The sequence below is a fragment of the Ptychodera flava genome, chromosome 17, assembly GCF_041260155.1.
Source record: "Ptychodera flava strain L36383 chromosome 17, AS_Pfla_20210202, whole genome shotgun sequence".
NCBI classification, from domain to species: Eukaryota; Metazoa; Hemichordata; class Enteropneusta; family Ptychoderidae; genus Ptychodera; species Ptychodera flava.
Window position 1 is genome coordinate 35,922,125 of NC_091944.1, and position 288,358 is coordinate 36,210,482.

Below are 288,358 nucleotides of genomic sequence, written 5' to 3' on the forward strand. Positions count from 1 at the left end.
CGAGGCGAAACAAACATTTTATTAACACAAACAATCGGATAAGAATGTAGGAACACATTTTTGAAACGAATCAAACACAAACTTAATGACTCAATCGAATATTTTTGTTCCCAATTAATAATCATAGACAATCTCAATTCTCGGTTTATGGCAATTTTGTCGACTGATAAAAGTCTTTTCATCTTCAACATTCCATTCTAATTTCACCTACGGTATATAATATCCTAACCTCCTGTGACTTTCCTTCTAAACGTTGATTTGCCTTGTGCACCAAAGAGATGCTGTATTTTATGCCAAACGATGAAAAAATATGTGAAGAAATAACCATGTATCAGTCAGTACGGCAGGCGAAACCCGGACGGCCATACCGATTGGGGACAGAGCAGAGTAGATCGAAACGCAAACGGGGTGTTATTATAGGAAAGGCGGTGACTTATTTTAAAGCTGAATAAATGCTGTCTCTGGTTGTGTAAGTCTGTTGATCGAAATATATATTTTGTTCCCAGTTGATTAATCATGGGGGATGGCAGTCTCGATCTCCCCTTTATGGTTCGATATTTACTGACTCGTTCCCTCTCATTGTTGTCAATCAATGAAAGCATTTTCATCTTCCATATTCAATATTACTTTGACCGATGTTACATCCTGACCTATACTGTCATTAGTTTTGACCAACGTACAAAGACATTGCCCATGCGTCCGGCTGATGAGATGTTTTGCAAAACGGTGAAGAAATGGGGCCCGGGAGACATCGATGTCATTATTTCCGGACTGTCTACATGTACCTAATAGGGGATATCAAAGGAGATGAATCAGTTAGTTGAATAAAACATAACTTTTCGGACTTATTTTATGTCAATTTTGTCAATGTCGGACTTTCGATTCAAGAGAAACCAGAATCACCTACAGAGATGTCTGTATTAAACACGGACGCACAATTGGGAATAGTTTGTTATGCTACTGTCGGTCTCAGTCGTGGTGTCTCTCCCATAAATTTCGAAGCTATAGGTCTACACTTGTCGTTTCGATTCACAGGTAGCGGTACACCGATGACCAGATATTGTACCGTTCTTAAACTAGTCTAAGCAATTTTACGACACTGCACTATTTGCCATCGTGTCTCCCCGTGAACGTCCTTGAACCTATGGACGTCACCATTGTTTTACTGCGCCCATTAGAGTGTAAACTCCTGTTCGTTACCAGCAGAATACTTTTTAAAGTTCTTTACATCAGTGTACACTGTGTGTATAAGCCCTAAACCTAGTTTAATTCAATTATGGAAAGGTATTAAAGAATAAAGGGTCGTTACAGTTGCTAAAATTGCGAGAAAAACGGCACTTTTTACTCAAATAGAATAGTGCTATTCACAAGCGCTATTGTTTTAAATCACGTCCATGGTGTGCAGTTGATTTTCATTCTTTCGTGCAATTTCATTCGCTTGAAGCAATTATCCTTTCATTTGACTGCTCTGTGGGACTCTTCTGAATATGTGTTTTGGATAAAAAGAACTCTACAGTGAAAGACATAAACTTCGACGGTGATAGGTATACAATATCGGTTCGATGTGTGAAGATATACAGATTGCAAGTTATTTTAGAAGTTCTCAAAACCAGTAAAAATAATTCTGCGCGCCACTTATTGATGATAATTTCTTCTTGTGAACGTCCTTGAATCCGTGACCGCGACCATTGTTTTCGAAGTGTTCGACGGTGGATGATCGGTAGATTAATGAAGATATATGTTACTGAACTATCGTGTGATTGTTTAATAGCATGGTTAGGTAATAGACGGTGTAGTCTGTAGAGGCGATACAGCGAAATTCCACGGCCCAAGGGAGCGTACATCGCATGGTTTCTTACAACGAACGAGCCGTCGGTTTCCATAGCTACTACGTGAAATCCGGCCTCACCGATGTCCCGGGCCGATGTCCCTGTCCTGATTCGGAGAACAACTTTCAAGCTGCGTGTTGAGGTTCAGATGTCCGATTTTTCATATTCAAAAGGCTTATTGATTTACAGAGAACGCCCGTCTTGTTTTTAGCTTTAACTTAGCACATGATGGCAATTGAAAATTCAAAGCCAAATAGCCAGTGGGAAAAAATAGACGACTCGCTCTCACCAGCGGTCGAGGTCGCAATGAAAAAAAATCGAAGTCTCTGAAATCGGTATCATTGCTCCGCCATGTTTATTGTTGGTTGTACGGCCAGTTTAAAGTCACAGACTTTCTTCACGGTAAAATTCATATAATTGCCATACCGCGAAGTTCCCTGTGCATTTCAATATGTCTATTTGGAAGCAAAAGCGCCACGGACATTCGATCGATGGTGATGAACTTTCTCCAGGTCGTGACATGTCACCAGTTACGAACTTTACCGGTTTTCGATACGAAAGATGCAATATATTATCAGCGTTGTTCACGTTGTGTTTTGAGTTTGATATGGAATATAACAGGAAAACACTAACGATTAGAGTGACGATAGAGACCATGCCCGATACGGAAAAATTGACATCAACTACTTGCAATGAGCAGTGACCTGAAACTTCAGACTGATATATAAATGTCGACAATATAAAACATTGAAATGCCGGAGAGAGAGAGAGAGAGGGAGAGAGAGGTTTACGCTGTCACTTCAGACTGATATATAAATGTCGACAACATTGAAATGTCGGAGAGAGAGAGAGAGAGGAGAGAGGTTTACGCTGTCGCGAACTGATTATACTCTTTCGGATATGACTTCGGTGTAGACGATACACAGACATCGAAAATGTACACCTACTTTCCAGAAATTCGACTAATCTTATAATAAAGAGTGGAACAAATCCAAAAGTGTTGGTTGAAGTAAATCTTCAGATGTTGGTTTCTAAAGTTAGATAATACTTACAGAAATATGGTCGTCATAGTCTTCTTTTAAAAACTATTATCTTCAACACCACATTTCTTATGATCGGTGATGTCATTTTTTATTATTTTTACAAACTTTCAATTCATCAAACACTATAAGACTATCTCATCTGCCTGTCAAGGAGTTACAATATATTTCCAAGGGCTGGCACACGATGTCAACTTACGTGTCGTCCGTCGAGCGGCCGGTGGCGGTGTCACAGATTGTTCCGTCTGAAATCGCGGCCACTTTGATTTTGATGTGACACCAACGTGCGTTTGAGGTTTTTTTGTTACGAAATTTGTCGACCTCACAAAATTCACAGTCCATGCTTTGAAGCAGTCTCAACATGGCAAACATGTCTCGCTTAAATTTCATCCTCGTCGTTCCAAATTAAATTCGACCACTAAATTATTTCGGCAGTTTTAATTTCCTATTAATTCGACGTTTTTCAAATCGTAATGAATTTTTCTGGTCGAATGATAGGCTTTTTGGTTGCAAGCTTATCTCTTCGTCGGACCAGTATACCGCGAGATGTAGTACTGTGTTCGGCAGCCATGGCGAAAGTGAATATTGTATATTGGTTGTTGTTTGTTTTATGTTACAAATAACTGTCGCGTGAGGGCGTTTGAAACGCTTCTGAAGCGGCTCAGTCTGTCCACACAGCGATTTGCGGATAGAGTTAATCCCTACAACGGCTCTGGTCGGGCCGACTAAACCGTCTCAAATCTGAAACGCTTCAGAACCACTTCGTAGTGTCCACACATAATTTTCTGTGTCAGTATTGGCCCAGAACCGTTTCAGAGACGTTTCAATGGCCTGTGTATGAACGGTATGTGATCTGTTCATAAAATCCACATAACGTTTTTGACGATAATTGCTAGCTACATGATTATGTGGCAGTCAATGTAAACCCCCACCCCCCACCTTGGGGTATAGTTTGGTTTTTGGATATTAGTCTTGTGAAATATGCCAAATGCCCCACCCCCTGGGGCAAGGCAATCTGGAAAATCCCCACCTAAACCAAGTAAATCCCACGAATTTGTAAATTCCTACACACAACCACTCTTTGGAATTTTCATGTCGAAACAACCTGCATCAGTATAAAAAGTTCATGTCCAACATGAAATGGTTTAGCATTAAAGGACATGTGAATACCACAAGTTAGCACAAGCAACATGTGAAATAGATGCTGCTGTCTCAATCTGTGGAGATTTCACTCCCTGATTTCAGAATTCAGTTAGCCATCCAGTCAGAGTGTACAGTTTAAGCATACCCACACTATACATACATCTGACTTAGACTCTGCAGTAAATTTTCTTCGCAATTTCTGACTTTGACTGCAGTTATCTGCTTAGAGTGCACTGTTAAGTTAGACTCTGTAATGATGAACTCTGGCAAAGACCATGGCTATTTTAAAGTTATGTAGGTTTTGCCACAGTCCCTCTATCCACCGGTCTGGAAACGCCTATTGTAAAAGGTGTCAATCACCTAGACCGCACAGCCGAACCGCGATACGAGGGCCAGTCACGTGATAATGCGTAGCTTGGGTTTGTCCTGCATGCCACAGTCCCCGATTGTGTGTACGCTTTTCTCGAATTTTCGCTGTTTTTGGCTCTATTAAGTGTTCTCTGCGTCTATCTACGACACGAAGACAGAAATTATCATATCCTGAAACCGGTGTGTGTTTTTCGTGATCCTTATCCCATCGTAAATGATGATAGTGTGCGATAATTTCTGGGGTTGACCGCTGCGAGTGTGTTGACGTACGTAGCACAAGCAACGGCTGGAATCACACCGGAAAATTGTGGTCCCCCTTCTCTTGCAATGCTAGTAGTCAGTGTCTCCAAATATGATCTAAATATGTTTTTGTGTAATATTCTGTGAAATCATGCCTGTTAACTGAACAGAATAGGAAAGACAACTGCAGAAATGCATGTAGATTTTAGTGGTCGCACATTTTCCCATGCAGCGTCAATATGGCGAACTCTCGATACGTACGCTCGCTCAGGACGGCTGGAAACACACCGGAAAATTTGTCGTCCATTTCTCTTGCAATGCTAGTAGTCAGTGCCTCCAAATATGATCTAAATATGTTTTCTGTGTAATATTCTGTTAAATTATGTCTGTTAACTGAGCAGAATAGGAACGACAACTGCAGAAATGCACGTAGATTTTTTCGCATATATATTTTCCCATGTAGCGTCAATATGGCCACAGTCCCTCTATCCACTAGAGGGACTGTGATATGGCGAACTCTCGATACGAACGCTCGCGCTCAGGCACAGTAAATACCTTTTACAAAATGCTATCATGTCAACACAATAACAAGTTTGGTAATGAACTACTCAGCTGTCGATGTTAATATTCAGCTGATTTTGCCTGTCTTCTTGATTTCGGGCAATAGTCCATGACACTTGCGAACAGTGCATGGCCATTTTGTTTTTCGATCGTGATCATAATGCAACCATAATGTGTGGTCCCTTTCAAGCTTTATCTAGAGGGGCAACGTTACCCATTTAATGAAAAAATAAATTGTTTAGTGTTTCTAAAGTGAACAAGTTGTAATGTTTTGTGATATTCTGAAAATAACAACCCACAAACGTCATGTTTTTGAACGATCACATTGCGGCTGTCATAGGATCGTGGGTAGCGACATCGATATAGTGGCCAGTTGAACATTGTCAGTGTCCTTTGTTTAAGGTGTGAATCGTGTGTTGGTTCATATCACGGAGTGTCACAAAGAAACCAGCCACGTTTCCAGACCGGTGGATAGAGGGACTGTGGTTTTGCATAGCCTTTGAACTGTCGACTATTCTAACCTTGCACTCTCATGAAGATTTTTGGCAAAATTGTAGGGACTGAGCGTGCTCGGACACTACAAACTATTTTTTGGGCTGCTTCGCTCAAATTTTTCTTACCTGAGGCATGTGCAGTAGGATTCAAGTATATGCATTTACTACAATTTTTTCTAAAATGATACTTTTTACAGGATCTGAGAATACATTAAATCTACTTTCCGGTATGTGTTTTTGGTAAAGGGTTTACCCAGCAGTTGATGTGTTCGAGGATTAAAATTGTTGCTGAGGACGACTTATCAGGTGTGGCTGGGTTTTTGCGAGCAGGTGATAAGTGATTAACTACTGAAAGAAAACTTGGAAGACGGTGATAAATGATTAAGTACTGAAACAAAACCACAGAGGTGTTAATGGGAAAGACGGCCTGAAATAATACACATTACCTAATATCAATTGAGATTATATAAATTACACTGTAGTGCTAGGATGTGCATCGCCGACAGTTAAGGTGTTAGAAAAACGCAAGATGAACACATGATTTTCATTCAAGCTTCATATTGTGAAGTGAATAACATCTCAAAGGTTTGCCTCCAAAGAAAACCAATTTGACGACCACGATGGCTGCAGCACGTAATCGCTTCCATTTCATGTCTGAAGACGATATTAAGGAAAAAGTGCGTGGAAGAGTGCCGCAAAACACCAGAAGAACCACAAGCTGGAGTGTATGCATGTGAATGTGATCTGAACAAAGTAAAACATCAGCCGGGGATGGACTGTTGGACCGCTCGGTTTTACAATAATTTCTTTTCAAAGATCTTTGAGGAAGTAGGTAGGTAGTTTTTACATGAAAGTAAACTTGTTGAAATGGAGGCAGCTCTCTAGCTATGTGAGAGGTCTGAAATCGGCAGTCTGCGCCCCCAAACCGCGCTAGCGCATTTCAATTTGCGCTATCAATCTGCGCTCCCATTCTGCGCTATTGATCTGCGCCCCTGTTTTGCGCTCTCTATTTCTCCAAACCATATGTGCTGTGAAAACGACCCAACTAGCACAAGAACGTACTACGTCGATCATGATTTTACTATTTCCATCATTTGACTTTTTGATATGACATTGGATCGAGATATGGTGCTGCAGGCCGTTAGGGAGCTGCATTTAGGACCCTGGTAGCGAGTCCTGTATCATCGATGGCTGCCAGACCTACGTGGAGATAGAGTTGACCTTTCAAAATTCTGCCTTCTCGACATACACCTACGTACTTTTTTGCCTTTCCAAACATGTAAACTACATGTATGAGTGTGATAGAAACGACACATGTGCAACCACTTAACTTAACCAAGTATCCGCGGTTTGAAACAGTCCCGACATTTACGTCCCTCGGACTGGCACTGTCACTCTACAAACCCTCGCCCCGTCCGGCTCATTCATTGACTCGGATGTGATACATTGTGAATGAAAATTCAATTTTATGAAATATAATATTGTAGAATCAGTAGACAGTCCCCTGTAAATCAAATAGGTGTGCACATACAGGTTCAGTAAGGTTGTACTTTCACTCGGCCGCTAGTTGACAGGTTCACAATCGATGTGATTGTGAGTGCACTGAACAGCTGGGACGTGTGTGTTGTCATGCTGAACTGTGGCCCACGGTTAGTGGTTTTCAATGTTAAAACTCGTTGAAGTGCAAATATGTGCATAAAACTACCCGTTAAAGGATGACCGGTCGATGAAAATACGAAAACTTTCCATGCAATATGCATTATTCACACCGACACGGCTTCATCAACTGTCCCCGTACTAAAGGAAGATGACACGCGTATTTTATTCAACATATTCGGTCACCTATTCGGTAATGACGTAGCGCACGATCTCCTTCAAATGTTTTACTAGCCAAGCCTTTTTAATGAGCTTACTGTTCTGACTGAGAATTTAAAATAAGTTCGAACTAAATTTAACTTATTCCAACTTAAAGTCGACCGTACATCGGTAGATCCTGCACGTAACGCTTGGCTGACGGATATAGATCGGAGCGCGGAGGGAGGGGGGTGTGGCCCTATATACCGGAAGGAAGGAAGTAAACCAGTTCAAGTGACCTGAAAATGTACTTCCAGATGATTACAAGACGCTTGCGACGCTTGATCTCGACCAACATGCCACGATTTTTGTTGCTCGATAATCCGGTCCTACATTCTCTCCAAAACAAAACGAAAACTGCCAGGACTTTCTTTTGGGGAAAAGTGTTGGGTCATATCGTACCGGGAAATTCCTGAAATATTACTAAAATGGCAAACTATCAGCTAAAATCGGTACTACAAGAACACATATAAATAAAGTTTAAAAAAATAATACGAGTCAATCTCTCCCGTTGTAACAAGGGCGACAGGTTTGCAGCGCGGTGCAAAAGCTATTAATTATAAGAAAATACAACAAACATTTTATGTTGTCAAGAGTTAGATGTGTTTCGATTCATCTTAAGGTAGGAAAACTACAACCGATGTCGGCGCTGACATGAACTTGACAGTCATTTTTCACAAAGAACATGCATAAATTGCCGCGCGAGACAGGAAGTAGACAACGTGAGTCAAGAACAAGTGAATGTCCAACGCGATCGCGCGACGACAGCACAGTACACAGGTCTCGATCGGATAGCCTTTTTTACACAAGTTTCGACATCTTCATCTTGACTGTGAACTCTGGTAACCAGATTGTAACTGTTGAGACAACAGTATACGGTTAATCTACTAGTTAAACATTCGAAAATTGGATTTAAACCAGGTTTAGCAAAGATGTGGTTGCGGTTTTAAATTGCCGTCTCCGGTATAGAAATAAATACATGCACCACGGTGTTTGGGTCAAGTAGGGGTAACTTTATTACTACTAGTCAAAAGTCTATATTCCACAGAGTGCCGTGACCACCCCCAGAAATGCTAGCAAGTGGCGAGATTACAGAGTTGTGGCTGCCGGGGTGGCCACTGGCACTACCACTATGTATTAAATGTTTCTAATAACTATATTGCTGAAAACGTCACGGTTATCTTCCATTCCGACGTCTTGTGCCCCACTTGCCAAAAACTTTGAAAACGGTTGTTCACTCGAATTTAGGCTATCGCCGGGCAGATCGTCCATGTAGCCGACACGAACACAAAGTGTCTGTTTAGCGGCTACCAAAAACTATTAAAAATAGTAAAGAATGAGCTACAAAATCACTATCAGTTTCGCTGGGAACATATTCGATGGCTTGTTACACAACTGTTACCAGATTTCAGGTAACACTGTTTACCACACGATGGATCTGTATTTAATACAGTAACCTATAGAGATAGCTTATTGATATCGTATATAAGACAGGTGCCTCTACGGCGGTAAAACTAATAGTTTATCCCTATGTAAATCTCGGTCTCCCGAGAGTTGAAATGTCCGACTTCTGCATGGTCACCGCGCCGTGCAGTGTAGCGACAATGATATGATTGCAATTTCGTTTGAAGTTCGTTTACATGTATGTTAACGCAAATAAGGTGAAAAATATCAATGTTTGCCAGTATCTTGTTATACGGGACGAGATTGTGCTGCTCTTGTACTGCATGAACTTTGATCGAAGTGCGTTGGCCGTCTTTTGATTTTGAATGTCGAAAATTGCATATGTAACCTCTCCTAAAGCCTTGTGAACTGCGATTTGTTTGCATTTTTTCACGATTTTACTTTCTAACAAAAATAAGTTCACGTAAAATGTACTGATAGATGCGTAGGGAAGTTTTATTACTCTCAAAATTTGTACTGTGTGTACAAGTTTGAACAATTATTATAAATAATGAACGGTTGCTGCTCTCATAAAATTGCCGCTGCATGGACGTGCATCTATGTGTCATAACCTTCCAAGAAACAAACATGATGTAATTTACTGATATGAGTAACACTGGATTCCCTTGTAGTTGATTTCCTTGATGTTCTGGTTGTAAGCTTTACTCTCTCCCTTACGTGGCTAGTTTTTGAAAATGTCGGGAAATCAAAGACGATGTAAAAACTGCTCAATTCACTTGCTCATTCCGACATAAACAACAGTGTACTAGTTTATCAACATATCATGTAGTGAGTAGAATTCAAAGAATATCCATATGTCAGAACATTAAAATGAACACAATATGAGAAGATTCCTTTCACAAAAAGGTCAACTTCAAGTGATACTTTTGAAGATTTGAAACCGAGTACGTATACCCTACTTCACACCTCGTCAGTCTTACGTCATCGACAAGTCACCCACGACAAGTCACCCACGTTTCTGTGAACATGAACAGAAATTCTCAGTATCGACAAAGAAATCGTCAAAAAAGAAGTTGAAAATCGTGATGCTAACGTAAACATAATTTTGTATCCACTTGTGCCATTCCATGTTGCAGGGTTGCGTCGCCAGCCCTGCCACTCACTCTGCTGTGCATTGTTGGACTCGGGGAAATAGTCGCCGTCGACTAGCAGCAACGTCTAACCATGGGGATACTAACATAATTTTAGTCAGAACTTGACTTTGAGCTTTAACTACTTGATCACTTCCCGACCTCCTTATACGAGAAAGAAAATCATCTAATTTTTACTACTTCACATATCTTTTGTGTCGGATCCACTGTCCACAGAATGTATGTATGTCGTGATTGTGCCGGAAATATATTTGATCTTACATTACTCATAACCAGTCGTCCTGACAATCTGACATACGTCAAAGTTCTTAAAAAAATTACGAAAATACTGAAAAGTTTTCTAATATTATGAAAAATAGTGTTGCAAAGTGTTGGCAATGGCATGATGGTGGGAGGCAACCGACAGCTATAAAGTTACAAGTAAATACAAATATATTTCGACACTGATATGTCCTACGATCTGGCTGGCAGCTTTATCAATCTGTGGCAAAGTGCCACGGATTTATATCGCGTTAGTTTCGTAAATGTCGCAGCTACAAAACTAAACTTACAACATTCCATAGATAGCGCAGAATGTGGGCGCAGATCGATAGCGCAGAATGAGAGCGCAGTTTGATAGCGCAAATTGAAATGCGCTAGCGCAGTTTAGGGGCGCAGACTGCCGATTTCAGACCTCTCACATACCTCAGTATATATATATATATATATATATATATATATATATATATATATATATATATATATATATATATATATATATATATATAGGCTATATATATACATATATATATGTAAACATTTGTTTATTTGTTTGTATGTCTGTTATTTAAGCTTATTCAACATTTTATATTGTATGTGTTTTGTTTATCTATTTGTTTATGTTTGTCTGTGTGTTTATTATTTATGTATTTGTATGTTTGTTTGTATGCTTATTTATTTTTGGTTTTGTTTGCTTGTTTATTGTTTGTTTGTTTGTTTGTTTCCTGGCCCCCCGTGTATAGACTAGTGCAGTGCGCTGTTAGCTTTTTGTGTCTTGTTTGCAAGACATGTCCGGCATAGCATAACCGGCTGAGTAGCAGACCTGGTCACTTCGCTCAGAAATTCGCGCGCGCGCGCGAGTTGGTTAGAATTGACGTGTGAACGATCGATCACAGTCGCCTGTGGTCTTTTCCGCTCTGCGTCCATATGTGCTCCCTATAGACGTGTTTGTGTGCATATGCCTCTTCTTCTGATATGTACACACGTCTATGGGGTGTATATATAGAAGCAGAGCGGAATAGGTCACAGGTGACTGTGGATCAATGAGCAGAAGAGACGAGGACTCTCATCGTTTTGCTCGTAATTTGTGTTCAAATAAACAGCGACGCACCGTTTTTACCTCGATCATTATATTGTGTCTGTGAAGCTGGCCAGCGCCACCGGCTCACTGTGGCATCTTCTTGTTTGATCAATACTATTATAAACAAAGTGACACAAACCCGTACCCTCATTGCTGACGGGGTCCCGGTCTATTTGGTTTTATTTCGTTTTGTTTTGTTTTCAAGAAAGTAATACACCGCAAATGATGCGGCTATCTACAGGGATGTTCCATTTGATGGAGGGAGAGGGGTTGTATAAAATATAGCTCTGGATAGCGCGGCTGCATGTTACCCGCTTTTGCCTAGCCTGTGGCTGGAGGTGTAGATCTAGACAATAACTACCATCCTTGCTATATACAGAACGATCAAATACTGAATGCAGAAATTCTCTTTCGCTCTAAAAATGTGGATTTTTTCACAAGATTGCATATCCTCGACATTAAAACAACAAGATGTAAGTCTTCTTTCGCTTGAATATCATACTTTTACAAACGCAGCACAGTTGTTAACATATGATTTTTGTTGCTTAGGCCAGGAAGAAAAAATAAATTTTTCATCGGAATCGCCGCTTCAACTTTGGCATATTTGGAATTTATTTTTGATCGCGGCAAATTCTCACTTCCACATTACAAATATTTTTAGCACTGCCGCTGGTGGCGCCCTACACTACTCGGGTTTTCGCGGGAACGGGATTTGAATGAGACTTTTGACGTGTTCGGACTGAGTGGACGCCAAGAAGTTGAATTGACGTTTGAATTGTCACGTCTGAATTTGGTGAATCACGACGCAAAGTGTGTCGATTTGGCCAGAAATTTCCTCGTCTTGTAAAGGTTAGTACATGTCACATCATGAGTATTAATTTGATCGCCAACATTCGACGTGATGGCCAACAGTTAGTTCCAAAGACGCTATTCAGTGTTTGTCCTGATATTACGTTCGGCGATTTGTTCAACTAGATCGTGACAGCAGATGGACGGTGCATCGGATTGAATGAAAATTGCATCGAAAGTATACAAATTTACGGCAATAACAAAACACATGGTTGCGTCGATGTTAAAGTACGATCTGAATGATGACTATATAACTTCACTCCGATCACAGTACACTGAGTACAGTGTTGTTAGACCATTGTGTAAAATGTGTAGAGACAGTGAAGACATGGGGCCAAAGTAAAATGAAAAAACTCAGATGCTAGGTCCCACCAGGACAATATTAAAGGACAATACTGAATTGTTGGCATGTCGCAACCACCCCATTAAAAACAGAGACAGCAAACCCCACTTTTTCATCAGCACTCAAGCCCTTTCTGTGTATACTCTAAGCATTACAGCTCAGGTGATAAGATAAGACTGAGAATTTAAATGTCCTCATCAACAATGTCTACATTAAGTAAGCGAATCAAGTATGCAAATCTGTTTTAGGCCTCAGAATTCTTCTTTCATATTTTGAAGGAAACTTTAATATTTTAGGGGGAAATTATAGGAATTTATCAGTCTATTCTGGAGAAAATAATAAAATATCCAATCCACATAACAAATATATTTCCAAGTTAAGTAGTAAATACAAAATCCACACAATGGCCAGTTTGATTACATGTTTTAAAGTGGTCTGTTGTATCAGTGTGCCCTGTTACTACCATGATTGTAAAAACTTTAAGAGTCAATTTGAAAATTGCCTCTTTTCTTGACAATTTTCTTGTGTGTCTCAGAGAATATTTATGAGTTATAACTCAAAAATAGGCATTCACAATATTTAGTTTTTGAGACGATTTAATTTGCACCCTTTCAAGCGAGAGGCATTCTCTGAGAAGTAGACACTCTGAGACTTTGATGTACTTACTTCATTTACTTCCACATAAAACACAAAAATATTCCTGCGCATGAATATTTTGCAGTTGTACTCAGTCTCAGCAGCTGCAAAATCAGTGTTGATCCATGGCTGAATGTGTACATGGATTATGTAACCTTTGATTGTATTGTTTGTGTATTGCATTAACTTCCAACCCCAGTAAACCCGATTTAGAAGGCCTAACACGGGTGTAAGTTGTAATGGGGTGGTCGCGTCATGGATTTCAGTGATTTGCTGTACATTTCAGTTTTATTCTGTGAGAATGTTGAAATACTCAGAATATGTTGTGCAAACACTAACTGTAAATGTAATGGCCTATGTTATTGTTGGGAATATAGTATTCAATTCAGTTACCAGTATCAGTGTTTCTTGTCTGAGATATTTCTGGTAAAAAGGGTAACAATTATCTTGCCTTGTCTGCATCTGTGCAAAAATGCTAGAGAACCGCGTTTACCTTCGGCCTAAAAAAAAAAAAAAATTCGTTCGCCGCTCCTGGGACTTAGTCCGAAAAATCCGATGAACAATACATGAAACCATGGCAAAAATAAATTAATGGTCTTGACCATTAATTCATTTTCCCGATGGTTTCATTTAATTTGTCGAAAACCGGGGTCGAATATATGCGTGGTCACCCATTCATCCAGTATCTTACAACATGTTAAACAATATAAGTAGTATCTCGTATCAAACAAAATTAATGAAAAATGGCCGACTTTCGTCCCTTTAAAGGCACCCATCTCAATCCCAGGTTCTTGCATTAGCGAATGTGTCAACAGCCCATAAACAGTTTGTCATTCTTTTGTTTTCCATTGAATATTTCATCAAGTGAATAATATTTATATTAGATAAATCTGATAATTGAGTGGGGGCTTTAACCCTTTTGCTGCCAAGTCGGTGAAAATCCGCTTGAAATTCGGTGTAGCTAGAATCTGAGCAGCCATGGCCGTTATCATGCCAAGGCGGTGGAAATCGGGCTACTTTTTGGTACCCCCTTTCCTGCCTAGTCGACGGAACTACGTGTAGCAAACCCTTGCTCACGCTAGGGGTCGTTCGAGGACAGGTTTTGGGCGAGGAACGGCGTTTGCTCTCGAAATGGGTTCACAGGGAGTCCAACGACAGGGAAAGGTGCAGAAGCTACCCAGCCAGTCCCCTACCCCGTTGGGGGACTGGTTTTTTTGGGGGGGACGAGTAGCGTACTTGGCAGGTTAGCACGGTGACGTATCCTAGCGGAGTTTGGGCTAACTTGGCTCTGAGGCACTACATAGATTGCGGCCGAAATTGACCGTCTCGGCAACGCTAATCTATAAGGCAACGGCCTAAGACCGCCTCAGCTGGCGGTGCAATTTTTGCCAATGGTGCGAGACGAAAATCACGGACTTAGTCCTGATTGACGGGAAGTGCGGACGGATTTGACGGACTCGGCTTGATTAGTCCCTGACATGGAACTGATCCGAACGGACTTGAGCGACATTTGTGAAGGGTAACCACCGCTTTTAACCGACTTGTTACCTTCTCGAAAAGACTACCCACTCAGATGTCGGACGTTGTCGGCTGCACTTGGCTCTAGACGTTCAAGCCGTGCAATGAAACACACCGCCTCAGCCTTGCCATTCACGAACATGGCCTCAAAATTCGAAACCATTGTTCACCAACTTGGCGGCTGCGGTTAGGTGCGTGAACCGTTGTTCACCGACTTGTTACGCCTATGTTGTCCCTGTGAAGTTCGGCTAACGACAGAGTCTAACGGGAGTTGGCAGACCTGTGTTTGGTTTATACCGTAGTATGACCGACTCAGGTAGAGGTACCTGTCGGTATATTCCGAGTTTTACGCACTCGGGCGTCAATGACGGGTCCTCATCACCGCTGATGACGTAGACGTGCTGGCCACGTTATTTGAAGGAGCCATGTTTGCCCAACGGATGAGGCCGAGACAGCTGTTGACAATTTTGGCATCCTTCATCTTTGACCGCCTTAGTTGGGTAAGCCGCTCGGAAGGCAACGGTTATGACCTAAACAAGCCGCTGAAGCACTGTTCGTTGCCGTACAAGAACGAGACGGCCAGTCCATTACTGCTTAATGGGCGATCTGTCGGGTTGGCTTGTCACCGACTTGGATGACAATACGCCCTGCTCAGGCGTACTTAGAAGGGACATGAGGTTAAAGATACGGGTTTCCCACCCGTACTGAACATGGGCTTGGGCCAACGTCCTTGGGTGGCAGGCAGCGTGTTCATTTTTAGCCGGATGCCGGCCAAATTGACCGGCTACTTTCGTATTTTGGCCGGCTACTTTTCAGCACTGTTTTGCTCTCTGGCCCGGAAATTCTGGTTTTGATAACAATAATTAGATTTTTTCGGTGGTCTTGCAAGCCGCAGATAATATTTCAGAAGTGCCGATGTGGCTATATGTAGTCTAGCAATTTACGCGGTGAACTTGTTGCTATCACTGTAGTACTGCGATCAGCGAACGTGTTGTACTGTACACCGTGACTGGGAATCGCTCTCGAGGTCAACCTCGCTCGCCCGATCACAGCCCGAATTATTCCGACGTTCACATCAGATATAGCCGAAAATTAGACTAACGTACAATTACGTTATGCCCGCGAATAGCCGACCATTTCCGAATGAAGCCGACTTTTGTTTCGCTCAAACGCGGAAGAGAAAGTCGACGCTTGAGAGCTTTTGTTTTCTGCGTAAGAGTAGGGCCTAGTCTGATGGGTTTGGTAGGTTTTTGATCAAATCTAAAGCGACCACAAGTTACTGAGTCTCATTTTTCATACTTTCGAAACGCCACGTCAATCTATCCATGGTCGATCACGATGTCAACTCAAGTCGATCGACATCGCGTTTTGTGGAGGGGCCGTGGTTGTGTGCATCGTGGAAGAGAAAGTCAACGCTTGAAAACTTTGATTTTCTGACTTTGTCTGTTGGTTTTGGGAGGTTTAGATCAAATCTAAATAAACAAAAAATTACTCGGTCTCACTTTTCGTACTTCTGAAACGCTACGTCGATCACAGTGTCAAATTTCAGGTCGACCGATATCGCGTTGTGTGTACTGTGTTACAATTGACTACCGGTGCTTTGTACACACACGGTGTAGTGCAGGCTGGCGTTCAGTGTCGTTAGTTTGAGGTTTTATCAAACATGAACACTGAAATTTAGCTCTCTTTTTCAATTATATTCAACATCAGCAAAAAATCAATAATCAGCTCGCGGATTCGTTTTATTGTGGAATTAGTACAGTGAATTAAAATCACTGAAAATTGTGTTCCTATAATTCATTGAATTGAATAAACTCTTTGATTTTACTGTATCTTCAATCAAGTTTAGTTAAATCAGTAAAACACTTTGTACAGCCAGGTCAGGATTCTAGCGGATTGTTATCTGGGTTGTGAAAACCCTAGGCCCCATTCTATGATGTATTTCAAAATGTTTGTTCAAGTCATGAGCTAAACATAATTCTACACAACAGTCTGGTGAAATTTTGCTATTATCCATGTCAACTGAATGGATAATAGCAGTTGAATGCAGTTGACAGGCCCGAGTGATATCAAATTAATTTTTCTGACTTTTTTAAACTTTATCCCTTGAAAACATGTTGTAATTGGCAATGATAATGATTATTCTGTATTCTGAAATGGTCTTTAATACTGTACAAGAATGCATAAAATTACTCCAAAATGTCTTCAAATTTTAAAAGTTTCTTGCACACCCTCCCTGAAACCCTCCCCCTGTGTGTATGTTGGAATAGCCTTTTATACACTGTATAAGAATGCATGAAATTGCTTAGAACTGTCTCCCCCCCACACCCGCCCGCCCAGGGAACCTGTTTGCACACAGAAGCTAACCGCCTACTTTTCTGAATTTTCCGCCTACTTCAAAAATTTTTGAGAACCCTGGGCAGGTGCGCATGCCATGTACCCAGCTGGACGGAATGTCAAGTTGAGATGCTAATGACATTGACTATGTTATGCGAAGTGCTCGAGGGATTTGCATTGCAAACGAGTATTATTAGCATATCAAACGGTACGGACAGGCAATTTACATGACGGGTAGGAATGTCAGCGCCGGTTGGTGGACTGATTGCCGTAGGTCCATTATAATAACAGGTGGCTGCATATATAAACACCCCTGCGTCCAATCATGTCCAGGGCTTTGTTTCCCTGTGGCTTTAAAAGGGTGGGACCTGCTAGTCTGTCGACACTGTTCCAGACATGAGCTTGACGGACCGCAAAAGTTTTCTGAAGGCGAGCAGACGACTGAAGCTCAAAGATGCAGAGTCTGCGGGAGGTAGTGGTAGCGATCATTGTGATGTCCCTAGTAAACATTCTAAGAAGTTGGGCAAGAAACACGCCCGTAAGGCGAAGCTATCTCCGGCTGAAAAACCCAGTGGTAAGCGTAAACGTAAGACTGATCGTTCTGCCGATGAGGATGATGATGGGTCACCGGTTGCCAGTGGTTCTCACCCGGCTGCTCCGGGAGAGACTACTTCACCTGCAGAGACATCTGCTGCTCTTGTGGGAGATACTTCACCTGCAGAGACTACATCTGCTCTGGTGGGAGAGACTACATCTGCAGAGACTACGTCTGCTGCTGCTAGTGAGACAGTTAGTAACGAGACGGCTGATGCCATTGGTTCTCCCCCGGCTGCTCCGGGAGAGACACCACCTGTTGCGTTCACCATGAGCCCTCATCCTGCGTCAGGAGAGGTTCCTGTGCCCAGTGCGAAAGAGCTTGAGTCCTCGTCATCAGCAGAGGCTGCCCAGCCCGCTCCTGCCATAGTTTCGTGTGCTGCGATGTCCCCGCCAAAAAAGATAGTGCGGAGGGTTCGTTATCAGGATAGCCCACCTGATTTTGAGCCAGATATGATCCTTGATGCCGCTACGGGTGAGTTCAGGCCCAGACGCCCAGACGACGGTGATTTCACCGCTGAGTCCGACTCGGAGGTTGACGAGGATGCGGCAGAGGACGATGACTTTTATGACAGGCAGTATGTAGGTGAGGCAAGCTCTGACGACGATGATGACGTTGCTGCTGTGTTGGTGGAGGACGACACCCCTCCTGTCTGGCGTATGCCAGAAACTACCGATGCTAATATATTTGAGGAGACCGAGTTTGATCATGAAAGAGGAGCGACCTTCACCTTGCCCAGCCACTCTCGTGAGATCGATTACTTTTTTAAGTTTATTCCTGCTACACTGATCAGATTGGCAAAAGACGAGACTAATAAATACGCCAAATTCCACCAGCGATATATCGCTAGAAAGATCGATAAAAACTGGCGTAACGCTGACTACCGAGAGGTGCAGGCGTTCATTGGCGTCTTAGTCTGTATGGGTATCGACCGTAAATCATCAGTGGAGGATTATTGGTCTAGCGATCCATTTCTTAGAAACCAGGGTATTTCTACTGTGATTACCCGCAGTCGCTTTCAGCAGCTTATGCGATATTTTCATCTGGCAGACCCAGAGAACGATCCACGTCGTGATCCTGATGAGGCACGCCGCCGACGTCGGTGTCAGGAGGATCCCCTTTATAAAATCAATCCATGGATGGAGCCCATAGTTGACAAGTGCGTAAATAATTATAAGATGGGTAGAGAGATCTCCATCGACGAGGGCATGGTGCGATTTAAGGGCCGTTCTAAATTTAAGCAGAGATTACCGCATAAGCCTGACCGAGACGGTTTTAAGATATGGCAGCTGTGCGACTCCAGCACTGCATACATCGCTAACTTTGCACCGTACCTAGGTGTTAAATTTCGGGATCGGACTGATGGGAGACGGCAGGAGCGAGGTGTGGTGAAAAGAATTACGATGGAGCTGGTCCAGCCATTTTGTGGATATAATCACAGCCTATTTTGTGATAGCCTGTTTAGCACGGTCGTTACCGCTAGAGAGCTGATGGAGACCGGGACCTACATGGTCGGGAGTTTTAACCGCCGTAATCGTCGCACCATGCCCCCTCAATTAATTCCGCCGGGTAAGAGGAAGCGCCTTCCTCTGTCTGTTGGGGATATGAAAGCCACGACCAGAACGGACTCTCGTCTTAACATCACTGCTTATCAGGATAGTAACGCTCAGGTGCTGATCTTGAATACGGTCTATCCACCCTTGGAGTGCGTGCCAGTGGGGGAGGGAGACGAGCAGCGACAAGTGCCTCTGTCGCTGTATAATTATCGCCGTCTCACTGAGTGTATTGTTATGCAAATTAACCAATATGCAGAAAATCAGGGAAAATTAGGTCCGGTTCCCACAGACTTTGAAATTCTCCCACTGTTTTTTTTCATGTGTGATTTTATCTCATGCCGTTCTTGAGCCAGGGTAATCCCTGAAGACCTCGTTATTTTCTCGACACAACCTCATCAGCGGTTGCCCCTCTATACGGGCATGCAAAAATTTTTGAAGTCTAACACGTATATGGTCGGTAATCGTACCCCGAAAATGCGGTATTTTCCCGCCAAATGCCTGGCAGGAAAGCGTGCAGGAGAGCGGATCTTCTGTAGACAAGGAAAAGGGGGCCGGTTTTGACCGACTTGGCAGGATAACGGACATGGGCGCTCGGCAGGAAAAGGGTTAATGATGTACGATCGGAAAAAGTAAATGTAATGTCAATTTTTTCAAATGGGGATTTTTGAATACCTACATATGTGAATAGTCCAAAACTGGGAAAAAAACATGGGGTCACCGCGCTTGTTTTTTTACAAAATGACATTAAAAATTCACGGTTTTTCACAAAATCACTAAAAATCAATGAAACAGGTCATCATTTTCATATTTATATCATGATTGCATTTTTCATGTTTACACTGTAAAAGAATAAAGAAATTATAAACCTAAGCTACTTTGAAGATTTTACTTACATTAAAATTGAGTTAAAAAGTCATCATATTTATTTTTTTAACCAAAATTGCAACAAATATGCCCCAAATGTTAGGAATGGGAGAGGTTAATTTATTAATTATTTATAGTTTCTACTAATGTCAATTTTCTCAAACTTTGCCAAATAATAGCACTTTTTGTGAATTTTCCAAAACCACATTTTGTTTAGTAGGTCACCGAGCTCGATTTTTCACAATTTTGCAAAAACTAACTAGGATTTACAGGTTCTGGCGATAAACCATGCTCTCCCGGGTTCGTCGCATGAGGGCACTCTTCAAATGCCGCTGGCCTGCTGTGGCTACCCGCAGTGGCCCTGTCCAGGCATGGTCATGATTTAAGCCTACCATAAAACTTTAATGAGAGGGAAATGACAGAACAAAGCAAAGACTTTTAGGTTCTTCTACTTTTACAGTCTATATAATAATACAGCATACAAAAAATCACGTAATATTTATTGCCGTAACGCTTATCGGTGGGGATTAGGTTGACTTCGCTGCAGGCTAAGTAAGTTTTCACACACTACGTGGAGCCAGGAGCCGAGGCAGTGAACTTGGCGTTTCTCCAATACACGATGACAATCGTAAAGGCAAGCCCGCAACTGACACGAGTGTCAAGATTTTCGGCTAGTTCACTCAAATCGACTATGCGACTGGCATTCTTCCGTTCTCCGGTAGGTCTACTAGCGACACTATCATTGGAATTATAACCACGAATAGCAAATCAGACGTCACACTTTTGATTTACGCTGTACAGGCTACGGTCATGTTGCATTTTTTTTATCTCTTTGCTGAATTCTCGTACCTTCCAGCATGTTTTGAGGGCACGCTAAACGTTTTCTCGGCACGATTTTCCTTTTCCTGCAGACCACATATTGTACAACGCAAATATGTTCGGAACATCACTATGCGCGCGTGGTTACTATGGATACATTTCTGCGCGGAAATCGGTGCAGTACGCTTATATTTTTCCGATCGTACATCCTTAAGGGACACTGTGATATCGGATTATTAAGGTAAAGTGCGACGAATTCAGACGCGCACGCACTTTAGAACGTTTCTGCGCAGATTTAACTCCAGCCTGCCGCAAATAGGCTATTTTGTAGCATGTATTTAACATCACCTGCCATTGTTGAAATTGCGCTTTTACCTAATTTTTTGACCCAGTCTCTTAGAAATACATGTGACCTATAACCTTGTCATATTTTGACCCCTAGGAAGCTGGTTTTTATTCAATATTAGTGCAAAATTAACATTTCTCTCCCATTTATATGGCGCATATTACCCATTCACCTGATGATATTGTAAAAAATAGCGTGGTGACACCCTTTTATTAAAAGTGTAAACTAAATGGTATTATGTCAGGATTTTATTTGCCAAGTTTGGTCAAAATGACACCATTCAAAGCGACAGGAAGAAAGTTCGAAAATTATGCAGTGATAAAATTTCGATATCGTCATTTTGTAATCGATACTTATGTTAAAATTTCTTTACAAACATCATGAAAACTATACATTCGATAGATATGGATCTTAAGTCTTGGTATTTATTAAAATTAACTCATTTGCTAAGCGTTTTATAATTGCTTTCTTTAGTTTAAATGAATTATATCATTTTTAGCTCACATTTGGTTTTACCAATGTGAGTTTATCGTATAGGCTGAAGTCGATGGCGTCTGTATATATGTGTGTATGTATGTATGTATGTATGTATGTATGTACAGTATGTCCGTTAACATCAAAAACACGCAAACCGCTGCACGTTTCAGCTTGGTATTTGGTGTGTGGATGCATCCTGGGCTATAGATGGGATTTTGTTCAAATGAAGTCTGCATTGCCAAAATTATGCAAATGAGCTTACAAAATGTGAAATGGTTAAGAATTAATAACTCAAGAACCGCTTTTTTTGATTGCTTTGAAAATTTGTGTGCAAGTACCTTAGGTTAACCTTATACAGTTTTATGAATATTGTGAAGATATCCTTAATTTTGTATTTTTGCTGAATTTTTTTGTGATTTTTCTCATTTTCAGTAAAAATTCTTCTTCTCTGAAACCGCCGGCCCAATCGCTCTCAAATTTGGGTTGTCTCTTTGCAAGGGTGTTACTCTTCTAATTTGTTGAAATTATGACAAAATTGGGAAAATTACTATTTTGTGCAATTTTGTCATTTTTGGTCAAAAAATCTTAGACAGTTTCCTTTTTAAAACCCCTGGACAGACAGCTTTCATATTTCGTACACAGACGTACAGAGATGACAATAGTTAGATATGTGGAAATTGTCCTGAAATATAAAAAATTGTATTTTTAAGACAATATTGTGATTTTTGGTCAAGAAAACTTTATCTCAACATTACTTGTTTGATAGCTTTGTAATTTGGTATAAGTCCCGAAAGATGTTATTAGATAAATTTTCTGCTCAAAGTGTTGGGAAACCCCAAAATTTGTATATTTTAGGTACTTTTTCTCAGTTTGTGACCTTAAATGACCTATACTAACCCAGGATATGTTGTGAGACAATTTTGAAGGCTGTGAACATAATTTTGTCATATTTGATACCAATTTGTAGGAAAATTTGATCCAGAAAACAAAGCTGAGGTGATTTTTTTCATTTTGGACCAATTTTTGCAACTTTTCTATGTAAGACATACAAAAACTGATGAGAAATTTGGATCCAGGATAATTCCAGATGTTGTAATCACCACCCACAGTGGAAGGCATTTCACTATCTGTAACTAACTTAAGTGCTGTTTACATTAGAATGATAACACTCATGGCATTAACCCCTTGACTACCAAGGCCAATGTATTCCTATATACCAGGCCCCTTATGTAAATATTGATAAAATCTTGGGTGTGGTCATTGCATGAACACTGCTTGGAGTAAAAATTAAGTAAGTACCAATAAACCATATATTTTCTGAATCAGCATGAAATTTTCCACTTTTTCATACATAAGTTTTGTATTCCAGATCACGTGACTGATCACATGACACATGTGACCAGAGTTGGCAAAGAATATGAATAAGCATCAGGACGTGTTTTGAATCCATAAAATGACGCAAATTTGAATACAGTTGCAATTTTCATGGCATTGTCTTTACATAAATGTAATAATAACTACCCTTTACTTTATTTATAGATGTACATGTACCTATTTCAGATTTTTCTCACAAAAGGCAGAGTAAATGAACCACAAACATTGGCATCTGACATAATTCTGTAATTAAAAATTAACACATTTTATATTTGTAAACACCTGCTTTATGTCTTCCTTGCAGAAACATGCATCTAAAATGGTTATGATTAATCAAAAAATAATTCATAATATTTAAAAATACATTTCAGGGAACAACATATCACATGACCAAACACATAACCAGTCATGTGACCAGTCATATTGATAATATGGCTGCTATAAAATTTCACTGGCTTATAGTAAAAAATTGTATTTCCTCTAGATTCATTCACGAATATTGCTGTTAATAGAACATATTTACATATAACTCATTTGTTTTTAATAAATAAGCATTTCATTTCATTAAAAAAAACAAACCATAAAAATCTTGGCGATCGTCCGAACTTCTGAAAACTGTAAACACTCAGCCCGACGCTTCTGTGATCAGCCTGACCTTTCAGGGTCGAGGTCATGGGTCACGACATTTGCTTCCGGATTTTGGCCATACTCGGACGTACGGGGGCGCAATCACATTCAGGCCAGATTGGAATACATCAATCTTAGTCACGCTGTGTGCCGACGGTGAAATTACGGGATTTTTAGCGACAAAAACGAAGCAAATACGCCTATTTAACTGTGCCGGATATTTCCGGCACTCAAGGTATATGGTAATTCAATATGGCGCCGGATATATACGGCGCCATAGGTAGTCAAGGGGTTAATTAAAAATCTCCAAGGTTGTAAATGTACTTCCTGTCATTTGGTCTTATGTAATACCAAGGGGTGGAACATTTGATATGCAGGAGGGGGTAGGGTTTAGAAGATCAATGATGTAGCATTACTTTTTTACCAGATCCCTTGTGCATTTTTTGCCCACTCCCACCTTTTCTTTTTATCAAGCCTTCTCTGTTTTTTGTTGTTGACATTTGCTTATGTATTTAGGATCTGCTTCTCCCACTGCTATAGAAGTTGATATGCATGTTCCTAAAGATGACCTCCAGTACCTAAGTTGGAGACCTTATTTGCTTTTGTCATTCTTGTTTTCCTGGTTTAAATATTTCTCGAATGGACCAATTCAAACCGAATGTGAGCACATAGTGTCCTTGACGGTATTTTTATTTATTTCTAATGATGCCATTTTAACGTCCGTTTCCATGGAAACGAGCGTGGTGACCCCCATTTTTTATTTCATTTCTGCACTTGTACAACTTCCAAGAATATTTGTGCAAAGTTTCAAGAAAATGACACCACAACCTACTTTTGACGTAATTCGAAGTACTTCACCTTAAACACCTATTGCCTGGTCATGAGGGCTACAGCGCCTGTCTATTACCCCGAGGGACTGCATGTTACCAGAAACACATCGCTATTCCCTGAGGCCGTAGGCCGAGGGGTATAGCAATGTGTTTCTGGGAACACATGGCCATGAGGGGTAATAGACGAGCGCTATAGCCCGAATGAAGACCAGGCTATAGGTGTTTTATAACATACCACATGCTCATGTTGTATATAAATATAAGTTTTTAATATGTTTTAATATTCTGCACCGCAACAATCCATTGTGACAAGTTTACTGGGCAATGTTTCCACAGCGGTTTCAGTTGTACGTGGTAGCACTTTCTTTTAAAAAATATGTTGTCGTCCCTGCTGATAAAGCTGCCAATAACATTGTCTGTAAGAAGTATTATTTTGAATGTCTTATAGACGAACTTGGTGTAACTAAGACCTCCACCAACTCTACTTACAGACAATCAATGTTCAACAAATCTGAAATTTTGGCAAACCATCAGTCATTCATGGATAATTTTAATATTACAACAAAGAATGACCATAATAAATTGCCGAGCTTATACTGGATACCAAAGCTCCACAAAACACCTTACAAAGCTAGGTTTATCGCAGGATCTTCAAAATGTTCAACAACAGAGTTATCGAAGATACTGACTTCTGTTCTTTGTACTGTTAAACGGGGACTTCAAGCATACTGTAATGTTGTCTTTTCTCGGAGTGGTATAAATCAAATGTGGATATTAAAAAATTCGAAGGAACTCTTGGAAAATTTGAAATCAAGATCTGTTTCAAAAATAACATCTATTAAGACTTTCGATTTTTCCACATTGTATACCACAATACCACATGATAAATTGAAAGAACGCTTGAAAAACATTATCAACCAAGCATTTTTCTACAAAAACGGTTCACGCCGTTACAAATATGTGGTATTAGGGTATAATTCTACAAATTTTGTTAAAAATATTACTAACGCTAAAGTGTTTTATACCGAGAAAGACATTATCAGTATGCTTGATTTCCTCATTGACAACATATTTGTTGAATTTGGAGGACACATTTACCAACAGTGTATAGGAATTCCCATGGGCACTAACTGTGCTCCCTTACTTGCCGACTTATTCTGTTCTCAAACGAGGCAGAATTTATCCAGAACCTTATCAAGCAGAAAAAGGTCTCTGTAGCTCGTACTTTCAACCTTACATTTAGATACATAGACGATGTTATTTCATTGAATAACTCTGAATTCAGTAAATATCTCGCTATGATTTATCCTCCAGAATTGGAGATTAAAGAAACTACAGAAACGGCCTCTTCTGCTTCATATCTGGACATTTTACTTGAATTTGACTCTAATGGTCACCTTTCTACTAGGCTATATGACAAGAGAGATGATTTTAACTTTAGTATAATCAATTTTCCACACCTCATCAGTAATATTCCACTCTCACCTGCTTATGGGGTATACATTTCCCAGCTTATTCGATATGCAAGAGCATGCAGTTCATATGGTGATTTTGTAGAGAGACATGGCCATCTCTCTTACAAACTGTTAAATCAAGGTTACACCAGAGCAAGACTTGTCTCTACATTCAAACGCTTTTTTGTCAGGTATCGCAAGCTGGTAGATAAATACAATATCTCTCTTCGACAAATGATCACTGATGGCATCGGTGACATGGGGCCTTAGTTAGTGACCACTACCTATCTGACTTACAGATTGATATATGGCGGGTGCCACATGTGGGGCAGGATGCGCTTACTATTTTCGAAACATCTGACATCACTTCTTGGTCTTTTGGCCAGAGGTCCATATATCTTTCTTTCATGAATTTGACTTTGTTTGTGTACCGTCTATTTACTGTCTGTTCTGTGCTGTTTTGTGTCTATGTTTACAACTATTGTCTTACAAATTTTGACCTAGTGTTATTGGATTATGGATTGGTATGATTGCGATTATTCTAAGCATACAGTATTCTCCACGGCGCCTTTTAAGTGGGCGCGCCCACTTTAATTTCACGGCCGCCCAGATAAAATCTAGGCCGCCCAGTTTAATTTTTGGCCGACCATGCTTTTGAAACCCACCGTCAGCCTTTGTTCTGGGGTGGCGGGTTTGGTTTACAGCAATGTTTTTATGTTGTGCTTTTGTTTGTTTCTGTATTTAATTTCAATAAAGTGTTAATTTAAATCAATAAGGCACATTTTGCTGTTGTTGTATGTGTGAATTTGTCATTTTAGTACCTCGTCAAGATATGTCACGACGATCATAGCGGAAGAAAGACTGCGAGAGATGCTCGACCGACTTGTCAACCCATTCACACAATAAACTGTGTGGATCGCATCAAGATCTAAGTGTTGTCTCGATTGATTTTGCCGAATTTCCCCCCAAGAAAGTACTTACATTCTTTTAGCACCCTCAAATTCATGGTTCTCCCTAGTTCAAAACAGCGTCGCCATCCGGGACGCCATCGTTCAAGCCTTCGATCTCACCGCAACGCTATCATTGTTACCCGCGACGCTATGAGGTTCAGCCGCAAAATGTCCACAATGGCACTGACTGGTCAACTTCCGTACGATCACACGAAAGGAAGACAGATTATTTGTAGCTTCGTTGTTTTACAATGTAACTTGTTATTATGAAGTGTTAACAACAGAACAATTTCACATGTCCCACCCTTGACTCCAACGACCCATCCAAAGAAATCGTAAAGGACAGAAAAAATTTATATACAACCATAGTCAAAAGACAGCAAAAGTCAGCGATGATTCCCGCTCTTAATTGATGAAATATTTTGAAATCAAACTGATTACACATTCCTTAGATACAGAAGTGGCAATTTGGTGAAATTTCTGTTTGACTCACATCTTGAAATAAAAAGTAAACTTGGAAAGAAGACTTCATACCGGTATATGCTGCCGATCAACAGCGTAGCATAGCTTTATATAGGGAACTGTCTGTCACTGCACCGGCATTCGTTGGCTGCACGTAAGAGCAACTCGACTTTCCAAGATCAAACGGTCAGTATCTTGTGAAAACAGCAACATAGCAATGAAAATTGTTATAGTCAGCGGTTAAAACTCTTAACAGATGCAGCGTTAATTACTTTAAACAAATGAAAATGCATGTGAAGAGAATCAAAGTCGAGACCGCGTGCGTGACTGAAAATACTGTAAACAATGGCGGGTATGACATCACAGTGGGACTCTTCTATTTTGGTACCGGGGTGCGCAGGGTCACAGAACCCTGATAAATGTACTGAAAGAACGTAGCATTTTCCTAGCGATGCTGTCACGGGAACTTCGATGTCTCATTGTTGTACATCTTTTAATAGTTTCTTTGATCGGAGCAGTTTTACCAACTGTAACGGTATATTTTACTCTCCTAACCTTTCTTTATTTGAGTTAAACAAGGGTAGGAGTTAAACTGTAGTGCATAGTGTGTTATCAGCAATATTTGGTCAATATATGTAAATATTATGCAAATGATTATGTAAATATTATGCAAATGGTTAGCAAATTAGCCACCCACTTAATTTTTTTATATGTGGAGAACACTGGCATACCAAAGGGACATCCTTAGTTGCACTTTAATCTTTTCCGTCGATGGGCTGTTTGAATGTACAAAAATGTTGGAAAATTTGTTTTAGGGAATGTGTCGTTACCTATCCCGGACGCACATCACGTTCCAGTCACCCGCCATTGTTGCAAAGCTGCATACAACACTACGGTCACGTGACCGGGCACTTTTCCAAATTTGGTCAGAAATATTTCCCTATGGAAAAAGCTTTTCAAAATCTACCCTCTGACGTCACTTTTGTCGATCCGGTGGGGACTAGAGCTTAGACGTATTTATTTTCTCGTTACGTGACGTATTCTAGCGAATCGCGTTAGCAGTCGGTAGTATGTCGGCACTTGTTGTTAATATTTGTAGATCATCCTCCCATGCATTGTGGAAGGTAGGGAAAACTCGCAACATCTTAATCAGAGCACTACCGAGAAACTTGTTCACGTTTTCATCACGTCTCATTTAGATTATTTTAACAGTTTGCTTTTTGGCCTTCCTGCCAGAATTCTGAAGCTCGCTTAGTTACTGGACAAAAAACTCAATCATATCACACCTTTTCTCTATAGACTACTGGCTGCCTGCTTCTAAGTATTTAGGTGAATTGTTCACAGTCTGTCGGCGCACTACACTTCGCTCTCATTAGCTCCCATAGCCATATGTATATATGGCAATTGAAGCTATTTTTATAGGCTAGGGAACTGTCTGTATGTCTGTATGTCTGTCCGTCACCATCAAAAACTCCAAAACCGCTGCACATTTCATCTTGATATTTGGTGTGTACATGGATGATGGACTGTAGATGAGATTTTGTTCAAATGAAGTTGTCATGTAAGTACTTTGGGCTGACCTGAAATGATTGTGCACATCTTGGGTCAGTATCTTGGATTTGCTATTTTTCATGAATGTTTTTGTTATTTTCTCCCATTTTTGGTCACAAAATCTTCTTCTCTGAAACCACAAGTCCGACTGATTTGAAACTTGGTATGGAAGTGCATAGGAGTGACCTTTCCCAAATTTGGGCAAATCGTGGTGAAATTTGCAAAATTTTTAGTTTACACGTCCATAGACTCCCATGTATAGGGCAGATCTCCATAGACTCCCATGTATAAGGCCACGAAAAATAAAAATTTAGTTTCTCATTGTATTCATATTGCAAAAAGGATGCAGTGACATGATTTTTAGTCCCCCCGGATGAAGTCCAGTGGGCTTATAGATTGGGTCATGTCCATTTGTTCGTCCATCCGTGACTCCCTCCATTCATGCAGATATCTTGGATATTTTGACAAAATGTCATGTGACCTTGAGGACCTTTGACCTCAAATATACATATTTGTCCATAACTCAGTAACCATAAGTGCTACCACCCTTCATATATGGTATGATGGGACACCTTATGATGCCACATATTGTACCACATTAATTATGTGCATATCTAATTTTAGCGAGCCAATAGAGCTGGATGTCCGATTTTTGGTATATAGGGATAACTTAGCAATACAATTTTTTTGACAAAATGTCATGTGACCTCGGTGACCTTTGACCTCAAATATACATATTTGTCCATAACTCAGTAACCACAAGTGCTACACCCTTCATGTATGGTATGATTGGACACCTTATGATGCAACATATTGTACCTCATTAATTATGCACATATCTAATTTTGAGTGAGCCAATAGAGCTAGAGGTCTGATTTTTCTTATATAGGGATAACTTAGCAATACAATTTTTTTGACAAAATGTCATGTGACCTCGGTGACCTTTGACCTCAAATATACATATTTGTCCATAACTCAGTAACCACAAGTGCTACACCCTTCATGTATGGTATGATTGGACACCTTATGATGCAACATATTGTACCTCATTAATTATGCACATATCTAATTTTGAGTGAGCCAATAGAGCTAGAGGTCTGATTTTTCTTATATAGGGATAACTTAGCAATACAATTTTTTTTGACAAAATGTCGTGACCTCGTGACCTTTGACCTCAAATATACATATTTGTCTATAACTCAGTAACCATAAGTGCTACCACTCTTCATGTATGGTATGATGGGACATTTTATGATGCCACATATTGTACCTCATTAATTATGTGCATCTCTAATTTTGAGCGAGCCAATAGAGCTAGAGGTCTGATTTTTGGTATATAGGGATAACTTAGCAATACAATTTTTTTGACAAAATGTCACGTGACCTTGGTGACCTTTGACCTCAAATATACATATTTTTCCATAACTAACCACAAGTGCTACCCCCATCATATTTGGTATGATGGGAGACCTTATGACACCACATACTGTACCACATTAATTATGCACACATCTAATTCTGGGCAAGCGAATACAGCTAGAGGTCTGATTTTTTGGCATATAGGGATTAATTAGCAATATAATTTTTTTTCAAAATGTCATGTGACCTCGATGACCTTTGACCTTGATTATACATATATATGCATATCTCAGTAACCACAAGTTCTATACCCTCCAATTTTGATAGGATATTAGACCTTAAGATGTCACATCTTGTACCTTATTTATTATGCGCATATGTATTTCTTGGCTGGCCAATACTGCTGGAGGTCTGATCTTTTTTCCCGATTTAGAACCATAACTTAGACATGCCTCATGTGTTTCAAATTGGGAACAATGATATAGACCTATGTGCCCATAGATCTCAACATATACACTCCAGTGATACTTCTTAATGACCACATTTCCCTGCCCCATCGACTTATACTCCTATTACAAGTGGGGACTATGTCATTGTCAATGACTTATTGAGTTAATGGTTGTATCACAGTATTCAATATTTCTTATTCTGTATTTTTTCCATTTTATATTCTGAATAAATACATTAAACATATTTCACTGTCTCCAGTACATTACATTTAAGTATTTTCACTTCATGCATTTTGTCGCTTTCACACATGTTCAAATATCTGACCAGAGAACAAACACTAGATAGTCCAGGATGGGAGCTACAGTGTCATTTACGCTATTTTTTCAGTTCTGGCTACACCGAATTCCGAGCGGATTTTCACTGACTTGGCAGGAAAAGGGTTGCGTCAATTACAAATGTTTAGGATAATACTTTGTCGTTATTGTAGCTTCATTTCATTGATATTATTACAAATGAACACTAAGAAACACTACAGTGGGGATTCAATGATACAGCTATACTAGACCAGGAACAAAAATCAGTGATACAGGGCTCCCCCTAAGTCACCAAAATGATTAGCCAACTCATTAGCCAAATCAAAATCTTTTAGCCATTTTGAGTAACTTTTAGCCAGTTTGTGATCTCAAGTGTGGCAACAGCTTTCTCGTCATTCAGGAGTCCCTAATTTTACAAATTAAGATGTTTTGTATGATGTTCATGATGGTTTTTACATTAAAGAAACATGTGTTTAGTTTTTGCATTCATAATCTGTGTTTTTATGACATTTCAGGGATAGAAATCGGTTTTTATTTTTGGTGGTAAACTTTAAACACCAGAAATAAAATTTGGTAGCAATTGAATTCTAAAAATCTGGTAGCAATGTTAAGTTTATATTACAAGAGGTACAGATTGAATATTTCTTCCACATTCAGTTAGTATTCACAGTATAATAGCTTGTCATAAGTTACAGGCTTCTCATGTGGCAAATTTATGCAGTCGTCCATAACCTAAATGTTTGAGCCACACAAGTAAAACAATTTTCCATGCAGAAGACAGCATTTATGGTATAGCACAATGGCAGTGTAGACACAATTACTGTGGTATTTAAGGCCCTGGTTTTACTTCATAGTTGTGATCAAGCAGGCTGAAATAGCATCTTGAGTATAAGTACTTTTCTTGAGACAAAAAGTGCTGGGCCAAACAAAACTCTTGTAAAACAAGACACAACGATATATGTTCATTGCATTTAAATTACTCACTGTTTGAGGGCATTCATTGTTTTAATGATTATGATAACATTTTAGCCCAGATATATTTTCATTTGATATTTTGATATCATCAAGAAATGTCTGGTGATGTTCACTTCTAGATCATTAAACTGGTGGAATCTACAAAAATATTAAAATCATTCAGAATCACATAATTTCTTGTATAAGTTATAGCAGTTTGAAAGTAGGCCGAATGGCATTCAGTCAAGCTGAATGCCATTTAAATTGGAAGGCAGCAAAATTACCTTTCACCTATTGGACCACCCTAGGTGGTTTCTTGTGAACCATAATTGTGTAATTAGGGGGTCTTTATGCATGACATCACATGATGAGATGACCTAGACTTGACCTTTCAGATAACCTCAGTTTTTCTCCTTTTCCTTTGTATTATGACTCCGTTTGTGAAAGTTTCCTTTGAAATAATGGTTTTTACTATCAAACTGAGTAGTTGCAGGCCAAATTTTGATACAGCAAAGTAGGTAAAACTTTTGATAGACTCAAGGACGACCCAGGACTCACAGAGGCAAAGCAGGCCTCAGTGTATTCATGGACGTTAGGTTCATGATGTATTTTAGTATTGAACAGCAACAGTGTTTGTTTTACGTACCAGGGAATTTGTAACTTTGTAGAAAGGAGAGTAAACTGTTTCAATACATTGCAACTTTGTAGGAAGGAGGGTAAACTGTTTCAACATCTCACAACATTTTATGTTATTTGGTGTAGTTTTCTGTTGAGGAGGTGTAAGAATTCAATAGCCACTACATTAGCCAAACAGGAATTTTTGTAGCCATTTTTAACTTTCTTTCGCATTGGCGAATTGGCGAATAGGTAGCGGGAGCTCAGTGATAGTGTTCTCCAATTTTATAATCACATAACAAGGCCAAAAAGAATGCTAAAGACATTATTGCGCTCTCTTTGATCCTATCGTAACGAAGAATTTTATCATTTCATGTATGATTAGATGATGCACATAAAAAATGAAAATTACCGTATTCATCAGGGCTCGACATAAGCGCTAGCCCACTAGCCCGAGGCTAGTAAATTTTCAAGAGGACTAGTAAAAATGTCTTCGGAGGTAGTCCTGCGGACTAGTGCAATTTTCAAGTTCCGTAGCTGTCCAGGAAAGTTTATCGCTACAAAACTAATGGGACGCCGGGCCACTCATTCGATAAGAATGAACCAAGCCTCGATCATTTTATATAAAAATAAACTAACTTTAACCCAAACAAATTGGACAGTGAAACAGTGAAGCAAACTTTATTGATCACCAACTTAAAATGAAACAGTTTACCTGCTACGGAGAATCAAATTGTACTCTACATGCCAGTAACATGGCCCCGGGAAACATGGCTCAATGCAACGCTGAGCATCAAACGGAATTGTCTGCACGTCGTGTATTTTGGTTTGCTTGAAGCTCATCACTTCGCCTAAAAACATGAGCAACCCCACAATTTCGTTCAAACACTGTATCCTTGCCTTTCAAAGAAGATTTTTCTCAAGATTTCTTCAGGGGCATTCCCAAACAACACCTCTGTTAGTTCGTAGCCAGCTTGACCCTGCTTTAGATTGCCTCCACATGCTGACCTCCATATATAGTCAAGACCCCCTAGCTTAATTGAAGCTGATCTTAAAAAGAGCCATCTAGCTTGCCAAAACAGTGCTATGGCAAGTTGCTACTGCTTGTACAGGTGAGGGAATTCCTCACAGATAATAACTTGGTGCTAGCAACTTATTGTTTTGCCATTTTAGTGGAAAAGTGTAAATTATTGGGGCAATAATAGTGAAGTGACCCTTAAAACAGTAGTGAATAAACAACGTATGAAATGGGTGTATCAAACTGTTGTATCCAATCACTTCTGGGAGTCATTGGTTATTTTTGTGCTAATCACATTTTGTTACCAGTAACTGGCAAAAACTCATAAAAGACACAAGCACATGAAATGGTAAAATGCAACATTTTTACTATTAAAAACAAAGTTTTTCACAAACCATTATTACAAATGAGAGGTCCTCCCCACAAGCTGGTCAATTTTAAAATGTGATATATGTCAAAAATATGAAGGCACTCCACAGGAACATTTGTGAATGGCTGTATGAATTTCAGTTCTGGAGAAACAAATCTGTCCCCACCATGAACAAACAATGTTCTTTGCAAATTAATGGCGCACTACCTGAGCTATGAAGGATTTTCCAACAAATTCATCCCTACATCTGATTTTATTCTTGATGGCATAGGCTATTTTCATGACCTCTCCTCCTACACAGGACATTTCATTCAGGTTATTTTTGTGGTTTATATATGATTCAAAGTTAAACATTTTGCAGTAAGCAAATGTGCTTGTCTTGCATGAAAGTTAGTTATTGGGTTTAAAAACCTTTGCGACAAAAAATATGAGAATGGTCATACATACACCTCTTTACAACATGAGAGCAACATTTGGCTTTGCTTGAGCAGGACTAGTAGATTTCATTTAGGACTACTAAAAATGAACTGCTACTCCTTCGGGCTAGTGGATGATTTGACCTTACGTCGAGCCCTGTTCATTTAAGCTGTTTCAATTACTGTGGGCAATTTACGCTATGAATCAAAATGCCTGCATGTATAATTCTGGATCACTCAGAGTTCGTCCACGTCTCAGTTCATTGAAATATTCCAGCAGTATAAACTTCCAACATTTTCCCTTCATTTTATCATCAATCGGTTTTGGGTGAGGTGAGTGGTTTATTAAAACACTTGTTTATTATTCACGGTCCCTCAGCTATGTCAATTGAGAACGAATGTCGGCACATGGACACTGACATCACCTTGTGTATGGTTGACTCAGCAGGGGGCATAGGATGAAGTCAAAACTGTCACTCTGACTGGGAAAATGGCATCCACTCTGCAAGTTCGACGTGCGATTCAAGTTTGCGTTCTACTGTTTGGTATCACCCTGGGGCCTTGCACCGCGCGGAGGTACCATGAAATGGTAAGTTATACACTTTATCTTTGTAGAACATGGTGACTTCTATCCATTTGCTGACATAACAGGCAAAACCTGCTTTTCTCAAAGATGTGACCGATGAATGTGATCGTGAGGCTATATAAACTGCCCTATCGCACGCACACAGCCAGCTAGCCAAAGTCTGTTCTACTCGTAGGCCTATCCACACTGTTATCATGTATACTGTGATGTAAACTACAGCTGAAATCGACACACGGCACACACAATGCAACGTAAACTTACGCAAAGCCTACTTTTATCTCTCTATGCGAGGGAAGCATTTGTATCCGCTGCTATTGTTAATCTCATTAAACTCATGAGCACTCGGGCGAAAACCAGCCATGCTAACAAAAAACCATCGCGATGTAGCACTCTGTAATTAATATTATTTCTAACCACCACTAAGTTATGTACAATCTACGATGACCATTTTCTGCTGACAAGATAATTTTCTTTTTTTTTGCATTCGGAAGTTTTACATATTTCACAAGTTTCTGTTGTTCCACTCCTCTCAGAACGTCGACTTTCGAAGTTCGATATTTCATTTTCTAAGTCTTTTTTTCCCTAAAATTCCCATTGAAAACTTTACAACTCTACTGCAGTGGTTATAAGGAATGATCTCTTTCAGTTTGATATCAAACGTTTGGTTAATTTTCTACCTTTTAGCTCTGCTGTCAGGGATGTGGAGCTTATCAAATAGACTGACTGACTCTCTGTTGTCGCCTGTAGTCCATCCATCGAACATCAGTCGCCTTATCCTCTGAAACTGCAAGTCCAGTTGCTTTGAAATTTGATATGCAGTTCACTGTGGGGGTGAAATTACTTAAAGCCTGGGGCGAAATGGACCGGGATCTGGATTAATGCCAAGTTTGGGTGGGCGTTTTGGGGCATGGCTCTGCATAATGAGTCTGTTTGTAACGGTTGCTATCGTTCGCATTATCTGTGTAATCTGTTTGCTCTCAAATCACGCTCTGACTAAAGCTTAGGTACAACCTTAACAATACTCGAAAGAAAACAGAAAGAACGAAAAAATATCAATTTCATAAAAACGGGAGCGTGCTGAATTGATCTACTGAAGTTTTTGCTGAGTTGATTTACTGAAGTTTCGGGGTCATGTCATCGTTTGAGAATGATTCAGCTACTGACCCCCATATCTACATATGGAAATGGCGCCGTACGTAGTGGAAATAATCATCAAGAAAGTAATAAACATAAACATTAAAAATAATCCGAAGCTGGCAATTTATGTTGAAATCACGAATTACCAATTTGAGCATTTACTGAGAAACACGGTCAGGAAAATGGTAGGGAAAAGGTAAACGACGTGACGTCATGACCGATTGCTAAAATAAAAAAATATAAAGTAAGTTCACTACATCACGGAAGGATCGAGATTTTCATGAATCTCGTGTACCACGATGTCTGTAAGTGATCGAGGTCGGCTGCTCTGTTGCTTTGAGGCTGACCCCGGATAACTCATCATGAGTTATGTTTATTTTTGGACCAATGGGATGAACCACGGACTGGGTTCATAGATATCTTCATTATTGAAGAAATTAAAGTCCAAACTTTGTCGTAATCTTACGATGTAGTGCAAACTCAATGAGCCAATCTCGGACACATGTATCAGTGGGCCTAAGCCTTTCAAAGAAGATCGGGGTGATGATGCTCACTTGCTCACCTTGAACTGACATTGACAAATACTGTTTTGATGTCTTTACAAGCTTTGTTTAATTCTCATAACAGAAGTCCAAACGTTACTGGGGCAACTGGTATGTCAAAACCTTACCAACCCTCCGAACACGACATGTCATTGTCATGTGTGAGAACACGTGTACATATACACAAACCATACGGGCCGTTTTCAGGGCTAGCATTTATGTCAAAAGTGACTGTAGCGTACCGGTACTTTCGGCCGTAGATTTGGGGGGCAGTTTAAAAAAGTGTCTCTCTTTGTTTGACTGTAATTAAATTGATCATGGAGGCTACCACCATGCTATAATATTTAGTTTTTTTCGATTTCATTGTAAACTATGGACTCTGCCTGCAGTTCTGTAAAATACAATGTACACACTTTTCGCAAGGATACATCGTACCGGTTCTGACTCATCTCTTGCTAAGTCACGACCAAAAATGGCTCACTTTCGCGATGTCATTGCATCATAAACGCTTGTTAGTAAAATAGTTTATGACAACTACAAAGTTTTCATCCTGTGTGCACGCCAATATACATGTAACTCTAAGTGCACACGTGGTTTGTTTACATCGTAATTGTTCTCGTATGCACAGCAAATTTACACCTCTGCGCGTCACTGAATGATTTACAGCTGTTTCAATCACGGAAAGACTGTTCCCTGGGGCCATTTCCTTTGTTACGAAAGCGATTTTCCTCCTAATCCTCATAATTTTAAAAGGCTTTGTGAAACTTTGCAGATACCTGTATGGCCTATGTGTTTATGAAACAGTCTATGTTTATGGTATGCCAATAATATTTGTTTGAGAATCGCTTCGACTGATTTTCACAGAGCGGTCTACCTTGCTGTTGCCAGTTGTCACTCAAGCCCCATTATGAATTTTCAATGAGTTAGGGGTCTTTTATACCCTTCACCTGGGTTTAAGTTAGTTAAACTCACGGTGAAATTTGCATATTTGTATTTTTAAGGCAATTTTTGTCATATTTGCTCAAAGTCTTTCAAAATCTTCAAAACTACAGGTATTTTGTATGTAGGTCCCTAATGATGAGTTATTTCAGATTATTCAAACTGTGCACATGTATGGCAATTATTGCCAGTAAGGTCATTTTTGGTCAATAATGTTTTTTCACCAAAACTGCTTGTCTGACAGCTTTGATATTTGGTTCACATGTTCATAGCAATGAGCATAAGGTGATATATTCAAATTATGATGATATTTACAATTTTGTGTTTTTGGGCAGTTTTTGCACTTTTGGTCAGAAAATGTATTTCTCAAAAAGGGTTCCCCTGATAACTTTGCTATTTGATATACAGGTTGCTACAGATAAACTAAATGTGATATATTGAAATTATGATGAGTTCTGCAATTTTGTATTTTTGGGGCAATGTTTGCCATTTTTGGTCAAAAATGTGTTTCTCAAAAACTGCTCCTGATAGTTTGGTATTTGGTGTACAACTTTCTGGGGGTCTATTCTATTTATGATGTGCTAAAATAATGGTAATATTGGCTTTTTTAGTACTTTGTGCCCTGTGGGCACAAGGTACTAATAATGTGATGGCGCGGCCCGATATGGCCAACATAGTGGGCCGTATGCTGTGGACGCAGGTATCTCAGAAACGCTTCAGTAACTTTTTCTGAAATTTGGTGTGGTGGTCACTTGGGCATGTATCTCAAACGGTCTCTTTTCGTTTTTTGATTGAATCATTTTAAAGTCACTTTTTTAGCTTTTTTCTGAAAACCACTATTTTCACTTTTTCCTCAAAACCACTGATTTGATTATTGTGATGTTTGGCATGGGTGTTCGTATAGTTGAAATACCATCAGAAATGTTCAAAATTTGGTGATACATGCCTTACATTATTTTTAAACAATATTTTTATCCATTTTTATTTTATATTTACTTGATTTTGCCTCACTTTCGCTAAAGCTACCGTCTGCGCATGCGCACAACTGTAGGACAAAATCTATGTTGAAGAATCGAAACGGACGCCATCTTGTTTCTCGGTATGGGCACATTTTTTACGTTGTGAACGTTTCACTGTGTTTTCAATATGTTCTATAGTTATGAAGTTGACAGTGATGCACTTTTGCAGCTGTCGTGTATTTTTTGATACGAAAGCGCCTTTGATCGACTGAAGAATGATGGCCTCCGTAGGCGATAAACACCGGTACTGGCAGGCATATCAGTTCTACTGAGGAAGTAATCCACTGGCCCTTATAGGTCAGGGGCTCACTTAGGGGAGAACCACTTGATTTCGGGGGGGGGGGTATGGAGGATTTCAAGGAAAAAAAATTGTCACCAGGTGAAATAAAAGAAAAAAATTAAGCCTGTAATGGCTTGAGAAAAAAATAATCTCATAACAGACAGAAATAAAAAAGGAATTGTCACAATGCTGTTGAAATGAGCAAAATTTTGGAAACTTCATTCTCATGTATTCTTTGCTGGCATGCTGCCAAAGGCACGCAAATGTTTTTACCACAAGTAATTCTTATGTGTTTTTTTTCCAGCACTTATGATATAAGCATTCACTACTTTACACCTCGGTGCACTCGATGTTTTCCTTCCCTTTTCTGACCCAAGAAATCATATTTCAGGATTTCTGTTGCAATATCTCAATGGTATAGGCAATATCTAGATGGGACTATTTGACTTCTGTAAATCGTGAAAATTTAAAACACAAGATAGGAGTCAATAAACTAGTGTTAAAACCAATATATTATTCTCTCAATATAAATATGTTAGAAAGATTACAAGTTGACAATGAAAATTGAGGAACAACAAATATAATGAAATACAATGTGTGAGCCTTGTTTCTCTGACCACAAAAGATAACTTCTCCCCTGAGAACTTAAAAGGAATTGACTGTTTTAAAGAAAAGCAGGTATAGTACTGATCACAGTTGATTTGCCAAAAAAGTGTTCTATAATTTAAAGTTGTATATATAATAGACTTTCCATTTTGTTTGTCATTTGTTGGAATATAAAATGATTAAATAAAAACATCCTGTGATATGTGAAACACTGGCTTAAATTTGAAAAATTGCACTGCTACTCCATTTGAAAAAAAAATTGATGCAGGTCTGACTGTAGAAATAAAAAAATGCTGTCTCTCTAACAAAAAAAAAGTTCCCATACCCACTTCCTGCATACCCCCCCAGAAATCAAATGGGTCTGCCCTTAATATGCGCATGCGCACATAACAAGTTAGCGTTGTTTTTCAAGGACTTTGAAAAATCAAACCGACGCCATCATGTTTCTCGGTCAGTTGCGAATTTTGACGTTTTAAAGGTTTTAGCGTATATTTGATTGCTGTCATGTATTTTTTGGCATGAAACGCTCCTTCGATAGACTGAAGAATGATGGCCTCCGTACTCGGTACTCCCCAGTACCGGCGAATCCATTGCTTTTAATAGCGAGGCAATCCCACCGGCGGCCCGTACTAATAGCTGGGTGAGAGCGAGGGAATGCTGTGTCCTTCTACCTCCGGCCTCCATGTCATAACAAACTAGCGTCTTTTTATGTTGATGTACTGTCCTTTGGACACAGCGATAACTTTTAGTTTTCTGTTGCTTATTTTGGGTAATTTCGACAGTTGTGCATGCCATTGATTTTGACATCATTTTTGACTTTGATCGCTAAAGTGTGTGCTTTTAAAGTTTTATGTTGACCGATTTACAGGAAGTACGCACACTTCAGAATCACGGCATAATCCGACATGGTAATTTGGCATGATCATCAGATCATACATGATCCAAGATTGCACTTTAGCAAGGTCACGATAACTAATGTTGTTTGTTTCACTGTCGTTTAATACCTATATTTCCACTAAAAGACCATTAGAATTTCCTCCTGGCTACTTTGAAATCGTGCACTGGCATGCATGTAGTTGTCAACATCACTATGCTTTAATGTACAGTAGACTCTCATACTATGAATATATCGACTGTCACTGCATGTGTGCAAATCACTCCATATCATATCAAAAAATGTAGTATTGCGACGTTTGAGCTGCCAGAAGCCAGAATTTACAGTTTACGAGAAAGTTATCTTACATGTAAAACTCAGTTCTACTGTGAACAAAATGCAAGCTATGTTGTATAACCCTTACGAAAGATCAAAATTTGCCACAAGTTTGCATTCCTTACTTGTTACAAACTTGATACAAATTCTGACATCCAAACAAGCACCAATCTTGCTAGTCAGTTATATACACTTTGATTCAAACATTGGCTAAGTTTGCAGCAAGTATGTGTGGAGAGTGTGATGAACATTGCACCAAGTTTGTACAGAGAATGTAGAGGTCATTTTGTTTTTGTTTGTATTGAGCGTGCACCAAGCTTGGAGATGCGTGGGGGGGGGGGGATTCAATATCTGGGGCATGGTATCTGTTGCCTTAGCAACAGCAGACCTACTGTTGCCCTGGTAACATTTCAGGGGATTTAGATGATTGTAATTCCTGACAGCGTCTTTTTCAAAGTAATGCTCACACAACATGTGGTACATGACATCATCGTGCTGCTACTCCCCATTGTATTGTATACAAATGATTCTTTCTAAACTGGCTTATAAATGTACACTCTTTAGATATGTTTACCTTGTGAGCAGCACATTCTAAAATTCACCTTCAAGTCATGTATCCAGATGCTAGGTTTGAACATCTATGAAAAAGTTGAGAGGATATTACTACATCCAACACGCACTCACCCTATGACACATTCAACTATACTGCACTGTAAAGAGAAAAAACTCCCCAGACAATAAATTGTTAACTATAAAAAACACAATATATTACTGTAGAATACAGTATCTCTACTGTATAAACATACAATCTTTGTACTTTATACATAAAATGAGCTGTAAAATGTATTCTTTTTGGCATATATGTACAGTACACTATAATTCAAAATATTCCCTGACAATGGAATTTACAGTGAAAAATGGTAAATTCTGTCTCTTTAGAAGATCATACAGATCACAATTTTTTTCAATGTGTACCAAATAGAAACTGAATAGTGAAAAATATTATGTTAAAGTCTCATAGATAGTTAACTATGAAAAACTTATCAAAAACATTTTGTAATTTTTGTGACATACTTTTGTTGACGAATAAAATTCACTTTAAACATTTCAAAATACCTTTCCGATGGAATGTACATGGAAATCATGAGAGTTTTAAGTTAATGTTGTATTATTACATGTTCAAATCAAAACGCAAAATCATGGAAAAACAATGTCCATAGCTACAAAAAAATAAAAACTTCCATGGAGTATGTGATGACCTTGACTTAACAGCGATATTTGAACAGACACTTACAGTCCAACTTCAAAAAGCAAACAACTAAACACAATCAAATTCCACATCACTTGGATGATAGCTTAAATCCGCCGAGTCCAAACATATTTCTTCCACCATAAGATACCGACAACTGTGACGAAAGTAACTCTGCCATGTCCGATTTGTCCATGCACAGCATGCATGCAGTGGAGTTTCTATCATAAGTCCCAATGCAATGGCGGACAGTCTCACTTCTTATCATCATGATGTTCTCAAAGAACAGTGGTTGGTTTGAAATAGTCCTCTGTGGCATGGAAAGTGTAAAAGCAGCGAACTCTAGCTTGAAACTTAACTGAAATCCCGCGGAATTGTCCACGGCCATTTGAGTGTATAACGACATCCATGATCTACTGAATGTGTTTAACTTACATGAACTCTCGGTGTCGAATGCAGGCAATGTCCTTCAATTTCAAACAACAATTGTACTCCCAAATCTCTTCTTTGTTCCCTTAATCGTCCAATGATAGAAATAATCTACAATTTCTCCCCAAAACGGCAGGTAAAAACGTTGTAAATTTGACTGCTGAAGCAATGCATGACTTCCTTAGTGGTACTGGAGTTCAAGCTGGTGTTGGCAAATGCTGGTGTTAGCAAATCCAATCAGATGTCTCTTTTCACGACATGTGATCTTGTAAGGTTGAAGTTCGAATACAGAATTATCTGTGTGACCTGTGACCTCGATGCTCTCATTTATCTGAAATGTCAGTTTCTCGAGAAATGGGAGAGTATATTACTTTTTGACCAACTTTTATGCACTTGAAATCATCATTTGAAGACATTTGGTGTCAGCTGGGATCCATGGTCTTTGGACATGTGTAATAATGCAAGTAACGATCATGATTTATAGCCGTGGCAATGACTTTTCCCTGCTCTGAGCATACTGGTATGACGGGTCCTACTAATTACTGCCCGTCACTGCCCGTCACTGCCCGTCAGGAAATTAGCCTTCCAATTACTGTAATCAGTCGATATTTCAATACCAAAGACCACTACTCTTTGTAAAAACGAACGAAATAATATTCCAAGATCCGAAAAATGTTGATTTTTGAACGAGTAGCAACGCTAATCGTGTGATAGTACCTGCATAACCATTGGCCATATACTGCCCGTCGACGTCCGACCACTGCCCGTCACTGCTGTCTGGAAATTTACCTTTCAACGACTGTAATCAGTTGATATCTCATATCAAAAACATTACTTACTATACAACCAAACAAAATTGTCGTCCCAGACCCCAACAACGTTGATTTGCGAACGAGTGGCAACGCTGATCGTAATCGATGTCCGAACACTGCCATATCATCACTGCCCGTCGAGTAGAGAACTTAGCGCTCCAATATTCACGTTAGTTCTGAGACAGGACTCGGGCATTTGGAGTAAAACAGACTCTTATTTTGTAGCTTTCTATTATATAAGCGGTCTTTGGTATTGAAATATCGACTGATTACAGTACATGGAAGGTTAATTTCCTGACGGGCAGTCGACGGGCAGTGACGGGCAGCGACGGGCAGTAATTAGTAGGACCGTACTGGTATGACAGTGTGAATGTGTTTTGGCGGACACATGACAGGTATACTTTCAGTGGTTACGACTAGTAAACGGAACAAAAAAGTCTTTAACTGGAATTCGAGTACCATTTTGGATCCTAATGATTTAAAATATGTCCAAGGAAACTGTTTGAAAAAATGGCAGCTGAACTAAGTATTAGTTGACTTTTGATGTTTTTCATTCATGATGGTTGCAGTTTGATCATGGATTTAGCTATACCTCCATGGTTTGATAAATTTGTACATTCCACGCGTAACCTAATTCATATGTGTTTAACAACCGAGAGTATTTAAAATTTTTAAATTTAAAAAAGGATTAATTTGTCATTTTGTACAATGAACACAGGGTAGTAGTTCGATCATTGTTTCAGTTCTGTGATAAAACAGTGCCACGTGGGACAGCTAAAAAAATCTGAAGTTCGTACCAAACTTGATATGTATTTCACATATATCTACAAGCTTGGTACAAATTTCACAACTACCATGGTGAAAATCCCATAGTGTGTACCAAACTAGTACAAACTTGGTGCATATTTCACATGTTCAATTAAAGTGTGTATCAAATTTGTAACATATATGTACTAATATGTAGCAAGTTTTGATCTTTCGTACGGGTAACTATCGTGAATAGCATAATATTTTGTACCTATCACCGTGTCAGAAAATCAGAAGGAAACAACCAGTCAGACAAACTGTGGTCAGGATGATACTGTCCAATTTTAATATTTGTCTCTCGGCACACACCAGATACTCATGACTGTAAAACACATTTCCATATAATTGTATATTCAGTTTTTATATTTAGTTTGCTTTTCACCATATTGTATGTCCTTCCCTGCACTACATAATTCAAAATTAAATATTGTTTTTGGCTTATACATACTTGAGGGGTAAGCTTATTTAGTCTCATACATTAAAGATGCACTGTTGACCTACAGAGTCCAAACTTTTTATCATTGTATTGTAGATAGGTGTACACTCCAAATACTAAGTACAAGTGTGGTGAGTGTAACAAGCAAATGTTTTTTAGTCATTATGGTTCATATCAATGTCGTTGATACTTAGAATCCACACTCGAACTTATGCTGGAGCGGTAACCAACCAGTTCAAATAACTTTCATTTATGTCAAAACAATTTGACTTTTTGCCAAATTTCACATTTATGGCAATTAATAAACAGTAAGGAGGTACAAAGGACGTCGATGCCCCCGGGCCCCATGTTAATTTTTGGGCAAATTTCACCATTTTTGGTAAAAATGTGTTTCTGAAATTCTGCTCATCTGAGAACATTGATATTTGGCATGCAGATTCCTAAAGATTAACTAAATGTAAAATATTGAAATTATGATGAAATGTGGATTGTTGCATTTTTGGGCACCTTTTGCTATTTTTGGCTATAACATTTTTTTCTCAAATATTGCTCATCTGATAGCTTTGGTATCTGGTGTACAGGTTCCAAGGGGTTATTTTAACATGATATATTGATATTACAATGAAATTTGCAATAATTATTTTTTTTAGGGGGGACGCAGTTTTTGCTATTTTTGGTCAGTGGATTTGATTTTCAAAAATACTTGTTTATAAGCTTTTGTTGACATATTCTTAGGGATGATCTTAACATAATATGTTCAAAGCATGAAGAAATCTTCAATTGTATATTTTTGCAGCTAGTTTTGCCATATTTTGTCAGGCCGCTGAAATGAGCTATCAAAGATTTCCACTTTCTTCATCAACACATGTGTCACAAATAGTTATTCTCTATATTATACAGCAAAGCTGTATCAACTGCTTGGTCCTTTTTTAGCTCTCATTTGGTAGACCAACGAGAGCTAATCGTATAAGGTGAATCATTCATTTGCATGTCATTTACATGGCGTCTGTGTGTATTTATGTATGTATATATGTCTGTTAGTCCGTCCAGATCAAAAACTCCAAAACTACAGCAGCTACCAGCTTAGTATTTGGTGTACTGGTGCACCCAGGGATGGAGATGTGAATTTGTTCAAATGAACATGCCAGTGTCAAAAATATGCAAATGAGGTAAAAAAAGGTAAAATCCTGCACACTGCTAAAACTCAGTAATCATTGGTCAGATTTGGTTGAAACTTGGTATGTAGGTTCCTTTAGGTATTCTAAATTAGATGTGTACAACTGTGGATGTTATTTGTGTGTTTGTATTTTTAAGTAATTTTTTCAGTTTTTAATAAAAAAATATTTTTTTCTGAAACAGCTTGTCTGATTGCTTTGAAAATTGGTATCCATGTTTCTCGGGATGACCTCAGTCAAGTTTGTAAAAATTGTAGTGAATTTTTAGTATTTGTAATTTTGGGGCAATTTTCACAATTTTTGGTCAAATTTTTTTTCTCCAAAAACTGCTTATCTGATGCCTTTGGTATCTGGTGTACAGGTACATAAGGTTGATCAAAATGTGATGTATTCAAATTCTTATGAAATTTTGGATTTTGTATTTTTTGGGCAATTTTTGTCATTTTTGGTCAAAAAATGTATTTCTCAAAAACTAGTCATTTGATATCTTCGATGTTTGGTATACAGGTTCGTAGGGTTTATCTTAATATGATGTATTGAAATCAGCATGAAATCTGCAATTTAGTCTTTTTGGGGCAATGTTTGCTATTTAGTCCCCACGGACAAAGTCCGGGGGGACTTATAGGTTTGGTCATGTCCGTGCGTGTGTCCATGCGTGCGTGCGTGCGTGCGTGCGTGCATGCGTCCGTCCGTCCGTCCCTTCACGCAGATATCTCAGAGATGCAAAGAGCGATTTCATTCAAACTTGGTACAAGGATTACTTCATATGTCATACAGATGCACGTCGATTTGTTTTGTGATACTATCCAATATGGCCGCCAGGCGGCCATTTTATTACGATTTTTTCATGTAAAGAGCCATAACTCAGACATGTTTCAACCGATTTTATTCAAAATTGGTACAAGGACATTGACCAATGTCATAGATATGTACATTGATTTTTTTGGTGATACGATCCAATATAGCTGCAAGGCGGCCATTTTATTAGGATTTTTTCATGTATAGAGCCATAACTCATACATGTTTCAACCGATTTTATTCAAAATTGCTACAAGGACATTGACCAATGTCATAGATATGTACATTGATTTGTTTTGTGATATGATCCAATATGGCCGCCAGGCGGCCATTTTATTACGATTTTTTCATGTATAGAGCCATAACTCATACATGTTTCAACCGATTTTATTCAAAGTTGGTACAAGGACATTGACCAATGTCATAGATATGTACATTGATTTTTTTGGTGATACGATCCAATATGGCCGCCAGGCGGCCATTTTATTACGATTTTTTCATGTATAGAGCCATAACTCAGACATGTTTCAACCGATTTTATTCAAAATTGGTACAAGGACATTGACCAATGTCATAGATATGTACATTGATTTGTTTTGTGATATGATCCAATATGGCCGCCAGGTGGCCATTTTATTACGATTTTTTCATGTATAGAGCCATAACTCAGACATTTTTCAACCGATTTTATTCAAAGTTGGTACAAGGACATTGACCAATGTCATAGATATGTACATCGATTTGTTTTGTGATACGATCCAATATGGCTGCCGTGCGGCCATATTATTACAATTTTTTTCATGTACAGAGCCATAACTCAGACATGTTTCGACCGATTTTATCCAAAGTTGGTACAAGGACATTGACCAATGTCATAGATAGGCACGTTGATGTTTTTGGTGATACGATCCAATATGGCGCCAGGCGGCCATTTTATTACGATTTTTTCATGTAAGGAGCCATAACTCAGGCATATCTCAACCCATTTTATTCAAAGTTGGTACAAGGACATTGACCCATGTCAAACATATGTACATCGATTTGTTTTGTGATACGGTCAAATATGGCTGCCAGGCAGCCATTTTATTACAATGTTTTCATGTACAGAGCCATTATACTCAGACATGTATCAAGCGAATTTATTCAAAGTTGGTACAAGGAGATTGACTAATGTCATACATATGCATGTCAATTTGTTATGTGATACGATCCAATATGGCTGCCGTGCGGCCATTTTTTTACGATTTTTTCATGTACAGAGCCATAATTCTCAGGTATATCTCAACCGATTTTATTCAAAGTTGGTACAAGGACATTAACCTATGTCATACATATGTAGGTCAATTTGCTTCATGATATGATCCAATATGGCTGCATGGCAGCCATTTGTTACAATTTTTTCATGTCCTTAGCCAAAACTTTGGCACATCTCAACTGATTTTATTCACGGATTTTATTGAAACATAGTACAAGGACATTGACCTATGTCATACATATGCACATTGATTTGTCTTGTGATACAATCCAATATGGCCGCAGTGGTGCCATTTTTTTTTGAATTTTTCATGTCTGGAACCATAACTCAGACTTGTATCAAGCGAATTTATTCAAAGTTGGTACAAGGACATTGACTGATTTATACATATGTACGTTGATTTGTTTCACGAGATGGTCCAATATGACCACATGGTAGCAATTTTGTTATGGTTGTTTCATGTCGAGAGCCATAACTCTGGCAAGTCTCAACTGATCTTATTCGAAATTGGTACATGGACTTTGACTTATGTTATACATAAGTGTTGATTTTTTAAATAGTAAGATCAAATATCGCTGCATGGCTGTGATTTTGTTACAATTTTCGAATGTACAGAGCCATAACTCAGACATATTTCCACCAGTATCATTCAAAGTTGGTACAAGGACATTGACCTATTTCATACATATGCTCGTCAATTTGTTTCACGTCATGTAGCAGTAACATATCAATTATTGAAGTTTCGTAAGTAGGCTGGTATGTCAAGAAATACTGCATCAAATTCATGAAATTTTGTACAGATGTTAAGCTCACATTGCTTTAACATTGAAAAAGACATTTATCTGTGTCATTTTCATTAATTTTTAATTGCATTAGTAATGAACTTCCCTAATTAGAGTGATATAGCCACAAATTAATACGTCAAATTTGATGAACCTTGATACAGATGTTGATCTCATAGTGTTGTAGATACTGCATCATGAAATATGGTAACATTGATAATCTGTTAAGTGTTAGGATTGTATGCAAAAGTGTTTTACAACATCCTGTTGATTAATTCCTAGTTGACTCATTTTATGAACTTTAGGATGGTTGCCTACATTGGTTTTATGTTTTCATCACCATGGAACTCATTCTTGGCCATTGAGCACCATCTGTATCGCAGTATTTTTATCACAGACCTAATTAATGAAGATGACTCTATCCTCTCTGAGGACATGTAATCAAAGTACCCATTAACAAGTGGGGACTGTGTCATCAACGATGACTTGTTTGGTCAAAAATTTGTTTCACAAAATCTTTTTTTATAGCTTTGATATTAAGTTGAAATTTTCCTATGTATGATCTTAATTTAATATGTTCAAATTATATCTTCTTCAATTAAATAATTTAATATGTTCAAATTATATCTTCTTCAATTACATATTTTTGCAGCTATATTTGCTATTTTGGTCTGGCTGACCTGAAGTGTGCTGTCAAAGATTTTCTCCTTCATCAACACGTGTAACAAAAAGTTATTTTGTACATAACATAACACAAAGGAGCTCTATCAGCTGCCAGGTCGCTTGTTTTAAATTTTCAGAGAAATGTCTTCAATTTCCTATTTTTATGACGCTTCCTAATTTTTTTTATTGAAACAACTTACAGAAATAGTCCACAGTATTGATTCCATAACTTATTCATGTTGTGTTGATATGAACAAAATTAATATTAAAATATTTGTGAAAAGATTTTCTGATTTTGGGCAATTTTATACCTACAGGAACTAAGAATACATAATGTGGTGATTTTGTGAGCATTTCATATGGTAAACTCTATTTGGTGTAAAAATGTGGCAAAGGGCACAGTTGATAGAGGGAATGTGATCAGGGTTATAAATAAACATTGTTGATATAAAGGGGTGGACCATTTGATTTCCTGATTGGGGATCTGGAAGATTTTCAGGAAAAAAAGATTCCAACCAAATGTCAGTGAAAAACGAATCTGCCAGAAGAGGCTTGACTAAAAGAAAAGGTGGAAGAGAGGAAAAAAATACTGTACAGTGGATCAGGTAGAAAATAATGCTACCTCATCAATCTTCAGGACCCCCCTGGATATCAAATGGTCCACCCCCATGTCTTTGGGCACACATTTTGCAATGCACTGCATCTCAGTTGAAGATTCCAAGTCAGGTCAGGATTTGAAAGGAATAGTCAAGTTCACCACAGTTAAAATTCTTAAGTTGATCTCAGTGCCATCAGCCTTGTGACACATTGGTTTTATAAGCAAAAGTGGATGCACCAGTTGCACTGGAAGAAAACAATGTTTACCTTTCCCTGTAGGGTTTTTGAGTTGATGGTTGTATGTTGAAATATCTCTGTGTATCTGGTGTATGAGCAAAATGTAAACATTGGTTGCATGTTGTTAAGCATTTCAGTCAAGGTTATCTGTTGTTCATGAAAATCAAGAAAAGGTAGCTGCTTGCCCGTATTTGCCAACACATAACTGTCTTGCAGGTTGATTGTCTTAAACATTATCACATACTAAGTAGAAAGAGGACAAGAAACTAATCAAAGTGATGTATAATATTCACCCTGACCCTGCTTTAAGGATGACGGTCAGAACATGGTCGACTATGGTTTGACCATTGTCAAACCATGGTCATTGACCATGTTCGACCATGTTTTGACTATCAAGTTGACCATGATCGACCATGAAATGAACACGTTTGTTAATTGACACCATTGTCAGACCATGGTCAGTGGTGGTCAGCATTATGATAGTCACATCACAGTCAGAATATGGTCAAAAGAAATCGTTGTCGTATCATGGTCAAAACATTGCCGATTAAAGTTCACAACGAACATGGACAGACCATGGTCATTGTGAATAAAGCTGCATTGCAACAGTAATCAGAACATGTCCAGAACATGGTCAATGATTGACAAAACATGGTCAATGATGGTCAGAACATGGTCACCAGAGGAGGCAATGATGGTGGTCAGAACATGGTCAATGATGGCCAGAGCAATGGGTAATGATGGTCAGAACATGGTCAATGATGGCCAGAACATGGTCAATGGTGGCCAGAACATAGGTAACGATTGTCAGAACATGGTCAATGATGGTCAGAACATGGTCACTGATGGTCAGGACACTGGTCAAATTGGTGGCAAGAACATTGTCTATGACGGTCAGAACATGGTCACCGACCAGTGGTCTTGTTTGGATATTGTTGATTGCCAAAACCTGGTCAGTGATTGTCAGAACAGGGTGATGGTCAAAACATGGTCATTGAAGGCGTCTGCATAAATGTCAACATTATACAGCTACAGAAACTGAATGTAAATAATTCATTTCAGTCAATTTAATTATGTGTAACATTGCATTGAGTGCAATTATAGTCAACATTGATAAAACACATATCAAAGATCATATAATGACTCCAACAATTATACAGGGATATAGTGATAATTAAGGCAGCCTGTGGGTTCCCTCATGCAAAGACCAATTTTCGGACTTAGATTTTGGCAATAAAATGTGAATTTCACCTAAGTGTCACCTGAAAGCTGCTTTTTTGGTACACTGATCACTTGACTTCAAAAAAGGTATAGAAAAACAAAGACACTTTGACGTCTACACAATTCCGATTATCTGTGGTGAGTGACGGTTCAAACTTTAGTGTTTAAACTGACAAAGTCTGTAGGTGTATACTTTCACATAGAACTAAGACAAACGCACTTTTTAAAATTTGTCCCTCAACTCTTTTTGACAAAAATACTCAACAAACCTGACACGCTACCTTAAGCAATGACTACTGACAGGAATAAATGTAATAAATTCTAACATGTACATATTGACTTAAAGCCACAGTAGCTGTAACTTTTGATATTTTCACTATTTTTTGTTTCACATTATGACCTTTTAATTAAAATAAAATAATTCTGAATTATAGTCACCTATTTACTGACCAATACAGTACATGTGTGTCGATTACAACAGCTTGCAAGTGTACAGACTTTTAATAGGAAATCTTGTTCTATTTTTGTAAATTTGTTTTTAACAAATTTTTGGAGGTTCATTAAAAGGTAAGTCATGTGACTACTGTGCAAATAATTAATGTGTACTGTAGTTGACCATGTTCTCTTTCATCAGGGCTTTTATACAATATATATGCTTTGTGAAATTTACTACTTCTTTCAATCAAATAGAATAAGGTACAAAGAGTGTCTTTTGTAGAATGGATCATTCAGAACCTTCTCAAAATATATTTTCTGCACCAACAGATATTCAATGATGTTGACAAAATGCAATAAATCTTCGTTTTAATCAAGAGGACGTGAAAAAAGACCAAAAGTTACAGCTTTACAAAATTTATAGACAGAGAATTTTGTGAATACATTTTGATACATATTTAAAAAGTTGAATTTTGAGAAAAGATTGCATAACAGCCAAAAGACACATGCCTGAAAAAAGCCTAAAAGAGATGTTTATACCTTATCTAATTTCTGTCATGTAGACTACTCGACCAACTCTTGATATTAGGGTTGAGAAATCGAAAACTTTGTATTGGCAGAATACTCAGAGAGCTGAAGCATCATGAAACAATGTACCAAAGAACATTATTATTATATGTAGATTAGTGATGCTGACACCAAAGATACAGCACGCTGTAGTGACAGCAAAATTTGTGCATTTGTACCACACTTTCAACATTTTGAAAGTTCAGATATGTACACTGAGTTGTGAAATCAGCTGTGTAAACATGGCTAAAAACATAATTACAGATGGACACCTGAAAAATATTGAGGCAGACTGTAAATCAGCACATATGTATAAATTCTGAAATACTAGCTTCATAAGAAACAGTAGTAAAAAATAAAACAGAAACAAAACGTTAAGTTCAATTTAGGGTACGATTTATTTTATATGCCAATGTTTTTTTCATGCCACATAAATATGTCTTCATAAAACTTTGACTTGAGAAGGTTCATGTGAAATTAACATTACTGTCAAAGGCAGCGATTTAGCTTCTTTTCTCTGGATTTCTCATCCCCTCACAGTACCAGCAACGAATTCTGAAAATACGAATGGTTCAGGAAATAGTGTGAGTCTTTACTGTTTGACTGCAATTTGATGAATGAAATCAATAAACATTATTAGTTGAAAATGAGACAATAGTTACTTGAAAAACTAACTCACAGACACCAACTGCATAAACACTTATAATCATATATTAATAATATTTAAAACGGACAAACGATCTGTAAAACTCTCGCAATTATTTTCCATACACTATTTTTCAGCATTGTTGTGAATTGAAAGTGAATTCCGTACGAATCATTACTCAACGAAACTTAGTAATTTAATGGCAATGTGCAGTTGTACGTTTGTACACAGTCCCTCTGGATAGAGGGACTGTGGTTTGTATAACGAAGGTCTATGGTTATATCAACTTACCTGCATTTGTGAACGGCTCGCAGACGCTATAGACAGTTCCCGGCTGCAGGTCACTCCGTGCTGCACGTAAGCATACCGGTACAAGTTACTGGGAAAATATAGTCGGCATCTTTACCTGCTTTTCGCGTTCACAAATTTTGAACTCTGTCTGTCCTTGGTACTCTATATACATTTCTGCGAAACTATGATGTATTTTGGCTAGTGATTCCATACAAAGATCGCCAAAATTTCTGCCAGATAAGTCCTGATCACGAATACCAAGTCAACGGTACAGAAATCTAACTTCGCGCCGTTCAAGCCTCATGACCTTCACGGAAGTGAGATCAATAAATCATTACGCGATTGATAACGTAGTCCCGTTTTTAAACGTTGGAGTTTGACTCTCTATCGGCCCTAATCCCGTACAATTCAAACTCAAATTAGCAATTTATTTATTATATTACATTATGAAATGGTTATACTAAATGATTCGAAATGGTCAAAAGAGTGTACAGTTCTTTCAGCACGAAGATGTCAATATCAATGCGCGACCTTAACTTGGTAAACCGTGACCTCTGACTAAACATGTCAGCTGCTACCAGCCGGATTCGGCTCACGCTTTGACATTGCGTGTTGGATTTTTATTCGGCTGATCAGCTAAGGATGGAGTGCAATATATATAGCTCTGACGCATGAAACATGGACAAAAATTGTAACCTCAATCCACGTCTTCTGAAGGCGAGATATTGTTGGTGGCATCGATGATCAAGTGACACAGACTGTCTGTATGTACCGTATGCTTTAGCTTCAGGGACTGTGCTTATACTAAACATTGAAAGCATTGACATTTGTGTACGTTTCAACAGTAAAAGGTCCTGTTCTATTGAAATTTTTACGGTACAAATTTGCAGTAACATTATATAAGTCTACGACCCGTCATTGTTGCTCGTTTTGAATAAATGAAAAATTCCATTGTTCATTTGGAAAATTTACTAACTTTTTGTAATCTTGTGAGTGAAGTCATGTGTTTGTCTGTAATCCTGCTGTGATGAATGAGAAATCTATCGACTTTGGCAAAATCATTTTTCTGAATACATAATGATAGTGGTGCTGACAGGTCTCCCTCCCTGCATTGGCATCCGTGCAGCTGTTGTGAGAGTTCCTACAGTCTGTAGTACCACATAAAATGACATGTGCATCAGATCAGTTGCACACATCATGACGGTTTAGGGAAAGATTGTGACCATCAAACATGGTCAAATAATTTACGAGGTGATGATGATATGACTGTGTTTCATAGTCACAATCTTTTCCCTGACCATCTAATGACCATGTTTTGACTGTGACCATATGACCAGTCAGTCATCATCAAATCATTGTCAATGTGATGACCATAATATGACCATGTTTCATTGTCGTTATTTTTTCTTGACCATGTGAAGACCATGTTGTGACAATGAGTAAACGTCAGTTGATGATTGTCAAAACATTGTCAGTTTGGATGACGGTCAGCAGTCATTGTCACTGATGGTCAAAACATCATCGACCATGGTTGACAATGTAATGGCACGTTATGATGGTCACCAGGAAAGCAGGGAGTGCCTGTCTATATAACAATTTTATCATTACATCCAGCTGTTAGGTATATATTTATCACTCTTCATGGGCCAAAGCACACTGAGACACACTGAGAAGCCAATATTTATCACTCTTCATGGGCCAAAGCACACTGAGAAGCCAATTTCATCACAGCCAGTCTGTGTATGTCAGTCTGTCTGTATGTCCATCCAGTCTTCCTGTAGACCAAATTTGTGGAGCTCATAACTGAATAATTTCCATATTAAATGTGGTCAACTTTGGAATGCTTAGATGGTTATCTACAATCCAATGGAATCTTGTAGCCGTTGATGAAAGAATAAGAAATAAAACATGATTTTTTTCATAATCTGCTATTTATATTGATAAGATAGTGATTACTGTATTATTTGGTCCGTATACTAGGAGGAACAATGTATGCAATAGTTTGATTGAGAAGCATAAAATTCATATAAATGTATTTTTGAATTTTTTACCGACTTTTTGTCAAAAGTCTTGTTTTTGAGAGTCACATGTCAGATATCAAATTCAAATTTTAAGTTCTAAGGATCATTTGATTACCATATATCAAAATATTGATGAGATTTTGTAGAGTAAATATGAGCGAATTGGAAGACAGAAGTTTGCAGTGCAGCTGACACACTGTTTTACAAACAAATTAGCATAGAGCTATCAATATGTTGTGTTTAAAAGAAGTTTTGGGGTACCATGTTTTGCACGTTTTATTTTTTCAAAAATGCCAAATATGATATTCTTGAAGTCCCTGGTGTAATTGCAAAACATTGAGAATGCTGCACATTTTACCTGTGTATTTGTGGTAGATACATGTACATGCTCAACTGTAAAATAGTATTTGTTCAAAAAAAGTCAGGGTTACTAAAATTCTACTGGGCAACATAAGTGAAAACTTGGTGAATAAACATTGGTCAGATTATCTTGGCAAGGCAGGTAACATACCACGTTGTACAAAAAGTGTTGCATGAAGTTGCTATGAGCGAATCTAAAAGAAGGTATGGTGTACAGATCTGGTGTACAACCAGTCTTTCATTTTCAAGATGCAGGACAGTATAAGTATATTCATGATAAGTATTATCTGTATAGTCGGTAAACTTTGCTGCTTAATCCAACCAGGTCAGGTTATTAGTTACAAACTCTTACAGCTGTTGATGAAAATATGACAATTTTGTGTGAACAAAATGTTCCAACTTTGATTTGAAAGGTTTTTGTTTTTTTCCATTGTCATATTGTATATTTATGGAATTGCTTGTCTGTTTAAGTCAAGTAATGGCTTCTACACAAATTCCTGGTTTGATGCTTTGAAAGTCGGTTAGAATAGCTTTGTAATAAAGGGAAAGCGGCTGCACACATCGCCTACACTATTTTTTCGTTCTCTGTGTTTGTGTTTGATTTTGTGTGTTTGGCTATTGGTGTAGATATAAGCCATGGCGAGACGTAGCCGTAATCTGGCTGTCGAATGACAGGGTGATCCTTTGACGCTACGTTTTGAAACCAGTGTGTGGTTTCTTCCTCAGTCGCTTTTCTTTGGAGATTGCTCTCCTTAGATTTGTGTTTCACTGTTCGTGGTTTAATTATTGTCAGTGTTTTGTTCGTCTAGCAGGGAGGCTAGAATACTTATGTTTGGGTCAGTTTGTTGTGTCGCACTTTGTTCGGTCGTTTCTCTAAGATTGTGTACTTGTACATTTATGAGTGTGTCGCCAATGTTTGGATTTCTTTTGTAAGCGATGATCGGTTTCATTGTGAATAAATTATTTAGTGTTTGATCTTTTTCTATTTCTTCCCAGTTCTTCAGGAGTGCTTGTTGGATGTCTTTTGTTTTGATGTGTGGACTATATTTGGTAGCAAATATCAATTTATTTGTATTGTTGTTGTGCGTTTGTTTGTGATTTAAATGTGTTCTTCGTGTAGCGTAATTTGTTTCCGCATTGATGTTTGATATTTCTTGTTGTGGATATTCTCGCATTAATAGCTTTTCATTAAATGTTTTGACTTTGTTGTTGAAATCTTCTTCATTGTTACATGTCCTCATGTACCTTAAATGTTTTGCCTTTGATTAGGCCCTTGAAGGTTGATTTTGGATGACATGATTTTCTATGTAGGAACTGGAATGTATCCGTTGGTTTTGTGTGTGTTCTGGTGTCTAGTATGTTTTCCTTGTTGTATCGTTGACCTTTGTAAATGACTAGGTCAAGATATGTTATTTCGTGTGAGGAACTTTCATATGAAAATTTGAAAGTGGGATGCATTTTGTTAATTAATGTAATGAATTCGTGGAGTTCGTGTTCAGTTCCAATAAAGATTAGGAAAATGTCGTCTCTGAATCTACACCATAGTGATATTTTTGTTGTGTGTTGATGTATGATTTTCAGTTCTAATTCGTGAAATGTGATGTCAGCAATATTCGGTGACGATGGGGAACCCATTGCGCACCCGCATGTCTGTTTGTAGAATTCGTTGTTAAATTCGAATGTGTTGTTTTTCAGAATAATGTTTAGCATAGCTAACATGCATTCTGTTGGTGGTTTATGGATATTTGTTTGTTCATTGTTTGTTTGCGTTGTGTTGTTTAATGCTTTGCTGATCGCCTGTATGGCGTCATCGTGTTGTGTGTTTGTGTACATAGAGACTACGTCTAATGTGACTAGGATGGCATTGTTCGGAGCCTGGATTGAGTCCATTTTCCGGATGAAATCTGTAGTGTCTTTTATGTATGTCGGTTGTTTTTCCATGATTTGTTTGAGGAAGTGGTCCAGGAATTCCGATATGTGAAAGGTTGGACTTGAGCAACCGCTTATAATTGGGCGACCTGCGAATTTTGTGTCCGTTGGTGGCGCTTTATGTAATTTTGGTAGAACATACCAGCGTGGTGTTCGCGTATTTGTGTAGAATGGATCTATGTATTTATAAGTGTGGAGGTCGATGTGTTTTTTGTTGTACATTTCTGTCGTTAGTTGGTGTATTTTTTCCACTGTTTGTTTTGTGTCGTCTGTTGCTAGTTTTGTGTAGTAGTTGGAGTCGCCGAGTTGTCGTTCACACTCTCTTATGTAATCTATTGTGTTCATGACTGCTGTCCCTCGCCCCTTATCAAATAGCTTGATAGTGAGATTCGTGTTTTTCAATAGTGTTTTAATTGCTATGCGTTCGGCACGTGTCATGTTGTTTTTTGTGTTGTGAAATGGGTTTGTGTTATCAGTTGCGGGTGGGACCCATGTTGATTTGTGTTTGAATTGATGTTTCTTGGTTTGTCTGTGGCGCATGATGTATTGGAGTCGCATTTTGCGAATGTATTTATTTGCATCTTTCAACAGATTGATTCTTTTTGGGCGTTTTGGTGTTGGAATAAATTTGAGCCCTTTGCTTAGTGCATTTATTTCTGTGTTTGTTAGTTTGTGTGATGACAGATTTTTAATGAATCGCAGATTGTTGTTGGAATTCGTTTGTTGTTTTTGTTTAATTATGGTTCGGCGTTTTGTTGTGTTCCAGATGTACATATGTAAAACAGATGTACATATCTGATGCTTCAGGTTTCTTGCTATATGTTTGTGTTTGGAAATTCTCTCATTTGTGTATGTCACTGCAATGCTTGTTTAACTTGGTGGCAGTTTGGGACATACCATTATCATGTAGGTGTGGCAGCTTCATTAACAGTGGAAGGTGAGAAATGCCCTTTATTAGCTTAGTCTTCGATTGTGCAACTATCGACCGTAGAGAGACTAATAAATATTTTCTACATATGATTAATTTTATGCATTACAATATTATATGAGACGCGTTTAGTTTGGTATGGCTGATTTTATCACTACTGGTAGTTATGATGTACTAGGTTGCATGGTATTGTATAAGTATGTGTGATCAACAGTTGCAAGTTACCAACCATTTCATACTTCAATGGACGGTGTATCAAAATTTGTTCAAATGCACTTGACTATAAATATCACAAGCTAAGGTAAATAGATAAATGTTGAATATCATGTATATACACTCATTCTGGCTTGCCACATGTAACCAAATGTGAGCAAAGTGTCATTGACACTATTTTTGTCCCCATAGACACCGTCCAGGGGGACTTATAGGTTTGGTCATGTCCATGCGTCTGTGCGTGCGTCCATGTGTTCACACAGATATCTCAGAGATGACTGGAGCTATTTCATTCAAAGTTAGTACAAGGATTACTCCTTATGTCATACATATGCATGAACACATCACACCAGTGAGACGTGCATGAACACATCACACCAGTGAGACGTGAGCTTCACTGGTTGCCTATCCATGCTAGAATTAATTTCAAAATTCTTCTTTTTGTGTATAAAATTTTGCGTGATCAAGCACCTGCTTATCTTTCTGATCTTATCACAGTTCACGTTCCTAAGCGGTTTACACGCTCAGCGTTCACACCAATTTTGGAGCCGGTGAACCGGGAACAGAAACATTTTGGTTACCGTTCTTTTTCTAATGCTGCTCCCACGTTATGGAATGCCTTACCAAAAGAAATTAGATTGTCACCATCTGTTGCCTCTTTTAAAACATCTCTGAAAACATATCTCTTCAGAAAGTACTATAATGATTAAGTCATCGTTTTGATGTTCGTATCATGTTGCATTGTAGAGTTTGTATTTTTAACGGAGTATTTTAATGTACTTGTTGTATTTTAGCCAGAGCATTTTTATGGTACTTTTATTATTATTGTATTTTCATCTTGTATTTTATTGTAAAGCGGTTTGATATTTTATTGATGGAAATCGCTTTAGAAAAATAAATTATTATTATTATTATAATTATATGCACATCAATTTGTTTTGTGATACGATCCAATATGGCCGCCACGTGGCCATTGTGGCGACCATTTTGTCACGGTTTTTTCATGTACCGATTTTATTGTAAATTGGTACAAGGACATCAACCTTTGTCTTACATATGCACGTCAATTCGTTTCACGATACGATTAATATGTTAAGTTTTTTAGCTCTGCTGTCAGCGACGTGGTGCTTATCAGATAGGTTGATTTCCGTCGTCTTCCGTCGTCATCCGTCGTCGTCCGTCGTCGTCCGTCGTCCATCAACAATTGCCTTCTCCTCTGAAACCGCAAGTCACAATTGCTTTGAAATTTTATATGCAGCTCACTTGGAGTGACCTCACTTAAGTTTGTTCAAATCATGGTGAAATTTGCATATTTGTATTTTTGGGGTATTTTTTGGTGTTTTTGGTAAAAAAATCTTCTACTCTGAAACCGCTTGTCTGATTGCTTTGAAATTTAATATGCAGTTTACTTAGGGTGACTTCAGTCAGATTTGTTCAAATTGTGGTGAAATTTGCATATTTGCATTTTTAAGGCAATTTTTGTCATTTTTGGTAAAAAAAATCTTTAAAAATCTTCTTCAAAACTACCTGTCAGATAGCTTTGACATTTGGTACATGTGTCCCTAGGGATAATCTATTTCAGATTTGTTCAAATTGTGCAGAAATATGCAAATTAGCATTTTTAAGGCAATTTTTGCGATTTTTGCTACTCATCTGATAGCTTTGAAACTTGGCATACAGGTTCCTACAGATGAACTAAATGATATTCATTGAAATTATGATGTAATCTGCAATTTTGTATTTTTGGGGCAATTTTTGCCACTTTTGGTCAAAAAATGTGAATTTCCAAAACTACTCATCTGATAGCTTTGTAATTTCGTATACAGGTTCCTACAGATCACCTTAATGATATTTATTGACATTATGATGAAATCTGCAATTTTGTAATTTTGGGGCAATTTTTTGCGATTTTTGGTCAAACAATGTGTTTCTCAAAAAGTACTGGTCTGATAGTTTTGAAATTTGGTATACAGGTTTCTACAGATAAGCTAAGCAATATATATTGAATTTCTGATGAAATCTGTAATTTTGTATTTTTGGGGCAATTTTTGCCATTTTAGGTCAAAAAATGTTTTTTTTTTTCAAAACTACTCATCTGATAGCTTTGAAACTTGGTATATAGGTTTCTATAGATGAACTAAATAATATTTATTGAAATTATGATGAAATCTGCAATTTTGAATTTTTGGGTCAATTTTTTCCATTTTTGGTTAAAAAATGTGTTTCTCAAAAAGTACTGGTCTAACAGCTTTGAAATTTGGTATACAGGTTTCTATAGATGAACTAAATTTGATCTTTTGTAATTGTGATGAAATCTGCAATTTTTACCTTCTCGTGTCTATTTATAGACAGAGAAGGTATTAGAGTTGAAAACCAGTATGCTGGTGTCAACTACTTCCGTCTGTCAATACTTCCGTCTGTCAAGATCCGTTGACGTTATGCCATTGTGATGGGTCATATCATAAACTGGTGGGGTGTTCATGGTTCAGGTTGAGGTGTAGGAGAACGATTTTGAGCTGTGACAAAAATCAAAGGGACTTAGCGGCATAGCCACAGTGTTACATGTAAGCCTTTCTCCAAGGTTCTTAGTTGACTACGATCTATTACAGACTACTGAGCTGACGTTAGGGGTACTCACTTTGTGTTTGCTCACCCTGTGTGCGCTAGTGTTTGGTACTGAGTTGCGTGGATATCCCCTCATGGCCTCACGTGATATGGGCTAGTTGCATAATCTGCAGATGATCATATGCCTCTGAGTCTGAAAACGGTCATTGTGTAAGCCTGTCGGCATTTTCCTTGCATTTTTCTCATTTAACTTTGCAAAATATCGGCGAGTACCTCAATATTTCAAGATAACTCTTTCTTCCCAATCGTTTCCTTGAGTTTCAGAGTCATATGAACGAAAATGAGTGAAAGTTTTAGACAGGAAAATCGGACGTCGGCCATGTTCAATGTTTACAGTACAATCAGAAGTTTATGTGGAGGAATAATTAACAAACACTATTCATGATGCCCGCCCTCTAGAGGCAGACCTTCCTATATGAAGTACAACATTTGATGCTTGTGGAAAGCTTGACCACACAAAGGAGCACTTTAACTTTTAGAAAATGACATAATGAATAAGAAGCTATTCTGAAAATGTCAAATACTGAGAAAAAATGCGCAAATATTCAAAATAAACAGGTTAACTGACTGGTCAGCTATAAAAAGCAATGAAAATGTTTATGATCAAAAGTTTTTGAGATGCGCACATTTTAACAAATACAGAAATTATTAACATTATAAATATAAGACCAAACTATTTTTTCAGGGATGGGACAGGCTTGAAATGAGGGTGAGAGACAAAGGCACTCTTATGCTGCATGTGGATGCAGCCACACCATTTCATTTACAGCATACTTATTCACTGTGTTGTGTTCAAGTTCCATATTGTACTGACTGTCATACAAGGATAACATAAGCAAATCAAATCAAATTAGAAAAGGATCAATGCTGTTGTGCAGTTTTTGCTGAACACGGCTGATTTTAATATTTCGCCTACATATTTGGTATCCAGCAAAGGCATATTTTGATGTAAAGTCAAAATTAACACTACATTGCTGACAATATATGTTACCGTTTCTGTATGAACTTTATTTTTTTAAATTATAGAAAGTACTTCGAACAGATTAACAATTATCGTGATGTCAACCCATGATTTGACATCACAAAGACTGTAATTCTGCCAATTTTTTTTATTTTTCAGTCATTTTATAAATTTTGCACTGCACAAGATGATTGAACAAATTGCAATGTTTGAATCTGTAAACTCAAAGAATAAAAATCCTTTGGTCACAGATTAAATTATTTTTTGAAAAGACATTTACTCTTAAACACTTTTAGCATATATTCTTTACACGGTCATGTATTTCAAGGAAAATATGCCTATTAAAAACAGTAATTTCTTCACTTTCAATTTCTTTTGAATACTATGACAATTATCAGCCATGAGGTTTTACAAACACAAGACCAGATAAGCGTTTTCATCATTTCCACAGGACTCTTTGGAATATCCCTTAAAAACAGTTAAAAGTGACTTAAAATGATCACTTGGTATACATTTAATTTACAGATGCCAGGTTGTGTATTTCACATGCACTCAGGTCAGTAGGGAAGTGCATCATTACTATTTTGGACTGTTAATTCTTATTTCTGAATTATTTAACCTTTTTTCCAAACTGAACTATCTTTAGGCAGTTTATACTGTAGCTTAGAATTTTTTTGATTGATGTATTTAATCATCTTTTGGGTTCTTTGGGTCCATATCTCACCTCATGCCCCTACATCATCAACTATTTACCAATAACTCCATGCCAACAACCAATTACCTGACCTGGCCACACATTAGAGAAGGTACAGCGTCATTGACGGTATTTTTATTTTTTGGCGCAATTGTTGCCATTTTTGGTCAGAAAATTTTATTCTCCAAAAAACTACTCATCAGATAGCTTGACATGTTCTTAGGGATGATCCGATGTGATATATTCAAAGTACGATGAAATCTTCTATTGTGTATTTTTGCAGCTATTTTAGCCACTTTTTTCTGGCCTCTGCATTGAGCTATCAAAGATTTCCACCTTCTTCATCAACTTTGGCAAAAATAGTTATTCTCTACATAAACACAGCGGAGCTATATCGGCCGCTAGGTCGCTTGTTTCATGTACCGAACCATATATCAGGCACATCTCAACCGATTTTATTGTAAATTGGTACAAGGATATCAATCTTTGTCATACATATGCACGTCAATTTGTTTTACAATACGATTCAATACGGCCGCGTGGAGGCCATTTTGTTACGATTTTTTAGCTCCCATAGCCATATGTATATATGGCAATGGAAGCTATTCTTATAGGCTAGGGAAATGTCTGTATGTCTGTATGTCTGTATGTCTGTATGTCTGTCCGTCAACATCAAAAACTCCAAAACCCGCTGTACATTTCATCTTGATATTTGGTGTGTACATGGATGATGGGCTGTAGATGAGATTTTGTTCAAATGAAGTTGTCATTGCCAAAAATATGCAAATTAAGTGAAAAAATGTAAAAACAGTCAAATTGAAAAAACTCAATAACCACTGAGCAGATTACATGAAAAATTAGCATGTAAGTACTTTGGGCTGACATGAAATGATTGTGCACATCTTGGGTCGGTATCTTGGTTTTGCTATTTTTCATGAATTTTTTTTGTAATTTTCTCCCATTTTTGGTCAAAAAATCTCGTGCTCTGAAACCACAAGTCCGATTGATTTGAAACTTGGTATGGAAGTGCATAGGAGTGACCTTTCCCAAATTTGGGCAAATCGTGGTGAAATTTGCATATTTTTAGTTTACACGTCCATAGACTCCCATGTATAAGGCAGATCTCCATAGACTCCCATGTATAAGGCCACGAAAAATAAAATTTAGTTTCTCATCGTATTCATATTGCAAAAAGGATGCAGTGACACAATTTTTAGTCCCCCCGGATGAAGTCCAGTGAGCTTATAGATTGGATAGATATAGATCCATCCGTGAGTCCATCCGTTCACGCAGATATCTCGGATATTTTGACAAAATGTCATGTGACCTTGATGACCTTTGATCTCAAATATACATATTTGTCCATAACTCAGTAACCACAAGTGCTACCACCCTTCATATATGGTATGATGGGACAGCTTATGACGCCACATATTGTACCTCATTAATTATGTGCATATCTAATTTTGAGCGAGCCAATAGAGCTAGAGGTCTGATTTTGGTATATAGGGATAACTTAGCAATACAATTTTTTTGACAAAATGTCATGTGACCTCGGTGACCTTTGACCTCAAATATACATATTTGTCCATAACTCAGTAACCACAAGTGCTACAGCCTTCATGTATGGTATGATGGGACAGCTTATGACTATTAGTGCAAGATGCGAGGTATAATGATATTCAAATATGCAGATTACATTAATGAGCATTGTTTCGGTATTTAAATTCTATGCCAATTACCCTTAATCAATGTGGAATATTCATGTACCTCGGATCTTGCATTGTATAGCTTATGACGCCACATATTGTACCTCATTAATTATGCGCATATCTAATTTTGAGCGAGCCAATAGAGCTAGAGGTCTGATTTTTGGTATATAGGGATAACTTAGCAATACAATTTTTTTGACAAAATGTCACGTGACCTCGGTGACCTTTGACCTCAAATATACATATTTGTCCATAACTCAGTAACCACAAGTGCTACAGCCTTCATGTATGGTATGATGGGACACCTTATGACGCCACATATTGTACCTCATTAATTATGCACATATCTAATTTTGAGCGAGCCAATAGAGCTAGAGGTCTGATTTTTGGTATATAGGGATAACTTAGCAAAACAATTTTTTTGACAAAATGTCACGTGACCTCGGTGACCTTTGACCTCAAATATACATATTTGTCCATAACTCAGTAACCACAAGTGCTACAGCCTTCATGTATGGTATGATGGGACACCATATGACGCCACATATTGTACCTCATTAATTATGCGCATATCTCATTTTGAGCGAGCCAATAGAGCTAGAGGTCTGATTTTTGGTATATAGGGATAACTTAGAAAAACAATTTTTTTGACAAAATGTCACGTGACCTCGGTGACCTTTGACCTCAAATATATATATTTTTTCCGTAACTCAGTAACCACAAGTGCTACAGCCTTTATGTTTGGTATGATTGGACACCTTATGACGCCACATACTGTACCTCAATAATTATGCGCATATCTCATTCTGAGCGAACAATAGAGCTGGATGTCTGATTTTGGTATATAGGGATAACTATAGGAGAGAAATTTTTTGACCAATGTCATGTGACCTCGATGACCTTTTACCGAAAATATATGTTTATGTCAATAAATAAGTAACCACAAGTGCTATGTCCTTTGTATTTAGTAGGATGGGAGACCTTATGACAACACACGCTTTACCTCATTAATTATGTACACATCTAATTCTGGGCAAGCGAATAGAGCTAGAGATCTGATTTTTTGGCATATAGGATAAATTAGCAATATAATTTTTTTTCAAAATGTCATGTGACCTTGATGACCTTTGACCTTGATTATACATATATATGCATATTTCAGTAACCACAAGTTCTATACCCTCCAATTTTGATAGGATATTAGACCTTAAAGGCGCCCTTCTCAATCCCAGGTTCTCGCATTAGCAAATGTGTCAACAGCCCATTAACAGTTTGTCATTCTTTTGTTTTCCATTGAATATTTCATCAAGAAACTAATATTTATATTAGATAAATCTGATAATTGAGTGGGCGCTTTAAGATGTCACATCTTGTACCTCATTTATAATGCGCATATGTATTTCTTGGCTAGCCAATACTGCTAGAGGTCTGATCTTTTTTCCCGATTTAGAACCATAACTTAGACATGCCTCATGTGTTTCAAATTGGGAACAACGACATAGACCTATGTGCCCATAGATCTCAACATATACACTCCAGTGATACTTCTTAATGACCACATTTTCCTGCCCCATCAAGACTAATACTCCTATTACAAGTGGGGACTATATCATTGTAAATGACTTGTTGAGTTACTGGTTGTATCACAGTATTCGATATATCTAATTCTGTATTTTTTCCATTTTATATTCTGAATAATTACATTAAGCATATTTCACTGTCTCCAGTACATTTCATTTAAGTATTTTCACTTCATGCACTTTATCCCTTTCACACATGTTCAAATATCTGACCAGAGAACAAACACTAAATAGTCCAGGATGGGAGCTAAGTGTCATTGACGCTATTTTTCATGTCCTGAGCCATAACTTAGGCATGTCTCAACTGATTTTATTGAAAGTTGGTACAAGATCATTAATCTATAACATACATATGTATGTAAATTTGTTTCATGATATGATCAATATGGCTGCGTGGCGGCCATTTTGTTACAATTTTTCATGTCAAGAGCCATAACTCAGGCATGTCCCACCTGATTTTTTAAAAAGTTGGTACAGGGACATTGATCTATGTCATACAGATGCATGTGAATTTGTTTCATGATACAATTCAATAATTGCTGCGTGGCGGTCATTTTGTTTTGTTTTTTTGTGTCCTCAGCCATAACTCAGGCACATCTCAACTGATTTTATTCAAAATGGTACAAGGACAGTGACTTATGTCATACATATGCACTTCAATTTTTTTTACAGTAAAATCAAATACAATGGCTGCATGGTGGCCATTATGTTACAATTTTTTCATGTCCGCAGCCATAATTCAGACATGTATCAACTGATTTTATTCAAAGTTGGTACAAGGACATTGACGTATTGTCATATTATGTAATAGATATACATGCCAATTGGTTTCACAATCCGATGCAATATGGATAGGGCTGCATGGTGGCAATTTAGTTACGGTTTTTCCATATACAGAGCCATAACTCAGACATATTTCCATCAATATCATTCAAAGTTGGTACAAGGACATTGACCTAGGTCATACATATGCCGTATTCGCGGTAACTTTTTTCTCCTCGCATACGGTATACGCATTAGTCTGCTAAAATTACGTAATGGCTGTATTTGAGTGCGTAATTTCACTTCCGCACTCGATTGATGAAAAAACTGACTGCAAAATACAATGTGCCGTTCAATAAACCTACACTACATATTTGGATTGAACGATGTAGGAGTATTTTAATGGAAACAGTTTAACGAACAACTTGAACAACCTGGCTGTGTTTCTAACATGCTGAAACATAACAGCAAAGATATACATTTGACAGTGAAAACGTCGAAACCTTTTGACAGCAGATTTCTGTACATCGGCCAAACCACGGGTAAATGCATTCAGCATTCCATTTTTTTCACATAACTGGCAGTACAGCAGTGTCTTGTTGTTGATTACATCAAAACGTAACTATGGATATTCAGTCTTGCACTGCTCTTGGTAGCCTGCGTGTGGTTGTGGACGGGATTTTTTGGTAACCGGTGCATCATCATCATGGCTCACGGCTTCACTGTGGCGCTGATCCCCTGTTGTTGTATTAGCGATAACAGGACAATACGTCGTGGATTCAGACATGGGTTCAATTTCACTGCACTTCTACGTGTTCTCCATGTTGGGTTGCAAGCCCAGTAGTGTCTTTCGATTGACCCTCTGAATCATATTTTTTCACGGACTCATGGAGCAAAGTTGAAAGAAAATAGAGTTGTTTGCTTCGACGCCATGCTGCATGTGTGCTTTGATCAAATTTGGGAACAGTGAGGTGTGATGAGAGTGTACAGTTGGCATTTAATTTGTTGCAACATTTCTGTCACTCACTGACTTTGTGTAATAGTTTCAGAAACTATTGCTCGCTTGAAAATTAGCAACGTGATTCATAGGCACAGCTGACATGAAAACGTGCCTTTGAACTACTATGTCGATTTTTCAGACCACGCCAAGAGAATCCAAAACTTTCCACTCAAAATGAGTGATTTACAGAAATGTTGCAACAAATTTAATGTCAAACGGGCACTCATCTCGTCTGGTTGTCGCCTAAGCTCAGTCGCGAGGAGTGCTTTTGGAAACATTTTGACTTTTTTCCTTTGCGTATAGAAAACGCATAACAATAAATAAAATGCGTAGACAGTCAATTTCAATTCGAAATACGCAAGTTTTTTTACGTAAACGCGAACTCTGCATATGCACATCAGTTTGTTTCATGACATGTAGTGTTTCCTCTGGCTAAAATTACCTGTTAGCCATTCTGGCTAATTGGGACCAAAATTGATTAGCCAGAACTAGCCATCCAAATTTACATGTATTCGGCATTTGTGATTTTGGATAACTGACAGTTGAATATTTAGTGACAGTCACATTCACAAATAATATACTCAGGTGGATCCTATCAGCTGCTATAGTACTGTAGTAAAAATGGCAAAACAAGTTAAGAACAACTTTTATGGAACAAACTGCTTTACATTCACAACAAACTTTTTTTCCTGGGTGCTAAACACTTAGATCTGCCATGTAACTTCTGTGTCACAAGTATTGCATAATTTACAGGGTATCTTCAAGATGTTCTCATTGAAAGATCCATTTGCCTCTGCCTCATAGTCATTAAGTGCTTTCAGTTCTCCAATCACAGAGTTTAATTTCAGTACCGATTGTTAACTTTGAGAAAGTGTACTGGTAATTACATTTTGTACACCAGCAGCCTCCTGCAGTGTTTTCATTAGAAGCCGGCAGCTGGCGAAATTGTACGTCTGTGACAGCACTTTCGCCGGCTGTAATTTGGGGGAAAATATTATAAAATGGCATAAACTTTGGTTAATACTTCACAAATTATGACCATCGACTGAGTGACAAAAGTACACGACGTTTGGGCTTGGCGCGACAAATGAGCAAAAAAAGGACGAACGTGCACACGCATAGTAGGCCAGGCTCCGTGTACAACTTGGGCTATGTATACATACAACGTCTTTTTATGCGAGGTCAGACTAGGTCAGTGTACTGTTCTAATATCTTATATCATTGGGTGAAAGTACGCCTGTCCTCTGTAAGCGGCAATATCATTGGGTATATTTCCCTGACCTCATGAATATTCTGCTACGAGTCAAAACAATGGCGACCGGCCATAGGAAAACGTGTAGCTGTCAGCGATCACGTTTTGATGTGGTAATGAGCCGAGTGCAGCCGTCCGATGAATGTATCAATATAATTTTTTTAGTATTTTGGTGAGGTGTTCTTCAGAGAGCGAAATCAAAGTCATGCATCGCCAACATGTTGTATTACGTGCGCTAAGTACGCGTACGCGACTATGACGCCAGAGCAAGGGATTTGTTTATAGAACTGTTCTAGAAAGTAGAATTACGTGATCAACCATCTACGTTAAAATGCTAAAATCCTGAAAGTGGTATAAACTTGCGGTTGTGGTTGCAATTCGATATTTTACCCCCGAAAACGGTGATTTGGCAGTTTAAAAAATTTTGAGAAATATTGTACGTCTCAGGGCTGGCTTTTCACGTACGTTTCTTGTGCTTTCAACTCAATGGAAAGTGGAATGGGCACGCTCTACTGTATCTGCCGCCTGCTCTAAATTTAGCACGCGATCCATGCTTTCATGTACATTTGTAGGTAAATGGCCCGATCATGAAACCTTTCAATGCTGGAAAAAGTGTCTCAATTTTATCGACTAAGTTTTGAATCTAGTAATAAATAACGTGTTTTGCCCCGCGTGAACTCTGTTAATTTTCTCGGTAAAAATATCCAATTTTGTAGCATTTGCAGACGGTAGGCAAATTTATAATTTATGTAAATATTATTCACGTAGTTCATTAGCTACATCACAGCCAGCTGGAGACTTCCCCTAATTTTTTTTGGTGGCGATGCAATGATTTTTCTTTTTTGATATTGATACATGTACTAGTGGGTGACTGCTGGGGGAAAAGAAAGCAACACAATATTTTTCAGGACTTGTGTATTTTCTGTGACACAGCATATGCTTATGGAAAAAAGAGACAATATTTTTCTTTCACAAGTTTCAGTGTACTGCACTTAAAAGGTCAGTCATAGAGGTAGGAAGCCCATTATAGTTTTTACTGATACTGCAAACACTTTTCTATTGTCATTTTGTTGCATCTAACTGAAATATGTATTCACAAACATTTTAGAGGCCTTTTGTGAACTGCAGGTGAAAAATAAAAAACAAACTCCAATGCCAACCCTGAGGCTCTACGTCAAGTTGTTTTACTGCTAGAGCAGCTAACTTTTTTGTTTCATTGAATTGGTAAATAAAGGGGTTGTATCTCACACTTTTCATCACTTTGAGTTTCTGCATTGACATCATTGTGCATACTGAGTGTTATTATTATGCAAGTATTCCCTGTATTCTTGATATCAAAAAAAGTCAAAACTGCCTTTGTCCCTTTAAACTGAAAGAGAAAAGGAACTACTTACCTGGGATTTTCTAATGACTCCTGTATAATTTTAGTGTGACATGTTTTAATATGAACAACATATTCCTTTAATTGAAATGTAAATTCGATACTACATTCAGTTTGGCATTAATCACAAAAAAAAGTTTTTTGCCAAATTCATGGAATATCTGCCAGTAGTTGTAGTACTCTTTATTGAATATAACAAAAGTTACTGTTGCTTCCCTGTTGATTCTAGTACACTGTAATATCAACACATAGGATGATAACTTAGGGCACTGACCATCTCTGTAACTGTTTGTGTTCTCATGGAAAATGTCATCAGACAGTGACACAGTGAAGAAAGGACAAACACCCAAATGATATGAGTGAGATGGTACATTGTTTCTACTTAACACAAAAAACCACAAACAGTTTTTGTTTTTAAAATACAGACTTTTTTACACTGACATTCAACAAAACTGGATAAATTGCTGTTCAAAATACTTTGCCAATGTTATGCTGCCGCCGCCGCGACACGACATCCCCACCCCAACCTCGGCTTCCTTCTCCACCTATTATTTACATTTCTCCGCCTGGGCAAATTTCTACTGAAAACCCTGCTCCTGTCTCTATTGGTAGTCCAAACATTTAGTTTCAAAATAAAACTGCTCTATGAATGGGCATTCACTAGCTATTCTCAACAGTGTGTCAACGTTTTCTGTCTTACGTTTATTTCTCAAGGATGTTTTTATCAAATTGAACTGACTCATATCAGCAGCTGCTTGCAGTGCATTTGTGGCAAGTCATGTCCTGATGTTTTCTCAGGTTTCTTGAAATTGTCCTTCTTTGGAATGTCTGATCGCCTACCGGATGTAAATATATTGTCCTGTCTGGCCGCCTGACACTTCTTTATGTGGTACAGAAACAATTATTTTTTCTAATTGCCAAATACTAACACTGGAAATTCAACAAAACATTCCTTGTTTTTTCATAACTTGTCTAACCCCGCAACTCGGCAGACGAGCTGCAGTCACGGTGCAATTTTCCTTTCCGCTGACTTCAAAGTTGTGCTCTGACATGCCAGCGTAGCAGTGCTGCAAGTTGTATGTATAGGTAGCTGCCTCTGCCGTCATGTCCTTCTCGTTTTTGTCACACTGGTTTCATTCTGTTCACCTCTCTAGCGACCATTGGCTGCTGCATGCTGTCTGCTAAGCGTTTGAAAATACCCCGCAATCAAATAGTGTTTTCTGACTGCGTAGAGCCATTGTTTACAAAGCACTTGTAGTCTTAAAAAACACGAGGTCACCGTATGCAGCCATCTCAAGCATGGCAAATTACTCCCTAAGTTACTGATTACAGTACATGTCTGAGACTGCGCACTAAAGCAAGCAAAGAATGGCTACCAAGGGATGTTGAAAAATTTCTCTGCCTGTCTGCTGCATTGTCAATCAGCGAATCGGCCCCCTGAAAAATTCGGTTCGCCAGTTTGGCGAAGAGGGGCTGAAAACAATTCGCCAATCCGACATTTGATTCACCATTTAGCTGTCTGGCGAGCGGCAGCGGAAACACTGATGTAGTACCCTTATGAAAATTTTAGCCTTCCCGACAAGATTTTCGGGAGCTCTCCAGAAAAGGTCCCGCAGTGGTCCAGGAGCTCTCCAGGACCATCTTGCCGGGAGAGCGTGGCATTGCTATTCAAATTAGTTTGCTGGATCCCTCCCGGAAAGATTAATGTCTCTCTGCAGGACAGGTTAGCTGTCGCTCTGCTGGACGGTTATAGCTGCCGCTCTGCCGGGCTGGTTAGGTGTCGCTCTGCCGGGCGGGTTAGCTGTCGCTCTGCCGGGCAGGTTAGCTGCCGCTCTGCTGGGCAGATAGCTGCTGCTCTGCCAGGCAGGCTAGCTACTGCTCTGCCAGGCAGGCTTAGTCTCGCCTAACACCCCCTTGGTCTATGAATAATTACCCACGATACACCAGTTTTAATCTGCAGCATATTGTGAACTCACTAGTACACTAAGCTGCTGCTCTGCCATACAAAAATCAACCTACCTTCTGCAATCTGACTAACATTTACTCCAACAACCTGAAACTTATCACTGCTGCTGAAAATCAGCCATTACCAAGCCATCATCTCACAACCTACACCACTCTGCTGCCCCCCCCCCCCCCCAAAAAAAAAAAAGAATGCAAGGGCTAAAAATTTGGTAGGAATAAAATTTAATGCACCATATTTTAAAGCCAATCAACATGACCGATATAAAAATGTTCAAGTGTCCGTAAAGTCCTTAACTTCATATTGTCACAACGACGGATTATTCTGAAAGACTTGTACTTGTCTGTTACAGCTTTGGTTATTGCTCGACTTGTCATCTGAAGTGTCCTATGTGTAAGCTGGAAAAAATATAAAAAAGTTCAAGTCAGATATAAAGTTTATCAACTTATGACAAAATTATGTATGCAAGTTAGAATCCTCGTTGGAGTTGAAAATTTTGACTCGTTCAACAGCCATCAAACATTGAAGACTGTGAAATTTGCATGTATTCATAAAATAAAGAAATGTTCCCTCAACTTGTGAATGACAAAATGTGATTTATAGCAGTAGTCTAGTATCAATCTGTTCAACTTGCAATTTGCTTCAAACTAGGAAAGTAGTAGAATCATTGGCATAAAACAAAATTTAATTTGCAGATGATTTATCCCCTGCAGTTATTCCGTTAAATTGTAGACTTCACCATGCAAAACTCGCTTGGTTTGAGTATGCTTCATTGCATACCTACATGAACTTTCTAAAGCCAAATTGAAACATAGTTAGAAAAAGGTAGGTCTTTGTACTGAGCTTATATCTAAGTTGCTTATCAAAAGGTTGCAGCATTAATGCAATAGAATATTGTATGCATATTTTGTGATGTAAGAGTTCATGTAGAACTTCAATGAAATATTGTTATGAAATATTGTAAACTAATTACTGATTCCCCTTACAATATGCCAGCAAAATATCTACAGGTTACATATAAACAAATGTCAAAATACGTTAATAAAAATTTTAAAATAAACTTCAATTTTAAGGACACATGTTCAGAATGATCTTATAAGCAGACAGATGTATATTGATGTCATAGAGAATTACGTTTTGGAATACATGTAGCAGGTACCAGACTCGGTCAAGAGTTTGAGAACTTAATTCGTATCCAACAATTCCTACATGTATTGTTCTTTCTTTGTTTTATATCTGTCCTTTTATATCGTACATTGAGGGAAATTTGTATACATGGGCAAAAGTTTTACCTTTGCCAATGCAAGAGAGAAGTATATTATTGTAGATAATAGTATCGGCATGTACTCCATTTTTTGTGTACACTGTACCACGGTCCCTCTATCGTTGTACACTCTACGTTCAACCTCACGAGTTATACCAATTTATTAGAATTCATACAATTGAACAGTATTACTCGAGAATTGCGCCGTACAAAAACAGTAAAAAACTACGTCTTCACGTCGCAGAGAAGGCACATCGAAAATGTACTTACCGAAGTTTAAACGATCGCCTAGATCCACGGGGATGTGATCATTGTTCAAATCGACGAGCCGATCGATCTCCACAAGCTGATCATGACGACGATGACTTTTTTACGCGTCGTAAACATTGCCTATAGGTTTTTACATACATACTTAGCGTGTATGAAGTCGTCACGACGATGTCAAACAGCAAATTTACGCGAAATTTTGTCAAACTTATAGGGAAAAATCAGCGACAATTTACTCAGTAATTCAAAGGTCGTAACTGTCCAAAAATTGCCGCTGAGATTTGACCTTTGATTGTTTTACCAATCTGACCAATCATAACGAAGTCTTCACATGATCTATGATGTCATCATGCGTGATACTATTACTTCCGGTACAAAGTCCTCGCGATCGCTGCAGTGTAACTAGCATGAAGTACAGCGGACTCAAAAGCGTTTAAAAAGTACACTGACGGAAAGTTCATTGAAAAAACCTAGAGCGTTCGATCGACTATCCAAGCAACAGTACATTGAGAGCTCCTGTGGCCATGACTAAGTCGCGACACGATGTCAGAATATAGCAGGAATATAGTGGCGAAACCCTACGTATAGCATTCCCATATGCCGCCGTGCGGCAGAACGCGCCGTGCTACAAGTTACAACTGTGTATCGTAAATCTATAGTGTGCCTTTTCGGTTTTACGGGACCCAAGTTTCAATGAAAATTGTATTCTTTGCGACAGAGTGAGATACGAAAACCAACGCATCAGTTCAACTGTGTAAACTTGTGTTCGCGTGTGTTTCTCTGGAGAGTTGAGGTTACACGTATTACGTGCACGGACATGCATCCATGGGTTGAGAACACAATAACAATAATGAACATGGATTTACAAGATTTATTCCCTTGTCTTAAAAACTTCGAAAGTCGGCGATTTAGTAACTGCACTGATCAAAGTAAAATGATGTTTTTGGAAATAATTGTCGATGAGATAATTTGTAAGGTCAAATATTGTCACAGACGTGATGTAAATCCTATATTTAAAAGCAAGCAATGAAATGTTATTGTTATCAATTATTATTTCCTTCGTGGACTACGGCCGATTTTCAAGAGATTTTCGTGGCTGCCATGAATTTAATTTTGAATTTTCTTACGGATAATTTATCATTGGCTCAAAAAGTAACCTGATGGGCAAAGAAAACATTTTCATAGGAATCTTTTGTGGCTGCCTATAGTGTACTCATGAAACAGCATTGTTAATCATCAGAATACCCTTTTTAGTAGTTTGTAGCTCGATCGCCTCAATCACATCATAGCAGCTTTTACTGTCTATTAATTATCACACTGTGAATGAACTAAATTAGCACTGCAAACCCACGCTCACGTTCATACATCGCTTGGGCTTATGTCTACCATCTGCAAACTTCATTTATTTTTATTTTATTTTTTTATATTTGTGATAGACAATACCGCAGCAAATATTAAGCTTTAATACTGATCGCCTCTGTGCAACTATGAACACATGTAAGTCGATCTGTCCTCTGCTACCTCCATGGTCTGATAGTCAAAATACATTAAGTGCAGAGATGCTGCTCCACTCCTATCATTTTCTGTCGCTTTACGGGACAGATTTGTTGTTAGATATATCTGATCAGCCACAATTATTAGGCCACTAATGTTCCTGCAGAGATGCTGCACCATTCAAGTAATTTGCTGCCGCTCTGCCGGACAGATTTGTAACAAAGTGATCTGCCCAGCTAGCGGGGCAGATTCTGCGGGCCAGAAATCTGCCCTGGAACTCTGCAGCTTTAGTCCCAGAACAGTCCTGTCGCTCTCCTGCAGCTTTCCTGCCGCTCTCCTGCCAGGACCTCATTTTTGTAAGGGGTAGTATCATGTCAATCATTGAATTTTCATAATTAGGCTGATTTGTCAAGAAATACTGCATCAAATTTCAAGAAACTTGGTACAGATGTTAAGGTCACATTGCTTTAAAAGTAAATAAAGACATTTATCAGTGTCATATTAATTAATTTGTTATTGCATATGAATAATGAACTTCCTAATAAGAGTGATATATCAACAAATACCGCATCAAACTTGATGAAACTTGGTACAGATTTTGATCTCATAGTGTTGTAAATACACTTCAATGACAATTGGCAGTATTGTTAAAATTAATTGCTAATTTGCATTTACATGGTGAATTCTGTTTTTAGGATGAATGTCTGGAAGCACTACATCAAAGTTTATGAAATATGGTACCAATATGGTACCAATCTGTAATCTGTTAGTGTTATGATAGGATGCACTCCGCACGTCCGCATTCCATGTGTCATTGTTCAGGCATATATTATGCATATCTCTTTTTATCCTGATGGAAAATGATTATGTTTTGATATCCATCAAAAGAAAGGGCCAATCAAAAACAAATACCATAGTGACTCATGTGCTTTGATATCACAAATTTTGTTCCCCGCCCTCTTAAAGTGAAGACACTAATATTTTCATATAAATAGAATATAAGAAACTTTTCTGAAAGTTTGAAGCCAAATCAAGAGGCATTCAACATGATCAATGATTACGCACCATTGATTGGAAATTCAGCACCGTTAAAAACTGAAAACAGTAAACATTGGTGTTTATATGAAGGAACTTATGGCAATTGCTTCCACACAAATCCTCGGTTTGGTTCTTTTAAGTATCTACAGTGTTTTGCCCAGGAATTGTAAAGGTGGGACACAGTGTCCCATGATTGTTAAAATAGGGGGACACTGAGCTACAATAGGGGGTCAATGTGTGAGCAAAGAATGCAAAGCAAAGTAAAGTCACCAAGGCAGAAAGGTATTGTAAACATGTATAGCTGTTGTTTTCCATCGAAAATTTGATATCATGAATACATCCATTCATTTCAAAATTAAGATTGCTGGACGTCTCCTATAATGGTTTGTGAAAAAGTCATTTTAACTGGTTGTATTTACAGTTTTGAATTGTAAAAAAAGACATCATCATGATAAAATTAATTTTATGCGCATTTTTCTTTTATGGGGAGTCTTGCCAGTTACTGCACTACATGTGTTTAACAGAAATAAAGAAGATGTTTCATTACACTTATGACTCCAGAATTAGAAGTGGTTGAAGATAATAGTTTGATGCACATTGTAACCTGGTTTTTTTTCATTACTGCTATAAAGTTCTCTTCTTTTTTATAATTGCTCCAATGACTGACACTTTTCCCTGAAAATTGCAAAAATACAGTTTGAAAACATAGATATCTGAGAGAACTCCTTGATCCTCATGATAGCAATAGCACATTGCTATAACGCTGTTTTGACAAGCTAGGTGGTTCTTGTTAAGATCAGCTACAATCGAGCTAGGGGGTCTTGACTATATAAGGAAATGGTGACCTCAATCTCTAGCTGGGCTGGCTTGCAGACGATCGGAGAGTTGTATGAGACTCCTTCTGGGGAAATTTAAGGCAAATTACTACTTTGAAAGTCAGGGATATAGTGCTTCAACAAAATTGTGGGGTTGATGATATTTTTAGGTGAAGTCATGAGCTTCCAGTACGTCTCCACCAAATACACATGCAGTCAATTCCGTTTGATGCCATGTGCCTGGGCTAGTAAAATGACTGAAAATTTGATTCTCCGTACTTCACTGGACTAGCATTTATTTACATGTAAACGTTTCATTTCAAGTTGGTGGTCAATAAAATTTGCTTTATGAAAAGTTAGTTGTTCTTTTTACAAGCCTTCCGCTTCCGAAATCATTGTCTGGTTATCGGGATTGTATGTGGCCCGGCAATTGATTTTTGTTGCCAAGGCTGCAGGGCCCAGTGGACGCACATCGCCTTGCTTATACCATGAATCGTAGACTGTAACAGACTAACTAATTTTCCAATAGTGTTTACATTGTGACAAAATAATAGACTAAATTTTAAATGTTTCATTGTCTCAATGGAGAATCAATAACTGTGTGGGCTATCAAGTGTGTAATTTGGTAGCTAAAAGAGTAGTCTGTCTGTGGACGCTGGACTTACAATTCTAGCCCTGATTTTAGTGCATCCCGACCCATGTCCTGTATTTTTTCGGGACATTGTTGCTAATTTTGCGTCAAAAGACGCAAGAATGCACTCTGGGCAAAACACTTAATCTAGAAGGACTGTAAAACAGATATACATATCTGATATGACAGGCTCCTTGGTCTGTAGGTTTGTGTTCGAGGGTTTCCCCATTTTTTCTATGCCGCCGCAATGCTTGTTTATCTTGGTTGCAGTTTGCGACATACCATTATCATGTAGATGTGGCAGCATCATAAACAGTGACAACCAAAAAAGAATGCCCATTTTTACATGTTACTTTAGTCTCAGATCGTGCAACCATAGACTGTAGAGAGACTACATATTGTTTGCATTAATTCCATGAAGTAAAATGACGATGTCTTTACTTTAGTAGGGTAGATAGTACTGATTATGATGTACAAGGCTGCATGGTGTTGTGTAAGTGTGTGTCTCATTTACAACAGGTACCAATCATTTTGTACTTCAATGGATGGCGCATAAAAATTTGTTGAAATGCACTTGACGGAGAATATCACATGCTAAGGTCCATAGACACTATTATATATCATGCATAAGCTCACGCTCACTTGCCACATGTAACCAAATGTGAACAAAGTGTCATCGACACTATTTTTCCAAAAGGGAATAATATCTAAATATCCCTTCAGCAGGGCTGTCAATGCTTTTCAGTATAGAAGGGTACAAGTGAAAGAACAGGAGGGTACAGCCTTGTGCAGAGCGAAGCGGAGCAAGGCGTGTGCACAAGCGCACGAGGGTGGAGGCCAGGATGGGGTTCCCCCTCCTGAAGCTTAAACTTTTCTAATTATTCATCTTCAATAAGCGGCCTATGGTGGCACTCTTAAGGGCAATTTACTGTCAATTTAACATAACTGAGGTATCAAAAGTAACATGAAATTGGATCTTGTGATATAAATTATGAGAGACAAACAGAAAGTATTACCGAGTTTATATATTTATTTATATGCCCGGTTATTATTATTTGCATATAAATTCTGTTGAATTATAACCTGCTTAGTCAAGATCATAATCTGAACCATAATCAGAATCACTGGAGTAGTCATCTAAGCCCAAGGCTTGTATGGCAGTACCAGCTGACAATACCTCAAAATTGGGATTCCCTGGCTGATGAAACAGTCCCTTACCGAAATGACACCCATTTACATTGTGTTTCTTACTTGTAAGAAACATGTGTCATATACATGCTACCTACAGGTTTCAAAACATGTGTCTGACCATATTGATTTTAACTTTTCGTTATGTATTGACAACATGAACAATACATGTTAGAAGCATGTATGGCTTGAAATCCAGGCAGCTACACCCAAAATCTGTGCTGTTCAATGCAACATGTTTGTCACATGAACACAACACCTCTCTGACATGTTGGCAATCAAGAATCTATCCTCTTCCATGAAGGTCCCTCAAGGGCACATGAGCTCCTGGAAAATCTTTCCCGGAGAGCCCAGGATTAGATTTTCTGGATCTCTTCTGGAAAGATTAACAGGTAAGCTGCCACTCGGCCTGGCAATTAGCTGCCTCTCTGCTGGGTAGATTTCCTAATGCTGTGCTTTATAAAATCAACCTACCTTCTGCACTCTGAATTATAGTCACCCCAACAACTTGAAACTTTTTTATCACTGCTGCTGAGAAACTGCCATCACCTTACCACTTCAGAACACTCTTCTGCACAAACAAACATAATGCGAGAGCTAAAAAATTTGGTAGGAATTAAATTTAATCCACCAGACTTTAAAAGCCGATCAACATAATCAACATCAAACTGTTAAGTTGAAAAAATGTTCAAGTGTCCATAAAGTCAAGAACTTCATATTGCCATGACCATGAGCTCTGTTTAAAAGTGTAAGCTGTGATTGTCTGTTATGGTTTCAGTTATTGCTTGACCTGTCATCTTGAGGTTGTCCTATGCATAAGCTGGAAAAAATAAAAAACATCAAGTAAGATATAAAGCTTATTAAGTTTATAACAAAAATATGTAAAATGTTAGAATTGCTAAAAGCTGACAATTTTGACTCTTTTAACAGCTATTAAACATTGAAGAATGAAATTTGCATGTAGTCAGAAAATAAAGAAACTATTATAATACCCTCAATTTGCGAATGATCCAATGTGATTTGTTGTACAAGTATCAATCTGTTCATATTGCAAATACCTTCAAACTAGTATATCCATAGACAGTAGAATCAATGACATAAAACAAAATTTATTTTTTCAGATGATTTATCCCGCGGGAAAAAATGTTAATTTCCCTCTTTATTAAGTCAATGAATCTTTAAAGTTATTCATGTACGGAATAAGACAGAAACGTTGCCATAAAAATTGATCTGTACTTGATCTTAAAGTATATATGCCAGAACATTTTATCCAAGTATGTTATTACCTCATTTAAACTTCATGAGTCAATATTGTATGATTTGCAAATTTTAAGGTTCAAGCGAAGTAAATGTTTATTGGTATAATTCAATTAAAATTATACACAGTCTACTATGTAACGTCCACTCATTTGGTTTGAGTACACTTCATTGCATATGTACATGAACGTTCTCAAGTCAAATTGGAACGCAGCATAGGAAAAAGGTAGGTTTTTGTATTAAAGGCGAGTTCACCAAAGAAGATTTTTAATATTTGTTTTTGGTCACTTATTCAAGAATTGCCATTTTTGCCATTTAGAACTTGATAATTTTTACAAAAATGGATAAAAATAGTGGCAGAAGTTGCATTTTTGGGTTTAATCAACTAAATTTATTTTGAATGATGAGAAAAATAGACCAAGCTTGGCGCTTTCATCAAATGATATGGCAGGGTGCATCTTCTGATTGGTATGGCATTGTCCACTCTCTCACATTCATGCAAGGCTGTGAGTATTTGCATAGTAAATGTGGTAAATGAAATGAAAAGTGACCCAGCAGGGACTTGCACAGAAGCCGCCAACTTAGGAATTGACTTTTTGGTAATGAGGATCAGTCATACAAATGATGCAGCCAGAGAAATGCAATTTTGGGGGTTAAAAGTTGTGACTCACCCCAATATACAAATAATAAACAAAATAATTAAAAATAATCGTATAGTGGGGTGAGTCACAATTTCAAATAAAAAAATTCACAATAGTTATGTAAATACACAAAGCCTGGTGTAAACGTTACTGACAATGCCATACCCATTGGAAGATGGTCCCTGCCATATGACCTGATGAAAGCACCAATCTTGGCAGCTTTCCCATGATGAAGCCCTATAGTGCAACTTCTGCCACAGAGTTTATCTTATTTGTAAAAATCTGCGCAAGTTATAAATGGCTTTTCCGGAATAATTGACCTTCAAGCGAGAACATATGTAAATATCACCCCTGGAAAACTCCCTCTTTAAAGGGATATAGTCGTCGGAACTGCGCTCAAAGGTCGTATGGGACCCATACGACCCATGGCAACATGTATCCAAGGCACAATGGTGATTGATGACAGTTAAAACATGTCTATCATTATCTGTCATCGTATAATTTAAATGTAGCAGCTATGATGATTAGGTGCATCTTGATATCGTGCACGAAATACATTGTTTGTAAACAAGAAACTTGCACAGGCGCAGTTCCGACGACTGTATCCCTTTAAGCCAAGCTCGAGTTGCACAGACTCACTGAGAGTACTATTCATTTAGGAATCCTAAGGTTGAATTTTACTTACCATTTAATGCTTCAAGGTTATAGGTCAGTCTTTGATACCCAGCTCGTAGTTGTTTACTTTTGTGAAACAAAGCTCTGTTTAAGAAAAAAGGTGAAGTACATTATTATAAACACATGATTAGTAATAGTGCCATTTGATGTTTATATTCTGCTCCCCACAGAATCCTTAAAAAGTACTGTGCATTGTTTGAAAACATGTCCTTCACACGTGTAATCACTATTGTTACTGTTGATAAATGAAATCTGTCCAGTTATACATTAGTATACTGAAATAATCTGCTTGATCTAATGAAATATTTCGTCTACAAAAAAAACCCTATCATCTGTGCTCTCGCTGTCGCTCATAATGTTCATAAATTGAGAACAAACATAAAAATTTACGGGAAAAAGTAAATGCATGATTGGCCATTTACAATTTTGTTATTTTTGTAGCCTGATTTATTGTTAAGTTTATGAATTCTCAGGAAATATTCTGTCATATCTTGTCTTTCAAAAACTACTCTGCCCCTATCATCAGCCTTTGATCGACACACATGGTGATAGCACAGCCCCTCTACTGTGGTGATAGCCAGCTTTGGAATTTGACTTTGCCTGCATGAGCAGTGAAGTCATGCCAAGTGAATAATTATCAAATTTCAAAGCAATCGGATTTACGGTTTCAGAGGAGAAGGCAAATGTTGACGGACGACAGATGGACAGATGACAACTGAGAAAGTAGCCTGTTTGATAAGCATTGAATACAGGCAGCAGAGCAAAAAAATAAGAGAAATTGCTAAAAACACAGATAAATAAATATCACCACAATTTTAATAAATCTGACAGAGGTCAACCCAAGGATCTAGAATATAAATTTTCAAAACAAAATGATTTTTTGATCAAAAACGCTAAAAATTGCCCCCAAGTTACAACCATAGAAAAATTAACCACAATTCTTGGCTTGGCTGTCTGACTGAATTCAATTTTGCCAATGCATTTTATAACAACACAGAAATACAAATGATTTAGCAACAGTAGCCCTGTGTACAGGTCTGTGTGTTCTCGGCGTTATACGGCTTCCACCACAGCCTTGCAATGGTCTATGGAGATAACTGGGGCTGATCCGGACCGCAACGAAAACACGGTCTTTTTTTGCCGAAATTCTGCTCTATCGGGGCAAAATCCTTTCCCTGCCTACCTTTACCTCCTAACCGACCCAAGAAAAGATGCGATGAACTTCTCCTAACGTCCAAAGCCATTCGTTTTCTGAAACATAACGTACTCGACAGCTTGTTTACCACTTTGCCCATGGAGGTCGCCATTTTGAATCTCGCTGCAAGAACACAGTTATCTCCATAGACCGTTGCAGGGCTGTGGCTGTGGCCGTATAACGCCAGGAACACACAAACCTGTCCGCAGGGCTAAAGCTACACTTACCCTGAGTAATGTAGATATCATCAAGGGTGGTTTTGTCATCATTCTGCTGCCATTACATGGCAACATTTGAATTCGTGTCAACCACTGGTGGTACAAACTCATGCAGTGACGCCGTCTCGAGAGTCAAATCGCCATTGAATCGCCAGTCTTCCAGGACATGCAGAGGAATCCGCTACAATGGTATTTTACAGACTCAACTCATTTTCTGACGTCTGAATCGTTCTCACAACACACCAAAGTCATGATTTCTTGTGTAAAAATGACAGCGATTACACAGCAACAGAGCTGACACCGGCAGCTGCAAGCTGTCGACGTGGCAGCCTTGAACAGTTCAAATTGACTGTTGATGTCAAATTGACGTTCAAACTGATCAAGCCTCGTTCTGGTTCATAACGGAAGTCAAGCGTCGACCCCGTTTTACTTGCGATCAGAAGATTCGATTCGCTGGGATTTTTTGGCAACTAATTGAAATGTCTGTGCACACAATTTATACGACAATTACGGTTACGATTCTTTGTTTAGAACAAAAACAAGCGTTTTTAAGGTAGCTTTCCGCCTTTGCGACGACCTATTTTCAAACGTGAATTTTGCCATCAAGATGTGTACTTTTACCCAAGTATTATATATCACCTGAAAGCTATATCTATGAATTTTTTTGTTTTATTAAGAAAATTAGTGTGCGATGAATTTTTTTGAAGATCTTAGTGAAAGTGTAAAGAAAATGGGTGGTCTCACGTAAAAAAGTTTAAGTCTGAGCGGAGAGGGGCTATTGTTTAGGTGTTAACGGGCAACTGGTCTTCAGAATACTGGCTACAAAACCGTGTCTCAGATTTTTGAAAAAGGCCTTAGTTTTTTCACATCGTTGAGTCAAAGTTTATCCACCGATTAGTCTTACAATGCCGCCTAATTAAGCAGCAATAACTCGTCTTTAAAAATCTTCATAAAGAAACTGAGACACGGTTTTGGAGACAACCTACTTGACAAACGTCTGTGAAAATCTGGTGAACTTCCGTTCACGCGTTCTCAAGTTAAACTCTTTTGAACGTGCTGCAATGTGACAAAATGCCGAACTGAGAAAAAGGCGATTTAGTAAATTGGTTCTGTTTTTTCCTTTTGAATTGCAATAAACAATATACTCAACCGACAAAACACTAAAACCAGATAGTGAAATCAAAGTGTTCAATTTCAACAGTATATTCACTCATTGAAATCAGTGTCAACGGTCGAAATGAGGCTAAAAAGGGTGAATTTTGGGAACGTTGTACTCTTTTTAGAGCGCAATCTACACAGTAGCTGATGAGTAAATAAACTTGGGGAGTGCCAGGGAAGGGATTATGCATAATCTGTTGACTGATTAGTTGTAAGGTTTAAATAGAGTATTAAATATTCGACCTAACTGTCGGAACTGCTACGGCATCTCGATGCCGTCTATACGAGCGCTTGGACTGATTACCTCCATGACAAGCGTACACTACAGTGTAAGTTTATGGCAGCATTCGATTCGACCTCGGAAACGACTTACGGCTGCGGAATAGAATGAAAGCGAGCCCGATGAGTGATTTAGGGAAAACAGTATTGGCTGACAACAAAAATATCCGCGTTTGTATGTGGATGTACGTTTGCGGTGTCTGTGATCATGGAGATAAAAAAGAACAGCTCCATGCTGTGATTCATTACGGTTAGAGTAACCGAGGATTCAGTGAGCAGCCATTTTAGATCTTCACGCGCCTTGAAAACCGATTAACACCGATCATACTGCGAGCTTTTCTGAGACAATAGTTCGTCCTCACTCTGTACAGCATTTCTGTGGGTGAAGACCGTTTCTGGAGTCATTTATGCGAAAATGAACCAATTGCTTGTCAGCGGCATAAAAGTCAAAGGAGAGAAGTTGAGAAAACATGAACATAAAGAAAAGTACGTCATTTCATCAAGCGCAAGTTGCATGCGATAGACCGCTCATCAAGTGTCATACGTCATACGTCACAGATAGATAACTCTCTGCTGTTGTTCGTATCCAACATGAGTACCATGGCATCGATTCCAGGCGAATATGATATCAGACCCGTCTTCATTACATGTAAATCTCAGGATTAGGATGGTGTTTTGCACTGTATTTAAGTAGTTAGCCCGGTAAGCGTCTCATTCAATGGTTTACCGACCAATGATGACATGTTGATGAAAACTCAGGGCGATTACGTTATTAGGTTGTGACGGTCAAATTCATATTGAAATTTGTCTTCGGTCCTGCAGCATTTTGGCTACTGCCATGATAACTGATAACAATGTTGTCGTGTCCATTCCCATAAAATCATTTGATTCACATTCGTCCGGTGTACGATGAACATTTGTTAGTCGACGTATGTTTTTACCTTGTCAAGGTCGGCTTCTCATTTAGTGGTAGGGTGGTTGCATTGTACAATTTTTGGGTATAGCGCGGTCCGGAAACGAAATGGGACAAAGAAAAATGGAACCGCGATTGAAACGACTTCGACATTATCAGTTCACTGCTATTGTGCCAAAATGTCTGCAAACGAGGCAGCTATTGTTTTGTGGCGTGTGATTTCTGCATCGCTACGTATTTTGCCTTTGGAAAATTTGCTGTCGCTGTCTTGAAGCCCATGCAATTTGTTTCCACCTTGTATTTTCTAATCCCAAGTAGTTCCATTGCCGCTATTTCTGATATTTCATTTTTATTCATAAATTGTTCAACTCACTTAGTATTCTCATCGAACGGACAATGTCGGGTTTCTAGACCTTTCGGCGCAAAGTCGTTTCGGCCGCACAATTTCCGACCCCAAGACGTTTAGGCAACGCGACCAAAGACGTTTCGGCACTACCTGGTTTGGGAACTCGTCCAAAATGTTACAAATCAAAACACTGAGAAGTATAGTGTCAGCATTCACATGCTTTAATGTTTGTGAGAACATGGTGAAAAACCGTGAGAAAAGAGTTTCATATCATTTTCAATAGCAATAGCCGCCGACACTGTCAAAGTTTGAAAAGCGGCGCCTAAACGGCACTGTAAAAGTCATACTGGTCAGAACGCAAAGGTCACGCTTATGAATATGACTGGTCTGTCAGTTACTAATAAGTTTGAAGGGAAAAAATAAATCGTAACGGGGGTGTCGAAATGTCTTGGGGCCAAAAGAAGCCGAAACTTCGGCCGAAAGAGGCCGAATGTTGCTTGAATGTTCAAGATGTGAAGGGTGTCTGTTGCGGTATTCAAGTGTTCTCGCTGTCACTAAGGCCGCTGGTGGAACGTACCATTTATGTATACGGAACGGCCTCTTCAAAGATGTTTGACATTACGGAACTTATCCACCACTCCTGGTGCTTTTACAAAAGCACAAAAATGTCCCAGATAAAACATTTAGTGTGTGGGCCATTTCTGTAATCTGAAATTGTACCGTCAACAATGTCATAAGTCTGACCTTGTCCGATTGTGTCGATAAATTGTGATCTTTTGGGAGCGGCCACCCCTATGAGAAAAACAGTAAGACCCACCTTGCGACGCCTAATATTGCCAGGTACACACTATGGTCTTGACCCATGCAATGAACGGTAGGTGCTAATGGGATTTTCACAGCGTATGTTTTCTAAGTGCATGTGAATACTGTGACGCTGCTTGCTTAGCGTAATCCATTGTCAATCAAGACTTAATGGTAGTCTCAAACGCCAAAATGTACACCTGTGCCTCTCGTACGTTTTTATTTCAAAATTTCACCCAAAAACAGGAACTTTGCGACCAAGATATTCTACACACAAGGAAGATCAATATTAGAGGAATACTTTTCAGGGATAAAAAAAAAATCGTGTTTTTAACTCAAAATACCAAAACAAAGGCGGAAAGCTACCTTAAGGTGTTCATTTAATGACCTCTGACATCACATGACTTACCTTTGACACGGAGTCAGCTGTGTATGTGACCCTTGATAGACTCATTCAATCGCGCAGAGCTGTACTATGAGCATAGAGTAAGTACAAATCTAATGTATTTCGTGCGTCCATCCTTGAAATGTTTCGTGAAAGTTACTCAAGATGCTTTTAAAGACTACTAGAAACTAATTCTTCGTTAAGGGAATATAATTTAAGCAAACTTTAGTTTTACAGCGAGGCATTCTTGTAAACCCGGAAGTAAGCCCCCTCTTTCTACCTCCATGCTATAACGTAGAGTGACCGTGGCTCTATCGACGATAGACTACTGAAACTCAATTTGTTTGTGTCGTAGGGCTGACAATTAACCACATGGTATTTTCGACTCTGACAGTAACTGCTTTCAAGTCACTCGATGTTGAAAACAAAAACCAAATCTACATGAAGATCTTATTGGTCCAGTGCTCGTGAATAATATGTGTCGTAAATTTAAACAATAAATGTTTACAAACAAAGATGACATTTTTTGTTACCACTCAAAATTATCAATGTTATGTGATTTAATTTTGGTCAAACTTTGGTCAAACTATTGTTTTCGCCAAAACTACTTGCCTTATAGCTTTGATATTTGGTATGCGGGTTAATGGGGATAATAAAAATGTGATGAGTCTTTCAAACGATGACGAAATCTACAATTTTGTAATTTGGGGAATTTTTTACAATTTTTTCGTCGAAAAAGGTTTCTCAAAAATTACGAGTCTGATAGCTATGATATTTGGTATGCAGGTTTCTACAGATATGATGTGCTTTATTTTATAAAATGCCCTTCAGAAAAAAAAACTAAGTCAGCAATATGCATATATTAAACATATTTATCTCATGTAAACAGTGCATGACCTGAAATCCGCTCTCAGATTTACCCGTTTCAAACATGAATGCAAAAAAAATAACATGTATGGTATGTGTATACACAGCACCAACAGAAGTGTCCCTGGGCTTAAACACTTCAGTAGCTATTTGTAAACACCTTCTAGGCATATTGATTTCCAACTATCATGAACTGTTTATGAATCTGGCATGCTAGAAGCTAGTTTTCACTTTTTCATTTCTTCAGATGTAGCTTCAGAAACTACACCTACAGAAACTATTTCTTAAGAAATAATATCTGCAGAAAGTAGTTCAACTATTGCTATATGTTCCAGTGATCACTTTGGGCACGATAACGCGATATTTATGCTCAAAAATCAGAAAAATCGCATTCAGAAAAATCAATTGGGCAAAAAAGTCACGCCAATAATGCAAATGGCGCGTACGTGATACATTTACGCGATCTAAATTCACGGTAATGTTTGGCAGGTTTTCAATACAGAACCACTCACTGTGTGGCCGTAGAGAGCGCTATACCAAGAACCTGTTGCAGAGTTACTTGTTTCAAACAGCGTTTGTGATTGGTTGCCAACAGGAAGTTTTGCGTTCATTGACAAATCATTGGAGTTGATACAGCAAGTGTTCATTGCTGATTTACAGCGTGTTGTAGTCGCTCAAAATGGCACTTTCGAAGGAATTTGTGTCCAGTACGAGTGGTAGTGCGAAGAAAAAACAAAAATGCACTATTCTGGACTACTGTACTTCCATTACTCCCGCACTAAAAAGTATGGATTCGATCGCCTCCGATTACAACTGCACTCAGTGTGACAGTTTTCGGACAGGGTAGTGAATTTCGCCCAAAGCCGTTTCATAAATGACGAGCACTACGAAATCTTATTATCATACCTTTCGAAACTTTATTGTGTTTATCCTCAAACTGTTAACACCGAAAGAAGTGGCATTTAGGGGGGGTCAAAGTTGCCAAATTTTTTACCCATGTTGAGTGTGTAGTAAGCAGACTGCTATCGCAGTATTCTAATCGGACGTTGTATTTGGAATATGATTATAGGGGCTAAATACTGATTTTGAAACTTCGAGCCCCGATTTTCAATTTTGATGTGTTTAGAAAACTATATGGAAATATTTCGTGATAATTAGTTACGTTTAATCCATGGACGACGCAACTATATTTCGACGTGTATACAGTGTTCGTGCTACCGCTCGCCAGACGGCAAAATGGCGAATTGATTCTCTCATTGGCGACTCAGACAGTCAAAACATTCGCCAGACTGGCGACTCGAAATTTGTAACGTTTGTTCACTCATTGACGTAAAAAAAAGACCGTACGCTGTTCTGTCGCGTTGCGGTAAATGTTTTCACTTCTTGGGGAAGCTTTCTGCCATAGCACTATTTACCGGTACCCTGAGGGGCTCTTCAGCACATGTAATCTATTTTGGAACTTTTCACTTTGCATTACAATATGTCGACTGCAAATAGGAGCCGTCAAGCAAAAAGTCGTACTCTTCTTGACTGTGGGTTTAATCGACAACCCAAAAGGGCCAAAACAGACGACAAGGGTGTATCAGCTGTTGATGTTAGTAAGCAAAATAGTGAGGGGATCGCTGATGGCGATCAGCGGTCGAGTACAACAACAAGTTCAGTGGACGTCGGCGTGAATGCCTCTACAGTGAGAGTGAAGTCGACGTCGTCTGGCCGGCGGTCACAAGATACGTATGAAAAAAAGAGGAAAGTCAAAGCAGAATGGTTTACCGATTTCCCATGGCTGATTCATGATTCAGAAAAAAATTTGTTTTTCTGTAAAATATGCCAGTCTGCAAAAATGAACAATATCTTTACAACAGGCAGAGACGCAACTGTACCTAAAAGAGACAATTTCGCAAAACACGAGACCACAGAGAATCATTTGACCGCTTCAGCTGCTCCTGCAAGAGCTGCCGAATTTAGAAAAGCGTCCACCGAATCTTTAAACAAAGCAAAAGAGGCAATCACCCATGCCATGTACAATGTTTACTGGCTGGCAAAGAAACATAGCCAACAGAAAAGCCGAAAGTTTGAACAAACTGTGTGGAGAAATGCATGTGAGTAATGTGTCATTGGAATGACATGGAGACCGTACGCGTGTAGTTCAATGCCATTGAGTGACAGGAATACTTCTGCCTAGAATCATGTCAATGTGTTTAGATCGTTTGCTTGCCAATTGCTTACATACAACTATAATATACAGTTGTAGCCTCATTCCGAAGTTAATTACGCACACAATATGCCAAATCAAAGGATAAATTCAATTAAAATCAGTATAATAATAAACCGCAGTCAAATTCAAACTTGATCATGGATTCTTTTCATTTGCTAGGGTGTGGAAGCATGTATCTGGTTTATAGGCAAAGTGTAAACATTGGTTGCATGTTATGTATTTCAGTCTTCGTCAAATATTGTAAATGAAAAATCAAGAACTGTTTACTGTGTACTTGTAACAGATAACATATTTGTCAATACATAAACTGCCTTGCAGATTGATTGTCTTAAAGATTATCACAGGAGTAGAAAAGGAAAAGAAACTAATCAAATTGCTGTAGCATATTCACTCTCAGTGCCTGTATAGGCCTATACTTAACTATTTTATCATTACATTCAGCTGTTCGTTATCTCCATGAGCCAAGGCACACTTGGGGTCAATTTCATCACTTTGTGCCAGTCTGTGTATGTCAGTCTGTCTGTATATGTATGTCCATGTTTCATACAATTGTTGACTTGTTTTGATAACTATATGGGAGCGAACAGTGATGTTGTCACTATTTTTAGTCAGCATACACAATTTGAATTTGCACATTCACTTGGAAATTGTTTTTGTCATTTGCTTGCTCTTGAATGTTATTAATAGATGAAATAAATAATTTATAAAGAGTACACTAGTCGTTCCTTCCTTCCTTCAGTATCACCACAGAGGAATTATATGGTTGTAAAACGCTGAGGCAACTGCTTTCTGTACTATTCCTTGTAGCACATTGAAATGTTGACATGCACCATAAATCCCGGCTAAAATCAACATCATTAATTTACTCTCATTAAATTAATTTCCATTACAAATATGGGTGTTTGACAGTTCTTACATAATGTAATTTCTGTCGGAAAAAAGCCCAGCGGTAAGGCCCAGCCCCTCAATCATTTCAATTCAATCATTAAAATGACACCTAACATCAAGCTCGAAGATGCCCAATGCCTTCATATTTAAAAGATATACTCGTTGTGTGTCCAATTTTTTGATCAAATCCACTTCAATTGCCAGCCGGAACGGTCCCTCCTACACTTGCTCCTAGTGTGAGGGCATATAAATGTCATGGAAGCTAAAACTTTTGGGTGACCCCAAAACGCACACTCGATGACTATTGCCAAGTTTGGATTTGTGTTGCTATAAATAAATTATAATATCATCAACTTGAAAATATGCATGATAGGGCAAGCAGAATTTTCCACGAGCACTGAATGATGCATATTCCATTAGTCTTCTACACTGATCATGCTTATCACAGTGAGCAGCGGTCGCAATGATCCTTATTCCGCCCTAGCCCATGGATGTATTGAATATTGCCAGTGTAGTATACAAAGAGAGCCTAATTTATCTCTGTACCATACTAGCTACACTCCTGTAAATGTGTACGATGCTGTGTGTTCCCGGTGTTGTACGGCCTCCCACCACAGCCTAGCCCTGCCCACGACGCTCTGTGTTCTCGGCGTTGTACGGCCTGTAGTGGGAGGCCATACCACGCCGGACACACGGCTTCGTGTGCACGGCAAAACCCCTAGATTGATTGATAGGCGCCACGGCACCGTTGCCGGTCAACAGCTAATGTCGCCTCGGAAATCACACCACAAAATGCGTAGGAGAATCGCTGGTATGAAATAAGTCACGGAACGTAGGCCATCGATGCTTGGTTATTGACTAAATTGTGCCTGTAAGGGAGGAAAAACTCATTCTCGCGAGCCAGAGCAATAATTTTCGCTCCGCTGACCTCTCTTGACGGGTAGCGCTGAGCTGTTGCCGTAAAGAGGCGCATGGTTTAGGACGATGGGAAAAACTATGTCCCGCGATAAGTGTGTATCTTTGCGATACTATTTAATGAAGTCGTCTTGGGGATTTGTTTGTCATGTCACCACTGACGAATGTGAACAACGCACAAAACTAATACAATGTTGACCGACCAGCAGGAGATAAAAACACCTACAAAATCGCCGAGACTGTCGGAACTGAGTTTGAGGAAAATATACTCATTTCAGAACAAAATATTTTTATGCATTTATTAAATTAACAAGAGTAAAAATAATATCATGATAAAATACATAAACTCCAGCATCTTTAATTAAGATTAAATTTAAATTGAGCATTCAGGCTCTCTTAATCGTCACTCGGTCGAAATAAACGAAGTCATTCCAAAGGTATCTACAAAAAAAGACGGCAAACTATTACTTTTCAATACATTTAGCCAAGTAATAGGTGTTCTCCCTAAGCATCTATGTTTTGTCCCCTACTTGCTATCACTTTAGGGATTCTTGAATAAAGTTTGTTAATTTGTGCTTCACAGTATTGTGGAGTGACTTTTGTAGCCCAAAATTATTTAATGGCTGTAACCAAGTTGTTGAGAGTATCGGGTTTTGCTGTTTCCCGCACATACTTTTTCAAGTCCCCCCACACATCTTCAATGGGATTTAAATCAGGGCTCTGTGGCGGAAATGCCATTACATCAATCGAGTTATTACTGAAAAAGGCTTTCGTAAATCTGCTTGTATGAGCTGGCGCTGAATCTTGCTGAAAACGATGGCCATATGGAAAAATCTCCTCCAGAAAAGGAACGGCTGATTTGGTCAAAATTTGAGTATATATATTTGAATATACATTATCTTTAAATATTACGATATCTGCCGTTCCTCTTCTAGATATAGCGCCCCAGACGTTTATTTTTGGTACATGTTTTGCTTTCATTTTCCTCTTCACACTCAGGTTGATCTTTCTTTCGGTAACTGAACCTTGCGTGCTTTTCAAGTTGTATACAAGATTCATCTGTCCAGATGACATTGTCAAAGTTATCTTTGTTTCGTATTGTTTGCAAGCACCAGACAACTCTTTTGACTTGATTCTCTCTCCTAATCAACTGTCCATACTTCGTTCTGTGCCGTGTCCATCCTAACTTCTGCCTTGCCATCCTGACAGTTCTTTCATTTAAATTTGTGCCGAATTCATTGTCCAGCAAGCGTTTCAGGTCGGACCCTTTTAACTCATCGTTTTGCGCCATTTTATCATTGATGAAATTCTTCATTTCCTGTGTCAATACACTGGGCCGTCCACTTCGGTGTTTCTCGGCAAATCCTTTGTTTTCTTTGAAGCGTTTAATAATAGAACCAACAGTCCCTCTACAAATCTGTACACTTCTCTTTATGTGTCTCGTTATGGCCATCGTTCCCATTGCAGCTCTCCAAAGCCGTATAACTTCCATTTTCGTATGGACACTTGGCTTGACCATGCTTTGATGCTGCGTGGGAAAAGTTAAAAATTAAACTAAAATTGCTGAAATGTGTGTACAAGAACGAGCTGTTGTACGACATGTAGGCTGATGTACTTTCAAATGTTAAAACCTCAAATAAATGTTTTACCACAGCCTTTCAACCACACCGGCTGTGGATGAACTGGTCATTCGTAGGATGTTACCATGGAGGGAGAATTTAACCAACATTGGCAGCGGTTAGCAAACTTACGCCTTTGGTCGACCAAACAAGAAGTATATTTTGGCCTTGAAATAAGATGCGTAAATCCACTCAATTTTCAGTCGGTACAGTCGGATCTGAACCTTACAACGTACGGCTTGGATTGGCCGGACACACGCATCAACGCAAAAATTCGTCCTCGGCTAACTCTTCACTTTAAAAAGGCAAATTATTGTAATTAATTTATCGACAGTAATTAATGCTGAGTTTGTCAACAGGGCACAATGTTGAAGCTAAGTATCACTGATTTCCTCGCCAGTACCTAATACAAGGAATAAACAGCGGTGCTTTTGACTTCGATACTGGCTGTATACTGTCTATATTTACACGGCGCCGCACAAGCAATGTTCACACCTAATTATGCCATCGATCCCCACTACAGACCCAGTTAAGTAAGGTGGAGCTATTCTGTCCCTAAGCAAGCAATGTCATTGAACGGAGCGTTGTGGCCCACAGGGAAACAATATTACTTTGGGGAATGGTGGGGGGGGGTATAAAAAGTGTCGGAGGGTGAAGGAGATACGAAAGTCGCAAATGGGACAAGAAAGCGTCGCTTTGTCATAAAAGAAACGGAAATAGAAACAAACCAAACTGAGAGATTCAAAGACTGAACTTTTCAAAACTGCGCATCGAAATTTGGCAGGTTAGAAAACACCGATTTTGATGCTGAAACAAAGATTAGCAAGATTATCGCCTATTATATCATACCAGTATATTGATGGTGCAAATACAGCGATCTGATTGGTCGAGACGCGAAAAGAACCGTGGTTTATTGGCGATATACCACGGCAGACATGCGCGCTAGCTCTTAGCTTAGAAAAAGTCCTTTTATGACGTTCCACTCCAGAATTTCAATATACTGTTATGATATAATAGCAATAAAGCACACCCAGCGACGGTATACCACTCGATTTTGACCATTTCACTTCATATATGCACTCGCTATCGCTTGTGTATATATGTAGTGAACTGGTCAAAATCTCGTGGTATACCATCGCTGGGTGTGCTTTATTGCTTAAATATATAATACAAGTGCCGGTTTTCGCTGTCAGAAATATATATTGCCGCGGCAGTTAGGGGTATGGTTATCGCACAGATCGCAGGAAACCTGAACACAGCTCTGGTGCACGTAGGAAATAGCTCGTAGAAAGGCATGTCAAACTCTGACTGGATGGTTGTCAAGGAGCTCTATCCTCCTCTCGTCTTAACTTAAATTAGAGGTTTTTGGTGTTTGTAAGCTTGTGTGGCGAAGGCCGAGTCTTGGCAGTGAAAAAGAAAGGGATATGCGAGGGTGGGACATCTGATAAAAACCGTGAATTATCGTGAAAATAACCCATTTAGTAAATAAATTCAGTGACAAAAGAAAATATTTGAATGTAGCTGAAAGATTTGTCCGAGCGGCTAATACAATGTTGTTAAAAGTTTGGTGGTTGATTTCGTACGTTTTTGACTCTGCGCTACCTTTTAGTGCCATTCTTTTCTCTCTGATAACCTTGACGTCAAAGTCTATGCTTATATACTTGGGCTTGACTAGCCTTCGCCTCCGCTTCACTACTACTATTACTAAATCACGACCACACCGTAAAAATTCTCACCCGTACGAAAGCTACCAGGTTGTGACAAGATAATGGTGCAAGTTTGCAACATTATTTGTCTTACAACTATGTTACAAGGAGGTTACTAGAATGGTATTCAAGGTTGGTATTCATCGTTGACATGGGAATGGCTAGAACTGGTGCCAACTTTGTCAGAAGCTTGTAGACTTTACCCTGTCTGAACCTTGGAGACTCCCCATATCGCTTACGGCAATCTTTGTACATAGATTGGATAATGTTACATAACAGCTTTACATATCCTACTCCCCCCCCCCCGCACCCTTTCCATTAATTTGGGGATGATACCAATATTCCAGCAGGCATTCTAAGCAATATATTGAACCATCACAAGTGCATCCTCATCTTCTTTCCTTTACCAAACTGTAGTGATGGTTATACCAGGGTACTTGCACATTAATACTGCACAGGTGTATGCATAACTATGTTTGAAAAGTCTTACCACTTAGGGTCAGTGTCACTCATACATTCCACAACAGTCAAGCACAAGTTCTTAATCATGAAACAGATATTAGACCTAAAGTAGGATGAAAGAACTTATTTATTGCTAAAATGAAAAGGAATAGCAGTGTACGTGAATAACACTACAAAAATGAGAGACAAAGCTTATATTGAGAGTTGAAATAACTTTTGTAAATTGTCCAGCCTTACAATACACTCAAAAATAAAGGATATTCCTGTCCAACTTGTCAATACATTAAAAAACCTGACATACTTTCCTTTTACACATGATAAATATATAATGTATGAATGCAGTACATTATAAAGTGAAGGATAGGTTTATATTGATTACATCATGGAAATGTAAAAATTATTGTTAATAGGAAAGGTTACTTATAATCATACTTGTCTTGTTTTTGAAAAACGAGTTTGGTAACAGCAATTACATTTTGTGAATGTAAAACGCCCAATGTATAAAAATTATGAAGCCTTCTTCATCATAAAAATTACTATCATTTAGGTACCGTATTTGTTGCATGCACTTGTTTTGATGTTCCTGGTAAAATTTGAGATGCCTCTATTTCATAATTATATTAATTTTAGAAATTAAACTCAGAATTCTAACTATCAATGTCATACAGTTCTCAACATTAGGCTGAAGTAATTATATCAGGTTGGTATTTGAATCAGATTCTTTGAAGTTAACATCTTACTATCATATCATTGTCAGCTATAAAAATATTTCTTCATGTAAACTATGCAACTGCAATATCAAAAATTTGGCAGTATGACTTGTAATGTAAATAACCTTTGCAAATAAAAAAATGAATACAAAGCATAAAACAGTGCTTTTCTCGTTAGTTAAAAAAACCTATCATTACAAAGCAACTCATTTAAGTCTAAGTAAGCTAGAAGTTATAATGTCAGCACAAATTGTAGACAAAAACAGTGAATTACACAAAGCACATATTTGTGCCAGTGATGTAGCTTGTCATGATTGAAGTCAAATTGACTGAAATAAAACACACGGTACAGTAGCGTCAAAAGTCCCATAGATCTACAAATTACTGAAATTTTTCCTCAGTGGAATTATGGCTCACCAATTTATCTGTTTTTCTCTTTCTGCATTGTCTTGCTTGAGCACATTAATGGTTGATGACATCGTTGAAATTTGGTACACTGAGTCTGTCAGTTTGATATTTTTTGTGGATGAAAGCTGAAACGACAGAAATTTGGAACGTAAATGATGAGTAATAAAACCTTTGTCCAGTGCAGGAGTACAAGGAACAACCTCTGCTTTTTCATCTTGACTACAGCCAACGTTTGATAAAATTTGAAAAAAGTTGAACTTACTATGCCTATTAATATTCATACATTGCATTAGAACCCCACGAAATTGGTCCCCCGTCTAGATCTACATGTACAATGACACTGATTGATACAAAATTTTGTTTGATCAATAAAGCAGCTGTTATTGACAGCATAAATTAAAAGTTGCATATTAATATACATACCCTTTATCGATCCTGTTATTTCAACTTCTACCAGTATTAAACCATGATATCCAGAATTCTGCCACTGCCTATCCTTAGTGGTGGCTGCAGTTTTTCTTTCAAAGGTGTTTGCGATGTGGTGATTTGCACTGCTTCTTGGGCTCCATGATTTTACTTTGGCCTTTTGCACTCCATTTCTTACCAGTTCACAGGCAGTGTGATTCCTTGATTGGTGTATTACTGGTTTGGTTTTGGTGACCTTCGACCTCTGCCCATGTGTGACATTTATTCATTGCTGTTTGAGGTACCTCATTCAGAGTTTTCCTGTCTCCTGAAAAAAATTGAAATCATGCATGAAACATAAAACCTTGATAATTTAAAAAAATTAGTCTTCAAGTGTCAGAGTCCTAAAATTTTATGCAGTGGAAAGAATTTACAATACAATTGCTAGCAGTCCCCATGGTAATTAAATGAGCACAATTTTTTTAGTCAGGTTTCACAAACAACCACGCATATTTGAACCAACCTTCCCCCTAGGTCTTCATAGTGTTGCAATAGTATACACAGTCTGAAAGATTCTTAATTACTACCAAGATTATTTATTTTCAAAATTCATCATGGCTCAATTGTTTTATTAAAAAATAAAGACAGAGCATTTTTCACAAGTTAACAAAAATGATAAATAGAAATCTTTTTTCTTTGAAGTTTACAATAGTAAGCTGACAGTCATTTCACTTCACAACTGTACACGAGCAGTCAGAACCAAATGCAAGGTTTAGTTTGTAGGTGAATGTTACATAATACCGGGTGGATATGCCTTCTTAGATTTGGAAGGAGATAATATTCCTCAGCTCACAAAGTACAATGGTATAAATTACGTTGAGAAATACACAATTCACTCATGACGTGCAGAAAGTTTTCTGCATAATGAACTTTTGGAAGACACACAGTATGAATTCTCAACCATACTACTTAATGCAACATTCAGAAAATATGAATGAAATGATCATGCTTGAAATGTGGAGAATTGTAAGCTGACTTTCTCAATGATCTGATGTTTGAAGCCCTACAACCACTGTCAATAGGGAAAATGTACATGGGATTTTATTCCAGTTCATTATCGAGTGTAATGTATTTTACACAAGACTGCACTGCTCTTGCACTGCCAACCTGACGTTTTCGGAAATACTGGGCACAGAATATGATTATAGAGACACTCAGATCACTGATGGGGTCAATTGTTGTTTCATTTGATTAAATGTGTAAACAGTTCTCCAAAACCCAGCCGATACTGCAACCTTAAAGCTGTCTCTATAAAGGGAAATTGCAGAAGACAACACTTACCTAATTTCTTTGCTATGGCGCGAAAATAACGCTGTTTAAATTACCACCAAACTTCCATGGGATGCTGTATCAGTATTTTTCCCCGACCTTTATACATTTGTCCTCAGTGACAACGATGAAAGAAACAGTCTGACCATGTTTCTTCAATTCACCAATACACGAGAGCAAACTTGTTCGAAGCCAAATAAATATCAGTCAACGAGAAATAATATCAAATTATAACAATGAAGTAGTATTTAACGCAGCAGAACCTAGAAGCAGATATAGTATATTTCAACGGTAACTTTGTTCAGTTATTTGATTTGCCACCAAAGATAACAGAGCACATCACGTGTTTCATTTGGACCAATCGAAGAAACATTCATATGATTGCTGATGTCATCCAGATTGATCAGGTTGATTGTAGTTGTTTTGTTCAGGTAGTTGATTTGGCACCAGAGATAACAGGCATATCACGTTTCATTTGGGCCAATCAGTAAGAAACATTCACATGATGTATGACATCATCAGACCACTGGACTTATAGTCTTAGATTTGATGTAAACAATAATGGCAGTCTGCAGGTCTCATGTGGTAGAAGTTGCTTTGGTCAGGTGTGGTGTTTTTCTTCCAGTATCTTCAAATTACTGTGACAAGTGTAACATTGATGAATGTAGCTGTAAAATGTAAACTTTGCTGTGGTTGAAACACATTTGTTATTCCCGTCAGTGGTATAGGATAAAAGTGTATGTTTATGTAAACAGGTGCAGATGAGCCCCTGGCTTAGAAGTAAATTTCCAAATACATGTGAAAGAGACTAGGACAGCCAAGTTTTGTAAAACTAATGAATCTGTATTGTAGGTGGCAATGCACCTACCATTAACATTTATAATCTGAATGGAGTTTAAATGCCTTAAAATATGGTTCAGTATTAGAATACCCCTGCATGTTCAAAATATAACAAAAAGATCTCAAAATATTTCTGTAGCATGACAGTCAATTTTATGTTTCTAAAAAAAAAATACATTTTTTGATAAAAATAATTTGCTGCAACTATAGGTTCATGAATATCACTGGATGAAAAGTGAACTGTTACTTCGTAATAAGTAGTTTTGTTTGCTTAAAATGTAATTGTGTTTGTTACAAAAGACAGAATATTTCAAGAAATTAGAAAAAACTACAAACAATTGTTTTCCAACTGAAATATCTCAGTATCAATGTTGTCATGATTAACATTTTGCCAGCTCACTGGTAATCTTATACATTGGACTAATACTACAAGGCTGACACATCCTTATGTAATCTTTATACGCCCTGCCTGAATATCATACAAGCAAGATGGACTTTGTACAAGGATTGCACAAGGTAGCCAGATTCTTGTAGATATCATGTGAGGGTTGTTACAAAGATGGGCAACTTCTAAGTCAGTATCAGGCAGGTTTATCAAGGATGTCACAAAGTCTACACTATGTTGCAGTTTGTTGGGGCAACCTTGTAACTTTCGTACGGGTAGTCAAACAAAAGTGTACATAAGAAAAATCACCTACCTGGCGTACGAATTGAAGATGACTCTATATGTAATTGGTATTCCTCGGTAGGCTGTTACTGGTGATGGCTAGTGAGAATAATTGCTTGCAGCGGCTTGAGTGAGCCCGATAAAATTGTGTCCACAGTATACAGTCCCTCCGTCACGTGATGGTACAAACGAATGCGAATTAGAAGCTTTAAAACTAACCCATCAGGTTGATCAAAGAAGTCCGCCGATACCGTGTTAATTTGCTTTGTTGAACAAACACTGTAGCCGATAGCTGAAACCACAGTCTGTCTGCTTATGGAAATCACAGTCTGTCTGCTTATGGATGGACTTTAACATAGACTTGTTTCAAGTCTGTGATTTGTGACTGTTTGAGTTCGATGAATTTGTGTTTTGCTTTCATGTAACACGCGTGAGTGGTGGGTAAATGCAATGAGTGGGGTGGACTCTATATACAGTTGAGTTTCTCCCGGAATCCGGAAGAAACACAGTACTGCGCAGACTCAAAGGTAATGCGTTCAATTAATACTATAGCAAGGAAAACCTGGTCATGGCTGTCAAGTCCAAATAGGTTTGTATGAAATAGTAGAGACACAAGAGAAACTATTACAAAATATTTTTTTTTAGAAATTCACCGACTTGAACCAAGTCTAGGGGTGGTTGTGCTTTAAACGGCATCAAGCTGCAGCGCACAAGCAGCATATTCTGCACCAGGCTGTATGTGGAGGGACCATGATCTACGATGGATGTCGGCGAACTTATCAATGTTTGCTGTTAAAAATGAAAACGTATAATCAAGGAGCATATAATCATTGCATAATCCGTAAGATCATATGATTATCACGCAGTCAAAGGACCCATGAATTTGAAGAGGCTAATGAAGTTTAAGCAAACACTCAAAGTCCGAAGTAAAGAAATGTTTGTTTTGCATTCCTGCGCGCGTAAGTTTAGAAGGTCTTTCGTTACGAAGAAAACATGTTATTTGAATAGGACTTTACCGCGCAGCCGACCTCCTAATCTTTAAGAAATTTAGTTTTACAAATGTTGTTAAAACGATTACACAATGTCACATTGTGGTGTAAGGCGAAAAGGCGGGGATTTCCACCGCTATACTTGAGTTGGAGCTAACACGTAATACTCTACTGAAATAAACCGAGCATGGACCGAGGAAATATAAAACTCGACAGCGTAACATTTTGTCTTTTTAACCGTTTGCCTTCCAAAGGTGTGAGTTAACGCTGAACCCCCTCCTCGCCCCAACAAAGATTACTTTAGCCTCATCATTTCAACAGAGAATTTAACAAACTTTGGCACTTCCGGGCATGACGGCAACGTGTTCAACTCTACTCATGGACGCTCCTCTCTGCTACTCTCCAGTGAGTGAGCGACAGGCCCGACGTCAGTCGTTATCAGCAGCAGAGTATCGCAACGGTTCTATACGGTTGGCAGTTAGTAAATAGAGAGGTCACATCCGGCATTTTTTTAACATTTTGACTATTCTCAAAGAGTAGCTCCAAGTCTGTGGTCATATAAATATCAAGACAGAATAAATTGAAGGAATGAAATTCTGCAGACTTTCAGGCTAAATGGTAGGTATAGGCTGGTGCTACGATCGTAGAGTGAACGCCCTTGCCCCACACACAACCTGCTCTGACAAGACAAGCCAAGCGACTCGGGAGCCAGTCTGTTATTCTTACGTGTACCGGGTACAGTTCAGCACAGCTCATACTATCATGGTCCCTCATTATGCTATTAACAGTACGGTGACAGTATAACATACGGATAGTTTTCAATCGGATTCGAACCCACAACATACGGCATCAGTCGCCTAGCTGAGATGCCTGAGACAGAACCACTCGGCTAAATCTCCACTCCCCAAAATAAAGAGTGGTTCAATAGCCGGCTAAGTTGTTACATTTTTCTGACTGAGACCTTTCAACACGTTGTAGAGTTCGTGAAGCACTCACGCACGCATGCTCACTATCATACATCGCACATACACACTTTATCGAAGCGAAGAAACGAATTTCATCGCTTTAACTGGGCAAACGATTAGATTTGGATGTGCTGTGGCCTTTTCCTGTCTATTACTGCGGTGATTAGACAAGGCACAATGTGAGGTCGTGCCCGTGGTCTGCGATAACGTAATGGCAATAATCCACTCCTCTCTCATGGCCATTCATTGAATTGCGCATAATATTTTGTGAGCTTACAAAATTCACCCTACATTTTGCCTACTTTATGTAGCCCGTGAAGTGTACATATTTCTCAAAACTATGTATTATCTTTGTACAGAATCAGTAAAGAAAAAAGAAACATGTTTTACACATAGAGTGTACCTATATAGTACACAGAATCCCATGTGATGCTACTCAAAGCTATCCAATATTGGAACGCTTTTGTATACGTAGAGCGTACTTAATTTTAGGGAATCTCCGTGAAAAAAGTATGCATGGAGTGTACTTGTTGTGAAGGGGTAAAAAAGTGTACACAGGGCGTACTTGATTTCGTCGAGCATAAACAAGTACACATAATGTATATGCTAGTCATCCATTATCACATCGACTGGGGGGGGGGGTGATCGATAGGGCTTACTCATTCATGCAGTATTGATAAGTTACCTTAGTCTCTTGATGTTGATTGTCAACAGCAACACTCACCTCATTTTCCTGTCTCTTATTCAAAGCACACACTGAAACAATCATATTGCTTAATTAACAACAGTGATCATACTTTAATAACAGTGTGAAAGATATAAACAACAACAATGCATATTTTGAAAGATGAAGTTACCATTACTGTTGTGTGCGTTCAAATATTTGTGTCCTAAAAATTCTAACTCTTGTATTTTTAGAAAATTTGTGATGAGCAATTTAGGATATTGTAATTAAGTGACAGACTAACTTTTAAACCAATACATTTAAATATTTGCCATTAATTTTAGCACTTATCGGCACTTGTGTAATAAAAAAATCTTCAAATAAGCATTAATATTTCAAACAGCAGAGTTAAAAATATCATTATAAATGACAATTTCACCAAAAAACTTGAATGTACAAAATGGTGTGAAAAAATCAGTATGACACTGTTGAAGCTGGAGCAAGAAATAAAATTCTTGTGTTCAATTCAGCAGTTTGAAACAAAGAGGTAAAATACAGTTTCTCAGAAGTTTGCTTTATTAGCATGAGTACTGTATTTGACAACATTATCAAAGTACTGTCGGAAGTGAAAAGGTTTTACAAAATATCCTAACTTGCATTGTTCAGCATGTTGACAAATAGTAAAATTGCTTAATGTACTGTCCTGAGTGATGTCACACTTCATTATAAGGTAAATGTACATATCTTTTCTGTAAAATAGTGAAATGTGAAAACAGCAGTCCAGTAAAAATGATTGCACAGTTTGAGATGGTTTGTTCTAAGGATAGGTTTCACTGTACTTGCATTGTGAAAAATGTAATGATGAAATGTTCTCTGAGTATGAAGTCTCTGTTGTGTTGAAACAAGTTTGACAGATTCATGGAATGCTTCACTCATTGTTGGTTATATCAGTCAATATCAGTATCCATTTGTACACCAGAATGCTCAGGAAATGCATTGCCATGGATACTGCCATCTCCATCGTCACTTCTGCTTCCATCAGTATCTGTTGATCAATAGTTAGATAACAATAGTCAGCATGGACTTCATGTGAGCAAAAATACAAAATACGTTAATTTCACATAAAGTTACACTCATTGCACTATGTGAGGTGCTTGTAGGGAAAGAGAAAGGACTATATGAAACTTACCAATAATTGCAGAAACAGTATCAATGCTTTCACGACAGTTAGCTCCCTTCAAGTTTTTTTCCAACCAGATCCTTTGTTTTGTAGAAGCATTGGAGCAGGAAGAGTGCTGCCTTGGTCCCAGACTCTTTCAGTGTATTCCTTTATTCCTTGCATTGTTCATCTGCTGTTCATAAGTAAATACTTTTGAACCAGGTGTAACTGCCAGCATCTTCATTGTAAGAACTATTGAATGCAATAAAAATAAAATTAGTATGTGACCTTGTTTATTACAATATTTATGTAATCAAAGTACTTGACAACTTTCACAAAAATGCAGTTTCTAAAAAATATAAAACACATTCACTATGAAGAACTTCATCAGTAAACCTGTACTGCTCAGAATCGCATAGGCAGGTAAAATGTTTGCTACCAAATAGAAAAATAAGTTCTGTCTTTAAAAGCAATTACAGTATTTGCAGTATACTCTTTCATAAATTTCACATTTATTAATATAAGTTCATTTAACGAAAATATGATGATGGAGCTGCATGGTCCATTGATAACATGTTTTCTGGGTCTGTCATGCTGTGGCCATGCAATCCACCGGAATTGTCACAAATGATTGGTTGAAGTTGCACGTGATATGGGCTAGCTCTGAATTAACGGACAATCACTGATACCGTGGAATTTGAATGGTCTGTTATTACATAACCCTTCCTTACATTGTGGAGACAATAATACAAATTTCTAACTTATAATCATGGTTCAGTGCGGATATTATACCTCAATGTCTTTCAAAATGTATGGGAATTAGGTCTGATCATAGTTAAGATACAAAGATAGTCGGGTTTTGGCCGGTTTTGTGTATCCATGAACCAAGGTCAAATGCATATGCCTACCAGTGCATACGATGAATAACGATGACTCGAAATATTGCACGACTGAAACCATAAAACTTCATATTGAATACTTACCATGGTCACCAAAGTGAGTAGATACTTTCTTGCCTCTTGATTTTCCCATTGTTAGACGATTTATAGTTCGCTAGAATGAGTTTTTGCGGACGATACGGTTACACTGCTCTCAGCTAGCTGCTGTTGATTGAAATCCAGTCTCCAAATCTACCCGTTCCGGGACAATTTGCGCGTGCGCAGTACCGCCAGAATTAAAACATTGCGTGTCATTGGTTAGATTCGTAATGCAGTGATAAGGTCTTTAGATAATTTCAAACTAAGTGAATTACCTGTTTTTATAGTTTAAACTAACAAATGAACAAAAATTATCCCTCAAATTGGTTCCCAAGCGAAAACTATTATGACAGTTGGATGTTGAACGAAGTGACACTGACCCTTGACCTTTGTGAGAGCCAACGGCAATGCGTGTTGCATACGGTACCATTCATCATACAAACATGGCGGACGCAGAAAACAACAAGGAACAATATCGTCGATCAACTACAAGAAAAACGATCACTGTTTTACCTTTGCCATTTGAAAAGCCCACATAAAGGATTACAACGAATGACAAGATGGCGATGGAACAGCAACGATGACATAGTGTTTCGCAAGCTCAGAAGCAGCCACCGGTGACAACGTGTCTCTTCATATCGAAGCTTCAGAAACAGCTGGTGATCGTACGCGTTGTACGCGTGGCACAGTGCAGTGATACGCCTTCGTCGTCACCTCGAAACGGCATTTGCAGCGATGTGCATACCGAAATTCCACATAACGAAATGATAACCAGTTTACGAGTTTATGATGGTATAACAGCAAACTGACATTGACAACAACTCTGAACTAGATGATTGCGAGAGTGAGAGGCAAATGCAGAACCGGAACGCGGAAGTACTGGTGACTACCGAGACTACCGATAGTGGAGCAGCTTTCAACGCCATTGATTCTCACGTAAGTAGTCCAATATTTTGATATGTTGCATATTCTTTTGCGTGATTAAAAATAACTATTCACATCCTAAATTCTTTAAATCAATTGCTCAGTCACCCCTCACTTTTAATACTTTCCATACACTGTGTTTTCTCAGCAAAAATTAAAAAGGTATTGAACTGTAGATGCGTGTGTTATTTGCCCTAAATTATTTATGCTCGGACAGCATAGTTTGTTTCTAAATGCGTGAATGGACTGAATTTGATAGGGCCAATTGCAAAAATCAACCATCTACTGCACAGAGTATTGATCGACATAATTCCATAGGTTGGTTTTTACATGACATACAGGCTTCTTTAAAACCATGTTGCTTTGTCAGTATGTAGCTCAAAATTACATAACCAATGATTGAAGATTTTCAACTTAGACATTGTTATTTGCCAATGTACAGAATGTAGAAATAGGAAAATCTGCCTTACAGTAGACTAAACAAAGGACACAATTTAAGAGAAGTCATATTTTGTTTAATAGTGTTATTGTAAAGCTTATTGAATTACACAATTGTACATGCATATTAAAATATATACAACTATTGCATACAGTGAACCTAGGATACTATTGGGGGGGGCATTTATAATAATATGAAGCTTTGCAGAACATGCAGTATATAGATAATTTATTGCTTATATTCTTTATTGTAGAGGAGAAGGCAAACATAGTGGTCTGCAATATTTAAGACACAACAGAATCATACCAAACACATACAAGATGTTCTGGACGAAAAGCTGTACAAGAAGCATCTTCAAGCAGATGGATTCTTCATCCAAACTGATGATGAAAAGAAAAACCAGGAGCTACATGTCTCTTTTCAAATCAACTTTGATGGTGTAACACTTTTCTGTTCATAAAAATTCAGTGTTCAATTGGCCTGTTTACATTGTTGTGAATGATCTCCCTCAAGAAAGGTACGGAATGCTACTGAATTTACAGGTAATATCCTAAGTACAGGCTATTTCTGCTTGACCACGTTACTTACAAATTTGTTTCATTGTGTACAACAAGTATGAAGGTAAAGTGCATACTTTATTGTCCCAATCCAGTTTTCTGTTCAGATGTGTGTGTTTGCAAAAGGGTAGAACATCTTGCTGTCATAAATCAATTTGAAGAGATGAAAGAAAAAATTGTGACTGACAGTCTTTTCACTGTTCCATTCCACGTATTTAACTTTTACATAAAGAAAAACAAGCAGTTGTGGCCATCCCTGTAAGCCAAATTTTATGAGGTAATGGTTTCCGTTGCTACACTCAACAAAGATTGTAACTTTGTTTGTCATGTTCCTAATACATTTGAAAAAGACTGATTTGGACCATGCAATGTGCCTGATTTAAAATTAAATAAAGATGAATTTACTGTATATTAAATATTTTGTAGATGCAGTTTTATTTAATATCAGTGTTTCATCTAGGATGGCATCAACAGGGGGGGTCCCCCTTTACCAGAAAATTTAGGGGGGATTTCACCAGTTCATGCATGTGTTTTACCTGTATCTCTAAGGTGTGACTGGCCCCATTTCATGGGGGCAGGTCCCCCCTTGACAAATTACTTGGGGGGGGGGGTGCCAACATGTCAGCTGAGGCGAATCCCCCTGTCCCCCTCTCTAGATGAAACACTGTAAAAAAATCATGCATGATTGCAAACAATGATATAGTTTTTGAAGTGCAGTTCTTGTGTAAGAAGAACACAAACTTAGAACACTTTGTCATCATGCTATTTCATAGTCATGCGAAGGCAAGTTGTGTCAGCTCTGTATATGTAGTTTCCTGGATGAAATGGTTGAGCATTAAAGAACATGTGAATACCACAAGTTGGCACAAGCAATGTGTGAAATAGATGTTGCTGTCTCAATCTGTGGCAATTTCACTCCCTGATTTCAGAAGTCAGTTAGCCATCCAGTCGGAGTGTACACTTGAAGCGTACCCACACTATCCATATATCTGACTTAGACTCTGCTGTAAATTTTCTTCGCAATTTCTGACTTTGACTGCAGTTATCTGCTTAAAGTGCACAGTTAAGTTTAGACTCTGTAATGATGAACTCTGGCAAAGACCATGGCTATTGCAAAGTTATGTAGGTTTCGCATAGCCTTGGTACTGTTGACAATTCTAACCTTACACTCTCATGAAGATTTGCAGCACAATTGTAGGGACTGAGCGTACTCGGACACTACAAACTATTTCTTGGGGCAGCTTCGTTCAAATTTTTTCTTACCTGAGGCATGTGCAGTAGGATTCAAGTATATGCATTTACTACAAATTTTTCCAAAATGATACTTTTCACAGGGTCTGAGTATACATTACATCTACTTTCCAGTATGTTTTTTTGGTAAGGGTGCAAGCTACTTTATTCCCATCGAAACGATACCTGTTGCGTCTGCGTTCAAAAATTTTGATGCGATTGGTAATATACATGGTGACATGAAGGTAGAGGAAGCATGAAGGTAAATAAGGCAGAAAGAGAGGAGGAACATGAACTAGAGAAAAAACATTATGTTTTTGTCTATTGGCTTTCCTATGTACAAGGCAGTTCTCTTCATTTGTCCTTTGTCTCGACAACAGTTGAATATTTGCATGGCGGTGACAGACCATTGAATTAAGATTAAAACACCATAATGGTAGTACAAATGTAATCAAAAATTGAATGTGTAAATTATGAGTAAGTAGCTATTTTGGTACTTCCGTTCTCCGTAAACGTAAAGCCCTATCAGCGGTGCAGACCGGAGATTCAGGGTTTTCTTTTAAGTTTTACGTTTCTCAAAGTTTTTATCTCAAAGCATGTGAAGTGTTTAATGCATTTGCAACATTTACCCCGAATTTCCGCCAAAACCCTACATATCGATGAACTCGGAATAAACGAAGCTGTTCTTTCGATCCTACTTTCGATTACTGTGGATCTGACCAACACTTGACATGAAACACTTATCTTGCTTTTAGTGGTGGTACAGCTCGGAGTATCGATTCTTTGTAGAGATAGCCGATAATCTTAGTTTTCCTTTGCCCTTGTAAATGTAAAATGTCATCAAATGTCATAATCAAACTTTACCTAACCATCTCATTCTCAACAGGGAAAGACACTAAGGTTGTCCGATTGCCCGGGGCAAGTGAAAGTCGCGTTCGGACAAGTGAACCTCCGATGCCACTTGCCCGACGGACAAGTGCAAAAATAATTACCTAGAAATCGAATTCACGAGAGCGGTTTTCTGGCGAGGGAACACGGACTTAAACAACAAAAAATAATCATGTTATGTCATTGTGAACATTTCCATAAGATTTTTCATAAAATTGCAATAAAATCCAGTTCAAACAATACACCGGTACCGTAAATTACCGTACGCTGATTTTGCATATGAAAAAGCTGTTCAGCTGGTGGAAAGTACATTCACCAAAGTTCATTGCATTGACTGTGAAGTTACGGTGTCTCACAATATGTCGATACGTTAAAAAAGAAACGCACAGCGCTTTTTGTGCTTTGTATGAACATTTATAATAATGTAAAAATAAAGTCCAGTGGTTAAAAATCACCACATAAATTGGACTTTTACTAAAACGTACTCTTCAATGTTAACTTGTTGGACAGTGAGTGGCAAAGTCAGTGGCAAGACCGCATGCAATGAAGTCATGAGCAATATTTGGTGTCAACGGGTCAAGTCTTTGAATTTTCAACAAACACTGACTTAATTTTCAGGTCAATAAGCCAAAAGTTACTTGTCCGTGGCGACCAACCTCTCTGTTTGTGAATTTTCCCATTCTAAAATGACTGTCAAGAAGCAATTGGAGCGAGTTTGACATCGAGAGATTCAGCTTTCAAGACACATTGAAAAACACCGACGCCTTAGGTTATTGGTTTTCAGGGCTCCCCCTAAGTCACCAAAATGATTAGCCAAATGATTAGCCAAATCAAAAATTTTGTAGCCACTTTGAGCAACTTTTAGCCAGTTTATGATCTCAAGCGTAGCAATTACAGCTTTCTCGCATTCAGGTGTTCCTAATTTTACAAATCAAGATGTTTTGTATGCTGTTCCTGATAGTTTTTACATTAAAGAAATATTTGTTCAGTTTTTATTGAATAATGTGGGTTTTTATGACATTTCCAGGATAGAAATACTTTTTCATTTCAGATGTTAAACTTTTATCACCAGAAATAAAATAAGGTATCAATTGAATTATAAAAATCTGGTAGCAAAGTGAAGTGTATATTACAACAGGTACAGAACATTTCTGCGGCATTCATTTAGTGTTCACAGTATGATAGCTTGTCATAAGCTACAAGCCTCTCATGCGGCAAATTTATGCAGTCTTCCATAACCAAAATGTTTTAGCCACAAAATTGAAAAAATGGTGCAGAAGAAAGCATTTAGTAGCAGACTGGCAGTGTAGATATGATTGGCTCCAGTGTTACTAGTATGTCATAGTTCTGATCAAGCAGGCTGAGAAGCATTTTGAGTATGAGTATTTTTCTTGAGACCAAAGGGTTTGGCCAAACATAACTCTTGTAAAACAAGACACAATGATATATGTTCATTTAAATTTCTCACTGCTTGAGAGTGTACATTGTTTTAATGACTATGATAACATTTTAGCACAGATATATTTTCATTTGATATTTTGATATCATCAAGAAATGTCTGGTGATATTCACTTCTACATCATTAAACTGGTGGAATCTGCAAAAATATTAAATAATTCAGAATCACATTATTTCTTGTATAAGTTATAGCAGTTTGAAATAGACGGAATTAATAGTTTATTGCTTTAATGTTTACATGCAAAATTGCAATTCACAAACGTGACGATTTGACAATGGATATGCTTACTGCAATTACTGTTGACAATGTCCCTTTGCGATGACTCTAATAAAATTTAATTTAAAACTGACAGTCAAGCTGAATGCCATTTAAATTTGAAGGCACCAAAATTACCTGTTACCTATTGGACCACCCTAGGTGGCTCTTTCGAACCATAATTGTACACCTAAAGGGTCTTCATGCATGACATCACATGATGAGATGACCTAGACTTGACCTTTCAGAAAACCTCAGTTTTTCTCCTCTTCCTTTGTATTATTACTCCGTTTGTGAAAGTTTCCTTTGAAATTATGGTTTTTACTATCAAACTGAGTAGTTGCAGGCCAAATATTGATTCTAGCAAAGTAGGTAAAATTTCTGATAGACTGAAGGACGAACGGGATTCACGGAGACAAAGCAAAGCCTCTGTGTACTGCAGACGGAAAAGCAACAATGTTTGTTTTACGTACCAGGGAATTTGTAACTTTGTAGAAATGAGAGTAAACTGTTTCAATACATTGCAACTTTGTATGAAGGAGGGTAAACTGTTTCAACATCTTACAACTTTTTTATTGTTAGCTGTAGTTTTTTGTTGAGGTGCACCAGGGCCGGGCAGTAAAAATTCATTAGCCACTATGTTCGCCAAACTGGAATTTTTGTAGCCATTTTTAACTTTCTTTCGCATTTGGCTAATTGGCGATCGGGTAGCGGGAGCCCTGGTGTTGATGTTACCGTTTAGTCTGCGCATGAGCATTAAAAAGACCACTTAGGTTATTAAAAAACATTGGATACTGGTATAGTGCAATGGCAATCCAAACTTTATAGGGCTTGTGTATGATATAAGCGCAGTAAAAACATGACAAAGAAGTACATTACTTTTCAGAAGCTTCAAAAACTTCCTTTATAGCTACAGATTTTTTCTTTCTGTATAGATAAGTTAAAACTTTTAAAAGCAAAAAGACCTTGAAGGTACAATTGAAATGGCTGTTATTATTTGTACATTAAGCCCCAAGAAGTAAACATACAAACATTTGAACTGTTAGAATTTTTTCTATGAATATGAAAGCTCCACTAGCTGTAAATCTTGAAATTTGTTGACTTAAAAAGGCTTCCTATTTTCTCTGGTTTTCTTTAAATTCTACCCATTTACAGGATATAGTCTTTTACTGCTTTACAAAACATTCTTTAGTGAAAAATTGGACAAGTAAATTTACATTTTAACCATTATTATGATTTCCCACCATACCATAAAGAAAACAAAGCATGTCCTAGTTGAAAACATTCAACACTATGCATTACATTGGACTACTCTGTTGTTTCCGTGAATATTCAAATGCATATATGCACGGTGTACACTGGTTTTGCTATATTTGCATGGGGTTCCATTTACGTTTCGGCACATATTTATTATTTTTCTTGTTCAAAATTGCACATGCAGTCTCACTGGGCAGTTAACAATACTTGTATTCCAACCCTCAAAGAGCAAATTCCAAAAACTTGTTTTAGTTCAGAAGTAAAATCACATAAAGAATGCTAAAAAATACAGGATGGAGCTTTAGTAATAATGGAATATAAATGAGCCATCCAGCACTCTTAGAAGTGTGAAGAGAACCCTATGAGAATGTCTGAAATTTTCTCATTATAACATAATTTTCAAAATAAAGTGCGTGAAATGAAAAACCAATGTTTTAGCTTTTTTCAAACACGTAAATTATACTGGGCAAGTGGTTTTCCAATTCGGGCAAGTGAACTGAACCCCCCACTTGCCCGAAGGGCAAGTGGATAAAAAAATAAGTGTCTTTCCCTGCTCAAGCGAAAACGACAATGATAGGCCTAATGTCAACTGTGACTCCTTGTCCGCAGGCGCTCGATTTGTCCATGTGGTATACCGACTAAAATGAGAAGGTATGTCGCAGTTTTTCCTTGTCCCTGCCACGTGCTGAGGATGCCATGATGGTCTGTCTGTCCGTGTGCTTGCGATATATGCTGAATCTACTTAAGCTCTGTGTGATCCTGATAATTGGATATCTACCAACGCAGAAACAATGTGCAATTTATTTACTTGCATCAAACGCAGATTTTTGAATTCAATATTTCAGCTAAATTAGGGTGGGGAATTATTAACATAAGGACAATAACTCATCCTCTCAAACCTTGAATGTGGTCAGTGATAAGCACCTCAGTCTTCTGTAGAAGAATTGTTATGAGTTAGTTTAGTTTTCATGGCACTCAAATATATTATATTAGTATTAGGCTTTTACTGTGTTTTAACAACATGCGATGCGCAAACTATGTTAAGAAAGAACTAGTCACCGCTAAATCGCTCGACGTAAAATTTTGAAAATACTAATAAATTAATACAAATGATGTAAAATTCTGACCTGCTACCTTTGTTTTAAAAAGTACATAATTTGGATAACACAATTATTTCAATGTGGTTTTATCTGTGTAAATTCGTCTACTCTCCATAAGAGACCAACATACTCCAAACAAAGTTAATGACAATGCAAGTATGCAACACTGGATGCGTGTTATCTACAACGGACAATACTCGCGTCATTTAAAGACATTGTCAGCCCGATAGCCAACTTTCTGATATCAAACTAAAGCATGCAGTTTTCACTATGTCGTGATTTTTTGTGTTACATGCTCATATTACATGTCATTGTAGTGGACTTTATTTGTCGTGTGAATTTTAGTTTACGTACATCAATTGGTTGTGGACTTCCTAAACCTGTACAAATATGAGGAAAAAATATATCAGTCAACTGCTGAGGGTATTGAAGTTTGATGATCACGTCTTTAACAGAAAAGAATTTTGAGGTATGTAAGGGTAGCTCAACCCCTCAACTGGGACTACCAACTGGGACTCCCAGTTGGCTCAAAATGCACTCTGGGACTGGTCCCAGTTGGCTTCTAGGACCGGTCCCAGAAGCGAACTGGGACCGGTCCCAGTTGGCCTCTAGGACTGGTCCCGGAAGTGAACTGGGACCGGTCCCAGAAGCGTAGCTCGACGTAACTGGGACCAATATGATTGCGGGGAAACACACTTGTATCAATTGAACTGTACCATGGAGGTAAGGTACCTCCATGCTGTAATGACGAAACGATAACATTAATGGGAAAGAAGTTTCCCATCCCACTATAAGCCTTTTGTAGCAATTATGCACTTGTTTTATTCATATTCTCTGTGATATTGTGAAAATAATCTATGTTTTTTGTGTGGGAAAGCTAACATCTCCCAGTTTCATCTAGGACAGTCAGGTCTCATTTCAATTCTGGGACTCGTAGCTCCATAGAGCTATGACAGACAGACAGACTGAAATAGAAAACACTGAGACAGCATATGCTACATAGCTACTAGCTGTCAATGAAGTTTTGAAGCAGTGCATGTTGTTAACTTGTATATTCAAAACCCTTTGTCTTAAAATGTAATGGGACTATTATCACCTCCTTGATGTCCATTTTTTCCTCGCATAACAATGAAATGATTCTGCTGTACCAGTACATGCATGCACTAATGGTTGCCCCTCTCCTATTCATGTCTATCTGTTCAGAAATATAACTAGGTCCAAATTAAGATATCACTCATATACTGCAAATGAACTGCAATTCTATTAAAACACAGTGAGTTTTCGTTAAATGTTTTGTTTGCTGTTTTTTATGTAAATTTGAACGCCTTGATGAGTTGCTAGTTTTGCACAGTTATTTTCATATCCTTTTTTCATCTGATTCAGTACACAGTCTCTCTATCAACGTGATCTGTGCAGTAAGATTTCAACACACAGGACTTACTAGTGCTAAGAATGAGTACATCGCAGTAAGGCCAAAGTAATCAAATTCTTTGTTTAGCGCCCACTCAAATGTTTCAAAACATGAGCGGGAAGGCAGTACTAAAACACATACAAGAAAATCAAAACACACGTACGTTATATTTTCTTGATTATTTCCATGTAACAACATAAGAGTCAATACAAAAGTCATCAGAAACTTCCTTTCATCGTGATCACCATAAATTAAGTTATACTATAAAATGTGAAATTTTGTAAACAACGTATTGTAGGCAGGAAAGCTACTCAGTAAAAGCCTATTCAAACCATTGGCAGTAGAAAAACCCTGGTACCGGTATGTGCACACAGATGCAAAACAAAGAATTAAATTACGATTATGGCATAAAAAGATGAAAACATTAACAGATTGTTAGTATGAAGTACCAGTAACAGGGTTTTTTCATAGTGGTCCCAGTTCACAAATTTGATGTGTCCCTGAAGTGTACTGGGACTGATCCTGGAGGCCAACAAGGACCGGTCCTAGAGTTAATTTTGAAGCCAACTGGGACTGGTCCTTGAACTGCTTGAAGCCAACTGGGACCGGTCCCAGAGGCCAACTGGGACCGGTCCCAGTTCGCTTCTGGGACTGGTCCCAGAAGTAAACGGGGACCGGTCCCAGAGTGCATTTTAAGCCAACTGGGAGTCCCAGTTGGTGGTCCCAGTTAGGGGTTTGAGCTACCCTTACATACCTGGAATTTTATGAAGTTCAGGCTCGAAAGGTGAGTGGGTCTACAAACAAATAAATGCCTTCAAAGTGAGTTTTATTATTGCGTACTGTGATGTTGCCTCCCACATTTACGTGACAGGGCATCCTTCAAAATGAAAGGCTCAGAATAACCCATAGTAGAAAAACAAGCATACAATCACTCGCATTCTGCATGACTAGCACTGGGTGTGCACAAGTGTGTACGGTACAATTCGCTCACTTTCTGAGGAGTGCTATCATAAGTTCACCTCGTTATACCGCATTGTCCTCGACACATTTCCGTGTGAAACACGAACCTAAACGATGCTCAGGAGATGTCGGTATAGTTGTTGGCAGAATAGGCAAGTCTACAAACGTACCAGTATGTAAGATCTTATTAATCAAGAATAAACTCTGGAATGACGAACACTGGCCTATTTTCTCACAAATATATTAAAGCGCGTTATACAGCAGGCTCAAACTGAGGTGTGACGCCATTAATTGTGACGTCACCGAGTCGGCTCTACAATAAATTTAAAATGAACAACATAATTTTCACACCCAGCGCTGAAAAGTTGACATCATTTCAAGTTCATGATTATTACAAATTCTTAGACTCTGTAACTTGTGATTGTTACCATGGTACCAAATGACACATTGTACTTGCCAAAGCAGAACTGGCGCTCCCCTTACGGAAAATTGAGATCTACATCTAGTCCACATTAGATCTACAGTAGACTTTATTTTAATTGGGCAGTAGATGAACTGCTTCATCTACTTTTGTGCATACTAATGAGGTCATAGTTCAGAGAGTAGATGAAATGTAGACAAAATGTGGATGAAAAATTAGATGAAATGTAGATCTCAGGTAGATGACATGTAGACAAGATGTAGATCTATTGCTTTGTCTACTTTTGTGCATATTAATCATCAGGTCATAGTTTAGAGAGTAGATAAAATGTAGATGAAAGGCAGACAAGATGTAGATGGAATAAATTATGTATAAGATGTAGCTAAGACAAAGAACAAGAAATTAGTGAAGCATGGAGATCTTGCAAAAGTGTTGAAAATGAAAATGGTAAGTATGTTAACATGTCAATCAATTTTTAGACTTTAAAAATTGACCGATGGCCATGGTGTAGCACAGGCTAGGGCTGCAGTTCATGATGAGTATCACAATATTGCATATCACAACAACATCCGTTTGATGTCATTTGGTGGCAACTTCACTGAGCACCATGGTATCGATGGACCTTTGCATAAGATATCTCACGCTGGAAAATCAATCATTCAATGACCGATCATGAGTGGTATTCAGGTCGAAATAGAGAGTAGAACATTGTGCATGCTTAGGCCTACTCAAATTTTTCAAAATCTTTCTCAACTGTACATACATCATTACATGATTAACAGAATAAACTGCATACAAAGCATTTCAGTACATTCAACGACACTTTATTAAAAAATTTAGAACTGAAATATTCTACATGTTACACAATCAAAATTCATATGGTCGTGGTATTAAAACAGGCGATCAACAAACCTTGCCTACCTCAAGCTCACGGGCCTACCTTACAAGTTGCATTACAATTACCGCAGTACCAGTACAGCTGTATACTTGCAGTGTAGAGGCACTGCCATCGTCAAGTTATCGATGGCAACCTATGTCTCAACCCGATGTAATTCTCGATCGGAACACTTTCTATGCATATCAGAATTGATGTCACATTGTTTCCAAGGTGTACAGATGACGAAAATGTGCTTGAAAAATAAGATTTGTTGAAGTACGAATGGTGAGCAGGCTGGCTTCTCTCCCCAATATGCATTGATATGATGAACCGTTGAAAACATGGCGCCTTCTGATTGCGCATGCGCATAAGGTCAACTCTCACAGTTGACCCGGAAATCGAAGCCAGTTACAAGGTCATTTGCTCTGAAAGAGCAAGAGGTGGAGGCTGAAAGGTGGTGGGGAGATCAGTCCATGCGCGAACTCTTCATGAAAATGCAAGAAAATACGTTGCTCAGGTGAAGAAATTACTTAAAGCAGTACTGGTAATTTTAAAGCTGACTCGTGTTATGCATGTGTACTGAAATGCCATTGCCAAAATAACACTGTAACGTAATCTTATCTGTTACGTGGCAATGATAACAATGTCAATACAATTATTTGTAAGTTGACCGAGAGATAGGGCCGTGGCTGCTGATTTTCACACGATTCAGAAGTGACCTAATGATACTCAGAAAGTTTTACACGAGGATAGTTTTGATTTTATTTTTTACAATTAAAAGCAGCTGGGATATCAAACAGGTTCGTTTGATTGTTTGTTGGATATGAAGCCGAGGAAATAAAGTTGCAGTTAACAAATAGCTCACTTGCATATTTATGAAGTTTTGTAATAGTCACATAACTAAAAAAAAAACAACTTATGAATTAGATCAGGGTCCGGCCCGTGGTTAGATGCTACTGTATTGACCAATCTGAAGAAAGTATCAATGAAAACATTGATTTTTTTTATTCTTTTTATTGTGATTCACTTTAAAGTCACTTTTTCAAAAATTAATTACTGGATAATCTTTACATTTTTAACTTTACCACAAAATTGTAGTTTGATCCCTGTGATATTTTGCATTTGTGTTTCTCGAGTTAAACAGGAGTGCCTTAGGATGAAATGAAAATTAATTCACTAATTTCTTCTCTCTATTGTTGTACAGTATATATTCAAATGTAAGGTAAAATGTATTGTCTTTTACTCATGCCTTCTCGCATGGAGCCTGCAGTTTACCAATCATAGAATTTGAAGAGATTGGATTGTTGGACATAGTATACAGCAAGAAACAATACATTAGATTAAATGTAGACAAGATGGTGATTTTTGAATTAGAAGTAGATGAGTCTTTGTTTGCCTAAGTGAATTTTGTAGATGAAACTCCCTTAGATTGGATGCTAGATCAGTGTAGATCAAGCGTAGACGAAGTTAGTGCGAAATGTAGACATAGTCATGTCTAGTGTGGACAATATCTGTAGACAGCTTCATGTAGACAAACTGCTGTGGCTGTTCATCTACAAAACCCTGATGTAGATCTACATAAAGTCTACTGCAGACGGTCCGTAGATCTACTCTCATCTACTGTGGACATAGGTTTTCCGTAAGGGTCTCTAATGAATATGCTCCTTTAATAGCATTAGGTTGGGCATTTGCAAAAGATTGTTTTTCTGACATTGTGGTTCTTATAAGCGTCAAAAGTGCACCAAAATAAGATAGGTCTTTAGGCAATGTCGATGCACTGCCCACTAGATTTGTACTGGTACGTACGGTATACGCGAAAGGTCATTCAAGGTCGTCGCTGCCTTGAGCCAGTAGGTACTACCGCGTGCGGATATCGCGTGTTACGCTTTGTAAAGTGCTGCGCGTACCGGTATGGAAATATACGAGTATCGATATTGAGGATGTTGACTTTCAAACAATGCATAATACTGAGCACTTGGATTTCATGTAACGTCAAAGGAAACTAGAAAATGTCACACATAGTAAGCAACATGGCCATCATTGCAGACAAGTGTCACTTGGAATTCAAAGATACCGATGTGTGCGGCACCTGGTCGTCACGCAACAAAGACGTACATTACCCGATTCCTCAGGGAATGAACCACATAAAGTTTGTTTGTATCACAACCCTTTCGAAGCTTCCATAACTGCCTTTCAGGCTGAGACTGCGTTACACATGGCTGATATTGTAAGACTTTGCCGCACATTTTATTTGGTGTTCCCATGAAGTAAAGATCAAAGTTATTTAACGATATTTTTCATTTCTCTTGAAATTTGCGAAGTTAAATGTTGACATAATATGAACAATTTTAATACCGCCACTGTTATTATGACTTCGGGCACTTACAGGGTAGACAGGTAGTATAGTTACACTAAGTCTTGCGTGTGTGTTCAGTCGAGTTTCGTGGCAAAGCAAATTTCGGTATTAGAGGACACGGAGTCCAATATAAATTGACGCGCAGTACAAAGACTTTCGGTGTTATTTGACAATTTTTCACACACGCATGATGAAACGTCTACATCATAGTCGATAACAATAAAAAATGGTGTACGATAAAAACGCGTCATGCGCTCTATCAGCGAAGAACGTTGCTGTTATGATGTGTGTACCGGTACAGTATATTCCTTTCACGGAATTCTGTGCATACGAACGTCTACCGTACCGTACCGCTTAGCCAGAAAAGTAGAATACCTATTTATTTCACCTTGAAATGACAGGCGACAAGATTTTTAGAATTTAGGCTTACATCGACTGAAGTATCTCGTTTTCTCGTTTTAAAGCGCATATCAGAACCAGTAGTCCGGTACTGTATTGTGCGAGTATGTCACGTGTGTCATTAAAAGTGTGTCTGCATATGATACACCTCGGTATGGCTGTGACAAGTCTTGAATTGAAGTTTTATTTCTTTCAGAGTGTTGTGTAAATTGCAAAGCTCTACAACATGTTTTGACTAATGTTAGGTTCGTTTTACTTGTCGTTATTCTACGGGAAATGCGAAACGTCGTTGAATTGTGCATGTAGAATTTCAACTTGTTTATTGGATACAGAGCCCCGTGGCTGAACCTCTAGCTAGTGATACATTAGAGTTTCTCTCACTGAGAGAATGAGTGACCGTGGTGAGGTAGCAGGCAGCTTCCCCTTTTGGAGAAATATTTGTGACTTTGTGGATTTAAATTTGGCATCCCGTGCTAGTATTTCGTGACGCTACTACCGGTATTGTTTTTGTCCCAGTTGAGTGGAAGTGCGCGATATTTATTCAAGGACACTAATTTCTCAGGAATATTAAACTGTTAGAAATCAATCACTACCAGGAAGGCAGAATTATGTGAACATTGCATGAAATGTTAATTTTGAGGATTATGTTATATATAGTATAGTATACCATAGTATACTAACTATGCAAAATGGAGGGGAAGTGCTTCAGTGGCTAAAGTGGTTCTCTTTCATGTTCTGTGACTCTGGCATTATCCATTTTAATTCAGAACACTTCACAACATTTATTTTACATAAACGCCCACCTGAGAAGGAAATAGTTAAATAAAACATATATATGTTGAATTTTGGTGGTCGTTCAATGAACACTCGATAGTTGTCTTTTGATTGAAAAAATAGTCCCATCGAAACATGCATCTGTCGTGTTTTCGTACCGCGGAAGGCCTGAACTCTCAACGGCCATGTCAACGCACGATCTGTTACTATTCATGTTTTAAGAACTGAGTGGTCGAATGAACATTAGACCTTGTATGTGTTTTGTCCACGAAAGTCAGTCGACAACATTTTAGAGTATAAACCAGGTTAGTTTTTCAATTCATTTGGTGCACAGAGTGTATCAGAACCGGTAGTCCGGTACGGTATTGTAGCACAAGCCCTGCGTGTACGTCGCGTGATTCGAAAGTGTGTCTGCATATCGCTCAGACTGGTCCAATGTCACTTCGGCTTTGCTCACGATCTATGCAACAGCCTACCACTTCATAGCGACAGTATGGTTTAATTTTAATCCGCCAATTTATTGTGTTATGATATTTAAATGCCAACAGACTTGGAGACATATTGTGACCCAATACAAAAACGTGTTTTGACAACGATGACGTGGTTGTTATGTTTGGAAAGCCGTCACTGTCTTAGGGAGGTGTTTCCAACTCAATAATGTGCATTGGCATCATTATTATACCATTAACATTATGATGATGTTCATTTACTCTATCGTGATGCCGATTTACATAATAGTGATGACCATTTACATCTTGATAATGTCCATTTACATTATGATGATGTCCATTTACATTATGATGATACCCATTTACATTATGATGATGTCCATTTTCATCATGATGATACCCATTTACATTATGATGATACCCATTTACATTATGATAATGTCCATTTACATTATAATGATGGTAATTAACATTTTGATGATGTCCATTTACATTATGATGATGTTCATTTACATTATGATGATGTCCATTTACATTATGATGATGTCCATTTACATTATAATGATGGTAATTAACATTTTGATGATGTCCATTTACAGTATGATGATGGCCATTTACATTATGATGATGTCCATTTACATTATGATGATGTGTCCATTTACATTATGATGATGTCCATTTATATTATGATGATGTCCATTTACATTATGATGATGTTCATTTACATTATGATGATGTCCATTTACATTATGATGATGTTCATTTACATTATGATGATACCCATTTACATTATTGTGATGGGCATTTACATTATGATGATGGGCATTTACATTATGATGATGTCCATTTACATTATGATGATGTTCATTTACATTATGATGATGTCCATTTATATTATGATGATGTCCATTTACATTATGATGATGTCCATTTACATTATAATGATGGTAATTAACATTTTGATGATGTCCATTTATATTATGATGATGTCCATTTACAGTATGATGATGTTTATTTACATTATGATGATGTTCATTACATTATGATGATACCCATTTACATTATTGTGATGGGCATTTACATTTTGATGATGTCCATTTACACCATGATGATGTGCATTTACATTATGATGATGTCCATTTACATTATAATGATGGTCATTTACATTTTGATGATGTCCATTTACATTTTGATGATGTCCATTTATATCATGATGATGTCCATTTACATTATAATGATGTTCATTTACATTATGGTGATGTCCATTTACATTATGATGATGTCCATTTACATTATGATGATGTTGATTTACATGATCATGATAACCATTTACATATGATGATGCTCATTTACATTATGATGATGCTCATTAACTTTATAGTGATGGCTATTTGCATACCATGATAATTATTGACATAATGATTATTCTAAATTTCAATATAAAGAAAATGAGGTGAATCGATAGTGCTTTGTGATCTGGGTCCCCAGTAAACCGGTTTGTTGATTGAGTGATTCGTCTTAACGTGTGTTTCGGAACCAAAAATGGGGTTCCTTCATCAGTCGCTCTCTTGTTTTGTATCCCCTCCGCTTGGTTGTGTGATGAAGTCATCTTCGTCCTCGAGGAGAAGCCAGATTCGTTATTGAGAGAGTTAGCCACTATTGACTGCCTCTATACTGAGCGATCGGGTGTGTGGTGTCATATTATAATTAACATGACCCAGCATCGACCGGAATTCCGACGCTTCATAAGGATTTTTGTTTTAGGGCATATTTTGAGCGTTGCTAGTGCTCGTTATGTTAACAGTAAATGTTGTACGATTAGTTTGTTTTAGACAATTAAATCGATCATCCGAACTTTTGGTTTTGTGTCAATTTTTCATGGACTTTGTAATAGATTTCGGGTCGATATTGGTGCCTGCTTTCCGGTGTTTGAAAAGCATGTTGTGAAAGGCTGTTTCGAGAAATAAATCGTATTTCTCTGTGTTTAGCCATTCCCAGGTTTCATGGTTTCGTTAACAATATTTGCTGTAAACGGCCTTTGAAATCGGTTTGGTCTGAGGAGAGTATTGGTTTATTTAATTCATGCCGCCAACTTTGATTACTTTAATATGGCAGCTTTCTCAGTTTTTGATTTTCTTTGCCAGATGCTGTTTTTTGTATTGATCAGCAATCTTTTTAGCTTGGTTGATTGCAGTACAAATCGATGACAGATTGCATCTTGGTTTTATACGATAAGTTGTGGCATAAAATGGAGACACACAAAAAAACAGATTCCCGTTGTTAAAACCGCTATCGTGAAACCTTTTAACTGTTTGAGCGATATGGGCAAAGTGTGTTTGAATTAACTCACCGGACTTTTCGGTTGTCGTTCCGGATATCGACGGAATGCTTACTCCTTCACATGTTGGTCAAAGTTACATAACGAGCTATGATTTTGTAAGAAGGATTTGTTTTAGATGCTCGTTTTATAGACCATGAGGAGTGTCGTTAGAAAACGACTCGAGGGTTGATCCCAGAAGTAAGCTCAGCTGCAGTGATTTTCAGTTCACTCTCCTGTGTTGATAGAGTCCTCCCTTATGTGCTCAGTTTAAGCGAGCAGGCCGTTGAAGTTGTTGACCTTGACCCCCAACACTTGTGTCTGTCTGTATGTTATCAGTATAGGCATAGGCAACAATAGTACTTGTTTTATTGTAGTTTAAATGGGCCGGGTTCGAGGCTGTGAGTGGGACGGTCTACGGACGAGGCTACCTAATAGTTGATCAGAACTGGCTTCAACCCAGAGCGTTCCCCACCCTCCCTCCCTACCCTAATAGCTTGCAATTGATTGATTTTTTTTCTCTCTCTCTCTTTCCTTTCGGCTTTGTCGTCTTTAGAGTATGTATCTTATTACGCGTAGAGTGGAGTCAATGTCATTGTCGCTAATAAATGAGTCCATCACTCCATGTAGTCGTCGGACCGCCATATCTCCTTCTCCGATTGCGGTTTTTCTCTGTCACAGTGAAACAGGACCTGCGTCTGTTGTTGGAATCTTGGCTTAAGTGTTTGCAGAGATAACTCTCTCAAGATACTATCCATTCTTACTGGATACTGTGTTGAGTATTACTCTCGATCTCCGACAAACGTTTCAACTAGTTTAAACGAATGCGCATGTCTAAGATTTCGCATGGGGTTCTGGGAAATTTGACCATCATAACGAAGTAAATGGCCACCATAACGAAGTAAATGGCCCCCATAACGAAGTAAATGGCCACCATAACGATGTGATAGAGCATCACCACAAATTGTACGGACATCATCATAACGTTATGAACACTATTTGTAAATAGGTATCATCATGACACAAATATGGATCATAATGATATAAATGGACATCACAAACATGTGAATGGCCGTCATCATAATGTAAATGGACATCACCACTATGTAAATGCCCATAATCATAACGTCATTCGGTATCATCAAGATGAAAATGGACAGCATTACAATGTAAATGGACATCATCATAATGTAAATGGTATCATGATAATGTAAATGCCCATCATCACGATGTAAATAGACATCATCATAATGTGAATGCACATCATTATAATGCAAATGGGCATCATCATAATGTAAATGGACATCATCATGATATAAATGGACATCATCATGATATAAATGGACATCACCATGATATAAATGGACATCATCATTATGTAAATGGACATCATCATAATGTAAATGGACATCATCATAATGTGAATGCACATCATTATAATGCAAATGGGCATCATCATAATGTAAATGGACTTCATCATGATATAAATGGACATCATCATGATATAAATGGACATCACCATGATATAAATGGACATCATCATTATGTAAATGGACATCATCATAAGGTAAATGGACATCATCATGATATAAATGGACATCATCATGATATAAATGGGCATCATCATTATGTAAATGGGCATCATCATAATGTAAATGGACATCATTATAATGTACAAGGGTGTCATCATAATGTAATTGCCCATCATCATTACGTAAATGCCCATCATTATGATGTAAATGGACATCATCATTATGTAAATGCCCATCACAATGATATAAATGGGCATCATCATAATGTAAATGGACATCATCATAATGTAAAAGAGTATCAGCATAATGTAAATGGACATCATCACGATGTGAATGGACATCATCATAATGTAAATGGACATCATCACGATGTAAATGGACATCGCTATTGTGTAAATCGGCATCACAATAGAGTAAATGAACATCATCATAATGTTAATGGTATAATCATAATGCCAAGGCACATTGTTGGGGTGGAAACAGCTGCCTAAGACAGTGACGGCTTTCCATAGTTATGTTTGGTGTGCCGGTGTATCTGTTTCACTGTACCTGTTACATGCCTATGTCTACCCGGCCAACCCAGTAAGCCAGCCATACAGGAAATGCTTTCTTTAAAAATGTAGACCGTAAAATGCAATTGATTATACCGAAGACTGTGGTTCACTAAGTTCATTTCGTTTCCTTCGGTGAACAGGGTATGCACCGATAGTCCAGTACCATACCGGTACGTTTAGGAGTAGCCCTGCGAGTACATCGCTGGTGTCATTCAAAGTGTTGCTGCCATCGGTATGTACCGGTATAGCCGATATGTCAGCTGGAGGCTGTGTAACCATTGTGACACACACACACACACACACACACACACACACATATACATATATATATATATATATATATATATATATATATATATATATATATATATATATATATATATATATATATATATAGATAGATAGATAGATAGATAGATAGATAGATAGATAGATAGATATATAGATAGATAGATAGATAGATAGATAGATAGATAGATAGATAGATAGATAGATAGATAGACAGATAGATAGAGAGAGAGCTTGAATTTGATGTACACATTATTTAAGTTTGTGATTTCAGGTTATTTCAGTTTGCATTTTTCTTTCTACCCCATATGCCATGTTGCGGCTTCACTTTGCGGCATAAACTAACGGTATACCGGTAGAATTGACTTATCGTGATGTTTGAAGTGATATCGCGGTAAATCAACAGTCAAAGACATCTGACAAAACCTGTTATTTCGGGATAACTGCGACTACGAATATTGAATCACGACTTCAGTTTATTATTAAGAAATGCTATCTGAAGACCAGTACAGAGACAGAGGCACACACGGTACAACATTAAACGTAATGGGGATGGAGTGGGTTTACTCCAAAACATTTCACAGTGGGTGTGTACCACCCAAATGTAACATCAACCCATATACACTCCAAATTTACCTACTTTTAGGCAGTTACTGTCAAAAAGGGGACCAATGGATAAGGACTTCAAGTAGCCAAGCTACAGACTGTCAGCGGGTCATTAACCATCTAAGTTCACCACAGTTGCATAGCGACAGGACACAGTAGATAGAGGGACTGTGTTCAAATACAGCGAGACACTGGCCGGTAATCTGAGGACACTGCGTCTTTGCACTTTTACATGATATCGGGCTACTAGACTATACAATATGGAATGTAGATCGGTCTGGCAAAACCTGTAATGGTGGTGAAATTCGCGGTATATATTTAATATTAAACCTCGATTTGACAAATATAGTTTCGTCTCGGATCGAAGTTTGAGTAAGTCACAGAAGTCGAGCTCGGAAATATATGTAATGTGGTGAACTTTCCGATATATCCGATATTTACCCGCGATTTGACAAATCTATGATCGTCTAGCGTCGAAGAGAAAGCTAGTTTTATGGAGTCAGGCTGGGTTAGATCTGTATTGGCGATTTCACAAACCTGACGTGCTGAGGTACAATTGAAGCAAGTCATTTTAGTATCGATATATTAAGAGTTCTGAAATCGCCGATAAATGTATGGTAAATATCGACGATAAATATTGGCTGGGTCAGATCCTTACCTGCGATTCCACAGACCCGCTGTACCTACTCGTACAAAGTTAGTCATTCTGGTTTCGTCTATATGGATATCTTAGTCCAAAATCGTCGATAAATATCAGCGATTTCATAGACCCGGTTTGTCGAGGAACAAGGCCAGTCATTCTAATATCGTCTAGTATCAATATTAGAGTCCTTAAATTGCTGATTTGTCAAACTTTGATACTAGATGGTAAATATCCGATTTATAAAAATTGTGCAATCAAGTATGTAGAAAGCGACCAATATGGTGTATGTGGAAGTGGTCGGAGGTGGTTCAATGTAAAGCGAACTGAAGTATAAAGACATTCGTGATTTTTAAACTGTCATAAACTTCATATTGTTTATTAAATTTAAAAAATTGATAATGTAATATCTCTTCAAAACGAAAATTTAGAAGTTGGTGTCGCCCGTCAACTTCATTTATTACGCTATAGTCCCTCCACCTATGCCATGGAGGGACAGTGATTGTGACAATATCTTCACCTGGTTACAAAGTGCTGTGCATTTTTGTAATGTCACGGTCAACCAACTATTAAAGATGTCGGAAAATGTTTATTTATACTTATTTAGGACTGAGCGTGATGACCGAATCGTACCCTTTCGAAATCAAAAAAAAGAAAGATCTAGGGTCATTTCGCAAAAAATTGTTACCAGAAAATGTCTAATAATTCCTAATACTTGCCGAAACCTTAATTTCAAAATTCTGCCATCCCTATGTCAACTCTTAACTTTTTATAAAAAATAAGCCGGCGAAAACTTTAATTACTACATGTGATGAGTCCACACGTTGCACAATAAAGTGTAGTGTAAAGATTTGCGAGTCTGCATACCTGTCCCCTTGGCGCATTGTTCCTGAATTGTTGCAGAAAATTTCCTGAAAGAATATTAGAAAACCGACATTTGACCTGAAGTGATTAAAATGTGTACTCCGCGGCTGAGTGGCGAATACATATGGTGCTACGCGTATAAAAAAGAGTGTGCACATTTGGAAGAATCACTCTGCAAAGTCTTGAAGGTAAAATATACTTGGTTTTAGTTCGGTAAGCGTACATACTGGTCGTGAGTAGTGTTTTGTGAAAAAGTTTTACTAGGGCTGTGAGCAAAGAGTATTATGCCCTGTACATTCCTTCCTGGAATCCTCGGCCTGTGTACACTGTGGTATCGTAGCCATTGTTTTGTCAGAGTTTGCAATCAAATACTTGTCTTTCGCGCATTGGAAGTAATTCGTTTGATGTCATGGGAAAGTAAACAGAACAGCATGCCGAAGTTCTTGCAATTAATGCAGATTTGGAGATATCAGGAGCAATGAAAAAAGGTGTTAATCAGGAAAGTCGGAAAAACAAAGTGGAGTTTGCAAGCGATTGGCTGGTATGATCCAGCTGACGCCGGCTTGTCTGCATGTCCGGAGTGGCAACCGTGCAACTCCAACCATGGCACAAATCTGTCATTACAACCACCTCTCTCTCAAGATGATCCACGTTACAGAGGCAGCTTATGAAGATCTGTCCACAGAGTATTTGTCGGGAAAAGTAAGTGATTTACAATTTGCTTTTTTCAAACTTAAATAGCACACTGCCTACAGGTTTTCTTTGGAAGTGATTGGCGACATCTGGAGTATACGCTGATCCCGGTCATGGACGTACCAAACTCCCGCATAGTAACAAAGCCCTCACCTAACGTATTTTCGGACTCCAGTGGTCTGTTGTGGTACAGCCCCTCTGATAGAGAAACCGTGTTTATGGGTTGTGAAGCTTCTACTTATTGTAATACAGTTATTTCATACAAACATGGAGGTACCACCATGATACAACTGAGCGGCCGATAAAGCTTCGCTGATTAAGACATGGAGGTGTGTGCTTGTTTCTCAGGCTATAACAGAATTGCTGCACATCTCCCTGAAAACAAATTCAAAGGTACCTGAAAGGTACTTGCTCACAATGACTACTGCCGTATCATGGACGTACCTGGTACGTCCACGGTGTTACCAACAATCATCGAAAAAGTTTAACCATACACATCTTAAAAACAGTTAGCTAACATTAGAATGACACTGATATGCATACGATTGCCACAACACACATGCACATGTACGTACGTAATGGGTAGATTATATTTGTTTTCATGATGTCGGTAGTCACAATTGCGTACGCCATATTTCCATAATTTTGGAAATGACAAAAAAAGTTTGCCTGACGATAACACTACGATTTCGGCAATTGTTGAAGTGTTCAAATGATAGTGCAATTGGTGTTATCAAATTGTCTTTATTGTCTGAGATTAATCATTTTCCATGCATTTCTGATCGTCAATGTTAAACGTGAATGATATGGCTGAGCAGGAAACTTTTTAGCCCTCTCATTTCCCATTTTATTACTATCAGGAAAAAAACTGAAAATATTGCAAAACTGACATCCGAATAACATGCTAAACGCAAAGTACGGTGTTAGTTGTTGTTCATCCGTATCGTTATCCCGGCATAAAGAAAACAGCCGCGTTTCCAAACACATGAGGTGGGACTGTGTATACCGGCCTACTTGTCAGTAACTTATTGAATAAGATTAAAACAGAACATCGTGAATCGAAAACAGCTGATCAAGGTCGCACCCCTTGCCTCTATGGCTCCTGAACTTTCTTTTCATCCTTACGGAGAATCTCACGATATTTGCCATGAAATTACGTATGATTTGAATTATAGTATGCAAATAAAATGATTACAGGCACATCATGTATCAGAAGGTAGAGGGAAAGAATGCATTCGATATGCCCCCGGCCGACAAATGCGTACGTGTTCTTTGTAAGGGGTCCGCAGAAAACACGGGTACGACAGACAACGAAATCGATCATTTGTGCTCGATAACTGTGATTTGTGAATGTTTGAGTTGGGTGAACTCGATGAAAGGTGTTCTCCTTGTGAAACGCGTGAGTTGGGTGAACGCTATACAGGGGAGTTTCTCCCGGAAACACAGAATCACCGCGACATAATACGGCAGAAACTAATTAGTACTGCGCAGACTCAAAGGCGTCCAATTAATTGCAAGGAAAACCTGGCCTGGGCTGTCAGAGTCCAAATAGATTTGTATGAAATAGGAGGGACACAATGGAAACTATTACAAAAGATTTTTTAGAAATTCACCGACTTGAACCAAGTAATTGATGTCAAAATTGTACAGTGCGGTTGTAGGAGAGCTTCAAACAAGACTGCCTTATTGGAATGTAATTGACGATATAGGAAATGATTTGAGGCCGTCAGAGTTGCACAACCATTGGCTTGTTGAACGGCAATGGGCATATGAAGAATGGAAGAATACACTTTCAAACATAGCAGTACTAGATCGAGCATGGACATACATAAAACATGTAGTTGGCTCACACTCCGATTTTAAGCATTGTATTGAAACTGTAATTTACTTCAATGTGGGGATAGCACATAATAATCCTAGTAATTCGTCCCTTATTTTTATTTTCATTCCAGCTTACCATTTGCGAATTAGAAAATATTTCTTTGGCAGTAATGGTGGCAAGTCGACTACAGAAAAGAAGTGTGAATGAAAAAACGATGATTATGTTTAAAAAGTTAAGAAATATTGCCAACTGTGTTGACCTGGCAGTTTTCCTACTCGGTGAGTATTACACAGAAGTTTTCATATTTCAAGTGAACTTGTACGGCACTCATAACGATCGCTTCGGCAGTTTCTCCTTGTATGAGTTCTGTAGATTTTACGTCTGGCCGGCGAGACAATTTGCAGTTTTGTTCAGAAATTATCCCACTAATTCTAGGCAATACTCAACAAACTGTCTGGTTGTTGTTATTTTGCAGCTTAGTAAACAGTAAAAATCTGAAGAAATCAAATGCACAGCATAGCTTACCTTATAGCTGGTTGGTAATTTCCAACTTGTCAAGAAGTGCTATAGCAAGTTATCGTTGCTAAATCTAATAGTTGCACTTAGTTACAGAACAATTATAATGTTTCGTAAAAATCACCTGTGACTTTTTTTCATTGGCCTCTTACCTGAATGTTACATTCAGAAATCTCAATCTTTTGGCCTTGTAACATGTATTTGATCGCTCGACATAGAAGTGAATGTAAACAGTAGAATGTAACTTCAAGTGCCTATCCGCTGTTGCAAAGGTTAATTTAGGTCATGGCCGGACGTTCAGTTAAATCACATATGATCATGGGAAATTTACTAGAATGAGTTCCAACTAGTTGAAATCAGATTAATTTCGCCCGATACACTAGCACTAATAGCCTACCAAACACGCGGCCGACTGTGCAAAAATCTCCAGTCGATGAGACCACGGAGGTAGAAAAGACCTCCATGATGAGACTGTGTGTGTGAGAGAGTGGGCGCGTCTGAGACGTCACGCGTAGGTAACGCGCGTTGCATCCGCATTATGGGTGTATTGATTGCTATTTACCGCATGAACAAAGTGCCACGGACAATAACTCACTCAACCATCTCTTCTTGGCGTAATTGTGTGCCGGTTTGGCTGCGTGCAAAAGCCAACTCAGATAATGCTCTGACCGACAATCACAAGGCTATTGTGTAAGAAAAATCAGTGAGCCAAAGGATGTTCTAAAGATGTTTCTGTCGTCTCGCAGGTCTGATACGCTAGAACATGAAGTATATCTAATGCGATGTCGTTCTCAAACAAGAACGAAAGAAATAACAGATCTAGGTTTTCAATGGAGGCAGACTCAAGTTCTCACTCATTTCCTGTTCGTTCTCGTTTCCGCACCCGTGCTTTGGGGACGTATAGATTTTTAAAAACTCAATTCTTAATAAAATGAGATAGAATGGTTATAGAAAAAGAACAGTAAGATTGTTCTATTGCAATTTCTCACCACGTGCTGAGTAGGCGAAATGGTTTTGACGTAGTCATTATCAAAGCTGATGTGACGTTTGGAAAGAGCTGATAGGAGTGACAATGATCGCAATGCAATGCATGGCAAAGACATTCACATTATGATGAATGGAAACGATGCAACAACCATTTTGGGTCGTATATGCGATCCTTGAGGATTTCACGTCTGCACTCTTACCGTCCTCTTACTCTTGAAGCCAAAAGTTTTCTCCGTACATCGTCGTCTTCATACTTCTAAAAGTTGTGCTATTACTTTTCCCAGAAAAAAAACCTGTCCGTTTCAGGTGCGCTTACTTATCTCGAATATGTGTACTAATACATTTCACTTTCGTAGGGATATGATTAAACAACAACAAAACGCACTTCATACCGTCACCTTTGCGTCAAGTTGAAACATTACGTAACTCTGTATTTATTCTCGCATTCGAAACCGCTGTATATACTGTAGATAGTCAAGCGAGTGTGGTACATTTGCGCTCCGTTATCTTTCGAACACAACGGGTCTTTCTTATTCTCCGTTTGCCCACATGGATTATCAGTACATTCCCTTTTTAAATATTTCTTCAGATCGTTTGATAAAAAACATATAGTTAGAGCCGCTTCACTTTGCCATACGTGTTTGGAGGTAGCGGTGGTAAGTACCCCCGGTAGTCGGAAGTTACTGCAATTCGACCCACGATGTAGGTGTTAACCTGTTCAGGGCTATGAAAGATTAATATTATCAACGTTCGTGCTATCTGAACTGTAATTTGTAATCTCCGATATCATAACCGCTGTTAACATTTGAACCTGTCTTCTTTTTGCATTGCAGATGAAGAAGAAAACAATATTTCCAGAGGAAAATAAAAATAACGCAAGAGAAGTTCAAGTGCCAGTTTTCATCCGCCTTAAGGTAAGATGTAAATGCACTCTAAAACGTATTCTTCGATTTAATTTCGAAGCATTTTTTAAAGAGTTAGCAGTCAAAGATAGCCAAGTATGAAATTCAAAAAAAAATCCTGACAAGAAAACCCAATGAGACACGATTCTATGTGAAAGGTCCACCTCGTCGGTTATATTTGAACATAACCTTTTCACGTTACACAAAAGTCCATGAAGTAAGAACATTTGGTACAGTTTACTGACCCTATGATTTCAAATTACAATTACATGATTATCTATCTCCATTGGGAGAGTAGTGCTTAGAGCAGTGCTTGCATATTTATCAACAACCATAACATAATATCATAAATTTTGCTTTACAGATCATGAAGACTTGCAGAGATTTGAAGACGTTATAATATTAGTTTCATAGATAGATTTTTCGGATATTTAATCATTTCTATTTTCTTACGTTGTTTTAATTCAAATTCATTGTTGTTTATATTTTAGCGATTAATTAATAAAACAAAATATGAAAAGAAATGTCTGTTTCTGATCTAATAATGTGAGGACATGATAGGGCCTACTTTACTTTGTTGGCCGAAAGTGTTTGTTGCGTGTGCACCACCCTCAAAGAAATATTATATCATGAATGCAGAGGTCATGTTTTGCTCATCATCCTTTTGTGCAACTGACATTTCGATACTTGAATTCCCGACATGCAACTCTGATCAATTTTCAAGTGTTGTGAGTGGTACACCTCATTGTGTTGTTCAGAATGAAAGTTCACAGTTAAACATTAGTCTACTGCAATGAACAAATACACATGGTGCGACTTCTGGAGATTTCGGTAGAGTCTGGAGATTGCAACGGAAATAATTGTTTATTTCTTTCTCAATGAGTAGGGAGATTTTACATCTGGCTAACTCAACTAAGTCAAAGTGTCATACATTGTCGTTAACTCTTGAAATGACACAGTTTGGCACATTTAATTCCACACTTCGTTAAAAGATTCCTACGGTCAATAATTGTGAACGCAAAAAATTTACTAATGATGGAATGGACGTTCGTATTCCTGTAAAGCAATATAAAAAAATACAGAAAGTTGTTCAGTTCTCATGCCGTCTTCCGTGCAAGTCCTTATTAGAATTAGCCTATCGTAACTACTGAAACAAGATATTTACAAGTAAACTTTTTCTGCAGTGTTACCGGGAATGTAAGAACACGGAGTGTTTGCCGAAATTTAAAAAGCTGGGAGTAAAATAAAACTTACGCTCGTACTATCTGAAAACCATTGGAAACGGCTTACATCGGTGATTGACGAGAATGTCGGTAAATCATCAGGGGTTTCACTAAGTTTTGAAACAGGGGGTCATATGAAAATTACAGGGGGCCAAGCCATACCAACTGCCAAGCATGTGCATGTTTGGTTATATGATGCGACCCCTCCCCCCCACCCCCGCCCACCAATACACAGTTCCAAATTAGCTATAAAAACTGGACAAAACAGTTCATCAGTCACAAATGATAAGTTACATTTTTATTTTCATGCATTGCTTTCAGAAATATGTCTTTATGATCATCTACAAAGGAATCTGCATCCAGCCAAAGAACTTAAGCAGCTATTGTAATCTCATTTGTACAATTTAGGATGCAGTGTGCCTCTATAGTTCACCACTGGAAATAGTCATTTAAAATGATTGTTGGTAGAAGAGTATGGAAATTTCTATGAATTTTGACTTTGACTTAGTAACTAGCCCCCAGTCGCTCGGCATTTCTACTTTATTTCCATGTTTCAAACGATCATGGGTCAACATTAGATAGCCAGAATCACAGTGCTGCTACTTTTAAATCATCAACGGCAGCTGTTGTAAAAAAATCGTTTTACATTGAAAGTACGGATCCCGTCGGAAACCACACTCAAAAATGCATCGTGCTCAACACAAAAAGCGTAGAAGATATGAATTCAGAGGTGTATTGGAAGCCATCGATGCTGGTTTATTGAATGAATTATTATGGCTTTTGGTACGGGAAATTCGTCTTCGAACTTAGCCATACGTGCATGCATTTATCGGCCATGGCCGGCTATTCCATTTCCCAACTTCTTGCATTGCCGTGTATGACGATTAGCTACAGCCTACCGCTAAACGTCACAGTCTGCTAAAATTTAGCCTACACCTTCAATTCATTCAGTTTTGGTATTTATATGCCCACAGTCAAAAGTTAAGCTCCTATCACTTGAGAACGAACGTCGACTACCAATCTGTCAGACAAGGTGTTGTTTACATTTTACAAGTCACGGCCATGGATCGCGGTAGGCGATTGCTGATGCATTCAGAAGAAACATTTCCGATAAATATTCATAAAACGTCGCATAATTATCAATGTGATCTGAGAAATTTCCATCAGCTGTACCATTCTTCATCAACCCGTCTGTATTTCTCCATTTCGACCCAACGTCATTTAACCCACATCTCATGGCCGCCGTCTGTATTTCTCCATTTCGACCCAACATCATTTAACCCACATCTCATGGCCGACGCAATGTTGCGTTACTGCACACGCTCAATGACCCCTAACCTCAACCACCCTGTGTACGTTGTATGGACGTATTCCGTGCTGTACCTACACCTGTAAACTTAGCGAGGAATCGCGCGACCGATGAATGCGAGTGAACGAACTCAAAATTTTCACTGAAAACCCCGCAAAAATGTTGAAAACAAGTAATTAAGCATTAAATCATTGTAAACTTTTGCCGATATGCTGTATTTGTTACCAGCTATTCATATGATTTTCAGGTAATTACAGGCGGCCGTGATCGCCTATACAGTCAGCCTTATGGCCGGTGGCAGGCTTTTAACGAAACTCCTGTGAAATAGGACAAAACTTAAAATCAAGGACAAGAAGTTTCTCCGTAATAATGGAATAAGGAATAAGGAATATACAGCGACTTTACATCTATAAATGACAACATTTAGATGAATGTCTTTTTCTTCAATGATTTCAGGATTTCCACAATGACGATTCAGATAAAAATGAAGACTTTCCTGCAACGTTTAAAAAAATATGACAAAAGCAAACTAAAAACACTGGACCGCAGAATAATTTTTTTGCAAGTTTACGAAAAATTAGATTGTACTGATTTCGATACTCATAAATGTGTGTGATTTCTTTCCATCTGATTACGTTTGTTAGCCAAAGCTCAAAATCAAATCGAAAATTGCGATAATAGTTTGAGTGGTGATAAGGTAGAGAAAACACGTCGGACAAAAACATGATCGCACACTTTTTTCAGCCAGAAAACGTTCTCGGCATCGTCCGAAAAGAACAGCAAAAACAGTGAACTAAATTACACAAGTTGACTAGTTGATTCTCTTTGAAATTTACATGAGTGAAAATAGGCCTACTCCCTATTGAACGGGTGACAGGCAGTTTCGTGAAATCAATATCATTTCGGTAATGTCGGAAAAAAGCAGATAAGTATCTTCCGACATCCGTCAATTGAATTATTAAAACAAGCTCACGTTAATGTCGGGTAAATACAGTGTAACTCAGCAACACACTTTGACAAGCATAAATATGCGACCAGCATCAGACACACACTTCCATTCAAGAAAAATTGAAACGAATCTATATACTAGTAGACTAAAATGCAATTGAAATCAAACATCGAGCGGAAACTGAAGCAAAAAAAAGCAACGCAATCAATGTCGGTTACATAGAAATATTTCATTTTGAACAAAGACAATAACGTACAGACAAAAAATAAATGTTTGTTGTCACACAAAAATAGGTTTTCAGAGATGTCAATAACATAAGGAAATCTCAAAGTTCTCACATTAATCAATATAATAGAATATTAAAGCTATAAATACTTACCTGTACTTCATTAACACATCAAGTTTTATTACGATAGAACGCGCGGTTTTTTAGCATCTGCAAAATAGCTTTATAATACTAGATGTCCTGCTATCAATTCGCTTATCAACTGAGAAGATGATTACTTATAATTATGAACTCATAATGTAATGCAGCTGGAGGGAATGGTTTTCGAAGGAGTCATCCCACAACTACCGCAATTCAAAGCAAACATATTAAAAGGATTTTATCTTCAACTTTGAGGGCGTCGTACATGCGGATTGAACACGCGATGTTCCTGCAGATAACACGATCGGCTGGTTCGTATTGTGTGATTACCGCAGGTTACATAACGTGTACACGCGTGTCTCATTTTTCACTTCACGTAAAAATAGCTCGGGAATCACGCGTGTATATGTTCAAAGACTTTTTGCCAGTAGGGTAGTGCTAGGTAGTTGTTGATTAACTCAACAAACTTTGGACCACTGAATCTTTCTTGTTCATACCACTTTGTTGTAACCGCTTGGTCTGGTTTTTAGGCCCGGTACTTGTGCTCTTAGGTTGAATTGTAAGCTTTGTTGGGACACTACTTTTTGCAGACACCTATGGATTGATGCCAGTTGTTGTTCGATGTTGTGTCGATTTATGTACAGTTGTTGAAGCAGGTTTCTTGTTATTTTCATGTGGCTGAAGATTTCGTTGCTGACACGATCTATGGTGAGACTACGGTTTGAGAATGTTAAAATTGGTGACTTACTACTGATGTTTCTGCAGTTCGGCTGAGTTGCTGGGATGAGGGTCGGGTCTCCGTCGTCCGAGGATTGGTTTAGTGTATCTAGTTGATTCAGTTACATTCTAGCAAATATGTGTCGGAGGAGGCAAATTATTGCTCGGTTTATGGTAGATAGACAGGAAGTCTATTGTTCTAGGAGTGTGTTGTGATTGGTCGGTTATCACATCAAGGCTCTGTGTGATTGGTTGTTATTTCAAGCGATTTGATTGGTTGGTGTGTTGGATCCGATGATCCTGATTTTTGTTTTTAGTTATAAGGAAAGATAGGTGACTCGGATTTTGCAAAGCCATAGCATGTTTTCCCGCCACTTTTTTGTATTGTTGTAATGGTGGTTTGTTATTTCGTTCGTGATGATAGATGAAGGATACTGAAGGGTGTTCTCGGGTTTGCCCACTTTCGACTTAAGTCTGCTAGGCAGAAACAAGTAGTAAAATCGAATGTAAAAAGTGTGAAAGAGGCTCCCCACCTAACTATCCAAAATGTTTTTGTGTCGAGTTTGTGTTTGATTCGTTTCAAAAATGTGTTCCTACATTCTTATCCTAATTGTTTGTGTTAATAAAAAATGTTTGTTTCGCCTCGGATATTTGAATTGTAGGGAAGTTTGGATTAGTGTGTACGGTAATGTATTGTTTGTGTGGAGAAAGCTTATGGCGAGACGCAGCCGGACCTATTGTGTTACAAAGTTGATAGAGTGGCCCTTTGACGCTTGCGTTTCGAAACCCGAGTGTGGTTTCTCATCAGTCGCAGCGTAGATTCTTTCCTTAGTTTGTGTTTGTGAAAAATTATTTTAATGCATATTAGTAGTCTTGCTCTTCGAGTAGCGAGGCAAGTTATTAATGTTTGGGTCTCGTTGTGAGTCCGTTTGGTGGTTGAGTTTGTTTGTTCTATGTTTCTTTACTTCAGTAAATTTTGTTTTGATTAGTGTGTCTTTTAGATTTTTGCTGAGGTTTGTGAAGTTTTAGGCAATAAGTACCACTGCGAGGTACGGATTTTATGTTTTCTGGATCAAGATACAAGTATCATGATCGATGTGTTTGTTCTCGTACATTTTGTTGAATAGTTCGTGTACTTTGTTTACTGTTTGTTCTGTGTCATCACTGGCTAGTTATGTATAATACTTAGTGTTGCGTAATTGCCTTTCGCATTCGTGTACGTAATCTTTTGTGTTGACAAAGACGAAAACCCGACCCTTGTCGAAGGGTTTTTATGGTAATTTGTCTACTGTTTGCAAGCTGGTTTATCGCGATTCTTTGGGCACACCACATGTTTTGTTTCCTTGCTTGAAAGGGTATCTCTAGAAGTGCGAGTTTAGCAGCTTCAGATAGCTTTCAGGTTTTTGTATTTTTTGCTGTTCGTGGTCAAATTTGACTTTTCTTTGAATTGGTGTTGTTGTGATTGTTTGTGTCTTATGATGTAGCGTAGTCACATTTTACGACTTTATTTGTTGAAATCCTGAGGTGGTTTTAATCTGTTTGGTTTTGTTTGTGTCCGAATGAATGTTAAGGCTTTTGCCTAGTGCTATGTTTTTGAGTTTCATAGTTTGAGCGATGATAGGTTCTTGCTGAGTTTCATGTTGTTGTCGGCTTTTCTGTGGAAATAGCTGATTTATTTCCACGGCCATTTTTTCTGAATTATTTTCCAAAAATTGAATGGTTAAATTTTTCTTTCTCGTATTGTGTATGATTTCTTTTCACTGGGCATTGAATACATGTTAATGCTTTTTCCAGACCGGATTAGAAGAGTTTAAGAAGAGGAATGTCCATCCAGCCTGCACTTCGTTGGAATATCGATCCCAGCCCAAGACCCGTTTCGGCATTGGAAGTTTTATCTGAAGGTCAGTTTCAGTTTGCTCCTCCCTAATTGAAATAGTTTGAATTTCCCTTCATAAATTTTATTCAAATATTGTACGGTAAATCTTTATTTCTCATATTTTATATGATTTATTTTCACTCTGCATTGAATACATGTTAATGCTTTTTCCAGACTGGATTAGAAGAGTTTAAGAAGAGGAATGTCCATCCAGCCTGCACTTCGTTGGAATATCGATCCCAGCCCAAGACCCGTTTCAGCATTGGAACTTTTATCTAAAGGTCAGTTTCAGTTTGCTCCTCCCTAATTGAAATACTTTGAATTTCCCTTCATAAATTTTATTCAAATATTGTACGGTAAATCTTTATTTCTCATATTTTATATGATTTATTTTCACTCTGCATTGAATACATGTTAATGCTTTTTCCAGACCGGATTAGAAGAGTTTAAGAAGAGGAATGTCCATCCAGCCTGCACTTCGTTGGAATATCGATCCCAGCCCAAGACCCGTTTCGGCATTGGAATATTTATCTGAAGGTCAGTTTCAGTTTACTTCTCCCTAATTGAAATAGTCTTAATTTCACTTCAAAATTTTATTCAAATATTGTACGGTTAAGTTTTTATTTCTTATGTTTTGTATGATGTATTTTCACTCTTTATTGAATACATGTTAACCCTTTTTCCAGACTGGATTAGAAGAGTTTAAGAAGAGGAATGTCCTTCCAGCCTGCACTTCGTTGGAATATCGATCACAGCCCAAGACCAGTTTCGGCATTGGAAGTTTCATCTGAAGGTCAGTTGCAGTTAGATTCTCCCTAATTGAAATAATTTGAATTTCCCTGCAAAATTGATTTTAATATTGTAAGGTTAATATTGTAAGGTTATTTAAAATTGTTTTAATATTGTAAGGTTATTGTAAGGTTATTGTAAGGTGATTGGGTGCCGTGCGTTGTGGGTTCGAGTCCCGGTTGATACCATCGTATTTGTAAGGTTAAATCTTTATTTCTCATATTTTATGATTTATTTTCATTCTGCATTGAATACATGTTAACGCTTTTTCCAGACCGGATTAGAAGAGTTTAAGAAGAGGAATGTCCTTCCAGCCTGCACTTCGTTGGAATATCGATCCCAGCCCAAGACCAGTTTCGGCATTGGGAGTTTCATCTAATGGTGAGTTGTGGTTTGTTTCTCTCGTAATTTTTAAGACTTTCTGTTTTCTTTTTAAAATGAATTTTTTTAGAGTTATAATTTTTTTCCAATTCTGTATCATGTATTACCAGTAAATGCCTGATGATTACTGTTTTTCAGATTGGCTAAGTATGCAGAAGGATGTCTTAGAAGTCTTGCACAGGTAGTATTTATTTATCTTGTCTCTTGATTTAATGTGTCAATTGCATGTCCTTTGTTCCAGCTTGCTGATGCCAAAGTACACCGGAAGAAGACCACACCAAGTTCAAAGCCCTCCAGTTGCATCCAACGATATCAGGTAATGGGGTAATGATTGTTTTCACATTGTGTTTTTACTGTGTCAAATGCATGTCTTGAATTACAGATTGCCGATGCCAGTCATTGCCGAGGATCAACACTTAGGACAAACACCGCTGGAAAACCAATCTCCAAGCCCAAGTTTGCCGTACAGCCTTTGAAGTTTGATGAGAAGGTTGGTTTTTGTAGTTTGGTCAATTAAGAGAATTTCATCCCCCCTCCCCACATGCACGCCCTGGGAGCAGATTTCTCACACAAGTTTGGGATATTTTGTCTTACATCAGTCATGGGCGTGTGTGAGACAAAATATCCCAGAGGAGTGTAAGTAATCTACTCCCAGGTCCTCGGTGTGCAAGATTCTTTTTTCTGGCATGACAACAAATTGCATTGAATTCACTATGGAAACATTGAATGCTTAACTGTACCACAAACTCTCCTACTTTTCGGCCGTCCAGTATTCTGAGTCACTAACGCAAACACCCTGGCAAGTATCACCGTCAATACTTCAAATACAGCCATTGATCAGATGCCTTACGAAAAAAACCTTTGCTTCAAGTTCCCATTGGCCTTGTGTTCATCAGTTATTTGTAAAATTTGGTCTACTTTTATGAAACTGTCACAAGCGACGTACAACGCTATCCACAATCTTGAGAATGCTGTTATCTGCCACTGTACTCCGATCAGCTTACTTTGTAGTTCCAGTCTGTGTCTTACCCATCCTGCAATTGGATAATATTTTACAAAAGACTGTTTATCATCTAATCACAGCTTGTGTAATATAAACTGCAGCGTGTGGAACAATTTCTGAAAGGTTGAGATCAATTTTTATCACAATATCAACTGCACAATGCCAGTGCCCAGGAATATTAGAATACTCATTGCTAATGGATTTGAATGATTATTTTCTGAAAATTTGGTTTGTTGACATTGATGTTTTCTCAAATTCATGTCATTGGTAGTGAGTAATTTGTGAAATTCACGCTTTTATCAGGCTCAACTATTTTTCAAAAATTGAATGGTTAAATTTTTCTTTCTCGAATTTTGTGTATGATTTCTTTCACTGGGCATTGAATACATGTAAATGCTTTTTCCAGACCGGATTAGAAGAGTTTAAGAGAGAATGTCCATCCAGCCTGCACTTCGTTGGAATATCGATCCCAGCCCAAGACCCGTTTGGCATTGGAAGTTTTATCTGAAGGGCAGTTTCAGTTTGCTCCTCCCTAATTGAAATAGTTTGAATTTCCCTTCATAAATTTTATTCAAATATTGTATGGAAAATCTTTATTTCTCATATTTTATATGATTTATTTTCACTCTGCATTGAATACATGTTAACGCTTTTTCCAGACCGGATTAGAAGAGTTAAGAAGAGGAATGTCCATCCAGCCTGCACTTCGTTGGAATATCGATCCCAGCCCAAGACCCGTTTCGGCATTGGAATATTTATCTGAAGGTCAGTTTCAGTTTACTTCTCCCTAATTGAAATAGTCTTAATTTCACTTAAAAATTTTATTCAAATATTGTACGGTTAAGTTTTTATTTCTTATGTTTTGTATGATGTATTTTCACTCTTTATTGAATACATGTTAACGCTTTTTCCAGACCGGATTAGAAGAGTTTAAGAAGAGGAATATCCTTCCAGCCTGCACTTCGTTGGAATATCGATCCCAGCCCAAGACCCGTTTCGGCATTGGAAGTTTTATCTGAAGGTCAGTTTCAGTTGCTCCTCCTAATTGAAATAGTTTGAAATAGTTGGGTGATTTTTTATTTGTTTGTGTGTTCTATGTCATTTTATGGTGTTTTTTTGGTAGTTCTCTTTTTGGAGTATTTGGTGGCCCTGAAAAGGGCCGCTTGGTATGGGTTTTTATTAACGCTTGGCGCGTTTGTTTTGGCAATGAGCCTTGTTTATGCTCCTTTTCGCCGATTCGATGTGCTGGTGAGTAGGTGTTAGCAGCTTTCTTGTCAGCAGTGTCACTGATTTTGTTGATTTTATCATTGGCTGACTTGATCGTGTTGTCGATTCGTTTGTTGTTTTCTTCTTGGTGTAGTGCTAGGTAGTTGTTGATTAACTCAACAAACTTTGGACCACTGTATCTTTCTTGTTCATACCACTTTGTTGTAACCGCTTGGTCTGGTTTTTGGCCCGGTACTTGTGCTCTTAGGTTGAATTGCAAGCTTTGTTGGACCACTACTTTTTGCAGACACCTATGGATTGATGCCAGTTGTTGTTCGATGTTGTGTCGATTTATGTACAGTTGTTGAAGCAGGTTTCTTGTTATTTTCATGTGGCTGAAGATTTCGTTGCAGACACGATCTATGGTGAGACTACGGTTTGAGAATGTTAAAATTGGTGACTTACTACTGATGTTTCTGCAGTTCGGCTGAGTTGCTGGGATGAGGGTCGGGTCTCCGTCGTCCGAGGATTGGTTTAGTGTATCTAGTTGATTCAGTTACATTCTAGCAAATGTGTGTGGGAGGAGGCAAATTATTGCTCGGTTTATGGTAGATAGACAGGAAGTCTATTGTTCTAGGAGTGTGTTGTGATTGGTTGGTTATCACATCAAGGCTCTGTGTGATTGGTTGTTATTTCAAGCGATTTGATTGGTTGGTGTGTTGGATCCGATGATCCTGATTTTTGTTTTTAGTTATAAGGAAAGATAGGTGACTCGGATTTTGCAAAGCCATAGCATGTTTTCCCGCCACTTTTTTGTATTGTTGTAATGGTGGTTTGTTATTTCGTTTGTGATGATAGATGAGGGATACTGAAGGGTATTCTCGGGTTTGCCCACTTTCGACTTAAGTCTGCTAGGCAGAAATAAGTAGTAAAATCGAATGTAAAAAGTGTGAAAGAGGCTCCCCACCTAACTATGCAAAATGTTTTTGTGTCGAGTTTGTGTTTGATTCGTTTCAAAAATGTGTTCCTACATTCTTATCCGATTGTTTGTGTTAATAAAAAATGTTTGTTTCGCCTCGGATATTTGAATTGTTGGGAAGTTTGGATTAGTGTGTATGGTAATGTATTGTTTGTGTGGGGAAAGCTTATGGCGAGACGCAGCCGGACCTATTGTCTTACAAAGTTGATAGAGTGGCCCTTTGACGCTTGCGTTTCGAAACCCGAGTGTGGTTTCTCATCAGTCGCAGTGTAGATTCTTTCCATAGTTTGTGTTTGTGAAAAATTATTTTAATGCATTTTAGTGGTCTTGCTCTTCGAGTAGCGAGGCAAGTTATTAATGTTTGGGTCTCGTTGTGAGTCCGTTTGGTGGTTGAGTTTGTTTGTTCTATGTTTCTTTACTTCAGTAAATTTTGTTTTGATTAGTGTGTCTTTTAGATTTTTGCCGAGGTTGTGAATTTTTAGGCAATAAGTACCAGTGCGGGGTACGGATTTTATGTTTTCTGGATCAAGATACAAGTATCATGATCAATGTGTTTGTTCTCGTACATTTTGTTGAATAGTTTGTGTACTTTGTTTACTGTTTGTTCTGTGTTGTCACTGGCTAGTTGTGTATAATACTTAGTGTTGCGTAATTGCCTTTCGCATTCGTGTACGTAATCTTTTGTGTTGACAAAGACGAAAACCCGACCCTTGTCGAAGGGCTTTTATGGTAATTTGTCTACTGTTTACAAGGTGGTTTATCGCGATTCTTTGGGCACATGACATGTTTGTTTCCTTGTTTGAAAGGGTATCTCTAGAAGTGCGAGTTTAGCAGCTTCAGATAGCTTTCAGGCTTTTGTATTTTTTGCTGTTCGTGGTCCAATTTGACTTTTCTTTGAATTGGTGTTGTTGCGATTGTTTGTGTCTTATGATGTAGCGTAGTCACATTTTACGACTATATTTGTTGAAATCCTGAGGTGGTTTTAATCTGTTTGGTTTTGTTGGTGTCCGGATGAATGTTAAGGCTTTTGCCTAGTGCTATTTTTTGGAGTTTCATAGTTTGAGCGATGATAGGTTCTTGCTGAGTTTCATGTTGTTGTCGGCTTTTCTGTGGAAATAGCTGATTTATTTCCACGGCCATTTTTTCTGAATTATTTTCCAAAAATTGAATGGTTAAATTTTTCTTTCTCGTATTGTGTATGATTTCTTTTCACTGGGCATTGAATACATGTTAATGCTTTTTCCAGACCGGATTAGAAGAGTTTAAGAAGAGGAATGTCCATCCAGCCTGCACTTCGTTGGAATATCGATCCCAGCCCAAGACCCGTTTCGGCATTGGAATATTTATCTGAAGGTCAGTTTCAGTTTACTTCTCCCTAATTGAAATAGTCTTAATTTCACTTCAAAATTTTATTTAAATATTGTACGGTTAAGTTTTTATTTCTTATGTTTTATGATTTATTTTCATTCTGCATTGAATACATGTTAACCCTTTTCCAGACCGGATTAGAAGAGTTTAAGAAGAGGAATGTCCTTCCAGCCTGCACTTCATTGGAATATAGATCACAGCCCAAGACCAGTTTCGGCATTGGAAGTTTCATCTGAAGGTCAGTTTCAGTTAGATTCTCCCTAATTGAAATAATTTGAATTTCCCTTCAAAATTTGATTTAAATATTGTACGGTTAAATCTTTATTTCTCATATTTTATGATTTATTTTCATTCTGCATTGAATACATGTTAACACTTTTTCCAGACCGGATTAGAAGAGTTTAAGAAGAGGAATGTCCATCCAGCCTGCACTTCGTTGGAATATCGATCCCAGCCCAAGACCAGTTTCGGCATTGGGAGTTTCATCTAACGGTGAGTTGTGGTTTATTTCTCTCGTAATTTTTAAGACTTTCTGTTTTCTTTTTAAAATGAATTTTTTTAGAGTTAGAATTTTTTTCCAATTCTGTATCATGTATTACCAGTAAATGCCTGATGATTACTGTTTTTCAGATTGGCTAAGTATGCAGAAGGATGTTAGAAGTCTTGCACAGGTAGTATTTATTTATCTTGTCTCTTGATTTAATGTGTCAATTGCATGTCCTTTGTTCCAGCTTGCTGATGCCAAAGTACACCGGAAGAAGACCACACCAAGTTCAAAGCCCTCCAGTTGCATCCAACGATATCAGGTAATGGGGTAATGATTGTTTTCACATTGTGTTTTTACTGTGTCAAATGCATGTCTTGAATTACAGATTGCCGATGCCAGTCATTGCCGAGGATCAACACTTAGGACAAACACCGCTGGAAAACCAATCTCCAAGCCCAAGTTTGCCGTACAGCCTTTGAAGTTTGATGAGAAGGTTGGTTTTTGTAGTTTGGTCAATTAATAGAATTTCATCCCCCCTCCCCACATGCACGCCCTGGGAGCAGATTTCTCACACAAGTTTGGGAATTTTGTCTTACATCAGTCATGGGCGTGTGTGAGACAAAATATCCCAGAGGAGTGTAAGTAATCTAATCCCAGGTCCTCGTGTGCGAGATTCTTTTTCTGGCATGACAACAAATTGCATTGAATTCACTATGGAAACATTGAATGCTTAACTGTATCACCAACTCTCCTACTTTTCGGCCGTCCAGTATTCCGAGTCACTAACGCAAACACCCTGGCAAGTATCACCGTCAATACTTCAGATACAGCCATTGATCAGATGCCTTACGAAAAAAAACCTTTGCTTCAAGTTCCCATTGGCCTTGTGTTCATCAGTTATTTGTAAAATTTGGTATACTTTTATGAAACTGTCACAAGCGACGTACAACGCTATCCACAATCTTGAGAATGCTGTTATCTGCCACTGTACTCCGATCAGCTTGTGTAATATAAACTGCAGCGTGTGGAACAATTTCTGAAAGGTTGAGATCAATTTTTTGCTCACGTGTGAACACGTGAGCAGATGTCGCAGCGATGTCTGTCTGTCTGTGTGTCTTGTCTGCGTCTGTCTGTCTGTCTGTCTGTCTGTTGGTCCATTTTCTCAAAAACGGCTGAACGTAATTCAGTCAAATTTGGTAGACATCTTCAGAATTCAAATGGCTAGAACTGAAAAGGTTTTGGTGGGCGTGGCTTGGATATTAATGAAGTTATGAAAGTTTTAATTTTTCTGTTACGCCGCGTATGACAAGTGAAAACAATCGACTGTTTGAGGGCGCTGTGAAATGTGCTTGTCCAGGTTGGCTACAGCTGGATAGCTCTGGTTTCAACCACGGTGTTTCAACCTCGTATTGAACATTAAAAATATGATATTTTATTACTCACTTAACTCACTATTCAAGATAAAATATCGTTTAGCAAATTAGCTTTATCCTTGGTAATTGATTGTTTCCCTGGCTGCTCGATCGCCAGAAATGAGTACATACGTTCTCTACCTAGCCTCATGGCATGGAAGTGCTGATGAATAATAACTTTGGGTCAAAGGTATTGAAGTGTCCAATCAGGTTCTTGCACAGAGTCCAAGGCCATGACCTACTTCATGTACTTCTGCACTGTTTTGATTTTGCTTCGCCAAGAAACGTGTTCGTCATTGTCCATAGAAGTATGTTTGCTCTCCTTTGAGGTTGTTTGTGAAACAAATTCCGGGATAGGCCTTGGAATGCATACGATCGGCATCGCGGCAGTGCATGTAGCTAGCCCTACGAGTATGACGAGAGTGTCCGGCTTTGGCCACGCCGCCTCCCACCTCCGGTAGGCGGCGTAGCCAAAGCCGGACACTGTCGCCATACTCGTAGGGCTATGCATGTAGCGTACCATGCTTGTGTAACTGCCGAGCTCAACGTGCATTCACGGTTGATACTCGTGTACAATCATGATGTGTTCAATTCTGATGAAGATTCATAAGTCTTACTTTTGCAGTCTTTTTTCCGTACGATAATCCCGACAATACGTGTTACTGTTGGCAATGGGATATACTTCCAAAGATATGTCGGATTATTGAAATACACCTGCAGACTGATTATACAGCCAATGTTTACAATATCGCGCAACGCATGTTGATGTCGCCGAACACCAGCAATACAAATGCAAAAAATGAACAAATTATGTATGCATTCAAAAATCGAAAACCACACAATGGCAGCATATTATCTCCAGATAATATGTGTAATTTTTTATTTACATAGTGGCAGCAATAAGCATAAATAGGCGAGCGATGTAAATGGGGTTGGTAAAGCATTGCAGCCGGTGAAAACGCCGTTGTTATCTATAGGGTATTCTGCATGTAAGGCGCTGAATTACTTGCGTCTGTAACAATGTAAACTTTAAAAAATTAAAGCAAAACTTCAAAAATCTTAAACCATACAATTGAAGTGCACAACATCAAGATTATTTGTGTATTTTTTTAAAGTCAATAGCTGAAGGAATAATAATCTCCAAGCGAGCGATTGATTCGGGACCGGTGAATAATCACAGCCGGTAAATATTTTGTATGGGCTTGGGAGTAATAAATTACGTCGCCGAATCACGACAGTAAAATGTAAATTTAAATAAAACCAACGCAACAGCAAAACATCGAAAATATACCCTTGTAGGACAGTATCTTAAGATTATAGATTTAGATTTTTACATTCATAGCTGAAGAAATAAGTATCTTGAGGCAAGCGATCGGCACGGTAGCGGCGAAGAATTTACAGCCGATAATACTGGGTGCGGGAGGGAGGGAGTAACGTATACGCGTACGTCGCCAAATCACGAGAGTAAAATGTAAATTTACACGAAACTAACGGAATATCCAAACATCGAAAATAACACCCTTGTAGTACAGTATCTCAAGATTATAGATTTAGATTTTTACATTCAAAGCGGGTGAAATAAATATTTTGAAACAAGCGATCGGCACGATAGCGGCGAAGCTGGTAGATCATCAGCGCCCATTGTTTTCTATGGGGCGCGAGTATGTGTGTTGCCGACAAATTGAAGGCGGTAAAAATGTAAAAATACAATAATTTGAGCCAATATTTAAAAATCGAAAACGATACGATTGTAGAACGACATCTAAAGATTACGGATTTAGATTTTTACATTCGTAGCTGATGAAATAAATATATTGAAGCAAGTGATCGGCACGATAGCGGCCATGAATTTGCAGATAGAAGACGCCATTGTTTTCCTATGAGGCGCGGGGCAATGTGTTTTTTGTCGAACTACAGACGGCGGTTCAAGTGTAAAATCACAAGAATTTAAGCATATATTTAAAAATCGAAAACGATACGATTGTAGTACGGCATCTCAAGGTCTCAGGTGTGAATTTTTGTATTTATGAATGAAACACTAAAAAAATTGAAGCAAGCGATCCACAAGGTACCGACGACGGCGCAAAAACCATTGTTTACTATGGGAATTTTTCGTATCATTCATCGACACTTGCAATACCTAAAACTCGCCGTTCAATTTTTTAATTTTTCGCACGAAATGAAAGAAAAGACACAGTCGTTCGGATGTTCATCGTAACAAAAGTCGTATCGTTTTTGATTTTAAAATTACGCCTTACTTTTCTTGTACGAATTGGTTTCAGGGCTTAATTAGCAGTGGTGCTGTACGCGATTCGGACATAACCGCTTGTCTGTGTCAGCATAATTTTGGCAGAATTTTCGTAATTTATTTTTATATGTAAGTAAAATACTTACATATACGTTTTCATGTATATGTATACTATATATTTAGAGAATCTTTAGGACAATGCTAGCGTGAAACGGCGGCAATAGCGTTATATATTTCTGACGGGCGTCAACGTCCATGAGACAGCGTGTCGCTGCCGTAGTGGGCTCATGAATAATTCATTAGGACGACTACGCGTGAAACAAATTGGCTGCCAAAAAACCCGTAGTGTGTAGGCAAAAGTGTGACGGGGTCGAAGTGACTTGGGTACCTGGGGCCGACCAAAACCAGTGTGAATTACTGGGGTCAAAGCGGACAGCTGCTGGGATGACGTGTTCCCCAAGCGAGCTACCTTCAGAAGTCTGTTTCATTGCAAAAAACGTCAACTTTTAAAACCCGTCATTATTTACTGATGTTATTCTCAGCATCACAAACATATACGCCTCTGCTATGTATCACAGCAAATAGTTATATTTGAGCGCCCCGTAAATGGGATCCTCGTTTTTTTGCGAACCGGAAGTGTGTCTTGCTCAATGCATTTCCTACCCACAGCGAGGGAAACTGCCCGCGTTCCCATGCTCCCATGCACCCTTTTTCAATGCCAGTGCAACGCCATCTGTGCAAAATTTGTGGTGGTATGCTCCCGTGTGATGGAAAACCTCTCTTATTCTAACAATGACGTAGTTGACTTTGGACTTCGATTTCGTAAATGTGATGTCCATGCAGTGAGTTTGGGTTGGCGCGCTTATAATGCAATCTTCGCCCGCCTGCGGTCCGATATCCGCATTTATTAGCGATATTTATCTGTTTTGACTTGACCAAAGTTGGCAAAACTTGCTATGTACATTAAAGATACTATGATACAAGATTATTGAAAGTCATTTGACATTTTTTTCAGCCAATTCCCAATATGCATATTTAATGAACCTTCCAAATTAGGGATATATACTGGCATTTACTTGATAAAATTTGGCGAAACATGCTGTGTACATTGATCATTATACCAGGTTATAACAGTATTGAAAGTCATTTTGCATTTTCATGTCAGCTAATTCATAATTTGCATAAATAGCTAACAAGCTTTCACGGTTTGGCATATAGAGCTTGAAGGACTTGACCAAAGGTAATTACACATGCTATATTGTGATACAATGACAGTACTCAAAGAAATTAGTTATTTTTATTTCAGCTAATTACATATTTGAATACTTAATGACCTTTAGAATTGATCTGTGGTGAAATTCATTGTGTTGATCATAACACTTTAAATGTAGCAAAGCATGTAGCAAAGGTTCAAACTTGCACATAAATGCAATATATAATGAAACACGTGAGCATTTTCAGTTCATATCTGGTTATCACAATATCAACTGCACAATGCCAGTGCCCAGGAATATTAGAATACTCATTGCTAATGGATTTGAATGATTATTTTCTGAAAATTGGTTTGTTGACATTGATGTTTTCTCAAATTCATGTCATTGGTAGTGAGTAATTTGTGAAATTCACGCTTTTATCAGGCTCAACTATTTTTCAAAATTGAATGGTTAAATTTTTCTTTCTCGAATTTTGTGTATGATTTCTTTTCACTGGGCATTGAATACATGTAAATGCTTTTTCCAGACGGATTAGAAGAGTTTAAGAAGAGGAATGTCCATCCAGCCTGCACTTCGTTGGAATATCGATCCCAGCCCAAGACCCGTTTTGGCATTGGAAGTTTTATCTGAAGGTCAGTTTCAGTTTGCTCCTCCCTAATTGAAATAGTTTGAATTTCCCTTCATAAATTTTATTCAAATATTGTATGGAAAATCTTTATTTCTCATATTTTATATGATTTATTTTCACTCTGCATTGAATACATGTTAATGCTTTTTCCAGACCGGATTAGAAGAGTTTAAGAAGAGGAATGTCCATCCAGCCTGCACTTCGTTGGAATATCGATCCCAGCCCAAGACCCGTTTCGGCATTGGAAGTTTTATCTGAAGGTCAGTTTCAGTTTGCTCCTCCCTAATTGAAATAGTTTGAATTTCCCTTTATAAATTTTATTCAAATATTGTACGGTTAAGTTTTTATTTCTTATGTTGTGTATGATGTATTTTCACTCTTTATTGAATACATGTTAACGCTTTTTCCAGACCGGATTAGAAGAGTTTAAGAAGAGGAATATCCTTCCAGCCTGCACTTCGTTGGAATATCGATCCCAGCCCAAGACCCGTTTCGGCATTGGAAGTTTTATCTGAAGGTCAGTTTCAGTTTGCTCCTCCCTAATTGAAATAGTTTGAAATAGTTGGGTGATTTTTTATTTGTTTGTGTGTTCTATGTCATTTTATGGTGTTTTTTGGTAGTTCTCTTTTTGGAGTATTTGGTGGCCCTGAAAAGGGCCGCTTGGTATGGGTTTTTGTTAACGCTTGGCGCGTTTGTTTTGGCAATGAGCCTTGTTTATGCTCCTTTTCGCCGATTCGATGTGCTGGTGAGTAGGTGTTAGCAGCTTTCTTGTCAGCAGTGTCACTGATTTCGTTGATTTTATCATTGGCTGACTTGATCGTGTTGTCGATTCGTTTGTTGTTTTCTTCTTGGTGTAGTGCTAGGTAGTTGTTGATTAACTCAACAAACTTTGGACCACTGTATCTTTCTTGTTATACCACTTTGTTGTAACCGCTTGGTCTGGTTTTTTGGCCCGGTACTTGTGCTCTTAGGTTGAATTGCAAGCTTTGTTGGACCACTACTTTTTGCAGACACCTATGGATTGATGCCAGTTGTTGTTCGATGTTGTGTCGATTTATGTACAGTTGTTGAAGCAGGTTTCTTGTTATTTTCATGTGGCTGAAGATTTCGTTGCAGACACGATCTATGGTGAGACTACGGTTTGAGAATGTTAAAATTGGTGACTTACTACTGATGTTTCTGCAGTTCGGCTGAGTTGCTGGGATGAGGGTCGGGTCTCCGTCGTCCGAGGATTGGTTTAGTGTATCTAGTTGATTCAGTTACATTCTAGCAAATGTGTGTGGGAGGAGGCAAATTATTGCTCGGTTTATGGTAGATAGACAGGAAGTCTATTGTTCTAGGAGTGTGTTGTGATTGGTTGGTTATCACATCAAGGCTCTGTGTGATTGGTTGTTATTTCAAGCGATTTGATTGGTTGGTGTGTTGGATCCGATGATCCTGATTTTTGTTTTTAGTTATAAGGAAAGATAGGTGACTCGGATTTTGCAAAGCCATAGCATGTTTTCCCGCCACTTTTTTGTATTGTTGTAATGGTGGTTTGTTATTTCGTTCGTGATGATAGATGAGGGATACTGAAGGGTATTCTCGGGTTTGCCCACTTTCGACTTAAGTCTGCTAGGCAGAAATAAGTAGTAAAATCGAATGTAAAAAGTGTGAAAGAGGCTCCCCACCTAACTATGCAAAATGTTTTTGTGTCGAGTTTGTGTTTGATTCGTTTCAAAAATGTGTTCCTACATTCTTATCCGATTGTTTGTGTTAATAAAAAATGTTTGTTTCGCCTCGGATATTTGAATTGTAGAGAAGTTTGGATTAGTGTGTACGGTAATGTATTGTTTGTGTGGGGAAAGCTTATGGCGAGACGCAGCCGGACCTATTGTGTTACAAAGTTGATAGAGTGGCCCTTTGACGCTTGCGTTTCGAAACCCGAGTGTGGTTTCTCATCAGTCGCAGTGTAGATTCTTTCCTTAGTTTGTGTTTGTGAAAAATTATTTTAATGCATTTTAGTGGTCTTGCTCTTCGAGTAGCGAGGCAAGTTATTAATGTTTGGGTCTCGTTGTGAGTCCGTTTGGTGGTTGAGTTTGTTTGTTCTATGTTTCTTTACTTCAGTAAATTTTGTTTTGATTAGTGTGTCTTTTAGATTTTTGCCGAGGTTTGTGAATTTTTAGGCAATAAGTACCAGTGCGGGGTACGGATTTTATGTTTTCTGGATCAAGATACAAGTATCATGATCAATGTGTTTGTTCTCGTACATTTTGTTGAATAGTTCGTGTACTTTGTTTACTGTTTGTTCTGTGTCGTCACTGGCTAGTTGTGTATAATACTTAGTGTTGCGTAATTGCCTTTCGCATTCGTGTACGTAATCTTTTGTGTTGACAAAGACGAAAACCCGACCCTTGTCGAAGGGTTTTTATGGTAATTTGTCTACTGTTTGCAAGGTGGTTTATCGCGATTCTTTGGGCACATGACATGTTTTGTTTCCTTGTTTGAAAGGGTATCTCTAGAAGTGCGAGTTTAGCAGCTTCAGATAGCTTTCAGGCTTTTGTATTTTTTGCTGTTCGTGGTCCAATTTGACTTTTCTTTGAATTGGTGTTGTTGCGATTGTTTGTGTCTTATGATGTAGCGTAGTCACATTTTACGACTATATTTGTTGAAATCCTGAGGTGGTTTTAATCTGTTTGGTTTTGTTGGTGTCCGGATGAATGTTAAGGCTTTTGCCTAGTGCTATTTTTGGAGTTTCATAGTTTGAGCGATGATAGGTTCTTGATGAGTTTCATGTTGTTGTCGGCTTTTCTGTGGAAATAGCTGATTTATTTCCACGGCCATTTTTCTGAATTATTTTCCAAAAATTGAATGGTTAAATTTTTCTTTCTCGTATTGTGTATGATTTCTTTTCACTTGGCATTGATACATGTTAATGCTTTTTCCAGACCGGATTAGAAGAGTTTAAGAAGAGGAATGTCCATCCAGCCTGCACTTCGTTGGAATATCGATCCCAGCCCAAGACCCGTTTCGGCATTGGAAGTTTTATCTGAAGGTCAGTTTCCGTTTGCTCCTCCCTAATTGAAATAATTTGAATTTCCCTTCATAAATTTTATTCAAATACTGTATGGTAAATCTTTATTTCTCATATTTTATATGATTTATTTTCACTCTGCACTGAATACATGTTAATGCTTTTTCCAGACCGGATTAGAAGAATTTAAGAAGAGGAATGTCCATCCAGCCTGCACTTCGTTGGAATATCGATCCCAGCCCAAGACCCGTTTCGGCATTGGAAGTTCTATCTGAAGGTCAGTTTCAGTTTGCTCCTCCCTAATTGAAATAGTTTGAATTTCCCTTCATAAATTTTATTCAAATATTGTACGGTAAATCTTTATTTCTCATCTATTATATGATTTATTTTCACTCTGCATTGAATACATGTTAATGCTTTTTCCAGACCGGATTAGAAGAGTTTAAGAAGAGGAATGTCCATCCAGCCTGCACTTCGTTGGAATATCGATCCCAGCCCAAGACCAGTTTCGGCATTGGAAGTTTTTTCTGAAGGTCAGTTTCAGTTTGCTCCTCCCTAATTGAAATAGTTTGAATTTCCCTTTATAAATTTTATTCAAATATTGTACGGTTAAGTTTTTATTTCTTATGTTGTGTATGATGTATTTTCACTCTTTATTGAATACATGTTAACGCTTTTTCCAGACCGGATTAGAAGAGTTTAAGAAGAGGAATGTCCATCCAGCCTGCACTTCGTTGGAATATCGATCCCAGCCCAAGACCCGTTTCGGCATTGGAATATTTATCTGAAGGTCAGTTTCAGTTTACTTCTCCCTAATTGAAATAGTCTTAATTTCACTTCAAAATTTTATTCAAATATTGTACGGTTAAGTTTTTATTTCTTATGTTTTGTATGATGTATTTTCACTCTTTATTGAATACATGTTAACGCTTTTTCCAGACCGGATTAGAAGAGTTTAAGAAGAGGAATATCCTTCCAGCCTGCACTTCGTTGGAATATCGATCCCAGCCCAAGACCTGTTTCGGCATTGGAAGTTTTATCTGAAGGTCAGTTTCAGTTTGCTCCTCCCTAATTGAAATAGTTTGAAATAGTTGGGTGATTTTTTATTTGTTTGTGTGTTCTATGTCATTTTATGGTGTTTTTGGTAGTTCTCTTTTTGGAGTATTTGGTGGCCCTGAAAAGGGCCGCTTTGTATGGGTTTTTGTTAACGTTTGGCGCGTTTGTTTTGGCAATGAGCCTTGTTTATGCTCCTTTTCGCCGATTCGATGTGCTGGTGAGTAGGTGTTAGCAGCTTTCTTGTCAGCAGTGTCACTGATTTCGTTGATTTTATCATTGGCTGACTTGATCGTGTTGTCGATTCGTTTGTTGTTTTCTTCTTGGTGTAGTGCTAGGTAGTTGTTGATTAACTCAACAAACTTTGGACCACTGTATCTTTCTTGTTCATACTACTTTGTTGTAACCGCTTGGTCTGGTTTTTTGGCCCGGTACTTGTGCTCTTAGGTTGAATTGCAAGCTTTGTTCGACCACTACTTTTTGCAGACACCTATGGATTGATGCCAGTTGTTGTTCGATGTTGTGTCGATTTATGTACAGTTGTTGAAGCAGGTTTCTTGTTATTTTCATGTGGCTGAAGATTTCGTTGCAGACACGATCTATGTCGAGACTACGGTTGAGAATGTTAAAATTGGTGACTTACTACTGATGTTTCTGCAGTTCAGCTGAGTTGCTGGGATGAGGGTCGGGTCTCCGTCGTCCGAGGATTGGTTTAGTGTATCTAGTTGATTCAGTTACATTCTAGCAAATGTGTGTTGGAGGAGGCAAATTATTGCTCGGTTTATGGTAGATAGACAGGAAGTCTATTGTTCTAGGAGTGTGTTGTGATTGGTTGGTTATCACATCAAGGCTCTGTGTGATTGGTTGTTATTTCAAGCGATTTGATTGGTTGGTGTGTTGGATCCGATGATCCTGATTTTTGTTTTTAGTTATAAGGAAAGATAGGTGACTCGGATTTTGCAAAGCCATAGCATGTTTTCCGCCACTTTTTTGTATTGTTGTAATGGTGGTTTGTTATTTCGTTTGTGATGATAGATGAGGGATACTGAAGGGTATTCTCGGGTTTGCCCACTTTCGACTTAAGTCTGCTAGGCAGAAATAAGTAGTAAAATCGAATGTAAAAAGTGTGAAAGAGGCTCCCCACCTAACTATGCAAAATGTTTTTGTGTCGAGTTGTGTTTGATTCGTTTCAAAAATGTGTTCCTACATTCTTATCCGATTGTTTGTGTTAATAAAAAATGTTTGTTTCGCCTCGGATATTTGAATTGTTGGGAAGTTTGGATTAGTGTGTACGGTAATGTATTGTTTGTGGGGAAAGCTTATGGCGAGACGCAGCCGGACCTATTGTGTTACAAAGTTGATAGAGTGGCCCTTTGACGCTTGCGTTTCGAAACCCGAGTGTGGTTTCTCATCAGTCGCAGTGTAGATTCTTTCCATAGTTTGTGTTTGTGAAAAATTATTTTAATGCATTTTAGTGGTCTTGCTCTTCGAGTAGCGAGGCAAGTTATTAATGTTTGGGTCTCGTTGTGAGTCCGTTTGGTGGTTGAGTTTGTTTGTTCCATGTTTCTTTACTTCAGTAAATTTTGTTTTGATTAGTGTGTCTTTTAGATTTTTGCCGAGGTTTGTGAATTTTTAGGCAATAAGTACCAGTGCGGGGTACGGATTTTATGTTTTCTGGATCAAGATACAAGTATCATGATCAATGTGTTTGTTCTCGTACATTTTGTTGAATAGTTCGTGTACTTTGTTTACTGTTTGTTCTGTGTTGTCACTGGCTAGTTGTGTATAATACTTAGTGTTGCGTAATTGCCTTTCGCATTCGTGTACGTAATCTTTTGTGTTGACAAAGACGAAAACCCGACCCTTGTCGAAGGGTTTTTATGGTAATTTGTCTACTGTTTGCAAGGTGGTTTATCGCGATTCTTTGGGCACATGACATGTTTTGTTTCCTTGTTTGAAAGGGTATCTCTAGAAGTGCGAGTTTAGCAGCTTCAGATAGCTTTCAGGCTTTTGTATTTTTCGCTGTTCGTGGTCCAATTTGACTTTTCTTTGAATTGGTGTTGTTGCGATTGTTTGTGTCTTATGATGTAGCGTAGTCACATTTTACGACTATATTTGTTGAAATCCTGAGGTGGTTTTAATCTGTTTGGTTTTGTTGGTGTCCGGATGAATGTTAAGGCTTTTGCCTAGTGCTATTTTTTGGAGTTTCATAGTTTGAGCGATGATAGGTTCTTGATGAGTTTCATGTTGTTGTCGGCTTTTCTGTGGAAATAGCTGATTTATTTCCACGGCCATTTTTTCTGAATTATTTTCCAAAAATTGAATGGTTAAATTTTTCTTTCTCGTATTGTGTATGATTTCTTTTCACTGGGCATTGAATACATGTTAATGCTTTTTCCAGACAGGATTAGAAGAGTTTAAGAAGAGGAATGTCCATCCAGCCTGCACTTCGTTGGAATATCGATCCCAGCCCAAGACCCGTTTCGGCATTGGAATATTTATCTGAAGGTCAGTTTCAGTTTACTTCTCCCTAATTGAAATAGTCTTAATTTCACTTCAAAATTTTATTCAAATATTGTACGGTTAAGTTTTTATTTCTTATGTTTTATGATTTATTTTCATTCTGCATTGAATACATGTTAACCCTTTTTCCAGACCGGATTAGAAGAGTTTAAGAAGAGGAATGTCCTTCCAGCCTGCACTTCGTTGGAATATCGATCACAGCCCAAGACCAGTTTCGGCATTGGAAGTTTCATCTGAAGGTCAGTTTCAGTTAGATTCTCCCTAATTGAAATAATTTGAATTTCCCTTCAAAATTTGATTTAAATATTGTACGGTTAAATCTTTATTTCTCATATTTTATGATTTATTTTCATTCTGCATTGAATACATGTTAACACTTTTTCCAGACCGGATTAGAAGAGTTTAAGAAGAGGAATGTCCATCCAGCCTGCACTTCGTTGGAATATCGATCCCAGCCCAAGACCAGTTTCGGCATTGGGAGTTTCATCTAATGGTGAGTTGTGGTTTATTCTCTCGTAATTTTAAGACTTTCTGTTTTCTTTTTAAAATGAATTTTTTTAGAGTTAGAATTTTTTTCCAATTCTGTATCATGTATTACCAGTAAATGCCTGATGATTACTGTTTTTCAGATTGGCTAAGTATGCAGAAGGATGTTAGAAGTCTTGCACAGGTAGTATTTATTTATCTTGTCTCTTGATTTAATGTGTCAATTGCATGTCCTTTGTTCCAGCTTGCTGATGCCAAAGTACACCGGAAGAAGACCACACCAAGTTCAAAGCCCTCCAGTTGCATCCAACGATATCAGGTAATGGGGTAATGATTGTTTTCACATTGTGTTTTTACTGTGTCAAATGCATGTCTTGAATTACAGATTGCCGATGCCAGTCATTGCCGAGGATCAACACTTAGGACAAACACCGCTGGAAAACCAATCTCCAAGCCCAAGTTTGCCGTACAGCCTTTGAAGTTTGATGAGAAGGTTGGTTTTTGTAGTTTGGTCAATTAATAGAATTTCATCCCCCCTCCCCACATGCACGCCCTGGGAGCAGATTTCTCACACAAGTTTGGGATATTTTGTCTTACATCAGTCATGGGCGTGTGTGAGACAAAATATCCCAGAGGAGTGTAAGTAATCTAATCCCAGGTCCTCGGTGTGCGAGATTCTTTTTCTGGCATGACAACAAATTGCATTGAATTCACTATGGAAACATTGAATGCTTAACTGTATCACCAACTCTCCTACTTTTCGGCCGTCCAGTATTCCGAGTCACTAACGCAAACACCCTGGCAAGTATCACCGTCAATACTTCAGATACAGCCATTGATCAGATGCCTTACGAAAAAAAACCTTTGCTTCAAGTTCCCATTGGCCTTGTGTTCATCAGTTATTTGTAAAATTTGGTATACTTTTATGAAACTGTCACAAGCGACGTACAACGCTATCCACAATCTTGAGAATGCTGTTATCTGCCACTGTACTCCGATCAGCTTGTGTAATATAAACTGCAGCGTGTGGAACAATTTCTGAAAGGTTGAGATCAATTTTTATCACAATATCAACTGCACAATGCCAGTGCCCAGGAATATTAGAATACTCATTGCTAATGGATTTGAATGATTATTTTCTGAAAATTTGGTTTGTTGACATTGATGTTTTCTCAAATTCATGTCATTGGTAGTGAGTAATTTGTGAAATTCACGCTTTTATCAGGCTCAACTATTTTTCAAAAATTGAATGGTTAAATTTTTCTTTCTCGTATTGTGTATGATTTCTTTTCACTGGGCATTGAATACATGTAAATGCTTTTTCCAGACCGGATTAGAAGAGTTTAAGAAGAGGAATGTCCATCCAGCCTGCACTTCGTTGGAATATCGATCCCAGCCCAAGACCCGTTTTGGCATTGGAAGTTTTATCTGAAGGTCAGTTTCAGTTTGCTCCTCCCTAATTGAAATAGTTTGAATTCCCTTCATAAATTTTATTCAAATATTGTATGGAAAATCTTTATTTCTCATATTTTATATGATTTATTTTCACTCTGCATTGAATACATGTTAACGCTTTTTGCAGACCGGATTAGAAGAGTTTAAGAAGAGGAATGTCCATCCAGCCTGCACTTCGTTGGAATATCGATCCCAGCCCAAGACCCGTTTCGGCATTGGAAGTTTTATCTGAAGGTCAGTTTCAGTTTGCTCCTCCCTAATTGAAATAGTTTGAAATAGTTGGGTGATTTTTTATTTGTTTGTGTGTTCTATGTCATTTTTTGCTCACGTGTGAACACGTGAGCATATGTCGCAGCGATGTCTGTCTGTCTGTGTGTCTGTCTGTCTGTCTGTCTGTCTGTCTGTCTGTCTGTCTGTCTGTTGGTCCATTTTCTCAAAAACGGCTGAACGTATTTCAGTCAAATTTGGTAGACATCTTCAGAATTCAAATGGCTAGAACTGAAAAGGTTTTGGTGGGCGTGGCTTGGATATTAATGAAGTTATGAAAGTTTTAATTTTTCTGTTACGCCGCGTATGACAAGTGAAAACAATCGACTGTTTGAGGGTGCTGTGAAATGTGCTTGTCCAGGTTGGCTACAGCTGGATAGCACTGGTTTCAACCACGGTCCCTCCGTGTTTCAACCTCGTATTGAACATTAAAAATATGATATTTTATTACTCATTCAACTTACTATTCAAGATAAATATCGTTTAGCAAATTAGCTTTATCCTTGGTAATTGATTGTTTCCCTCGCTGTTCGATCGCCAGAAATGAGTACATACGTTCTCTACCTAGCCTCATGGCATGGAAGTGCTGATGAATAATAACTTTGGGTCAAAGGTATTGAAGTGTCCAATCAGGTTCGTGCACAGAGTCCAAGGCCATGACCTACTTCATGTACTTCTGCACTGTTTTGAATTGCTTCGCCAAGAAACGTGTTCGTCACTGTCCATAGAAGTATGTTTGCTCTCCTTTGAGGTTGTTTGTGAAACAAATTCCGGGATAGGCCTTGGAATGCATACGATCGGCATCGCGGCAGTGCATGTAGCTAGCCCTACGAGTATGACGAGAGTGTCCGGCTTTGGCTACGCCGCCTCCCACCTCCGGTAGGCGGCGTAGCCAAAGCCGGACACTGTCGCCATACTCGTAGGGCTATGCATGTAGCGTACCATGCTTGTGTAACTGCCGAGCTCAACGTGCATTCACGGTTGATACTCGTGTACAATCATGATGTGTTCAATTCTGATGAAGATTCGTAAGTCTTACTTTGCAGTCTTTTTTCCGTACGATAATCCCGACAATACGTGTTACTGTTAGACGAGGTGGCCATTTTATGATAAGTTTCAATACTGCACAGCTACATAGCGTCACTATCGTGTGATCGAGGTACAGCGTTGTTGAACGGGATACAGAAACTCTGCAGAGGAGAGAAACGATCGTTGACATGAACAGTCAATGTACTTCAGCACGTAGTCCGCAGATAGCGGATCGAGAAAATAAACGTGTCCCAGTAAATAACGGAATATTTATGTACATTAACTCGATATTAATCAAATTTCCAGCTCATCGCAAAAAATGTATTGCAAAGATTAATTTGTCACTGACAAATACTGCACTGTATGGAAAAAACAACTTCAAGTGGTATTACCCGAGACAAACACTTGTGTTGTCAATTTTGATTTCATTTCATAAACTTCATACTTCATCGAGTATCGTGTATTTCAGCCTTTGTGAAGCCATTTTATTGATATTTTCAATTTTTGTCTTGGCTTTGTTGTGGAACATGTTGAATCGTCTCCGTGGACATGTAGGCAAAAGTGTGACGGGGTCGAAGTGACTTTGGTACCTGGGGCCGACCAAAACCAGTGTGAATTACTGGGGTCAAAGCGGACAGCTGCCGGGATGACGTGTTCCCCAAGCGAGCTACCTTCAGAAGTCTGTTTCATCGCAAAAAACGTAAACTTTTAAAACCCGTCATTTATTTACTGATGTTATTCTCAGCATCACAAACATATACGCCTCTGCTATGTATCACAGCAAATAGTTATATTTGAGCGCCCCGTAAATGGGATCCTCGTTTTTTTGCGAACCCGGAAGTGTGTCTTGCTCAATGCATTTCCTACCCACAGCGAGGGAAACTGCCCGCGTTCCCATGCTCCCATGCACCCTTTTTCAATGCCAGTGCAACGCCATCTGTGCAAAATTTGTGGTGGTATGCTCCCGTGTGATGGAAAACCTCTCTTATTCTAACAATGACGTAGTTGACTTTGGACTTCGATTTCGTAAATGTGATGTCCATGCAGTGAGTTTGGGTTGGCGCGCTTATAATGCAATCTTCGCCCGCCTGCGGTCCGATATCCCGCATTTATTAGCGATATTTATCTGTTTTGACTTGACCAAAGTTGGCAAAACTTGCTATGTACATTAAAGATACTATGATACAAGATTATTGAAAGTCATTTGACATTTTTTTCAGCCAATTCCCAATATGCATATTTAATGAACCTTCCAAATTAGGGATATATACTGGCATTTACTTGATAAAATTTGGCGAAACATGCTGTGTACATTGATCATTATACCAGGTTATAACAGTATTGAAAGTCATTTTGCATTTTCATGTCAGCTAATTCATAATTTGCATAAATAGCTAACAAGCTTTCACGGTTTGGCATATAGAGCTTGAAGGACTTGACCAAAGGTAATAACACATGCTATATTGTGATACAATGACAGTACTCAAAGAAATTAGTTATTTTTATTTCAGCTAATTACATATTTGAATACTTAATGACCTTTAGAATTGATCTGTGGTGAAATTCATTGTGTTGATCACAACACTTTAAATGTAGCAAAGCATGTAGCAAAGGTTCAAACTTGCACATAAATGCAATATATAATGAAACACGTGAGCATTTTCAGTTCATATCTGGTATGGTGTTTTTTGGTAGTTCTCTTTTTGGAGTATTTGGTGGCCCTGAAAAGGGCCGCTTGGTATGGGTTTTTGTTAACGCTTGGCGCGTTTGTTTTGGCAATGAGCCTTTTATGCTCCTTTTCGCCGATTCGATGTGCTGGTGAGTAGGTGTTAGCAGCTTTCTTGTCAGCAGTGTCACTGATTTCGTTGATTTTATCATTGGCTGACTTGATCGTGTTGTCGATTCGTTTGTTGTTTTCTTCTTGGTGTAGTGCTAGGTAGTTTTTGATTAACTCAACAAACTTTGGACCACTGTATCTTTCTTGTTCATACCACTTTGTTGTAACCGCTTGGTCTGGTTTTTTTGGCCCGGTACTTGTGCTCTTAGGTTGAATTGCAAGCTTTGTTGGACCACTACTTTTTGCAGACACCTATGGATTGATGCCAGTTGTTGTTCGATGTTGTGTCGATTTATGTACAGTTGTTGAAGCAGGTTTCTTGTTATTTTCATGTGGCTGAAGATTTCGTTGCTGACACGATCTATGGTGAGACTACGGTTTGAGAATGTTAAAATTGGTGACTTACTACTGATGTTTCTGCAGTTCGGCTGAGTTGCTGGGATGAGGGTCAGGTCTCCGTTGTCCGAGGATTGGTTTAGTGTATCTAGTTGATTCAGTTACATTCTAGCAAATGTGTGTTGGAGGAGGCAAATTATTGCTCGGTTTATGGTAGATAGACAGGAAGTCTATTGTTCTAGGTGTGTGTTGTGTTTGGTTGTTTATCACATCATGGCTTTTTGTGATTGTTTGTTATTTCAAGCGATTTGTTTGGTTGGTGTGTTGGATCCGATGATCTTGTTTTTTTTTTTTAGTTATAAGGAAAGATAGGTGCTTGGGTTTTTGCAAAGCCATAGCATGTTTTCCCGCCACTTTTTTGTATTGTTGTAATGGTGGTTTGTTATTTCGTTTGTGATGATAGATGAGGGATACTGAAGGGTATTCTCGGATTTGCCCACTTTCGACTTAAGTCTGCAAGGCAGAAATAAGTAGTAAAATCGAATGTAAAAAGTGTGAAAGAGGCTCCCACCTAACTATGCAAAATGTTTTTGTGTCGAGTTTGTGTTTGATTCGTTTCAAAAATGTGTTCCTACATTCTTATCCGATTGTTTGTGTTAATAAAAAATGTTTGTTTCGCCTCGGATATTTGAATTGTTGGGAAGTTTGGATTAGTGTGTACGGTAATGTATTGTTTGTGTGGGGAAAGCTTATGGCGAGACGCAGCCGGACCTATTGTGTTACAAAGTTGATAGAGTGGCCCTTTGACGCTTGCGTTTCGAAACCCGAGTGTGGTTTCTCATCAGTCGCAGTGTAGATTTTCCTTAGTTTGTGTTTGTGAAAAATTATTTTAATGCATTTTAGTGGTCTTGCTCTTCGAGTAGCGAGGCAAGTTATTAATGTTTGGGTCTCGTTGTGAGTCCGTTTGGTGGTTGAGTTTGTTTGTTCTATGTTTCTTTACTTCAGTAAATTTTGTTTTGATTAGTGTGTCTTTTAGATTTTTGCCGAGGTTTGTGAATTTTTAGGCAATAAGTACTAGTGCGGGGTACGGATTTTATGTTTTCTGGATCAAGATACAAGTATCATGATCAATGTGTTTGTTCTCGTACATTTTGTTGAATAGTTCGTGTACTTTGTTTACTGTTTGTTCTGTGTCGTCACTGGCTAGTTGTGTATAATACTTAGTGTTGTGTAATTGTCTTTCGCATTCGTGTACGTAATCTTTTGTGTTGACAAAGACGGAAACCCGACCCTTGTCGAAGGGTTTTTATGGTAATTTGTCTACTGTTTGCAAGCTGGTTTATCGCGATTCTTTGGGCACATGACATGTTTTGTTTCCTTGTTTTAAAAGGGTATCTCTAGAAGTGCGAGTTTAGCAGCTTCAGATAGCTTTCAGGTTTTTGTATTTTTGCTGTTTGTGGTCCAATTTGACTTTTCTTTGAATTGGTGTTGTTGCGATTGTTTGTGTCTTATGATGTAGCGTAGTCACATTTTACGACTATATTTGTTGAAATCCTGAGGTGGTTTTAATCTGTTTGGTTTTGTTTGTGTCCGAATGAATGTTAAGGCTTTTGCCTAGTGCTATTTTTTGGAGTTTCATAGTTTGAGCGATGATAGGTTCTTGCTGAGTTTCATGTTGTTGTCGGCTTTTCTGTGGAAATAGCTGATTTATTTCCACGGCCATTTTTTCTGAATTATTTTCCAAAAATTGAATGGTTAAATTTTTCTTTCTCGTATTGTGTATGATTTCTTTTCACTTGGCATTGAATACATGTTAATGCTTTTTCCAGACCGGATTAGAAGAGTTTAAGAAGAGGAATGTCCATCCAGCCTGCACTTCGTTGGAATATCGATCCCAGCCCAAGACCCGTTTCGGCATTGGAAGTTTTATCTGAAGGTCAGTTTCAGCTTGCTTCTCCCTAATTGAAATAGTTTGAATTTCCCTTCATAAATTTTATTCAAATATTGTACGGTAAATCTTTATTTCTCATATTTTATATGATTTATTTTCACTCTGCACTGAATACATGTTAATGCTTTTCGATCCCAGCCCAAGACCCGTTTCGGCATTGGAAGTTTTATCTGAAGGTCAGTTTCAGCTTGCTTCTCCCTAATTGAAATAGTTTGAATTTCCCTTCATAAATTTTATTCAAATATTGTACGGTAAATCTTTATTTCTCATATTTTATATGATTTATTTTCACTCTGCACTGAATACATGTTAATGCTTTTTCCAGACCGGATTAGAAGAATTTAAGAAGAGGAATGTCCATCCAGCCTGCACTTCGTTGGAATATCGATCCCAGCCCAAGACCCGTTTCGGCATTGGAAGTTCTATCTGAAGGTCAGTATCAGTTTGCTCCTCCCTAATTGAAATAGTTTGATTTTCTCTTCATAAATTTTATTCAAATATTGTACGGTAAATCTTTATTTCTCATCTATTATATGATTTATTTTCACTCTGCATTGAATACATGTTAATGCTTTTTCCAGACCGGATTAGAAGAGTTTAAGAAGAGGAATATCCTTCCAGCCTGCACTTCGTTGGAATATCGATCCCAGCCCAAGACCCGTTTCGGCATTGGAAGTTTTATCTGAAGGTCAGTTTCAGTTTGCTCCTCCTTAATTGAAATAGTTTGAAATAGTTGGGTGATTTTTTATTTGTTTGTGTGTTCTATGTCATTTTATGGTGTTTTTTGGTAGTTCTCTTTTTGGAGTATTTGGTGGCCCTGAAAAGGGCCGCTTGGTATGGGTTTTTGTTAACGCTTGGCGCGTTTGTTTTGGCAACACTGCGGGCTGAATGCATGCCTGATTGTTTCGTATTCCGCGAAGCATTTCATACCCGTGAGTGCCGCGAGCAAACATTTTATCAATTTCTTGTCAATAATATTATCGATCGAAAACGCGCGCAACGCCCGCTCTCCAGTATCATAAACAACATGGCGGCCCCCATGCTCACAGCTGGTAAAGTGTTACATAAAAAGCTCAAGGAAGCAAAACTGGAGTTGTTGCGGAGCAGAAACAGAGCGAATATGCAGGTTAGATTGTTACCGCTATTTGATCACCTTCATGCAGCTGTGGATACTGGCATCAAGATTCACGACATACTGACACCCGATAAGATGCAATACAGACAGGTCTCACTCTACCCTTTATTTGAACGAGAAATGTGCCACTGGCGAGAAAGTTTCACCCGGAAATTGAAACCATCGGCGTCTTATCGCACCCCATGGAAGGCGACGTTTTGCAGGAATCTTCCGAGCGAAGTCTTTAATTTGATCAAGCATTATGCTACTAGGAATTCGATGGGAATCGAAGAGGCAGAAACTGCAGCCATTGTATCTCTTAAGTTCACGTGGATTAACAAACTGAATTACGTTGTGGGAAAAGGTCAAGGATCAAGATCCGATAATCGCTCATTGCTTCAAAAAGTGGTTAAAAGTCACCGTGTTGCAGTAGTATGCTCCGAGACCAAGCCGTGCATAATAAGGTACTATAAAAATAGAGAATCTGTGACTGTACGGTTCCACTATGGTTGCTGGAATAAAAACGGAGTACCTCAGCATATCTAAACATTCGTTGAACATTTGCATACCGTTGGTTGACTTGGTAGATTGTTCAGTACCAGTATGTCTGTTCATCAAAAGAAAAAAAACTTACCTGTTATTCTTATTGTTGTCATGTTGTAAAAACTCGGATTAAAAAGATTGCAATTTGGTTCAAAGAACATATTTGTAGCATTCTCCTTTGTGTATCAGGGACAGATTCAACAGAAAAAATTCAAAATGAACAACTTTGCAAATATATGATTTTAACTTGCATACGTAGATATTCAGCATTTATCATAAATTACCACATGAAGTTGTAAATAGGTAAACATTAACAATCTTTAATACATTTGCAAGGTATTCATAAAAGCAATCATAAATACAAAATATTTCCAGCCCTCCCCAATCAGATTAAATGTGTTTTTTCAGTACTTTGTGATAAAAACCATAAAGCAATTTTGAAATTACTTAAAGTTGTTTTTGAATTCAAGGTGTAAGTCACTGTGTCAACGACAGGATAATAAATACCTTAAAGTGACAAAATATTTGAATTATTGATAAAATTATGAATCACATGGCAGTCACTTAAACTCAAACACTGTAAAAATTGATTGTATTATTTTAAAAGATCCATTTAAACTTTTACATTCAATTTAAGATGATTTTTTTTAAATTCAATATATATATATATATATATATATATATATATATATATATATATATATATATATATATATATATATATATGCGCCTTATATCAAGACACAGTTCCTAATTCAGTATATACATGCAGATAATAATAATTGTAATTTGCAATAAAACCAGCTTGTACAGCTTGTGCTTTATAAAATTTTAAAATTAGCTGAAATTGTTTCCCGATGTCAGGTACCTATTACATCCACATAACAATATATCCTAAAATTGCAAAATATTTGAAATTCACACCAAAACAGTTAACACACTAAATCTGTACATAAGATTACTTGTACATTATGCCAATAAGACACCTTCATAGACAGCTCTGAAAGTGAGCTGTATTACTGTATACAGTGTATACTCTATTTGTGTGTTTCGAAAAGCTTCTTTAAAGGTGGGGTAATACAACCTTTGACAGCTGATTTCTTAATTTCAGACATTAAATTGTGAGAGCAATATGCACAACGTGAATCTGACCTGGACTTGACATTTCCGCAGAAGCAATGGTTGGGATCTGAGAAATATTTATCAGGGATATATTTTTCATTTTCCCTTGTTTCACTGTGGGTGGCTCTCCGATATGTGTCTGATTCGGGAACTTTCTGTCGCAACCAGTACAACATGACAAATTCATGGCGGAACACAAGTGACCACCTGTTTTGTGGTGTAGAATTTTCACTGTATTCCTGTAACCTCTGATGTTTGGCCTCTCTACCTTCCATAGTATTGAGACTCAGCCCCATTCCAAATTTTTCATAGATCTCCTCAGTGTGTACAGGAACACAGTACCCAATATGCCACACTGTGTTATTGACATTCAGGAACAGTGAATGAACATTGAAATATAACTTGCATTTCAACTTCAATTCTGCAAGCATGACATCTGTCAGATTGAATCTTGAGATCAAACTGGTGATATCCCTTAGTACTGTGCCTATATATGCGTACAATGGAATACGAAACCTCCTTTGGTTTGTTGGCCGCTTTTCATCAAGCACTTTGACAAGAAACATATAATTTTGTGACAATTTACGAGACTCTTCACCAGTAAAACGGTATGTTGCAGTATTGACAATTTTGTCAGTATTTAGAGATGTGACTACTTTATTAAACAATTTACCTGCTTTAACCACATACTTCAGAGCATATAGAAACCTATAAAGTGAGCAAGTTTCAGGCAAATTTTTCAGTTTGACTCCATTTTCCATATCTTTTTCTGGTGTCAGGGAGAGTGCATCAGTCAGAAGCATTTTAAAGTAGTACTGCCAGGCATTATTTTCAAATGCAGTGGTTCTACCTTGGCTGTGTCAATATAATGACCTAAAGGAGGGAGAAATTCCTGCCGAGATTTGTTCTTGGCGATAAACTCTGTTATCTTGCTTCTGTTATTCTTAACACTCTTACCAGCAGCTTTATTCAGGGATACTTTGAAATTTTCAACTTTTTTCACCATTTTCACCCTATCACTATATTTCCATGGTACCCATGTACAGCCTTTGCCAACACTACCACCCCTTTCATCACAGCTATCTTTACTCACATTGGCAAAAGAGCTGAAGAATCTTGCAGCATTTGAGAGCTCACCACACACACTGGCAAGGCCCTTTTGATCGAATGGAAGTAGAGATATCTTGAAAGTGACATTCATGTTGCTAATGTGATAGACTTTGTTTTCAATTTCAGTGAGCTTTTTGGTCAGCTGTTTTGCATATTCTATCATGACCTCATCATTTTCTTTGCAATTTGCTCCAAGGAGCAAGAAATTGTCGTCAGGACTAGCAATCCTGTGACCAACGTTTAGGAAACTTAACAACCATGATGTAGCTTCATTGTGTTTTCCAAATGGTGCCCCATCTGACCCCATTGCAACATGAAAGGTACCTTCACCCTCAGAAAACCAATTAAGGAAGCCAGGTTTTCTGTCTTGCATTGTAAAATACAGAGTAGCCATCTTTACAAGGAGATCCTCAGGATCTCTACACATACCAATAACTTTACTCTCTACAGTAATTTCCTCCAATTTACCAATATCCAAACTCATAATATAATCACGCAGTTTTGAATACGGCAAAATACGAGGGATGTTACAATCAAACATGAACTGCAATGCTGCTCTCCCTCCACTTAATTTGGATATTGACTGGACCTCACTTTGACGAATACACGTATACTTTCGCTTTGATAAGACACCTCCGCTATACATAATCTGAACACTTCTTATGAGATTATCTTGACTTTGTTGAAATGAGGTTACTGAACTTTTCAGAATTGAAGGAAACACTCTCCTTGTCATGAATTTAGATTGAGCTACATACGTTTTCATTTGTTGTACTGTGGTGTTTGATATAATGTTACCCATAATCCATCCAAAGCAGCCTTGCTTGGTGTAGTAGATTGTTCTACCAAATTGCCCTTATTGGTATTAGGTGCACAGTTATGTATCAATTCGGCAGATTCAAGAGTCTCCCTTTGTCTTCTCCACTGTTCACTTCTAGACACATTCAGAGTCTCACTATCACCGTCATTTATCTTACTATCCTTTTGCATCCACTTAGCTCGCTTTAGTTGCGAATTAGATGAGGTATCCATATTATGAGTTCTCTACAAGAAAATGATCAGACCCTGTTAGAGAATGATGTTTGTCGCATACCTATTTAAGGGAAACAATCTGTAACCTTTGACTATTTTTACAATCTTTTAAATTTTCATAAGAAACATACTTTTTTGTTCACCATAGCATACAATCCTATCATTCCCTGTATTTTGTTTGCTGAAAAGCCTTTATATATTTAATGACCATGCAGTTATTGTTGACAAGTTGATTCTTGTCTGAACCTGAATTCATTTTTCACAAAACAATACTGGTTGCATACATATGGATTTTATTGATAAGCTAAATACTCAGCAAGTTATCATGCTGGGACAATTTTAAGAAGAAATTGTAATTAAGACAGAGAACAAAATTACTGATAAAATTGCCAAAATTATAGTGTAGCTATAATGTGAACTATAAAAGTCTAAGTGAGCTTCATACTGATTCTTATCAAAATCTTTACGGTGGTATTAAACATAGCTTTTTAGCTGCTCACAATTATTACAGAATCATTTTTAATATTCCTTGGTTTGTGTATCTTACCTTTCTATTATTCCTGATTATACTTTCCAATGTACAGGCTTGCTGATTGAGTCTATCAAGGGTAGACCTAGCTCTTTTAAGGAGCTTCATCCGTGCATCTATTTTTAACCTAGCCTCAACTAGCTCATGGTGTACTGTTTCCTCTGCCTTGCCAATAGGCCTATATTAAACCTAGTTCTCTTTGGTTTTTGCTCAGTTTCTACACCTGTCCCTTCATGATCTAGCTTGTGTTTCTGTAATCCTACTGTCCTTGCTCTCTTTTTATCAGCAGCCCATTTCCCTATATCAAATCTACCTCACAGGGAGTATTCATTGTCAGTCAGTGTTAATGAAGTGTAACCTACATGGAAGGAGAAAAACTGCATAAGCATAAACCAAAAAAATCTGATGTCAGTTCTAATCGAACGTATTTATGTTTTGCTATGTGTATTATTGCCTGTATTACACAAATGACTCTCAAAGCAAAAATGTATCTGTGGCTCACAGTTGAATGAGAGTATAAATACCAGGCAGTGGATTCAAGACTAATGGTATGATGTACGGTATATGGTGCAGAATTAACCGTGTAAGATCATTTGAACACCGAGTATTGATATAACAACCGCACTCTCCTTCTCAGCAGACATTTAGAAAGTTTTCGTAAGCGTTGAGGGGAATTTCTTGTGAAAGTAATATTGGAAAAACAACGTACCGCATCAAAGATCAGCAATCGCTGTCAGCAGTCGCCATGTATGAGCAAAACCACAACAAAAGACCGGCGCCAGCTGGTTAATGAATATTCATGTTGCTCGCGTGTCGTTCGCGTGTTCAGGTCAGTCACAAATATTTTCACAAAGACCCTCAGAATAGATTTGAATATGATAACATCAATTTCTCAGTCGGGTTATCGTACTGAAAGTGAATCGCTGGCATTTTCTTTCCAGTTGTGGTGATGCTCGTATCTTTCAGCATATTTGGCGCACTTTGGTCTAATTTCGCGCCATGATGACAATGGGCTGGCTGGATACGACATGTTGGGGAGCAACTCAACATTGTATCCAATTTTGATGAAAAGAATATCGATCGATAACGTTTACCGCAGATTACAGCGGAGACTCTGCAAACATTCACCCCTGCTCGGTGTTATTTTTCAAATTTATTACAATTTTCATCGTTCATATTTGCCCACAGTTGGCATAAAAGACTACAAGGTGACAGGTATTTGCCCAGTACAACTGAAGAGGCACTTACTTATTAAACTGCGTCAATCGAAGACCAAATTTCTGCGTATGTAAATATCGTCAGCTCGCCATGAACGGCGTATTTCAGGGATCAGAATAAACAAACTGTGAATAAAACAAGTTTCGTGAAGAAATTCAAAAATCTAAAACGATAGGAATTTTGTATATTAATCAAAGGACCATTCTGCCAATTTTCACCATCATTGGTTTTGAATTGAGGAATTTGAACCGGCGAGAAGTGTGCAGCCTCTGCAGTAGATTAGACGCCATTGTTTTCTATGGAAAATCGAGCTCAGCGGCCACGTCGTAAAATGAAAATTACACCTGAAAAACACCGTTGGTTTAACTTTTTTATTTCGCTGTTATTTCTGACAATATTTGAGAGTGCACATCTCATGAAGGTTAATTAAAACTCTATCGTTTTATTTTTTTGAGTTTTCCTCTTGTTTTTATAAAATGACGAGTTTACGGTCGCTTGCTCAGTCGACTGAGTTTTCACCTGTTATTGTATATGAATATTATCGCTCGGGTTTTATAATAAGTCCTCCATAAAATTATTGCCACAATATCAAAATGGAAAGGGTAACATAAAAGGAAATGGAATGTGCAAGTCTTTCATCAATATTTAGCTTTGCAGCGAGGGAATTCGGCGATATTTTCAACACGGCGAGGAAGGTTGAGTTGACTCCCTTTACGCGTACTCGACGTATGTGTGGCGAAAAGTTGACACGCTAATACGAAACAAAATGGGGTGCCTTTGGCCCCACAGTGCAATGAGCCTTGTTTATGCTCCTTTTCGCCGATTCGATGTGCTGGTGAGTAGGTGTTAGCAGCTTTCTTGTCAGCAGTGTCACTGATTTCGTTGATTTTATCATTGGCTGACTTGATCGTGTTGTCGATTCGTTTGTTGTTTTCTTCTTGGTGTAGTGCTAGGTAGTTGTTGATTAACTCAACAAACTTTGGACCACTGTATCTTTCTTGTTCATACCACTTTGTTGTAACCGCTTGGTCTGGTTTTTTGGCCCGTTACTTGTGCTCTTAGGTTGAATTGCAAGCTTTGTTGGACCACTACTTTTTGCAGACACCTATGGATTGATGCCAGTTGTTGTTCGATGTTGTGTCGATTTATGTACAGTTGTTGAAGCAGGTTTCTTGTTATTTTCATGTGGCTGAAGATTTCGTTGCTGACACGATCTATGGTGAGACTACGGTTTGAGAATGTTAAAATTGGTGACTTACTACTGATGTTTCTGCAGTTCGGCTGAGTTGCTGGGATTAGGGTCGGGTCTCCGTCGTCCGAGGATTGGTTTAGTGTATCTAGTTGATTCAGTTACATTCTAGCAAATGTGTGTCGGAGGAGGCAAATTATTGCTCGGTTTATGGTAGATAGACAGGAAGTCTATTGTTCTAGGAGTGTGTTGTGATTGGTTGGTTATCACATCAAGGCTCTGTGTGATTGGTTGTTATTTCAAGCGATTTGATTGGTTGGTGTGTTGGATCCGATGATCCTGATTTTTGTTTTTAGTTATAAGGAAAGATAGGTGACTCGGATTTTGCAAAGCCATAGCATGTTTTCCCGCCACTTTTTTGTATTGTTGTAATGGTGGTTTGTTATTTCGTTCGTGATGATAGATGAGGGATACTGAAGGGTATTCTCGGGTTTGCCCACTTTCGACTTAAGTCTGCTAGGCAGAAATAAGTAGTAAAATCGAATGTAAAAAGTGTGAAAGAGGCTCCCCACCTAACTATGCAAAATGTTTTTGTGTCGAGTTTGTGTTTGATTCGTTTCAAAAATGTGTTCCTACATTCTTATCCGATTGTTTGTGTTAATAAAAAATGTTTGTTTCGCCTCGGATATTTGAATTGTTGGGAAGTTTGGATTAGTGTGTACGGTAATGTATTGTTTGTGTGGGGAAAGCTTATGGCGAGACGCAGCCGGACCTATTGTGTTACAAAGTTGATAGAGTGGCCCTTTGACGCTTGCGTTTCGAAACCCGAGTGTGGTTTCTCATCAGTCGCAGTGTAGATTCTTTCCTTAGTTTGTGTAATGCATTTTAGTGGTCTTGCTCTTCGAGTAGCGAGGCAAGTTATTAATGTTTGGGTCTCGTTGTGAGTCCGTTTGGTGGTTGAGTTTGTTTGTTCTATGTTTCTTTACTTCAGTAAATTTTGTTTTGATTAGTGTGTCTTTTAGATTTTTGCCGAGGTTTGTGAATTTTTAGGCAATAAGTACCAGTGCGGGGTACGGATTTTATGTTTTCTGGATCAAGATACAAGTATCATGATCAATGTGTTTGTTCTCGTACATTTTGTTGAATAGTTCGTGTACTTTGTTTACTGTTTGTTCTGTGTCGTCACTGGCTAGTTGTGTATAATACTTAGTGTTGCGTAATTGTCTTTCGCATTCGTGTACGTAATCTTTTGTGTTGACAAAGACGAAAACCCGACCCTTGTCGAAGGGTTTTATGGTAATTTGTCTACTGTTTGCAAGCTGGTTTATCGCGATTCTTTGGGCACACGACATGTTTTGTTTCCTTGTTTTAAAAGGGTATCTCTAGAAGTGCGAGTTTAGCAGCTTCAGATAGCTTTCAGGTTTTTGTATTTTTTGCTGTTCGTGGTCCAATTTGACTTTTCTTTGAATTGGTGTTGTTGCGATTGTTTGTGTCTTATGATGTAGCGTAGTCACATTTTACGACTATATTTGTTGAAATCCTGAGGTGGTTTTAATCTGTTTGGTTTTGTTTGTGTCCGAATGAATGTTAAGGCTTTTGCCTAGTGCTATTTTTTGGAGTTTCATAGTTTGAGCGATGATAGGTTCTTGCTGAGTTTCATGTTGTTGTCGGCTTTTCTGTGGAAATAGCTGATTTATTTCCACGCCCATTTTTTCTGAATTATTTTCCAAAAATTGAATGGTTAAATTTTTCTTTCTCGTATTGTGTATGATTTCTTTTCACTGGGCATTGAATACATGTTAATGCTTTTTCCAGACCGGATTAGAAGAGTTTAAGAAGAGGAATGTCCATCCAGCCTGCACTTCGTTGGAATATCGATCCCAGCCAAGACCCGTTTCGGCATTGGAATATTTATCTGAAGGTCAGTTTCAGTTTACTTCTCCCTAATTGAAATAGTCTTAATTTCACTTCAAAATTTTATTCAAATATTGTACGGTTAAGTTTTTATTTCTTATGTTTTATGATTTATTTTCATTCTGCATTGAATACATGTTAACCCTTTTTCCAGACCGGATTAGAAGAGTTTAAGAAGAGGAATGTCCTTCCAGCCTGCACTTCGTTGGAATATCGATCACAGCCCAAGACCAGTTTCGGCATTGGAAGTTTCATCTGAAGGTCAGTTTCAGTTAGATTCTCCCTAATTGAAATAATTTGAATTTCCCTTCAAAATTTGATTTAAATATTGTACGGTTAAATCTTTATTTCTCATATTTTATGATTTATTTTCATTCTGCATTGAATACTGTTAACACTTTTTCCAGACCGGATTAGAAGAGTTTAAGAAGAGGAATGTCCATCCAGCCTGCACTTCGTTGGAATATCGATCCCAGCCCAAGACCAGTTTCGGCATTGGGAGTTTCATCTAACGGTGAGTTGTGGTTTATTTCTCTCGTAATTTTTAAGACTTTCTGTTTTCTTTTTAAAATGAATTTTTTTAGAGTTAGAATTTTTTTCCAATTCTGTATCATGTATTACCAGTAAATGCCTGATGATTACTGTTTTTCAGATTGGCTTAGTATGCAGAAGGATGTTAGAAGTCTTGCACAGGTAGTATTTATTTATCTTGTCTCTTGATTTAATGTGTCAATTGCATGTCCTTTGTTCCAGCTTGCTGATGCCAAAGTACACCGGAAGAAGACCACACCAAGTTCAAAGCCCTCCAGTTGCATCCAACGATATCAGGTAATGGGGTAATGATTGTTTTCACATTGTGTTTTTACTGTGTCAAATGCATGTCTTGAATTACAGATTGCCGATGCCAGTCATTGCCGAGGATCAACACTTAGGACAAACACCGCTGGAAAACCAATCTCCAAGCCCAAGTTTGCCGTACAGCCTTTGAAGTTTGATGAGAAGGTTGGTTTTTGTAGTTTGGTCAATTAATAGAATTTCATCCCCCCTCCCCACATGCACGCCCTGGGAGCAGATTTCTCACACAAGTTTGGGATATTTTGTCTTACATCAGTCATGGGCGTGTGTGAGACAAAATATCCCAGAGGAGTGTAAGTAATCTAATCCCAGGTCCTCGGTGTGCGAGATTCTTTTTCTGGCATGACAACAAATTGCATTGAATTCACTATGGAAACATTGAATGCTTAACTGTATCACCAACTCTCCTACTTTTCGGCCGTCCAGTATTCAGAGTCACTAACGCAAACACCCTGGCAAGTATCACCGTCAATACTTCAGATATAGCCATTGATCAGATGCCTTACGAAAAAAACCTTTGCTTCAAGTTCCCATTGGCCTTGTGTTCATCAGTTATTTGTAAAATTTGGTATACTTTTATGAAACTGTCACAAGCGACGTACAACGCTATCCACAATCTTGAGAATGCTGTTATCTGCCACTGTACTCCGATCAGCTTGTGTAATATAAACTGCAGCGTGTGGAACAATTTCTGAAAGGTTGAGATCAATTTTTATCACAATATCAACTGCACAATGCCAGTGCCCAGGAATATTAGAATACTCATTGCTAATGGATTTGAATGATTATTTTCTGAAAATTTGGTTTGTTGACATTGATGTTTTCTCAAATTCATGTCATTGGTAGTGAGTAATTTGTGAAATTCACGCTTTTATCAGGCTCAACTATTTTTCAAAAATTGAATGGTTAAATTTTTCTTTCTCGAATTTTGTGTATGATTTCTTTTCACTGGGCATTGAATACATGTAAATGCTTTTTCCAGACCGGATTAGAAGAGTTTAAGAAGAGGAATGTCCATCCAGCCTGCACTTCGTTGGAATATCGATCCCAGCCCAAGACCCGTTTTGGCATTGGAAGTTTTATCTGAAGGTCAGTTTCAGTTTGCTCCTCCCTAATTGAAATAGTTTGAATTTCCCTTCATAAATTTTATTCAAATATTGTATGGAAAATCTTTATTTCTCATATTTTATATGATTTATTTTCACTCTGCATTGAATACATGTTAACGCTTTTTGCAGACCGGATTAGAAGAGTTTAAGAAGAGGAATGTCCATCCAGCCTGCACTTCGTTGGAATATCGATCCCAGCCCAAGACCCGTTTAGGCATTGGAAGTTTTATCTGAAGGTCAGTTTCAGTTTGCTCCTCCCTAATTGAAATAGTTTGAAATAGTTGGGTGATTTTTTATTTGTTTGTGTGTTCTATGTCATTTTATGGTGTTTTTTGGTAGTTCTCTTTTTGGAGTATTTGGTGGCCCTGAAAAGGGCCGCTTGGTATGGGTTTTTGTTAACGCTTGGCGCGTTTGTTTTGGCAATGAGCCTTGTTTATGCTCCTTTTCGCCGATTCGATGTGCTGGTGAGTAGGTGTTAGCAGCTTTCTTGTCAGCAGTGTCACTGATTTCGTTGATTTTATCATTGGCTGACTTGATCGTGTTGTCGATTCGTTTGTTGTTTTCTTCTTGGTGTAGTGCTAGGTAGTTGTTGATTAACTCAACAAACTTTGGACCACTATATCTTTCTTGTTCATACCACTTTGTTGTAACCGCTTGGTCTGGTTTTTTGGCCCGGTACTTGTGCTCTTAGGTTGAATTGCAAGCTTTGTTGGACCACTACTTTTTGCAGACACCTATGGATTGATGCCAGTTGTTGTTCGATGTTGTGTCGATTTATGTACAGTTGTTGAAGCAGGTTTCTTGTTATTTTCATGTGGCTGAAGATTTCGTTGCTGACACGATCTATGGTGAGACTACGGTTTGAGAATGTTAAAATTGGTGACTTACTACTGATGTTTCTGCAGTTCGGCTGAGTTGCTGGGATGAGGGTCGGGTCTCCGTCGTCCGAGGATTGGTTTAGTGTATCTAGTTGATTCAGTTACATTCTAGCAAATGTGTGTCGGAGGAGGCAAATTATTGCTCGGTTTATGGTAGATAGACAGGAAGTCTATTGTTCTAGGAGTGTGTTGTGATTGGTTGGTTATCACATCAAGGCTCTGTGTGATTGGTTGTTATTTCAAGCGATTTGATTGGTTGGTGTGTTGGATCCGATGATCCTGATTTTTGTTTTTAGTTATAAGGAAAGATAGGTGACTCGGATTTTGCAAAGCCATAGCATGTTTTCCCGCCACTTTTTTGTATTGTTGTAATGGTGGTTTGTTATTTCGTTCGTGATGATAGATGAGGGATACTGAAGGGTATTTTCGGGTTTGCCCACTTTTGACTTAAGTCTGCAAGGCAGAAATAAGTAGTAAAATCGAATGTAAAAAGTGTGAAAGAGGCTCCCCACCTAACTATGCAAAATGTTTTTGTGTCGAGTTTGTGTTTGATTCGTTTCAAAAATGTGTTCCTACATTCTTATCCGATTGTTTGTGTTAATAAAAAATGTTTGTTTCGCCTCGGATATTTGAATTGTTGGGAAGTTTGTATTAGTGTGTACAGTAATGTATTGTTTGTGTGGGGAAAGCTTATGGCGAGACGCAGCTGGACCTATTGTGTTACAAAGTTGATAGAGTGGCCCTTTGACGCTTGCGTTTCGAAACCCGAGTGTGGTTTCTCATCAGTCGCAGTGTAGATTCTTTCCTTAGTTTGTGTTTGTGAAAAATTATTTTAATGCATTTTAGTGGTCTTGCTCTTCGAGTAGCGAGGCAAGTTATTAATGTTTGGGTCTCGTTGTGAGTCCGTTTGGTGGTTGAGTTTGTTTGTTCTATGTTTCTTTACTTCAGTAAATTTTTGTTTTGATTAGTGTGTCTTTTAGATTTTTGCCGAGGTTTGTGAATTTTTAGGCAATAAGTACCAGTGCGGGGTACGGATTTTATGTTTTCTGGATCAATATAAGTATCATGATCAATGTGTTTGTTCTCGTACATTTTGTTGAATAGTTCGTGTACTTTGTTTACTGTTTGTTCTGTGTCGTCACTGGCTAGTTGTGTATAATACTTAGTGTTGCGTAATTGTCTTTCGCATTCGTGTACGTAATCTTTTGTGTTGACAAAGACGAAAACCCGACCCTTGTCGAAGGGTTTTATGGTAATTTGTCTACTGTTTGCAAGCTGGTTTATCGCGATTCTTTGGGCACACGACATGTTTTGTTTCCTTGTTTTAAAAGGGTATCTCTAGAAGTGCGAGTTTAGCAGCTTCAGATAGCTTTCAGGTTTTTGTATTTTTTGCTGTTCGTGGTCCAATTTGACTTTTCTTTGAATTGGTGTTGTTGCGATTGTTTGTGTCTTATGATGTAGCGTAGTCACATTTTACGACTATATTTGTTGAAATCCTGAGGTGGTTTAATCTGTTGGTTTTGTTTGTGTCCGAATGAATGTTAAGGCTTTTGCCTAGTGCTATTTTTTGGAGTTTCATAGTTTGAGCGATGATAGGTTCTTGCTGAGTTTCATGTTGTTGTCGGCTTTTCTGTGGAAATAGCTGATTTATTTCCACGGCCATTTTTTCTGAATTATTTTCCAAAAATTGAATGGTTAAATTTTTCTTTCTCGTATTGTGTATGATTTCTTTTCACTGGGCATTGAATACATGTTAATGCTTTTTCCAGACCGGATTAGAAGAGTTTAAGAAGAGGAATGTCCATCCAGCCTGCACTTCGTTGGAATATCGATCCCAGCCCAAGACCCGTTTCGGCATTGGAAGTTTTATCTGAAGGTCAGTTTCAGCTTTCTTCTCCCTAATTGAAATAGTTTGAATTTCCCTTCATAAATTTTATTCAAATATTGTACGGTAAATCTTTATTTCTCATATTTTATATGATTTATTTTCACTCTGCACTGAATACATGTTAATGCTTTTTCCAGACTGGATTAGAAATATTTAAGAAGAGGAATGTCCATCCAGCCTGCACTTCGTTGGAATATCGATCCCAGCCCAAGACCCGTTTCGGCATTGGAAGTTCTATCTGAAGGTCAGTTTCAGTTTGCTCCTCCCTAATTGAAATAGTTTGAATTTCCCTTCATAAATTTTATTCAAATATTGTACGGTAAATCTTTATTTCTCATCTATTATATGATTTATTTTCACTCTGCATTGAATACATGTTAATGCTTTTTCCAGACCGGATTAGAAGAGTTTAAGAAGAGGAATGTCCATCCAGCCTGCACTTCGTTGGAATATCGATCCCAGCCCAAGACCAGTTTCGGCATTGGAAGTTTTATCTGAAGGTCAGTTTCAGTTTGCTCCTCCCTAATTGAAATAGTTTGAATTTCCCTTTATAAATTTTATTCAAATATTGTACGGTTAAGTTTTTATTTCTTATGTTGTGTATGATGTATTTTCACTCTTTATTGAATACATGTAACGCTTTTTCCAGACCGGATTAGAAGAGTTTAAGAAGAGGAATATCCTTCCAGCCTGCACTTCGTTGGAATATCGATCCCAGCCCAAGACCCGTTTCGGCATTGGAATATTTATCTGAAGGTCAGTTTCAGTTTACTTCTCCCTAATTGAAATAGTCTTAATTTCACTTAAAAATTTTATTCAAATATTGTACGGTTAAGTTTTTATTTCTTATGTTTTGTATGATGTATTTTCACTCTTTATTGAATACATGTTAACGCTTTTTCCAGACCGGATTAGAAGAGTTTAAGAAGAGGAATATCCTTCCAGCCTGCACTTCGTTGGAATATCGATCCCAGCCCAAGACCCGTTTCGGCATTGGAAGTTTTATCTGAAGGTCAGTTTCAGTTTGCTCCTCCCTAATTGAAATAGTTTGAAATAGTTGGGTGATTTTTTATTTGTTTGTGTGTTCTATGTCATTTTATGGTGTTTTTTGGTAGTTCTCTTTTTGGAGTATTTGGTGGCCCTGAAAAGGGCCGCTTGGTATGGGTTTTTGTTAACGCTTGGCGCGTTTGTTTTGGCAATGAGCCTTGTTTATGCTCCTTTTCGCCGATTCGATGTGCTGGTGAGTAGGTGTTAGCAGCTTTCTTGTCAGCAGTGTCACTGATTTCGTTGATTTATCATTGGCTGACTTGATCGTGTTGTCGATTCGTTTGTTGTTTCTTCTTGGTGTAGTGCTAGGTAGTTGTTGATTAACTCAACAAACTTTGGACCACTGTATCTTTCTTGTTCATACCACTTTGTTGTAACCGCTTGGTCTGGTTTTTTGGCCCGGTACTTGTGCTCTTAGGTTGAATTGCAAGCTTTGTTGGACCACTACTTTTTGCAGACACCTATGGATTGATGCCAGTTGTTGTTTCGATGTTGTGTCGATTTATGTACAGTTGTTGAAGCAGGTTTCTTGTTATTTTCATGTGGCTGAAGATTTCGTTGCTGACACGATCTATGGTGAGACTACGGTTTGAGAATGTTAAAATTGGTGACTTACTACTGATGTTTCTGCAGTTCGGCTGAGTTGCTGGGATGAGGGTCGGGTCTCCGTCGTCCGAGGATTGGTTTAGTGTATCTAGTTGATTCAGTTACATTCTAGCAAATGTGTGTCGGAGGAGGCAAATTATTGCTCGGTTTATGGTAGATAGACAGGAAGTCTATTGTTCGAGGAGTGTGTTGTGATTGGTTGGTTATCACATCAAGGCTCTGTGTGATTGGTTGTTATTTCAAGCGATTTGATTGGTTGGTGTGTTGGATCCGATGATCCTGATTTTTGTTTTTAGTTATAAGGAAAGATAGGTGACTCGGATTTTGCAAAGCCATAGCATGTTTTCCCGCCACTTTTTTGTATTGTTGTAATGGTGGTTTGTTATTTCGTTCGTGATGATAGATGAGGGATACTGAAGGGTATTCTCGGGTTTGCCCACTTTCGACTTAAGTCTGCTAGGCAGAAATAAGTAGTAAAATCGAATGTAAAAAGTGTGAAAGAGGCTCCCCACCTAACTATGCAAAATGTTTTTGTGTCGAGTTTGTGTTTGATTCGTTTCAAAAATGTGTTCCTACATTCTTATCCGATTGTTTGTGTTAATAAAATGTTTGTTTCGCCTCGGATATTTGAATTGTTGGGAAGTTTGGATTAGTGTGTACGGTAATGTATTGTTTGTGTGGGGAAAGCTTATGGCGAGACGCAGCCGGACCTATTGTGTTACAAAGTTGATAGAGTGGCCCTTTGACGCTTGCGTTTCGAAACCCGAGTGTGGTTTCTCATCAGTCGCAGTGTAGATTCTTTCCTTAGTTTGTGTTTGTGAAAAATTATTTTAATGCATTTTAGTGGTCTTGCTCTTCGAGTAGCGAGGCAAGTTATTAATGTTTGGGTCTCGTTGTGAGTCCGTTTGGTGGTTGAGTTTGTTTGTTCTATGTTTCTTTACTTCAGTAAATTTTGTTTTGATTAGTGTGTCTTTTAGATTTTTGCCGAGGTTTGTGAATTTTTAGGCAATAAGTACCAGTGCGGGGTACGGATTTTATGTTTTCTGGATCAAGATACAAGTATCTTGATCAATGTGTTTGTTCTCGTACATTTTGTTGAATAGTTCGTGTACTTTGTTTACTGTTTGTTCTGTGTCGTCACTGGCTAGTTGTGTATAATACTTAGTGTTGCGTAATTGTCTTTCGCATTCGTGTACGTAATCTTTTGTGTTGACAAAGACGAAAACCCGACCCTTGTCGAAGGGTTTTTATGGTAATTTGTCTACTGTTTGCAAGCTGGTTTATCGCGATTCTTTGGGCACACGACATGTTTTGTTTCCTTGTTTGAAAGGGTATCTCTAGAAGTGCGAGTTTAGCAGCTTCAGATAGCTTTCAGGTTTTTGTATTTTTTGCTGTTCGTGGTCCAATTTGACTTTTCTTTGAATTGGTGTTGTTGCGATTGTTTGTGTCTTATGATGTAGCGTAGTCACATTTTACGACTATATTTGTTGAAATCCTGAGGTGGTTTTAATCTGTTTGGTTTTGTTGGTGTCCGGATGAATGTTAAGGCTTTTGCCTAGTGCTATTTTTTGGAGTTTCATAGTTTGAGCGATGATAGGTTCTTGATGAGTTTCATGTTGTTCGGCTTTTCTGTGGAAATAGCTGATTTATTTCCACGGCCATTTTTTCTGAATTATTTTCCAAAAATTGAATGGTTAAATTTTTCTTTCTCGTATTGTGTATGATTTCTTTTCACTGGGCATTGAATACATGTTAATGCTTTTTCCAGACCGGATTAGAAGAGTTTAAGAAGAGGAATGTCCATCCAGCCTGCACTTCGTTGGAATATCGATCCCAGCCCAAGACCCGTTTCGGCATTGGAATATTTATCTGAAGGTCAGTTTCAGCTTGCTTCTCCCTAATTGAAATAGTTTGAATTTCCCTTCATAAATTTTATTCAAATATTGTACGGTAAATCTTTATTTCTCATATTTTATATGATTTATTTTCACTCTGCACTGAATACATGTTAATGCTTTTTCCAGACCGGATTAGAAGAATTTAAGAAGAGGAATGTCCATCCAGCCTGCACTTCGTTGGAATATCGATCCCAGCCCAAGACCCGTTTCGGCATTGGAAATTCTATCTGAAGGTCAGTTTCAGTTTGCTCCTCCCTAATTGAAATAGTTTGAATTTCCCTTCATAAATTTTATTCAAATATTGTACGGTGAATCTTTATTTCTCATCTATTATATGATTTATTTTCACTCTGCATTGAATACATGTTAATGCTTTTTCCAGACCGGATTAGAAGGTTCAAGAAGAGGAATGTCCATCCAGCCTGCACTTCGTTGGAATATCAATCACAGCCCAAGACCAGTTTCGGCATTGGAATGTTCATCTGAAGGTCAGTTTCAGTTTACTTCTCCCTAATTGAAATAGTCTTAATTTCACTTCAAAATTTTATTCAAATATTGTACGGTTAAGTTTTTATTTCTTATGTTTTGTATGATGTATTTTCACTCTTTATTGAATACATGTTAACCCTTTTTCCAGACTGGATTAGAAGAGTTTAAGAAGAGGAATGTCCATCCAGCCTGCACTTCGTTGGAATATCGATCCCAGCCCAAGACCAGTTTCGGCATTGGAAGTTTCATCTGAAGGTCAGTTTCAGTTAGATTCTCCCTAATTGAAATAATTTGAATTTCCCTTCAATATTTGATTTAAATATTGTATGGTTAAATCTTTATTTCTCATATTTTATGATTTATTTTCATTCTGCATTGAATACATGTTAACCCTTTTTCCAGACCGGATTAGAAGAGTTTAAGAAGAGGAATGTCCTTCCAGCCTGCACTTCGTTGGAATATCGATCCCAGCCCAAGACCAGTTTCGGCATTGGGAGTTTCATCTAATGGTGAGTTGTGGTTTGTTTCTCTCGTAATTTTTAAGACTTTCTGTTTTCTTTTTAAAATGAATTTTTTTAGAGTTATAATTTTTTTTCCAATTCTGTATCATGTATTACCAGTAAATGCCTGATGATTACTGTTTTTCAGATTGGCTAAGTATGCAGAAGGATGTCTTAGAAGTCTTGCACAGGTAGTATTTATTTATCTTGTCTCTTGATTTAATGTGTCAATTGCATGTCCTTTGTTCCAGCTTGCTGATGCCAAAGTACACCGGAAGAAGACCACACCAAGTTCAAAGCCCTCCAGTTGCATCCAACGATATCAGGTAATGGGGTAATGATTGTTTTCACATTGTGTTTTTACTGTGTCAAATGCATGTCTTGAATTACAGATTGCCGATGCCAGCATTGCCGAGGATCAACACTTAGGACAAACACCGCTGGAAAACCAATCTCCAAGCCCAAGTTTGCCGTACAGCCTTTGAAGTTTGATGAGAGGTTGTTTTTGTAGTTTGGTCAATAATAGAATTTCATCCCCCCCTCCCCACATGCACGCCCTGGGAGCAGATTTCTCACACAAGTTTGGATATTTGTCTTACATCAGTCATGGGCGTGTGTGAGACAAAATATCCCAGAGGAGTGTAAGTAATCTAATCCCAGGTCCTCGGTGTGCAAGATTCTTTTTTCTGGCATGACAACAAATTGCATTGAATTCACTATGGAAACATTGAATGCTTAACTGTATCACCAACTCTCCTACTTTTCGGCCGTCCAGTATTCTGAGTCACTAACGCAAACACCCTGGCAAGTATCAACGTCAATACTTCCAATACAGCCATTGATCAGATGCTTTACGAAAAAAAACCTTTGCTTCAAGTTCCCATTGGCCTTGTGTTCATCAGTTATTTGTAAAAATTTGGTCTACTTTTATGAAACTGTCACAAGCGACGTACAACGCTATCCACAATCTTGAGAATGCTGTTATCTGCCACTGTACTCCGATCAGCTTACTTTGTAGTTCCAGTCTGTGTCTTACCCATCCTGCAATTGGATAATATTTTACAAAAGACTGTTTATCATCTAATCACAGCTTGTGTAATATAAACTGCAGCGTGTGGAACAATTTCTGAAAGGTTGAGATCAATTTTTATCACAATATCAACTGCACAATGCCAGTGCCCAGGAATATTAGAATACTCATTGCTAATGGATTTGAATGATTATTTTCTGAAAATTTGGTTTGTTGACATTGATGTTTTCTCAAATTCATGTCATTGGTAGTGAGTAATTTGTGAAATTCACGCTTTTATCAGGCTCAACTATTTTTCAAAAATTGAATGGTTAAATTTTTCTTTCTCGAATTTTGTGTATGATTTCTTTTCACTGGGCATTGAATACATGTAAATGCTTTTTCCAGACCGGATTAGAAGAGTTTAAGAAGAGGAATGTCCATCCAGCCTGCACTTCGTTGGAATATCGATCCCAGCCCAAGACCCGTTTTGGCATTGGAAGTTTTATCTGAAGGTCAGTTTCAGTTTGCTCCTCCCTAATTGAAATAGTTTGAATTTCCCTTCATAAATTTTATTCAAATATTGTATGGAAAATCTTTATTTCAGATATTTTATATGATTTATTTTCACTCTGCATTGAATACATGTTAACGCTTTTTCCAGACCGGATTAGAAGAGTTTAAGAAGAGGAATGTCCATCCAGCCTGCACTTCGTTGGAATATCGATCACAGCCCAAGACCAGTTTCGGCATTGGAATGTTCATCTGAAGGTCAGTTTCAGTTTACTTCTCCCTAATTGAAATAGTCTTAATTTCATTTAAAAATTTTATTCAAATATTGTACGGTTAAGTTTTTATTTCTTATGTTTTGTATGATGTATTTTCACTCTTTATTGAATACATGTTAACGCTTTTTCCAGACCGGATTAGAAGATTTAAGAAGAGGAATATCCTTCCAGCCTGCACTTCGTTGGAATATCGATCCCAGCCCAAGACCCGTTTCGGCATTGGAAGTTTTATCTGAAGGTCAGTTTCAGTTTGCTCCTCCCTAATTGAAATAGTTTGAAATAGTTGGGTGATTTTTTATTTGTTTGTGTGTTCTATGTCATTTTATGGTGTTTTTTGGTAGTTCTCTTTTTGGAGTATTTGGTGGCCCTGAAAAGGGCCGCTTGGTATGGGTTTTTGTTAACGCTTGGCGCGTTTGTTTTGGCAATGAGCCTTGTTTATGCTCCTTTTCGCCGATTCGATGTGCTGGTGAGTAGGTGTTAGCAGCTTTCTTGTCAGCAGTGTCACTGATTTCGTTGATTTTATCATTGGCTGACTTGATCGTGTTGTCGATTCGTTTGTTGTTTTCTTCTTGGTGTAGTGCTAGGTAGTTGTTGATTAACTCAACAAACTTTGGACCACTGTATCTTTCTTGTTCATACCACTTTGTTGTAACCGCTTGGTCTGGTTTTTTGGCCCGGTACTTGTGCTCTTAGGTTGAATTGCAAGCTTTGTTGGACCACTACTTTTTGCAGACACCTATGGATTGATGCCAGTTGTTGTTTGATGTTGTGTCGATTATGTACAGTTGTTGAAGCAGGTTTCTTGTTATTTTCATGTGGCTGAAGATTTCGTTGCAGACACGATCTATGGTGAGACTACGGTTTGAGAATGTTAAAATTGGTGACTTACTACTGATGTTTCTGCAGTTCGGCTGAGTTGCTGGGATGAGGGTCGGGTCTCCGTCGTCCGAGGATTGGTTTAGTGTATCTAGTTGATTCAGTTACATTCTAGCAAATGTGTGTCGGAGGAGGCAAATTATTGCTCGGTTTATGGTAGATAGACAGGAAGTCTATTGTTCTAGGAGTGTGTTGTGATTGGTTGGTTATCACATCAAGGCTCTGTGTGATTGGTTGTTATTTCAAGCGATTTGATTGGTTGGTGTGTTGGATCCGATGATCCTGATTTTTGTTTTAGTTATAAGGAAAGATGGGTGACTCGGATTTTGCAAAGCCATAGCATGTTTTCCCGCCACTTTTTTGTATTGTTGTAATGGTGGTTTGTTATTTCGTTCGTGATGATAGATGAGGGATACTGAAGGGTATTCTCGGGTTTGCCCACTTTCGACTTAAGTCTGCTAGGCAGAAATAAGTAGTAAAATCGAATGTAAAAAGTGTGAAAGAGGCTCCCCACCTAACTATGCAAAATGTTTTTGTGTCGAGTTTGTGTTTGATTCGTTTCAAAAATGTGTTCCTACATTCTTATCCGATTGTTTGTGTTAATAAAAAATGTTTGTTTCGCCTCGGATATTTGAATTGTTGGGAAGTTTGGATTAGTGTGTACGGTAATGTATTGTTTGTGTGGGGAAAGCTTATGGCGAGACGCAGCCGGACCTATTGTGTTACAAAGTTGATAGAGTGGCCCTTTGACGCTTGCGTTTCGAAACCCGAGTGTGGTTTCTCATCAGTCGCAGTGTAGATTCTTTCCTTAGTTTGTGTTTGTGAAAAATTATTTTAATGCATTTTAGTGGTCTTGCTCTTCGAGTAGCGAGGCAAGTTATTAATGTTTGGGTCTCGTTGTGAGTCCGTTTGGTGGTTGAGTTTGTTTGTTCTATGTTTCTTTACTTTAGTAAATTTTGTTTTGATTAGTGTGTCTTTTAGATTTTTGCCGAAGTTTGTGAATTTTTAGGCAATAAGTACCAGTGCGGGGTACGGATTTTATGTTTTCTGGATCAAGATACAAGTATCATGATCAATGTGTTTGTTCTCGTACATTTTGTTGAATAGTTCGTGTACTTTGTTTACTGTTTGTTCTGTGTCGTCACTGGCTAGTTGTGTATAATACTTAGTGTTGCGTAATTGTCTTTCGCATTCGTGTACGTAATCTTTTGTGTTGACAAAGACGAAAACCCGACCCTTGTCGAAGGGTTTTTATGGTAATTTGTCTACTGTTTGCAATGTGGTTTATCGCGATTCTTTGGGCACATGATATGTTTTGTTTCCTTGTTTGAAAGGGTATCTCTAGAAGTGCGAGTTTAGCAGCTTCAGATAGCTTTCAGGCTTTTGTATTTTTGCTGTTCGTGGTCCAATTTGACTTTCTTTGAATTGGTGTTGTTGCGATTGTTTGTGTCTTATGATGTAGCGTAGTCACATTTTACGACTATATTTGTTGAAATCCTGAGGTGGTTTTAATCTGTTTGGTTTTGTTGGTGTCCGGATGAATGTTAAGGCTTTTGCCTAGTGCTATTTTTTGGAGTTTCATAGTTTGAGCGATGATAGGTTCTTGATGAGTTTCATGTTGTTGTCGGCTTTTCTGTGGAAATAGCTGATTTATTTCCACGGCCATTTTTTCTGAATTATTTTCCAAAAATTGAATGGTTAAATTTTTCTTTCTCGTATTGTGTATGATTTCTTTTCACTGGGCATTGAATACATGTTAATGCTTTTTCCAGACAGGATTAGAAGAGTTTAAGAAGAGGAATGTCCATCCAGCCTGCACTTCGTTGGAATATCGATCCCAGCCCAAGACCCGTTTCGGCATTGGAATATTTATCTGAAGGTCAGTTTCAGTTTACTTCTCCCTAATTGAAATAGTCTTAATTTCACTTCAAAATTCTGTATCATGTATTACCAGTAAATGCCTGATGATTACTGTTTTTCAGATTGGCTAAGTATGCAGAAGGATGTTAGAAGTCTTGCACAGGTAGTATTTATTTATCTTGTCTCTTGATTTAATGTGTCAATTGCATGTCCTTTGTTCCAGCTTGCTGATGCCAAAGTACACCGGAAGAAGACCACACCAAGTTCAAAGCCCTCCAGTTGCATCCAACGATATCAGGTAATGGGGTAATGATTGTTTTCACATTGTGTTTTTACTGTGTCAAATGCATGTCTTGAATTACAGATTGCCGATGCCAGTCATTGCCGAGGATCAACACTTAGGACAAACACCGCTGGAAAACCAATCTCCAAGCCCAAGTTTGCCGTACAGCCTTTGAAGTTTGATGAGAAGGTTGGTTTTTGTAGTTTGGTCAATTAAGAGAATTTCATCCCCCCTCCCCACATGCACGCCCTGGGAGCAGATTTCTCACACAAGTTTGGGATATTTTGTCTTACATCAGTCATGGGCGTGTGTGAGACAAAATATCCCAGAGGAGTGTAAGTAATCTAATCCCAGGTCCTCGGTGTGCGAGATTCTTTTTCTGGCATGACAACAAATTGCATTGAATTCACTATGGAAAAATTGAATGCTTAACTGTATCACCAACTCTCCTACTTTTCGGCCGTCCAGTATTCTGAGTCACTAACGCAAACACCCTGGCAAGTATCACCGTCAATACTTCAGATACAGCTATTGATCAGATGCCTTACGAAAAAAAACCTTTGCTTCAAGTTCCCATTGGCCTTGTGTTCATCAGTTATTTGTAAAATTTGGTATACTTTTATGAAACTGTCACAAGCGACGTACAACGCTATCCACAATCTTGAGAATGCTGTTATCTGCCACTGTACTCTGATCAGCTTGTGTAATATAAACTGCAGCGTGTGGAACAATTTCTGAAAGGTTGAGATCAATTTTTATCACAATATCAACTGCACAATGCCAGTGCCCAGGAATATTAGAATACTCATTACTAATGGATTTGAATGATTATTTTCTGAAAATTTGGTTTGTTGACATTGATGTTTTCTGAAATTCATGTCATTGGTAGTGAGTAATTTGTGAAAAGCACGCTTTTATCAGGCTCAACTATTTTTCAAAAATTGAATGGTTAAATTTTTCTTTCTCAAATTTGTGTATAATTTCTTTTCACTGGGCATTGAATACATGTAAATGCTTTTTCCAGACCGGATTAGAAGAGTTTAAGAAGAGGAATGTCCATCCAGCCTGCACTTCGTTGGAATATCGATCCCAGCCCAAGACCCGTTTTGGCATTGGAAGTTTTATCTGAAAGTCAGTTTCAGTTTGCTCCTCCCTAATTGAAATAGTTTGAATTTCCCTTCATAAATTTTATTCAAATATTGTATGGAAAATCTTTATTTCTCATATTTTATATGATTTATTTTCACTCTGCATTGAATATCATGTTAACGCTTTTTGCAGACCGGATTAGAAGAGTTTAAGAAGAGGAATGTCCATCCAGCCTGCACTTCGTTGGAATATCGATCCCAGCCCAAGACCCGTTTTGGCATTGGAAGTTCTATCTGAAGGTCAGTTTCAGTTTGCTCCTCCCTAATTGAAATAGTTTGACTTTCCCTTCATAAATTTTATTCAAATATTGTACGGTAAATCTTTATTTCTCATATTTTATATGATTTATTTTCACTCTGCATTGAATACATGTTACTGCTTTTTCCAGACCGGATTAGAAGAATTTAAGAAGAGGAATGTCCATCCAGCCTGCACTTCGTTGCAATATCGATCCCAGCCCAAGACCAGTTTCGGCATTGGAAGTTTTATCTGAAGGTCAGTTTCAGTTTGCTCCTCCCTAATTGAAATAGTTTGAATTTCCCTTTATAAATTTTATTCAAATATTGTACGGTTAAGTTTTTATTTCTTATGTTGTGTATGATGTATTTTCACTCTTTATTGAATACATGTTAACGCTTTTTCCAGACCGGATTAGAAGAGTTTAAGAAGAGGAATGTCCATCCAGCCTGCACTTCGTTGGAATATCAATCCAAGCCCAAGACCCGTTTCGGCATTGGAATATTTATCTGAAGGTCAGTTTCAGTTTACTTCTCCCTTAGCTATGCCTACACTGGAACAACCCATTTTCAACTGGCATCTAGTTCATGGGAAAATTGTGGAAAGGGGGAATAAATATTATGATGTAACACAATCTATTGTACTCATTTTGTGTCCTGGGCCTGAACCTGACAGGTTTTGCCTCTGTATGTTATTTGGAATTGAAACATCGCAGCATCCCTTATAAATCTAGAGTGTACAAAACTCGTCAAATTTACCACCTTCCATGAGCCCACCAGCGACGTTGATGGAACAGTCCATTTTTATCATATGATTGGATGGTTGCTCTGACAGTCAGTATTTCTTCAATGTATGTAATTGTGATTAAAAAACTGGTAATAACATGCATATATACAAAAACAGGACACAAAATGACAGCAGCAAATCATGTTTTACACTTTACAACATTTTATTCCGGCCCTTCAAAACTCTCCCATCAACTACATGCAGCTGCCAGTCAAAAATGGTTTTTGCAGTGTAGGCATATCGGTTTACTCAGTGGAGGAGCTGCTTGCTGAGTGTGGTTGATATCTTATCTGCCTTCAGACCATAAAACAGACTCTTGTTTAGGTAAATGCCAGGTCAAATAGCAAAGCACTCAGCCAAGTTGCTGGGTAATTACCTAATTTGGTGTTCCAATAACTCGTGCGCCAAGTGTAACTGGTGTGTCTTTTAGATTTTTGCGGAGGTTTGTGAAATTTTAGGCACTAAGTACCACTGCGGGGTACGGATTTTATGTTCATTGGATCAAGATACTTACAAGTATCCTGGTTGATGTGCTTGTTCTCGTACATTTTAATTAATAGTTCGTTTACTTTGTTTACTGTTTGTTCTGGCTTGTTGTGTATAATACTGAGTGTTGCGTAATTGCCTTTCGCATTCGAATACGTAATCGTTTGTGTTGACAATGACGAAAACCCGACCCTTGTCGAAGGGTTTTTTTCCCGAAATTTGTCTATTGTTTGCAAGCTGGTTTATCGCGATTCTTTAAGCACGCGACATGTTTTGTTTCCTTGTTTGAAAGGATATTTCTAGAAGTGCGAGTTTAGCAGCTTCAGATAGCTTTCAAGTTTTTGTTTTTTGTTGTTCATGGAGCCCAATTTTACTTTTCTTTGAATTGGTGTTGTTGCGATTGTTTGTGTCTCACGATGTAGCGTAGTCACATTTTACTACTTTATTTGTTGAAATCCTGAGGTGGTTTTTATTCTGTTTGGTTTTGTTGGTGTCCTAATTAATTTTAAGGCTTTTGCCTAGTACTATTTTACGGAGTTTCATAGTTTGAGCGATGATAGGTTGTTGTTGAATTTCATGTTGCTGACGGCTTTTCTTTGGAAATAGCTGATTTATTTCCACGGCCATTTTTTCTGTTACGTTACGCTGATTGTTTATTTTGTATTTAATGTTGTGTTTCAGTTGTTTGTTATGTGTACGATTTTTGTTATTTCTTTTAAGTGTTTGTGTGTTCTATGTCATTTTATGGTTTTTTTGGTAGTTCTCTTTTTGGAGTATTTGGTGGCCCTGAAAAGGGCCGCTTGGTATGGGTGTTTGTTAGCGTTTGGCGCGTTTGTTTTGGCGATAAGCCTAGCTTTTTTATGCTCCTTTTCGCCGATTCGATGTGCTTGGTGAGTAGGTGTTTGCCGCCTTCTTGTCACTTTGTGTGCGTACATGGACGGTCTGCATAGCCCTTGAATGTGGTCTCGATTTTACAATCAAACTTTCAATTTAGGAGTATATATCAAAATTGATAAATGATTTATGTTTTCACATGGGTTCAAAAAAAGGAATTCCATCTACCCACCCTTTGCAGAGTAGTAAGGCCAAAGTAATTAAATTCTTTGTTTTGCATCCCAACCCGCTTAGGTTTTTAAGGTTTTCATAAAAAACACACACAGTGTATTTTAATAGGAAATTTTAGAACATGGCCGCTTAGCTTTTCTGAACTAAAATTTTGTTACAACTTTTTATTTGCTGCAATCAAATTACATTGTGTTAATTTTCTTGTGTGTGTTTTTCAGCCGCTTAGACGCGTACCTTTTCCCATTTAGAGTGGACGCAAAACAAAGAATTTACTTACTTTGGCCTAAGCTTATGGGGCAAGTAAACATGAATGCGCCGGTGCGATTCAACGATCAGCCAGTATATCGGATCGAAAGTCAACAATTTTACGGCTCGGACTATGATTTTATAAGTTTATACACAGTCCCTCGTGGATAGAGGGACTGTGGTTTATATAAAAAGTATAAGGCGCGGGGTATTATATATTGACTGATTACTGTAGCTATAGATAGGCTACATCCAGGACGGGCAGCGACGGGCATTAATTAGTAGGCAAAACAAGTGGTTTTCACCGTGGGCAGAACTCTGTGCAATGATACTGAACTTTAATAGTAAGCCTGTCACCTTGAAGGTAATACTGTAGGTGAAACAAGGCCTTCAAACGCACGATGGTACAAACAACACCACAAGTGAAACGTACACATAGAAATACACGCGTTCCTACGTTGTGCCCACCTGGGCCACGCGATTAAAATATGACTGATACTGCTGGATAGTGTTAATTGGGTCAGTAAACAGTCAATTAATAGTTTAATTGACTACCTGGGTGATTGGCAGGTCGTGTCCAACGACGCATATGCAAAGCAGGCCAAAAGACAAAAGCCCCCCAAGATATTGACAGCTGGCCAGGGGTCACCATGAATATGTAATGACGCTTCACTACGCAGAAACTGCGTAGTCAAGCCCTTCTTAACCGGTCAAATCCTCTTGGCATTTTCCCTTATGGTTTCACTGACAACTGAAGAACTGAATTGTTGGCTTGCATTAACAACTAACAACTGTAGAATTGAATTGTGGGTTTTCACTTTCTCTGACAACAGTTAAATTGAATTGTGGGTTTTCACTTACACTGACAACTGTAGCATTGAGACTGGGATAAACCATCAGTCAACGGCAATTTTTAGCAACAGTTTTATAGTTCCTGAAATTTCAAAAGTGTTTCCACATGCAAAAGGGTACTTGTTCATCTCATTGACAAGAGAACAGGTTGTATTGCTTCACAGATTAAATGTTCATTTTAATACATACATGGGCGTAGTTCACAACCAAGAGAAAATGCAAACAGGAGTAAAAAGCTTAAATTTCAATATTTAATACTGCGTTAAAATTTCCCATGTTTTGCAACTAAGTCAACCAGAGTCAAGGTCAAAGATGCCTGTTAAAGAGGGTATTATTGGAATTATCGATCCCAGGATCCGGGAAAGGCAATGAATAATCAAATCATTCTTGACATCTTGTTGAAGCCGGTATCAGCTTACATAAGAACCCACTTTTGCAGGAAATCCTGATCCAGACAATAGTGTTTGAATGAATGAATGAACACACACACACACACACACACACACACACACACACACACACACACACACATATATATATATATATATATATATATATATATATATATATATATATATATATATATATATGTATATGTACTGTAAGCTAACATAACAGGCGAAATTGCAAAAAGAAACGGTAGTTTTGACTGTCGTGTTCGCAACGCTTAGAATTCGTTGTGTACAGTACCGAGGTTTGACTCTGTGCAGTTTTTATGCATTTACTCGACATTTCTGAAGACTGTTTGGTGTTGCAAAAGCCTTGGGTCGGTAAGCATGTTCGTTGTTGCTTGGCCTGAAGACGTTTCGGTGTCTCTCGTTCGTCATTGATACTTTAAGTTCTATATCACCCCACTTCATCTTATGATGTTCATCTCGCCTTGTCAAAACGAAAAACATACTGTTATTGAACTGAAGTAACATGTTCTCCTGCAATTAGTATCATTGCCTATGTGCTGTCATTCAAGAATGACCGCCTTCCGCTATCTTTCGTTTTCTTCACTGATTTTAGTGGTTGAGAAATGACTCTCATTGCTATCGTCAGTTACAATACATTTCTTTTCTATTAGACCACTGGCATGCCATGGTAATTACAGTTCGGCAAATCGCAAACTTTTCATATAGTACTTTGACTTGTATCGGGACGCTGTGATATGCTGGTGTGGTATCATTGAATTTGCTGTACGCATTAGCATATAGTAAATCTATGCTTATTCAAACTGAATAGTATTTCATATGTGAACCAATGTAATTGCCACTGTTACTGCATATTTTACATGTACCTTACAATAGCCTACAGACATGTGTCTGTATTGTAAACTGTCATGCAACGGCACAGATAATGCCAATAATCGACAATTTTTCATAATCATTCTGAAGTGAATCAGGTTATTTCAAATGAATGTATTTCTTTATATTTTCGCCCTTAATTTAGATGATGGAAGTACCGATTTGAAGGCACGCTCCAGTGACCGAAAGGACGCTGATGAACATCAAGTCACTGTAATACATTTGCATCTTCTCCCTCGAGACCAACAGGATATGATCATCGGTGCATTGTGGGGAACTAGAGTTGACCAACCGAGGAAGAATGTAAGGCCTCCAACTCCGCTGCCGTTCATGAACGAATTAAAGGGTAGTACGTTGGACAGGCAATAGGCGGTCCTTGCTGCTGGTGGTTCTACTCGACGAGCCAACTCCGCTCTTTCGTGCAACCAGAGCCGTCATCTCGTCAGAGGGAGCAGTCTGATCGATTTGACGGTATCGTTGTTTCCCAGGCCGTGTTTTGTGAAGCTCTGGACTGTCCAGCAAAAGAAACCAATGATGATGATGATGACCAAGTCGAGACGACAGCGCCAAAGTTTATCAAGCTGTCCCAATCGTATATCGTACAGCGTATGTTTGTAGTATCTCAGACAATACCGAAGGATGTACAAGGTTATACACGATTTTAAAATCTAATGTTTCAAGAAAATTTTAAATTATGGCGCTTTCAGTATGCCCTGTACGAACATCAGATCGTGTGGTCGCGTTCTGACTATGCAACCCAATTACTTCAGTTTGTGCTTATTTACATAGGGGCGCAAGACAAACACTTTAATTTGCCCTGTTGTTATTCATGTTTGAAGCGGTTATTCAGTCGACAGCCGCTACTTTTTGTCAGAATTTACATGAATGGATGTTGCTGCACTTATCCTTTTGCTTGGAGTCAAATATACATGGATTTACTACAAAATACTACATGGGTGTGGAATAACAATCGGTTGAATTTATCACTCTAATCACGTAAGCTTACACAGCACTATTGTATTGATTGAACTTGAAAGAACGAGAAATTATGTAAAATGAGAGTCAGTGCGGTAAACAGTATACGGGAAAGTCAACGTCAAATTCTATGAAACTTCGAAAATGTTATGTGAAATTTAAACATTTATACATTATATGGGGTCTACAGCACTTAAGCTTAACTACAGTACTTTTACAGGAGAGATATTCAATTAAACGAGATTGCGCGTTACTAGTCTTTACGTTTCTCGTGAAGTTTCCACCAGTGATCGTCGCGTTTGCAAACATGTCACTTAAAGCTCTGCTGGCATTGAGATTTCTATGAGAGTGTTGGGACATACCGGTAATCAAGTGATCGTTATTTCTACTTTTGCGCGACACTTTTGGTTTGAATAACAAAGAAGCTGGTCCATTGTTTTGGCATGACATGGCTTGCATATTTTTGGCACACGTCGGGGGCATGGAACACCCATTTCAAACATATCCTTATTAATAAAATACATCGGCATTGTCCCAGAATCAAGGCTGTGGCTTGGAAAAAATTCAGGATATGCCAACAACAGGGTTGATCGCGATTTCAGGTTGGTTACTATAAGTTTGGTTGTAGGCGAGCGACATCGCTGCCTGACATTCGACCAAAGTTTGTTGTTGCAATGTTAATAGTCTGAGCCATAAATTATTGTGGTTTTTGCTTTCGTTGTTCCCTCGGAAAATGCGGACAATCCGACGTATAGGCCCAACATTTAATTTTGCATGTTAATGAAAGAAAAATGACGCCATTTGCGCTCAACGGTATTTCAGTATTGTCAATTAATTCCTTCAAATTATTGTTTTGATATTCATATACCCACATAGGCCTACTTGAAGCAATTCCATATCTTCTGTTCAACTGAAAACTTCACAAAATTGTATCGTACGACAAAATTAAAGCTAATCAATCTGTCGCACTGAATGCAGGCATTGATGCGCACTGTCCTCGCTGTTAACAATGTAGTGACGTGATTCTGGTTTAGGTATTGACCAGTGACTGTCATGACAATTGCTTAAAAACAGGCCGATTAATTTCAAGTGCTTGAATGGTTTAAACTTAAACCATGCTCACAAAGTCGCCACTTGTGGTTGGCTTAAAGATGAGCCAATGAATTTGTCGGTATATAAACAAACCAACGATGCCAGTGGCTCAAATTTAAACCAATAAAATTATATTGTGACAGGCTTAAAAAGAAGCCATTCGGCTTAAATTTATGCCATAACGGGCTTGATAATGAGCCACCTATGTATTGGTATAAATACATGCCATTCATACTCTTTGTGGTTGCGTGACTTCAAACCAAAAAATCTTGGTGGATTTCGGGCAAACCGAAATATTTCAAACATATACACACTGGTTCACCTGCAAGCCACATACAAACCAAGTGGTTATATTTCAAGCCAGAAGATTTGCAGTGTACACTTTGTTCTTGTAGTATTGATAGCCATGTTATTGTTATGGACCCAGTTTGAAACTGGAAGAAGATCTCCGTTCATACGGTTTTCAACGTGATTAATATCAATGCCTGAAACACACATGCTCTGGTCATCAGCAAACATATTCAAACTTCCCGAATTGAGACAAAGCGGAAGATCATTAACAGACATTTGGAATAAGAGTGGGCCTAAAATAGAACCTTGAGGATCTCCATTTGCCATAGGCATAACATCTGAGTGTGTTCCCATGTACGTGACAAATTGTCTACGTCCTGAAAGGTAAGAACGGAACCACTTTAGTTTAGTTTAGTTTAGTTTATTTGCAAAGCAATGCTGGGCCTTAGCCCATCGCACAAATAAATTACAAAAATTGACATACAATGAGACGGTTCACAACCACAAAGTTTAGACAGAAACGATTCAAAAAATGGCAAAGACAATTACAATGTGTTTAAATCAGCAAGGAAAATCAAAACACAAAAGTACATGCAACTAGGAAGCTGTCAGACCTAGAAAGTCTTCTCGTTTCATAAATGCTTTTAAAAGATAGAGTGATAGACAGGATAGAATTTGCTTATTTTGTGAAGCTATTATTTCTGAAAGTCTGTTCACATAAATATTTAACCTCCATGGTAAAGGAAAGTAAGTAGTTCTGCCCTTACGAAAATGTCTTTTAGGACGCCTAAAAGAAAATGTCTTTTAGGATCTAAAGTAATCTTAAAGGAATATTCTTATAAGAACCTTCAGTATTTTGGCCCCTTCCTAAAAGAATCTTTAAGGAATATGAAAAGTATTACTAAAAGATTATTTTTGAATCTTAAGGTATTCTTTAAAGAATACTATTTAAATGGCAACAAAATTCTTTAAAGAATACTTATGGCTTTAAAAGTTTTCTTAAAAGACAATAAATAGTATCCTGAAAAAATACTTTTGAATTTTTTTAAGTATTCTTTAAGGAATACTATTTACAACCCTGAAAATTTCTTAAAAGAACACTGAATACATTAATGTACTTTTTCTGTAACATTCAAGGACACAAAAGTCATATTTATACATTCAGCTAGTATTTTTATACAAAGAAACTTTATTTCTGAAGTCAAAAAAATGACAAGTTGCTGAGATATACTAAATATTATGCAAAGCTGTATGTAACAATTCAAATTGACTCTTATAGCTGGAACTGCACAAGCATTCTATGCATTGAAATGAAGATCTACCTTTTAGGATGTTTTTGACTTGCTACCTCATGCTATAATTGTGTAAAACTGATATCTTGACCTTTGTTAGGGTGATCAATTCCGTAGATGCTGCATTATCAAGTATCCAAGCTGATGACACAAAACATTCAATTTTCAATACCATGATTTTTTACAATTCAATAGCTAAACAAGGTCTTAGTGGTCTTAGTAAAAAGAATTCAGGCTTCATGAGGGCAATATGTGAGCAGAAAATTAATAAGATATCCACTTCCTATTTTGTTATGTAACATGGTTGAAACCCTTTGTTTCATAGCTCCTTTGTGTCACCATAAAGGTCTTTCGTTTACCTCAATGGTCTCACTTAAATGTCAATGCATTGTGGATAATTTGTATACACAATCAAACCCCTAACTACATAACTACCTTGCTTTAAACTGCACTCCTGTTTATGCCATGGTCAACAAGCTACAATTTACACAGTGGCTATACCGTACACTGAACAGGCATGTAGACAAAGGAACATTGTGAACCTGACTGTATCTGTAACTTTTCAGTCTTCAAAACCAAACATTGACATATAATAATCTGTCCTACCTAACCTTGCCATAATGCAGAGAATAAAAGCTGTCAAACACCTGGTTATGTCGCTACACAGTCATTTTTAGAGCTGCAACTGCCTTGTGTCTTTTCAGTGGCGGCCATATTGTTTTGATGATGCCTACCCATAATGCATTGGAGCCCCAAATGCATTCTGGGCTTAAAGAGCATCCTATAGAGGACTTAAAAAGTGTAGAATACAGCGTCATGGCAAAGATGGTGGAGAAACAGGAAAGAACTAATAAATATTAAACTATTTTTTTGTGTGTAGATTAAAAGAGAAGTGTATGTCCACTGACTACTTTCTATACTTTTTTGTAAAGGATAGAAGTTCTGATTTCTTTCTTTAGTATTCCTTAAAGAATACTTTATACCTGTATGAAACATTTTTATAGTAATACTAAATGCATAACTGAATTCCTATAAAACGCGTCTTCAGTATTCTGGCCGAATACATACTAATGTACACATATGCTTAAGAATATAATACAGTAATCATACGATATTACATGTATGTGTGACTAGATATTAGGTGATTATATGAGTTTATATTAAATATCCTTGTCTGGGAGTACGTAACATAATACAACTTTCAAAGAAAAAATTTTGGGAATATAAATTTTGGGAAAATAAATTAAGAATTCTCAAAAAACAGCTACAAATAAAAAACAATAACATTATATGACAAGAGTTTTATTTTCATGTTACTAAAAATGTCCTATAGGAAAATGTTATCCTTTAGTATTACTAAAGGACAGTCTTTTAGGACAGTTTTGTCCTAAAGCAGTCCTTTAGGCTTGCTAAAGGTCTTATAGTAATCTTAAAGCAGTACTAAAAGACATTTTCGTAAGGGTTGGTAATGATGTCTTGATAAAGCGGGCAGATAAACACAAAGTGAAATTCATCTTCTAATGCAGTTATATTTTCCTCAACTCTACAGTATTCACAAATTCTTTGTTGAATTGGCAAATTAAGGTGACGACCTTTTTCAATATTAAGTTTATGAGTAGAACAACGAAAGTTGGCTAAAATTCTCTTTCTTTCATAGCTCAGGAAATTCAAATACCTCTCTGGTTCAAGTAAGGATTTAAAAGTACAATACAAATTTAGACGCGAAGAGCTATTTACACTAGTATGCCATTCTTGATAACAACAATCCTTAACCCTTTGTGAAAAATTTAACAAAAATAATTCTGTGTTACCAACTTGTTGTTCAAACCATACAATTCCAAAACCATATTTAAAAAGTAAATTTTTAACACGTGTAGCCCATGTAACTTTACCAGATTCATCCAGATGTTTTAACATAAGGTAACAAGCTTTAGGGTACCTATTATTTTCCATTTCAATCAATTTTAACCAATAAGCAATACATCTTTTAAAATAAAAACAACACAATGGATTCCTGCCACATTCACCTAGTACAGCCGCAGTGTTAACACTACTGTTTACACCAGTTAAAAATTTACAAAACTTGATTTGAACACGTTCAATATTCTCCGAGTACTCAAAACCCCATACTTCACTGCCGTAACAAATTGCAGGTACAATGATGGCATCAAATAACTTAAAGGCGCTTTTAATTGACATCCCCCCAAGTTTCCTGATTACTAATTGAACAGAAAATAAAGCTTTCATGGCCTTGGACACTAAATTCGATTTTGCAGGCGACCATGACAATCTAGAGGATATAAGTAAACCTAAATAGTTGTAATGTTTTACAGTTTCAATTTTTTGCCCACTAAAGAGCCATTTTTCGTACTTTCTCAGGTACCCCCATTGCGAAATACAACGATACTTGTTTTCGAAAGATTGACCTCCATTTGCCAATGTAAACAAAATTTCTCCAGTTGATTTATTTTACGTTGTAAATGGATTTGAAGATCAGCCGCATCGGCAATATCATCAGCATACATTGAACCACTTTAGTGACATTTCGGAAAGCCTGTACAAAGAAAGTTTTGTAAGCAATATTTCATAGTCAACGAGATCGAAGGCTTTACATAAATGTATATACATAACACCACTGTATACCCTCATCCATATTCTGTAACAGCTGATCAGTAAACTTGAGTAAAGCGGTCTGACAAGAGTGATGTTGTCTGAAACCTGACTGTGAATCGACAATAACTTTGTATAACTGCAAGAAATTATAAAGACTAACATATATATGCTTTTTCAGGATTTTAGAAAGAACTGGTAAAAGAGAGATAGGTCTTTAGTTGTTAACATCGTGCTTAGTTCCTCCCTTATGTATTGGGATAACCTTTGCACATTTAAAACAATTAGGAAATACACCACTGTTGATAGACGTATTAAATATATTGGTACCAGATTCTGCAACACAAGTGACACCAAACTTCAAAAGCTTTGGAGAAATATTATCGCTACCAGCTGATTTAAATTAATTCAATAACGAAAGCTGCTCCTCAACAAATTCAACGGAAATCGCAGGGATGTGAAAATCAACCATGTTACCACCAGTTCTAGATTTAACCCAATCGCCAATAAGGCTAAAATCAGGTGTTGGACTAAGGGAATGGCGATACTTACTAACAATACCAGTAAAATGAGTATTAATGCCTGGCAATATTCTTATGAGTAGTAAGTGTATTCCCTGCATACTGAATGAAAGGGGTTTGTGATCTGGAATCATCATGTAAGAGAATTTCGTTGATTGAACGCCAAATAACTGAGAGGTTTCTAGAATTGTTCCTAAAAGTGTCACGATAATACTGTCGCTTTGCATAGAAAATTTGAATGAACAACTCTGTTTCTCAAAGACCTATAAAATAACTAATCATTGGGGAATTTTGAGCGATTTGCTTTAACAAGATGATAATCTCTTACATGAATAAGATCAAGAATGTCTGCAGAAAATCATGGTGGTTGTCTGAGTCTTTTCACTCGCTGTTCAATAAAAGGAGCATACACATTAAAGACATGATGGACAAAATTGATCCACTGTTCAAAGAGAGCATTGACATCATCTGTAACAGAAAGTCGAGGCCATTTAGTAGAGTGTAAAGTATGAATAAAATCATCAACGGCAAAATTACAAAACTGCCTGCATTTAACAGAAATATGTGATCCAGTGGAAACGTTGTCACCATGGAGACGGCTCACTACACAAACAGGATAGTGATCGGAAATGCCTACTTTGGGTACAAATACACTTTCATTGGACAGTTAACATATATATGATCAATAAGAGAACCCTATACAGGGCGAATAGGAACATTAACAAGTTGCTAAAAATTAACGGACTCCATTGGTTTGTAAATAATGCGTTTGGTTGAAGCGGAGGCAAAAACATCTAGATTGAAGTCCCCTAATAAAATAATTTCTTTGTTTTCAAGATAGACAGACTCTATAACAGAATCAATTTACTTGTCAACAGTTTTAAACAGTAGAGAGTCTTCCGCGTCGAACGAGGTAACTGACTGTAGGATTTGTGTTTAGTTTTCGACTAGAACTGGCAGTTTTATTTGCAGGCCAGACAAGTCCGTTCCATACCTTTGTGGTAAGATTATGTATCAGTACGTCGGAAATTCACAGCATAAACTACACTTTTACAAAGTACCCAGTCCACATAACGCCTGTGGTTCTCCTACATTCACGAACCCAAATATTCTTTTACGTTCGGTAAAGCAGTAAATTTCGAAGGCTTTATTAAACAGTTCGTCGTGCGTTCTTTTCAAAGAATACCGACACACTGTGACAAGTAGCAACGTACGAATTATACACGTTTTCCTTAATAGCCGAGCGTCGAAGGAACGAGCTTGTATCCAACAAAATGTTCTGACTGCACACGCGGCACACGGGTATATAATAGACAAGAGAAGGCCACAGTAACACAAGTGCCTGTCGCCAATCTAAAACTGACCTAAAAAGTATACATCATCATTACTTCATTTAAAAGAAACAGTACACCGTTGAACAGTCTTACTCGATTGAACATCCTTTTTCCACATTCTGTGTCTATGTCTGAACGTATCGCACCGCGAGAAAAGAGCTGATTGCTCCTTCTCATCAAAGCAACGACAGCAGAGGGAATTCCTCTACTGCAGCAAAACAAAGTGAAATATTGCTGCGAACGCATCGAGCCACAACTTTTCATATTTAACATTTAACATCTTGACGGAAATCATCGACGCAAGAGACCAAAAACTTTTAATAAACGAACGATAAATTTGATATTGGACGCTCTTTAGTTCAAAGCGGGAAACTGAAAAGTTTTTCCACTTTATTTTCAGTGTCTCATCAAACAAATGAGATTAGAATGACGATTATTCGAAATTTGACAATTGCTGACCTTGCAGCCAACCTGTATTTCTATTTTAAACAGACGTATACCAAAATACCTTTCCCTTTCTTTGGATTACCTCACAAAGATACATTCATGTGTAAGTTGAAACATTTCGTTCCTTCAATTTACATTATGCGTCCAATGGATTCCGTTTGAATGTGATAAATACACATATCACTAGGTTTGGAAATGTTGATTGTGCTTAATAGTGCATTCTGCATTGCGCATTTACGCTCAATTGATCATCATAATCATCAGAATATTTTATTCATTTAGGCGAGTGTTTTCTTATTTAATTTCCAGGTGATTCGGTGCATTGGTGACAGGAAGTGAAAATAGAATTTAAAAGTGTACAAAATCGATAATATGGTGAATCTATCACCAGAGTCCTGTCGTTGGCGGCGACTTCGGGTTAGTTAGATGTATTTTCTTAAGTTTGTGGTATGATCACTCGCAGTTATTTCCAGTGTGGACCCTGTAAAACCGAACTTGAAAACGAAAATATTTTGACAATATTGACATACATATCTTAAATCAATGAAATTGAATGGGCATAATATTAAAGGAATACATTTTTCGATCAGTTAATTAATACCATGGACGTCATGCGTCTGGCTCCTTCGCCTCACTTACCCAACAGCCTCAGAATTTAAAAAGTATACAAATTGAAGATATCATGATCGCGATCGCGGCTTACAGGGGAAAGTGGCAGGACTCGGTTCTCCAATAGACGACATAGTGCAAAAGAGACTTGGACAAGTTGAAACGTCAATTGTCAGTGGCGATACCATGCCTTTCTGTGATGCATCGACATTCAAATGATACTCAGATTTCAATGTCAAACATTCGGCCAATAGCAATATTGAAATCCTTATCGTACATTTTTAACTGATCAAGTGATACACAAGGAAATTTACTTTTGTTCGAATAATGCAAACTAATTTCAAGAAATAGGATATCAGAGGTTTTTTGAAACATCGACATTACCAGTTTGGAAACAGATAGATCGATTGACCGCACAGAGTCACAGCGACTGTCCGATCTCTGAGCTGTACATGAGTAGAACACGGGACTATTTCCCAAACAAGACACAGAAATTGCTTGAAAACATTAACACTGGTTAAGAACAGTGAACTAATGAAATATGTCAGAAAAATCATGATATAAGTAGTCAACTCAATAAGCGATGTGATGATCTATGTAGTAATTAATACTTATATCTAATTCAGAGAAACTTTATCATCCAGTCATATGAGTGTATTTTCATGCATCAATAATCAAGTGCAACATCACTGGTATTTCGCACATTCAATATTCCTGCTTCAACGGCAATTTATGATTTCGTTTGTCGAACGTTTTAGTCTCTTGCGTCGTCGTTTTCGGTGAAAACGCTTCTTAATGGATGTAAAACATTGTAGTCAGACGCGCCGATGGCGACGTCCTTTACTTCAAATGCAATTATGTCCCTCCTTCAAATCACAGTTCAGTGTTGTTCGCAATTAAAGTTTGACGGGACATTTTAGATATACTGAAAAAGTTGCTCAGTTAGCATATTCAAAACAACATTTTTCCTTTGATGAGTTTCGAAGACTGTACAGTAAATTTATTATCTAAATCGATGCCAGGCACCGATACCTACACGAGACCCTGTGATGAAAGTAATGAAAACATGAGAAGTGTACATACAGACGGCAGCTCGACCGACAATTCATTCAATGAGAAAACTGTATCAAGACGTTCGAGTCCCCCTTAACAGCTGCATCCACAGAAGATAACGATTTTATCCAAACTATTGTGCTCACGCTAAAGGAAAATAGAGAACTTAGGAGGAAGGTTGAGGATTTAACAGAGAAGTGTCAACAAATGTCGAAGAAATTGGAGAAACAAAATTCAGACAGAAGTGCAGGACAGAAAGTAAGAAGGAGAAAGCATGATGTAGCAGTCAGCTCTGATTGTTCGGTGAGTCAAAATATTTAAAATACCGTCAATGAAAAGAGAACGAGAATGGGAGTTGAGCCGACAGTTCACCTTTTGAAGAAATGGCGCTTTAAAGGAGCAAATTTGCACCAGATATTAGGCTAGAAATATTCGTAATCATCAAAATACTGCAGAGTTTGGTGTAGTACCAAATTTTTCTTTTTGAGTGTCTAAAAAATTACAATTGTGCATAGTAATCAGGGAAATATGTACTTACCTCGAGATGCCACAAATTTTTCTCCCATCGACTCCGTTCAACTTCTTAGTTTCGTACGTAATACTTGGTTTCTGTTGAGACTTAAGACTCACACGGTTTCATCGTGGACTGTGATTTGCTGATATAAAATGTATATAATCAATGCATATGCAATGCATATAATCTGCCAGACATATCTCTGCAAGACGTAATTTATGTATAGTGATTAGATTTTGTTGATAGTTGGCTTTTCATAGCGTAGTTTCGTTCCTTAAAGCCATAGTTTTGAAACCCGGAAGTGGGCTGTTTTGACATTGGTCTCCGCCTCGCATTTGAATGTGGACTATTGAATATTGATGAACTAGTTCTTATCAATTTCGGTAAACTACGTTTATTTGGCGAAGACTAATCCTAATCCTAATACTCCATTGACGTTTATTCTCTAATTGCACTATAACGATACGCCGGGATACGAAAAATAGTCACCAACGCGATGTAAAATGATACAAAAACGACGAGAAATACAAGAAACTCTGTCACAAACATAGCCTACTATGGTGTGTGTTCCCGGCGGACGGCCTCGGTTAGGTGCCGTATAACGAGGGGAACAGAAGCACTTTGATAATGGCCTTGTCATGTCGTCTTGTCAATCTCTCAAAGTAGGGCAAGTTTGAAAATCATGTAACATTGACTGCACTCAAGGCGATGTCTATTCCAATATTTATTTTACTGCAGGAGACACCGACTTGCAGAGAAACAAAGGTTGACCTTAAAAAAAACTTGAGTAAAAACTTGAGTTAAAGGAAAATCTATTTCATTGGGTATATCGGAATTGGTTATCGGCCAGATTGACAAGGTACAGGCAAAACCCGTACGTAGCACTTATCGGGCCACGGTCCCTCCACAATCGGGCCCGATTCGCCAGTAAGCATGCAAACAGATCGCAGGCTCAGTACAAAAACTTCTGGACTTTGTTTGACAGTCCGTTGCTAGCTCCATGGTTTGACAGAAGAGGAGAGACTGGAGGGAAACGCTCACGGGGATGGACGGTGTAGTGGTCGCAAGGATAGTGTCGTGCAGAAGTTTCGGTCATTGTACCCAAATCCACCCAACAAGCACTATATAGGCAGGTGATCTGCCAACAACGTAGGCTGCCAACAACGGAGACAAATTAACATCTGTGCATGCGTGTAAGATGACGTCACTCCTATTCAGATAAAGTTCCATGCATGCATGCAGGCACATGTGCCATGCCAGGCCTGAGGACCATACTACGGTACAGGTAAATGTTGCTTCCCATTTTGCTTTAGCTTAAGGTACTAGTGTGATCCTAAGTAAGAAAAACTGACCAGGTTTAATAAGCGATCGATCTCTAGCGATCCCCTGGGCCCTATTCGCCCGGCTTTGAACTTGAAGTGCACGAAATCTGCGCTGCATCGGTATCTTTTGGAAATGTGTACAGACATTTTAATTTTACAACAAAACACTATTTGACACAGAGCCGTACACGTTTTCAGTTCTGCTCAAGCCCCCTGTGATCAAGCAACATTTATGGTGAGCATATTTCAGCATTGCTGATATTGGCCGATTTCCAGACAAAGTTCTCCGAAGCCGGGCACCCTAACTAATGTTTGATAGGAACAAAATTGTCATTCTTCCAGTATCGAAATTCAGAAAAGACTTGTTTCGACCAAGGAAAGGTTGCCAAGACAAAATAATATGGCATGTATAGTATCATGCGTTACTTCATTCGAAAACGTAGTATAATTATTAAAGTTTGTAATTCTGATGGTTAGTTAGCTAATTGAATGTCTTTCTTTTTCCGAAGTCAAGCTGCGCATGGTACATAATTTGGTGATGTTAAAACTTCTCTCCCAAGAGCAAAACGTAATTTTATTAGATATTTCCAAACACTTCTTTTGATATAAAATGTAACATCGTGCAAAATATATGGACAACATAATATCTGCCCTACAGAAATACATTTTATACTACACTGCAAATTCTTCTGGCTTGAAATATAACCACTTAGTTAGTAGGTGGTTTGCGGGTGAACCAGTGTGTATATGTTTGAAATAATTCGGTTTGCCCGAAATCCACGAAGGGTTTTTGAGTTGAATCACGCCACCACACAGAGTATGAATGGCGTGTATTCATAACAATACATAGATGGCTTATTGCCAAGCCCGTCATGGCATACATTTAAGCCAAATGGCTTCTTTTTAAGCCCGTCACAATATAATTTATTGGTTTATATATTTATACTGTTATTAAGCTGTTTATATATTTTCAGTCAGTAATTTAACGTTTTAATGCATACTTGCCAAAACCATGTGACGGACAGTTCAGTGAGTTACCGCCAATATACAATTCAGCATACAATGTGGAAAACGGACAATCTATGAATGCTGAGAGAAACTGCTATATCAGTGAATTTAGACTTTATATTTGAGAGTTTTACCAAACACTAAACGCGGATCAGTTTACTGATGTTTATGAGAGCGTTTTGTACGGCCACTCAAGTTTAGGCCTATGTTGTGCTTAGTTGTCTGTTTAAACGGAAACTTACTGGTTGTATACGTTTAATGTTACTGTTTACAGATCGAATAAAAACCAATTATACGGTTTTCAAGACTCTGCTGCCTGTTTCCGTGTTCATATTCCCTGAGGGTCACAGATGCATTTCTAAGACTGTACATTTAATTTATTAGTTAGTTAGTTAAGTTTATTATAGTGACATGAGATACCAGTGGTTCTAAAAGAATAAAATGCAGCATAAGGTTAACACCTCCCAGCCCAATGGGCTTATATGTCACTTTTAAGACAATTCAAAATATAGGTCACGAGGGCATTGTAAGCGGAAAACAATACGCTTTCAAACATTCACATATATACGCTCTTTTCTCCTTGTAAATGCATGTTCAATAAAGTTTGATATTCCCCTAACGTTTCTAGACATCAAAAATTTACATTTCTCAGTATCTGATGTCAAAGTTTGATAATCAGTATTTGAATGTAAATACATTTCCCTCAAATCGTCATATAGATTACAATGGAAAAGAATATGCGTCTCATTTTCTACAGCATCTTGATTACAGAAAATACAGATTCTATTGTCAACAGCTTCTCCCCTATATCTTCCAGTTTCTATTCGTAAAGGCAAAACACCGGTTCTAAATTGAGCCAATAAAGATCGCTGTCTACGAGACAGACACATCGATACATAGTATTCTACATTATAATCAGTTTTAAAGAGCACATATGTTCTTAGTTTTGGTTTTCGGTTTACACTTTCACACCAAGCAGTTGAATGTTCAAGTCGCAAACGACTTGAGGCTAGACTTAAGTTTACATGAAGTAGTCCATCTGTATCAAAATTCAGGTCATCAAAAATATGACATACATCAGAAGACCAATTGGACTGCCGAAGAGCATGGTCCCACACAAATATTTTCTTTGTTAATCTGTTTCCATCAAGGTTAACAAAATGATTCCAATATCTGAGTATCCAAGAGTATCTTCGCACCTGACATGAATTCCAACCTGTGTCACCAGATACAGCATCAATAGGCGTAAATCTATGAACTCCTAAAAAGAACCGTAAAGCATGATTTTGAACCGTGTCACACTTTGGATGTTTACCGTAACCCCAAATAGCTGCCACTATTGGGGCTACACATGAATTGTAAAGCTTTGTATATGTGCTAAAACCCATATTTTTAAGAATTTTGAACTTTGAAATAATAAACCCAAGCGCTCTTTTGGCTGACTCAGCCAGATAAGATGATGTAACAGAGAAGTCTAAAAATTCATTGAGTACAATACCTAGGTATTTGTAGTTATCAGTATAATTCACAATATTTTCACCTATATGAAACTGAACATCACTCCTGTTATAACCTGGTTTTCGAAAGTGAATCACCTTTGATTTGAAGTTATTAATAACAAGTCTCCATTTTGAGCACCAGACATTTACATGATCTAACATGAACTGCATATCAGTTTCATTGTCGGAAATTATAACAACATCGTCCGCATACAAAAGAATAGATACATTGTAATTATCGACCATAATACCTTTCTGGAACGATTTTAACTCTACAGCTAGATCATTTATAAAAAGGGCAAATAAGGATGGTGATAAGTTATCGCCTTGACGAACTCCACATATTGTGTCAAACCATTCAGTATACAAATCATTGACCTTTACACATACCTCTGTAATACTATACATAGCACTTATACCTTTATACATTTTGCCATCAATGCCATTTAGTAACAGTTTGTATAATAAAGCATCCCTATCCACATAATCAAAGGCTTTCTGGAAATCAATAAATGTAGCAAAAGATGACAGACCATGAACAAGCCTATTTCTAAGAATTGAAGATAAAACAAATATATGATCCTGACATGACCTATTTTGACGAAAGCCATTTTGTTCATCTACTAGAATATTACCCTCATCGAAATACTGTAAAATCCTACCATTCAACAATGAGCTATATAGTTTGGATACAGTTGATTGAAGACTTATACATCTGTAATTCCAGGGGATCCGTGTGTCTTTTGTACCTGATTTTGGAATAGGAGACACAATCGATTTTTTCCAAACATTGGGGATTTTACCCGAATCAAAACACAATTGAAATAGGTGGTGAAGCACTGAAATTGCATCGTCATTCTTCAAAACCTCATATGGAATTTTATCTAAACCAACAGATTTGCCTGATTTTGCTTTCAGGACAACTTTTCTACTCTCGTCAATTGTGAAATTCCGATTTAAGAATGCATTACACTGATACAACGGATCTTCAAAATTCCTTTCCAAGAAGGTTTTATGAAAAAACATCCTATCATAGAAAGCAGAGTCAAAATTTACATTGTTTGAATTACGATACAATGCAGAAAATTCACGATGCCAAGTATTAAGCACATCGATCGGTATCACTACAAATAATATTACCAGTGTCATCGTAAACTTCCATTGGTATCGATTTGTTGTTAATAGCCCCAAGCCTTTTCAAATTGTCCCAAAATCTACGTGGATTTTCTATGCAACTGGATTCAATATCATTTATAATATTCTTTTTGTACATCGTTTCAGAATGGCGTAATTTCTTATCAAAAATTAACCTGGCGTGTTTGAATATTGAATGCAACTCACGTTTCCTGCCACCCCGTCCTCTGAACCGAACAAAATCTTTCTCTTTTTGTTTCATATCTTTCCACAAATTAGTTAGCTCATTATTCCAGTACGGTTTACGTGGGCGATATTTTTGACGTGTTCGTTTTGAGCAATGAAAGAGTTGTAAGGTAGAGTTCATTTCATCCATGATGCATTCACAGACGTTCTGATAAATGTTGTCAATCTCTTGTTGCGACTCTCTACAATTTTCAATTTTTCTGACAATATTTAATATGGCATCCCTGGCAATATCTCAAAGACAAAAAGTTTTTTGGAATATCATTCAGACGGTACCTTCGTTTTGTTCCTGTACGGTTATTAGGGACGGAACTGTGAGATTGGTCAGCTGATGAAATAACACCTGGGCAGTCACAGAAATCAACATAAAGCAAGGAATGGTCTGGCAATTTACATCTATCATTTAATAGATGTTGTAACCCATGTGTATCAGCTATTGACTGCATAGTGGAAACATGGAAATTAGTACAGAACTTGAGACAATCATGTGGTACGCATATATAATCGACTACAGCAGTTCCTCTACTGGAAATAGAAGTAAAATTATCATGTTGAAGATTAAATCTTCCATTCAAGGTACAAAACTTTGCTTCTTGTAAAAACAAATTATTATCTAAATCGATGCCAGGCACCGATACCTACACAAGACCCTCTATGTGTCAAATCCACTTTCTAATTTTTCCAAGACCTTGGTATCAATGTCTAACGGACGACCAATAATTGATTTGCTTTTAGTCTCATTTTTGAATATCCCCTCACCCTGTAATGACTAATGCCTTGTTCGATAACGGTGCCAAAATCATGCGCTTAAATTTCCTGCCAATATATCGTATAAATACGTGCGTAGAGATCTGGTCTCACACCACATGTAAAATAGGAATTCAAGAATGGAAAGTCGAGGACATTTTGTGAATGATGCTGAAGAAAATGTCAATTCGACTGCAAACCCTGCAATTTGCTGGGAGTCACACAGTGATGAAAGCATGAGAAGTGTACATACAGACGGCAGCTCGACCGACAATTTATTCAATGAGAAAACTATATCAGGATGTTCGAGTCCCCCCCCCTTAACAGCCTCATCCACAGAAGATAACAATTTTATCCAAACTATTGTGCTCACGCTAAAGGAAAATAGAGAACTGAGGAGGAAGGCTGAGGATTTGACAGAGAAGTGTCAACAAATGTTGAGAAACAAAAGTCAGACAGAAGTGCAAGACAGAAAGTAGGAAGGAGAAAGCACGATGTGGCAGTCAGTTCTGATTGTTCGGTGAGTCAAAATATTTAAAATGCCGTCAATGAAACGAAAAGGATGGGTTGGGAGTTTGGGCCGACAGTTCACTTTTCCAAGAAATGGCGCTGTAAAAGAGCAAATTTGCACCAGGTATTAGGCTAGAAATATTCGTAATCATAAAAATACTGCAGAGTTTGGTGGATTACAAGGATATTTCTTGGAGAGTGTCTATTTTACATTTGTCAACAACTTTACTATAAACTTCCAAAGTGTTAATTGAGACCATGAATCTACTGTGAACGGTCTCTGTTCAGACGAATCGCCAGGCTTTCCGACAGTCGTTACGTTGATACAGCGCCTTGTGGCAGAGCTAACGAAGTTTTGTCAATTAAAAACATTATTTTTCTGAAAAGTGTCTCTTAACAAAGAAAGGTCTCTAACAAAATGCCATCATGTTGGCATTCAGTATACTCTGCCATGTTTTATTCAACGGGTGTCTGATAACACTTTGTTCTGCAGAGGTGAAAGGCGATTTTTAGAAAATGTAAGCAACTTTGAGCCCATTAGGGGACGGCAAGTTGGCGCGAAAGAGAAATAGTGACTGGTATATCACTTGAAGGACAAATCCGCGGTATTTGGTAGTTGAGAAAAGATTCTCCGACAAAGAAACCTTTTCTAAATGGCAGTTGACGTTCTCTCCAATGTCAAATTTCTGATGTGAATCTACAGAAAAGGGCGTATTTGGTTACAATTTCAGCAAATTGACTGATTTCCAGCACTGAAACACAGCTTTCATAATGAGTCCTTGAATGTCTCGTCTGTTTCGTAACCTCGCTAAAATTAATCATTGAAAAAGGCAATGGCCAATGTCCCATATGTAATAAAATGGACGAACACATGGTTGTAGAGATGTTACACACAATATCCAGACAATGGTACATATTCGATGAGCCTTTAGTCCATATTAGAGAAGTTTTTTTAGTTGAAGTGGGTGTGAAAATATTGGTTTTATGTAAGACGGGCCCATCTTCTCGTGAAAGACAGATTCACACTGTAACTAAAATAAAATTGTTTTTAAGACTTTCAAATACAGCCGATTAATTTTTGCAAAAGACAGTATCTCCAGAGCCGTGGCGATGACTTAATGTTATGCCGTGCACAATGCACTTATGTAATATCATCCGAATCTGTCATGTAAATAATGTTTATGTGCACGCTATAGCTAGGATTATTGACCCCTGTAGCCTAGTTGTGCCGCATTGGCTAATAGTTACATGACGTAGGATTCGTCAGAGACGCGAAAAATAACGGCCATGAAGTAAGTTGCACGAAGTATATTTGAATCATTTTTACTTCAAAGAGCGATCAAACTGCATTACACGTCAAACCAACCAGATGTAATACAATTAACATTTAGGTTAATTGCGTTGAGAAGGTCATAGTACACCGTGTTTAGCCGCTTGCAGTTACACGTTTTGAGGAATCTCTTCAACGGTGTATCTTGAATTGTTTATCAATGACTTTTACTTACAAGCTTGAACAAAATGTATACAAGTTTCTGAAAGTGAGCATCCAACATGACGACAAATTCTGCATATTTGGCTTTGACATTATTGATTTTGTCTTCGATGTTATGTATACCTAAAAATTAATTCCTGCAGTGCGAAAAATCATGGTAAGGGTTTAAACTGCATAGGACATTGATGTACAATGTTGAATCAAAGTTGAATGCCTTGAATTAACAGACATACAGACATGTTGATATATACTCTACGTTGCAAGTGCACGTCGATTCATTATTCATTTATGAAAAGTATATATATATATATATATATATATATATATATATATATATATATATATATATATATATATATATATATATATATATATATATACAGTGTTCGAAAATACTGCCTACCTGCCTGCCCGGGTTGGGTAAAAATGACGTCGGGCTGGTAAAAATTCTATCTTACTAGTATAGCCCGGTGGTCGGACTTGTTTCTCTTACGTCCCGATGTGAAGTCTGCGATCAGCGTCGGCGACTACAAGCGGTGCAGCAGCATGTCCTGTTGTCTCTGTTTTAGGGCCTCAAAAAGTTGAAAGTAGGCCAGGTTATCATATGCACGGGTATGCGGCACGTCGCTTGGCGATCGGTGCTGATTCACAGTGAATATAGTATTACTGTGAATCAATACCGATCTCGAAGCTACGTGTCGCGTGCCTGTGATCAACGTCAGACAACCTGTACGTGACATAGACTAGCATTGCGGCGACGGGCCAAGCACTTCAGGGTCTTGTCAGAAAAATCAGTGGATGGAATCAATTGATAATAAAAAGACAAAATTCAATGTTTTCTGTGTCAGAATATAGCGTTTGGTTTGAAATTTCACCGAATGCTTTTCTCTTCAAAGCTCGAATTGTCGTTCGTCCGAATTACTCACTTTATAAGACTTGCGGTTGATCTGACCATGGAGGTACCTCCATGATCTGACCCTAGCCGCTAGCACTACATGATACATGGACTAGATCGGGCGTTCCCGTGGGATCCCGTCACCATCCATCATGTTTAGTTGTTTTGGGGATAGAGCCTCCACCGGCAAAGAAATCATGCTCCGATAAAAAGTCGACAAGCAATATGAGAAGGCAAGACGGCAGAGAAAATTGTCCCGGGATGGAAAAGTTAGTTTAGCTGGTTGATGACAGATGAAACTGCTGTATATTGTAAAGTCTGCAGAGCGATATTTGGACCTTTTTCAAACAGAAAACTTTCCGATAAAAATCGTAAATATGGCACAGGGCCATTTGTCAAAGGCTTAATAATAGAGTGTATACAATCCCAAACGTGACGCGCTCATTTGCCACCAGGCATCAAACCATTTATAACGCTAAACATGCTCCTCCGTCGAAGATTACCAGCCGACAAAATGCTTGAACAGTTAAACGACAAAAATATGAGAAGATTGCACAAACTCTTTCGCAGTGCACATGCCACTGTGAAACATTCACGCCCGGTTACAGATTACGTATGTTTGTACAGTACTAGGTGACAAGAAAAATGTTGATCTCGGTCCAACGTATCGGAATGACAGTAGTTGTAAACTATTTATTGATGCTGCTGACAGTGATTGAAATTCTTTGTGGCTGGTGTACATCTCAAGACGTCATTTGTTCTGAAAATAAAATGTGACTAGATCGAAACGGTCGGGAAACGCATTGTTAAGACGTGCGAACGGGGGAATTAGCTGATAGGATGCGTGCCGCGCGCTGGCGTTCGCTGTTGATGACGACACACCAGCTGTTTAGCGCCCCTCAAAGAGTGGGTACTGTGGTGTTGTCTTTGAAGAAGAAACTAGCCTGAATCGGCCATAAGAAACATCAGTTTATTCTCGACAAGCAGTATTTCTCGATGCGGAAAGTGGGTGATCTTTTTTTTCCTAATCGATTTTCAGCGATAAATCAGATTTAATTACGTTAATATGTTGGTCATTTTCATTGAATTGCGTCTTTCACATGTGTCGGTAGAGTATGAATTTTTGTTCGCTCTAGACTGCAAAATTATGACGGTCTGTTTCATTCTGTTACCTGTTCTTGTGATTACAGTATACGTATTAAAAATTAAACTGATCAACCCAGTTTTCGAATAAAGTTTTACAATAAAACGCAAACTGATAGTTTTTGTGTAATGCTTTGCCCCGTCATTTACAAAATGGCGTCCATTTACGAGTGTGTTCGTTGTGCGAAGAATCGAAATATTTTGGAGTTTTCATTTTCAAGAGTGGTCAAATAAGTTCAATTGAGACCCTATTTATCTGATTGAAAACACTTTCAACTTATTTTAGATATTCAATAACTACAAATCAAAGTATAAACGAAAGATAGAAGAGCAGATCATGGCCGGACCGTGAGCAGATAACCCGAATTCGGCCAAATGCCATTTTGTTTTTGTGACCCTCGAGTCGATGTTCGATTCTTTGAAATTTCTTTTGATCGCTATGCCTTGCGTTCTAGATTTAGGCCTAACATAGATTTTCTTGATTTTGGTACCGATAACACCATTTGAAAAAACCTGACTACCAAAATTTTATGATTTAACTTATCCATTAGCGGGGATTTTACGTAAAAACATTGTTTTGATTCAAGCGCCATTAGTGATTTTTCTCGCGTGTCATGAAGTCCTATCAGGCCACACACATGCTTGATATATCACGAAGGTCTCTCGGTAGTTGTAAAACAATGCTGCTACGAAACCCGCTGGCACTTTTGTCTTCTCTTTCGTGAACGGGGCATGTGAAGATCGTTTTGAAGTTACATTCAGAACACCGTCGACCTCTTCACTCTCTTCCTCTGAAATGGTGTTGCCAATGTCTTGTCATAAAAATAAATGAAGTCAACTTCGTTTACAATTACTTGTCCATAAATAAACATTAATGGTCAGTGCATCACCCGTTATTTCTATAATATAATGTCCCTATACAGCACAAAGTTTTGGAGTCCTGCAGAAATTGAAAGTAAATGATAATCATAATAAAGCCTGTTTTTGCACCGTATATATACACATAGTAACCGTATCTCGTCATGGCAAGAGATCCTGGTTTTACCATATACCGATTGACCTTTAAGTAGGTAGGTGGATCAGCAATAAGGGACTGGTCAGTTTCTTCAGCCTGGGGGGCCGGTGGATTCATGGGGGGGGGGTCACCCTGTTTTTGACTTTGGTGATAGGGGGGGTCACCATGTTTTTGAAATGCCCAATAGGGGGAGTCAGTGTGTTTTTGAATTTAGAAACAGGCTCATCATTGCCTAAAATGCTAGTTTCAGCGACTAATTCCATCATTCAGTTGTATTTTTTGGCGCGCCCTTCGGGCGCGTAACTTGAATAATAATCAGTCATATTTTTCAGCAAGCCCAACTTTAACATATCAAGCATACATACATCAGAGATATCTGTATGTTCAATATTTTTCAGCGTGCTCTTCAAGCTCATTACTTTAATATATCAGACATTTTTCAGCATGCCCTTCAGGTGCATGACGTTAATATACAAGGCATATATATCAGAGATATCAGGATGTTTCATATTTTTCGGCGCGCCCTTCGGGCGCCATACTTTAATAAATCAGAGATATCTTGATGTTTGCTAAGTGAAAGTGTACCATTATGAAATCTGCATTTCATATGAAAAGCATGACAAATTCCTGATACTTTTCTGTTCTCTCTATGAGAATTCAGTATGAGAAAGCAACATGCGCAAATATTTCACAATATATATTTGATACAGTGACTTATTTTAGAGATAGAAAAATGACAAGATATCTTTCCTTCTCATTGATGAAACTATTTTCCTTTGTTTCACAGGTTTTCTGTAGAAAGATGCTTTTTATGAACAAAATAACAGTTAAAAAAGGCAGTTTTTGTCATTATTAGCTGTGCTTTTATGGTTTCAATGTTACAAGAGAAGGTCCTCTCAGACACTGTACACATCAGATTTGGCTAAAAAAAGCTCTCTATGGCTCCTCAGGAGATTTAATTGGATGGTTGGCAAGTCTTAACACCCATCAAAGTTTTTGATTCACTGCTTTTTCCTCTTTGATTTTAATGATTGACATCCATTTCTGTACAACAGTTCAGGACATCTGGTTAAGCATAGAAAGTGTGAAATACATTCACAGCTCATTCAAAATACAGCTCATTCAAAATGTACTGTGTTCAAACTTTAAGATTGACACTTTGAAATTCCTATCTTACAACTGACATGTCAACAATTTCATTAAAACATAGAATGACTATTTAAAATATAAATATATGTAAAATGTAAAATATAATATATATATATATATATATATATATATATATATATATATATATATATATATATATATATATATATATATATATATATATATATATATAAAATTTATGTCCACCTTTTGTTTTACCTATGTCGGCGCCGGGGAGGTCACCCTGTTTTTGAAATTTGGAATAGGGGGGTCACCCTGTTTTCAAAATTTGGAATAGGGGGGTCAGCCACTTTTTGACGTCGACAAAAAATAATCCACCGGCCCCCCCCCCCCCACAGGCCGAAGAAACTGACCAGTCCCTAAAGCTAGCCTCTGAACCGCGAAACCTTGTTCTGCATGTCAGTGAGAAAATTTGTAAGGCGGTTTTATAGTTGCTGTAAATAAATATAGTTTGAATAATAGACAAAAACCGAAAGCGCCCAGGTCGTCCTTCTTACTTAAAGAAAGACAAGATGGTATTTATATTTAGTATTGGGAGGGTAATCAAAATTAAATTGTTGGACGTGTATTCTCATTACACTTTAGGCGAGATATTCCATCAAGAATGGTTCAAGTTTACTTTCAACATGCTGTACTCTGTAAAAAGGTATGGCATTTAATTGACAACAGCATTGCTATTCATAAGACATGCAAACCGGGAAGTTAAAGGAGGTGAAGTACAGGTCTCTAAGAAGCAGGGTGTTCAAACTTTTTCTGAAACTTAAACAGAGAGAAGAGGCCATAGGGATGGTGAATTGGAAAGAGTTGAAAAAGAAAGAAGGTGGAAAAATTCTGCCACTGGATAATGCGGCCTCAAGGACACAGCGAGGACTTGTGTCACGGACAGTGAAACGCCTTTTGTGGCAGTCAAGAAAACTAACTTCGTACAAGTCAGAATAAAATACGTTTCTGGCGAGCATCTCCGAGAGATGTCGTTCTTCCTTGTCATTGATGTTACGTCCACATGATTCAGTATCAGCTCGAAGAACTGTACCAACCAATGCGCCATCTTGGACAATTGACAACGAATATAATCATTCATACAGATATTGATGTGCATGAAAAATAAGGCAGTTAAAACTTCCATTTCTTCAATGATGTTCGGAAAAGCTTGAAAACATGATATTGTAGTCTGTAATCTCTATTTCCAAGTGAATGTAACATGTTGCTATGAACGTGTCCACTGTCGATCACTGTAGAAAACGATTTCTTCTGCACATTTTTCAATGTTTTATTGCTTACTTTAGTTATACCCATTTAAGTAGCACCGACTCTCCTTGTGTATGCTGATTAAACATACATTTCATATAAATATATCCAACAACATTATATTTACTGATAAAGTTTATAGGCCGGACATATTCTGAACCATTCATAGACAATGGCAACGAGCAAGTAATTTACGCTGATATACGCTTGTAGGTGTTAAACTACCAAATGAAATGTCATCATCAGTGACTGTATGTCCTATCACAAACTTCACCAAACACGTGCACTGCTATCTTGCTAGTTAGAATTTCTATTTGATGTTTGTGCAGCATTTGCTTCCTTTTCTTGTGATGTTTACACCCCATTATAGAAAACAATATATCGGCTCTATTTGTCCCTTACTGTATCTCTTTATTCTTTCGAGTTAACTATACTCTTGCGACGTTTCTCAGTAGCAAAATTCTTAAGCGACAGGGGCGCTGTTTTTGGAAAGTTTCTTGATAACGCTCGACTCAAAATAACATTCTTAGTGCTTGACACAAACCGTTTCCTGCAGCATGTCACCATTTGATTTCACTGACGCATATATGTATCATTAGACAGGACATCACAAAACGTTCAGCTCTTTTAACCTTAGCTTTCCTGCTTCTGAAACATATTGGCTTCGTCGAGTCCTAGGTCTGACAGCGAAACATCCCTATGTACTTCAACGGAGCACGGGTAGGACGTATGAACCAAATGCAAGTGCTTTCTTCATGTGAAGCTCAGGTGTAAATTTTAAAAGGAGTGTAAACGGTTGAAAAGTGAGAAACTGCTGCCAAGACAATGGAATTCGATAGGTCACGATTGGTAAGGATGTCACTTACCTATTAAAGAGCGTTCATATTCTTTAAACTTATGTTAAAATTTAGTTTAGGGGCAAAATAAAGAATTAAATACCTAAATTAAGTAAATTTGTGTTGTGTTTTCACTAAAGCATAGCTACACACTTGTAGTTGCAGTTTAGCTAACAATTATGAATTCAATTCAATTCTGCCTCAATATTGGTACAAAGCATTTGACATAAATATCTGAACACTGCAAATTCAATCATGACATACATATGACAGAAGCTTACCTTTAAGCAAAAGGTACGCCAATATGTATTGACATAAATGTAGTTTTCAGTCATGTTTTAATTCTTTATAGAATATTATAACCGCATATGCCAGAAGAAATGTGACATTTTGTTAAAGGCATGCACAAGTATGTAAACTTTGTGCTTGTTCACTCACAAATGTGTCAAACGTGTGCTTGCCTGTAGTACAAATAGCGTCGTTTATGTTGCATGCAGCACCCGTACTAACATCGACACCATGATGTTTCTCAGCTTGTGATGTGCTCAGCTACTCTCTGTCTTTGTCGATTTGTCATCCACATTTTTCCCAAACTCAGAATTATTTGTTCCCACAGGCACGATTCGGTCCAAATTTGTGGCTTTAAAGTCCCAATAGCTGCAAATGTGTAATAATAAACCGATCTCAAAATACCCTCAGTTTTCAAAAAGTTTTCTTTGAAATAAGACCCATTAAGGCCAAAAAAGTGTATAAAACTGTCATAAGTGTCAAATGTGGCATGCAAATTCAAATGTTTTAACACCATTTTAGATTTCCCGCCATTCTCAAAAACTACTCATATGATAATAGACAAAATAAAGATTACAGCAACAAAATGTTGGCCATTGTTTCTGAGATGATCACAGTGCTTATGCGCAGGAAATACTATGGTTTTTTGTACTTTTCCGTGGGGCGCCATTTAATGAGTGTGGCATCCATTTATTATTTAACTTGTTATAATATGTAGGTATGGCCCAAATAAGCCAACAGTGATACTGCTATACACGTCCTTCAGTTAGCACATTTACAAGAACCAACTTTAGTTTGAAAATAAAATCATGAAATATGACATTAAACTCGTCCAATAATCATTTCCATTCAAGGTAATACATTACCAGGTCTATGGGACATTTGAGATTTACAAATTTAAGTAGGACCATCCTGAACCACAGATAGTTAGTGGTGGTACCAGGTGTTCGGAATGGGAAAGTGTACCCTGCTAGCATGCTACACCCGTCAGGATTGGTCCCAAAATTGTCTAAACATTGTATAAAAAGATACAGGATATGAATCACTGTAATAAGTCAAAGCCGGGAATGCTGTCGTTAATCATTGAGTGACCGAGGTGTCATATTTGGCCACAATGTCGTCATATCGACCGTAGAACTTTTTGAAAGTCCTAACGAGTCTTTTTGTTGTGTATCCTTGTCTCAGTAATTCTGATGCCAATGAGCTGTGTCTCAGTTGAAAGTCAGTGTAGGAATAATAATAATGCATAAAATTCGCAGTTATTGGGTTTTAAATCCATGAAAATATGCACCGATCCCCGTGCAATGTGCTAACTAGATTGCGTTGCATTGCTATATGCGTGGTGACACAAAGCTAAAGCTGGAAATTTTTCCACTGCAACGAAACGTTGTGCAGATGATAATTGTTAATTGATTTATTGAATGACATTTTGTACTTAGAATGGATCTCTAAACAGTTAAAGAATGTTATCTTCGAGGTATTTCGAAGTATCAAAAACTGACAAGTGAGGGACACGCAAACTGCAATATCCTGCACTCTGAGGGACATGTCGCACTTTGTAAAATATGGGACTCTGAGGGACTGGGCGCCCCCAACGATGTGAATGGGCTAACCATCAAGTACAGAGACACTGGCAGGTATTAAACGAGGTAGGTACGAGCCCAAATGAATAAGGAATGCGACTCATTCTGAAACTCTCAGTACATAGAAGAATCAAAGTGCGATCGCGTTTGCGACTGTACTTGAGACTCGCATTTCGGTTTGATCAGCTTTTATTTTATCACCGTAATCGAATGAAAACTTACGAACAAATTCATTCCTAAAACAGAGATACAAGCCCCATGGATGTGCAGTGCTGTTAGCGAACGGCTAAGTGAATATATCATTGAAGTCCCCGATGGAAATTAAGCTTATAGAAACACGCTTATTTCGAAACACTAAAAGTTGACATATTGGTCCAAATAAAAATATGAATGAGACATTCATCTTTACATCATGTAGAATAGAATATTATATCTGGCTTTGAAGAACTTTATTTACCAGGTTTTAAAAATCGGCGAGTGACCGATCGGGTTAGGACGATCCGCAGATTCAAAGTGCAGGCAAAGTGAAAGGGGACGCCAGGAACACTAAATCTCGAGAGGTATTGATATAGTCATGTCAAAAATTTTGAGTCACGACCGTGATTAGGTTATTCAGAGTCAATAGACCTTGAAACGGACCAAACGATGGCACACATTTACATACAATCTAGGTCTGGTGACACTATGGTAGGTTTCCCTGTCGCGGTTTTCAAATTTGGAAAATGACTTGCCGGCGGGTCCTACTGATTACAGCCCGTCGCTGCCCGTCACTGCCCGCAAGGCAATTAACCTTCTAATTACTGTAATCAGTCGATATCGTTATACCAAAGATTGCTACTTTTTGTAAAAAATAAACGAATTAATAATCCCAAATCCGAAAGTCGTTGATTTTCGAACGAATAGCAACGTTAATCCTGTGATCGTACATGCACCACCACTTAAGTTTATACTGCCTGTTGACGTCCGACCACTGCCCGTCAGGAAATTAGCCTTCCAATTACTGTAATCAGTTAATATCTCATACCAAAATCATTTCTTACTATAAAACCAAACAAAATAGTCTTCCCAGACCGAGTGGCAAGGCTGGTCGTATTCCGCGTCCGAACCCTGCCCGTAGAGAACTTAGCGCTACAATTATTGATTTGTAGTTCTGAGACAGAACTCAGGCATTCGGAGTTAAACAAACTCTTATTTTGTAGCTGTATATTTATAAAGGTCTTTGGTATTGAGATATCTACTAATTACAGTAATTGAAAGGTTAATTTCCTGACAAGCAGTGACGGGAAATGACGGGCAGTAATTAGTAGGACCGCTTGCGGACAGCTTATGACACTGAACGTGTTCATGCTTTTGATGGATTTCAAGCTTCCTTACCCTCTAAACAGCTTGAAATATCCGTAAACGGACGAGAGATTTTCTGTAGAAACTTCAGATATTTACTGAGGCGGCTCATCTATTTTATTTACATTCATGGACGGATCACGGATCATGGAAGTGGAATTCAAATTTATCTGAATGGGCGGATCGATCGGAGCATAAACAATATGGCATTCTCGTTTGATTTCCAAAACGTCATCGCAGAGTTTCTCAAAGAAAGGAAAATTTTGTTTAAAAGAACAACTGATTTTACGTCATTTTAATACAGGTTTTTAGTATTTATTGTGATAGCTATCGACTATGTGCTGCGGAGTCGGACAGGGGATGACAGCTGCAGCTGTTGGACAGATGCGAAGTTGCAAATTCGTCGACGTAAACAGGCCTGGAACCCTGAGAGCCTGGCAAAATTTGCTTTAGAGCGAAAGGAGTAAAATATTGCAAGTTGGTAACTGCTGACGTTTTTGCGATGTAACCATGGCACTTGAAGACATTAATTTGGTTGATTAAATGTAACATTCTTGTCGGGTTTCTTCGACTAGGCTATGACGCAGTTTTAACTCAGTGACAGGTTTATCCTAGCATCGTTATGGTTACTTGAAGTCATATGCACGTTATGCAAAAACCTACTGAAAACATCTGACTACAGCGGGTTCGTAAAACCAGAGGCGTCTCACTTATTTCTTTTCGGCATATACGTTGTGAGTTCGCACCCAATTGAAAACACCTAATAGTCACGGTAAAACCAGCAAAGTAACTCTTCAAACAAATATCCCGAAATGACCACATCATTTACCGATGACCAGAGTCAACATCTGAGCGAAAATGTCGATGACAGATTTGAGGCTACATATCAACTTAACAAAGATCGATTGATGAAAGACCAGTATTCACCTTGTCTGACGAAGTAAGCGATGTTTTGCAAGCTACGACTTGACACAGAGACATGTAATGCGTTTACAGACAAAACTGGTTATGTAAACTTTCCCAGGTAAACATTTGATCAACATTTGACACTTGCTGGTCACAAAAGCTATCGAGGAAATTGGGTTGCGGCAAATCTTTGGGCAACAGGCTCTCGAGGATCAACAAATTATAAAGCGAGCATTTCAACCATGATGTAAGTGAATTGGCTCGCAAAAGACGATGTGGCAGTGTTGAAATAAATATCACTTTTTAAAACTATTTGAAATTCTAGAGAGTGGATACATTGGGATAATCTACGACCAGGTGGAGGAAGAAATGCGGGATGCAATATGATCGGTCATTAAAAGCAATTGCAAGCAGTAAACCAGCTAGGAAGTGAATTAAGTGCCCTCTCAGAAAAAAGCATGCATATTTTTGTGGTACAGAAACTAATCATTTATGTCAATGTCTTGTCGATTATTGTACTCCATGCTACATATGCATAGCTTCAGTAGTGTAAAAGTGGGGGACAGCAAGGCTGAGAACACTGCTACATTTTTTTCGAAATAAAAGTCGTTGCACGTAGTGTCTCCCAGTTTCTTTTGAACAGTTTATCGGCTTCGAAAGCGACGGCAGGAGTGTGACGACTGGCAAGGAAAACGGAAATTGAGTACGTGAACGTATACCTAGGGCAGCCTCGTTCCACGATAATTCTACACTCAGCCTCGAACCCCCCCATTTGAACTACAATAAAACAAGTATTATTGCACACTTAAATGTTGACTACTGTAGCAATAAACAACAACAATAAAAAAGTAATGGTAATAAGCGACAGACACAGAGTGATGGGAGTCAAGGTAAACTACTTTAATACAAGTTGAGGTACGCTTCGGTTCTAAACACTAGACAGTGGAACAAAAAATACACGCTACAATACAGGCAAACCACCAATATGTGAACGATGTGTGGAATTGCTTTCCCTTTACTAACTATTGACTTATTCCTGCTCTGCAGGTTTAAGTCGAAAGCTTACATACAGCGGAATACCTTTTTAGGTATCCATCGTCATATACATACAAGCGCAACACTAGCTGTCCCAACAATCATGTACGGATTAGGCAATACACAGTTCGATCCACAGAAAATATAAACATCGATTTCTGCAGAACATAAAACTCAACAACGCTTATCTAAAACACAAGATTCTGAAGTCACAAAATACACACTGATCAGAATACACAAGTAACAGCCAATAACAGTGCTCAGTTGACAGTGAATAAAATCACAGAGGAGCCAGGGAAAGACAAACAAACAAGCATACAAACAAACAAACAGACAAATAATAAATAAACATCAATAAGCATACAAATTTATTCATGAATAATAAACAAACATACAAAAAACAACAAATAAATAAACAAAAAACAACCAAACAAATAATACCAAAGAACGTTGAATAAATAACAAACACAAACAAATAAACAAACAAATGTATACACACGCACATATATAGATATTATATATACATATATATTTATATTTACATTATATATTATTATAATGTATGTATGTGTGAGTGTAAGAGACCGTAGCATATTGAAATTTTATTGAAAAAAAGATTGAAATGATTGACTGAACAGCTCATGCAACGATGAACATGCGATGGCAGTACCACTACTCCCTATACTTACCCTCAATACGAACAAGACAAAAAAAGAATGATTAGTATTTCATGTTGAGAGACACCCACGGTAATACGTTTACAAGTATTTTATATAAACACTATTGAAACTAATTTGGGATTATTGGATTTTCCTATTTTTCAAATTTCTCAAAAGTGTTAGATGCCGTACAGCTTAATGTTGCAATATTGCCAATTTCTTATAAAAACAAGTGTGTAATAAAAGAAGAAAAGCAGAAGAGATTAGATTTGTTGATGAAATCGACATTACTTCACCATCCAATTATCCAAAATTCGTTCCAATCGTGTTTATAACTTTATGTATTTTTCTTCATCAGGATATCTACTGAAAAAAGCCTGTTAATAGCATCATCACATAATGTGTTTGTATGCATCGTCACTAACCAGGGTTGTACAACCATGGTGCTGGACGTAAGGGTGTTTTAGTTTTGGATGAGGTATGGACAGAGGTACTTTCATCAAATCTGTGTTACAGTAATAACCATCACAGGATGTGGGTCTTCGAATTTATGTTATTCAAATACGTATATATGACATTGTCATTGATTTAATTAACATCATTTGTATTAGCAGGCCTCGAATATTTAGCACCTCAAGGACGAAGAGCCTATCCAATGGGTGTATGTGTGGCATCGTCTTGCGACTGCCGTCCGGTGTCTGGCGTTCATCAGTGAACTTCTTCTTCTTCAGAACGGCTGGCCTGATTCCTTAGTATTTGGAGTACATGTCCCCATGGATGACTTTCATCAAATTTGTCTGTCCCCACGGACACCGTCCGGGGGACTTATAGGTTTGGTCATGTCCGTGCGTCCGTCCGTGCGTTCGTTCACGCAGATATCTCAGAGATACCTGGAGTGATTTCATTCAAATTTAGTACAAGGATTACTTCATATGTCATACATATGCACGTTGATTTGTTTTGTGATACGATCCAATATGGCCACCGTGCGACAATTTTGTTACAATTTTTTCATGTACAGAGCCATAACTCAGGCACATCTCAACCGATTTTATTAGTCCCCGTGGACGAAGTCCGGCGGGGACTTATAGATTTGGTCACGTCCGTCCGTCCGTCCGCAGCCGTTTCTCAGACACTGCTGAACCAAGTTTGTTCAAACTTGGCACAAAGGCATAGCACTATGACTACAGATGCACATCGATTTATTTTGCGATACGATTCAATATGGCTGCAAGGTGGCCATATTTTTGCGATTTTTCATGTCTTTGAACCATAACTCAAACATCCTTGAACCTATTCTGTTCAAACTTGGCACAAAGGCATAACATTTTGGCCTACATATGCATGTAGAATTATATTGCGATACAATCCAATATGAGCGTGATGCGGCCATTTTGTTTGTGATTTTTCGTGTCTTTGAACCATAACTCAAACATCCATGAACCGATTCTATTCCAACTTGGCACAAAGGCATAGCACTATGACCTACAGATGCACATCCATTTATTTTGCGATACGATCCAATATGGCTGCAAGGTGGCCATATTTTTGCGTTTTTTCATGTCTTTGAACCATAACTCCAACATCCTTGAACCGATTCTGTTAAAACTTGGCACAAAGCCATAACACTGTGGCTACATATGCAGGTCGCATTATATTGCGATACGATCCAATATGGGCGTGAGGCGGCTATTTTGTTGCGATTTTTTCATTCCTTTGAACCATAACTCATACATCCTTGAACCGATTTTGTTCAAACATGGCACAAAGGCAAAGCACTATGGCATACATATGCATGTGTCAATTAACCTTGCGATGGGGGCCAATATGGCTGCAGAACTGCCATTTTGTTGGAATTTTGCATGTCTTTGAAGCTTAATTCAAAGGTCATTACACCGATTTTGTCCAAACTTTGCACAAAGATCATGCACTGTGGCATACATATAAATGTCAATGTACTTCGTGACATGTTCCAATATGGTTGCCAGATTGTCAATTTTCCCCAATATCGCTGCCAGATGGTCATTTTTGGATTTCTTCATGTCTTTGAGGCTTAATTATATGCAAATATTCCTTATGCAATGTTGTTGAGACTCGGTACAAAGATAAAGTACTTTTTTGCAAAATATTTTGTAATCAGCTTGTCTGCCTTTTCACTTTCACTCATTACATAATGCTTTATAATGATCATGGCCAGTGGTGCAGTGCCGGTGCCGTACTGGCCTGGTACACGCCAAATAATGTAGTGCGATATTTTGCGATACAGAAAGAAGTGTAGCGAGATGTTGCGATAGGAAAACTTGAAGTGCGATTTTTGTGCACGGTAATAATCGAAATATAGCCAAACCCCCTCCCCCATCACAGAAGTTGCGTTTACCGTGTGCATTTTAATTATCCACGGCCCCTAAAGCATGACTCTCAAGAACACAGAGTGTTTGTTGATACTATGCAAAATGTTAAAGACATCAGGAAGTGACAAATGACGGAAGTGTTGTTTTGCTAGCACAATATTGTAAATATTCACTTTGCAATCTTCATTAAACCAGTTGAAATGTCCTTTTTTACGAATGAAACACAAAAAAACAATACATTAACAACGGAGTAACATATTGCAGGCATTTAACGTGCTTTTTACTTCAAATCAAAATCTCTAGTTGCAAGTCATGGTTGCCTCTATAGTTTTTATGCTGATGATTTATCATTATATATGTATTTTAAGATCAATGAAGCTTCTGTGACAGCCAGCAATCTTGAACTTTGTATTTCCAAGTTAGGTCTTGGATGTCTGCAAATTTTCTTTGTTTGAACGATGATGAAACTGAATTTGTAACTTTCTCTGCATCTTCCAGTAATGCTTCGGATGATAGAATACAGGGGATACAGGTCGGTGACACATGATTCCTGCTCAAAGTCAGGCAAAGTCTTGGAGTTATCCTGGATTCTGGTCTTACGATGTACCCTCATGTCAACAATATCTGCCGCTGAGCTATTTTTCACTTACGACGCATTACAAATATTCGCAAATATCCTTCTAGATCAGACACGGAACAGTTGATTCATGCTTTAGTGACATGTCGCATTCATTCATGTAATTCTCTTCTTTATGGTCTTCCGAAATACTCAGTTAATCGCATTCAACGTATTCAGAATACAGCTGCTATAATTGTAACTCGCTCAAGAGTCACTGAGCATATCACCCCGATTTTGTTTCAGTTTCATTGGCTGCCTGTTTCTCAACGTATTGTTTTTAAGATTCTTATCTTCACCTATAAATGTATCCATTCACTCGGTCCAAGTTATCTTTCTAGCATGGTTAATTTGTACGTCCCAACCCGTAATCTAAGGTCCGCTGACCAATTTAAATTGTGTCAAAGCAGGTCGCGCACAAAGAAATATGGCGACCGTGCCTTCAGTATTGCTGCCCGCTTCTTTATGGAACAACCTTCCGATTGAGGTTCGTCGCTCCCCAAGCCTGCCTAGTTTTAAATCAAGTCTTAAAACACTTCTTTTTAATTCTGCTTTTAACTGAACTCATCCATTGTATTGATGTTTTTTTGTTTTGTTTTGTTTTTAATTCTTGTAACCTTTTTAAAATTGATTGTATTTTAACCAGCGTCCCTGTTCACACTATTTGTGTGGATTTAGTCGCTTTATAAATGAATAAATTATTAATTATATATATTATATCATTGTATTTTCTCCGGTAATTACAGTCCGTCCTCAACTCACCTCTGCGCAGCCTGAAGGCATGCAGACTGACAATTCTCAGCACCATAACGGGTGCAAAACAAACAATATACAGACCTAACGGACAGGATGGAGAAGAAACAGTTAGTGACAATTCTCGCTGAGAAAATAATTGAGACTAAGTCGCCAGTAGACTGAAAGATCGATCGTTCGAGGACGTTCCCTACGCTCGTTAGAGGGAGCGCGCAGAGAGCGCCCTCGAGCGACTGATCTTCCAGTCTAAGTCGCCAGAGGCTGTGGTGAATTATGGAGCGACAAGAAACACGATAGGCTTTAAGTGAGAGATTGGTTTCGTGTGTTAGGCAAGAAATTTCCACTTATTGTCTACAAGCCAACAGCATTGCTATGCGAGTAAAAACCGTGGAGAACATTGTAAAATTCTGGTGGTCATCAGCTGCAAAGAAATTGTGGATTACATAGCAATAACGTCCTCTGTTCTCAATGAAATAGCCGGAGTGGGAAGTTTTGCTAAACTGCGTTTTAATACGACTGCTAGAGAAATACCTTGGGCGTTGCAATGGCAATTCTGTTAATTGAGAGAAATACAGATAGCTACCGTCTTGCGATATCTTATCACAAAATTTACAGTTATATTTTACCTCACAAATGTCACAACATTTATGAGCCGGGTCGATAACCTCACATGTACAGTTAAGTACCTCAGCAGAAGTTTCCTTGGACATTTCGCTTTATTCTGGCAATATCTCTTCTTGTCAAGGCTAACGCTTTTTCGTGCAGTATCTTTACCGTTGACAAACATCGTAGCTTTGCATTTCAAACCTTTATTGCGACCAGCTCTGCCGATTTCTTGTGTCGTCGGGACATCCGAATGACTTCTTTTTGGGCATCGATGCCTATGCCGAGAGAAACGGTGGCTATACGCAGTCTTTTGAAACCACCGTTTCTACTTTGTAAGGATTGCAAAAATCCTTTATTTCGTAGTTGGAGCCGCGCCTCTGTGGTACATGCCAACAAGCATATTTTCCGGCGAACACGTCTTCCCTGTACGTAAATATCGTCACCAAGTTCATCTAGGAAAAATATTACCAGACTTTCACGCATGAGAGGGTACTATCGTAAATAATACGAAGCGAAGTATTACTGTTTCTTTTTATATCGTTCACGATATAGTTAAAAGTCAATGACAAATCCTTCTTTCTTGATGCCAAGCATAGTTTCATATTTGGTCGGTCGGGATTTACTGATACATGTTTGACTTCCTTCGATGTCACTGAAAGGCACTGCATTATTTCTGAGCAAGTATTCGTACTTGTAGTTGCAGTTAATGCCATCACTAGTACCTCAGCATATTAGGTTTACAGTATTCTGGTCTGAAGTCGTCACCCCTGAAGCTAAACAGATTAGCATTCACGTTTAATTACCACATAAATTATAATGTAACAGTCAATAAATGTATAAATGGAAATACACAAATACAAGGCTTACCATTTATGAACACCATGTCAACGAGCTTCGTCGACGGCTGTGAATGTAATTTTCTGTTGGTATATTCACAGGGAAGCTCGGAAAAACAAACAATCATACAAATGAACAAGTAAATAAATATATAAATAATTAAATAAACAAAAAAACAAAAATTAAACAAATCTACATAAATAGTAAATGAGCCAATCACGTGAACTGTATGGGCCCATTTACAGTTTCAAAGAACTGGCGAAGCTCAACAGACAACGCAGCGACCCGGGCAATTTAAACTCCTCATGCAGAAGAGCAGAAACTGGAAGAAATAATATCGACACGACTTTAGAAATCGCCGGAAAATTGCTTTCTTTTCGATAGCACATTCATTTAACATGTTAAACATGAGAGCCCCATTCATGTCCTTCCCAACTGGTATGGAATTTTACTAATTTTCGGTGAGACGGTCATTAAGTGCGGTAGGAAAAATTATATCATGGCTTGGGCGGCCATGAAGTCACATCCCTTTGGGAAGTAAAGTGAGTAGTGGCACTGCAGTCGGATGTTGAATATATTGCATGAGCTGTTCAGTCAACCATTTCAATCTTTTTCAACATGCTCTTGTCTCTTAAACTCACACATATACATTACACACACGCGCACACACAGACAGACAGACATATATATATATATATATATATATATATATATATATATATATACATATATATATATATATATATATATATATATATATATATATATATATATATATTATCAATATATATGTTCGCGTGTGTAAACATTAGTTAATTTGTTTGTGTTTGTTATTTATTCAACGTTCTATGATATTGTATATTTGTTTTTTAATTTATTTATGTATTCGTTGATGTTTGTCTGTATGCTTGTTTATTATTTATTTATTTGTATGCTTCTTTTTATATTTTCTTTTTTGTTGTTATTATTTCATTTATATTTGTAACACGACTGGAACTATTTTGGGATAGTTGGATCTTCTTATTTTTCAAATATCTCAAAAAGCTTAGGTGCCCTATAGCTGAATGTCTCAATATTACAAATTACTCATAAAAGTAATTGTTTAACGTTAAAAGAAAAGTAAATTAGCTTACATTTGCAGATATTAAAGACATTACTTCACCATCCAATTATTCCCAAATTAGTTCCATTGTGTTTTGTTTTCTAGTTTGTTTGTTTGTATTTTTGTTTGTTTGTTTTTTCCTGTTTTCCCTGTGGTATATGCCTGTGAACAACATACCTTTCCAAGGTTTGCTCAGTAGGGCTTCCGCTGACCCAAATACGAGAGAGTAGTCTCCTCGAGTTGTCTCTCTTTATTATTTTATTTTGCTTTGCTTCTCCAATAAATGTGCTTGACATACTCCCCTCCTTTGCCTCGCGAACTTGATCTTCCATTAATACCGTAAGTGAACTCACAATGATGCCGATATAATGAGTTTTCGTAAATTCTTCTATACCATGCATTATATCGAATACTTTTAGAAGTAATTGGTAGCAGACAGATTTTCCGTAGCCGGTCGGGAGTATTACTAGCATATCCTTGCCGTTGGCACATGATGAGAGGGCTTCTAATGCCTGTCTCGCAACTTCTCAATATGACATTTTAATTTTTGTCAATGCAATGGCCTTTTCGACGCTGGAAGTTTTCGGCTGAGACATTTTAAACCATGGACTCTCCGCCCCACTGGGTATAATTATGCATGATGTCTGCAGATAGTATCTATTTTAGCAATTGCACAATGCAAGCATAAGCTATTTTAGCTGCAGGGTATCAACAGTAATATCCCTTGTTATCTCATAAGGGACATGTCCGTGTCGATAGCATAGTCAAATGGTAGGCAAAATTGAAAAAATATAGGTGGAGTTGCTCTAACTTACAAAAAAACCAAAACAATTCGAAAAAATAAGTGTTAACAGCCCTTCGCCGGTTTCGCCAGCTGGTTGAGCCAAGCTTCGCTCGACCCAACTGCTGAGGGCACGAGTATGGACTAAGGCGTAGCCGGCGAGGGACTGTGAGAGAGTCTACTACAGTTGAACATGATGATGAGCTGATGTTACCACTAACGCTGTCAGCTTTATCGCTTTTCCATGTTTTAGTGACACGATCATAAAATTTGCTTCATGATATTTAAAGGTGGAGTAAAACAGCCTTCTCTTGCAATATCCACAAACTCTGTAGAAATCGGCATTTCTTGCAGCGACGTTGTCCTGAGGAGAAAGGGCAGAAAACATTTATTGCCTTGTACAACTGAACATATATTTGGTTCAAATGATTGTCAATCCCATTTTCACGCTTTTCAATTTTAGAGAGCAATTATATTAGAGTTTTAAGTTAGGTAGACCACTGTGTTTTGTATCTTTTATGGCATGGAAATCATACATACTATGACCTAACTAGTAGTTATTGCCAAACCAAAGGTCATTCATTGACAATGATAAACGAAGGGCGATCGAAGGAAATGAACTGCTGTCTTTAATCTATATTTGGTGTAGCAATATACAAAATAAGCGCAAGGGCAGAAGGAAACTACTTGTCTTTGACATTTCCTCTTATAATCACGGCAACGGCAGTGCATCATCTCGTTGTGTCGCCGTTTAACTATGATTTTCTTATCATTTCTTTTAAACATACAAATAATCCCCCTTGGTGGGCCTGTAAAAGCAGTTTAAGGCAGTACTCGTCTCGAAATTCAGAAATTTATACTAAACTCCCCATAAACAAAATGTAAACAATAATTTTCAAATGAAGCAAAACATTCAGGGCCACAATGAAAAGTTAGTTACAAGAAAAACTAAATTTTTGACACTATCTACATTTGAAAAAGAAAAATGACTGTTTTTGCTAATGTTGGATATGTAGTATTTTTTATTTTTCAAAATTAAGACGGTTACAGCATAAAAACGCCTAATACTTCAAAATCTGGTGAGCAGTTGACCAGAAAAAGTATAAAGAGCGTCAAAGATGACACTGGCTTCCCCTTTTTATCATTATCTATTGATGTTTTTTATGAAATGTGTTTAAGTAGGGGAGAGGAAGACCCAATATTTTATTTGTTTGGAGAAAAAGTCGTGTATATCAAGCAAATCAATAAGCTCTTGGTAGACGGCAGCTTTAATTGGTACAGATGAAGAACAAATTCTCAATTCGCCGTTAAATTTTAGCAGGGGTTATACACCTACAAAAGAGTACATAATGATTGTATTCAGAATTACATAGACATTACTGGTATAAATGTTAGTCTAAACCAGAAGGCAAGTGGACGTTGTGAAAGATTAGTTGACAATTTTGAGTGTAAGGCAGCTATTGGCAAATGAAAAAGGGGAAATCCCCAATGGTAAGACAGATTACCTATTGAATTTTATAGTTTTCTGGGATGAGATTTGAGAAAATGTAGTAAATTCGATTCGATTTGAAAATAGTCCCAGTCCGCGTAAGCGCGGGTCAGTACCTTATGTCTGTCTATTATGTCTGCCCTGAGGACAGTTCTGATATACCCTATGCAGTGCAGTAAAAATTAGGAATGTACATCTGCCCTGCGGCCAGTGAATACATATTGCTGCCCTCAGGGCAGATTAATAGATAACATAGGAAAGCTATGTCTGCCCAGAGGGTAGCTCTGATGTATTGCTACCTTCGGGGCAGACTGGTAGATACACATTTATTTATGCAATGCTGTAAGGATAAGAAATGTATTTCTGCCCCGAAGGCAGCTCTGATATACACTATGCGATGCCTTAAGTATAGGAAATGTATGTCTGCCCTGAGGACAGCTCTGATATTTTGCTGCCCTCAGGGCAGATAAGTAGATATAATAGGAAAATGTATGTCTGCCCTGAGGGCAGTTCTGATTATATTGTTGCTCTCAGGGCAGATTGGTAGAGCTACACTATGCAATCCTGTAAGCGTAGGAAATATATGTCTGCCCTGAGGGCTGCTCTGATATACACTGTGCAATGCTGTAAGGATAGGAAGTGTATGTCTGCCCCGAAGGCAGCTCATATATATTGCTGCCCTCACAGCAGATTGGTAGATAGAATAGGAAAAGTATGTCTGCCCTGAGGATAGCTCTGATATTTTGCTGCCTTCAGGGCAGATTAGTAGATAGGATAGGAAATGTATGTCTAGCCTGAGGGCAGCTCTGATTATATCGTTGCTCTTAGGGCAGATTTGTAGATATACACTATGCAATGTTGTAAAACTAGGAAATGTCTGTCTGCCCTGAGGGCAGCTCATATATAGCTGCCCTCAGGGCAGATTGATAAGCGAACTGGGACTATTTTAAAATACTTTTTGACGTTATTCAATGTTGTGCACATGTTTATGCCTCTCTGAGCTGCCCTGAGGGCAGCACTGCCCTCAGGTCATTTTACTCCTCACACCGTGGGGGGGGGGCTTATAGGTTTGGTCATGTCCGTGCGTGCGTCCATGCATGTGTGCGCCCGTCCGTCCGTTCACGCAGATATCTAAGCGTTGTCTGGAGCGAGTTCATTCAAATGTAATACTAGTACATATGCACATCGATTTGTTCTGTGATCCATTTCGGCCATTTCGTTTTGTTTATACGATGTCGGTGCGTCCGTTCACGTAAATTTCTGAGTGATGCTGGGAGCGATTCTATTTAAATTTTGTACATAGATTACTCCATATATTATACATATGTACAGTGACTTTCGTTTGGCGGCCAATATTTTTCCTTTATTTGACCATTATTTCTCTGTTCATGTAAATTCTTAGCGATGCTGGGAGGGATTTCATTGAAAGTTAGTACATATATTATTCCTTATGTCATGTATATGCACGCCGATTTTTGTAATGATCTGATCAAAAATGGCCGTGTGACGGCCATTTTGTTCCTTGTATTTGATATCCATTCACAGGGTCTCCAGATTCATCCACAGCGGCTAAAGAATGCCAATTAAGAGATAATAAAGAATGCATGCAGTCCATGCACAGGGGCTCATAAATGCAGATATCTCAGATATGCCCGAGCCAATTCTTTTTAGATTAAGTAAAAGGATAAAACACTAAGACATAAATATGCAGAAGCATTTATTTTGGTATGGCATGCACATTAGTGCTAATTTGCATAATTAGGGATTAGACAGCTGTTTCTCGCATGACTGCACCAAATTTTATGAAACTTCGTACAGATTTTGGTGATACAGAGTTCTAATATCACACAATGACATATGTCAGAATTGTGTCAATTAATTACCAATTTGCATAATTAATGAATTTTTTTAATATAGTTGATATATCTAGAAATGCTGCAACAAATTTAATGAAACATGGTACAAATCTTTAGCACACAATCCTACAATTGTGTACAAAGACACTTAGCACTATCAAGTTAATTATTACTAATTTGCATATTTCATTACTTTTCCTAACATGACGCAGAGGTTGATCAGTCAGTATTGTAATACTATGTGAACACATTGAGATGTGTTATGCCAATAAATTGCTAATTCGATTATTTAATGAACTTTTATAATAAATGTGATATGTGTAGTAATGCTGCATCAAATTTCATGATACATAGTATAGATCTTCTTCTTCCAGTAGTGTAGTGGCGTGCAAAGGTCTGTAGCAGTTTCTTGTCAATTAATTGTTTTGTATTAATATTCATTTAGTTAATTTTTTTTCTGTATATGGACAACCGAATCTGAAATAAATAATAATAATAATTGATTGCTTATTGGCATTTTAATGAATTCTCGTAATTAGACTGATATGTCAAGAAATAGTTCGTGTAACTTGGTGCAGATGTTGAGCTGACATTGCTTTAACAATGAATAAAGATATTTATCTGTGACATGTTAATAAATATATAATTTGCACATAAAATGAACTTTCTTGATTAGAGTGGTATGTCCAGTTATACTGCATCAAATTTAATGAAAGTGGTACAGATGTTGATTTCTGAGTACTGTAATACTGAGTAAAGACATCAAGAAGTATCATGTCAATAATTTGCTAATTTGCATATTTGATGAAGTTTCATCATTAATATGATATGTCTAGAAATGTTGCATCAAATTTGATGAACGTTGTAAGGATGTAAACCTGCCAGTAGTGTCATGACATGCAATGATATGTAATAGTGTCATGGTACAGATGTTAATCTCACAGTACATTAATACTGTGTGAAGACATTAAGAAGTATTATGTCAAATAATTGCTAATTTGTAAATTTAATGCACTTCCATGATTATTGTAACATGTCTAGAAGCGCTGAATCAAATTTAATGAAACGTTGTACAGATGTGTTATGGCGTGCAAAGGTATGTAGCAGTAACATTTCAATTAACTGCTGATTTGCATATATTATGAATTTTTATATTTAAGGCTGATATGCCAAGAAGTTGTTCATCAAATTTCATGAAACTTGGTACAAATGTTGTGCTCTCATGCTTTAACAGTGGATACAACATTTATCAGTGCCATATTAAGAACTTTTTAGTTTGCATAATGAATTATCTTTCCTGTTTTGAGTGATATGTCCAGAAATACTACATCCAATTTGATGAAACATGGTGTAGATGTTGGTTTCACAGTACTGTAGTACAATTCAGTGACACTTGGCATTGACATTTAAATTAACTGCTAATAGGTATACATTATGAATTTTTTAGGGTGTATGTCCAGAAGTACTGCATCAAATTGTATGAAATGTGGTACAGGTGATAATCTGCCAGTGTTATAAAAACGAAAAATATTTGGCAACATCTTCTCAGTTAATTAACGTTTGAATCATTTTTGTAATTAGGGTGGCAGCCCAGATTAGTTTTACGTTTCCACCACCATGGAGCTCATTCTTTGCCATTAAGACTAATTTGTAATGCAGTATTTTAATCAGAGACCCAATTAATGAACAGGGCTCTATCCTCGTCCTCCGAGGACATGTAATCGAATTACCAATTAACAAGTGGGGACTGGGTCATCAACGATGACTTGTTCATTGGCAACGATGAGTTAATGAGTTAACATTACAGATATGCCGAAAAGAGCAAACAGAAAGTCACTGGCCTATCATTTGCCAAGTTTGCGTGAACACGACTGAAAGACGACTAAAATGCCATGTTTATTCCAAATTAACAAATCTTTACATTTACTTAAATAGTGTTTTTCACTATGTGTAGCCAAGCAATTTTGGTTCAATATTAGATAACAAATTTATTCTTGATTTCGGATTCTCTATTCACACTTATATGTAGCTATACTAATAAGCAATTGTTTGTAGCATTTAAAAGCGATAAAGCCGTCACTGAAAATAATACTAGCTTGTTCCATGCACATTGTACGAGTTCTTCATCAGGAAATATGTCAGCCATAATCTACGACATATACCGAGCAGTTTACTAGGCTGGTACAGTAGAACAATAACAGGGCTTCCCAAAGCACAAAATCCAAGAGCATGATAAACAAGCTACCAATATCTAAACTCTTACAAGAAATATAAAATTCGAAGAACTCATACCAATTTCAGAAGACGGAATTTATCACTGAAGCTGAGAAAATTGATTTGTAAATTGATTAATTTATTACGGAGTTGGTGAAAGGTGCAGATCATGATATAAATCGGCACGACTGAGGAAAGACAATATAATTGGAAGGTATAAGCAATGCACGCTCTATATGAAACACCAGCATAAAGTTATTGACAACAAGATAAATGCAAACATACCTCGTTTTTCCAGTATACTAATTTAAACTGTCAAATATGCTCTTATTTGGGGAAAACACTTAATTAGTATGATGCATGACCACTACCAAAACATGCACGACTCCCACGTGTGTGATTTAACGGAGCAGTTATCGCGTTTGCCGAGATCTTATTCATTACTACTTTACCCCAACTGGAATTCCGATATATAGGCTTTATAAGAGCAATGAAGTGATGTTACCTCAGTGTCCATGGGACCAGAGTTGTGTGGAAATTTACAAAAACACATTGCTGTTATGCAAAAGAGTATTATGTACAAGTGCTGATTAGTCAGGGAAATAATAGGGCCTACATGTATGACATTTGTTGCATTTTCCTCAGCCGCAAAGTGTCTTTTTGTTTCATGTCACTGCGTAGCGATTACTATTCACTGTTTGTAAAGTGTCAGAGGGCAACAGCAGCAGATTTTTGAATATACATCTTTTTGACGAATAAGCGAGGCTTGTACTTGTTTGACGATGTATTAAATGGAAAACTAAGATTATGTATATTTTGGTCAGTACCATAACTGAATCAAGAATCACAGTAATAAATCATGTTCCAGCATGCAACATTTATTTCATGAAGCAGAGCAACACAACAAACAGTATGTGACTTCTTAAGTAAACGAAAACACACCACAGTAACGCCAAGAAACTTTGTTGCTTTATGTATTCCTGTGTAAAGACAACCATGTGAATAAAGAAAGAATTGACCTTGTACATAACCAGACTTGAGATTCCGTCGCTCGAGGGCGCTCTCTACGCTCCCCCTAGCGTAGGTAGTCTGGTTCCCTGACCCGTTTTTACGGGCCAGGGAACTAGACTTTAGTGTACGGGGCGTCCTCGAGCGACTGATCTTTCAGTCTAGTCCATAGCAAGCTTTCTCGTGAATTGGGTAGCCACCGCTTTAGGTTATAAAGGTTGTTGTTCATTTCAATATTTTAAGTAATTTAAGTTATTAGGTGTATTGTAGAGGGTAAGTGATTTTAGCACTTAACATTTCCAGGGCAGAAAAATAATCTAGAAACAAATATATATTTTTGTGGTCAATCTGATACATTCCGTTCTGTCGATCACAATGTCTCAGAAACAACTTATCCAAATTTGTCTCATCATGCCCAATTTCTGACATCAAATACTTAGCACATAATACATAATAGGAAGATACCATGCAAAAATAATAACTGAAAGAATACACAATCAGACTATCTTAAAACAAGCCATCGCTGAAAACACAGTCCACCCTGGATTATGATGTCTGAATTTTTACTACAGCATAGTTGCACACTTGTACTTGCAGTTAAGCGAACTATTATAACTTCAGTCAATTCTGCCTAAATATTGGCACAAAGCATTGACATAAATATCCGAACACTGCGAGTTTAATCATGACATAGATATGACAGAAGCTTACCTTTAACCCAAAGGTACACCAACATGTATTGACGTAAATGTAGTTTCCCGTCATTATTTAATTCTTTATAGAATATTATAGAATATTATAGAATATAGCCGTATCTGCCAGAAGAAAAGTGATATTTTGTTAAATGCATGCACATGTCAACTTTGTGCTTGCTCGCTCACAAATACGTCAAATGTGTGTTTGTCTGTAGTACAAATACAGTGTTTTCTCTGCATGTCCATTAAAAGGGACACTTTGTGCCCCACTCATCAAAATTAGGGGGCAGACTTGATATTTTAGGGGACAGTCACTTTTGGTGTTGGTGCCTTCCTAGGAAGCGCTTCCCAGATATCGTTACGATAGTCACCCAGTTCAGTTGCGTCGCCTATGTTGCATGCAGCGCCCACGTGCACACTAACATCGATACCATGATGTTTGTCAGCTGGTGATGTTCTCAGCTTCTCTCCGTCACGTATTTGTTCCCATGGAAACGATTCGGTCCGACTTTGGGGGTTTAAATCCATGAAAATATGCACCGATTCCCGTGCAGTGAGCAAACGATTATGTTGCATTGCTATGTGCGTGCCTACATAATGCTTAAAGGCAGGGGGAGCCTATAAATACCCCCTATTTCCCTGGGCATTCATAATCCAACATGAGTATGGTAGCAGCGTCAAAGAATGCTCCCGAAAATCTGGAGCTTTCAACAACCATGGTGTAAATTAAAGCACTGTTCCAACATATTACGTTTTGTGAATACTTGTGGAATCACTTTGTTGGCGAAATTCTCTCACTTTTTCCATTTTAAGTTGCTTTTTGATGCCAAAACTGCTTCGATGCTGTGTTCGAAGCGTCCAATGAACAATAGATGAAAGCGTTCAAACAGCTGCCAAGCACGAGGGGACGCGCAAAGGTGCAACCGATAAAACATTTGTTGTGTACATCCGATCGATTACGATGTCAACAATGAATAAACGATTCTTACTTTACTGAGCAAAATACTTGACCAACGGTTACATGGACAAAACCGGCGACATACGGACTCATTTTGGATCGACCACGAAAAATTACTTTTGTTACTACTTTCAGCCGAAATCAACTCGATTCCGATCTATGCCTACACATGGAGCTACCAAAGTAGTAGCTCCATGGCCAACCCAAATCACTCAACCGCTCACAGACGGCGAAAATTGCTTTCGTGACGTCCAAGACCCGGAAAACCGTTGTTTGCTGGCGATGCACGGTCAAAGGCCAATGCAGTGGCCGGCCATTGGATACGTCGTGACCGTTCAGATGACATGATGAAAGGTCTGAAGATCGCCGTGATGTTGTTCTTCTCTATACGTTTTTCTGAGTTTGTTTTTGACTAAATTGCTCTAATATTATCTGACGTTTGTTTGAAATCTTTATCAACTTTTCTTTACGGACCAGGGCAGAACATTACCTTTCACTTTCATAGTATTAAACCTAGGATTCATTTAATTCGCTGATTAATAGACTTTTCTGTTCTTCCTAGATTGTCTGTTAACTGACTTTACTGTCCCGATATCGATATTGCGTTCGCACTCACGTGTCTTGAAATTTACGTCATTCCCTGAAATAGTTTTCGGACAAACTCAAGAAATTTGACAACTACTAACGAATAGTCGGCAAAATTTACAGAAACTAGCAACAATAATTACACGTATGGTAATTTTACCGTCTTTAGCCTAAACGGGTTCGCTTGGCGGAAGCAATATATAACGATCTGAGTTCCCATTTTTACTTTAAAGTGTGAGTGTAGTATTCGAACAACTGAGATCATAATCTTTCGCTGTTACGAGTGGCCTGGGCATTTTTTAGAATAAACAATAAATTGACCCTATCAAAATTACTCTTTTTTACATTGCTTGGATATCGATATTTTTTCTTTATTTTTTTCTTTTGATTTGAAGTATTTTGATTCTCCATTGGCGGCAGCACATGTACGGTTACAACCGTCATGTCATCACCAGAGTGTGCTTGTAAAGTTGTCGGGAAGTTGTTCAGAAGAAAAAGAATTTTGAATTTAGAGGCTACAGTTCGGGATTTTTCAAGATGAACAACCCATTATACATTTCCTACATCTTTGAAATGGGGATTACGGTAATCTTTCCTGTTATGAAAATTTTGTGAACGTCTTTGCAATGTGTTCCCACGATGAGTGTGAACTGATGCTTTGTTAGTAAAAATCGTCAGAAACGGTCCAGTGGCCGTGATAAAATAGACTCAGGTGCAAAAATCATTGCGAAGGAGATAGTGAGAAATTTACATTGCGATATTTGCTGTCGTATTTCTCAACAGGAATAACCCATTTTCACGCATTGTGTATAAAAAGAGCAAGGTGTTCGGAAGTCAATGGCTTCTATCCTAATAATCTTGATCGCAGCTATTAGGCAAGAAGACAGCCGGCTCTTATAATCTCGCAAAATTATTGATATTATGTCTCTGTGTTGAAAATTTTCGATCTAAGGCAGGAGCTCAAATCAACAGTCGTGGTATATTGGGAATCGTGTTTATCACTGGACGCAGAACTACCTTGATATCAACATTACGTTCTGCACCAATGTACGCCCCTGAAAGTTATAGAGTGTCAGCTGTGGCATCGCCAGTTACACATTGGTCTAATCTTTTCTTATTCTGCCCCGTCTTTTGTACGGTCTAGAAATTTCAAAGCTAGAATTTTTTACGGTGACATATAACACAGTGACCTTGCACACTAATGATCATTCCACTGTTTCTGTTGGGGTGTGTTGGTTTTATGATTTGCCCCGTGGCCCCAGTAAAGTATTTTCCATACAATAAGCTTACACAGTTGAATTTTTAAAGGTAAAAAATTTAGTATTTTCCCAATTCGTCGGGTAAAGTTGTCTAGAGTGAAAGGTTGAGTTGACGCTGATAGAGTAGATGTCGGGCCCGGCACAGTTGACTGAGATCCGGTCGGTTTGGGATCGTTTAGTCCAGAAATCTGCAAAGTTCTGTATGATCATCGTTCGGCATTTGGGTGTTTTAACTCGAATTTTTTTAACAAAGTAATTCAGTAATGATATACATCAGGTTCCTTGTGTTGTTTTTGCCACCGTCATACTCGTATACAGACGGCTTTAGACTAAAAACGGTACTAAATATATTCAGTGCTCGTAAATGCGTGCAAAGTTTATTTAGTGACCGTTTACGCAGTATAGTCATCAATACGACTAGGATTTGCCACCACGTAACGACTGTAATCCCGCATCAATAGTCCATACGAAAATTTTGTGCTGAATCGGAGGTAAAAATTACGGTAGGAAAGGTCGGTCCATTTTCCGTCAAAGTTGTTGATCTGCAAAATCTTCAATGTGCACAAACTACATAAGTGGCTGTTATAGGTCTACACGTCCCACGTGCTTTCCACTGTTCATTACGAGCTATGTTCAAATCGCGGAGTTACAGAAATTGGAGAAGTACCGGGTACATTGATTGTGCTCAAAACCTATACCTGTTTGCTCCTCGTGTTTTTTGTGTCCCTAACGTCGACTGGCTCTAGTTGCGTATACAAATAGCTGTAATGATTAGGATTTCCTGGGTAAATAGATACACTCAATAGTTTATTCCGCCTCTGACACAAAGCTACACACTGTTCTACATGTGCCACCTAGGCCCTGGGATCGATTGCCATACCTTTAAGCTGGAAATTTTCATACTGCATTAAATTTTATGTGACGTAGAGCAGATGATAATCTCTCGGTATTGCAATAGGATGCGAAAATGTTTAGCAACAACGTCGATTATTGCTAATTGATTTATTTAATGACATTTTGTACATAGAGTGGATCTCTAAACAGTTTAAGAATGTTTGTAGTACACGATCTATATACTGAATGACGACGCTAGATCCGATGACACTTGCTGCCGCAGATTTTTATAAAAAGATTTAGCTGCCGAGAAAAGCATTTTAGCCGAATTAATAGCCGGATGCAGTAAGTCTAGATTTTTCTGTATGGTGTATATCTTTCATGATTTTAATATCACGAGCAGACTGAGACATGCTTGGACTGGTTCCTGCAGATTAGTTAATTTTTTTTACATTTAAAATTCAAGATTCAGTCCAGCTTTGTAAGAGGACATCACCCTACGTCATTCATACTAATGTATACTTGTTTGGAAGCTAATCCAAGATAGGCATCAGTTACAGACAGGTTTTTGGTACCCTCATTTCTTTTTTTCCGCCTCCAGTGACGAATTCCCAGTTACAGGCGGGGACTATGTCATCGGCAATGATTCTTTTCAAAATGTCGTCACAATGTTTGCTTAATATAATATGTTTATAGCGTACTATATTTTATGCGAAAGTTGAATATGAATTATCGCACGGTCTAGAATTCTATCCAGCTCTTGACTATTACACGTAGCGCCATTCTGGAATCAGCAAACATTGCTTAGCATCTACGAGACATCAAACTCAACTACAATGCTACAAAAGAACCATGGTTTAGGCGTTCATGTTTTCTTTTGCAGGACATAAGCACTCAACTTCTTAATTGCTTGAACCGGCTGAAGCGCAAATCGTTAGCTTTGACCAAACGTTTGTAAATGTTTTGGATTCGAGATTTGTTGTCATTTCACGATCGAACTTGGAAAGGAGACACAACGTTAAGCATTGATGTTTTGCCGTTTCGATTAAAGCAACCTGACGTAAAAGTTTGGGCATTCATGCCGGGAAATACCAAGAGGGTTTGACCGGTTAACCTCGCTGTTAATTTTATGCAGGAAATTACAATGACAATGCTTGGTCGAATGACGCAGTGCCTTGAGGGTGGGATCGCCCGTGGTGTAGGGGAGGAGTACCTTCCCGATGGTAATAAGTGGTGCGGATTACCGTCGCCTAGGTAACTGGCGTATACGCGTGCCAAAAGACATGTGGTTGATTTCCTGTTGACCAGTCGGATAACAGAGTTGCAAATACCTGGACTGAACCATTTTGTATTTTGTTGGTGTCGTTGGTACTTTGACAATAAAAGTAAAGATGCACACATATTGAGTTTATTGTCTTGTTTATGAGCGGCCAGTATTTCCAACAGCATAAATTATGTGCATTTGCCCTAGGAGAAATAATTTCGAATAAAACATCGCGAATGTAACCACATTCCTTAAGTTCGACAGAACTTGCAACAATGAAAATGACTTTATTGATAAAGTCAATACATTCAATGCAAGACTAATTGATCGTGGCTACAAACAACAGGAAATCTCTAAAATCATTTCAGATACAAAGTTTATAACACGAAAAACACAACTAGAACAAAAACAAACAAAAAAACGAGAAACACACTAGTATTCACAACAAAATATAGTCCATATATTAAATCATAGACTATGAAACAAGCACTATGTGAAAATTGGGAACACATAGAAAAAGACGAAACATTAAGGAATTTATTCCCCCAAAACCGATCATCGCATACAAGAGAAACTCAAACATTAGCGACACACTGATAAATGCCAAAGTTCACGACATGAGGAAAAAAACAACGCACAAACTAACACAAAACGATCCTTACGTAAACATTCTAGCGTCCCTGTTAGAAGAACAAGAGATCGACACAGAAAATACGTCAAAACAATATTAAACCACAAACTATGAAACAGACACTATGTGAAAATTGAGAACTGATAGGAAAAGACGAAACATTAAGGAATTTATTCCCCAAAAAAACCGATCATCGCATACAAGAGAAGCTCAAACATCAGCGATACACTGATAAATGCCAAAGTTCACGACATGAGGAAAAAACAACGAACAAAATTTATAACATAATCTGTCCTGTGTCTAATGTTTTTTATAAACCGGTCGCGGCGCCGGCAGAAGTTGCAACTGAAAAGTGACCTGAGGGCAGCGCTGCCCTAAGGGTAGCTCAGAGCGGAGGAAACATGTGCACAACATGCAGTGACGTCACTGAGGAACTGTATATCTGCCCTGAGGGCAGCTCAGATATATTGCTGCCCCCAGGGCAAATTGGTAGATAGGATAGGAAATGTATGTCTGCCCTGAGGGCAGCTCTGATATATTGCTGCCCTCAGGGCAGATTAATAGATATACAATTATGCAATGATGTGTGAACACAGAAAATGTGTGTCTGCCTTGAGGGCAGCTCTGATTTATTGCAGCCCTCAGGGCAGATTAATAGATATACAAAATTATGCAATGACGTGTGAGCATAGGAAATGTGTGTCTGCTCTGAGGGCAGCTCAGATATATTGCTGCCCTCAGGGCAAATTGGTAGATAGGATAGGAAATGTATGTCTGCCCTGAGGGCAGCTCTGATATATTGCTGCCCTCTGGGCAGATTAATAGATATACAATGGTTCTACTCCGGAACAAAAAGGACGCGATGCGTACGCCGTTCTACATACTCAGTACGCCCAAATAATCATGTGATGCCGGTACAAACAAACCCACATGTGTACTGAACGCGTATGGAAATACACGTACGTCTGTGCGCGTTTGCGCACATGGCTTTGTTTCGAATTCCGGGTTTGGCCTATTATGCAATGATGTGTGAGCATAGAAAATGTGTGTCTGCTGAGGGCAGCTCTGATATATTGCTGCCCTCTGGGAAGATTAATAGATATAGAATTATACAAAGGTGTTTGAGCATAGGAATGTATGTCTGCCCTGAGGGCAGCTCAGACATATTGCTGCCCTCAGGGTAGATATAGTGTATATCTACCAATCTGCCCTGGGGGCAGCAATATATCTGAGCTGCCCTCAGGAAGGACATGTTTATATGTCCTATCCTTAAAGTATTGGATAGTGTATATCTACTAATCTGGACTAAGAGCAGCAATAAGTATTGCATAGTGTATATCTACCGATCTACCTTGAGGGCAGCAATATATTATAGCTGCCCTCAGGGCAGACATACATTTCCTATCCTATCTGCCAAACTGCCCTTAGGGCAGCATTATCTGAACTGCCCTCAGGGCAGACATACAGATCCTCAGTGACGTCATTGGATGTGGTGCACATGCCTACTCCGCTCTGAACTGCCCTAAGGGCAGCGCTGCCCTCAGGTCATTTTTCAGTTGCAACTTCTGCCGCCTGCCGCGGCGCCGACTTCTACAGAAGGTAGCGCCGAAAGGTCGTCTGCTGTTGCTACATTGCAATACACTCGGATCGTTGACCCCGCCAGCCCCATCTTTTTAGTCTATTTTTACCCCTAAAATGTAACAAAATCGACTGGACATAAGTATAAACGCTTGCAGTGATATAAAAGGATTCACACATAAACATTCTAATTGCCATTGGTGTGAAAACAAACTCTCAACTTGTTCTCGGAAATCGATTACGAGAAACTTACCTGTTTCACGTATACAAACGACTGGCAGACGACAGGCTAACGGATGACTTCATCAAAACATGGGAACGGCGCGCAGAATCTGATGACGTATCCGTACACGTTCCGTTCTCGTAAGGAATCTTCATCTCTCTATTGTACTCCATGCTACAGACGCATAACTTCAGTAGCGTCAAGGTGAGGTACAGCAAGGCTGAGAACACCACTATATTTTTTCAAAATAAAAGTCGTTGCACGTAGCAACATATACTAGTATCTCCCAGTTTCTTTTGAACAGTTTATCGGCTTCGAAAGCGACGGCAGGAGTGTGACGACTGGCAAGAAAATTGAGTTTGAGTACGTGAACGTTACGTAGTAACGCTCGAGGGTCAAAGCTAACAATGGTATACCCAGCAGGTAGCCTCGTTCCACGATAATCCCACACACAGCCTCGAACCGCCCCGAGTATTATTGCACACTTAAATGTTGAGTACTCTAAACAACAACAATAACAAAGTAATAGTAATAAGCGAAGTTCACACAGTGTTGGGGGGATTCAAGGTCAACTACTTTAATACAAGTTCAAGTACCTTTTTGCCGTTCCTAATCGGTTCTATACACAAGACAGTGAAACAAAAACACACTACAATACATTAAAGGCAAACCACCAATATATGAACGATGTGTGGAGTTGCTTCCCTTTACTAACTGTGCCTCTGACTTACTCCTGCTCTGCAGGTTTAACCTGTTCACCCCAATTCCCTGTAAACAGGTCTACACTCACCATTGATAACCATGGGTTTGGGCCAAACCATGGTGGTGAAAGGGTTAAGTCGAAAGCTTACATATACCAAAATACCTCTTTAGGTTCCATCGTCATCTAAAACAAGCGCAACACTAGCTGTAAAATTTAACAACGCTAATCTAAAACACAAGATTCTGAAGTCACAAAAAAACACTCTGATCAGAAAACACAAATAACAGCCAATTACGTTGCTCATTTAACAGTCAAAAATGCGACTACAAAAGAAAACTAAACAATAAACATGAAGGCGGGAACAAGAGAATGATTAATATTTCATGTTAAAGAGACACCCACGGTAACCCTTCTCTCTCCAAGAACGAATAGAACATAAGTCTAAATGAAGGCGAACAGCAAAGGACCTGCACTAGAGATTGACGACGTTCTGAACACAGGTGAGTTAAAACCAGCAAGACAAGATCCTAGCCCGTACAATTATTCGACAAAAAACCATACAACATTCCAGCAACAGTAAACATTGTGAACAACGTACAGAACTGGATATAGCATGGGCCAAACAAAGATCCCAATAACAAACGGCCTTTTTTTAAGGCCAACACATCCTCAAAAGGGGAGAGTTACCGTATCAACACTGTGCCATGCCTCAACACCAAAAATGTACACTAAAATTTCGCATAAAATCACTAAATAAATAGAAGCGGTCAACATCATTAGATGGTACAGAACAGAGAACAAAATAAACATAATGCGTCGACAAAAATGTCGCATTACACGAGTACAAATCAAAATGAATGTTGATACACATAGCAGCCTCGAATTCATCTGAATTTCCCCTTCAGAAACACAGAATTCAATACATACCTTGTCGAAGGCATGTCATCAAGAAAACTATCAGATAACGGTGAGATCATACCGATCAAACCGTTGGATAAAGGAAGCGAACTAGATTCTATACACTTATGGTTACATAGTAGAGAGAAGTCAAAAATAATTCGTCAACCAGTGATTTCACACTGAATATTACAACAGACAACTTATAACACAGACAAAATGCCAGCATTTTGAAAGAAACGCACAACATATAAAGCATGTTGACGGTCATTCATATATATATATATATATATATATATATATATATATATATATATATATATATATATATATATATATATATATATATATATATATATATATATATATATATATATTCCTATGGTATTTTTCTGTTTGACGTCATCGTATACGAGTGTTTTTCGCGGAGCCGTACAACTACGAGCCGAAGGCGAGAAGTTGTGCGGCTCTGCGAAAAACACTCGTATACGATCACATGAACAGTCTTCTTATTTTTCTTTGATGTGGATGGATCAAATTATTGTGTTACGTGCAGAGAAAACGAACAAAAGGGTGAACTCAGCAGTTAACGTTTAAACAAAATTTATTACGAAAATAAAACTAATTGCTAAGTCAGGGATAGAGTACAAGCTTTAAAAGTGTACAGACTACTTATCTCAGCTGGGACGGCAAAGCTCCAGTCTCAGAGTTGTAACAGTCAGTTGGATGAATGAACAGTCCTTGCAGGCTTGAAGCTGCACAAAGTCCACAGTATAAATCCAGCGTTGGCAGTGAAGGTCTTGAAAAGTCTTGAGAATGACTACTGCTGGAGTTTAGTAACACACAAGAGACACGATCCCAGAAGTCTGACTGGAAGCTGAGCGCGTCCCTTTTATAAAGGCATATAAGAACAATCTAGAACTTTTATTGACATGCTAATTACTGTTCTAAAATTATCTACCTTACACAACTAATCAACTTTCCAGAACATTCCAAACATGACTAATTGAATTCAAGGTTGTGAGGTCATTAAGGGCAGTGACCTTGGGAATGTTCTAGACTAATTGAACTCAGGTCATGATGAGTGTGGGGGAAATGACCTACATAACAATTGTAACAAATTGCAAGGTTTTTATCGCGATATTGTGTTTTTCCTTACGCGGATTACTTTCATTTATTGAGTAAAGCGGCCCATCACCCAGGAGATGTGCGAATGTTACAGGCATACTTTCATTCATAAATCCGATTAAGCTGAACTTTTGATACATGAAATGGTATCTCCACCAATCAGACATACGGATTCGGTCACGTGCGCATGTCAATCATTGTCCCGCGCCAGACCGATGCCAAGACAAGTCTACCATCGGTGGACATGGCTTTCACCGCGCAAGCGACAGATAACCATAGTATTTTAAGTTATTTAGAATATTTACAATTATGTTTATGAAAGTAATGCAACGATACGATCGAGACAGTAGTTATCATTCTCAGAGATGCTGTGGATTTTAAAATATCACAAGTTTACGACCTTGGCGAGCCCGAAACTTTCAGATCGATGACACACACAGAGTGTACGCTTGTAAGTTGTAGTGGGCACTGCCGTCACCGGTCTTCGCCGGTGGCCATCTCGGTCGTCAACCTTTCGTCTTGCGGACTTTGATATTTGCTGCGACACATATATCGCTCGTAGGTACATCCCAATTTTGTTACTTGACGGGAACTCTGTTATGTTGTGAGTGTTGTCCGAGTCAACTTTCGAAATACATCGGATTCTACGGCGCTGCACTGCAGGTCGATAGCTTATGTTTTCACTATTAGCCTTACGCTGCAGGTTTGATTCCGATCAAGAAACGACGGAATAATTTGTGTGATGAAGGAAATTTATCGCTGTTCGTAAAATGACTTTATGCTTGTGCCCTCTATGTCGCTCTCCCGAAGATTATACGGTAATCATTTATTAAGTTGAACTTTCGTTGAGGTGTATATTTCGGGTTTATCGCCAACTTCGATCGCCAGGTACGACGTCGCTTGGCGATCACCAGGTACGACGACGTCCACTTTGAGCCTTACGACTGGAGCCGTGACGTTACTGAGCCATTAAAACGATCGACGGTATCCTAATTCGATTCTTGGGAATAGCTAAAGATTTAGCGACTCGAAATTTCGTTGGGCATCCCGGCGAAAGTGTCGATGGTCTAACATGGACTACCATGTTAGTTCATGGTCATATGACCATGGTCAACCTTGGTAGTTCATGGTCGACCATGTTTGTTAAATGGCACAAATTACCATGATTGTCCATGGTCACCAACCGTGGTCAACCACGGAAACCAAGGTAGTTAACCATGGTTAACCATGGTTGACCATGGGCATCAAACGTGGTTGACCATGTTATTAACCTTGGTCAACCATGATCACCGACCAATGGTATTTGATGGTTTTTGAAACAAAACCTTGGGTGGAAAATTGTCAGAACGGAAAAATCTTGGTATAAACCTCACCAAAACTCTGCAAAACACCAGTGATCCCTGACTGGTGTCATTATAACTTGACAGACTCGCTTAAGGATCAGCAAACTTAGCCTCCATTATAGTGTCCTCTGTAATGACCGCCAAGCCCTTCAGATTCTATCAAAGATCATCCTCCAACATCTTCTGAGTGTTTCCCTGAATGTTCGATGAGCAAAAACATCCAAAATTTCTCCCAAAATTGATGTTAAAAACACAGCTACTTTTCCAGTTGTTCACTGAACAGACAATCCGTTTGAAGTGAATTTTGAAGATGGCTGCTTCAAATGAGCCAATCAAATGCATTGCTTTATGACATGTGACATCATGGTAAAGGGTCAAAGGTCCAATGACAATGGACCTATGACCTTGCCTATGTTGATATCATGTTTCGAGGCAAACATTGAGTGAGACTGAGATAGTCTTAACTTCCTGCCATTGCAGCAGTGCTTTCATGCCCTCCATGTCAATAATTCCAAGAAATTCAGCTCGATATTTGTCCACAGTCTTCTGACATGAACAAGAATACAGCAAATTGGTCTAAGCTTCCCGGGCAACGACATTAATTCTCTCTAACAACTGTAAATGATGTCAAGAGACTCAACTATGTAAATATAGGAGTGTATATACATACAGCCTATTATCAATATGATCATCAAGAAAATTGGGCATCAATATTAAACTACCATGAGTCATCAAATATCATGGTCAACCATAGTTGACCATCGGTAACCATAGTCATAAATACAATCAGTCATCAAATACCATGGTCAACCATGGTAGCTGATATCCATAAACAGGTCAGCCATGATAGACCGTGGTTAACTGTGGTAGACCATAGTATTGGAATGCCTACTGTGGTCTCATATCATAGCCAACCATGGTAGTTCATGGTCAAACATCAAAAACCATCAAATACCTTGTTGACCATGGTACACCACAGTTGACATTTCGCCAGGGTTGCCTTCTATATTTCCATATCTTGATTTATTGGGTCACCTTTTTGTCAAAATGCCATGAGCATGATGAGAGCACGGTATCGATCACGACAAATCGGTCTGTGTGGCAACGTGCATGTACGGACGGTACCATTGCAGGAAAAAAGTTCCGGTCGATGGCGTACAACAGCGGTAATATTGATTTCTTATCTGTTCTGGTGTACGTCACACAGTTGGAGATACGGGCCAGCTCAATATATATATATATATATATATATATATATATAATATATATATATATATATATATATATATATATATATATAATATATATATATATATATATATATATATATATATATATATATAGTAAACACAATACGAACACGACCTTGAAGACAATAGAACACCATATATGAACTGAATGTGCTCACGTGTTGTACAACAACTCCATAGGGAAACCATTGGACGGAAAAAATGATATTGCATAACTTCATTAATATGTAAGCCACACTAACCAAAATCTAATCAGTTCTTGCAAGTAGCATATTGTACCTGTGTACCAAATCTGAATTGAATCTTTTGAGGCGTTTTTGAATAATCGTGTAAACAGACAGGCAGACACACACACTCACACACACACACGGACAGACAGACATCGCTATGACATTAGCCCACGTGTGAACACGTGAGCTAAAATTTAGACATCCTAGCTTCCAAAACGAAAGAACAAACCTTCAGTTGGACAACATATGAATACATACAATCTGCCAATATACCCACAATTTTACCACTGAAGATGATCTTGAGGTAACCGATGAAGAAAGTCTGGCAAACTTTCGAAATATAGTAGTATAGCGTTAAAAAGAACCATAGTGTTTTACAGTCTCTCCACTTTGAAGCACAGACTTCCCTGACATGCAGATTACAGTTGTTGTGTCTCGCCGTGCTTAATCGGCTCTTTATACAAAACAGTGAAACAAAAAATACACACTACTATACATTAAACGCAAACAACCATTATATGAACGATTTGTGGAGCTGCTTTTCCTTTACTTAATACATTTCTAAACATTCAAACTAAATAAAAAGTAGCCTCTGCAAGCTTTAGCTCATGAGCACGGCATGATTAATGACGAAAAAAGTACATGTTAATTAGTTGGTTGCAGATACTGAACATACTTGATTTTTAAAACATTTATTGGCTTGATTCAATAGAGCAGGAAATACAATGGCAATGTTTTTGAAAACAAAAATCAACTTAACTTTGAAAACGTGAGGCTATTACACCAATCTAAATTTCTTGTACGCTCCTGGAATATGGGTCGCAGTTTATTATGAAGAGAAACCATGGATAGGAAAGGTCACTGCTGTAGATGGCGAATCAGTTACTGCAAATTTTGACGATTCAACATGTAGGACACTGCGCTGGCCGTTGAAGTTATTACAAGAGACATTTGACAGGGAGTTCATATTGAAATCAGGAATAAATGTTGCTGATCGTAAAAGTGTATCAAAATTGGGCGACGATGAATGGGAAGACGTTAACATGCTTTACAAGCATTTTTTTATAACTTAATGTATTTCTCTTCATGTGGATATCTACTGCAAAAAACCTCTTAATAGCATCACCTGCTAAAAACATATGAATACATACAGTTAAGGTAGAACACACCTTGGGAACAGATATTCGGACACTCAAATAACCGGCTTAGTTCGTCAAAAAGCGAACATTATATTTGTTCTTCACAGAGTTAACACAGGGATGGCGGCAATTTTGAATTTAAAATATCGGTAAATCTTGGATGTTTTTAGCTCCAGCACCAAATTTGCAGGGTGACCCCTCATCTATATTCTTGATTTAGTAAGAGAACGGCTGACAGTTTCAGCAAGGAAAGTTTGAGCAAAAGTTTAAGTGTTTCACCGTCGAGGTGCATACTACCTTAAGGACCTTGAATGTTCAAACATAGACATTAGAAATTCTCTACTGTCTATGGTTCAAGCCTCATAGTGTGATGTGTGCGCTGCCTTGAATTTTCAAGCCTCAGATCTGGATGTGTGAACGGCCTTGAATGTTCAAGCCTCAGTGACGTGTGAACAGTCTTGATTATTCAAGCCTCAGACCTCAATGTATGATCAGCCTTCAATGTTCAAAATCTCAGCTCTCTATGACTACTCCGCCTTGGATGTTCCAAGTCTCAGATTTTAAAAGGACATTGCTTTGAATTTCCAACTCTCTCATATGTTGAATAGTGTATTGTCTTGAATGTGCAAGACTCATTTACGTGTGAACAGCCTTTCTTGAGTGTTCCAAGTCTCAGAATTCTACACCTGTACTGCCTTGAATGTTCAAGTCTGCTCCACAAAGTAACACTGCCTTGAAAGTCCTCGTTTTTGATTCTCTGTGTGTAAAGAGCCTTAATTTGTTCAAAGTTGAAGATAGTTTGACTTTCAGATCTTCATATGTGAACAGCCTGTAATGCTTAAGACTCCAATTGTCATGTATGGATATATGGTTGAGTATTCAAGTTACACATCTCAGTGTGTGCGCAGCCTTAAATGTACATTTTTAAATTTAACCTTTGGAAAACTCATGGAAGCCGTTATGTATAACCTTTGTTCTACCATATCAGATTCTCCGCATGAAAGGCCCTTTTAAACAAACTCAATATAAACAGGAACTAAATGCTGTACACTTAGTGAGTACTACCTTCAACTTTGTTATAATTATGTTATATTTTATGCCTATGATTGATGACTTTTGACGACCGCGCGCTGTAATTTTTAAGTCATCTCACATAATGAAAAAGCGAGCCGAACAACAACAACTCCTTACAAGCCACCATTTCGGTGGCTTGTAAGGAGTTGTTGATAGTAAAAGCTGACACATTAGAAACCTAATCCCTCACCCGCCCCTTAAAATTAAAATCCTTGATGCGAAATTGAATGAAGAAAACAGTGTTGTTCATTATCTGTAGAGAATGCCAAGCTATCAGTTACGCATACTTTGTGTAAGATCTACACATTACAATAAATAAAAAATACTTTATGTTCGCCCTCTTTCAACGTTTTCAGCAGACTTTATTCTTCCATTAACATCCGAGTTATATTTATTTTACATTGTCGTAATTTGTGTTCCGTACACCCTCAATGAACGAGGAGATGCTAGGGACTTGACACAAATTACAGGGGGGCGGTGTTTTTTGGGGGTGGGTCGCCATTTTTCGCGCAAGCATTTTTGAAGGGTCATAAAATTTTGTGCAAGCCTATGGGAGAGGGTCACCTTTTTTTATGCATCAAAGCTGAAATTGCATGTGCACGTATTAAAGAATATGGAATACTGAAAAAAGAAAACATACCTCCTGGCACTTTCATTTTCTGTCATTTCCATTTTCGGCGCGCCCTTCGGGCGCAAGTTTAAGGGTATAATAAGCAATGTATTGATGATCCAAGCAGCCACATTGATTTAAGTTGTCATGATTTCTACTTATCCAACTCCTCTATTGTACATTTAAACTGTCCCTTATAATGACGCTTTCAATAACAATTTGGGAGATCACTTAGTTGATATCATTCTCCCATTGACAATACATTGGGTATAGGTCGGTGTCAAATGTTCATGAAGCTGTATGTACATTTTTCATTTTTTGAGGACATTGACAGAATACAAACTATTCAGAATAGTGCAAAATGTCATCAATAACAACTGGAAGCTTCAGGTCGAACAACTTTTGAATAACAATTTAGGATCAGATAACCTATGAGTTATTTGTAGTTTCCTCTTAGCCTACAATGTATAGTGAATCAACATTTCGGTGAAATTCCAAAATCAAATTTTTTGCACAACAATGGACTTGAAACCATTCAAGTCTAATCATGAACATTAATGCTAATAATTAGGTGTACATAAATGCACAGATTTACCTAGTTTTGTATTGGGAAAAAAAATATTCATAGTTTCATCATAGGTTGCCATGCGTAATGAATGGACATTTCAGTGAAATTCCAAATCAAATTTCTTGCCAAACCATAGACTTGAAACCATTCAAGTCTAATCATGAACATTAATGCTAATAATTAGGTGTACATAAATGCACAGATTTACCTAGTTTTGTATTGGGAAAAAAAATATTCATAGTTTCATCATAGGTTGCCATGCGTAATGAATGGACATTTCAGTGAAATTCCAAAATCAAATTTCTTGCCAAACCATAGACTTGAAACCACTGTAGTCTAGTCATGAACATTAATACTAATAATTAGGTGTACATAAATGCACAGATTTACCTAGTTTTGCATTGGGAAAAAAATATTCATAGTTTCATCATAGGCTGCCATGCATAGTGAATGGACATTCAGTGAAATTCCAAAAACAAATTTCTTGCACAACCATTGACTTGAAACTACTGGAGTCTAGTCATGAACATTAATACTAATAATAAGGTGTACATAAATGCACAGATTTACCTAGTTTTGCTTTTGGAAAAAAATATTCATAGTTTCATCTTAGGCTGCCCATGCATAGTGAATGGACATTCAGTGAAATTCCAAAATCAAATTTCTTGCACAACCATTGACTTCAAACCACTGTAGTCTAATCATGAACAGTAATACTTATAATGAGGTGTACATAAATGCACAGATATACTTAGTTTTGTATTTAAAAAAAAAATGTTCATAGTTTCATCATAGGCTGCCATGCATAGTGAATGGACATTTCAGTGAAATTCCAAAATCAAATTTCTTGCACAACCATTGACTTGAAACCACTGTAGTCTAATCATGAACATTAATACTAATAATTAGGTGTACATAAATGCACAGATTTACCTAGTTTTGCATTGGGAAAAAAAATTCATAGTTTCATCATAGGCTGCCATGCATAGTGAATGGACATTTCAGTGAAATTCCAAAAACAAATTTCTTGCACAACCATTGACTTGAAACTACTGGAGTCTAGTCATGAACAATAATACTAATAATAATGTGTACATAAATGCACAGATTTACCTAGTTTTGCATTGGGAAAAAATATTCATAGTTTCATCATAGGCTGCCCATGCATAGTGAATGGACATTCAGTGAAATTCCAAAATCAAATTTCTTGCACAACCATTGACTTGTAACCACTGTAGTCTAATCATGAACATTAATACTTATAATGAGGTGTACATAAATGCACAGATTTACTTAGTTTTGTATTTAAAAAAAAATATTCATAGTTTCATCATAGGCTGCCATGCATAGTGAATGGACATTTCAGTGAAATTCCAAAAACAGATTTCTTGCACAACCATTGACTTGAAACCACTGTAGTCTAGTCATGAACATTAATACTAATAATTAGGTGAACGTAAATGCACAGATTTACCAAGTTTTGTATTGGGAAAAAAATATTCATAGTTTCATCATAGGCTGCCATGCATAGTGAGTCGACATTATCGATGAAATCTAAAAATTACATTTTTTGTACATGCATGCACTTTTTATCTGCCACTTCAAGCAAAGTACATTTACATGAATTATCACACACATATGATTTGATATTTTTTGGACAAAGCGTTATATCGGCTGCAATTTGCCTTCCCTTTGGGAGGGGACTTCAAAAGTATAGCAAGTCAGAAGGAGGTATTGAACGCATTGCGGTTTTGTTGGGAGGTATTGAGTAACAGGGGAGGGTCACTTATTTTCATGCACGGATAAGGGGGAGGGTCACTAATTTTTGTGCATGAACTTTTGAAGGGTCACTATTTTTGACGCAGCGGTGTTTCGAAAAACACCGGCCCACCCCACCCTGTAATTTATGTCCAGTCCCTTACTGCGTACAGCATTGAGTCCACACATTTAAAACCGCACATGAATACATGTCCGGCGTCTGTATTATCATCCTTACTCTTCTGCTTCGGTTTCACGGTCTGATTTTTATTTTATAAAATTTTGATACGGCTAAATCCTTATTGCGATTTCGCCAGACTCAAAGGGAATAAGGGTCTTACTCCTCCCTTAAACTAAAAACTATTATTCCAGTCATTTGGTTATGCTGATTAAAGTGTTTAATTTTTCGGTGTAAAACTACTCCCTTTAATTGAGAAGAGATCGGCTGCATGTATTTTTAAAAAGTTCCGATCGTATCAAATGTCAATAAGGAGAAAGTGAAAGTGAAACTTCTCACGTTGACGTTAGTTTACTTGATGTAAGTGTATGTAATAGAAAATTGGATTCGTTTATATATGATGGTGCTAAATGAGCAAAATTGGATGAACTGAATGAATTAGTTTGAATACCAGCAAAATTCCTACACATTATGTATGTATTACAACGTGTTAGCTTACCGGTAGAGTTGTTGTCACTGTCGGTTGAAGAGCTGTAAGTATCTCTTGAACTAGACTCACAGCCCCTTCGTTCGCTAGGCAGGTGTGCGCCCTCAACGGTTTTTGTAACAAGTAATGCTCACCGAGCCAGCCGTGCTACAGCGTAGCAAAACGTGTGGCTGTTAACACTTGGGGTTTTTTTTCGATTTTTTCCCGATTTTTCTGATTGGCCATATGTCATTGTCTATTAGGCGTCGTCGGGTCCAATCTTTGTCTCTGTTTTAACCCCTATCGTAATTGACAGGCTGCGTTACCTATCCAACGTAAGCCTGGTGCAGCTGCGAACTTAATTATTAGGCAAAAAAAAAAAGAAATGTTTCTGGTCAGGCCTTTCTTAAAAAAATGGTGCGGCGACGCGGATTTTTTTTTTTCTCCTCCTCAAGGGAGGAGGAGGGTCAGTTAAAGAGACAAAGCGTACCGGCTAATTTGCATAATCATTTGCATATCATTAATTTACATTTGCATATGGATGTAAGCTTGCACATGCATCCACACATACATGTACACTCACAACAAAATGCAATGGTAACACACAAGTGTGCAGTTTGAACATCATGGAAACTCTTTATTACACTAAGTCTTAAATAAATCATCACAGTATTGTAATTACAATTGCAATTAAAACAGAAGACTCAGATTGAACTTTGAGAGCAAGAAATGGTTCGTCTGATTGGAGTTTCATTAATACATATATTGCTGATAAATTGTCAAAACTTGCCAACAAAGAGGAAAATTCACAAGTTTAAGCTTTACCAAATGTAAGTGAGTTTTACATCATTTTTGAACGACAAACACCGCGAATAATTTTTCATCGCGGGGATGGATTTCAACCAGCGCCCCCCCCCCCCCCCCCCCCCATAACTTCTACTGCCACTGGACATCGTCGTTCGATTCTTGATTTTAAAAATACCACCAAGATGATCACAAGACATGAACTAAGTACGACTATAATTCCTCGAAAATCAGGTGTAAAATCTTTCAGAGGACGTGTCAGAGTGGCACCACACGCGACGCCAGTATCAATGTCAACACGTTATAAACCCGTCGACCAACATGGCCGCCGCCATATTGAAATTTATGCAATGTGAACTCGATCGCGATCGTGATCGTACTAGGACAAAACTCATCGTTGTACAATCATAATCAACCTCACCAGTTAACTCTTGTTTCTTTTGCGATCCATTTCGTTGATCAAAGCATGGGAATGTGATCAAAGGCCCTGCTAGTGCTACACCGCCTACCTCTGTGAACACTTGTCCGCGATGTATACTGAGAAAGTGAGAAGGTCTTTGTTGGTCGTAATAGTCGTTCTGGAATGAAAATTTGTGAACAACCCAGCCGATTTTTCTATTGTTTTAACGTTCCTCTCAACACTTACGGACAACTTATCTGATGCATACCATACTTCACACCTTCCACCAGTTGAAAGTTGCAGTGAGCGCTAATGTGTAGACAATACATGCATCAGCTGGCTACGCAGAGCGTGTGAACTAAAGGATGGCGGGACTATATTTGAAAGCGTAACGGGGAGAATCAAAGCGTACGGGGAGAGGCGAAAGCGTAGCGGGACCGCTATGGTCTGGGGAGAACACTGAGTTTTACAGTTTTATCAATATAGTAACATTTAAATTGTTCATGCAGTCAATGATCATGTGCCCCAAGAATCTTCTCTTTCTCTTCAGCCGTTGTGGTTTGGTGTTATAGTAATCAGTATGTAGTTTGCCACAGCCGCCGGCCACAAACCAGGAAAAAAAAGGGTGACGCGCTGTTGTTCAAGTGACGCGCGCACTGACAAGAAACATTCATTTTTTTTTTGGTCTCAGAGTCGGACAAATAATTCTGCCTCCATAAACATACAAGCTCTATACCAGCTAGTTTACGTAATCCCAGTCTCGACTGTGCCACTCTTGAAAACGCTCAGCATAGCAGCTGGAATTGACCCTGAAACAGTGGCGAAGGCACAACTATGCAAGCTACTCCGAAGAAACCGTCTAAATCTACGGATACATTATGTATGGTTTGTGCAGAATTGTCAAAGCGGTCACAGCAAGCACCTTTGCGTCATGCCGTGAGTGGTGCCGTGCGCGAGCGTTTATGTACCTCCCCGTCTGGCGATCCTCCATGTCGAAAATGTCACGGTTTTGGGGTCACAGCATAGAAAAAACTGAACAATTGGACGCCAGACTTGCTGCTGGTGACATTGGTCATCAGATTTCGTTTTAAACGATCCTTTCCCGAGTCCTTTCCATGTTAGACTTCACCAATGAAGACATCACCCCGAAGGAGCAAGCGATCCCGAACATTGAATTTCGGGTCGCCATCAAAGACTTCGAGCTCTAAGAGTATTGTGAGGCTACTTCCTGAGCGCATGGTAACATCTACTTGCCAACAACAAAAAATCCGGCCAAAGATCCACTCACCGGTAAGTATCGAATTGCTAGACTTTTAAAACAGCACTTTAACATTAAAGTATGACTTCCAAGAAGACAGGGTGTTTTTTGATACTATGCAAAACGTTAAAGACGTCGGGAAGTGACAAATGACGGAAGACTTAGTGTTGTTTTGCAGGTACGACATTGTAAATACTCACTTTGCAATCTTTATTAGTCCCCACGGACACCGTCCGGGGGACTTATAGGTTTGGTCATGTCCGTGCGTGCGTCCGTGCGTGCGTGCGTCCGTCCGTGCGTGCGTCCGTCCGTTCACGCAGATATCTCAGAGATGCCTGGAGCGATTTCATTCAAACTTGGTACAAGGATTACTTCATATGTCATACAGATGCACGTCGATTTGTTTTGTGATACGATCCAATATGGCCGCCAGGCGGCCATTTTATTACGATTTTTTCATGTACAGAGCCATAACTCAGACATGTTTCAACCGATTTTATTCAAAGTTGGTACAAGGACATTGACCAATGTCATAGATATGCATGTTGATTTGTTTTGTGATACGATCCAATATGGCTGCCAGGCGGCCATTTTATTACGATTTTTTCATGTACAAAGCCATAACTCAGACATATTTCAACTGAATGTATTCAAAGTTGGTACAAGGACATTGACCAATGTCATAGATATGCACGTCACTTTGTTTTCTGATACGATCCAATATGGCCGCCAGGCGGCCATTTTATTACGATTTTTTCATGTACAGAGCCATAAGTCAGACATGTTTCAACCGATTTTTTTCAAAGTTGGTACAAGGATATTGACCACTGTAATAGATATGCATGTCAATTTGTTTTGTGATACGATCCAATATGGCTGCCGTGCGGCCATTTTGTTACAATTTTTTCATGTACAGAGCCATAACTCAAACATATCTCAACCGATTTTATTCAAAGTTGATACAAGAACATTGACCTATGTGATGCATATGCACGTCAATTTGTTTTGTGATACGATCCAATATGGCCGCTAGGCAGCCATTTTATTATGATTTTGTCATGTACAGAGCCATAACTCAGACATGTTTCAACCGATTTTTTTCAAAGTTGGTACAAGGATATTGACAATGTCATAGATATGCATGTCAATTTGTTTTGTGATATGATCCAATATGGCTGCCGTGTGGCCATTTTGTTACGATTTTTTCATGTACAGAGCCACGATACTCAGGCATATCTCAACCGATTTTATTCAAAGTTTGTACAATGACATGAACCTATGTCATACATATGTACGTCAATTTGTTTCATGATATGATCCAACATGGCTGCATGGCAGCCATTTTGTTACAATTTGTTCACGTCCCTTGGACACGTACGATTTTATTCACCAATTTTATTCAAACTTAGTGCAAGGACATTGACCTATGTCATACATATGCACATTGATTTGTTTTGTGATACAATCCAATATGGCTGCCGTGTGGCCATTTTTTTCCCCGATTTTTTCATGTCCGGAACCATAACTCAGACATGTATCCAGCGAATTTATTCAAAGTTGGTACAAGGACATTGACTTATTTATACATATGTATGTCGATTGGTTTCACAAGGTGGTCAAATATGGCCACATGATGGCAATTTTGTTATGGTTGTTTCATGTCGAGAGCCATAACTCTGGCAAGTCTCAACTGATCCTATTCAAAGTTGGTACATGGACATTGACTTATGTAATACATATACGGTACATGTTGATTTTTTAAACAGTAAGATCAAATATCGCTGCATGGCGGTGATTTTGTTACATTTTCTAATGTACAGAGCCATAACTCAGACATATTTCCACCAGTATCATTCAAAGTTGGTACAAGGACATTGACCTATTTCATACATATGCTCGTCAATTTTGTTTCACGTCATGTAGCAGTAACATGTCAATTATTGAAGTTTTGTAAGTAGGCTGATATGTCAAGAAATACTGCACCAAATTTCATGAAACTTTGCACAGATGTTCAGCTCACATTGCTTTAACATTGAAAAAGACATTTATCAGTGTCATTTTAATTAATTTGTAATTGCATATGTAATGAACTTTCCTAATTAGAGTGATATAGCCACAAATTAATACAACGTCAAATTTGATGAAACTTGATACAGATGTTGATCTCATAGTTTGTTGTAAATACTGCATCAAACTTCATGAAATATGGTACCAGTGATAATCTATTGAGTATTAGGATTGTATGCAAAAATTTTTTGCAACACCCTGTTGATTAATTCCTAGTTGACTCATTTTATGAACTTTAGGATGGTGGCCTACATTGGTTTTATGTTTTCATCACCATGGAACTCATTCTTGGCCATTGAGTGCCATCTGTATCAAAGTATTTTTATCACAGACCTAATTAATGAAGAGGACTCTATCCTCTCTGAGGACTTGTAATCAAAGTACCCATTAACAAGTGGGGACTGTGTCATCAACGATGACTTGTTAAACCAGTGGAAATGTCATTCTTTACGAATGAAACGCAAGATGACAATACATTAATAACGGAGTAACATATTGCAGGCATTTAACGTAGTGCAACTTATTGTACTTCAAAACAAAATCTCATCGTATTTCCTCCGGTAATTACAGTCCGTTGTCCTCAGCTTACCTCTGCGCCGCCTGAAGGAATGCAGACTAAGAATTCTCAGCACCATAAAGGTTGCAAACAAACGATATGTAGACCTAACGGACAGGATGGAGAATAAGCAGGTAGTGACAATTCTTACTGAGAAAATAACGGAGACAGAGTCACTAGTAGACTGAAAGATCGGTCGCTCGAGGACGTTCCCTACGCTCGTGAGAGGGGGAGCGCATAGAGCGCCCTCGAGCGACGGATCTTCCAGTCTAAGTCGCCAGAGGCTGTGGTGAATTTAATTATGGAGCGACAAGAAACACGAAAAGCTCTGAGTGACAGATTTGTTTCGTGTGTTAGGTAAGAAGTTTCTACTTATTGTCTACAAGCCAACAGCATTGCTCTGCGAGCAAAAACCGTGGAGAACATTGTAAAATTCTGGTGGTCATCAGCTGCCAAAGAAATCGTGGATTACATAGCAATAAACGTCCTCTGTCATCAATTAAATTTTCGGAGTGGGAAGTTTTGCGAAATGTCATTCTAATACGACAGCCTGGAGCAACATATTGGTCGTTGCAATGGCAATTCTTTTAATTGAGAGAAATATACAGAATCTAGCTTCCAGATAATATTGTCCATGTTACTGTCCCTCGGACGAGCCGATGCTATGGTAAGTGATGTTACAGATACAGTCTGTGTCAACATATTTTACGACGAACATTTTGATAAAATGAACCTTTTAAAAATCATCAACGATTAGCTTATCCTTTTCAATTCTGTACACACTCATAATTATGTCTTCTAACACAATGTCGCTTAAAAACTCATACGCAGACTTTCCGACGGTTGAACAAAATCAATGTAAGTTCTTCAATCCAAACGGTTTATAATAAATACGTAATGCCACCACCACCATCCACCACTGTCATGAATGATGAGGTCAATGACTTTGTACATAAGTACCATTGCAGCGTTATCCACAGCGGTCTCTTCATTGCAGATTCCATTGACGCAGTTTAAGAAGGCAATGGAGAAAGAGTTGCCCATGATTGGAAGTATTTACTGCCGTTTTATAGAGCAAAAGGTCACCATAACTACGTCATCGAGGCGTTCAACTTGACAGCGCAACTGCAGGCTCTTCTTTCTGAGAAAATGTCTTACCTGCTGATGCATAATCGTTTCATCAATACTGACGGTAAATGTAATTTTTCCTTGTGCTTGTATATTGATCCACCGAGAAATTAAGATGGGTGATGCGTGCGTTATTAGGCTCGTCTATTTTGCTTTACTTCGTAAAAAGGACCACACTTTTAAAAGTTAGGCCTATATTGCCCTTCCAAACAGTTTTCTGTGAAGCAACAATGATCACGCCAATAGCAACATATTTAGTAGTGATTTTGACAAAGGTATTCACTTTGTTGAGTATGGATGATGATTACATACAATAGTGGCAGATATCAAAGAAATGACTCTTGTATCCATAAATTGTTACACAATAGCCACAATAGCCACTGTGCAATGGCACAGTGAATGTCTTTACCTTCACAGTAAACCTATTGCCCGTCATCAAGGCAAGGCAAACTGGTGATTCATGTGGTAGTCATATATAACCAATGCCTTTCTACTCACCTTCATTCTGAATTAAACAACGAGAATCACGATTTTTCGTAGTTTATGAATAATATAAATATTAAAGCAGATTCTATTATACAAATTGCTTGGACGAAAAAGGGAGGGATCACTTTGAATGACCTTTTCCTTCCTATCTGTAAAATGTGCAATGCAGCTAGTACTGGTGATGCACAGCACGTAAAGCAAGTCATTCTTGGTGCATCGCCTGAATAAGGGGTCACCTGAGGTCACCAATGGAAATTTTGAAATTACTCAAGGCTGTCCCTACTCTACAAGGAATGACTTCCCCTGATTCAGGTACCATTTACATCGCAAGCACAAGAAGGTTTGGTGAACCCTTTTCCTGCCAAATTCATATAACACAATCAGGTCAAGGTAGTTAAAAGTAGAGAAGCAGAATATGTCTGATTTTTGTGCATTTTAACAAAAAATGAACACTTTAAGGCTCCTGAAATCACTGTAAACGTGTTTTTTTGTTGACTAAAGCTCTTGTAACAAACCAAGCTAAGGGAGCCGTCATTATTTATGGCCTGGGGGGTCGGAGGAATCTGAGGGGGGGGGGGTTCACTCAAAAAATCGACAGCTAGAAGGGGGAGTTGCTCAAAAGTGGAGAACAAGAAAGGGGGGGCTACTCAATTTGTTGACATGTATTGAAGCATTTAGTGGAGTTACGAATTAATACAACAATAATAGTAAAGATATGTATATTCATACCCGGTATTTGTGTACACACACACACACACACACACACACACACACACACATAATATATATATATATATATATATATATATATATATATATATATATATATATATATATATATATATATATATATATATATATATATATATATATATATATAAATCATAATACAGGTGCCAGGTTTCAAGTAGAAACTAAAATCTCATTACACTATGTGTTTCACGTTATTATGATCTTCAGACGAGAATGATCAGCTATTCGACGTGGCAAGCCTTATGTTAGAGGCTAGTACTGAGTACATTTTTCAGTATTTCCTGATTAAAGATTGATATACTCGCCTGATCATTAATGAGAAACGTCTGCTTTCTATATTCTACATTGTATATAGGTTACCGATAGGGGAAAATGTGTAAAGCAAGCTTATTCTGATGCTATAAAGTTTAAAACCAGTTGAATGCCTTGACAACAAACCCATCTTTTATTACAGGAAAATAATAATAAATAATAAATGTGAATAAATGTATGTCTGTCGCTATTTTTTCGGTTTCAAAAAATATAGTTGAAATCAGTGAACTGAAATATAAGTTTTGGAATACTGTCTCAGATTTATTTTCCTTTGAGTTTTTTATACGAAAAAAATACTCCCCAAGTGCCACCAAATAACACCATTTTAACCTCTATTTTTCAAAAGCTCCAATGGCAGGAGGGGGGACACCCTCCTCCTGACCTCCCCCCGCGACCGGTTATGCGATCTCTTGTGGTGCTTTCGCACCACATCTTCCCCCTCTTGAAAAAAAATCCTACAGAATAACTGCATGTCACCAGAGCACTGGATACAGACCTGTACATCAGCCCCTGCCACAGCAATTGGAACCTCCTTCCGACAAAGACCTATAACACAGGGTTTAATCAGGGTCTGTACAGGGCCTGTCGCAGCAGCAATCCATTTTACTGTATAGATATTTAACTTTCCCAATTTTTTTTTGGGGGGGAGGGGGTCACTCAAATTTTCTGTAGCAGAGAGGGGGGTTACTCAAACACGTCATGGTTGGCAGGGGGGGGTTACTCGAAATTTTGGAGTTTCGAAAGCAATTCCTCCGACCCCCCCCCAGGCCGTAAATAATGACGGCTCCCTAAATGGGTGGAAATACATATGGTTTTGGCTCAATACAGCTATTCAACAAATTGGCTGTTGGGAAAGTGATCTTGTCCAGCAGGAAATTTTATTTTTGATCTTAATTTTGCATAATCTGTGCAAAAGAGCCGTCAAACTGTTTTAGGGCTGTAAAATATTCAGGATAGGATAAATCTGAGCGATGCTTGATGGAATTTTTGGAATTGGATATAGGAAACAAAGCATGTCAAGCAAGATTCAAAGGAAGTAAAGTGGTATTTGAGAAAAAATGCATGGAATGTAAAAATAGGTACAAAGTTAGGGAAAACTGTATGCCTAAGAAAATGAGAATTGGATAAAAATGAATTTTATGAAAATCTAAAAGGAGGGGCATGTTTTCAAAACATTTACATTGTGAAAATCGACAAAAATAAATTAATAGTGCAGAATAACAAACCTAAAGGTCAAGGTATGGTTTAAAAATAAGCGAAAACACCACTCCTACTAAGATCCAATTATCCAATGATCCTAAGATCCAATGATCCAATCCAAGACACTCGCCAATTTCTTGGTAAGCCTAGTTACCAACAATAGGTGTGTTGCAGTCCTGGTAAACTCACCTCCCAATGAAAATTTGAGAGCTGTACCAGGTTTTTGGCTTGGCTTCGTTATTCCAATCATGCTTCTCTCTTCTGGAAGGGCAACAAGATACCTACTGAGAGTTGCTCTAATACTAGTCAGGTGTAAATAAATGATATTCTTTACAGCATCACAAAAGTTGTGTCAAGATACAACTCTTAAGAAGAAGAAGAATGCACTTTATATTGATAACAATTGGATATCCATTTTGAAGATAATAATTAAATTAAGAATTAAATTTTCAGCATTAATTTGGAAGATATTTTGTCATTATTAATAATTGTTGAATAGGAAAGACAATGGCACCACATTCAGTGAAATTTAGATAAAGAAAACTGGTTAAAGCTTGTAACTTTACCATTTAATGACCGATTTGCATAAAATCTTCAGCAAATGAATTACTAAGTGAGACCAAATAAAATGCCGGTGTGGTGACAGACAGTTAACTATGCTATGCCTAGCTCTGCATGGCAGGGCTGTGTGTTACCGGCGTTAAACGGCCTCCTACCACAGCCCTGCAGACTGATATAGAAAAAAACGCTGGTGGCTGCTCAGAAATGCGGCGGGCAGTCTCTTCGCCGAAAACAGCCGATTTTGAATCCAAAACTTGCATTGATCTTCGTTTTCGAGCACACCCACCTCGCCTAGGTACACGATGTGCCCAGCCGCGCTTGAACACTTACGCAAAGCCTACATTTCTCTCTCTATGCGAGGGAAGCGTTCGTATCGGCCGCCATTGTTAATCTCATTCAACCCATGAGCACTCGGGCAAAAATCAGCGGTGAGTCTGAACCATAGGAAGGCATATAACGTAACAGTATAGCGCCACGTACGGCGAATATTTGGAGAAAAATCAAAATCAAAAAGCAACTAAAAACAAAGCGAAAGAAAGCTAGAATTATTAATAGCTGAACGCAATATGATAGTTGTGCAATGCAAAATAAAATATAAATAAATAAACAAACAAGAAATGCCCACAAAACCCGTCCGAGCTGAGCGCTGACGTCATAAGCGTGTTGCAATGCATTGTGGATAATGAAGGTAAAATTTGTGTGTAGCATGTTATATGGTAGTAATACCGGAAATAGAGATAGACAGAAAGAAAGAAGGAAAGTGAGCAAAAACTAAAAGTTCCAGAGCTGGTCTCTGGAACTAATTATTTCGAAACAGGGCGGTTTTAACTTTTGCGTTTGCTCTAAACATCTAAAAATACCGTCAAGGACACTATGTGCTCACATTCGGTTTGAATTGGTTCATTCGAGAAATATTTAAACCAGAAAAACAAGAATGACAAAAGCAAATAAGGTCTCCAATTTTGGTACTGGAGGTCATCTTTAGGATCATGCATTTTTTTACAATGAATGAACGAGAGATGACTCTCGTGTATTTATTGCATTTATAGGCCTCCGGCCACGTTGCAAGGAGTTACATTTCAAAATCTTGTACAATTTTGAAGCGGTATGAAGTACGCACAACAATACAGAAAATAATTTATTCAGAGAGACATTGTTTTCTTAAATTAAATGCCTTATAAAGAAATATACAGAGTTTTCGTAAAATTACATCATTTGAAGACCGTAGTAAGTACAGTACAGCATTGATAACGATTACAGGTTTGTAACTATTAAATATAGCTGCATCGCATACGCCTAACTTTTGACAAATATAACTGGCCTTTAAAGATACAGCTAAGGGAGCATTTCACCAAACAGAAACAGTGCTCAGGACTAGTATTATTTGACACTTACAAAGGAGGATTCGTACTCAAGGCTGTTATGATTTGTTCAGCTACCCACTCTTCTTACTGCAAAACTTGTAATCTTATAAAAGAGACAGTAGTTTCAACTTTTACCACGATGTTTAGCATTTGTTTCCTGAGTGACAACTCCATACTTTGTTATTGCCAGTAACTTTTGCATTTTAATATTTGGAATTATCAGGTTTTGAAAGAACACCTTTTTGTTCTACCCAACATTTTGAAATTCATAGTGTACAGGTCATCAAAACAACTAGTACTACGCCAAGAAAAATAAAACGTTTCTTTCTTATCCTAGACATATTTCAAAAATTATGTGGTGACGCGGGTTTCTTTTTTCATTCTTCAATCAACAACGCGGGAAAAAATGACAACATCATACGAATGCACGCAGAGACAAATGTACAGCAGTGTTGCTTATATTTTTGTACAGCAACAGTTCAGCGGTTTAAGTGCAGCATTTGCACAGTTTTGACAGAGAAATATAAGAGTGAAATATGTATACAGTTCTGATTTGAATGTTAGTGTCAATTATTTGTACGGTTCTGTTTTATACATGCACTATCGTGATGTATTTTTTGCAGTTTTTTCATGTATTTCCACATGAGCAGAAAATAGGACGCAGCAGATCTGAATTGACACGCGCAAGGATGAGAAAAAAACTTTATTTTTCTTGTCATCACATCAGTCTGTATGGCTTACAAGTGACCACACAATTAATGGACTTTTATTGTAATACTATTTCCCATTTGTCTATGACACACACTTTTTAAAGTCATGTAAATGGGAAATGGGGAAAATGATCTTTGACTCGAAATTTTCATGTATAACAACTAGTTTCAGGATATATCAACACATAGGACACATGGTAAATTTACAGAGTGAGCTATGATGGTATACATCAATTTGACTTAAAATGCTGGTTCGTCAAGACATATGAGAAAAAATGATGTGGTGACACTGTGGGCAAAATGGCCTCTATATTGTTCACTCAAAGTGTGACAATTTTTTGCCACACATACGCTGAATGAGCGTAAAGAGAGCCAAATCAAGCTTCCGCGTAATGTTGAAAACTTCGTCGAATTTCCTAGCCCCACAGCTAAATATTCAGGAAAGAGATGCAGATTCCATTTCCTCATATGTTCCTCTGTCCATTATGATATTTCGGCAATAATTTCATGAAGGAATTCTTAAAATACCGAAGCGAAAATACTCTATGTATTAATAGGCGAAAACACGGCCAACAGCACAAACGATCGTAAAACTCGTCATTTCAGAAAAATAAGAGGGAAATTCAAAAATCTAAAACCATAGATTTTAGTGAACCTTCATGAGATGCTTAATCTCAAATATTGTAAGAAATAACAGCGAAATGAAAAAGTTGGTCCGGCGGGTTTTTTTCAGATGTATTTTTCATTTTACGATGTGCCGAATAATCTCGATCCCATAGAAAACAATGGCGTTTATGCGCGTCCGATCGACCGAACACATTGCAAACTTCTCGCCGGTTCAAATTTTTCAATTCTGAACCAATGATAATGAAAATTGGTACAAATGTCCTCTGACTAATAAGCAAAAATCGAATCGTTTTAGATTTTTGAATTTCTTTGTTAAATTTTTTTTATTGCCATTCTATATATTCTGATCACTGAAATATACTGTTGCCGTCAACAATATGGCGATCTGACGGCGTTACATGTGCAGAACGAGGGTCTGAAATTGACGCAAAATAATCAGCAAGTGTCTCCTAAATTGTACAGATCAAATACCTGTCAGGTTGTTGTCTTTTATACAATATTTGGGTGAATATGAACCATGAATATAGCAGTAAATTGGTAAAAATAACACGAAACGAAAGCGAACTGGTGTAGAGTCTCCACTGTGAACGTGTAGTGAACGTTATCGATCGATATTCTTTTGTTGCGAATTGTTACAATGTCGTGTTGCATACCGCGGATGGCATGGCGCCAAACTTGTCCAAAGAGCGCCAAAATATGCTGAGACATAAAAGTATCACCAAAACTAAACAAATTGTCTTCGATTCAATTTGAGTGGAAGAAAACAAAAGATATGTTGATTTTATGGTACACAAGTCAATATATACGGGCTGTTATGGAGAAATTCATGACATAACCTTAAAATACGAGCGACAGGCGAGCAAATTTCGATCGATATTTTATTGAAATGAAATTGATACAATGTTCGCTGTCGTCACTAGCAACCAGCCCAAAGCGTTGTCCGGCGGGGGCGCTGTACCCCGCTGTACTGAACAATTTAGGGCACTTTTTGCCCATAGTGTGAGGCAGGAATTTGTTACTGTAATTTTTTTTTAATTCTTCAATCAACAACACGGAGTTAAACATGACAACATCATAGGAATGCACTAGTCTAAAGATTTCTCTACACATGAGACACATGGAAGCTCAAAATTTGCACATTGTATCATCAGTGCAAGTACTTTCAACCATGGTAACCGCTTGGGCCGCGCCAACGCTGCTTGCAGCTTTAATTATTAACATTGTTTTTGTCGCCTTTTTTAACACTTTCACCGCGGGAGGGCGCATTCTGCGCCAACGGCCAGACTGCGGGAGGCGCGTAAACGCGCCAAGAACGTACGCGTTTATATGCGTTCGATATACGTTGGCTTTGTCTGATCTACATCATGTTTGTTGACTATTTCCTCAAGCCTAGTGTAGCGTACGAGGTAGAGGTCAAACCTAAATGAGCATGCGCGCAAAATTTGTAAACAAATGCCACCATACTCTGTCATTTCTCCGCCGTAATTTGTAAGGATCGTGTGATCAGTTGTTATTTTTCTGTCAGGGGGTATTTAAAAATGGCGACGCGGGCACAGTTTAACACTGACCAAGCCCTTGAGCATGTTTTCCTAGACAGTGATAGTGGAATTGTAACTGGTCGTGAAACTGAACTCGACGGAGATAGCGGAAGTCAAATTTCAAATTACAACTCTAATACCGAAATTCAATATGTTCCCGAACCAGTTGAGCAAAGACAGAGATTGCAAGCAAGACAGGAAGGTAGGCCAGCTGAGCATGCTGAGAGCAAAGTGCAACAAAGGGTCGGTGACAAACGTCATAAATATTGATGGGGTATCCTGTGGATTTTGTACGGCATCAATCTATCAGTGACAATTACACATATCGGACTAGCTACAAGTATATAAGCATATATATAATATATCTCTCTTTTGAATGTCAGATGATACCTGTTGTTCGAAGATAAACTTGTAATAAATATGCATATTTACCTCATTTATGTTGAATATGTTTTAGAGTATGTGTTCCCCCTGCTTAATTTGAGTTAATATAATGTAAGTGGTAATTTAATAAGTGTTACGCTGACAAAAAATACATTTATGTATTGAAATAACAAAAAATGCAACATTTTTTGAATTTTTTTCTAAAATCCAATATGGCCGCCACTATCACGTGACCTTCCAGATGAGTCACGTGACTTTTTGTTCATTTTTATGATGCTCTGTCATATTGCAATACTCACTGAAAAAATTGTCCCGAATACTCGTATAGTTACAAAGATACAGCTCATGCATGTAAATCAATATTTATAAGGCCATATATCCATAGAAAACTACGCACAGGAATGCACGTATAAAAATTAATTACGCAGTGAAAGTGTTAAACTAGGGGACAATTACACTAACTAACCAATCTTCAGGAAAATGCCCAGAATCAAATATAAAGTTGAACAGAGTATGAAGAAAGGGAGTTATTACATCTGATGAAAACTTAAAAAATTCACTTGGAATACCATTCAACCCTAGTGCCTTTGAACCTTTCAGTCTTTCCAAACTTGACATAATTTCCTCTGTTGAAATAGGCCTATTCAGATCTTCAACAGACTGTGGTGATTCATGGAATGTATCAATATTTTGTATGACATCATTCAATGTTTGAGAAAAGCATGTATTATTAGAAAAACTATCTGAACACTGCTCATACAGATCTTTGAAAGTGTTGCAATGCATTGTGGGTAATGAAGGTAAAATTTGTGTGTAGCATGTTCTATGGTAGTAATACCGGAAATAGAGATAGACAGAAAGAAAGAAGGAGAGTGAGCAAAAACTAAAAGTTCCAGAGCTGGTCTCTGGAACTAATTATTTCGAAACAGGGCGTTTTAACTTTTGCGTTTGCTCTAAACATCTAAAAATACCGTCAAGGACACTATGTGCTCACATTCGGTTTGAATTGGTCCATTTGAGAAATATTTAAACCAGAAAAAACAAGAATGACAAAAGCAAAGAAGGTCTCCAACTTAGGTACTGGAGGTCATCTTTAGGAACATGCATATCAACTTCGATATCAATGGGACACGCAGATCCTAAATACATAAGCAAATGTCAACAACAAAAATAGCCAGAGAAGGTTTGATAATAAGACAAGGTGGGAGTGGAAAAAAAATGTACAAGGGATCTGGTAAAAAAGTAATGCTACCTCATCAATCTTCTAGACCCTACCCCTCCTGAATATCAAATGTCCCACCCCTTGCTATTACATAAGGCCAGATGGCAGGAAATGTTTTTACAACCTTGAGGATTGTTTAATTAATGCTATGAGTGCTATCATTCTTATGTAAACAGCACTTAAGTTAGTTACAGATAGTGAAATGCCTTCCACTGTAGGGGCTGATTACGACATTTGGAACTTCCTGGATCCAAATCCAGTTCTTGTGTGTCTTTATATGACAAAATTATGTTCACAGCCTTCGAAACTGTCTCACAACATATCCTGGTTTGGTGTAGGTCATTTCAGGTCACAAACTGAGAAATTTACCTAAAATATACGTTTGGTAGTTTCGTAACAAATTTGAGCAGGAAATTTATCTAACAACATCCCTCGGGACTTTTATACCAAATTGCAAAGCTATCAGACAAGTAATTTTGAGAACAAGTTTTCTTGACCAAAAATGACAAAATTGTCTTAAAAATACAAATTTGTATATTTCAGGACAATTTCCACATATCTAACTATTGTACCAAATATAAAACTGTCTGTCCGGGGGCTTTAAAAAGAGAATATTTTTTATGATTTTTTGACCAAAAATGACAAAAAAATTGCCCCAAAATAGTAATGTTCCAAATTTTGTCATAATTTCAACAAATTAGAAGAATGACACCCTTGCAAACATCCAACCCAAATTTGAGAGCGATTGGGCTGGCGGTTTCAGAGAAGAATTTTTACTTAAAATGAGAAAAATAACCAAAAAAATTCAGAAAAAATACAAAATTGTAGATATCTTCACAATATTCATAAAACTGTATAAGGTTCACCTAAGGTACTTGAATAAAAATTTTCAAAGCAATCAAGACAGCGGGCCTTGAGTTATTAATTTTTGACCATTTTCACATTTTGTAAGCTTATTTGCATAATTTTGGCAATGCAGACTTCATTTGAACAAAATCCCATCTATGTTGGATGCATCCATAAACCATATACCAAGCTGAAACATGCAGCGGTTCGCGTGTTTTTGATGTTGACGGACATACTGTATGTACATACGTACATCATACATACACACATACATACAGACACCACTGACTTTGGCTTATACGATAACCTCACATTGGTACACCAAATGTGAGCTAAAATTAGTTTTAAATGAGCAAATAGTTGGTCATTGTATTAAGAGGCCACAATACTGGATCAAAGGTTAATTTTGGTATACTTAATGTCAAAAGCCTTATTTTTGATGCAGTTTCCACATTATGTCCGTATTGATTGTGACCCTTCATTTTAAAACTTACCTACTGTATCCTCCAACTGTGTGACTAGAGACACATTGGCAGTTTTGTGTCATTAGCAAAATGGTGGCCATGCTTATCAATGGGGCAGTGTGTGGATTTGAGACCAGTTTTCCAACTTTGTGAAGTCATCATTCATTCTTTGCCAAATGCAGGGTTCTCCCCACGCTGCTTGGCGCCGGAGGGCCCGTATGGCACTCAGGATTTCCGACCAGCATCGACAAGTGAACGTCCAGCACTTGCTGTTCAATGCTTTGAACTTTACATGCATGTATATGACAATTTTTAGGTGAAGCAGTTCATAATATTGCATTAGGAATTGATACAAAAAACGGTACTTTTTAATCCCTTTCAATAAAATGATGTTTAAACAAGACCATTGGTTAATTACCGTACGCTGATTTTGCACATGAAAATCTATTTTGTCAAGATGAGTGTACGTTCACAAAGATCATTGCTCTATGAACAAGACAAGGTTGTCCTTTGACTGCCACACAGTATCTCTGTAGGATCGAAAACAAGGTGACAAACTGAAGTATTTTTGCTGTGTGCTAGTGTTTATAACACTATAAAAATTAAGTACAGTGGCGAAAATCAGCACAAACACAAGGACTTTTACTAAGACGTACTCTTCAATGTTCAATTCAGACTCAGTGAGTGGGATGTATGGTATGGTATGGATATTTATTATAGTGACATTTGCACTCGCAGCTCTCCGCTGCAACTGAGACAAAATACAAAATGCAAAACTGTAAAATACAATACGTGCAACCAGCCCACACGGGCTTACAGGTCACTTCAAAGCAGTAAAGTACAATATATTAGCACTGGTGATACAAAAAAGTTTTCCTGACATTATAAGCTGCTTCAACAAAGCGTGCTAACGGTCTACAACAATTTGTAAATAAAAAATTTAACTTTTCAGGGTCTGATAAGTCACTGAAGTTTGCTAATTTTTCCATAATTTTATCATATAATATTCTACGATGATGGTCATATGCCTTACAGTAAAACAGAAAATGCGTTTCCGTTTCTGGGGTACGCAAATCACAAATTCACAAATTCTATCTTCTACGTCTAGGTCTTGAAATCTACCCGTTTCAATACGCAAGGGGAGGGTACCTGATCTCAACTGAAGATGTGGGATGTAATGAGAGTTACGAGCAATGGACAATCTTTGGTGTTAACAGATCCAGTCTTTGAATTATCAATGAACACTCACTTATTTTTCAGGTCAATAATCCAAAAGTTACTTCTCCGTGGCAACAAGCCTCTCTTTTTGTGAATTTTCCCGTTTATAATGACTATCAAGAAGCAATTGAAGGGAATTAGACATCAAGAAATTCAGCTTTAAAAACTATGGCCGATTAGACAACCCCTTATGTTGTCTGCTCATGAGCATTAACAAGACCACCTAGGGCATGAAAAACATAGGACACTGGTATAGTGCAATGATTATCCAAAGTTCATAGTAGTGAGGAATGATAAATTACAGGAAAATGATGGCAAAGTTGTACATTATTTTTCAAAAGCTTCAAAATATTCCTTTAAACATGTAACTACAAAAGATTTTTTCTGTATGTCTCAGTTAAAGGCGCCCTTTTCAAACCCTGGTTCTTGCATTAGCGAATGTGTCAACAGCCCATTAACAGTTTGTCATTCTTTTGTTTTCCATTGAATATTTTATCAAGGAAATAATATTTATATTAGATAAATCTGATCATTGAGTGGGGGCTTTAAAACTGAAAAAAATACCTTGCAGGTACAGTGGAAATGGCTGTTACTATTTGTACATCAAGCCCTAAGAAAGTAAACATACAAGCATATCAAATGTTACAGTTTTTCATGAATATTAATGCTCATGAATAATAATGAGTCGTCTAGCACTCTTGGAACTCTGGGGAAAACCCATGCATTGGACAAAACTTATTACAGGTTATAGTCTTTTTACTAAAGAAAGCCATGGGTATTTATTTGTTTATTATTTTATTTGATCATACTCAAAATACAGACAAAGAAAAATGACAGAACTGTAATCCAGTGTGTTCCAAACACTTTTGTCACATCACTGGCTTTGCTACTAATACAGTTAGTTTAATTCCAATTTACTATTAATCCTGAAAAATTTTAAATCAATTAAATTGGGGTTTGAAATTAAAGCGCAGTGGTCGTCGCGCTGCGCGTGCGTGATTTGTTTGTTGATAAACATAAATTTTGTAAACATAAGTCTTCTCAACTTCAATAGGAGTGAGATGGGAGCAGTCCCCCACTCCGTTAAGGCCTTTGTAAGACTCAACATCATGCAATAGTAAAATATTAAGATCGGAAACGAACTTCAGTGGTGTATTTCTATCTATAAACTCGTGTAGAGCTACGAACATTGGGACACTACACTCAGTACATTATGTCGCTGAGTTTACTGCACGCAGACACAGTGAACAAAAGGTTTGATCGCGCGCGATCACGTTGGTTGTACACAATGCTATGTACAGTACAGTGAAAATACATAACTAAAATGATCAACGTTGCCTATATATGTAGACCAGCAACAAGCACAATGCCTAACACAAAAATTACACTCAAGACCATGATCGGCAAGCCAGAGCAGGGCACGAGAGATGTTGTGTGGAGACGGTCACCGCGTTCACGTACACGGATATAGAGAATCCGGTCCCACAACGTACCGGCCCGCTACGACTTGGCCCACAACCAACTGTTGATCACCATGTCTTACTTCTCCTAGTATTACGTGGTAAGAAATAGTAAAATGACAGGAAACAATAGACAAAACGAGCGGGTTTTCACGGCATTTGGCAGGAAAATTGCACGGCTACACCGTGCATAGACGTATCGAGAGATCCTGTGCCCCAGTCCTGTGCACGGTCATGGCAGTGATCCAACCGCTAGCTGGTGTAGGCCTACCGGTGATGGGCAAACGTCGTTGTTGTACCTCCGATTGCCGGGTAGGTCTATTCCTCTTTCAAGTGAGATAACCCCACATAACAAAAGAGACTATGGAAGGTCCTTCGCTTGACTTGATACCTGTACTCAGAATTCTCGTTTGCACCCCCAAACGGGGTAAACTTTGTAGTTGAGTTGGATTCTCCACAGCCGAGTGAAGCGCGCCATATACCCGGTTTGACACGGACGTTCATACAGACCACAGAACGGAACAGATGAAGAGATGCTTCTTGCTGCAGCGGGCATTGCTCTGCAAGCTGTAGATTTCTGTATTTTGGGTTGTTGTCTTTGTACTCCTGTCGGGCCTCTTGAAATGAAAGCTCTCGTCCTTGCTAACGATGTCGAAAACTAGAGCCCGGTCGTTGATAGTCTGTTGGCGTATACATGCGTACATGCGTACGTCTAGCTCTATGGCTCGAGCGATAACAGTAGCCGAGCCCCATTCAACTGATTCAAGAAAATCATGAGCAAATGTGATCTCAATCCAGCGTGCAATTATTGTTCAATATTCAGCAGATATTTAACTTAGATTAATTGACCTTTGATCGTGTGTTACATTTGGTTAGTTGGTATACTTGTGACAGATCAGCCGCCATTTTAACAAGCGGCAATATCGCAAACATTACCATCAACCCGTAACATGTGCGACGTTCTTGGATTTGTTTACAACAGAGGGGGACCCCCTCAGGAGGATGCGCAGCACGACGACCACTGCGCTTTAACAAATGATAAATTACAAGGGATTCTTACTCTAGGCCATCTTTCTTCTCATTAACCTCCATTTCCTCTATATCAACGCAATTCCTTTAGTTAAAGAGATTTGAGCTGCTACATTTAGTATAACTAAATTTACTGACAATAAATGATACGAATTGGAGGAAATTTACAAGTCCACAACTTTATGAGAAAATCAAAACTGGGCTTTAAAAATGGTTTTCCCAATGTGTTCATCCAATTTTCCTCAGTGCTGACTTGCATCTGCAAGCTTTAAAGCAAAACATGCATTTGACACAATTTAAGCACAATGTGGATACAATGACAAAGATGCATTAGCTTATATCATTAGATGCAACTGGAGGAGATGAACTTGTCATGGTCTTCTTCCGGTGTCCTTTGGCATCAGTAAGCTGGACCAAAGGGCATTAAATTGACACATTGAAATCTAGAGACAAGATAAATACATAATATAACTTCTTCTTTGACATCCTTCTGTGTGCTTGGCCAATCTAAAAAATAAATGGTGAAAATTAGGCGTTTACTGATAATACACATACAAAACTGGGTAAACCAAAGTTTCAACAAAGTAATTTTTGAACGAAAAATGAAAAGTGTTTCAAATCAGGAGAAGCAAGCCCTAAACTTACTTTCAGATAAAACTTCTTGGGCTTTGAACGATTATCCAACAATGTAACACCTTGCCTCTTCCTCCTTGGGTAGTCTTCTTATCCAGACTGCCAAAAACTCCTACACCAGGTTTTAACTTACTACAAATGATATAGAATAGGCAATACTTAAATTTCAAAAAAATCACAGTTCAGAAGAGAATCACCAAATTGTATTGAGAATGATAGCTAGACAAACTTTAAAAAAGCGCACCTTCCATTCCAACTTCAAAAGCTGTGCTCCATCTTGAGCTTGGGTTGGTTATCCAACGATGTAACGTCTTTAATATCCTCCTTTCCAACATATGCAGGACCACCATCTAGAAAAAAAATGGAAGAGAGACTATTCCAAAATATTTACGATCCCTCCCTCTTCACCCCCAGTTGCATCATTTGTTGCTCGCGAGCTGGAAAAAGAATAAGAGAGACAAAAACCGTTAATCATCTAAAAAACACAAGAAATCAAAATACAACTCCCAAAATATTTACGAAACCCTCCCTCTTCATCCCCAGTTGCACCATTTGTTGCTAACATCATTGGCTTGGTCCGAGCTGGAAAAAGAATAAGAGAGACAAAAACCGTTAATCATCTTTAAAAAACACAAGGAAAACAAAAAATAACTCCCCAAATACTTACAATCCCTCCCTCTTCACCCCCAGTTGCATCATTTGTTGCTCGCGAGCTGGAAAAAGAATAAGAGAGACAAAAACCGTTAATCATCTTTAAACAACAAGCAAGGAAAACAAAAAATAACTCCCCAAATACTTACAATCCCTCCCTCTTCACCCCCAGTTGCATCATTTGTTGCTCGCCAGCTGAAAAAGAATAAGAGAGACAAAAACCGTTAATCATCTTTACAAAATGCAAGGAAAACAAAAAATAACTCCCAAAATACTTACAATCCCTCCCTCTTCACCCCCAGTTGCATCATTTGTTGCTCGCGAGCTGGAAAAAGAATAAGAGAGACAAAAACCGTTAATCATCTTAAAAAAACACAAGGAAATCAAAATACAACTCCCCAAATACTTACAATCCCTCCCTCTTCACCCCCAGTTGCATCATTTGTTGCTCGCGAGCTGAAAAAGAATAAGAGAGACAAAAACCGTTAATCATCTTTAAAAAACAAGCAAGGAAAACAAAATAACTCCCCAAATACTTACAATCCCTCCCTCTTCACCCCTGTTGCATCATTTGTTGCTCATGAGCTGAAAAAAAATAAGAGAGACAAAACCGTTAATCATCTTTAAAAAACGCAAGGAAAACAAAAAATAACTCCCCAAATACTTACAATCCCTCCCTCTTCACCCCCAGTTGCATCATTTGTTGCTCGCGAGCTGAAAAAAGAATAAGAGAGACAAAAACCGTTAATCATCTTTAAAAAATGCAAGGAAAACAAAAAATAACTCCCAAAATACTTACAATCCCTCCCTCTTCACCCCCAGTTGCATCATTTGTTGCTCGCGAGCTGGAAAAAGAATAAGAGAGACAAAAACCGTTAATCATCTTTAAAAAACGCAAGGAAAACAAAAAATAACTCCCCAAATACTTACAATCCCTCCCTCTTCACCCCCAGTTGCATCATTTGTTGCTCACGAGCTGAAAAAGAATAAGAGAGACAAAAACCGTTAATCATCTTAAAAAACACAAGGAAATCAAAATACAACTCCCCGAATACTTACAATCCCTCCCTCTTCACCCCCAGTTGCATCATTTGTTGCTCGCGAGCTGGAAAAAGAATAAGAGAGACAAAAACCGTTAATCATCTTTAAAAAAGCAAGGAAAACAAAAAATAACTCCCCAAATACTTACAATCCCTCCCTCTTCACCCCCAGTTGCATCATTTGTTGCTCGCCAGCTGGAAAAAGAATAAGAGAGACAAAAACCGTTAATCATCTTTAAAAAATGCAAGGAAAACAAAAAATAACTCCCCAAATACTTACAATCCCTCCCTCTTCACCCCCAGTTGCATCATTTGTTGCTTGCGAGCTGAAAAAAGAATAAGAGAGACAAAAACCGTTACTCATCTTAAAAAACACAAGGAAATCAAAATACAACTCCCCAAATACTTACAATCCCTCCCTCTTCACCCCCAGTTGCATCATTTGTTGCTCGCGAGCTGAAAAAAGAATAAGAGAGACAAAAACCGTTAATCATCTTTAAAAAACGCAAGGAAAACAAAAAATAACTCCCCAAATACTTACAATCCCTCCCTCTTCACCCCCAGCTGCATCATTTTTAGGTCCTATAAAGAGGGAGACAAAACCGTTATAACAATCACATATGTGTATTTGAGGTCCAAGGTCTTTAAGGTCACATGACACTTTGAAAAAAAATGTATCAAATAGGAATATAGGAGTAGTCTTGATGGGGCAGGGAAATGTGGTCATTAAGAAGTATCACTGGAGTGTATATGTTGAGATCTATGGGCACATAGGTCTATGTCGTTGTTCCCACTTTGAAATACATGAGGCATGTCTAAGTTATGGTTCTAAATCGGATAAAAAGATCAGACCTCTAGCAGGATTGGCCAGCCAAGAAATACATATGCACATAATAAATGAGGTACAAGATGTGACATCTTAAGGTCTCATATCCTAGCAAAATTGGAGGGTATAGAACTTATGGTTACTGAGATATGCATATATATGTATAATCAAGGTAAAAGGTCATCAAGGTCACATGACATTTTGAAAAAAAATTTTATTGCTAATTAATCCCTATGTGCCAAAAAATCTGACCTCTAGCTCTATTCGCTTGCCCAGAATTAGATGTGTGCATAATTAATGAGGTAAAGTGTGTGTTGTCATAAGGACTCCCATCCTACTAAATACAAAGGACATAGCACTTGTGGTTACTTATTTATTGACATCAACATATATTTTAGGTAAAAGGTCATCGAGGTCACATGACATTAAGTCAAAAAATTTCTCTCCTATAGTTATCCCTATATACCAAAATTCAGACATCCAGCTCTATTGGCTTGCTCAGAATGAGATATGTGCATAATTAATGAGGTCCAGTATGTGGTGTCATAAGGTGTCCAATAATACGAAATATGAAGGGTGTAGCACTTGTGGTTACTGAGTTATGGACAAATATGTATATTTGAGGTCAAAGGTCACCGAGGTCATGTGACATTTTGTCAAAAAACTTGTATCGCTAAGTTATCCCTATATACCAAAAATCAGACCTCTAGCTCTATTGGCTTACTCAAAATTAGATATGCGCATAATTAATTAGGTACAATATGTGGAGTCATAAGGTGTCCCATCATACCATACATGAAGGGTGTAGCACTTGTGGTTACTGAGTTATGGACACATATGTATATTTGAGGTCAAAGGTCACCGAGGTCATGTGACATTTTGTCAAAAAACTTGTATTGCTAAGTTATCCCTATATACCAAAAATCAGACCTCTAGCTTTACTGGCTCACTCAAAATTAGATATGCACATAATTAATTAGGTACAATATGAGGAGTCATAAGGTGTCCCATCATACCATATATGAAGGGTGGTAGCATTTGTGGTTACTGAGTTATGGACAAATATGTATATTTGAGGTCAAAGGTCATCAAGGTCACATGACATTTTGTCAAAATATCTAAGATATCTGAGTGAACGGATGGACTCATGGACGGACGAACAGACGGACATGACCTAATCTATAAACCCACTGGACTTCATCCGTGGGGACTAAAAATTGTGTTACTGCATCCTTTTTGCAATATGAATACGATGAGAAACTAAATTTTTATTTTTCATAGCCTTATACATGGGAGTCTATGGAGATCTGCCTTATACATGGGAGTCTATGGACGTGTAAACTAAAAATATGCAAATTTCACCACAATTTGCCCAAATTTGGGAAAGGTCACTCCTATGCACTTCAATACCAAGTTTCAAATCAATCGGACTTGTGGTTTCAGAGAAGAAGATTTTTTGACCAACAATTCGGAGAAAATTACAAAAAATTCATGAAAACTAGTAAGTCGAAGATACTGACCCAAGATGTGCAAAAAAACGCAAGGAAAACAAAAAATAACTCCCCCAATACTTACGATCCCTCCCTCTTCACCCCAAGCTGCATCATTTGTAGGTCCTATCACTGGCTTGGTCCGAGCTGGAAAAAGAATAAGAGAGAGACAAAACCGTTATAACAATCACATATGTGTATTTGAGGTCAAAGGTCTTTAAGGTCACATGACACTTTGAAAAAAAAATGTATCAAATAGGAATATAGGAGTATTAGTCTTGATGGGGCAGGGAAATGTGGTCATTAAGAAGTATCACTGGAGTGTATATGTTGAGATCTATGGGCACACAGGTCTATGTCGTTGTTCCCACTTTGAAAAACATGAGGCATGTCTAAGTTATGGTTCTAAATCGGGAAAAAAGATCAGACCTCTAGCAGGATTGGCCAGCCAAGAAATACATATGCACATGATAAATGAGGTACAAGATTGACATCTTAAGGTCTCATATCCTAGCAAAATTGGAGGGAATAGAACTTATGGTTACTGAGATATGCATATATATGTATAATCAAGGTAAAAGGTCATCGAGGTCACATGACATTTTGAAAAAAAATTATATTGCTAATTAATCCCTATGTGCCAAAAAATCTGACCTCTAGCTCTATTCGCTTGCTCAGAATGAGATATGTGCATAATTAATGAGGTCCAGTATGTGGTGTCATAAGGTGTCCAATAATACGAAATATGAAGGGTGTAGCACTTGTGGTTACTGAGTTATGGACAAATATGTATATTTGAGGTCAAAGGTCACCGAGGTCATGTGACATTTTGTCAAAAAACTTGTATCGCTAAGTTATCCCTATATACCAAAAATCAGACCTCTAGCTCTATTGGCTCACTCAAAATTAGATATGCGCATAATTAATTAGGTACAATATGTTGAGTCATAAGGTGTCTCATCATACCATACATGAAGGGTGTAGCACTTGTGGTTATTGAGTTATGGACAATATGTATATTTGAGGTCAAACGTCACCGAGGTCATGTGACATTTTGTCAAAAAAATTGTATTGCCAAGTTCATTACGGGAAGGCTCCATTAACTTAGGAATACCCGACTTCCCTAGAGGATCAATTTCACAGACCTGCCTTTCCTACAATGGCACTACAATAGCACCAGCTGGATTAGATAAACATAACAATGGAACATTCACACCTTGGGGATTAAAAGTCTTCTGTTGTCACCCGAGTTGGTCAGGCAAGAACTCAGGTTTCAGGTACTATGCAAGTTAATGCAGCCTTCCCCTAATGTATCCCTATATACCACCAGATATGAACTGAAAATGCTCACGTGCTTTATACAGTTATGTGTAAATTTGTACCTTTGCCACATGTTTGCAACTTCATTGAAAGTGTTATGATCAACATAATGAACAATAATCACCGCCGATTAATTCTCAAAGGTCATGAAGTATACAAATATGTAATTAGCTGAAAGTTCTTTGACTGCTGTCATTGTATCACCATTTTATATAGCAAGTGTAATTACCGTTTGCCAAGTCCTTCAAGCCATATATGCCGAGCTGTGAAAGCTCATTAGATATGTAAATTAGCTGACATGAAAACGTGAAATGACTTTCGATATTGTTTTTACCAGGTATAATCATCAATGTTGTCATGTTTTGCCAACTTTGATCAAGTAAATCCCAGTATATATCCCTAATAAGCAAAGTTCATTAAATATGTAAATTAGGAATTGACTTAAGTAAAAATGCTTAATGATTGTCAATAATGTTGTATCATGGTATCTGCAATATATGTAGCAAGTTTTGTCAACTTTGGTCAAGTCAATTCAGATGTATATCTCTAATTAGGAAAGTTCATTAAACATGCAAATTATGAATTGGCTGAAGAGAAAATGCTTAATGACTTTCAATAATATTGTATTAAAGTGTCTGAAATGTACATAGCAAGTTACATCAATTTTGATCAAGTCAATTCAGGTTAATATCCCTAAGTATGAAAATTCATTTAATATGCAAATTAGGAATTGGCTGAAGTAAAAATGTCTTTTGACTTTCAATAATGTTATATCACAGTATCTTTGATGTATATAGCAAGTTTCAATGACTAAAATCAAGTTAAATTGTGTTGCTAAGTTATCCCTATATACCAAAAATCAGACCTCTAGCTCTATTGGCTGGCTCAGAATTAGATATGCACATAATTAATTAGGTACAGGATGTGATGTCATAAGGTCTCCCATCATACCAAATATGAAGGGTGTAGCACTTGGGGTTACTTAGTTATGGCCATATATGTATATTTGAGGTCAAAGGTCATCGGGGTCACATGACATTTTGTCAAAAAAATTGTATTGCTAAGTTATCCCTATATACCAAAAATCAGACCTCTAGCTCTATTGGCTGGCTCAGAACTAGATATGCGCATAATTAATGAGGTACAGGATGTGATGTCATAAGGTCTCCCATCATACCAAATATGAAGGGTGTAGCACTTGTGGTTACTTAGTTATGGCCATATATGTATATTTGAGGTCAAAGGTCATCAAGGTCACATGACATTTTGTCAAAAAAAATTGTATTGCTAAGTTATCCCTATATACCAAAAATCAGACCTCTAGCTCTATTGGCTGGCTCAGAATTAGATATGCGCATAATTAATAAAGTACAGGATGTGATGTCATAAGGTCTCCCATCATACCAAATATGAAGGGTGTAGCACTTGTGGTTATACTTAGTTATGGCCATATATGTATATTTGAGGACAAAGGTCATCGGGGTCACATGACATTTTGTCAAAAAAATTGTATTGCTAAGTTATCCCTATATACCAAAAATCAGACCTCTAGCTCTATTGGCTGGCTCAGAATTAGATATGTGCATAATTAATGAGGTACAGGATGTGGTGTCATAAGGTCTTCCATCATACCAAATATGAAGGGTGTAGCACTTGTGGTTATACTTAGTTATGGCCGTATATGTATGTTTGAGGTCAAAGGTCATCGGGGTCACATGACATTTTGTCAAAAAAATTGTAATGCTAAGTTATACCTGTATACCAAAAATCAGACCTCTAGCTCTATAGGCTGGCTCAGAATTAGATATGCGCATAATTAATAAGGTACAGAATTAATAAGGTACAGGATGTGATGTCATAAGGTCTCCCATCATACCAAATATGAAGGGTGTAGCACTTGTGGTTATACTTAGTTATGGCCATATATGTATATTTGAGGACAAACGTCATCGGGGTCACATGACATTTTGTCAAAAAAATGGTATTGCTAAGTTATCCCTATATACCAAAAATCAGACCTCTAGCTCTATTGGCTGGCTCAGAATTAGATATGCACATAATTAATGAGGTACAGGATGTGGTGTCATAAGGTCACCATCATACCAAATATGAAGGGTGTAGCACTTGGGGTTACTTAGTTATGGCTGTATATGCATGTTTGAGGTCAAAGGTCATCGGGGACACATGACATTTTGTCAAAAAAATGTAATGCTAAGTTATACCTGTATACCAAAAATCAGACCTCTAGCTCTATAGGCTGGCTCAGAATTAGATATGTGCATAATTAATGAGGTACAGGATGTGGTGTCATAAGGTCTCCCATCATACCAAATATAGTCCAGTCAATCTAAGCCAAAAAAGGGTAAACCTAGGACTAATTGCAACAGAAATTATTTCTTCACCATGCATTTTGGAAAGGTCCTAGAAATAACATACTAAAAGTATAATAAAATCTAAGGGGTGCAACAGTGCCTAATTTGCATAAATGTAAAGGGGCTCATGGATATAAAATTGTCGCTGATAGACGGTTTCTACTTAAAATATGTGGCGAAACATGCTTTTGATCAGGGTTTTTTGACTTATTTGCCTCCTTTTTGGTCTAGGCAATGTTGTTGAAAATATTTTGTCGTCATACAAATATTCCTTATTTGCATAAATCCAATATGGCCGCCACAACACTTCACTTTTCTTAGTTTTTCTCGAATTAATAACTATTTTTAAGCTACTACTGACAGCAATAGAATAATTTTTTCAGATTGTATTTTAGACAAGTCCTAGAATAACATACTAAAAGCCTAGTACAATCTAGAATTGTAAACAGTGCCTAATTTGCATAGATGTAAAAAGATTATGAGTACAAACTAAATGCTGATAGAATGTTTCTGCTAAAAATAATTGGCTAAACATGATATGTTATGCAGGTTTTTGGCTTATTTGCCTTGTTTTTGGTTTAGGTAATGTTGATGGAAATATCTAGTCTTCATAGAAATATTCCTAATTTGCATAAATCCAATATGGCCGCCACAACCTTCACTTTTCTTTGTATTTTTCCCAATTAATAACTATTTTTATGCTACTTCTGACAGCAATAAATTATTTATCCACTGGTATTTCAGAGAAGCCCTACAATGACATACTAAAAGCCTCATACAATCTAGAAATGTAAACAATGCCTTATTTGCATATATGTAAAAAGATTATGGTTGCAAACTAGGTGCTGATAGGATGTTGCTACTAAAAATATTCGGCTAATCATGATATATGCGGGTTTTGGGCTTATTTGCCTTGGTTTTGGTTCAGGCAATGTTGATTAAAATATATTGTCGTCATAGAAATATTTCTCATTTGCATAAATCCAATATGGCCGCCACAACACTTCGTTTTTCTTTGTATGTCCCTAATTAATAACTATATAAGCTACTTCTGACTGCAATAGAATTAATTTTTCTTTGTGTATTTTAGAGAGGTCCGAGAATTACATACTAAAAGTCCAATACAATCTAAGATTTATAACATTACCTAATTTGTATAGATATAAACGGATAATGGGAGCAATACATTCACTGATAAAAGAAATATGCATATTGAATTGAGAAAAATGCGACATTATGTTCAAGTAATGTATGCATTTATCTTAATTTTTGTCCAGGCAATATTTTTGAATACATTTTATCGCCCGAGAAATATTCCTAATTTGCCTAAAT

At 38.0% G+C, this 288,358-nt stretch overlaps 9 long non-coding RNA genes across 9 annotated transcripts; 4 read left to right on the top strand and 5 right to left on the bottom strand.

Moving 5' to 3' along the window:
- Positions 1–12,148: 12,148 nt before the first annotated feature.
- Positions 12,149–133,003, top strand: LOC139116198 (uncharacterized). Its single transcript, XR_011548259.1, has 5 exons — positions 12,149–12,273; positions 34,954–35,097; positions 130,161–130,308; positions 132,367–132,447; positions 132,800–133,003. It is a non-coding gene; the product is annotated as an uncharacterized lncRNA (long non-coding RNA).
- On the bottom strand, positions 52,670–53,626 carry LOC139116187 (uncharacterized). The gene is made up of 2 exons (XR_011548252.1): positions 53,228–53,626; positions 52,670–52,845 (listed from the first exon to the last, which is right to left on the bottom strand). It is a non-coding gene; the product is annotated as an uncharacterized lncRNA (long non-coding RNA).
- Positions 79,911–83,832, bottom strand: LOC139116195 (uncharacterized). Its single transcript, XR_011548256.1, has 3 exons — positions 83,301–83,832; positions 81,889–81,962; positions 79,911–80,125 (listed from the first exon to the last, which is right to left on the bottom strand). It is a non-coding gene; the product is annotated as an uncharacterized lncRNA (long non-coding RNA).
- LOC139116188 (uncharacterized) lies at positions 95,955–98,886 on the bottom strand. Its single transcript, XR_011548253.1, has 3 exons — positions 98,710–98,886; positions 97,387–97,696; positions 95,955–97,088 (listed from the first exon to the last, which is right to left on the bottom strand). It is a non-coding gene; the product is annotated as an uncharacterized lncRNA (long non-coding RNA).
- On the bottom strand, positions 102,929–105,102 carry LOC139116197 (uncharacterized). Its single transcript, XR_011548258.1, has 3 exons — positions 104,965–105,102; positions 104,012–104,219; positions 102,929–103,867 (listed from the first exon to the last, which is right to left on the bottom strand). It is a non-coding gene; the product is annotated as an uncharacterized lncRNA (long non-coding RNA).
- LOC139116196 (uncharacterized) lies at positions 105,073–107,294 on the top strand. The gene is made up of 2 exons (XR_011548257.1): positions 105,073–105,894; positions 106,575–107,294. It is a non-coding gene; the product is annotated as an uncharacterized lncRNA (long non-coding RNA).
- A 6,571-nt stretch (positions 133,004–139,574) lies between the features above and the next one.
- LOC139116557 (uncharacterized) lies at positions 139,575–140,722 on the top strand. The gene is made up of 3 exons (XR_011548344.1): positions 139,575–139,669; positions 139,940–140,046; positions 140,185–140,722. It is a non-coding gene; the product is annotated as an uncharacterized lncRNA (long non-coding RNA).
- Positions 140,723–157,570: 16,848 nt separating this feature from the next.
- Positions 157,571–159,094, top strand: LOC139116558 (uncharacterized). The gene is made up of 3 exons (XR_011548345.1): positions 157,571–157,673; positions 157,810–158,159; positions 158,994–159,094. It is a non-coding gene; the product is annotated as an uncharacterized lncRNA (long non-coding RNA).
- Positions 159,095–276,983: 117,889 nt separating this feature from the next.
- Positions 276,984–280,537, bottom strand: LOC139116189 (uncharacterized). The gene is made up of 3 exons (XR_011548254.1): positions 279,572–280,537; positions 279,340–279,459; positions 276,984–279,201 (listed from the first exon to the last, which is right to left on the bottom strand). It is a non-coding gene; the product is annotated as an uncharacterized lncRNA (long non-coding RNA).
- Positions 280,538–288,358: the final 7,821 nt, after the last annotated feature.